Source organism: Cryptomeria japonica, chromosome 11 (genome assembly GCF_030272615.1).
Source record: "Cryptomeria japonica chromosome 11, Sugi_1.0, whole genome shotgun sequence".
NCBI lineage: Eukaryota > Viridiplantae > Streptophyta > Pinopsida > Cupressales > Cupressaceae > Cryptomeria > Cryptomeria japonica.
In genome coordinates, this window is record NC_081415.1 from 727,249,838 (window position 1) to 727,538,195 (window position 288,358).

The window sequence follows — 288,358 nt, forward strand, 5'->3', positions numbered from 1 at the left end:
TGATCCAGAAAATGGAATCAGAATGGGTGAATTAGCTAAGGGTACAATTTTCATGTCCATCAGAGCAAGTTGAAAAATTAGGGTTTTGGCTATATAAGGGGTAAAAGTGTCATTTTCAAATCCTTTTAACCCTCCAAGTTTGAAAAGTCAAAAATCCTTCTGCGAAGAAAATGGTGGTCCCTACTCATGAGCATCGATTTGAGCGCCAAAGATGACATAATCGACCTCGACACTATGAGCCAGCGGTAAGTGATCAATCGTAAGCCTCTTTATGTTCTCAATTTTGAATTTTTTTGTTCATTTTTCAAGTTTTAGCATGTTTGAAGTCGGCCCTTCTTGTTTTGTTATGCAAGATAGGATCCTGTCTCGTATGACAAACTGTTGAAGTATGTTTTGTCATTTTAGGCCGTTAGATTTGTCATTCTAACCCCACCCTTCTATCATACGACAACATGCATAAAAGACCATTTTGTCATCCGGAGTCTAATCTTTTATCATATGGGGCTCTTTTGTCGTACGGAGCCCAATCCTGACTCGTACAAGTTGTTGTCCTTCTGTGTTTTGTCATTTCAAAAATAGTGAGCATTTTTTAAAGTCTAAACTTGAAATTTTGATTTTGCAATTGACGTAATTGGATTTGCATGATGTTTTACTTCTCTTGTAGGCTTATTTGGAATGTTTTCTGATGCTTTGTTGTTTTGATTTTTGCAGGTTTGATTGCCTCATGTGCTCTTCAGATGTGTTTATCCTCCTACCATGACATTAGTGCAGTAGTTATCAGAGGTTGATCAGGCTCATATTGATTTATGCGGCTTGACACACCTTCTTGGTTTACCAAACATCCGTGTGAATCACAGAATGCTCACAACATTGGTTGAGTGATTCCATTCAGAGCATAATACCTTCCATTTTCCAATTGGAGAGATTACTATCACTCCCGAGGACATATATAGGATCCTCCGTATCCCTTTTGTTGGGGGTAAGGTAGATTACGATGTAGCGCTGCTACATAGATTACAGGCGGTCAGGTATGTCTTCAGGGATCCTAATATATTGACGCGTTACATCAGTTAGGACATCATGATGAGGAGGTACATTAAGGAGTTTCCTCTGGCTTGTGTTCCAGTAGGGTTTATCATTTATTTTCTGATGTCAGATAGAGGACAGCAGGGAATCCAGTACGGATGGGGCGGGATGCTAGAGAGATTGATGGAGACCACTCAGAGGCTTGGCTAGGGTTCTTTCATATTAGCCCACATGTATCGCGAGATGCATGAGATTATGTATAGGGAGGACAAGAGCATGGTTGTAGGTGTGTTCATTTTACAAGTTTGGGCTTGGGAGAACCCTCCAGTTTGTCAGTCGATTGTAGATGATAGCAGAGAGTCAGGGCAGCCAATTGTATATAGGTATGCAGGTTTTGTTACGCAGCCCCATCTGGGGAAGACCGGTTTTTGGCGACGGCAGCTAGATGACCTTATAGCCATGATATGGAGACCTTATATGGGCCTAGAGCCATGGGATGACTGGCGGTTAGTACACAGGGATCTTTTTGTTATGCGCCCACTTATTGGTAGATCACAGACTATAGTAGAGCAATTTGTAGTTTCTAGAGTGATGAGGCAGTATGGCAGGCCTCAGGGGATCTTGCAGGAGTTCATAATGTATGCGCATTATGCTGATGAGGAGAGGCGGGGATGGTCACCGAGGTTATCCTATGCCTTGAGTATGCAGGAGCTCACTGGTTTACTGTGCTTGAGATGGGATTACATGGATGATGTTGCTGATGTGGGGGTATTGCCCCAGTATAGGTATTGGTTCCAGTAGCATCCATTCCCTAGGTTGACAGATCCAGCTGAGTAGGCTCCTTGTATTGAGGAGATTGAGGATGATGCCCCGGCACAAGGACAAGGGTAGAGAGCTGAGGTTCTGAGGTGGGTAGGTGGTGATCCTGGAGCTAGTAGCAGCAAGGTTCTAGCTAGGGTTGGACAACATAGAGGGGAGGGTGGATTCCTTGGGAGGATATGTGTGAGGCTGGGTGGAGCTGAGGAGGAGAGAGAAGTGTCAAGATGGGTTTGGCAGTGAAGGGAGGAGCAGGGTGGAGTTGGAGGTGGAGGTGGGGGTGGAGAGACTGCGAGAGAGCAGGGGACAGATGTGGGACGGTCGATGAGAGCACGTCTTGTGGAGTTGCAGTCACAATTGACAGTGGCTCAGACTCAGCTAGCAGAGCGAGACCGATAGCTAGCAGAGCTTAGGGCTGAGCATGATCATCAAATTGCAGAGATAAGAGCAGAGAGAAGAGCAGAGATAGACGCTTTGCATCAGGAGGTCCTTCACCAGATGTTTAGGGCGGCATACTATGTTGCAGCATACAGCGTAGCAGTTCCAGTTGCACAACAGGTTGTCCCCTACTCGCAGTACATGGCACGGTCAGAGGGAGCTTAGGCACCTCATCAGGCTCCTGGTCAGCCTACTCCTCCTCCTCCACCTGGTGATGAGGGAGGGGCTGAGAACTAGAAATTCTTTCTATAGCTCTAATATTTTTTTGTAGACACACCCATTTTTTGTAGCCTATACGATTCTTGCTCCGATGGGAGTTTGTATATGTCATCTGACATCATTTTGTACTCTGAGCCTTTATACGATATATATACAAGATCAATTTGACTTCATTGTACTTGTGCTAATTCGATTATGAGATGCTTTCTATATGCCTTATACTACATGTATGCATTTATGTCAGTATGGATGTATGTAATGCAAATGATTATGGATGTCTATTTTTCTTTCTTTTCATATGCAAATAAATGAATGTGAATGAGTAATGAGTAATGCAAATTTTTCATTTTTCTATGCAATAAGATGAATGCAAATGAGTAATAATGAAATGTATGAATCTATAAAAGATGCTTGTGTATGCAGCTAACATCTCAAAACACAAGTACTCGATCGGAGAAATGATGAAAAGAGACCACTTAGCTAAGAAATGATGATGCTTCCAACTCTCATGCAGAAGATAAAGAGATCATTGTTACCATACCGAAATCACTCTAAATTCACAAAATGCATAATGAAATGCAAAATGATATGCAAAATGAGATGCAACCCTAAACCTAGTCACTGGATTTAAAAAAAGCTTGAGATTCATCATTGAGCGTTTTACAACCACAATAGGCAGATTTAGAATTCCTTGCTTTTCATGTGCAATATTTAATTATCTTGTCCGTAATGACCCTTTTTCATTCATATCCTTGGACAGATTTCACAAGGGCCTGGATTGCATGATAAAGAAATTCCCTCAAAATAGACAAAGAAATGATGGGAACCTCCCTGTAGCATTCAAATAAGTGGAGTCAAGGTATGTGTGGTGATTTCACCTGAATGTGAAGGCACTTATCACAGACACCCAGCTGATTAGATGTTTTCATATCATTGGAATCATTCCTACAAGTAGAAAACAAAGAAAATATTATGCCCCCAATCCTTTCTTCTCTTAGTCAAGATAGACTTCCTCAAGTTACTTAGAGGGATAATAATTGAAAACCAATATAAAAGACAACACACAAAGAAAATTTCAAGCATATCTCAAACAGTTTAGTGATTGTTTTCAGTTTTGCTTTGCTTGTGTGCTCAGTGATAAAAACTCTTCAATAGTCAGGAGACAGGTGACCGACTCGGAGTGGACGACCGAGTATTACTGATGTAAAGATGACTTGGTTGATATTGCTTAGGACAGGTAATGTGCTCTTGTCGATTATCTAAGACTAGGACATTGATTGGTTTCAAGCCATGAGGGTTCCAACGAACCAGGATGTCACAAAAGTGACTGAAATATGTACAAGCGAAAGCAAAGAATTGCATGAAAGTGAGAATGCCAACGTTGTGTTTGATAGATGGAGCACTTGAGTACAAGAGGCACCTATTTGCCAGGTTTTCACCTGCTTGGCAAAGATTCTTTCTTTTTTTACCAAGGTGCCTGTTTACCAGGTTTTCACCAAGGCATTTTCTCTCTTTTTCCTTTTTTTTTCTTTCTTTTTTTTTTCTTTTTTTGAATTTCTTCAGGACTTTTTCTGATTTTTAGGATTTCTTCGGGACTTTTTCTAATTTTTAGGATTTCTTCAAGACTTTTTAGTTCTATAGGCTACTGGAGCAGAGAATATTTCGGTGAAGAATTTCTTCAGATGGATGGTGTTGATCGGTTCACGAAGTTTTTCTCCTTCCAATGTTGAGAGTTGATAGGCACCAGAGCCAAAAGCTGCAATAACGATATAGGGACCCAGCCAGTTGGGTTCGAACTTCCCTTTGTTGTCTCGAAACTATTGATTTTTTAGGATTTTCTCTTAGAACTAGGTCACCAACCTGAAATTCTCTTTGTCGAATCCTCTTGTTATATCCTCTAGACATTCTCTTTTGATACACTCTGAGATGATCAAACGCCACTTGTCGATGCTCATCCAGCAATTTGAGCTCTTGCAATCTAGATATTCTATAGTCTTCATCAGTAATAAGACCTTGCAAAGAAACTCTTAGAGATGGTATTTCCACCTCAATAGGTAATACTGCTTTGGACCCATACACCAAAGAAAAAGGTGTAGCCCCAGTAGGTGTTCTGATACTTGTTCTATAAGCCCACAAGGCAGGATTGATTTGTAGATGTCAATCCTTTCCAGATTTATTGACTGTCCTATGTAAGATAGTCAACAAATTCTTGTTAGATCCTTCAGCTTGTCCGTTACCTTGAGGGTAGTATGCAGATGCCTAGTGTTGTTTTATTTTGAATTTTGCACAAAGTTCGTTTAGATCTTTGTTCTTGAACTGTCCTCCATTGTCAATTATAATGAATGAAGGTATACCATACCTACAGATGATATAATTAAGAATAAATAGAGCTACTTGTTTTCCAGTTGCTTTGATGAGCGAAACCGCTTCTACCCACTTAGTGAAGTACTCAGTGGCAGTGATAATAAATTTGTGTCTATTAGATGATGCAAGATATATTTGGCCAATTAGATCAAACGCCCACTGTTGAAAGAGCCAGTGTGTCACAAAGGGTATGAGATCCCTTGCTGGAGCATGGATAAGGTGCCCATGTAGTTGGCACTTTTCACAGGTTTTAGTAAATTTTATAGCTTCTTTCTCCATGTCTGGCCAGCAGTAGCCAACCCTTAGTAGTTTTTGTGCTAAAGTTAGACCGTTCGAATGGGATCCACAAACACCTTCATGAACCTCGGATAATGCGTCTTGGGACTCCTCAGTTTCTAGAAATCTAAGCAAAGTATTATCTAAACCTCGCTTGAATAGGTCGTTAGCAATGATGATGTACCGTGACGCATTTCAGATTAGGTTCCTTTTTTCATTTCAGGAAAGATTAGCAGGGACAACTTGGTCACGCAGGTAAGAGTAAATGTGGCTATAACGAGATGAGTCATGTCCAATAATAGAACAGACCATCTGGGACTCAGGAGAATCATAGGTAGGATAATGTAACTCTTCTACCAGGAATTCAAAGCAAAAATTAGATTCCTATAGCTGTGGTATAGATGCCAAAGTGGCCATTGCATCCGCTGCTCTATTTGTTGTTTTGGGGATCTGCTGAAATGATACAAAGGTAAAGTATTTCTTGAGATCATCCACCATTCTCTTATAAGGCATCAGTTTCTCATCTCTTGTCTAATATAGGTCATTGATTTGGTTGATAATGAGTTGAGAATCACCATAGATGTGTAATTCAACAATTTTCCACTCGATGGCCAGCTTGATCCCGTTTACCAAAGCTTCATATTATACAATGTTGTTTGTGCAAGGGAAGAGAATCTTGTAAGATTTTGGGATTGAATATTTTTGGGGAGTAATAAAAAGTATTCTGGCACCAGAACCATGTTGAGTGAAAGACCCATCAAAGAACATCTTCCATGATTGTTGAGTAAGGTGCATGATTGATTCATCTGGGAATTCTATATGCAGAGGTTGACTGTCTTCAAGTGGAGCATCAGCAAGTTGGTCTGCAATAACCTGTCCTTTGATGGCTTTATGTTCCACATATTCAATATCAAATTCTGTAAGAACCATGGCCCATTTCGCCAGTCTTCCTGTAAGCGTTGCTTTACCGAGAAGATATTTGAGCGGATCAATCTTGGCTACCAGCTTAAGATATAGTGCCTTAATTTTTGTGATGCAAAGACCAATGCCAAACATGCTTTCTCTATTATAGTATATTTTATTTCATAAGACACCAATGTTCTGCTGATATAATATATAGCTCTCTCTTTTCTATTTTCATATTGTTGTGCCAGAAGTGCCCCCAGTGAAGTATTTGTAGCTTATATGTATAGAATCAATGGCTTACCTTGAATCGATGGCATTAATATGGGTGGATTAGAAAGATATTATTTGATTTATTGTAAATTTTGTTCACAATCTTTATCCCATTTGTATTGAATTTCTTTCCTTGATACCTTTGTGAAGGGTTGAGCTTTGTCTGCTAGCTAAGATATAAAATGCCTTATTGATTGAAGACAGCCCTGTAAACTTCTCATTTGACTGATATTCTTGGGCGGGGGCATTTCCATTATAGCTTGGACCTTTTCAAGGTCAACCTCAATTCTTTTTTTTGAAATTATGTAACCAAGCAATTTTCCTGATGTTACCCCAAATCCACACTTTTTAGGATTTAATCAGAGCTTGAATCTTTCCATTCTATCTAGTATGAGGCCTAGTTCTTGAATATGCGTAGATCTCTTCATAGTTTTTACCAGGGTGTCATCAACATAATCTTCCATGTTTTTATGCATCATATCGTGGAAGATAGTGGTTACCGCTCTTTGGTAAGTTGCACCTGCGTTCTTTAGCCCAAACGGCATAACATTCCAGCAGAAGGTTCCCCATGCACACGTGAAAGATGTCTTTTCTTGATCTTCAGGCGCTATCTTGATCTGATTGTAACCAAAGAATCCATCCATTAATGAATACATCTCATATCTAGCAGTCATATCTACTATCATGTCAATGTTGAGCAATGGAAAATTGTCTTTCGAACATGCTTTGTTGAGATCCTTGAAGTCTGTGCAAACTTTAATAGATTTGTCTTCCTTTGATACAGGTACTATGTTTGATATCCATTCTATGTAGTCTATAGTTCTGATAAATCTAGCTTTTAGCAATTTCTCTAGTTCAGCTTTGACTAGTAGTGCCACATGAGGATGCATCTTACGAAGTTTTTGCTTGACTAATTTAACTCCTGGTGTAATAGAGAGATGATGCATGATGAGATCAAGATCTAATCTTGGCATATCTAAGTATGTCCATGCAAAGTTGATCTTCTTTTCTAAAAAAAGGTTGCTGAAATCTTTTAACTCTTTTGTTGATAGTGATTGAGATAAATGAATGATGTGTGGTGTCTCTTGACTCCCAATATTCACTGGTTAAGTTGGCTCAATCAATATGGAAGGGCTTTCCTGGAAATGACTTGGCAGTATATCAAGTATCTCACCTTTAGGTGCCTCAGAGAGGTTTTCACCTTTAGGTACATCCTTTATTTTCTCTTTTTTAGATTCTGACACCGCCACAATGTGGTTTTTGCCATCGGGTCTTTTATTTTTATTTTTCTTATTTTTGTGACTAAGATACTTGATATTTGTTTTAGTCTTGTTTTCACTATGTTCACTGGTGGAAGAGTTCATGGGTTCAAGTGCATTGAGATAATAGGCTAACATATAGTCATTGGAAAAAGTAGGTACATTCAATGGTTGGCTATAAAGAGTACAATCAATCAGTTTAGAATGTATTAGGGATAAGGTTGGAATAGACTCAAGGGAGTTCATGGTACTATCATCATGGCTTCGGATCGACCAGTCGAGTTCCAGAAGACTACCTTGCATATGTGTCTCGAGACCAGGAAAAGTTACGACACAATTATCGAAATTCATGTTAGTATCTATTGGACCTAATCCAACCGACCTACTTATAGCATTGTTACCTACTTCAGACTGGACTACATACCATGGTGTGATAGTAATAGGGTCAACAGACAGTATCTCAACATTCATGATAGAGTAGTCATAATGTGTTGTTGAATAGTTGTTGGTATAAATGGAGCTCTTGTCTGAGTTGTCAGAGTCATAGGATGAAGTTTCTGACTCATCTTCAAGTGGCTTAGTAAAAGTATATATAGTATCAATACCCACATCTTTGATGTTGCAGGTTCCTTCATGATTTGGTTCATTGATTACTTGTATTTGACACACTTGTGGACATAACCTTGACGGTTCTGTTAATCCTTGTCGTCTGTTTCATTCAGTTTCCTCTAGACTGATGACTAGTTCTGTTTATGTAGCTTCTAATTCTTCTTTTGTATTTTTGTACCTGATTTGTCCTATCTCATTAGAGGGAGAGTTGGTAGGTGAAGAAATTGTTGTGTTCGTTCTTCCTCCAGTTGTTGTTCATAGTCTTCTTGTCTTTTTAGTCTGATTTCTTCCATTTCCCTTTGCATTCTTAGGTGTATCAGCTCTTGTGCATCATCTATGATATCACTGGATTCTTCAGGGGTTTCTATAGTAGATGTATCTGAGAGGTGGTCAAGACCCCATTCATACTCATTTGAATCATTTTTTGAATCATCTACTTGTTGTTTGCCAATATATATGACTCAAACTATCAGTGGTGCAAACAATTCTCTGATTCTGTATGCTTCGTCTCTCATATCCTATGGTACTTCTACTTCTTGTGGTATTATAGCTGATATAATTGGAACTTGATTACTATCTATTTCCTCTCTCTAGGTGGGTAATTCTTTTTATTCATCGTCACACTCTTCCTAAGTTTGTTGAGTATTAATTTCTTGTGATGTTAAAGGTAGTACCTTTTTCTTCCAGTTAAGTTGATGGTGGGACGTGTGCTTCTGATCTGATGAATCCCTTGGATCATATCCTGGTCCAGCTTTATCATTGGTAGACTTAGTTTGTAACTGAATAGGTTCAACAATACCTTCTTGACGCTTCCCTAGAGGACCGGTACCTGAATATCCCATGTGTTGAAGCATCTTATAGCCTAGACCATATTGTGTTAGGGAAATCTCACAATGTCGTATTTATTTGTTTGCACTATCTTCTTTGAAAAGTGATTTGAGAACATCATCCTCTTCTATTTCATCTACAAGAGAAGTAGAGGACTGTATAAAGAGACCATCATAAATGACTTTTAGAGTTGAAGTTTGTGGCTTCATAACCTCTTATGGTTTTCCCGACTGTCTTAGTGATGGAGGAAGAGACATTAGTGAGAGTATAGGCTCTATCTTGTAGCCGTCTGTGCCAGTGTTTGTGATTTTTAATTTCTTTTCTAAATCTTTCAACAAAAATTCTAAACTTTCAGCTGTAGAGGTTGCTCTATTATGAGGAACAAAAGCATTAGCACTCTGTGTTAATGCATTGCAGGTATAGCTTGTATCAGCAGGAATACTGACTTCAATGCCATTATAAGGGAATTTCAAGCATTGATGATACGTAGATGATACTACTTTCATTTCATGAATCCATGGCTTGCCCAGTAAGATGTTGTATGAAAGATGAAGATCCAGGTTCTGAAAAATGGCATCTCTTTCTACAGGTCCTACCCTAATTGGTAATCGTACTAGACCCTTAGAGGTTATTTCTTCTTCATCATAAGCCTTTATTGTTACTTTCTTTGTTGGATCAATATCATTTTCAGAAAATTCTAGCTGTGTTAGTAGATTGTAGGTACAGATATTCAACCCAGCGCCTCCATCTATCAAAACACATTTAACTCAGTGTTTATGGATCATGGCTTCAATGTGTAATGGCTGGTTATGTGGGTGACTCAGTGAGTTATCATCTTCTTCAAAGAAAGTGAGGTAATGAGGTGAAGTCAGGTGACCTACCATAGATTGAAACCGATCTACATCTAAATCTTTAGAGACACTGGTGGTAAGTAAAGCCTTGTCCAGGACCTCTCTATGAGTAGAAGAGATCTTAAGCAGTTCCAAAATGGATATTTGAGCATTGGTTCTCTTCAATTGTTTGACAATACTATAACCAAGAGAAGGTGATAAAGCCAGTTGTTTTGATTTGGCCGTGATTGTGTCTGTTTGTCTATTTGGTAGATTTGATGTTGTTTGATCAAAAGTTGAGGAACTAGCTCCTTGGAGAGTAATCTTCATTTGAGCGCGAGTCACAGCATTAGCAGTTTGTGCTTGACTTTGGTGATCTTGGATTATGATCACATTGCAATATTCAGGTTGGGAAGATTCAATCATGTTGATCACATTATCGTTATTAGTGTAGGTATAATTGACTCTAGCTCCTCCCTTGGATTTTGAGGAATCTCCTTGTTCATAAGTCGGTAAGGGATCTTTAAAGGCCTTATGATCAGCATTAGTCACGCGATTTCCAACAACGATCTTGCCTGCATCAATGAGATCTTGGATTTCATGTCAAAGTTTCATGCAGTTATTTATGTTATGCCCCTTATTCCGATGGTAGTCACAGTATTCGTTTTCTCTCCACCATTTGGGTCTAATTTCTGGGTCATATGGTTTAGAATTGTCTGGTAATATTATCAGATTATTTGCCAATAAGGTTTTAAAAGCTGATTCATATGATTCATCTAGAGGAGTAAAATCACGCTTAGGTTTTGAAAGCCAAGGCTTTTATTTAAACCATTCTCTTGCTTTCTTCGGAGGATTTTTTGCCACAGTTTCAACTGCCTTGAGTTCTTGCATGCCACTAGCCAAGTTAAATATTGTGGATTTTTTTTTTGCTTGGACAGTATCTACCACTCCATCACTAACAATGTTTCAGTTGTTATCTTTTCCGTATTTCCAGTATTTGCTCTTTTCTTTAGAACTATAACCTTGCGATGTTTCTTTCCAAAGTGATATATCTCCCTTTTTATAAGCACATCTTCCATTCTGAGGGTGTTATCTACCATTTTTTTGAATGAAGGATGTACTTGCATCTGGACACTATACTTTAATTTAGGGATTAAGTTGTTGACAAAGATATCCATTTTCTCAAGATCTGGGATAGTCCGTGAATATCTAGAGAGCATCTTTCTCCATCATTGGAGAAAAATGAGAAAGGGTTCTCCTGTTTTTTGTTTGGTATTGCAAAGCTCTATCATAGTGACTGGGTGACAAATGTTGTAGGAGTATTGTTGTAGGAATAGTTGGATTAATTCTTCAAAAAAAATTATTCCCATGGGTAGACTTGAGAACCATTCCATAGCTTGCCCCCCTAAACTTCTCGAGAAAAGGTGCATGAGATACATTTGGTCGTGCATGAACTCCATACATAAAGCACAAAATTATCTGATATGATCTTGGGGGTCTGTATTCCCATCATATTTTTCAAACTTGGGCATTTCTACTCTTGAGGGAAATGGAGGCATGTAAAGTTTTTTGTCAAATGGGAATGGGCATATTGTGTCCAGAGAATATTGTTTTGATGTTCTATCTTTTTTTTTTAGTTTTGTGACCTCAGTTTGTAATGCTTGCATTTATTTGTTTATCCTTCTCAATGGTGTCTCTTCCTCTTTAGTGACGAGGGCCTCCACATTATAACCAATAGGAATTTTTGCACCTTGCTTTGCTAATTCTAGGAAATAGTCTTCTTTTTCCCTAGTCATGATGACCTTCATCATTTTTCAGAACTCTTTATCATTCTGACATCTATGTATTTCGACCTCGAGAGGCTTAGGGAGTTCAGATTCAGTTGATGAGGACTCACTGTCAGTGGCATGATTGCTGAAGTTGTCGTGAGTGTCTCGTTTACTAGCTTGTCTTTCTTGCCTTTCTCCAGACATGGTGGGAGATAGGGGCTAACCAAAGATTGGTAGATCGTAAACTGGTATTTGTGAGGAGGACGGTTTATTTGGAAAGAGGCTTTCTACAAAGAATGGATTGTCGTTTGACAAAAAGGGTGTTTCTTTTTCTTTGTCTATTTTGCTACGAGAGTTTCTGGTTTGAACAGGCATTTGTAACCGATGGGATCGAGATCTATATGTGTTGTAGAAGTCAAGATCAAATTGTAGCTAGTTATTCATTTAACATAGTGATTGAGAGAAGTTACTAAGATCTGGTCTATTTTCAGGAATGATCTATCCTATGTAAGACGTTATCTAAGTTAACTTAGGTTTGATAAAATGTTGTTTGAACTAGCTTAAAGATGATCGACAAAATCATGCAACGCAGTGGCAGGGGTACACTATCGAGGTTGTTTATGCTCAGGGGGATGATGACCAGTTTTATGCTCGGTGTAGACTGATCTGGGCAAGTTTGACTGTTCTGTACTGACAAATCAGAGTTTCATACGACGGGATTTACTGAGCCGAACGACAATTTAATAGTTCTAGGATGACAACAGTTTTGTTTCATACGAGTTGCTACCTAGTATTGTACGACATATGGGTATGTCTAGGATGACAAAAGATTCAATGCAATTACGTATCGTACGACATAGGATTTAGCTTCAGATGACATACTATTGGGTTTCGTACGACAAAGGATTGAGTTCAGATGACAAATAATAAGACTCGTACAACATAGGATATGGTGCAGGATGATAAATAATCAGGTTCGTACGACTGTTAACAGGACAGAGACAAAAATTTTGAGTTTTTTAATAGCCGAGTATGACAACTGAGTATGACCAATTCTGAGATGGACTAATTTTTGACCAGGATAGACTAGTTTTGGATAGAATTTCGACTTAGGGTAGACTAGTTCTGACATAGACAGAGTTTATCACTGAGTTGTTGATTTGTTTTCTCTAGTTTTAGTATTCCAGTTTTAGTTTGAGGGATGAAAACACAGAAAACACATAGTATGAATAGTAACTCCAATCACAGCATGCAAACCCTATGGAAGTTGGCAAACCTTTCCTTGCTAACTTTGGTACACACCCAATAGCTAATCAGAATATGGCCGCTAAGTCTCATGCAATGGATTCTCAATGTTGTATTAGCCGACTCCAAACACTAATGGGGGCACGATACGGCAAGTGCCTGGGGAGAGTTACTATCTCTCTTGCACAAAGATTATCAACCTTTCGGAGGTGAATTGGGTAGCTTCTAATTTTAATTGGATCTAGTAAGGGGTTTGTTTGGCGCGTTGACGTATAAACTCAATTAAGAGGTCTCCCAGCCTTGAAAACCAAGGTTCAATATACCGAGGAGGAGAGCTATTCCTGAGCAGTGTCGTTGACTTGATTTTCATCAAATCACGTTTATTTTATAGTGGGTTGGAGTACTTGGCATTTAGCCATTCCCACTTAGGTCGTTCCCCTCACACCGGTCGTAACGGCTTTAAGAGTTTTTAAGCTCCTCGGGAGGGCAAGCTTGCTAAAGATGTACAAATATCAAACAAAGAAAATGGCTCAAGGGTTTGGATTTCTGATTGTCTAAAAAGACAACAACATACTCTCCTACCTCTCAGAATTTACTTAAAACACAAAATACAGATTTGTTCTTTAACCAGATAGTAAGTTAGGTGCCTAAAAAAATGAATTTAAAGAATACACGATATTTGGTTGATTCTATTTAGGCAACCTACAAAAACAATGTATCAGTAGTCATGTTGTTTTCATTCTTTGACAGGCATATGTTTGATTGATAAATTCTTTGACAAGCATCCTACAAGAAACTAGTTAAGCTGTGAAAATATCAAGCACACAGAAGATGATTCAGGGTTAGCATCAGTATCATCAAAATTTGACAGAAGACCTGAAAAGTGAAACTTGCTTTAACCCAATAGAATATAGCATCGTACGACAGTTATCATAGAATGAAACGACAAAAGGCTTTTATCGTACGAGTCAGAATAGAGCATAGGACAACAAAAGATAAAATCAGATAATCAGAACAGTATGTCGTACGACACTATTTTCTGATTCGTACAACAAATAACAGGCTTCAATATAATGTCATACGATGCAGTGATACTACTCGTCAGATATTTCGCATAGATTGTACGGATGAAACCTGCAGGATTAAAAAAATGATTTTGAGGCCAAAAAATTAGTTTCCTGCCCCACGGTGGGCGCCAAAAATGTGTGTGTGAAAAGTGGACCTGTATCTAGATTTGGAATACACAACACTTCAATTAATTCATTAGATGCATGGTTAGTAAATCAATAATCAATGAATAATAAACCATTACAAAGCGACCCATTGCCTTCTAGTAGATGCGAGTTTAGATTGCTCTCAGATTGCTAAGCTATCTAGTGACTAGACAACACCTAAACAAAGGATTTTTAATCTATATGAGCATTGATTTAAGATAGATGAATGCAAGATTAATCTAACATGATTTAAGCAATATATGAATATTTAAGCTAAATGATTTAAGCAATATGAAATAACTAATATGCAATATCTCAATGCAAATTCTCAATGAACCTAGAGCAAAAACAACATAATAACAATATATTCTCCAGGATTTTTGAATGAGAGATGAGAGCTTGAATTTATAGAAAATTCAGAAAGAAACCAAAGGCTAAGATCAAATGATGATGAGCGGTCAAGATTTTCCAAGAGGAAGCACAATCTAGGTGAATTGATGTGATTGGATGCTTTTCTCGGTTTTAAACGAAATTGAATTAAAATTAAGATAAAATCAAGAAAAAACTGATTTATTCTCTATTTCATCCAATTTTAATATTTAATTGTTTTAATTGCTTTCTTTGAGATTATCTATCAATTTTTAATTTGTTTTTTCAAGATTATCTCCAATTGATTTTTTCTCAATTTTAAATTATTTTTTGTCAATTAATTCTTTTTTTGATTTATTTATTTTTTTGAAGATTTATGGCAAATTGATTTATTTCATTAAATATGCTAGGATATTCAATAAAATAAATAGGACAATTGTTTTTAAAAATGATTTACTTGGAATGATTTAATTAATTAAATAAATATTTAATTAATATTGGTTGATTAATTTGCCATGTGAGCTTTGATGATTAAAGAATTAATTGTGTGCTCAAGATTTATTTAATTGCCTTTGGTTAGGACCTTGGTGATGTTGTCGAGATTAGAGGCCCATGGTTTAGATGACCATTTTTAGGGTATTACAGCTGGTTTTAGACCTAACATTGATGTTGTAAGGAACTTTATAAGGAGGAAATGGGTTCTCAAAGGTCAAGTGGATGTGGCGACTTTGGCTAGGGGTTTTTTTTCCTTTGCTTTTAATAATGAAGAAGATGTGAATAAAGTGCTATGTGCAGGGCCATGGATGTTCGGAAAGTCAACCTTGGCTTTACATAAATGGGCTCCTAACCTCACTTTGGATGATTCCTTTTTTGTGTCGGTGCCTGTGTGGACGTGTCTCCCTGGCCTTCCATTGGAGTTATGGAATGAGGAGGTCTTTAAAGGGATTGCAGGATCATTTGGTGAACTTCTTTCGATCGACCCGATGACAGCAACTAAATCAAGGTTTGTTTTTGCTCGTATTTATGTTAATGTTAATCAAATGACAGATATGCCTCAAACTATTGAGATTATGTCTAAATTGGGGAAATTGACCCAAGTGATTGAATATGAATCTCTCCCGTTTGTTTGTTTTCATTGTAAAAAGTCAGGTCATTGGGCGAAATCTTGTCCGCTCAAGAATGGTAAAAATGATAGTAACTTGAAGCAAAAATGGCAAACAAAAGGGAAGAATGATGATCCACCTTCTGAGGTTGTCCCTGAGAAGGAAGTGACCAATATGGAAAACAAGGAAAAGAAGGGGGTGAATAATAACAATGAAAAAATAGTTTGTGTCTGTTCTAACAGTCAAAAAGAAAGTAACAAGGAGGAAGAGCATGGGAAAGAAGAAAAGGTTCAAAAATTTGAATCAGAGGATTTGAAGGTTGGTCCTATCATCCAGGGTAAAGTTGATGAGTGTTCCTATGATGATGCTTCTGCTTCATCTAATAATAAAGAAAATGAGGAAGACTTTAATGAAGCGCAGGACTATAATATTTCGGATACTGAGCCTTTGTTGTTATTAACCAATGGAAGTCCTAAGAAGACTGGAAATATGATCCTAAACTCCCAATGCAAAACTCCTCCTAAAAGTTTGGAAACGATGGCTCTTGAGGGAAATCTTAGGATTTTCGGTATTAAAGAAGGCAAGTCAAATAATGGAGGACCCAATGGAGTTATTTCAACCAAAAGCAAGAATAAGAAAGTGGCAGATGTTGGAAGTCATAGTAAAAAGTAGGGGAGACCCTCTCTAAAGAATCAGAGGGAACAAGAAAGTTGGAAGAACCTTGTTTATGGAACACAAAGCTCCATTGAGTCAGCCTTATCCCCGATTAAAATATGAAGATAATCTCATGGAATATTAGAGGGTTGAACGCCCCCCATAAGAAGGATGTGTTGCGTAATATTGTAAGAGATCATAAACCAAATGTAGTCCTTATTCAGGAAACTAAGATGTGTAAGGATAAAGTGGAAAAGATTAGAATATTCAAAATTAATGGGGTAATTGGAACAAGTTCGGAGGGTGCCTATGGAGGTATAGCTATCTTTTGGAATCAGAATACTATTATAGGTAAGGAAATTGATTCAAGGGTCAATAGGACCTCAGTCTTGCTTGAGAACATTAAGGATAACTTTTTCTGGGTTATCACTAATGTCTATGTGCCTAATTCTAAAGCTAGAAGAACTAAATTTTGGAGGAGCCTGGATGAAGATAGACTAAGTTTTGTTGATAAAAGATGGATGATTATGGGAGATTTCAATACCCCTTTAAAAGAGGATGAAAAGATGGGAGGCCTTCCTTTGTAGCTGGAGGGAAGACAAGATCTTATGGATTTTATTAATGATCAAGCTTTGATGGATGTGGATCTCCAAGGGATTAATTACACTTGGACCAATCAAAGAACTGGTTCTGATCTTATTCAAGTCAAGTTGGATACATCCCTGATTTCTCCTAATTAGCTTTCTAAGTATAATTGTTCTTTGACGTCTATCATTAAGATTGGTTCTGATCATTACCCTATTTCTTTCACTGCCAATTCAACTTCTGCAAAGCGAAATTTTCCTTTTAGATTTGAAAAAGCTTGGTTGTCCCACCCGTCTTTGGAAGTCTATGTTGCTGAATGGTGGAATTTGGAGGTTGATGGAACGACCTTATTCAGAGTTGCCAAAAAGCTTAATATCATAAAAGCCAAAGTTAAAATCTGGAACAAAGAGACTTTTGAAGATATCTTTAAAAGTAAAGCTCAAATTAAGACAGATATAAAAGAAGTTCAAGATAAAATCCAAGAGGAAGGGCTTTCTGAGGATTTGAGAAATGTTGAAAATGGGTTTTTGTCCAAATACCATGAAATTATCTTTAATGAAGAAACTTTTTGGAGACAAAGATCAAGAGCTTTGTATTTGAAGGAAGGTGACAAAAACACTCAGTTTTTCACATGACTGCTCTTAAGCATAGGGCAGCCAACAAGATTTCCAGGTTATCCTGCAATAGGGGGATTTTGTCAGATGAAAATGAAATAAGAAAGGAAGCTATGGATTTATTTAGCAATTTGTTGGGAGGGGTGGATGTTCTGGATATCAGAAATCAAGACCTTCTGGCTCAAGCTATCCCTCCCATTTTAAATGAGGATGACAACAAAAATCTCTCTCGGATCCCTTCGAATCAAGAAATCAAAAAGGTTGTGTTTTCCTTTCTTGGAGATAAGTCTCCTGGTCCGGATGGATTCCCTATGTTCTTCTTCCAAAACTTTTGGCATATTCTGGAGATTGATATTTGTAATGGAGTTAAAGAATTCTTTGGTTCAAGGCAGCTTCTAAAAGAACTCAATGCTACCTTTATCGTTCTTATTCCTAAGATCTCTAGAGCTGACACTCTCAATAAGTTCAGACCTATCAATCTTTGTAATTCTTTTTACAAGATTATATCTAAGGTTCTTACTTCTAGAATGCTGGATATTCTCCCCCACATTATTTCAGCTCAGCAGAACGGTTTTGTCCCTGGCAAACAAATTCTAGATTCTATCATTGTTGTTCATGAGAATATTCATTCTTTAACTGCTGCTAAAAAATAGGGCTTTTTTCTTAAGTTGGACATGTCTAAGGCCTATGACAGATTGAATTGGCAATTCCTTTTCAGAACTATGAAAGCTTTTGGGTTTGGGGAAAAGGTGATTCAGCTTTGTTCACAGTTGACTAGAACTTCTACCTTTGTTGTTATTATTGATGGATCCCCTTCCAGTTTCTTCAAAAGTTCTAGAGGCCTAAGATAGGGGGATCCCATCTCTCCTATTTTGTTTACTATTCTAGTTGAAAGTTGGGGTAGATTTATTATGAAAAATGTGGAAGAAGGGAAACTCAAAGGCCTTAAACCTTCATCTTCCAACATAACCTGTACTCATGAACAGTTTGTTGATGATTCGATCAGTATGGGAGAAGCTACCATAAGGGAAGCGAGAAACATGAAGAGTGTTATGGATTCTTATGAAGTTGCTTCTGGTCAAAAAATAAATTGGGATAAGAGTTTTTTGTTCTTCATCAATACCCCAGTGGATAGACAAAGAAGGATTGAAAGAATCCTTGGATGCAAAATTGTTGAGTTTCCTTCAACCTATCTGGGTCTCCCTTTGGGCTTAAAGCCTTCAGAGAATTTCTGGATGAAGCTAGTTGATAGATTCAATTCCAAACTGGTTGGATGGAAAGGAGCCCTCCTTAGCCAAGCGGGTAAGGTGACATTTCTTAAAGCTACCCGTCAAAATTTTCCTATCTATGCCCTTAGTCTATTCAAAATCCCCAAAAATTTTGCGGAGACAATTGAAAAAATTCAAAAAAAATTCTTGTGGTCGGGAGTGGAAGATAAAAATAGAATCCCCCTTATTGCTTGGAATAATATTTGTACTCCTAAGGCTTTTGGGGGTTTGGGGTTAAGGAACATTATAACTATGAATACTGCCTTGTTAGCTAAACAAATTTGGACAATGAAAGGGGAGGAAAGGGAATGGAATTTAATGTGGAAAAAGAATCACCTTTACATGCAACCATCTGAGGAATAATTTATGGAAAATTCTTTTTTTTGTGGAAGGGTCTACAACTTGGAATGTAGTTCAAACGACTAAAGCTTGGGCTACAGCAGGAAGAAAGTGGACATTGGGGAATGGGAGAATTATTAGATTCTGGGAGGATAGATGACTTAAGGATAAACCACTGGAGGAAATCACCATCCTTAAGGAATGGAAAGACTGGTTCAAAAGAAAGTATGGAGTCTTTGTTACAGACTACTAGAGAAATGGGAAGTGGATTGAGTTCAACCAACTTTGTTCGGGATTAAAATTTTTAGAGATCTTGCTTTCTTCTAAAAATTTTATGGATAATTTTGAGGATTGTTTGATTTGGAGGGAAACTTCTGATGGGAAATATTTCATGTCTTTAGCGGTGTCTATCCAAAACAAAGTTCCGGAAGAGATCCCTTTATGGGCTAAAGTGTGGATAAAGAAGTTGATGCCCAAAATTAATATCTTCTTTTGGATTTTTATCCAAAATAAGGTGCTAACTCTTGATAGTCTCCATAAGAGTGGATTTGTTTTTCCTAACAAGTGTTCTCTTTGCTACAAGGAGGAGGAGTTTGCTTGTCATATCCTCTACCAGTGTATATTCAATCAGGAAATTTGGAATATTATTTTTAGTAGGTGGAAGTTGAGCTAGGTTTTCCCGAACTCTCTGGAATTGTTTTGGCAACAATGGTATTGCCCTAGTTCCAATTCTAAGAATGTTGAGATTTGGAAACTAACTCTCCCTAATGTCATATGAAACATCTGGAAGAAGTGCAACAATAGGATTTTTAGGGATAAAAGTGTGAACCCTGAAGTGGTGGTGGATAAAATCTATAGAGGGATCTTTGAATGTTTAAATGGAATTGATAATGGTTTAGCTGCCAAAGAAGACTTTAATGAAAGATGGAACCTCTCCAATAACAAAATCATTAAGGATAAGGGTAGGGATGGTCTTTTCTAGTGCTTTCCTTCTTAGTGATGGATTAAGGCCAAATTTGATGGGGCTTCTAAGGGGAACCCAGGGAAAGTTGGTTATGGGGGCATTGTCAGGAATTTTGCTGGAAGCTGTCTTGCGGCTGTTGTTGGCCCTTTGGGTAACCAAACTAGTCATTGTTGGCATTTTTGATGATGTTGTTGTGATTGTCATTGATGGACACACACTTGCTTTGAGATCACTTTTTGTATGTATGAGCTATGCTCAACCGATATTTGTTCCAACCAGTATTATGTATTATAGTCTTTAGACTATCGGTGTTTTGCAGAAAGTGTTTGCCGATCTCAAGCGGTATGAAGACCCAAGTGGTTTGAGGATCCCAAAGAAATACGAAGGAACAAAGTGGTTGTTATCATTTTTCCCAGTCTTCATTTTGACAAACCGGTAATTGGTAAAATGTGTGAACCGGTAATCAGTAGAATATGTGAACCAGTAATAGGAAAATGTATGAACTGGTATTACTCTGTAATGAGTTACCAACCGGTATTATTTTTGTGATGAGTTATCATCCACTGACATTTTGGTGGTGATTCTGTGTCATATTATCAAATGTGTCCAGATGCACCGAACCTAGGAACTTGCAATGTAATCCTATTGGACCAACATGAAATCAGATTCCTTTATAAGGACATCATGTCTAGGGTTTTAGAGGTTGTTAGGGTTTTAGGTGGTTAATGAGGTTTTTGCATGTGCGATCACAGAAGAAGATTAGGTCTATGTGAAGAAACAGAGTGTGGAGATTTTGAAGACTGAAGTAATGCTGAAATGAATTAACAATGAGCTATCATGGATCTAACCAAGCATACTATGCTAGTATTTAGATCACTCACTTGTTGATTACTCACATCTTCGACAAGTCTGAAACCCTTAACCGAGTAGGCCTGGCAAAGCCTTTGTAAATCCTCTAACAAGGTGGTTCACAACTGTGGATCTGAAATCCTCTCACAAGGTAGTCTTTAATCGGACTTATCTCCTAACAGAGATTGAGATTCCTAACAGGATCTGTTCTGGTAAAGAACATTGTATGACCTTAACTGGTTTGATCTTAACCAGTCTGGTTACTATTCTGCAGATAGTTGCTTGTGAGTTTCATATCACCATGATTTTTCCCATTTGGGTTTCCACGTCAAAATCTCTTATGTTATGGTGATTGTGCTTCTGTGGGTGAATGCCTTATTCGTTGTTTGGTTTGCATTTGTGTTAATCGGTTTGTTAGTAAAACTGTTATACCGGTTGACTGCTAAATTGTTTAAGTGTTTAAGTTCAGTATTTTTTGGTATAATAATTCACCCCCCCCCCCCCTTAGTATTCATCAATTGGTATCAAAGCCAACCTTTCTATAAGTTTAACCACTTGGAAGGAGATATGGGGGAATACACTGTAAGGGAGCTTACTCATCATCTCACTCAGACTGAGAAAGCCTTTGATGAACTCAAAGTCAAATATAAAGCCTCTCTAGCAAAGAGAAGAGAGCATGTTGAGAAACTGATGGAGCTTACTGAAAATAGTTCTTCTGATGAAGCAGACATGGAAGCCCTAGTTGAAGAAGTTGAAAAAATGAATGAATCTAATGCTAACCTAAGAAGGGAACTGGAAGGACTGACTATCAGAATGTGTCAAGAGCTTGAGAATCGGAGGAAAGCTGAAGATCTGGTAAAAGACAAAGATCATGAGATCTCCAAGCTGAAGCAAGAAAACAATGCACTTACCGTTCATCTCCAAGAGAGTAAAGTGGAAAAAGAAGAAATGCAAGGTGAACTAAACATGGCTATTTCTAAGAATGCAACCTTGAAGGAATCCAATGTTGCTATTTCCAAAGAACTCACTAAGTCAAAGGAAATACTTGCCAAATTCAATAAGAGCATTGTTAAGCTAGAACAAAAGCTTGAATCAGCAAAACCGGTGAAGAATACCATTGGACTTGGTTTTTGTAGTTATGAGGAAGGTGAGACCTCTGGCACCAAAGGATAAAGGTAAGAAAAAGTTCAAACCTGTTTGCTTTAATTGTCTCAAGGAAGGACACTGCCAATGTATGTAGAAGTAGGGCTTACAATAATTTTCCCTACTTTCTAAACAATAAGCCTAGATCCTATAGATTCAATGGTAACTGTTATGCATGCAACAAGTTTGGGCATAGAGCATTTGAATGCAGGTCTGTTATACACAACACTAGAAGATATCCTCAAAGGAGTCAAGGAGTTTTTCCTTAATCCTCTGTGAACCAAAATCCAAACCGGTATAATGCTTATGACCATCAGTCAGGTGGTGGTGGCTATCAAGCGGCAACCAGTTGGAGAGAAACTTTCTTGATCTGTTATGGTCATGGTGACACTATTGCAACATGCAGAAGGAAGAATGGAAACATGAATAATGGACCATGGAGAGCTCCTGGAATGGTTTGCTATCATTGCAACAAACTGGGACACCCTGCCAGAACATGCAGAATGAGAAAGAGCATATCAAATGATATACTAGTGACTCTGGAAGGAAAGATTGATGTTGAAACTGTTCAAGTAGATATGAAGACAACATGGAAGAAGAAACCTGAGGAAGTGTCACAAGAAGAACCGGTTTCTGCACCTAGTGTGGAAGTTGCTTAACTAGCAAACTAAGCTTCAGAAAAGCTTAGGGGGAGCAAATTGGTGAAATGCTTCGAACCCTCGGTTTACACCAGTAAAAGACCTTAATCGGTATGTGATACCTGTCAATTGGCAGAAGATCGGAAACGGTAAAAGGAAAATTAGGGTTTATGCCCTAATGGTGGAGCATTTATTATGGTAGGTGAAGAATTCGTTTAAAAGGGATTTTCAAGTCATTTTCACTTATCAATTTGTGAGCGAAGAAATTTTCTAGTGCAGAGCGACAAAAGGCAATTTGTCTTGCAATTCAGAGATATTTCAAAACTTTGAAAGAAGAATCCAGAGATAATATCAATCAGTCAGGTGAAGAACACAAAGCGGTAATCCAACAACCAAAGTAGTGTGTGGCGAAGATGAAGTTATAAACCCTAAATTGCACATTTCTGAAGGTATTTATCAAAATTCTTGTTTATCCATCTATCATGGCTTCTGCATCGCACTCCAGTTCTAGTGCACCTGATGATTCAATAGATTTCATCCAACGGAAGGCAAAATACAATGCCCTATCCTAGATACCCACTGGTGTTATAGTTGAGGAAGGCATTTCAGATTATATTGATTGCAAAATAGAAGACCTAGGATCTCTAGTGATCCATTCTCAGTTAAGTTTATTATGTGAGAAGGACAAGAAGATCAAACCAGAATACAGCATCCTAGAAAGAAAGAAACTTCACAATGCGGTCTATTTCCTTGAATAATTTACAGAAGATCACATCTGCATCTTTCTAAACAAAATGTACGGTGACAAAATGTATCTTGAGCAGACACATGACATCACACCGGAAGTGATTCATGTTGTCACCGGTTTCTGTAACGTTGGAGATGTGCCATCCCTAAGGAAAGTCATCAAGACCGAAATGACCAAGCTCACTGGTTTTGTGAGCGACCAATAGGGAATGACCATCAATACCATCAAGGACAATCTGGTCAAGTATGCTTGTATGGTGATAGGTTACTGTATGTTCTATGCTAGCAGAATTAACTTTGTCTCTATTGCAGCGGTAAATGCCACCTACAAGATGATCATGGAAGATGCCTCATTTGATTTATGCACCTGAGTGCAAAGGCATTTTCTGGTGAACCCGAAGTCTATTAAATAGGACAATGCCTTAAGATTTAAATTTGGACAACTATTGGTAGGATTGTTTTTCTACTTTCAAGGCTATTTCCTAGGAGTCGATGATATACAATGGTCTGCTGACCAACCAGTTACCAAGAAAATCAGAGAGAGTCTTCAAGCGGTAGGAACCGGTTATCCTGATGTCCTGAACAAATACTTTGATGAGTTTAGATGCAAGATGATCCAGAGGGTGAGAATATCTGGTGATATTGTCAAGAAGTATGAAGAGGACATCTGCTTTATCATCAGAGTAGATGAGTGCATAATGGAGGTGGTTGAACCTAGAAAAGAAGAAGTGGAGCCCATGGGATATGAGGTAATGTATGATATGCTAGACGGGTATGCCTCTACCCTACTTTCCTCACCTCTTAATCCTAAGAAGAAGAGAACCGGTATCTATTTGGAGAGGGTAACACTGGTTGAAGAACCTTCAGTGAAGAAAGGAAAGGCAGTGCCATCTGTATCGGCACCGGTTACCTCAGCAAGTCTTAAAGTGACCAAGTGGTCACCGGCAAAGAAGAAACCAGAAGTTGCACCCGCCAGGGTATTTGAGAGGAAGTGGAAGACCAAAGGCAATACACAAAACTCAGAGGATACGAAACCTGAGGTACAACCTAAAAAGAATAGGAAAAAGAGGAAGAAGACAAAGACAACCAGCAATGAACCGGCATCATCAGCACCGGTAAATATAGACATTTCCTCTTACAGACCTTTGACAATTGTCAAAGAACTATCAAGAATATTAGGAGAAAAGTGCTAAGTGATTTAATAGATCATTTTGATTATTTTAATGACAATGAAAAGGAGGAAGTTGAACAAGAAGTTATTCAATATTTATTTATTAATGACTGGTCGCCATCAGAAATTAGATCTGTGATACCGGATTCTTTATATAATTCTTTAGATAACAAATGGCGCATTGCCATAGAAAAGGAACAAGAAATAAGAGAAGAAATATTTGCACAATATTTTCTTGATGTGTCAAATTCAGAACTTTATGAAGTTATGGAAAAGTACAAAGGCCTCTTCTTCATGAGAAGAAGAAGACTCCTGTTATTGGAAGGGAAAGTCCCTGAAGTGGTATAAGATACCCACTCGCATGCCAAAGCCGCTCTAAGATTGCACCAAGTGTCTGAAGCCAACAAGAAGGCTGAGAATGAACCAGAAACTAGAAAACTGGATGAGGTGTATGATAGTGAAGGAGAACCGGTCACTGAAAAAATGGACACAATTGACGTTGATGCTTTGGATGGTGAAAATGTCACTCCAGATGCAGCAAAGGACAAGGCTGACAAAGAGAGAGTGGACAAAGAAAAATAGGACAAAGAAAAGGCTGATAAAGTGGAAGTGGAGAAAGAGAAAAAGAATAAAGAGGAAGAGGAGAAGAAGCAAAAGGAAGAGGAGAAAAATAAAAAGGAAGAAGAGCAGAAGAAAGAGGAAGAGGAGAAGAAGAAAAAGGAAGAGGAGAAGAAGAAAAAGGAAGAGGAGAAGAAGAAAGAGGAATAGGAAAAGAAGAAAGAGGAAGAGGAGAAGAAGAAAAAGGAAGAGGAAAAGAGAAAAGAGGAAGAGAAGAGGAAACAGGAAGAGGAGAAGAAGAAAGAAGAAGAGAAGTAGAAAGAAGAAGAGAAGCAGAAAGAAGAAGATAGAAAGAAGGAAGAAGAAAAGAGAAAGAAAGATGCAGAGGAGCAAAAGAAGGCTAAAGAGGAAAAGAAAAGAGCCAAAGAGAAGGAGGAAGCGGCAAAGAGCACACAAGTGGAGACCCCAAAGGCAACCGGTAGTCAAGCCAAACCGGCTGACATTACCAGTCCTATTGGCCTCCAATCTACAAATGAAACAGAGCTGCTCCAAAGCATTAAGCTTGCCCAAGAGAGACTGGAAGTGCTAAGGAAGAAGAAGGAACAAGATGTTATTCAAACTGTGGTGGAAACTCTTACAAGTTTGATACCTGGTACCAACCTCCCTAGTACCGATTCCTCTCTGGCCCAACTGAAACTTTTATGCACAGTTGTAGAGGACCAGGTGCAATGCCTGGAAGATGTTGTTGAAGCCAACACACAAAAGAAGCATCAAAAGGCACTAAACACTGCCTTAGTGAAGAAATTAAACGAGCTCTGGTCTGAACTTCAGAAAGACATAAGAGATGCTATGGATGAGGGAAAATTACTGCTCAGTAAGATAAGCCAACCCCATCTATTTTGTGATGATGTGCTTGCACGAAAGGAAAAGCTGCAATCTGACTTGCAAGCATATATAAGCACCTTCAAGACACCCTATGATTCCTTCACCACATATGGGCAAACCGTTCACCGGTTTCAACTCCAGACTACCAAAATAGAGCTGGAGATCACCAACCAGACAAGAGATTTCCAGGAACTTCAACTGGTTCTTCTACCACGACTGCAAATACTTCAGAAGTGCTATCTCAATCTGGATGCCTTAACGGTCACTCAAGAGATGAGTACCTTGGATGCCAAGGAGGAATAGGTATCCCACATGCAAACGGAAAGTGAGGTTGCTACCTCATTGCTTGAGTCATGGTCCTTATCCATGAAGACATTTATGCAAGATTTTAAATCGATTTTTGATAAATTTCACTCATTATTGTCATAAATATTTATTATTTTAATGATAATGAGATACAGGGGTTATTCTGCAATACTTTGTCATTGTTAGCAAAGGGGGAATAGTATTCTGTATTTAAAATTTTGATGCATGTTATGTATACTTTCATGTTTATCTCTATAAGGGAGTAGTATACATTGTATTTTCTGCAAAAGGGATAGTGTATATGCTTAGGGGGAGTAATTTTGATTATGGCATATTTTTGTTGTAAAACACTTAGATGTCAAAAATTTTCCTAAGTGTTGCCATCAATGCCAAAGGGGGAGATTGTTGGCATTTTTTATGATGATGTTGTGATTGTCATTGATGGACACACACTTGCTTTGAGATCACTTTTTGTATGTATGAGCTATGCTCAACTAGTATGTGTTCCAACCGGTATTATGTATTATAGTCTTTAGACTATCGGTGTTTTGCAGAAAGTGTTTACCGATCTCAAGCGGTATGAAGACCCAAGCGGTTCGAGGATCCCAAAGCAGTACAAAGGAACAAAGCATTTGTTATCATTTTTCCCAGTCTTCATTTTGACAAACTGGTAATTGGTAAAATGTGTGAAATGGTAATCAGTAAAATATGTGAACCGGTAATAGGAAAATGTATGAACCGGTATTACTTTGTGATGAGTTACCAACTAGTATTATTTTTGTGATGAGATATCATCCATTGACACTTTGGCGGTGATTCTGTATCGTGTTACCAAATGTGTCTAGATGCACTGAACCTAGGAACTTGCAATGTAATCCTATTGGACCAACATGAAATCAGATTCCTTTATAAGGACATCATGTCTAGGGTTTTAGAGGTTGTTAGGGTTTTAGGTGGTTGATGAGGTTTTTGCATGTGCGATCACAGAAGAAGATTAGGTCTGTGTGAAGAAACAGAGTGTGGAGATTTTTAAGACTGAATTAATGCTGAAATGCATTAACAATGAGCTATCAAGGATCTAACCAAGCATATTGTGCTGGTATTTAGATCACTCACTTGTCGATTACTCACATCTTTGACAAATCTGAAACCCTTAATCGGATAGGCCTGGCAAGGCCTTTGTAAATCCTCTAACAAGGTGGTTCACAACTGTGGATCTGAAATCCTCTCACAAGGTAGTCTTTAATCAGACTTATCTCCTAACAAAGATTGAGATTCCTAACACGATTTGTTCTGGTAAAGAACATTGTATGACCTTAACCGGTCTAGTTACTATTCTGCAGATAGTTACTTGTGATTTTCATCTCACCGTGGTTTTTCCCATGTCAAAATCTCTTGTGTTATGGTGATTGTGCTTCTGTGGGTGAATGCCTTATTTGTTGTTTGGTTTGCATTTGTGTTAACCGGTTTGTTAGCAAAACTGTTATACCAGTTTACTGCTAAACTGTTTAAGTGTTTAAGTTTAGTATTTTTTGGTATACTAATTCACCCCCCCCCTCTTAGTATTCATCAATCATTATGCTAAAGCCTTAGCAGCTTTGAATACTTTTATTATAGCAAAAAAACTCAATCATGATAATCTATGGTTGGACGGAGACTCACTTAACATTATTAAATGCCTTAAGGGATAAATTGAGCCTTCGTGGACTATAGAAAATTTTATTTTTAAAGCTAGAGAGATTATTTCTAGCTTTAAATCTATTATCATTGAACATGCCTTCAGAGAAAAAAAATTTGTAGCAAATGGTCTAGCGAACCTTGGTGTAATTTCCGAAGCTCAAAGTATATGGAATGGGGAAGTTAATATTGATTTTAATATTAAAGAACTCATCAAAAAGGATAGTTTTATGGGGCAAGATGGATCGCACGTTAATCATAAAAGTAATGAGTAATCTTCAAATTTTTAGAAAGGTGATGATGACAGGTCAGAAGGGCAAAGTCCTAATCAATAATATTAATTTTCTGCACACTTTGTGGGTATGCATTTTCAAAAAGTCGACTGTCATTTGGAAGAAAGCTTTGAATTTGCAGAAGCAAAGAAATTGTAAAACAAAATCTAAAATGGGGGGGGATCTAAGAAGAGAGGAACCTGATAATATTTCCAGCTGGCGGGAGATGCCTAAGGTTCGGACAAAGCTAGAGAAAGGATTCATGAAAAATTTCATGGAAAAGTTGGTCGATTATGACAAAGGCAGAGTTAACCTAGCGGTCACCAAAGTTACTGAAAAACTGGATAAATGGCTCCTTGAAAATTCATGGTGTTAGGTTTAAGCTGGATGCGGACCTCATTGCGATGGTCACAGGTATGCCCCATTCTGGCCTTAACTTCTTTAAAGACCTGAAAGTCTCTAATAATGTAGTTAAGCTTTTTCCGTGTAAAGAGAAGGAGAGAGCGAAACTAGGAAAAGCCACGAGGGGGTATTATAATGCTTCCAATATCAAGAAAATCTGGGGTTGTGTGCTTAATGCAATTATGAAAGATATTATTGTGGAGGGTCGCTTTACCAGGGTCCACACATACCATTTTGTGCTTTTAAATCATTTTAGACATGAGAAGAGGATTTCTCTACCCTATTACCTCTTTAGGTCTCTGTCGCGGTCTCTGAATAAGCATAGCAAGAACCCTTCTTCGCCTGTGCTTCATTACGGCCTTATTTTGCTCATTTATGAGCATCACAAGATTCTGGCTATCCATGAAAATAAGAGATTGTCGGTATCACCGGGGAAAGGAAAGAGGAAGATGGAGGAAGGTGGGCCTAGCAAGGATGAGTTGACACAGAGCAAAAAGGGTAAAAAATCCACTGTGGAGAAAATTCAAGAGGACATGGGTAATCAAAAGGATACGGAGGTTGATTCTGAGGACATAGGAAAAGATGGAAGCAAGATGGAGACTGATGAGTCTGATGGAGAGGAGAGTTGGAAAGAAGAGGAAGTGGGGGAAGAGGAAGGAGGAGTTGAGGATGTTTCTGATCAGAATATCCCTACCCACAGTGTGAGTATAGGTAATGTTAATAGCTATCCAATGGAGGAGTAGGACAATCAGATTAATGAGGAAAGGGAAATGGAAACTAAGCAGGAGACAGATAAGGAGAAATCGAGCAGGGATCGGGATAAAGCTAGAGATGGGATTATTCTGGATAAACTCAAAAACCTGTCTGAGGCTTGAATGGGTTTTGACAGGTGGGTTTATGAAGGAATCAAAAATCTGGAAAAAATTGATAAGCAGTAGGAAAAGAAGGGAAAGAAAGCTAAAAGTAACCAGGAGCAGTGGAAAAAGGGTATGGAGGAAAAAGTGGAGAAGCTAGAAGCTCAGATTAGTAAACTGGAGGAAGGAAAAACAGCTCGGAAAAACTTTTTGGTAATGATTCTGGATATCCTTACCTTTGTGACTAAGAATTTAGAGGAGATTACCAAGTTCCTTGATGGCTCCAGCACTTCCAAACCTATTGTGGACCTAGATATTTATGAGGATGCTATTGAGGTAGGGATAGTGGAAAGTGCTCCTAGTGGTGCAGCAAAAAGAACAAGGGCGATTATGAAAAAAATTGCTTTGGCCTCTTCCAAGGATATCCCTATGCTCAAGGATAATATTAAATATTTGCAAGGGATTAGCGGAAATTTGGCTAATGCCCTTAAAAACATTAAGTAATTTATTTTTTGTCTTTTTTCTGTTATGGTTGGATGTTGCTAGTTTTGTTGGGCTTTTATGTTGATTTTTGCTCAAAACTATGCTGGTTTTTTGGCAGAATGTCTTTTCTTGTTTCTTAATGGTATTATCTTGTAAGGATCTTTTGTAAAGGGTTTTGGGATCCATTCAAAACCTATTTTTCCCGTAACCAAAAAACAAATTTAATTAAAAATTGAAAGCTATGATTTAATAAAAAAACCTTTTTTTTTCTTTTTTTTTTAAATTGTACTAGTCTACAATAATGATCGTACGGCCAAGAGGGGAAATTTTTTTCAGCTCTAGATGAATTGCTCTGATTTCGATGAATAAATAGGCGATCTTGGGGTTTTGGGGCCTTCTGAGCTCGATAGTGGTGACAGATTTTGCTAAAAATGCTCCAAATTGCAGATCGCTACTAGGACAAATAACCACCCTCTGGATCAGTTTTGGACGAAATAAAAGGCGATTCTGATTTTATCAAACCTATTCAATCTAGTTGTAACCTCATATTTGACCCAACAAGCTCCAATAATAACCTGCAATAGAAAGCTATAAAATACAAAACCCCTAATTGCATCAAATTTCTTTCAATTGACAAACCAATGACACTCCAATGGCTCTAATACCATGTGAGAATTTGCCAAGATCTAGAGTCCAATTGATAGCAAAAACAAGAGAGACAAAATATTGATAAGAACAAACTATATTCCTATCAAGATGCAAAATACCCAACTGGATCATTAAAATTTCATACAATGTAGATAAGCCTACTTATAAAGCCAAGGCTATAGGAGCACACAATCATGATATGTGGCCCAATGAGAAACAAGGGTAGGTGAGGGTAAGTAGGAGAAATAATAAAATATTCCACAAGAGATGGATCCCCACCGAAGGCAGAATGTGATAACAAGATAAGACAACAAAAGATGGAATTTCTCCTACAATCAACTTCCCTAGATGCACACTTCCCTAAGTGTCTCATATGCAAACTACTATGAAATGCATCATCCTAAGTCAACTTAAGTGAAGTGTAATTATGAGACATAATTTACACCAACACAACTAAAAAAAGTTTTGAAAGCCTACACGTGATTGCCTTTGCCAATTATTGAAGTAAAACATCTTCATCATGGGTTGAGGGTTGGCTTTACCTCTTCACTCCTTCCATCATACTTCAAACAAGTTAAACTAATCAACCAATCAACGCAAACCGATAGACCCTTTCAAGGTCCAGGGATTAGATCTTCACCCTAGTCATACCAATCATGAACTTTGCAAGTATTAAATACCAAGTCCAAACGTCAAAGATGAGCTAGTGCATATTGAGGGTTAGAGTTTGGCCCTACTTGATACTTTCTACCATCAAAACATTGAACACTTGAGGGCCAAAGCTTCATTCATTCTTTTAGTTAGACATATATGGCTATAATTGTCAATAATATCATTCTTGCTTAAACAAAACAATCTTTAACATCAACATACCTATGCATCAAACTCTTTGACACCAATGACAACATTTGCAATAGTTTCTCCCCATGTTCAAACTAAGAGATGTTAGGAATCATCATTCACATGGGTGTTCAAGTTAGCAATATTAGTATGTAAAATGGAGTTATTAAGTTAATATTAAGTTGTTGAGAAATGACTTAGTATTATATTATAGGGACTATGCAATTGTCTATGAGCATAAAAATGAGTTTCTTACACAACTCGCATAGAGATTTAGGAGTAAAAATAGGTAGGAAAGATTAAAGGTGGTAGAAATCCGCCTTGATTTAGAGAGAGGAGGTCGGTGGAATTATTATAAGACTTAGAAATTTCTTAATTTATATGTAATTTGTATTATTGAATGATGGAAAAAAACATATTAATATTATTTGTGTGATAAATTACCATTATGAAAATTAATAGAAATGTTTCCCTCAATCAAGCCCCCATTCTAGACATATTCAACAATGGAAATGAAATCTAAATTTTGTCTTTTGATGATCTTGTCCATGTCCTTTAACCTTCTAACTCTAAATATAAATATACCATCATGAATGAATGTTGGAGGATAATAGAAAAATGTAAAGAGTGTGGTGTTTCAATTCATCAATGGCTTCCTCGATAAGAGTTCCTAAGAATAATGCCATGATGAAACAAGTAACCCAAGTGATGTGCTTCAAGTGTTAGTTAGATGAGAGGGGGGGTGAATCAAATAACCACAATAATAATTACTCTAATCATATTCAACCTCAGTAGCATTTACTTGATATGCAACTTATGACTGTAAATCATTCAAACTCATAAACAGATAAACATGAAACATTAAATCACATTTGACACCAGATTTAACGTGGAAACCCTAATAGGGAAAAACCATTGTGGGATTTCGGACCCACAAGAAAATATACTCTTCTAGAGTATGCTCGGTTAAAAGAAAATCCTGTTAAAGATTACATACACATTGCTAGATGTGACCCGGTCAAGGGATTTCCCTCAAATCTGTTAGAATCTTCACTTTGTTAGAAGTGACCTTGTCAAAGGATTTCAAACACTCATTCAGAATGTTACCTTCCAAGAGGATTTACAAATAAGACTATTAAGTCCACTCGGTTAAGAGATTTCCTGTCACTTACAAAAATAAATAATAGTAATAAAATATATCTGCAACTTCACATCTAAAATGTTAAAGCAGATTCTATGTGATCAATATGCTCAAGATAATCTTTTCATAAGACTTATCAATCTCCTTGCTGGGCTTCTCAATCTGTTCTTCAATCTTCTGTACTCAGTAATCACCTCTGTAGCATCACTGTGCTTCAGTTTGCCCGCATCCTTTGTTCAATAACATTACTTTATTTATAAGCAATGCCCAACCGCTTAATCTCCTTAATCATATTTCCCATGATTAATCTTAGCCATCAGATCTTCAAACTTGACTAGGTTCATTGTATCCTTCAATCTGAAAAATGTTTTATCTTGCCTTGAAACTTGTATACCTTTCTTGGTACTTGTGCTCGGTTAGGACAGTTCAATCTATGTTGTAGATCTTACTCTTGAATTTTAATTGCCGTTGATCCTTAACAAACTTCTTGCACAACATTCCTATCTTCAATAAACCTCCAGCTCATTGGCATCCTTCATTTAATAACGTATACACTTATTTAATGCATTCTGTTACTGCTCGGTTGATACTCGGTTAATACTGAACTTTACTCGGTAGACATTCTCTTCTCGATGACTTTTTCTTTCATTAACCGACATCGGTAACCTTGGAGTTTACTGACTAGCTCCTTTCTCGGTAAAATAGAATAGTATCAAACCTTTACTCATTCTATTATATGAAATATTTTCCCCTTCTTGTTCAGTCTTTGAATACACATATATAGGATATCAAAAAAATCAAAACATCATAATCTCATCACTATCTAACTCGGTAATAATTTCCCATTGAATAACTTATTACTCCCCTTCATTTTCATGTTCTCTCTGTGTCACTTATCGACATCTTTATACTCATCAAAACATACTTTTTAAGATATGGCAACATCATACTGAATCAGAAAATCAATTGCTTGACATCAATGACAAAATAATAATATTAAGACAGTAATCATCCTTTATCAATTATATCATTCATCTCCAACAACCTTCTTATATCATCAACCATGAAACTTATTGTAATACCAACAATCTCCCAACTTATTGTAATGCTAACAATCTCCCCCTTTGGCATTTATGGCAATACCAACTTGATTTATTCCAATTGATTCAAACTGCTGTTATTCTTCTCCTGTTATCCTTGAGCTGTAAAACTTTTGTTATTAGTCTTCTCCCCTTTGAGTTGTAACAATCATCTCCCCCTTGACAAAAATGCCAAAAGTAAGACTGATCCATAATTACTCCCCCTGTGAAGTAATTTCCTTGCAGTTCAAACATATACAAATGTATCTCGATCAGAGCCACTTGTCTTCATTCACTATTTCCTGCACAACTTTAGACATCCTTCTAAAGTGTGTAAATCAGCATCAACTTACAAATAGTATTCTTTGGAGTCATAGAATTGATGTTGTCACCAAACTTTGTCAGTGAGTGCTAGATAGGGGTAGGACCCCTAACTTACTTTTGAGATACTCAAAAGTGTCCCTTGGCAGTGGCTTTGTGAAGATGTCTATGATTTGTTCCTTTGTGCTAACATATTCAAGCACAACATTCTTTTCTTGAACTTCTTCTCTAAGATAATGATACTTTATAGAGATATGTTTTGTCTTAGAGTGCATTACCAGATTCTTTGAAATGTTAATAGCACTTTTATTATCACAAAATATAGTTATTGGCTTGGTAACTGTCTCATTCATTCCTTCCAACAGTTGTTTGATCCATGCTATATTGGTACAATTCAATGTTGTAGCGACATATTCAGCTTCGGCTGTTGACTGTGAAATGCATCCTTGTTTCTTGCTAAGCCAACTTACTAGTCTTTCTCCCAAAAAGAAAGCTCCACCACTTGTGCTTTTCCTATCATCAATATTTCCTGCCCAATCAGCATCAATATAGACTTTTAAGTCAAAATCATTCCTCTTTTCATATAGTAGACCATAATCTTCAGTGCCTCTCAAATATCTGAAAATTCTCTTGACTATTGTCATATGAGTTTCTTTGGGATCTACAAAAAATCTTGCAGCTATACCTACTGCATGTGCTATATCAGGTCTGCTATGAACTACATATTGCAAATTCTCAATCATAGATCGGTAAAGTGTCTCATCAACAGATGCAAATTCATCATTCTTTGATAGTTTACAATTAGTAGTCATAGGAGTACTTACAAGTTTAGAATCCTCCATTCCAAATTTCTTTAAGATTTCCTTTATATACTTGGATTGAGTAATGAAAATCTCATTTTTCATTTGCAGTATTTGTAAACCTATAAAATACTTTATCTCACTGATTAATGACATCTCAAATTCTTTACACATTTCATTTCCAAAGTTTTTACATAAATAATCATTTCCACAAAAAATAATATCATCAACAAATATGGCTAACATCAGTATTCCATCCTCATCATTCTTCATATACATGTTGTTGTTCTCACTAGTCCTCATAAATCCAATCTTTAATAAGTAAGAGTGCAACCTTTCATACCATGCTCTAGGTGTTTTCTTTAGACCATATAAAGCTTTGTTCAACTTACATACCTGGTCTTTATTCTTCTCTTCAATAAATCCTTCAGGTTGTTCAATATAGACTTCTTCTTCTAGTATACCATTCAAAAATGCAGATTTAACATCCATTTGATATACCTTGAAATTTTCGTAAGCAGCATATGCCAACAATGTTCTTACTTCTTCAAGTCTTGCTACAGGTGCAAAAGTTTCTCCATAGTCTATTCTTTCTTCTTGAGCATAACCTTTGCAAACTAGCCTTGCTTTATTCTGAATGACCTCACCTTTTTCATTTAGCTTATTCCTGAAAATCCACTTTGTACAGATTACATTTTTCTCTTTTGGTCTTGCGACCAGTGCCCATGTTTCATTTTTCTTGATTTGATCAATCTCTTCTGTCATAGCATTTACTCAATCTTCATTGCTTAATGCCTCTTTTACTATCCTCGGTTCAAATTTGGATATCAGACATGTGTTGTGTCTCAGTTTGTTCCTTGTCATCACTGGAGCATCCTTATCTCCTATAATCTGACTTGATGCATGATTTTTTCTGACATATTTGGCTAATATAGGCTCAGTAGACTCTATATGATCTTCTTCATCACTCAGTAACTGAGTAATTTCTTCATTGGCTTTCTCGATAAAACTTGTTGGTTGTACATATACAAACTCTTCATAATCTTCTAGTTCTTTGGAGTTTTCTTCATCATTCCTTTCTGCAAATTCATCAATTTTCACATTTTCACTTTCTACAATATTGTTAGATGATTTGATCAGACATTTAAATGCTTTACTCCTAGAGGAATAACCAAGAGATGTTCCTTCCTCACTTTTCTGGTCAAATTTTCCATTTCTATCATCTTTGTGAACATAACATATACTTCTAAATATTTTAAAATAACTTACATTTGGTTTCTTGTCATACCAGATTTCATAAGGTGTCTTCATAGTCCCTTTCTTTAGTTGTACTCGGTTCAAGGTGTAAACTCCAGTGCTTATTGCTTCCCTCCAAAATATTTGAGGTACTCTCTTTTATATCATCAAAGTTCTGGCACAATCTACAATTGATTTGTTCTTTCTTTCAGCTATTCCATTTTGTTGTGGTGTCCTTGGTGCTAACACTTGTCTCTTTATACCATGATCATTGCAAAATAAGTTAAATTCATCATAAATGAATTCTCCTCCTCTATCAAATCTAAGACATTTCAACTGTCTTCATGTTTCTTTTTCAACTCTTGCCTTATACTATTTGAACATTTGAAAAGCTTTTGATTTCTCTTTTAGAAACATAACTGACATCATCCTTAAGTAATCATCCACAAATAATATGAAGTATTTATCACCATAGTAACTTTGAACTTTCATAGCACCACAAAGATCAGTGTGTACAAGATCTAAAATTCCTTTAGAAGTGTAAGACTTACTTGTAAAGCTTGATTTTGTCATCTTACGCATATGGCATCCTTGGCATATTGCATTCTCAGGTTTTTCCAAGCTCGGTAGACCTCTTACACGATGCTTCTTACTTATTTTGATCAGATTATCAAATTTTACATGACAAAACCTTTTATGCCATAACCAGGTATCTTCTATTTTTGCATATAGACAATTGTTCTGAGTTGAGTCAAGGTGAAATGTATTGCGTCTTGTTTGAGTCTCGGTAGCAGCCAACTTTCCATGTTTGTCATGAACTTTGACAATTCCTTTCTGAAATTCTATTCGGTATCCTATATTATTTAGCTGTACTACACTCAACAAATTGTATTTCAGACCTTGAACCCAATATACATCATCACATTTAGCATTGTCAAGAAGTGTAATTGAACCTTTACCTTTCACAGGACATGGTGCATCATTACCAAATCTTACATGACCTCCATCATAATCTTCTAATTTAACAAACTTGTGTTTATCACCTGTCATGTGATGTGAGCATCCACTATCTATGATCCAAGAATCATTTTTATTTATGTGTGATATTAAGGCTTTTTATTCATACCTTTCTTCATCTGATCCATCTTTGATAGCCACATATACAACTTCCTCTATCTCAGTCTCATCAGATTTATCATCATTGGATTCCTCATCAGCTACTAGGCATGTCTTTCTTTCTCTCCTTCTAAAGTCTTGGTGTCTTTTGTATTGGTTGTCTTTATATTTGTCATCTCATTATTCTTTCTTTTCATCATCTTTGTCAGGATAGTTAGAAGCCATATGTCCAATTTTATCACAGTTAAAACATTTTAAAGGTAATTTCCCTTTATACTTACCTTTGCCTCTCAGTAACCTTCTAACCAATAATGCTTCAAACTCTTCTTGCTTTCTGATTTCCTCATATAGTTTGTGTACTTCTTCCATGTTTTTGTGAAATCTCTCACTTGCTCCACTATGATTTCCTTCAACATACTTAGACATTCTATCATTATAATCTTCAGATTCACTGAGATGAAAAGAATTGAATGTAGATTCAACTTTGTTTACCAAAGACCCACTATTATCAAAATTACTTAACTCAAAAGCATGTAGCTTACCGATAGTAGCATCCAAAGAGACTGGCATGTTTGGTATAGACCACAATTCATTAATTGTAGAGACTCTAATGGCATAAGCAGGTAGAAGTGTTCTCAGCAACTTACTTGTTACATCCTTTTCTTCAATAGTTCCTCCTACTCCTTTGATTTGATTGACAATTTCCTTTAACCTTGTACTATATTGGTTTATGTTCTCACCTTCATTCATTCTCATGGATTCAAGTCGTCCTCTTAGACTATCTGCTTTTTCTCTTTGAACATGTTCATCTCCACCATACACAGATGTGAGCTTATTCCACATCGCTTTGGTATCATTACAACCTTCTAGATCATTAAACTCTGAGTCGGTCAAAGCTGATGTTATCTCTATCATTGCTTGAATTTGTTCTTGCTTTTCCTTTATTTCTTCCATTTTCATAGGGTAGGTGCTAGGTACAATGTAATCATTCTCCAGATAATATGTTGCATATTCTCCAATTCCTGATAAGTGCAGCTTCATCCTTTTCTGCCATGTAGTGAAACTTGACTTGTTTAGCTTTGGTGCATCCCTTTTATACATCTTCGGATCTTGCCTCAAGTACCTTTAAAATTTTCTTCCAGAGTCCAAGCTCTAATACCAATGATTAGTTAGATGAGAGGGGGAGTGAATCAGATAACCTCAATAATAATTACTCTAATCAGATTCAACCTTGGTAGCATTTACTTGATATGCAACTTATGACAATAAATCATTCAAACTCATAAACAGATAAACATGAAACATTAAATCACATTTGACACCAGATTTAATGTGGAAAACCTAATAGGGAAAAACCACTATGGGATTTCGGACCCACAAGAAAATATACTCTTCTAGAGTATGCCCAGTTAAAAGCAAATCATGTTAAAGATTACATCCACATTGCTAGATGTGACCTAATCAAGGGATTTCCCTCAGATCTGTTAGAATCTTCACTTTGTTAGAAGTGACCTTGTCAAAGGATTTCAAACACTCATTCAGAATGTTACCTTCCAAGAGGATTTACAAATAAGACTGTTAAGTCCACTCAGTTAAGAGATTTCCTGTCACTTACAAAAATAAATAATAGTAATAAAATATATCTACAACTTCACATCTAAAATGTTAAAGCAGATTCTATGTGCTCAATGTGCTCAAGATAATCTTGTCATAAGACTTATCTTTCTCCTTGTTGGGCTTCTCAATCTGTTCTTCAATCTTCTGTACTCGGTAATCACCTCTATAGCATCACTGTGCTTCAGTTTGCCCGCATCCTTTGTTCAACAACATTACTTTATTTATAAGCAATTCCCAACCGCTTAATCTCCTTAATCACATTTCCCATGATTAATCTTAGCCATCAAATCTTCAAACTTGACTAGGTTCATTGTATCCTTCGATGTGAAAAACATTTTATCTTGCCTTGAAACTTGTATACCTTTCTTGGTACTTGTGCTCAGTTAGGACCGTTCAATCTATGCTATAGATCTTACTCTTAAATTTTAATTGTCGTTGATCCTTAACAAACTTCTTGCACGACATTCCTATCTTCAATAAACCTCCAGCTCATTAGCATCCTTCATTTAATAATGTATACACTTATTTAATGCATTATGTTACTGCTTGGTTGATACTCGCTTAATACTGAACTTTACTCGGTAGACATTCTCTTCTTAGTGACTTTTTCTTTCATTAACCGACATCGGTAACCTTGGAGTTTACCAACTAGCTCCTTGCTCGGTAAAATAGAAGAGTATCAAACCTTTACTCATTCTATTATATGAAATATTTTCCCCTTCTTGTTCAGTCTTCGAATACACATATATAGGCTATCAAAACAATCAAAACATCATAATCTCATCACTGTCTAACTCAATAATAGTTGCCCATTGAATAACTTATTACTTCCCTTCATTTTCACGTTCTTTCTGTGTCACTTACCAACATCTTTATACTCATCAAAACATACAATTTTAAGATATGGCAACATCATACTAAATTAGAAAATCAATTGCTTGACATCAATGACAAAATAATAATATTAAGACAGTGATCATCCTTTATCAATTATATCATTCATCTCCAACAACCTTCTTAATATCATCAACCATCAAACTTATTGTAATGCCAACAATCTCCCAACTTATTGTAATGCCAACATCAAGATCCTTTTAACGTAACTTTTCAAATATCTCAATGTTGTGTCGGACCCTTTCCTACCTCCACAAGAGCCCTTGTAGGCTAGTGAATTATAGTAAACTAGTTTTTGGCTTTAATCATTGAGGCCAGAAATTTAACGCCATCTTCTCAGTAAAGTGTTGGTAACCTTATTGGAATGTATAGTGTATCTCCTTACTTGCCCATAAATATCAATTTAAATAAATGTCATAAAGGTTGTAGTCAAGTATTTCCTTTGAAGCAATCAACGGCTAGGAGGAACCTCAAAGAGATCAGTCCAGATCAGTTAGCAAGAGTAAACACAATAGAAACACAAGGACATGATGGAGGCAATGCAGAACAGATTGAATTATATCATGAAAAATGATTACAACGAACTGGTAACAACCGAGTTACAAAAACCGGCTCACAGGCCTTCTAAAACATGTTGAAAATACAGAATAGGCCACAACCGGCACCTCAAATCTTAAGATCTATCTTCTATGTTTAGTATAACTTCTTGTTTATATTCTAATGCTCTATTAAAATGATTTTCATGATCCAAGAGGATTCGGTCATCCCAAAAGGGATCAAAACCCAAAGATCAAGACCTAACATGTAAAACCAACAAGGTCGACCTCCACCAAAGAAATTCCTCCATAAAATCTAAAGGATGAAGAGTAGATCCTGAGAAAAGGTCGGCCACATGCCAAGGAACATCGGAATCAATGCTCAGGGTTCTGCAAGCTATGGAAGGGGATCCGATAGATCACCAATGCAAATAGGTCCAGGCAACTGGTAACAGTAAACTGTCTCAGAAACCGGTAGTGATAACTTGCCAAAAAATGATCCAAATGCTCCATGGTTTAGTAATAAGGAAATGATCAAGTCCTCAAGTAAAATCCAGCTCCAAAGGTTCCAGTGAGCCAAATTTGGGACACACAGAAAGAAATGTTGAAACTGCAAACAGAAAAAAAACCAGAATGGAAATACTTTTGGTTGATGCAAGATTGCTATGAACTAGGGATTCTTCTGCATCATCCTTCCTCCAAGAAGTCAAAATAGGATGATCCAAACTCAAATTTTCCTCAAAAGTATCTAGAAAGGAAGGGATTTATCCCATTCTTTCCATCTTGATGGAAGTGAGGGTGTTGTATTAGGAGTCAAACCTTGGATTAATAAGTTATTTGTTATCAAAGATATGATCCTTCTCACAGATGCATTTGGATAATAATTATCATTTACAAATAGATTGATTGATTTTTGCTTTGTATACATCACAAAAGACTACATGAATCATAATCAATTACCTCCCTCCCATAGATTTGATTGTGGAAGAGAATTTCAATAAATGGAAAGTCAAGCTAACATAAGCTAGATGGGTAATTTTAGCCCTAACCTGATTCCTTCTTTAGGAAACATATCAACCATGTTTCTTATTAGTTTATTGGGTCTAATTGTAAAGCTAAGTGTTATATCCCTCTTTACACGAATGAATTTACTTTGTTATAGATTTGTATTGCTAACATTGCAATTGATATGAACATCAAAGAAATGAAAAATGTTTGCATGAATATTTATATTAATGTTGGCTATTGTGTTTTATTTAATTTGTGGAATTATGGAATGATAAGATTTGGCTAACTACCTTTTTGGTGTCTAAGTGAATGCAAGATACCTAACTCCCTCAGAGGGGAGGGAGAGTATCATCAATGAGAGGAATGTAGACCTTGAAAGAGGACAAAATTGCCATGGAACCTTGAACCTCAAGATAAGTGGCCTTGGGTTAGAGTGTGTTGTCTTCTTTGTCCAGGTTGTTGAGTCGTGACCTTGTGAGTTAGTTGGTTGGGTTTTGGTTCTTCTTCATGTAATTATCTCAATAAAATAATAAGAAGGAAATTGGAATTATAATTATGTCATGCAATAATTGAACTAAACCAAGATAATAAATAAATTCAATGTTATGTGTGTGTGTGTGTACATGTACATATATGTATGTATATATATTTGCGCACGCACACACACACACACACACACACACACACACACACACACACATGTATATGTATACGCATTTTTGTAAGTCTATATCAATGCACACATACATATAAGTATAAACATATACATACATATATAAAAATAAGTAGAGAGCAACTTTTATATATATAGTATTAATTAAGTATTGAACAATGTAAGATTTGTGCATTCTCTAGCTAGAAGAGTCGAGATAATGTTCATGTTACTTAGTAGTAGTTGTAGTAGCAATGTGGGGGTGGCGGGCATTATGCCACCACACCACCGTTTATAACCACCAAGACCAAGACTATGAATTGCAAAGGAGGTAGAGGCATATATTTATCCATGTTCTTAAGTGATGGAGGGGGTTATGCTCTCGACAAAAGCTATCATTATATTATCTCATTACTATGAAATAATGCAAAGTTATCATTAAACCATTATAAACCACACACACTAAGCTTACACTTCTAGTCTTAAATGTGTTAAACACTTAGAGTTGGCTGACATTTTATAGGCTTAATATGTTTCTTAATGTGTGTGGGCACACTAAGAATACACTTCTACACTTAAAAGTGTTAAACACTCAAATTTGACTAACATTCTCTAGGCTTAATATGTTTCTTAGTGTGTGTGGTTGAAATTTGGCCTGTTATTATCATCATCGTAACAGTAGGGAGATTGGAAGGTGGGGTGAAATAGTACCTTCCTCTGCATCTCACGTCTCTAGTCAATCAACCAAGCATGTTACACTTGCCTTATGATTTAGTTGCTAAATAATATCAGACGTAACATCTAAACTATGAAATCCTTCTTTCAATGCTTATTATTTGAATATATCAAGGTTGAAAGGATGCACTGATTGATTTCTCATTGCAATATTAAATCTAAGATTTTGTAACCATGCAAACATTAGTCCAGATGCAATTCTGCAAGATGAGAGATTGTTAATAGAAAAATGCCACAATGAGATCTTAGGATCGATTATTGTATTGTTGTTATTAATTTATGGTAGAATGTCATAGTGAGACCTTAAGATCAATCTTTGTTTAAATAATATTATCTATTGGGCATATACCGATGTGTGGTCATAAGATTGATCATTGAATGTTATCTTAACATCATGCAAGACTAGTCCATCATAACAGCTTCCAATAATGATTTGGTGTCTCAGATACACCATCTTTAACTTATAACCCAATTAGGTATCGAAGATAAATAAAGAGGTCTAATAATTGAATATATATATATATATATATCTAGCTCATGTCATAATTTATACATAGCCAAAAGGCTCTCATCTTCTAGATATAATGAAGACAAGTATGTCTTTCCTACATTATGTGTATATTTATTCATATGGTTGATGAACTAGAGCAACACAGTCATTAAAGTCGCTTCTATTAGTTTGTTAAAACAAAAGAACTAAATATTCACTTCCCCCCCTAGTATTGTCATTATAAATCAAGTTGTTGAGTCATAGGAATCCAATAGTTCATCCTTCATGTTCAGCTGAATTGGAAAGACTGTTGTTAAGTATCTTTGATAAATAAATGGTTAGAACCTTTAATGGTTAAGAATGAGATCATTTGGTCAACAACCATAGAGTAGTTGGTTTGTAGTAACCATAGAACTTTTTATGTTATTATCTTAGGATGGTCATTAATAATCATCGAGGTTAGTAGACAAGGTGTAGATGGCTTTTTAGTTAGTTAGTAAACTAGTGAGTTAGTTAGGCTCGGGTTTATGTTACTATCTTATGATGGTCATTAATGATGTAGACAAGAAGAAAATGGAATGTTACTTGGTTAGTAAATCAATGAGTCGATTTGGCTGAAGTTTACTATCTTATGAAGATCATTATGATCGTTGGTGTCAGTAGACATTAAGCAGTTGACTTGTCTAGTTGGATTGCAACCAATGAGTTAGTTGTACTCACGATTTGATTGTACAAGTCGAGCATAAACACTGACAATGCATAAATTGTGCTTACAACTTTTAAACCTTGGCCAAGGTGGCACAATGCTTTGCATTCGACCATCAATTCACATTAATCAGATACACCTTTAGTCAGAATGGTCATACTAGTTAGAAGGTACCTATTGATGCAGGAGCATCCCCGGTCAATGAGAAATCTTGCATCAACTAAAAATATTTGTTTCTAGTTTTGTCCTGGTCAGTTCTATGTTGCAGCTTCTATGTTTCTTCCTACATTCTTTGGAAGTTGTTCATTTTCTGTTGCGGATCAGATTTTTGTCTTCTAGACTTGTTCTAGATTTTTAGTTCATCTGGATCTTTTTCCAGCAAGTTGTCACTTTCTGGATTATCTATTTCTTGGTTCTCGGAGTAGTTTTGAGCTTAATGGCTAGTTGGAGACTTCTTCTCTTGCAGAGTATTTTCTTGTCTTGCAGATCTAATTGGCACTTCACTCGATGTTCTCGAGCCCTTGGTCAACCTTCCTTTGTGGTACACACTTCATTTGCATTCTTGGAAAATGAGATCTTCACACTTTGGGTCCGACCTATTTTACACGTTTCATTTTCCTATCTTGGAGAATGTAATCTTTTGTGGCCGACCCTGATGTGTTTTGGATGCTATATATATTGTTGTATTCAATGCTTTGGGGGGGAAGGGAAGATACATGATGATTTCAATTTGTGTTTTGTAATTAGAATACCTCTTGGAGGTCCAGATGGAATGTTTTCTGGAAAGTATTTTGTAATAAGGCCTATAAGCCTTCATTTTTTGTGTGCATGTTATCGAATAGTTTATAATCAATCTATGATTTTGTGGATATTTGATCTTATATTTTCCATATTCTTTGTTATTTCTTCCATTATGTTACTCTTGTTGCATGATTTGGATTGTTCTCTTTGAGGGCCCTCCAGACCATGGTTGTTTCAAATGGTATCAAATATGGTTACAAGCCTTGAGGCATTCCTTTGGGTGAATAGAGCATTGAATTGAGGTAGGTTATAAGTGTGTTCAATAGATCATCGATGGAGAGGCAATTGGAACTTTGTAGCTCAACCGCCGAGTTGAGGTTATTGCATCAGATCAAAGGAGGAGATGTTGCTGAGAAGGATGAACCCTAGGATGGTAGAGAAGATAATGATGATTTTAGAAATAAGATGAGGAATGAGATCTGAAACGCATTGGCTGGTTTGCAGAGGAATCCAGAATCAGAGTATGAGTACGAAGAGGCAAGATAGGAGATAGAGGATGAAGAGGTTGAAGGACCTATAGATGAGGGAGAGGATAGATTAGTTAGAGCGGTGGCACAAGTAAAATTCATCAAGTTGAGGTTTCTAACTTTTTAGGTACATTGAATCTAGAAGATTTGATAGATTGGATCGAAGAGTTGGAGAACTACTTCAAATTTGAAGATGTTAAAGACCCATAGAGGGTTCGGTTAGCACAAACTAAGTTAAAATGCCATGTCACTTTATGGTGGAAAGAGCTGCAGAGAGATAGAGTGGAGAATGGTGAGAAGAAAATCACCTGGTGGAGGTAGATGTTTGCAAGGTTGAAGGCTAAATTCATTCTGGGAGACTATGAGTTGGAATTGTTCAAGAAGTTGTAGAACTTGAAGCGGAGGCACATGAGTGTGAAAGAGTATACTGAGGAATTCTGCAAAGTGATGATCAATTTTGGACATCGATAGATGGATAGGGAGAAGGTGGCTAGATACATAAATGGACTTTGATTTAACATTCAGGATGAGATGAGTATTCAGAAGATTTCTACAGTTGAGGAGGCTTACCAATATGCTATGAAGGCAGAAGATAAAGTGAAAAGAAGACAACAAAATAACCCTAGGGTAAGATAGAGATATGCAGCAAGTAGAGAGCAGATGAGTGGAAATATGGAGAAGTAGACTACTGAAGAAGAATCAAAATCTAAATGGAGTAAAGAACTAGACCAGAAGACACAAAGAAAAGGAAATGGCAGTAGCAGTAGGGAGTTCTTGGGTAAATTCTTCAAATGTGGAGAAACCAAACATAGATCTTATGAGTGTTCTCAAGGAGCTGGTAACAAGGGAATGGCAAGGAATTTATTAGCACGTGAGGACTAGGAAGTCGGAGTTGCATATGTGAGTATGGTGGAAGAAGAGAAAGGAGAATCCCTTATGTTTAGAAGAGTCTTGCAGAGCAGAGAGCAGATCAAACCTACACAAAGGAAGAATGTTTTCTGAACTGTACACAAATCAAGAGGTAAGTGTTGTAAGGTTATTGTGGATAGTGGAAAAACTGATAATCTTGTATATGAGATGGTAGAGAAGCTTGATCTAAAGAGGCTTGAGAATCCTTGTCCTTATAAGGTGATTTAGTTGAAAGATGATCATGGGAAAGAGGTGAGAGAGAAGTGTTGGGTAGATTTTTAATATTGGACCTTACAAATATGAAGTCTTGTGTGATGTTGTGTCTATGAGTGCTTGTCATGTTTTGTTGGGTAGACCTTGGCAATTTGATAGAGGAGATATCTATGACTATAGAAGGAACCTAATCACTATTGAGAAGGATGGGCAGAAGTTTACTTTGGCTTCTTTGAAGGAGAAATAAAGGGAGGTAAATAACTTGAGCCTTGTGAAGAGTTGTTATGCTGAGAAGCAGGATACAAAGGATGGCATGGAATTGAAGAAGGACCTTGTGGATAAGTCTGATAGCAAGGTGGTACCGAATGATTGCAAAGTTGGAGTTATGGTAGTAGAAAAGATGAATTTCAGAGGAAGAAATGAATTAGATTTATAGAAGAAGGGGAATAGTGGTAAGAGATAGTGTGCAGGTATGAAGTAGGGAAAGAAAAGAGAAGAGAAGAAGAAGTTGGAAAATCTAGCAGAGATACCGGAAGAGGTAAAGAGAAAGAAACTTGCAGACAAAGAAGACATTTGGATCAGAAATGGGCATGGGGTCTATATCTCGAATCCTTTTCAATGTTCATGAGCTTCCTCTCATGGGAAATATTTTTTTACCTGGGGTGTCTGATGCAGGAGCATCCTCAATCAATGAGAAATTTTGCATCAACCAAAAATATTTGTTATAGTTCTATCTTGATTATTTTTGTGTTGCAGCTTTTGTGTTTCTTCCAACATTCTCCAAAATTTGTTCATTTTTCATTGCGGATCATATTTTTGTCTTCCAAACTTGTTCTTGTTCCTTGTTCTAGATTTTTCAGTTTATTTGGATCTTTTTCCGGCAAGTTGTCGCTTCCGGATTTGTCTATTTCTTGGTTCCTGGAGTAGTTTTGAGCTTAATGGCTAGTTGGAGATTTCTTGTCTTGCGGAGTATTTTCTTGGCTTGCAGATCTAATTGGCACTTCACTCGATGTTCCTTGACCTTCCTTTGTGGTCCACACTTCATTTTCATTCTTAGTGGAGGAGATCTTCACACTTTGGGTCTAACCTATTTTACACATTCCATTTTCCTGTCTTGGAGAATGTAATCTTTTGTGGCCGACCTGGATGTGTTTCAGATGCTATATATTATTGTATTCGATCCTTTGGGGGAAGGGAAGATAAATGATGATTTCAATTTGTGTTTTGTAATTAGAATACCTCTTGGAGGTTCAAATGGAATTTTTTCTATAAAGTATTATGTAATAAGGCCTGTAAACCTGCATGTTTTCCCGCATGTTGTCAGGTAGTTTATAATGAATCTATGATTTTGCAGATGTCTGATCTTGCATTTTCCACATTATTTATTGTTTCTTTCGTTGTGTTACTCTTGCTGTATGATCCAGATTGTTCTCTTTGAGGGCCCTCTGAACCATGGTTGTGTCACCTATAGTGTGTGATCAACTAATGTTGTGTACATTCTAAACACTAAGCTCAAATGGAAACTAGTCCTAGACCTTGTTCTACACCCTCGTGAAGGTTATGGCCACTTCCAAAAGGCTAGGTCTATGGTTGGAAGTAAATCCCTTGATGATGCCTTTCCTCTTCACAGCAATGCCAAATCTTGTAAGAGTAATACTAGATTGGTAACAAATTTGATCAATAAACTTTTATCCTTACTCTTCCTTATGTATTTACACATGATTCTTATTATTATTTTATTTAATTTTAAGGTATGAAAGATTTGTATTCTTGTGTTTCCTATTTATGATGAAGCTAGTTAGTTTTTATTATGATAAAGTACAATAAGATAGATAATTTCTTTATCAGTTGAAGTAGTTAGTTTCTCCTTTCAGAATAAAAAGTGCATATCCTTTTTACTTGAAAAGTATTGTTTCATTTCAAACTATATAAGGTTTAGCTTGTTACATACGATATCAAAGCTACTAAGTTCAACATTGGACCTAGGAGCTCGCCACCACTTCAACTAGAAAATGGAACCAAGCTCATCGATGTTTCATAGTATGTGGATCCAAAGAACTCCATGGAAAAAGGTCTGTGACCCGAAAGTCATTATCGTATGGATGACTAGAACCATGTATGACAATTCTTATTGTTCGTCTCCATCTGATAATGAGACTTCAACAGAAACTAACTAAGCACTTCAAAAAGAGAGGATAGATGGTCCCTTCAACCAAAAGAAAACAAATGAAACTTCATCTAAATTTGAGTTAATCCTGAACTTGGAACCACAACCAAGAAAGTATTAGAGGAAAGAACTGAGACAAAAGGTCAAAAAGACCATCCTACTTCCATTTTGGGATATCGTCTTATTCCTTTTGATTTTGTTGGGCAAGAAGATCCCATCACTAATGATGAAAGTGACTCTCAAATAGAGATCTCTTATTGTAATAGAAATTAATAATTAAGAGAACAAAAACATGATAATATAAAATCAAAATAAGCAAAAAATATTATAGCCAACCTAGATTAAACCCTGAATTTGATGAATGGAACTCAAGCTAGGCTTGTGAAACTAGAAGAAGGGTTGTAGGACAACATAAGTTAACAGAGAAGATGGACATGAATCTTTCAATAAGAAAAAAAAACCTCCATAGGCTTGAGAATATCATTCAGAGTGAGCATCAAGGAGAACTCCTATATGCCCAAAGCCTAATTGTTAAGAAGAATTAGTTAGCAAAAGAATTTTCCAAAGACATGAAAAATATTAAACCTCCTAAATTTGAAGGCTCAACGTTTGGAGATACCATTGAGGCATGATTGAAAGAAATGGAAAAGTGCTTGAAAATTTGGCACTACTTGGACAAATCCAAAGCATTTTGGAAAGCTTGTTAGTTGTCAGGAGATGCAACTACATTGTGAGAAACAAAAGACTATGATGGGATTGAAAAAAACTAAAATTACTTGGGAGTAGTTTGTAGAAATTTTTAGACAAAGATGGCTTCCTCAACTATTCTATGATTAAAAAAAAAACTGATCCATTTTCAAAACCTAGGGCTAGGGAAATTGCTAGTCAACATATTGGGAAAAAATTTCCAAATTACTTAAGAATGTACCTTGATACCAATCAAATGAGAACTTTCACATTAGGAAGCTTGTAATGGGACTCAATAACCATTTGGAGGAGTAGAAGGTGTGCTAGCATCTCGTACTATGAAGATGGATGATGTTTCCAAAGATAAAGGTAGGAAGAATCTCTCAATGAAAAATATCCTTATCTTCGAGGTTACTAGGATGTGTTTCCTGAGGAATTGCCTAATCTATTGCCAAAGAGAGTAATTATTGGTCTGGTGTGTATCCAAAGTTCCTTATTGCATGACAATCATTGACCTTATGGAGTAAAAGAAATGGTTAAAATAGCTTAACAATAAGAGATTGATTTGACTAGGGTATCACCTTGAGAGCTCCAGTGATGTTTGTGAGGATGAAGGATGGAACTCTATGACTGTATAGATTAACATGTGTTAAATCACCATAAGAAACAAGAATCTCTTACCTTGAATTGAAGATATATTCAATTAAATGTGTGGGGTAGAATTATTTTCCAAAAGATTAGTGGTCGATATATCATCAACTTAGATTGAAAGAAGATTTTAGAACTCGGTAGGGGCATTATGAGTTTACCATTACCTATCATGCTCACCAATGCCCAATAACACATATGAATTTAATGAATAGTCTTTTTAGGGATTCCTATATAAGTTTGTGTTAATGTTTCTTGATGGCATTCTAATCTACTCTAAGAATGAAGAAAAAAACTTACAACATTTGCAAATAGCCCTACAACGACTTCAAGAACACAAATTATATGGGAAATTATCTGAGTGCACCATTTTCTAGAAAGAAGTTCAATAATTAGGGCACATTATCTCTACAAAGGGAAAATATTTGAATGGACAAAAAAAATGTCAAGAAGTGTTTGAGTATTTGAAAGAGAAGCTAATTATAACACCAATTTTGAAGTGCCATACCTTGAAGGATAAGTGTGGTTGTCATAGATGCTTCCGAATAAGGTTTAGGAGCTCTCATGTAGGATGGGTAGGTAACTACATAGACTTGAAGGAAGTTAAAAAAAATGTACAAAGAGAATTAAGCACCCCATTATCTTGATTGTGTAGCTATTGTTCCTAACCTTCAGATGTGTCGAAATTATACAATGGGGAAAACCTATTTGAGCTCAGATTAGATCATCAGGGACTAAAATAAATATTTACCCAACCCAATTTCAACACTTGACAGAGAAGATGGTTGGAGTTGATCTCTGACTATGAATTTGAAATCAATTACATCAAGGGAAAAGGAAATGGATTGAAAGATTCTTTGAGTCATCAAAGACATCTATCTTCTATAGTAGTTGTTAAAACATATTTCAGAGCAAGAGACCTACAAAATATGGAAGGAGATGAATATTATAAACTAATAAGAAGAGCTCTTCAAGATTATCCTCAAGATCCAATATATGAAGGAATCAATGTGGAACGTAATGGCCTTTTGAGATATCGAGGATGAATAAATGTATCAAATTCCTTAGAATTGAGGAAATTAGATTGGAAGGAGGTACATACATCGCCATGCTCTAGACATAGATGAGTTACCAAGCTTTTGGTCAATGTTAAACCCTTATATTATTTGAAAGGAATGAAGAGGGATATTGCGATATTTATGGCAAGCTATTTAAAGTGTCAAAGGGTAAAAGCAGAATATCAACATCCAATAGGGCTACTGCAACCACATGTCATTCCAAATTGGAAAATCATTATTATGATCTTCGTACAAGGATTGCCTATGTCGGGAAACAAACATAATGCACTATTAGTGCTAGTGGATAATCTCAGCAAAGTAGCTCATTTTATACCAAGTAATCTGATAGATGGAGCATCTATTATAGCACATAAGTTTATACAAGAAATTTTTTGATTGCCTAGGGTACCAGAAAAGATCATATCTTGTAGAGATGCCAGAATGACATCCATATTTTGGCAAACCTTATTTGTATCTCTAGGCACCCAATTGAATATCAACTCAACTTATGATCCAAAAACTAATGGCCAAACACAAAGAGTGAGCTAGGTCTCAGAGAATCTTCTAAGATTGTATTGTATGGACCGACAGTACAAGTAGGAGGATTATCCACCCTGGTAGAATTTTCTTACAACAAATCATACCAATTAGCCATTAAGATGACGCCATTTGATGCATTGTACAGAAGAAGGTGTCAAACTCCTATCAGCTAGCACAAGCTAGAAGATAGGATAACCCTTGGTCCTGAAATGCTCTCAAAGATGGAGGAACATGTTAAGTTGATTAGACAAAGGTTATCATAAACTAACGATTGACAGAAACGATATATAGATACAAAGTGAGTTCCTAGACAGTTTGAGGTAAGAGAGAAAATACTGCTCAGAGTCAAGCCTCTAGAAAAGTTCAATCAAATTCAAAAAATCGTCTCAATTAGCACCGAGATATATGGGTTCATTCAAAGTCTAAGAAGTTGTTAGCCTAGTAGCCTACATGATTTCTCTACCTCCAGCTCTCGCCCGTTTGCACAATATTTTCCATGTTTCATATCTTAAAAGGTATTATGTAGACCTTGACCACATGATTGACTAGAACTCCTTGCAAGTGTAGGATCCAAGGGTGGTCATAATCAAGCCACTCAGAGTGCTCGAGGTACGTAAGTTCACTTATGTAACGGCAAGGTTATATAATGCAACATCTAGTGGGACTAGTATTAAGAGGAAAGTGCCACTTCAGAGAATTATGATGAAATCCGTCAGAAATTTCCTTATCTCTATCAAAATAGTTGACAAACTTTACATGTTGATTTAAGCAAAAACTTTTATTATAAGACTTAATTTAATAATTAATCATTGAGGACGATGATTCACAAGGGGAAAGTATGTTACATCCCTCTTTACATGAACGAATTTAGAGATTTATATTTCTAACATTGCAGTTGATGTGAACAACAGAGAAATGAAAAATATTGACATGAATATTTATATTAATGTGGCTATTGTGTTTTATTTAATTTGTGGAATTACGAAAGACTAAGATTCGGCCTAACTATGTTTTTGGTGCCTAAGTGAATGCAAGATAGCTAATGCCCTCAAAAGGGAGGGAGAGTACCATCAAGGAGAAGATTGTAGACCTTTAAAGAGGACAAAACTACCATCAAGACTTGAACATTGAAATAAGTGGCCTTGGGTTAGAGTGTGTTGTCTTCTTTGTCGAGGTTGTCAAGTCATGACCTTGTCAATTAGCTGGTTGGGTTTTGGTTTTCTTCTTCCTATAATTGTCTTAATAAATTAATAAGGAAATTGGAACTATAATTATGTCATGCAATAATTGAACTAAAACATGATAATAAATAAATTCAATCTTATATATTCTTATATATATATATGAGTAATTCTAGATCAATGCATATATACATATGTGTAAAAACACACATATATATAGTAAATTAAATAAGTTTTGAACAACATAAGATTAACATTTATGCATACTCTGGCTACAAGAGTCGAGATAATGTAAACATTGGTTAGTGTTAGTAGTACCACCAAGACCAAGACTTTGAACTACGAAGGAGGTTGAGGCATATTTTTATAAATTTTCTTAAGAGATGGAGGGGGTTATGCTCTCAACAAAAGCTATCATTATATATCTCATTACTGCAAAATAATGCAGACGTCATTAAGCCCTTATTATCATCATCATAACAATAGGCAGATTCAAAGATGGGGCAGAATAGTACCTTCGTCTCCATATCACATCTCCAGTCAAGTAATTAGGCATGTTACATTTGCCTTGTGTTGTAGTTGCTAAAGAATATCATACTTAACATTTGAACTGTGAATCCCTTCTTTCAATGCTTATTATTTGAACATATCAAGGTCTAAAGGATGCATGTACCTATTGAATCGATTGTTTTCTCATTAAAATATTAAATCTAAGTATTTGTAATTGTGTGTGTGAAAAGTGGAGTAAGTATCTGCAAATTGTAAGACACAACACTTCAATTAAGTCATTACATGTATGGTTAAATAGATATAAGCATGAATAATAAAACCATAACAAATCGACCAATTTCCTTCTAAAAGATGCGAGTATAGACTTGCTCTCAGATTTGTATAAGCAATACCAGTGACTAGACTACACCAAGACGAAGGATTTAATCTATATGAGCATGATATTAAGCTAAATGGATGCAAGATTATTCTAGATGGATGAATAGTAAGCTATATGAATTCAAGAAATCATAATTGAACTAAATATGCAAAAAGATAAACTAAGATGCAATAATCTCAAAAAGAAAGCACAATATCTTCAATGACTCCAGAGCAAAAACTGCATAATAACAATAAATCTCCAGGGTGTTTTGAATGAGAGATGAAGACTGAATTTATAGAGAATCACAAGAGAGATCAAGAAAAAGCACAATTTAGGATAATTGAAATAATTGAGAGATCAGATTCAGTTAACCTTGAGATAGATTCCAATTATAGTTTAATTGAAATGCATTCGGATTATAAGTTTGAGTTTGCATTAGAGATATAATTCAATTAATTCCATGCACTTGAGATGAAAATAGGTAATTCCATGCATATTCTTTAATTTATTCAAGAAAAGAGTCTTTTCAATGCAACTGAACTTCTTTTCTCAAAAGCTTTGAGTTCCAATTTTAGACAATAATTAAATTCATTTAATTGCTTTCCTGATTTCAAGTTCTCAATTTAGAAGAAAGAAATAATATCTCAAGTTTGATTTCTCTCTCAATTCAATTCTTTTATTTTATTTTCAATTTAACTCTTGCTTTGCATATTAATTCCTCTTTTGTGATAAATTAATTCCTTTTTTTTATGATTAAATGTCAAATTTATTAATTAATTAAATATGCTAAGATATTTAATAAATTAAATAGGATAATTGATCAAAATAATTTTCTTGGAATGATTTAATTAATTAAATAAATATTTAATTAATATAGAATAATTCACTTGCCATGTGACATTCAATGATTGAAGAATTAATTAATTGTGTGCTCGAAGTTGATCTAATTGCCTTTGGTTAGGACCTTGGTGATGTTGTCAAGATTAGGGGCCCATGGTTTAGATGACCAATTTTAGGCTATTACAATAACCATGCAAGCATTAGTCTAAATGTAATTTTGTAGGTTGTTAATAGTAGAATGTCATATAGTGAGATCTTAGGATTGATTAATATATTATTGTTATTAGTATTTGTCGTTAGGCTAGTACTATTGCAATCTGTTGCGCACAATTTTCATTAACTTGTTATTATTTAATTGCTCTTCCATCAATTATATCTGTGAATGTTTTTTTTTTAATTTTTAAATAGTTAAGATGCATGATTTTTAAGTATTCAAATTGTAGAAATTGTTTTTCTTCAATCTTATTGGCTCAAATAATTTGCATCTTATTACCGGATTTCCCAGATCCACTTTCTTGACAAGTTTTTAGGTACATTAAAATAGTATTTAGTTTGTTTTAATTTTCTTTTCAAATTATTTAAAATCCTCATGCAATTTGATAATGTGAAAATTTGATAAATCTAAACTCTTTATATATATATATATATATATATATATATATATATATATATATATATGTTACAAGGTAACTACCATGACAAATAAATTTTGCCTTTATTATTGAAACTAGGTGAAAATATTTTGATGCTAATTAATTGGTTATTAATTAATTGTGCAAATATTGGTAGTTACCATTACAAGGTAACAAATCTTTTACTTTTCAAGTAATTTATAAATAACTCTTGGTTGGTTAGGTTAGTATTATGCTCACCCAATTTAATACTATTAAATGTTGATAACATAACAAGATTAAAACAATAATAGAGTAATAACATAATATAATATAAAAAATTATTAATATAGTCCTAAAAATTATAAAATAGTAATATAATTTTTAAAATAAAAATATTCCAATAATTAAAGTATTAATATTGATAATAATATGGGGGATCACCTATTCGTGTAACAGTGAAATGGTTGCATTGTTTGTGGTGCAACCAAGATTCAAATCCCCGCCTGGACCAAAGCAGTATGTGAATATACCGATTTGATCCCACATTGGTAGGAGGACTCTATGGCAGTTGATCTTAGAGGACATGCAGGTGATCTTGGTGGATGTGTGGTTTGACTAACTGTGCTTGACCCCTGTTGGGTTGGTGTGCTCGTGTACCATGTTACTTGTAGGTGTGTGGTGCTCGCGGATCCATTTTCTCGGTGTGTGCTGCTTGTGGACTTATGTCGGACCAACACGGGTCTTTCATGCCTAGTGGTGTTGTATCGGACGCGCGCGGGTCTTTCACCTCTATTGGCTTGTGGTCCTTGTTGGGCTACCTTTCTCATGGTTCTGTAGTGTTGGTCTTGGAGATATAAGGTTGAGGAAGGCATCACGGAGAGATAAGGGTGTATGAGCGTCGTAACAACTAACGATGAGGCCCCTCAAAAATGTGTTCTCACTGGTTCCAGTCAAAATCAATTACCGACCAAAAAAAAAATTGATAATAATATAATAAGTCAACAATATAATATATTAGTAATTAGGATAATAAAAAATAATAATCTAATAATTATAATAATAATAATATAAAATTAACATTTTTATAATAAAAATAAAATATAAGATTAGAATATGGTTAATATTGAAGATCATTTCATTGAATAAATATTAATGTAATATATTACAAAATAACAATGTTTAAAAAAATAATTAAATAAAAATCAGTGAAAAATAATATAATGAATATTAATAGAATGTAATATATAAAAAAATTGTTCTTAATTTCATCTCTTTTTCTACTTCATCTCTTTTGCTACAAGTAAAAAAATTTGTTTTCTTTACTACTATTTAAGTATAATTTATCATTTGTTCACTAATCACATTCTCAAATAAATATTAAATTTTAGATGCATTATAGTATTCTTAATTTAAAAAAATTAAATATTGTTTACATAAATTTATAAAATTAATAGTTTTACAAAGTCTCTCATTTATTTATTACAATTATATGTACTAGTTTGATTGAGTTCTTCGATTACCTATTCATTCATTATAATTAATACAATACAAATTATTAATCTCTTCTATTTGCTAATTGTTTGAAAAAAAACATATTCAATTGTTATTACAAATAGGGTTAGGATTATAGTTCAAGTAAGGTTAGGATTATAGTTCAATTAGGATTAGATTTATAGCTTAGTGTTAGAGTTTAATTAGGAGTAGGGTTCAATTAGGGTTAGGACTGTGATTCAATTAGTGTTTAATTAAAATTATAAAAGAAAATTTTGAGTTTGGATTAAATTATGGTTATAATTGAAACATGGTTAGGGTAAGGATTTAGTTAGGATAAAGGTTAGGTATAAAGTTAAATTGGAGTTAGGATTAAGGATCAATTAGCCTTATAGGAAAAAGCTTTTGATTTAGGGTTAGGGTTAAATTATGGTTAGGATTCAAATAGATTAAAAATATTGTTGGTGTAAATAATTATTCATCATGGATATTATTACACTTTACTTAAGTTTACTTAGGAAATGCATTTCATAGTAGTTTGGGTCTGAGACATTTGGGTGTTTGTGCAACATTGGGATAGTGTGTGTAGGAGAATTTCCACCTTTTATGGTGTTGATCTTGTTACTAATCTATCATATCCACTTATTGTGGAGTGATAATTCCACCTTCGGTGGGTGATCCACCTCATGTGGAATATTATATTGTTTCTCCTACCTATCCACACCTATTTCCTACCTACCCTTGTTTCTTATTGAGCCACATGTCATGTTTGTGTGCTGACATATCCATATAGCCTTGCCTATATAAGCGGGCTCATATTCATTATATGTAACTTTTGAAGATCCGGTTGATCAGTATTTTCTCTTGATAGAATACAGTTTATTCCTATCATTATTTTGTCTCTATTGTATTTTTCATTGAGCCCTTGATCTTGGCAAAATCTCACATGGTATCAAAGCCTATAGAGCTTCATTGATTAGTCTTTTGGAGATATTTTGGAGGCTTCAATTTTTGGATTTGGGGATCTTCATTTTTGGGGGGCATCATACAGCGATTTGGACATCATGGTTGCCTCCGAGAGGTCGTTTCCATGAATTTTGGCTATAAAATCGGCCTATTTTGGTGAGAGAAAAAATTTCGCCAATTTTGCTATATTTGTACGGATTTCAAAATTTTAAAAAATTAAATTATTTTCTGCAAAAAAATAATTTGATTTATGCAGAAAATTAACTTTCGGATTTTTCAAAAAAAAAATTGCAAAAAAGGCGAAAGGGGATTTTTTTTTTTTTAAATTGAAAAAGTATATATATCTTTTTTTGGGGGGATCCGCAGACCCACCCCCCCGATCTTCATACCCTACGTCAACATTTTGCAGGGTCGTAGTACCTTTTTTTGCAGGTGTCGTACGCCACTGTGCACCCCGCCTTGACCGCCCTACCGTCGTGGACTCCCGGACTCCTGTCGGTCGCGTTCACTTTCAACTCCTCTCGGTACCGGGCTACCTCCTACAGGCACCATGCGGTCACTGGCCTTCCGCCGCTAGCACCGACACCGGACTCCCTGCTGCCCAGGTCGGCACTACCTCCTCCAGCGACCGCGCCTGCCAACCCGGCCCCACGCAACCTCTGCCAGCCACGTCATTTGCCACGCAAATCACACTAACCCACCACGCAGACAACAAAATCTTGTCTGCCACATGTCACCTGCGCATTTGATCCGTACGCCACATCAGCAACATGTGCCACGTCATCTTTTTCAGTGAATCATTTTTTGCCACATCTACAGTTCGTACTGTACAGACGCCCAGTCAGCAAGGGAGGCAAAGTTTTGGCAACGGCCATATAGACATCAAATTTAACCCTGTTGTTCACTGACATCATCATTTTTCAAAAAATTTGCAAGCCCCTCTCATTGAGCTTTTCAGTTTTGCATTTCAACTTTGGAAGGCCATATCTTGCTCATTTTTGCTCCTTTTTTGGTGCAATTTTTTTTTAAATGGGCTATAATTTTGTGCTCTTCATAGTGGTGGAAGAATTTTCTGATTTTGATGGATGGATTTTTCAGAAATTGCAGATCTTCATGACTGTACCTATCTAATCCTCAATTTTACAACTTTAGAGGCTTCGTTTGGGGTCATACGACCTCCTTTTCAGGTGCCGTTGTTTTTTAAAGTGCATAATTTTTCGTCTACTTTCATAATCTGCCATTTGTTTGCAATTATTTTAAGTAGAAATTATACTTTCAAAAATTGGTCATTTTTGGCCTATTTGGTACTTGTATTTCGCTTGGATCTCAGTTTAGATCACTAGCAGTATTTGTTGAAGTCTCTTATATCTCATTTTTTAGAAGTTGTAAATTGAAATCAGAAGTCCACTTTGCCATTATTTGCAAGTGCCAACATGATCTTTTATGGGGGGTCAGTTGTTCATTTATATCTCTTGGTGAAATTTCATTTGGAGGCATCTTCATCTGCAGTATTCTACAGGGCTTCTTTGTTGGTGTCATCATTTTCTTGTTTCCACATTTGAATATTTTATCATGATGTATGCTCTTGCTTGAGCAATGTTGTACTCGCACTATCATAAAGTGCCACACCTCTTTGTATCTTGCCATTGTTGACTATTTGATGTAATCCTCTTGTAAACATAGATTAGGAATATCTTGTGAGACTTAGTGCATGGCTCCAGTTGAGACTTAGATTGTACACATTTGTGCATGGCTCCCATGAGACTTGGATTGTACCAGTATTTCTGCCATTTACGAGTATTCAAATGATGCTCAAAGCAGGTTGTCTCCATGCCTGATCTTCTTTTTGTTGCAGCGAGTGATTCATCATCGTCGACTTGGTACCTGGTTTTGTCACACTTTGACATTATTGGTGCAGCATTGGCTCTCTTTCTTCCTTATGGGGAGGTATTTTGGTCATCATCATTGGACCATCTTTGCAGGAGATTCGACATTGAAGGGTGCTTCATGGTCTCTCTTATCTCTTATGGGGGGGACATGTTTTGTTCTTCTCATTCATCATTGAGAGCATTGTGTGCTTTCATCATCTCTCTTTTGGGGAAGGGTTTTTTCCCATTGGGTTTTTCTCTCTTTCTCCATTTACGGGTGATTGCATTTGCATTTGTACATGGGTACCTAACATGGCCACGTAGTCGGGACCCATCTTGCATTGCTTAGTTGCATTGTAGACTTTAGTGCATTCCCCTAAGTTGCACTTAAGGGGGGTGTTGGTGTAAATAATTATTCATCATGGATATTATTGCACTTTACTTAAGTTTACTTAGGAAATGCATTTCATAGTAATTTGGGTATGAGACACTTGGGTGTTTGTGCAACATTGGGATAGTGTGTGTAGGAGAATTTCCACCTTTTATGGTGTTGATCTTGTTACTACTCTATCATATCCACTTATTGTGGAGTGATAATTCCACCTTCGGTGGGTGATCCACCTCATGTGGAATATTATATTGTTTCTCCTACGTACCCACACCTATTTCCTACCTACCCTTGTTTCTTATTGAGCCACATGTCATTTTTGTGTGCTCACATATCCATATAGACTTGCCTATATAAGCAGGCTCATATTCATTGTATGTAACTTTTGATGATCCAGTTGACCAGTATTTTCTCTTGATAGAATACAGTTTATTCCTATCATTATTTTGTCTCTCTATTGTATTTTTCATTGATCCCTTGATCTTGGCAAAATCTCACAAATACAATTCAATTTAGATTAGATTTATAATTGGAATTAGAGAGAGGACTTTTATTAGAGTTAAAATAGGGTTAGGGTAAGGGTTAAGATTGGTACAAATAAGATTACAACTTAATTAGGGTTAGGATTCAATTAAAGTTACAGTTACAAAATTATTAATCTCTTGTATTTGCTAATTGTTTGCAAAAAAAACCATACTCAATTACTATTACAAATCTAAACGGAAAGTACTAGCCACTTCGTGGCACTTGTTATTTTATGGTAGAATGTTGTAATGAGATCTTGAGATCAATCTCTATTTAAATATTATTATATATTGGGCATATGTCGATGTGTAGTCATGAGACCAATCATTGAATGTTATCTTAACATTATGCACGACCAATCCATCATAACCATTTCCAATGGAGATTTGGTGTCTCAGATACACTATGTTTAACTTATAGCCCACTCGGGTAACGAATATAACTAAAGAGGTTTGATACTTGAATATAAATATCAATCTCACATCATAATTTTTACAAAGTCGAATGGTTCTCATCTTCCAAATCTAATGAAGACGGGTATATCTTTCTTACGTTATGTGTATATTTATTCATATGGTTGGTGAACCAGAGCAGCACTATCATTAAGGTCACTTCTATTAATTTGTTAAAACAAAAGAACTGAATATTCAAATTTCCTCTCTGGTATTTTCATTATAAATCAAGTTGTTAAGTCATAGAAACCTGGTGGTGGATCCTTCATGTTCAGCTGAATTGGAAATGCCATCATTAATTATCTTTGATGATCATTTGGTCAACAACCATAGAGTAGATGATTTGTAGTAACCATAGAACTTTTTATATTACTATCTTAGGAAGGTTGTTAATAACTATTGGTGTTAATAGACAAGGTGTAGATGGCTTATTAGTTGATTAGTAAACCAATGAGTCAATTGGGCTCGAGTGTATGTAACTATCTTATGATGGTCGTTAATGACCGTTAATGTCAGTAGACATGGAGTAGATGGATTGTTAGTTGGTTAGTAAACCAATGAGTCAGTTTGGCTCGAGTGTATGTTATTAGCTTATGAATGTCATTATGACTATTGGTGTCAGTAGACATTAAGCAATTGTCTTGCCTAGTTCAGTTGCAACCAATCAGTTAGTTGGACTCAAGATTTGATTGTACAAGTCGAGCAAGGGTGGTGAACACTGGCAGCGTGCAAATCTTGCTTGAAACTTTTAAACCTTGGCCAAGGTGGCACAATGCTTTGCATGTGACTGTCAATTCACATGAATCAAATACTCCACTAGTCAGAATGATCATACTAGTAAGAAGGTACCTATAGTGTGTGACCAGCTAGTGTTTGTTGGCATTTTTTATGTTTATGTTGTGATTGTCATTGATGGACACACACTTGCATTGAGATCTCCTTTATATGTATGAGTTAGAGCACAACCGGTATGTTGTATTATAGTCTTTAGACTATTGGTGTTTTGCAGAATGTGTTCCTCGATCTAAAGCGGCATGTTAACCCCAAGTGGTTCGTGGATCCCAAGCGGTACGAGGGATTAAAGCGGCATAACACATTTTTACCAGTCTTCATTTTTTGTCAAACCGGCAACTGGCATTTTATATGAACTGGTAATACTCTGTGATGAGTTACCAACCGGCATTTTGTGATGAGTTACCATCCACCGATTGTTTGACGGTGCCGACACCTAAACGGTGCTTTTTGTGTCGTGGTACCAAGTATGTCCAGGTTGATTGAACCTAGGAAATTGTTATGTAGTCCTATTGGACTGACATGAAATCATATTCCTTTATAAGGACATCATGTCTAAGGTTTTAGGTTGTTGATGTGGTTATAGCAAAAGTTTATGTTGTTGCTAGGGTTTAAGGTGATTGAGGAGTTGGAGAGAATATGAATGTGTAGAAGACTGAAGTAATGCTGGAGTGCATTAGGAATGAGCTATCAAGGATCTAACCAAGCAGTCTATGCTACTAGCTAGATCAAACACTTGTTGATTACTCACATCTTTGACAAGTTTGTAACCCTTAACCGGGTAGGCCCAAAAGCCTTTTGTAAATCCTCTAACAAGGTGGTTCACATCTGTGGATCTAAAATCCTCTAGCAAGGTAGTCTTTAATCGGACTTATCTCCTAACAGAGATTGAGATTCCTAATAGGATCTGTTCTGGTAAAGAACATTGTAAGACTTTAACCGGTCTGGTTCCTATTCTACAGATAGTTACTTGTGAGTTCCATCTCACCGTGGTTTTTCCCATTTGGGTTTCCACATCAAAATCTCTTGTGTTATGGTGTTTTTGCTTATGTGGGTGAATGCATTATTAGCTATTTGGTTTGCATGTGTGTTAACCGGTTTGTCTGCTAAATTGTTTTACCGGTTTACTATTAGTCTTGTAAAGTGTTTAAGTGCAGAGATTTTTGGCATACTAATTCACCCCCCCCCTCTTAGTATTCATCAGTGTTGTGTAGACTCTAAACACCTAGCTTAGATGGCTTTAGTCCTAGACCTTGGTCTACAACCTCACGAAGAGCAACGCCACTTCCAAAAGGAAGGTGTGTGGGGGACCACTAGGTCTGTAGTTGGAGGTAAAGCCCTTGATGATGCTCTTCCTCTTCAAAACAATGTCAAGGCTTGTAAGAGTAATACCAGATTGGCAGCAAATTTGTTCAGTAAACTCTAATCCTTACTCTTCCTTATGTATTTATGCATGTTTCTCATTATTATGTATTTTAATTGAAGGTATGAAAGATTTAGATTCTTCCACTTCCTATTTCTGATGAAGTTAGTTTCGATAATGCTGAAGTACAATTAGAAAGTTAGATAATTTCATATCAGCTGAAGCAATTAGTTTCTTCATTCAACAAAAAGTCCATATCATGTTTACTCGAGAAGTACTATTTTATTTCAAACTGTTTAAGTTTTAGCTTCTTACACTAATAAGGAAAGAAAATTCAATAGGCATGATTCACTCTATGTTAGTCAAAACCTTCCCATCTTACTTGCAACTTAAAGACTACCCATTTGTCAAGATCTCTTTGCCACTCTTTTCAATTGCCTTTCCACCAATGTTCAAAATTACCTTACTAGCATGAAGATTCTCAATGAAATATGTCTTTCACACTCAATATTGCTCACCTCTTTAGTGTTGATTGCATCCATGTTCTTGAGGTTGCTCAAAATGTTACACTCAAACCCTATTAGGAGGCAAGTTGAATCCAATTGGTCTAGAAAGGCTCGCATTACATGTACCACTATCCCTAGATTTTATGGTAGGTGAATTGCTTGGAAAAGAAACTAAGAAATATTTTTTAAGAGGTCAACTTGAGGAGGGCATAAATTTTCTCTTGTTTGTTCCCTTGAATGCAAATCTCCAAAGAGCAGTGATTACAACTGTAAAACAACTTCATGGGTTTGATCTTTATATATGCGAAGGAGCACATATTCACTTGAACAATGGTAACAAAGGAGCTAAAAAATAATTAGTAACTTCAACATAAACACATAAAGGCAGACATTTTTTCCTATTTAAATTGCTTCAAGTAAAATATGCTCCTTTACTAAAATCAAGAGTGTGTTTTTCATGCAATACAAAGAGATTTTCATGCATGATTCGCATGAAGATGCCTTTAACTATAAATTGAATAAACTTGTGAGAAACCACATCCCCACTAAGATTTCTACTAAGTTGAGGCAGAATTTGGATAAGTTATCCATAGGTATTGTACAATACCTATTATTATGTTTTGATAAAATGGTTTATCCAACTACGTATTGATTGTTTGTTGACTTTAGGTAGTTATAGGTATTGGTTGGTTGATAGTTGTCTTCCTCTTGGCAATCATTAGATCCTTCAAAATTTATATCATCGAGGAAAGCATTATTATCTATTTGAATCAACTTTGATCCTTTACTAGCCATCTTTTGTCTACTTCTATAATAAATTCATAGAAAATAAAGACATGATTTTACTCATGTATCTAGTGTGTATAATTAATGTTTATTCATTATTTCAAGTGTTGATTTTAATTAGTAATGAGAACAAACATTTGACATCATTGCCCTTCAAGAAGTTGAGTTAAAATGACGAAATAATGGGACGGTTGAGTGAAAGAGAGGGCAAATTCACCCAAGACTTTGTAAAATTGTGGGATATGTCAATCAAAGAGTAAGTACGCGAAAAAATCAAGTGAAGGCTTAACCCACAAGAGGTCAATTGTAATAACATATGGGTAAGCGAGGACGTTAACATATTTCTTGATCATATGCCATGACTACCCACAAGACACTTGATAATCCTTCAAGACCTTCGTTCAGAACATGATCGTGAAACACAAAGTAGCAGATCAAGAAACACTATGAGGATAGGAGTCGAAAAGAAGAGAGGAACACAGATTGATGTTCAAATCTCTAGATATTAATGCCCTTATACCCGAACAAGAATCGAAAGTTATCAAAAAGCAGTAAAAAAAATAGAGCAATGTATAAGAAAATCCCTAAGGATCTTGAAGTAAAGACAAAGGAAGAGAAAATTCTAAGCACTTAAGGAAAATATTATCGTATGATTCCTAAGTTGGAGTTGTTCCGAAGAATGCCATCAAAGTTGGAGTGTAAGTCAAAATGGGAGTGCAAGTCAAAGTCAAAATGCAATTTGAAATTGGAACTTCAATTGGAAAAATAAAATAATTCCTCCTCAATAAATCATACGAGTAAGGAGTGGCAAGAGATAGCCAGGCACCCTTACCTAACAAAGCGTGGACTGGTCTCTTTGACCAAGTAGATAAACCCACAAATGAAGAAGAATAGGAAGTAGAGTTTAAAGACTTGATACTCGAGAATAACATTAAAGGCCATGAACAATTGTGGATTAAAGAAGAGGTGATTGAAGGATCCAAACCTAAAACTTCTAGGCCACAAACATATAAAGGAACTAAAGGCAACTTGATACAAGCCACTCAAGTAGGAGTTGAAGTTTCCCACGTGGTCAACACTAAGAATCAAGCACCTAAGCATTTGAATCATGAACCCCTTGATAAGTTAGTTTTAAGCATTGGTATTGCATCAAAAGAGAATAGTGATTCCCCTATCAAGTCCTACTGTTGAAAGGTACAAGTTGCCTATATTCACAAGCAATGGATCAGAGGATTTTGCATGAGATTGCACAGCATGTGAAATGATTTGGACAAAAAATAGCCAAGAAGACAGAGCCTATTGACTATGATCATTTCTAACAAACTTAAGAGGTATAACAATCAACTAGTAAACAGAAGTTGATCCAATCTCCTAAATTAATTAAAAAATATTAGAGAATTTTTTTGAGGAAGAATTCAAACTACTAAGAGATGGAAATTGTTGCATGTAAAATCCATCCTTAAATATCAATTAGAAACAAAGGAAAAATCACAAATCCCTATCTAATCAAAGAATTCAAACAAACAAACAATGAAATAACACAATAGCAAGAAATAGGAATTATAAAGTAAATCAATCAAAACTCCCTATTCCATGACTGTGTATAACTTCCCTTGCTCTTCTCTTATTTGTGGTATGGTGGCTCTCACATATCGAATTGGCAACCTGCAAATGACACAGATTCGAAGTTCGTGATTCAGAGGAATTGTGAGGATTGAATGCTCAATTTATAGATTATTGGAGAAGATTGATTGAAAGGTGGAACAGATTGATCAAGAGGTGGAACTCGGGTGAGCTCATATGAAAATTGATAGTTGAACTACTGATTTGGAGGTGAAACGGAATAGATTGAATAGATTAATTGAGTTAACTGATTGAGAAAAAGCTAACTGGATGAAGAAAAAGAATGATTTGAGGAAATAAAGAAGATGACAAAGAAAGCTTTAATTAGAAAAAAAACTAACTAAAAGATGGAAATAGAGATTGGAGAGATAAATGATTTAATTAATTAATTTATTAATTAATTAATTTAGCATGTGCTTGCACTTTAACTTAGATTTTCAATTTAATCCTTGCATGAGATTTATTCAAATAATTGAATTTATTCAATTTAGTATTTAGATATATTTAGAACTTGACTTTGATTTCCAATTTGACATTTGAAATCATGCACATGTATTTGAAATTAGAAGAATTGTGAAATTAAATTAGTTAATTAAATAATTTAAAGAAACTATTTAATTATTTAGAAATGAACTTTAATTAAATAATAAAGATTCTTTAAATTAAAGGATTTAAATCATAATTAATTAAATAAATATTTAATTAATATTTAGAAAAAAGATTAATGATTAGATGATTAGAGATAGAAATTGAAAATTAATTTATTTAAATAATAAAAATTATTTAAATTGGGGAATTAATCAGAATTAATTAAATAATAAATATTTAATCAACATAAGAAAATGGTTAATGATTAAATGATGAAAGAATAGGAAAGAGAAATAATTAGTAAGATGATGAGGAAAATGAAATTAGAAGAATATGATTAATTAACTTAATTAAAGAATTAAAGAATTATTTAATCAATTAGAGGAATAATTAGTACATGATCAATGAGACATTTTTAGGTGTCTACATTTGCCCCTCTTCGAGACAAAGTCAAAACGACATTGTTTCGAAGAAAACGAAAAATTATGCCTCAGTATGCCTTGGTACCACTGTATAGTGTAAATATGCCCCCTCGAAAAATTCAAAAATTGAGACCATATTTTCGATATCAATATAACGAGCAATCATGTGAAGTTTCATGCAATTTCGAGATCATTTGAGTAGGCTACAAATTGTTTGAAGCTAGCGGGGACCACAGGAGTTGAGGTGTCAAAAAACCATAATTTTGAGCTATAAATAGAGAATTTAGGTTTTCATTTGCTCATTTGCAATTTGGTAAGTTCTTGGTTTTCTTTGTCAATTATGTGCTTTCCTTTGAGTATTTGATCATCATTGCTGGCTATAGAGAGTGATTGCACCTATTCGACTGAGTACGATTGTATCAGAGACCTCCAAGGACTGGCGGCATGGTATGCTTCCAACATTTTGCCTGATTTTTTGCCTATTTTTTTTTTTTTTTTTTTTTAAATTGCAGTGTTCAATCTTGCATGCATCACGCATTAGCCTATGTTTTTTTACACATTCGCCATTAATGTTACGCATTTGCTCTTACTATTACGCATTAGCTATAATTGTACCACATTCATTGTAAATATTACGCAATAGCTCATTTCATTACGCATTCAAGATAAATGTTACGCATAAGTTGTTATTGTACCGCATAAGTGCTAAATGTCACGCATGGGTTGAAAACATTACGCATTCATTGTATGTGAAGGTTTTTGTCACGCGTTTGATAATTTTTGTGTTTGCGTGATCCGATATCTGATGTTTGCAACATTTTCTCTATGCAGGAGAACATTGGAGTATTATATTGCCGACAGAGTAGACCCAGCGGACTTGATCTTCATGTCGATTTACTTGAGGAGGAGATTGAGCATATTAGACAACTTGGTTTAAATTACGTGTTACACTTGCCAAAGGTTACAGCCAATAGGGCCTTGATTATAGCTTTGACAGAGTGGTGGCATTTTGAGACAAGTTCATTCCATCTTCCTACTGGTGAGGCATCCATTACCTTAGAGGATGTATGGTGTATACTGTGTATTCCCATTCATGGTGAGAGAGTTGTATATGACCATGATGATGGCGTTGCTGGATTGTGTGCACTTTTTGAGTGTGAGGTAAAGGATTTGCATATCAGTGGGCGGTATGATATCCCTTGGGCTCGTTTAGACTATGATGATTTGACTATCGTACTATGCAGTATCGTCAGTGGTTTGTTGATGCTTGACAGAAGAGGTCATGGATTTCTAGTTGGATGGGGAAGAGTGCTCCATGATATGATTGTGCACCGACGAGTGTATGATTGGGGTCCATGCCTTCTAGCCATGGTGTATTATCAGATGCACGATATTGTATACCTTGGATATCGATCTATCAGTTGCGGTGTGACATTGCTCCAGACTTGGGCATGGGAGCACATTTCTATTTCTAGACCTATTATTCATGTTGACTTGCAGCCTGGTGAGCCTTATGATTATAGGTACATAGTGGGTATCAGACACAGGTGTTCAGGTAACACCTTGTACTGGAGACATCAGCTTGATGTCCTTCATCATTTTATTTAGAGACCATACTTAGATTGCCCTGGTTGGGCGGATGATGCAGTACACTTGCCTTTCTGCTGACAGTAGAGATATCTAATTGGTAGAACATTTGAGACGCAGCAGATTATTCAGATGTCTCTTCCAAGTCGAGTACTGAGATAGTTTGGGGACGTATAGGTTATATTGTTGGTGACTGCTTATTTTGCTCGTGTATCTCAGGAGGTATCAAATTGGGGTGTTTGTATACATCCACAAGTTGCTTCTATTGAGTTTGGTGTTCTTCAGTCGTTACTTTGGGGTTGGCATAGAGGTGCAGCCGATCCAGGGACTATGCCAGAGTATGATTCATGGAGGGCTAGACATAGGACTATTCCACTTACTGATCCAGTTGTTCTAATTACAACACAGCAGATTTGACATCCTAGACAGTGGCTGGGGATAGACATGGGGGAGAGAGTAGGAGGAGGAGAGGAGGGTGGAGGAGCTGAGGGGGGAGATCAGGGAGGTGGAGGAGCGGAGGGGGGAGATGAGGACATAGACATTGGTGGAGACATTGAGTCTACTAGCAGGGGAGATGACGATGATTCTTCAGGGTCATCGAGCAACGAGGATGGTGATGATGATGACGATATGCCAAAGTTGGAGGACGTGCCTACTGCAGAGGGTGGAGGAGTGTTAGGTCCTGGAGACAACTAAGAGGGGGGGTGAATCAGTTGTCTAATAAATTCAAACCAAAAACAACTTAATCAACCTTAATGCTTAATACCGGTAAAACAAACTTTATGTCGATAGACAGTTTATCAGTTAATTGTAGTACCGATAAAGATTAATGCATGAAACAGAAAGATGATAGCGTCCACAACATATAACACCAATATTTGTACGTGGAAACCCTGTAAGGGGAAAAACCATGGTGGGAAACCTTACCCACAATCAGATGATACTACTGCAAATAGTATGTGTATACAAATGGGGTCTGCACATGCAGAAAGGCCAAGTGCCTAGAGCTCACTGCTCAATCACAAATAGGAGTCACACTGACTACAATTGGATGGTTAAATCCAATAAAGATGTACTGCTCAAAATAGCATCTTTCTATGCTGGATTTAGTACCGGTGTATTTCTGATTGCCTTCACAAAAACTTTACTTCACCTTCAAATGTTGTCTGCATGTATATCTCTTCTTAATCTCGCATATACCTTCTTACAATTCCTTTTCCTTATCGCTTGTCAATCTTACAAATAAGATCTTACATATATACCATAACCTAAGACCAATTTTAGTAGGTCGGCTCTAAAAGATATTACAATAAAACAATTACAAGTAAATCATTAACCGATGCAATATCCAATTCAACATGTCGGCTTAATGCATTTACAATAACAACAAAATCATTTCCAAAGCGTGTCGTGCTAATCTAGAATAGATAAGCCTGTCGGTGCTTATTTTGGACCTATTTGTCGATAACAGCAAATATGCAAATACAAATATACCAATGAACAAATCTCCAAGACAAAGTGTCCAAATGATGTCTTTGACATAACCAGATGTTTTCCATGTCATTCCAAGTGTCGGTGGACAATATATCCTATCGGTGTACCAGATATCGGTGACTGTGCATAAGTCAATTGCTTGTCAGTGAACATTGCCGATTCTCCAAAGTGCCAGAGTTGATAAGTGTTAATAGGTGTTGACATCAATGACAAAACCATATAAACAAAATACCAACAAGGAGGACAGGTGGGTGACAGGGATGATGATGATCCGTAGATTCTCAGAGCGTGGATTCAGAGTCTAGAGGAGGAGGTTGCCAGATGAGATGTCGAGCAAGAGGCTTATCGTATAGACTACGGTGCATTAGAGACCGAGAGGGATCATCTCCAGAGGGAGAGAGATGAGGCAGTCAGGAGAGCTCAGATCACCATGGATGCATATGATTAGCTATTCGGACCAGTGACAGAGGCACATAGCCAGGCAGATAGATATTTTATTGCTGCACAGGAGGCTATTTATTATCGACCGGCTTATGAGAGAGCTATCCCTAAGGGTCAAAGAGAGCCTAGTTTTAGTGCCTTTATGGGGAGGAGATCGAGTTGATCTACTTCTCGACGGACTAGCAATGGAGGAGTCATGGGTCCACCTCGACATCCTGGGGTAGGATCTAGTGGGCAGGACCCACCTGTTGATAGAGGCAGTGTCGGTTGAGACATTTTGATCATGCTATATGAACCTTCGGGCTTGTTTATTGTATTCATACACATTATCAGTTTTGAGTTATATATATGATATGCAGGTTTTTGGTGACAATCTATTATGCTTTGCTTTCCCTGTATGTTGAATGATGCTATTAGTTACATGATGTATGTCTATATGATTCTATATGATTTATGAATGGTTCTTATGAATGCAATGGTTTCTACATGATATATGAATGATGCTTATGAATGCAATGGTTACTACATGATATATGAATTATTTTTATGAATGCAATGGTTACTACATGATATATGAATGATGCTTATGAATGCAATGGTTACTACATGATTTTTTTTTTTGGTATGATAATGCTAGAACAAATTTTTAACTCAAATGTTCCTTGAAAAAATGTTAATAAGATGAAAAAAGAAAGAAGAGATTGATGAAAGAATGATGTTAGAAAGAATATGATTTAGAAAGAAGATTGGAAATCAATAGACTATCAAGAAACATATGAAATGAGAATGAAATTGAATGAATCACGAACCTGTGTCATTTATTTTATTGCACAATATATATTCATCACTGAGCCTTATTATTGAACAATGAAGCTTAGCACATTAGGGTATAAGGAACCAAGATGTAAAGATATCTCATTGAAGAAACAAACATGTAGCAGACAAGGAGTGAACCCCTCCATTCTGGAAAATACACTAGGGGTCGAGGTATGTGTGGCATTCAATAGCTGAATGCTCCTATCACAGACACCCACTAGAGCAATTTCCCTAGAACTTCATCGGTTCACACCACAAACAGCAAACAAAGAAAAAAATAATGCCCATCATGGATCCTCTAGTCACTTGTGGACATCCCTGAGTAGCATAGGAACATAATCTGTCACCAAATGATAAAAGATAAATACTGACCCGGACAAAATTCAGCAACTATACTAACCTTGTGCCTTCATTCTCGATTGCTTGATGTGATAGTTGATAATGTCTAATCTCATAAAGTTGTGGACCCCGTTTAAGATTGATCTGTTTGATTTTGAGTGTATCCTCTTCTGTTTAAGACAAGATAATAATCACTTGATATGGATATGTTACGATTGATAAGATAGTTTGATCAGTTGATTGCAGATGTTTGACTGGATAGTCGTATCCTTTGTTAACTTCGTGTGAAGCGTTTGTTGGATAACTGCTAGGGTATTTGTTTCTTGCAAGATATTTTATTGTAAGTTTTTTGATTGATTGATTTTAGATTTTTAGTTCTTTTACAAGAAATTTTTTCGATGTTTTTGGATTATGTGGATTTATATTTGAATGTTTTTGATTGATTTTTTAGGACATTATATGAATGTTTTTGGTATTTTTAGTTTTTTCACTATTTTTGGATTTTGAGTTTTTCACTGTTTTTGGATTTTGAGTTTTTCACTGATTTTGGATTTTGAGTTTTTCACTGTTTTTGGATATTTTCAGGACTTTACATTATTTTTAGGATTTTTTAAAGACTTTATATGAATTTTTAGGATGTTTTTAGGACTTTATATGATTTTTTAGGATTTTTTTAGTTATGCCCCTAGTGTGCTAACCTATATGATATGATGATTTGCAGAATGCATGTGGAGACAATGAATTTTTGACATGAACTATGTTAATGCAATATGCATGTTGAAGATGCATTTCCTATTCAAACAAGGTTAACTGTGTTTGTTTAGCCTTTTGTAATACACCAATTGAAATGGGGGTGCAAAACATTTCATAGATAAGTAGTCAATCGATCCTTAAGGTCCTTTGGAACATTCAACTTAGCACACTTATGACTAGTATTTATAGATGGAGATGCAGAAAAATTCCCCATTGGTTCTTGAAACTTTGATCTTCTTTTACCCATGTGTGTGCAAATGAGTTAATTCCTACTCTTGTGTTCACTAAAGATCCTTAGCATCCTATATGACTAGCTACATGGATTATCCTAACTTCAAAAGCATCCCAAATAGAGCCTCGCTACCAGCAAGCTTTTAGAGCTTCGACGAGGTTATAGACTATAATTTCTCAAATATTGCTCCATTGCCGGTAGGCATTCATAGCCCTAATGGAGTTACTTGCACATTCCCATAGTCAATATTTTTGTCGCACTTGTATGTGTGATATTTTAGCTCTATATCATTGCTTTGTTGCCTTGAGATGAATATTTGGCATAGCTCTTTTTCTTTTTATTTTCTCGCCTTGACTTGTAAGTAATGAAACCTACTTGGGTGTGACAATTACAGCGGCATTGAAGTAGAATTTTAGATTTTTCACTAGTCATATGATCAACTAGGTGTCTGAAATGAATTAGAGATTTATTGTGTTTGAGATATAGCAATTGATAGATTTTGGGTTAACAAGTCTCAAATAGTGAAATCACTACCCAACCATAAGTAAAACATCATCACAGGGTAATGTTGAAAATGAATGACCTTAGGACCTTAAAGACTTCATGTCTGAATATCTAAGAAAGGAGATGACCCTTGTTTCTCTTGAATGCAAATAGATGACCAACTAGGACACTTGCTTTGTTTTATTGATGCTTCTATATGAAAATGCAGAAACCTTGTGGATGCGATGCATTTGAAAAAGAAACTATAGGTGATGCAGTGCTTTGAATAAAATGATATGCAATGTGGAAAGTAAAACCTACTGATAGGGAGGTAATGCAAGGTGGTTGCCAAGTGGCTAGTATGTTTGCTAAGTGATAGATCCTTACTATTTTTGAGGTTGTCACCAAGGATAGAGTACAAAAAGCTCAAAGGCAATCTAGCAACTCTCCTTGTTCCACCTCCCTATGTCAAACTCTCCTTGGTTACCCAAGGGCTTCAACTCCATAGTTGTTGTCATCCTTTCAAGTGCTCCAAAACCGACTTATGAAGTCAAACTCACCAAATATGTTGGATTCATGTTAGGTTAACCTATTTCAACTTGATTTGTTGGGTTTCATGCTTTGCAACCTTCTCTGGCATACCCGATTTGACAAAAACCTAGTTTTAAGCCTAAAACGAGCTACTAGGAATTAGCCCTCCATTTGGGGTTTTGTGCTCACCCTGCTCAAGCAATGGACTTCCAGACAAAAAGGAGTTGATATTCAGACACCCTTTTGGGATTTCTTGAATATTTTCAAAGTCTCAGGGTCTCTTAGGCCTTCTCCGTGACTATCCCAAAAATGGGTGAAAAAGGAGGGTTTGGTAGGGTTTTGATGGTGAAAATCAATCTTCAAGATAGAGACCTCCAATATGAAACAAAAAACCTTAGTTATATCATGATACTAACTAATTAGGCCACAATAAAGAATATTTACACTTCAAAGATTAGGGAACAAGTTTTTACAAAATGCACATAAGGAGAGTGCAACAATTGACAACTTTTCCATTATTGCCTCTTACAAACACATCATTTGCAAAGAACCAATTACATTCAAACATGTAAACATGTCTACCATTTAGAGACAAAAGAGATTCATATTAGCCCTACACACAAGTATTAGGCAATTATAAACCATGAGTCATACATTGTCAAAACCAATTTATCACTGCACTTTGCCCTTTCACTGGTTTTCCCACTGTGACCTGCACTTTACCACTGTCAAAACACCTTTGCAAAGGTCTGTTTGGTGCTTTTCTATCACTGCTCTATCTTTAGAGTTTGTTGTCCTTCATACCTGCTATGTGGAAGAGGAAGAATGCAATAACAACATCATTTAAAATGCTAAAATCGGTCATAAATGACTGTGACAGCCTGTTGGGCGTTACACTTTGCCTAAAGGAATCATTGCTTGATCTTGGCAACACAAACCCATGGGCAAGGCCAAAAACCTTTCCTTGCTCTTGTTTGCAAGTTTTACAGACACCAATAAATGGTGGAGAGCAAACAAATGAAGGGAAAATTAATACTAAAACAGTGACTCATTGTTTTTGTTTACAATTTGCACAAACTGAAAATGCAACCTTCCTTCTCTTGGCTTAGAAAGTCTCTTAGATTTCACTTACAATATTGGACAACAAGACAATTTTGTCCACCTGAAGAATGCATTTGCTATGGAAGAGCAAAGCATCAAACCTTTACAAGACCCTAGCCAAATGGCACACTTGCCTAGGGCTCCATGGCCACAAAACTCCTTGCACCTGCATTCTTGAAAGAAAAACATGTATTTACATAATTTACAAGTTGACCAACTAGTTCTTGGGAAGCCATGAACATTTTAGGACTTCAAGAAGCCAAGTTGGTCAAGCATCCTTGCCAATTTCCTAGACAAGGCAGTGAAACTATCAAAACAAACTAATTTTACTACAAACTCAAAACTTGATGAAATTAAATGCCACCAAAGGGAAAAGCTTCAAGAAACATGAGAGAACATGAAAATACCAAAACAATATGGACAAGTACAGTAGGTGTACGGACTACTGCTCAAATGGAGTCAAAACATAGGAGAAATAAGGTAAAAACTAGTGCAAGTTGGCAAAATGCTTCATAACTTCGAATGATCAACCCTTACAATAGTTAAAATGGGAGATTAAATACCTCTCCTAGTTGGTTAGCCTCCTGTATGGATAGGTACATGCCCAAGAGCACTTAAATTTGACATTTTGATGCCTAAATGACAACTTTTGGTGCCTAGAAAATACAAGATTGATCTCAAAGACCTACAATCAACTAAAAGCACTACTCACACCTACAAACCAAGCATAAGACATGTCTAAGCACTTTTAAAACAAAAACCACATTAAAAACTCATTTTTCCATCATTTTGCCAGGCAACACCAAACTGACAACTTTGAGCAAAAAGATGAAAACAACAAACCAAAACCACACAATGAGCTCAAAACTCATCCAAACAACCTAGAACAACTTCAAAAGCATCTTAGACAACTTTCCAACTTAAAACTAATAAAAACCAAAATTGCTATCAAACCTGAGATGAAAATGAAGCCTAGGTGCTCCTGCACCACCTACACTAACCCAGCCCTTAGGTATAATATTGTTTAAGGTGCATGTTGTTCATAGGGTCAAAGAGTGGATCTCCCTCCATGGTAGCCAAACTGTATGCTCCATTTCCTATAACCCTTGTTATGATAAAAGGACCTAGCCAGTTAGGTTCAAATTTCCTTGGCATTTCTCGTTCCGCTAGGTTCCTTTGGTTCTCTTTGAGAACTAGATCTCCCACTTCAAAATTTTGTGGGCGGACTCGTTTATTATAACTCCATCTTAGTCTATTCTGATAACCTTGCAGATGATTGAAAGCATTTTGTCTCCTTTCATTGAGTGTTTCTAGCTCTTGTAATCTTGCCACCCGATAGTCTTCCTCTGATATGATGTTTTTTAAGGAGACTCTTAGAGACGGTAGTTCTATTTCAATAGGGAGTATTGCTTCTATACCATAGACCAAGGAATATGGTGTTGCTCCTGTAGGGGTGCGTACTCTTGTTCTATAAGGCCAAAGAGTGAGATTTAACTGGAGATGCCAGTCTCGTCCTGTGTCACTGACAACTTTCTCAAGGATCTTCAATATTGTCTTCTTTGTTGCCTCTGCTTGTCCATTGCTTTGCAGCTAATATGGTATTTCAAATCTCTGTTGTATTTGAAATTTGTCACACAATTCTTTCACTTCTTGATTTTTTAATGGATGTCCATTGTTAGTCCCTATGCACATTGGAATCTCGTGTCTACAGATAATGCAATTGAGCATGAATTTTTCTATTTTCTTTCTATTGGTGTATGTAAGAGGAATTGCCTCGACCCATTTGGTAAAGTACTCAGTAGCTATTAAGATGAATTTGTGTCTATTAGAAGAAGTAGGATTGATTTTACCCACTAAATCTAATCCCCATTGTGAAAATGGGCATGGTGATGTAATAGGTTGAAGATCTTGTGCTGGTGCATGAATGAGATCTCCATGCATTTGACATTTCTTGCATTTTTGCACATATTTATAGGCATCTTTTTCCATAGTTGGCCAGTAATATCCTGTTCTTAGCAATTTCTTTGACAATGGTGGACCACTTTGATGCGCCCCACAAATTCCATCATGGATTTCCTTTAGAGCAAGTTGTGCTTCATTTTCATCAAGACATCGGAGAAGAATTCCATCGAAACCCTTTCCATACAATGTATCAGCAATAATAGTATGTCTAGATGCCTGATGAATAAGAGTCTTCTTTTGATTTCTAGATAAATCCGGAGACATGTACTGAGTATGCAAATATGCATATATCTCATTGTACCACGGGGATTCTGGACCCACAATTGCACATACATATTCTATTGAGGGAGTCTCATATGCCAATATCATCAATTGTTCTATAATAAACTCAAAATGAGTTTCATTATTAGGCATATTTCGAAGAAACCCTATTGTAGCCATGGCATCAGTTGCCTTGTTCTGTATCCTTGGAATATGTTCGAAAGTGATTTTTCTGAAATGCTCTTTGTAATATTCTACCATTTTCTTATAAGGCAGGAGTTTGTCATCTTTCATGTTGTAGTCATCATTGACTCGGTTCACAATCAGTTGTGAGTCCCCATAGACCTATAATTATTTTATTCTTCACTGCACAGTTGTATGAAGTCCTATGTGGAGAGCTTCGTATTCGGCTATATTGTTTGTACATGGAAAATTTATCCTAAATGAATTAGGGATAGAATCGCCCTAAGGGGTGATGAAAAGAATCCCAGCTCCATATATATGACTTGTATATGACCCATCAAGGTAAAATTTCCACATTATAGATGTTGTCAATGTAAATACTGATTCATCTGGAAAGTCTATGAGCAATGGGTGATTGTCTTGTAAAGGAGCCTCTGCTAGCTGGACTGCTATAATTTGTCCTTTGATTGTCTTTCTGTCTATGTACTCTATATCAAACTCACTCAGGATCATGACCCACTTAGCCAATCTTCCAGTCAATGTTGCTCTGCTTAACATATATTTGAGTGGATCAAAGCGTGCAATGAGTTTACCTTGTGAATCAGCATGTAATGTCTAAGCTTTTGAGATGCGAAGATTACGGCCAAACATGCATGTTCTATAGGAGTATAATTAAGCTCATAACCGATCAAGGTTCTACTTATATAGTAGATAGCTCTTTCTTTTCCTTGTTCATCATGATGTGCCAACAAAGCTCCTAGAGCTGAGTTTGTCGCTGATATATATAGTAACAAAGGTTTTCCTTGAGTAGGTGGGACTAACACTGGTGTGTTTAGAAGATAATCTTTTAGAGCTTGGAAAGCCTCTTGGCATTGTTCTGTCCATTTAAAAGTAACTCCTTTCCTGAGTAAATGCTGGAATGAATGACATTTATCTACCAATTGTGCTATGAATCTCCTTATGGATTACAGTCTTCCTTGTAACCCTCTTAATTGTTTAAGTGTTGATGGAGGTTTCATATCTATGATCGCTTTCACCTTGGCAGGGTCTACTTCAATTCCTCTGTTAGACACGATAAACCCTAACAGTTTTCCTATTGTTACACCAAACACTTACTTCTTTGGGTTTATCCTGACATTGTACTACTCTAACCGATCAAATATTTGTGCAAGGACCGTAAGGTGACCTTCTCTTGTCTGTGATTTAGCCAGTAGGTCATCCACATAATCTTCCATTATGTTGCGGATCATGTCATGAAATAGCATTGTCATGGCCCTTTGGTATGTTGCTCCTACATTTTTAAGTCCAAACGGCATCAGATTCCAGCAATATGTTCCCCATGGACAGGTAAAGGCCATTTTATGTTGATCTTTCAGTGCAATTTTAATCTGGTTGTATCCTGAGAAACTATCCATTAATGATAGAATTTCATTCCTAGTTGTTAAGTCAATTGCATATCGATATTGGGTAATGGGAAATCATCCTTAGGACAAGCTTTATTTAGATCCTGAAAATTAGTGCAGATTCTTATGCCTCCTGTGGGCTTAGTCACAGGTACCAGGTTGGATATACATCCTGCATAGTCGATAGGTCGAATGAAACCTACATCCAGCAGCTTTTGAAGTTCTATTTTAACTAGTAATACAATTTGTGGATGCATTTTTCTCAATTTTTTCTTATAAGGTTTAATTCCTGGTAGCAAACGTAAATGATGTAGCACCAACTCGGGATCTAAGCCTGGCATATCTGCATAGGACCAAGCGAAGTTGATAGGATATTGTTTGAAAAAATGAATGAACTTGTCCTTTTCTTCCTTGTTTAATGATTTTTCTAGGTGGATGTTATGTACAACCTCTCCTTCTGCTATATTTACCTCTTTAGTTTCTTCTATAAGCAATGCTGAATTTGCTCTTTTGATAGGGAGGTTACCTAACTCGCTCTTGCCATTATGGTTATTTTGATCTGTATCTTCTATGATAGAGGTACTTGCCTCTCCAAAGTATGTCATCCTATCCAGGTCTACAGTAAATCTTGCTTTGTGATCACCTTGTGGAAATCCCTCTCCGACTCCTAGGAATTTTGCAATGGCTTCATTATTTTCAAACCAATCTAGAGTTGGTTTTCCTTCTTTCCCCCATTCAATCAAGTGTGAGTGTATATGGGGTAAGTCATTATTCCCTTCTGTCATAACAGATTCTGATAACATGAAGACTTGATTGTTTGAGTGACTTGGTGTATTTTCATCTTTTATATGCAATCTTCAATACCTTATCATGTCACTTGTTCATGGACTAGAATAATGGAGTGATAAGAATTCATAGTCATGAGAGTCTGTCTCACTTTCAATGTATGTTTCAGCTTCTGGAGTTGTATCATGTATCTCTTCTTGTTCCTGCCTCTGATTTTGTTGTAGATCGGTTGGTCTCCTTTGTATAGTAGTTACCCTTCTTAAGCCTGGTATCATTCGTTGTAGTCTCTCTTCATCTAATTCATTGGGTGGAGCTTGATTTGTTTCTCATGGAAGAAATATCGACAATAACCAAGGATTCGACTCATTTGCTTGTGCTAAACCTGTGTCTGTTACTACATTTTCTTGGGCGATTTTTCTAGGAACTGTATTGTTGTGTGACTCAATGCTAGGTTCTTGCAGGAGTTGTCTCATATCGTCACCATATGATTTTGCATTAGGCGATGTTAATACTTGGTTGCTTGTTTGAGATGAAGAGGGAAACACTCGCGTAGACAACTGTCTTTGAGATATGTAGTCAGATGGTATCCTTGGTCTGTTCAATATATCTAGTGTGTGTTGTCTAGCTTGTGTTGTATGTGGCACATGTTTATATCCTAACCCTTGATTCCCTAGATTGGCATTAGGTACAATGGGTTCTAATCTTCCCTGTTTCTGTAATCCTAAGCCTATGGTGCCATCATACCCATGTTTTTGTAGCATTTTGAACCCATTGTCATATTGATCTAGAGGTAATTTGGGTATTATCATGTCATCTTCTTCTTTGTATATCCAATGGTTGGCATCTTCATTTAGAGATTCTTCTTGTAAATCACCCCATCTAATGAAAGAACATGAGTCTGAGTATCTGACAATTTCCTTTCCTTTGTCTTGTTTCATTACTGCATTTTGGGGTTTCCCAAAAGACCTAGGAGAGAGAGACAATTGTTGTCCATTTGAGCTACTTGAAATGGAATACTCTCCACAACCAATATCTTTTATCTGTAAAGAAGATGTTGTAGGCACATTCTTTTGTGTTTCTGTGATTGTTAATGACTTGATTTGTGTAGTGAGAGGTGCTCCTTGATTAATTGGTACCTGATTATCCACACTTTCTTTCAAGTAATTACAGTGTTGGAATGGATTTGGATCACCTTTTATGGTGATTTCAATGTAGTTATACGGGAATTTGACACACTAATGAAATTTTGATGGTACTGCTTGCATGGTGTGAATCTATGGGCGGCCCAATAACATGTTATATCTCAGTTCTCTGTCCAAAACTTGAAAAGCGACCTTTGTTGTTATAGGTCCTATTTGCACAGGTAGCGTTACTATACCTTTTGAGGGAAGTTCTTCATCATCATATGCTTTGATATTTATTCTCTTTGATGAATCAATATGAAGCTCAAAATATCCCAATGCCTTAACTAGCTTTAAAGTACAAATGTTGAGATCGGCTCCTCCATCTATGAATACTCTTTTGATTCTTCTCTTATGTATGTAAGCTTCTAGATGTAGCGGGTCATTATGGAGAAGTCTATCACTAGGAATATCTTGTTCTGTGAATGCAATACGGGTGCCCTGTGCCAAGTTCCCTACCATGGTTTGGAAGGCATTTTCATCTATATCTTTGTCCACTACTGAATCTTGAAGTGCTTTGTCCAGAATGGCTTTATGAGTGGGTGAAATACGTAGTAGTTCAAACAGTGATATTTGTGTTGCGGTTTTCTTGAGTTGCTCAACAACATTATAAGTCCCTGTTGTTGGTGGTAGGTTTGTTGGTACTCCTTGTAAATTTATCTTTGATCTATGAGTAACTACTACACAATCTCTTCTCTGGGAGTTCTTGTGATCGTGGTCATTGTATCATCTCTTGTGCAGGAACTGTTTGTACCATATGTTGTGTTGTCAAGGTTTATGTTATATCCCTGCTTATAGTCTTCATGTGTAAGTTGACATCCATGATATGTTCTATAATTTCATCTTCAAACCATCCTGAATGAAATGGTTCGTCATGCCCCCAGTCCATGAGATAGAGATTTTTGTCTTCATCATGTTTTGGTGCCTCTGACAACATGCAAATTTGGTTATCATCTTTGTGAATCTCTGGATATTTCTCATCTTTATCAAGTGTTTCTTGTGAATCATTGTTTACTACATCTCCTGAGCTAATGGCATGGATACTATAGTCATATGAGACTTTTGTGTAGTTAGTCGTATTATCTTGAGTTCCTGATGTAGTAGCCTTCCCTTTGTCGTGCTTAACAAATGGATCCTTAAAGATTGTGTGATTTTTTTTGCTGAGATTTTATCGGTATCGATCGTGATATTGCCTTGGTCTATCATATCTTGGACCAAGTTTTTCAACTTATAGCAACTCATCATTTTGTGACCTTTAGTACGATGATAATCACATAAATCATTATCATTCCACCATGTAGGTTTGAAAGGACTTGGTTCATATACTCTTATTTCCGGCAAAGTGATCATGTTTGTTTGTATTAACTTTTTTAACACCGATTCAATAGGTTCCCCTAGAGGTGTGTAATTCCTTCTTGGAGCATATACCCTGTGGTACTTCGTGTTCATGTTTTGCGTAGCGTTTACGTTTGTTGATACGGTGTTATTCTTCGTATGTGGATTTGATGATTGACTCTTGCCTAAAGATAAAACTGGTTGAGTTGTATTTACTATTCGGGCATCTACAACACCATCATTGGTCACATTCTTGTTTTTCGACCAAAACTTAGATTTATCATTATTGTTGGTGTTGCCATACTTAATGAGACCTTTGTTCCACTAGTCCTTTCTCACACTTTAGAGCTTTTTTCGTGATTTGTTTAAATGTGGTTAAATATTGCATTTGTATCGGATATTTAATCTTAGGGATCAAGTTTTCCATGAACATATCCACTTGCTTTGTTTCTGGAATAATGGTTTTACACCTCCTATAGAGAGCCCTCCATCATTGTATGAAGGATGCAAATGTTTCATTCTCATATTGTTTCGCGGCACACAAGTCCATTAAAGTGACTGGGGTTTCAATGTTATTTGAAAATTCTGCAATAAAGTGTTCAGCTAATTCTCCCCATGATGTGATGGTCGATGGTAAATGTGAAAACCACTCTAAGGTTGTGCCTCCCAAACTTTTAGGAAACAGCCTCATCAGGTAAGTGTCTTATGTTGCAACCTATATGCATGTCATAAAAAACTCTCTAATGTGGTCTCTAGGATCACCTTTCCCTCGATATCTGTCGAATTTCGGTGTTTCAAAATGTGGTGGGAAAGGTGGCATGTATAATGTGTGATCAAAAGGATAAGGACGTAAGTCCTGTAGTGTGTAGCTCTTTTCATCATTACCGGTTTGCATAGTTGTTACCTGTTGTTGCAAATTCTATAATTGTTGTGATAGAATATATGTTTGGGTCAAAGGTACATTTTGTGCCTATGTATGTCCAACAAAAGGATTTGTGGTAGCATAACTAGGGGTTGTTGGAAGGTCCTATGATTATAATTTTGTGTGTTGTATGTTCCACTAGGTACCATGAAATAAGTGATATGTGAACCCATGTTTGGCTAAGTTGTACTTGTTGTATTGGCAAGACCTAGATTTGCATTTTGATGACTATATGTTGATCCTATAGAATAGGAAACCGGAGGTTGGGTTGCAATTGTTGTATGAGGAATCTGTGTTTGAACAGGTGCTGAGACACTTGATATCATCGGTATGGTTTGTGTTGGTGTGCTAACATTTATTGTTGAGGATGATGCACTCAACTCAGAGTTCACGTTTGAACTGGCATTTGTTTGTATAGGTGTATTCTGAGGAAAACTAGAGTTCGTTCTTTGCATTTGTGTTATATGCAGTATTTGACTGTTATATTGACCTAGAGTATTTCCTAGTGGTAAGATTTTTGTGACATCAAAATCTTCAGGTAATTTCGCCTCATTTTACAATAACAACGAGAGATATTTGTCCCTATCACTATGTATAACTGCATCTAAGATCATAAGGACATGTGGGTCTTGTTGAGTTGATTCTGTAGTCACACAAATCTGTCCACTTTAATTAAATGAATATTTCGTATTTATTTGATTAAAAATCCACTAACCATCAATTAATTAAATTAATATTTAATTAATTCATCCCCAAACATTCTTCTATTAATTAAATAAATTATTCAATTTATTTTAATTAATTCATTAAACCAAATACAAATCAATTAAATAAATAAAATATATTTATTTAATTAAATCCCCCTATTCCTCTTTTAAATAAATTAAATAAAACATTTATTTAAATCATTATCCCCACCCCACTTGCATTTTCCTACAAATGCAACTTGCACACATTTTGAAATAAATGAATTTTTATTTTAATAAAATCTTATTTTCCCTCACCCACCAAATCCACTTGCAAAATCTAATCACCTTCTAGATTCTTCTAACCCCTTCCTAATTAGCCTAATCCATCCCCTAATTATTGTCACATTCCTAAGCAAAATGGAGTCACTTCTCAAATGGCCCAAAGTCTTGGATAACCATTGAAGGTTTTCAACCTTCAACCACCAAAAACCCCAAAGTCTTTAAAAACCATTAAAGGCTTCCAACTTTCAACCACTTAATTCCCCAAAGTCTCCAATAACCATTAATGGTTAATTCAACCCTCCCACATGGTTAAAACATTTGTTTGACTCAACCTCTACCCAACCACAAAGGTCTCATCAAGCATTAATGCTTTGACCATGATTATCTCTTAATCATTTGCACAAAGGTTTATCCTTGGATTAACTTCTAATCCAGTGGGTAATCCTAATTTAGGCTTGACCCTTAGCCTTTAGATAACCATGAAGTCTTCTCAGGCATTCAATGCCTCCAACCCCTTTCTTTCAACCCAATCCTGTGTTGACACTTGTCACCATTTCATTGGTGCCAATTGTGCACATGGATCCCCAACTTTCAAGCTTGACCCTTGATTAAACCTTTCAATCCTGGCCATCCATTGCTCCATTTTTCCTATAAATAGAGTCCATTCCTTCATAATCCAGATCCTGAAAACTTGTAAGCGTTTAGACTATAGACATTTTAGAGAGCATTTTAGCATAGCATAACTAAATCTTGTCTTTTTGGTTAAAACACATCATTTTAGCATTAAAATAGCTTTTCATTTCATGTTTAGAGCTATTCTACAATCTCAATCCTCCATAAGCATCCATAGTGCAAAAAGCTGCTGAGAGCTACACTATTTTGGAACTTGGAGAGGAGAGGAACAAGGGAGAAGCAGCTAAGGCCATGCTAAGAGGCAGTTGGAGATGTCTCATGATCATTTGTTCTATTTATTAGATATATTTAGCATGTCTCTTTTAGTATCTCTTTTGGAATGCCTTCATGTGTTTGGTTTTTGATTGATTAACGCTAACTTCTTGTGTGTTTTGTGTTCTTTGATCTTAAGCTAACATTGTGCCATTTAGGAGGGCATCAGATTCAATTTCTTCTCCTGTTAAATGTTGTTGTAGTTTGTGTATTGTGGGCATTGCCTGAGAATTTGACTGTTGACTAGTTGATATGTCCATATTACAAGTTGGGTTTACAAACTGGTCGTTGTTTGGGTCCATTATACCTTTTGCCTTTTGTGATCTTGTGACGAGCATTTAAGACTTCTATGTGAGGGTGGTTTTTAGAACCTTATGCAAGACAACAACTAATGCTAGACTCTAGACCTAAGTATGAGATATGCAAGACCAGACTAGACTCTCTATTGAGGATTTGAATGTGAGACCTGTTGAGTATTTCGAGATTTCTGCAACGCAAGTTTTTCAAGTTCTTCTCTTAGACATTTTGCAGCAATTTCTCTATCAATCGTATAGGTAATTTTATACTCGATATTTATCTCATACTCGACTCCTATATACTGGGGTGCATTTCTCCTTGATTCCCTGGCTAAGTTAGCTAGACCATCAATAATTTCTTGTTGACCAACGTTTGGCACTAGATTAGGTTGCTCAAAGGGGAGAAAACCATCACCTGGGAGACCCATTAAGACGCATGCTATGACTTTGTAGGATGATTATGCAAATGACGATGGACTAAGACAGACGTATATGAGGTCTAAGCAAGGACTTATATCAGGATTTTGCAAGGACTGAGGACGATAGTAAGGACGTAAATGAGGACTATGCAAGGACTTAGGATGATAGTAAGGACATAAATGAGGACTATGCAAGGACTTAGGACGATAGTAAGGACGTAAATGAGGATTATGCAAGGACATAGGACGATAGTAAGGACGTAAATGAGGACTATGCAAGGACTAAGGATGATAGTAAGGACGTAAATGAGAACTATGCAAGGACTTCCTATAGTCACAAGTGTATTGGTCTATGAGTTTTGAGTTTCAAAAATGGACTTTGTTTTCAGTTATTTTGTGTGTAGGACAAGTTTTGTGTCTTCCAATTCTGAGAACAATTGTTTGCAGGTAAATATAGCTGACTGAACTATTTTTTTTGTTTTTGTTTTTTCAAACAATCTCAGAGAATTTAGAGATACGTAGGATAGGGCCTGAAATAGCCCAAATAACTGACTCAATACTGGTCTGATACAACGATACATAAAAAGACACAGAAGACAATCTTAGGCTGGAAATTGGACACCATTCAATGAGGCCCCCGCAACAAAATACTGAAACAAGATGGATAGATAGAGTCTGGAAGCACTGGCTCCACTCCATGGCACACACTTCTCGGGCATGCCAGTCTCTCTTACCCCAAAGATCCGAAGATCTTATCACCAGGGGATTTCTGTCTCATAATGCAAGGTACATGAGGGGTATATATGGGGTACGATCCGCACTCCTAGAATCACTGAATGTAGGATTTTGGGCTCCTAAGTTGGTTCTTATTGTAAAATTTTGAGGGATCTCGATCCAACGACGGATTCTCAAAGCAAGCCACTTAAGACTTTAGTTGAGCTTATCGGTGCAGGGAAGGCCCCCACATACATCGAATTCACTCAACACTCTATAGCCGCCCGACCAGTATGATTATATAGTGGCTTGAAAAACCCACTCAAGAGTACACTGGGAGAGATGATATCCCTAATGCATCTCAATTCGAAGTACCTCTGTGGGGTGATGAAATCCCCAGTCAAAGATACCCCTCTCTACTTGAAATAAAATAAAATTGAGTGTCGTTGTCACCTCCTTCCTTTCTCCCAAGACCCCGAAGGCGGGTGGAAAGGTAGTTAACGCAATAGTAGGTCCACCCCAAACACGATAAAAGTTATTTCCTTTAAGAAAATCAAATGTGATTTAATCTATATGCAGCCTGATTCATGTTCATTTTAAAGCCCAAATTTAGGTGTTGAATACGCTTGTGCATGTCAATTTTAAACACCAAACTGAAATGTGAAGGCATGCATGTCAATTTTAACCATTGTTGATTTTAAGCCCAAATTGAAGTGTTATACATGCATGTCAATTTTAACCAATGTTAATTTTAAGCCCAAATTGAAGTGTTATACATGCATGTCAATTTTAACCAATGTTAATTTTAAGCCCAAATCGAAGTGTTATACATGCATGTCAATTTTAACTAATGTTGATTTTAAGCACCAAAAAATGAAGTGTGAGAGCATGACTGCAATTGATCTAATACTAATCTGATCCTTTCTGTAAATTCACCACAGGCTGCAAACAGAGGATTAGTAGTCAAATCAAATCAATAGAAAACAAAGAACCCAAATCTAACAGAAACGAATGTGTGATGATACATGCACGATTGAGCGACCCTGCATAGGCAATTGTGTAATTTTGTCAAATCGATTGCGTGATCCTGACAGAGTGAATGCATGATACTAACAAATCGATTGTGTGATGATAGCAAGGCGATTGTGTGATACAAAGCCAGATAACTCAAAAAATAAAGATTGAAACTAATTTTGATCAGAAACCTGCAAAACAGATTGTGAGGCTCTAACTAGGTCTCTCACCATCCATTCAATGTTAACCAAATCATATTTCACTCGATATGAGAGAACTAAATTGTTGTATCTGTCAATGGCTAGTTGGTCTTCTCAATCTTGTATCTTCTTTTCTGCTTTGAGAATTCTCTGATAGTGTCTAGCCTGTCTTCTTTGCTCCTTTGTCCTTTTGGCACCTGAAATCTTGAATTGTACCTTGCGTGCCATAAACTGTTATAACAAAAGCATGCAATAAAAATAATATGTTTCCAGATTTACTCAATTTCATGCAGAATTAAACAGATCAGAGAATAGAAAAGGAATAAAAGCAAAATTGTCAGAACAGAAATATTCAAAACAAATGCAGGACAATATCAGAGTGATTGTGTAATCCTGTGTTAGCGATTGCGTAATCCTATAAGGGCGATTGCGTGATGGGTTCCGCATGAATGTGTAACCCTGTCTGGTCGATTTCCTAGCCCTGTCCATGCGATTACGTAATGATGCAACCGTCAATGCGTGATGAAGAGATCTTTTATGAAATCCGTGCAAAACCTACAAAAAAGGAAAAAATCCATACGATCTACAAAAATAACACATAAAATAGAGAAGGTTAATTAGTTGTTGTTCACGTCAGGTTCACCAAAATGTTGCTAAAATACAAATGCAAATGCAAGTACAGTAACAAATCAATTACAATTTGGTACAAATATTACAAAGAAAGTACTTCAAACTACCATACTAGTTAAAGTAGTTGATTTATTACAAAGTATTCTTAATCTTTGAAATGATATTGTATCAACGAACAATGATACATTGCATGCTACAACCCATCTAAAACTTGGCAAGAATGAAGACCCAATAGTTGAACCTCCATTGTCAAGCGATCAAGTGATTGATTAAATATTGTTGACAATTAACATGGCAACAAAACCAACAGTGGTAAATATGGAGATCCTCAAAAGGAAACTCACCTATACAATTGATGATGGTGGCTTTGGTCTGGACATAATTTCAAAAGACATTTGGAGAAGTATAGGAAAGCTAACTATTTGGCTCACAACTTTTCAACTAGTAGGTGTAGATCAAGTTATTAAGGTACTTGGATTTCTAATGGGCAAAAGATAAGTATTAATAACCAAACGTTTTTGTTCAACTTTGTGGTCATTTCATTATTTGGTCAAGGTTAGTTGGTAGCAATTAAAATCAATCACAACTTGAAAAAGACTATAATCTCCATTGGTAACAAAGGGTGGAAATATATTGAAGAACCAAACAATCAACGAGGAAGCAAATTCATCAAATTCAAACTTTGGAAAAGAATAGGTAGGAAATAGAATTAGGGCTTGATAGAACCAAACGACAAAGGGATTTTGGAATTATATTCATGTTCAGAGGATAAAACAAATTATCTATGTGGCTTGTTACACTAGCAATAGAGGATTGTAAAGTATTTATATCGAGCTTTAATTTTACAGAAGCTACAAAGATCAACAAAATTTTGGATGATGTATGTGTCAAATTTAGTACAAGGTTTGCAAACGATAACTCTTTCAATTCCATACAGGCGCCTAACTTTATCGAAGATCACAAAATTAAAAACACCATGTCTCAAAGTACAATATTAAAATATCTAGAGCATACGAATGCTTGTTATCAAGTTACATCAACTCCATAGCAAAATTATGACAAAAGGAAGAATAATGGATAAAATTTTGCAATCAAAGGTCAAAAGACCAAGTGGACCCCATGTGAGAAGAACATAAAAAAGATGAAAAATTACACACCAAAAGTACAACCTTCATTCTTTAAAGTGTGCACCACTCTTCATCAAATTTCAACACCTTGTGCAAAATATTCAATTTCGATCATCCTTCCATGACATATGGCCTTCAAACAAACACCATACAACTTGCCATGATTCCTACTATCGCACCACTCTCTATGCATAGTATTACCTCCTCTGTTGCCATCCATACAATTTAAACTACATATGTTTGCCTTATGATTCACATATATCTTACTAGTCCTACGACCCTTAATCATCACATTGTATGGTTTGGCAGTCAAGCCCATCATACGACATCTTTTAAGCTTTGTCGTACACCATTCAATCTATATCATACACAATTCAATTTCTATTATACACTTCTATTCTATTTCCACCATATGACCCCAATTAATTTTTTCTATACATCTTACTTCTTGTACACCATACGCCTTCACCCAGCTCCTATTGTATGCCCTTCTACGATCTTTTGGACATCCCAATATTGTACATTCCTATCTTAGTCCCACCATATGTCTCTAGTTCCACCTACAAACTTCACTGTACACCTTGTAATCTCGCTTCTTGCTACCATATGCCTCGAAGCATTGTACAATTTGAACTTCATATAAAATCCCTTTTCCATACATTTCATTCACAGCAACAATTTGTCTCCAACATCATGCATAGTCAAGTATAAAGAAGATACATCCTTGTTGCAATACTATCTAGGCTCAATTATCCATTGAATGTAACTCTCAACTTTTAGGGTGCAATCAAATGTGATCCCATGCTTGTTTTGTCTAGTGAATTACTTACATATTGGCATACATATTTGGTTAAACACTCGAAAAGCGATGACCCCGGACCCCTACGATGGGTGCTACCCCCAAACCACCACCACACTCATTTCATTTGCCAAATAATCTACAAATCCAAGTTTGCAAATTATGCTTTCAAGTTTGCCCACAAATCTTCGTCTACAATATGGTCCTCAAATTGGATAATCTTCCTTGATGTTACTTGATGCTTAATTATTTTCCTTGTCATCTCAAAGATGAATCTTTCTTTTGGGGGGAGGTAATGTAGTCAATATTCAATACTTTTATTACGTTTCGATAATATTGTTTATCTAACTTTGTATTAATTGTTTGTTGGCTCTAAGTAGTTATAAATGCTAGTTGGTGGACAATTGTCTTCCCTTAGTGACTGTCGGGTCTTCTAAATAGATTTTGTATCATCAAAAAAAGCAGTATGATCTAGTATGATCAACTTTGATACTTGCCTGACCATCTTCGTTCTACTTCTATAATAAATTTGTGTGCAAATAAAGATATACTTGTACTCCTCTATCTTGTATGCAAATTAATTTCATTCATCATTTCAAGTACTCGTTTTATCAATGAGGAGAGTAAACACTATCATCAAATGAACTAGAGAAATCTCTTTTCTCCATGGTTGATGAAGAAACCCCTAAGCTTAATGGGTAAGTCATGTTAAGTCCATGTTATAGATATGGCTGGACGTGTAGCCATGAAATTATTAAAAATGTTATTGGGTTTTGTACAATTGTTAAATACATTTGAGCTACTATCCACAGTGACATCCCGGCCACGTTTGGTCAAAAGATTTCTTGGAAAGAAGTAATATTTGGATTTCACACTTCTATTAGTCTCATTTTGAGTCTTTTACGTTACCGATTCCTTCAGCCATTTGAAAGTTTCTTTTATCTTTTCTAAATGATGAATGCACTCCTCATGGATTTGTTATTCAACAATTACATGTTTATCCAAATGACTTCCTTGTCCAAGCTACACCAGGAGACACTCCATGCCAAGGCAGACTTGACCCAACATAAGTCTAAGTTGGAAGAAACTGCAAATGAAGCAGATGGAAAAAGATCAAGCAAACATCAGTAAGAAAATTGGCAATATCAACACCTCTGCAAGCATGCTTTCTAATATGAGTATGCTATTAATTATATTAAAAATTCAGTATATCAAGAGTGCAAGAACCCCGACGATATAATCTATGACTCACGTTAATTAATACAGCCTCTGACACATACTTCCTAAGTTTACTTCCACCAACAGTAGAAATATTTCTTCCTAGTGGCCAATAAACTAATGATATTAAAGGGTCTGATATAGTTTACTTCACAAACATTTACTCCTCACAGCAATATGAAATATAATCACCCAGCCACAAATATTTCTCCAACCAAGAATATCTGCGAATAATTATTTAAGAAAACCAACAAACTCTCTTTTACATTCGGCAGATAATATATCTCCCTAATATTATTAGGAAACAGTAACCTTATTTCCCAAATAGAATATAGTCATCAAATACCTCAGTTTTGCAAATATTTCCTTACTACAAATTTGTCTCCCGCAAAGACTTCACAAACTTGGCACAAGTGTAGAATCTGTCACGAATCCACTCCCAAGAAGAACTAGGGTTTCGTCCAGCCCTTCTATTGATCTCTTGAAAGTTTGCATCCTCAGAGATCCAGCTAATGCAAAATCAGACAAATTCATCAAATCCAATAATATCTAGACATCCTCAAATCCTTCCAAAAGCTCCTTTTATAATATTTTGATGACCCTTCTAGAAGTTTCCATTTTCCACCTCTTGAAGCATATTCTAGAATAGGCTAGAGGACTTTATTTAATAAAGTGACTTTAACTAATATTTATTTTATTAAAGTCACTTTCAATTAAATTAATTAAAATAAAAAGTTATCATTTTAATATTTTAGTTATCTGGACAACTTTAGAATAATTCATTTCACCAAAATTTTGGGGAAATTACAGTCCTTCCTTCCCATAGATTGCTTTCCCTTAAGCAATTTGCACCTGCATGCCAAAACTGAATACCAAGATCCCATATCAACATCAGGAACACTACTCCACCAATCTATTGCACTACTCTGAAAATAACAACATTATGCAAGAAGTTGTGAAGAAACGCATCAACATCCACAAGAAACAATGCATCAACCATGACAATACCTGAATCTCAAACCAATACATCAATCCTATTGTCTAAGATGAAGAAGAAATATCTCCTCAAGTCACCATAATCATCCATCCATGAAGGTAGACCAGCAAGAAAATATGAAAATGAACTCCTGCATGCCAGAAACCCAACACAAACAGCCCCCCAACATCGTTGTTATAACTTAGACCAGTAACATGAATGATGTCATAGGTGTCAACATACCAATGTAACCCAAAATAATTCATCTCATACTCATTGTCCATCAAGTAGGTATGTCGCCACACACTTTCATTGCATTGAATAGCTAATGTAGACCATGCCAAACCTGAAAGTGCGTTAGAAATCAAAATAGGACTGCCACTAACCCATGCAAAATCAAAGAAGATTAAGTCACCAATCAACAAGTAGATAGCTGCCATATCATAACAAATAGATGCCACATCAAATTTGTAATGTAGATGTCTTCTTTAACATCCCAAAGTAATTCATGAGTGGTTGATCCCCTAAGAGTAAAGCCCATAAAGTCACTATGCTCATCTATGATTGCATATTCTTCAACTTTGTGACCATCATGAAAACCCAAGGATGCAATATATGACTCTTCTAAAGTTGATTTGTAATCATACTTACCTTGCTCATGCTTCATCTCTATGTCTTCTTTCTTTGGAAGAATGAGTGATCGAAGATATGCTTCTCTTTGTTGCATTCCCTGATCTATATGATTGCAGCATTCCTTGACCTTTTGTAAGTGTTGCCTTGTTTGGGCAGCTAGCAACTTAGCTTGCTAGCTTTCCTTAACCACTCATCACACATGCTTTGAGCCCTCTTTACATCTTCTAAGCTATGTTGCACAAAATTGGACCTCTTACTAGTTGCATCATAAACCCATGTCTCGTGACTATCTTCCCAAACTTGAATGCCAACATTAGGTGACTCCATAACATTGTCTTCTCCATGATTATGGGCTGCATTATCTTTAGGATGAAGAGACATATCACTGATGTTATAACAATCAGCACTGTTGTCATGCATTTATGTCATGTCATCAACGTTTACAAGCACTTCTTCATTAAAAACTTCATACTCAAAACTTGTAGACTCCTCTACATTAGTTATTCCATGTGTAAAGGCTGCAAACTCATGAGAATGAGAAGGTAAACTATTGCTGTCCCAAATCAGAATTTTGGCCTCCTCTTTGCTTTCTTTGGAATCAACAAACACCACCAAATTTTGACTTGACTCATTCTCTTCCCAACTGATTAAAGGTGGTAGAGTCTCAAATAAATAATCTTCAAATGATGCCATAAGGCTGCAAGGAATTTTTTTGTGAAGATCTTCAATTCTTTCATCAACTTGTTCAACTTCTATACCTCTAGCATTGCCATTTTGCATCATAGAGGTGGCTACTATAGAGGATTGAATTTCTGATTTATGCAAAGAATGATGAGACATAGTCAATTGAAGACAACGATCTACATCTCCTCTTCTTTATCTTCCACCACACTACATCCATGTCTCTAAGTATTTGCAAGTAGTCCTCTTTTATTAATGTCAATGCTTCCTTGAATGAGTGCAAATGTATATGAGAAATTCCTTGTGCCATACCTTTTTGTCTTTCCTCTCTTCGGGCTGTCCAAATGAGGTCTTCTAGGTGCTTCTAAGTAAAATCCATCCTTGATAATGCTTGACCTATTTTATCTTCCGTTACCATCAAGTGGTCTTGCAAATCTTCCCACACCAAAAGCTTTTGTCTTGATTTTTCTTCATGTTTAGGAATTGTGTCATCACTAGAGTCAACTATCACACTAGAAGATGCATTGTGATCACCCAAAGAATCCACAATATTAATCTAATGCTCTACATCGAGGGAAGTTAAGTTTACAATATCTCTAAGGGGTCGATCCATGTTTACATTATCTTCTACTTTGTGATCAACCAAAAGAACACCAATAGAATCCATACCTTCATATAGTTTATCAATCATAATCTCTATGTCACCCACCAAGAGACTCTTGCACTCTTTTGTAGACGCCTCATAAACTTTGTAAGATTGATCTGAATGCATGGCTAAGTCTGCTGCTATGTCTTCATTATCACACAACTCTTCATCATATGAAGATTCGACCACTTCATTGGCGACATCCTGAGACTCAAGCATACTTTTTTCTTGCATTAAGCCATCTTCAAATTTTGTAGCCACACTTGTTTGTAAGTTCTCAACATTACTTGGCTGCAATGGTTCCCTTTCCTCATTAACTCCACATATGTAATCAAGTGTTCAATTTTTCTTGACAAGTGAAATAAATCTGCTCTCCTCATTTGGTTCTTGCTCTTTTTGGGTGATCCTAGGACCTTCATATCCAAAGAAATTAGTTATGTGCCCGTCAAATATTCCTTAAACTTCCCAATTTTCTGCTCAACCAATCTTTTTGAGAAAGCATAAGCTGTGGGTGAAACACCCTGTTCCTTCCTCCAAATGGCCATCAAGTTTGACTGCAACTTTTTGTAGATTTCATCATCCTTATCTAAGATCAAGGACAGAATAGTTGGCATACTTGTCTTAACATTGCCTGGATGATGTTTACTGATTTTGGTTAAGAAGCAATGGAACATTTGAAGAATCAAGTCATAACATCTGAGATCAATCATTAAGACACATGATCTGACTCTGGCCATAAATTCTAGAATCTAAACTCTTTTGCCAAAGGAAGCGCTTTTGACATCATGTAACCAATCAAAGCTTTCCACAATCAGCTTATGTGTTTTCCTCAACACGTCATCATCATAGGGTGCTTCAAGACCTGTAATTCTCATGACTTCACTAAAGCAGGTGACAACTGCAAGTCGTATTTCTTCATCATGATGTCTCATGAGCATAGGCATGACCAAAGAATGAATCAATGGAATCAAAGCTTGGCACATCAATTTAGAAGGTGATTGGTCAAACTTACTTAGGCAATATTTTGCTTCCTCCAATATATTGAGAAGAGCTATTTTTGACTGAGGTAGGATTTCAAACTTCTTACCTATTGATTTTAGTTTCTCTTGGAAGGCTATGGTAGCCTCCTATTCTTCCCACCATGTATCCCATTTCTTTTGACTTTGCCTCATAGATTCAAGCAAAGTGTTCAACTGATCATTGAGAGTAGCCATTAAACTCAACTAAAAATCTAACTTGCAGTTGGATACCTTCAATGAAAAACAGTTACCTGACAGGCTGGCAAGATTACAGCTCTGATATCACTGTAAGAACCCTGACAATATAATCTATGACTCACGTTAATTAATAAAGCCTCCAACACAAATACTTCCTAAGTTTACTTCCGCCAACATTAGGAATATTTCTTCCCAGCGGCCAATGAACTAATGATATTAAAAGGGACGATATAGTTTTACTTCACAAATATTTACTCCTCACGGCAATATGAAATATAATTTGCCCAGCCACAAATACTTCTCTAGATAATATATCTCCCTAATATTATTAGGAAACAGAAACCTTATTTCCCAAATAGAATATAGTCATCAAATACCTCAGTTCTGCAAATATTTCCTTACTGCAAATTTGTCTCCAGCAGAGACTTCACAAATTTGGCACAAGTGTAGACTCCATCGCGAATCTACTCCTAGAAAGAACAACTAGGGTTTCGTCCAGCCCTTCTATCGATTTGCCGAAGGTTTGGGTCCTCAAAGATTCAGCTAATGCAAAATCAGACAAATTCATCAAATCCAATAATATCTGAACATCCTCAAATCCAATAATATCTGAACATCCTCAAATCCTTCCAAAAGCTCCTTTTATAATATTTCGATAAGCCTTCTAGAAGTTTCCATTTTCCACCTCTTGAAGCATCTTCTAGAATAGGCTGGAGAACTTTATTTAATAAAGTGACTTTTAATAATATTTATTTTATTTGAGTCACTTTCAATTAAATTAATTAAAATAGAGTCATCCTTTTAATGTTTTAGTTGTTTGGACAACTTTAGAATAATTAATTTAATTAGTTCATTTCACCAAAATTTTGGGGACATTACAAAGAGCATCCACGACATCGTACAAGATGTTTGCAAAGATGGGAGTCGACTTCAACACTCCCATCATATTGAAGAATAACTTCTGCTGCTTCTTGTTTTGGTTGTGTTATGGTTCTTGTTTAGATGTGTTTTTTTACATTTTTGTTTCCCCTCTGGGTCATTGTTCTTGCTGGCTGTTTCTGTTGCTTGGGGACAGTTATTACTTAAACTGACTTTAAAAAGGTTATGAGACTACTGTTTTGACAAAGTTGGACTATTTTGGCCATAGTTTCAAAAATTGCCACTTGGCAAAACTTGGCACCCTATCTTCCTGGATTTGAACTAACTGTACTTGAAATTGTGTATTTCTTTGCATTCCTACTGCAGCTTTGTTAATATAAAAAATGGCAAAGAAAGATGATTTTACTGGCTGTTTCTGTTGCTTGGGAACAGTTATTACTCTGATTAAACTGATTTCTTATTGGCTTTGAAACTACTGTTTTAACGAAGTTCGACTGTTTTGGCCATAGTTTCAAAAAATGCCACTCGGCAAAACTCAGCAGCCTGTCTTTGTGGTTTTGAGCTTAATTGTACTTGAAATCATGTATTGCTTTGCTTTACTATTGCAGCTTTGTCGATATAAAAGATGGCAAAGAAAAAATATCTATTTGAATATAGTAGATAATGTTCAGTGGTTTAACTCAAACAAAGAAGATAAGAAAAGGGGGATATCTGAACTCAAGCGATGATAAAGCCTTGCCATGTTGGAAGTTATATCCAAAACCTTTCTTCAGTCCACGATACCATTGTTTTTGTAACCCATACTGTTTAAGGCATCAGTTTTCTTAGCCATTGGTTCACAGATGATTTGGTGTTTTCTATGCCACACAAACTTGGAATGGAAAGACAAAAGTTCAAAATCAGCTGAGAAGCCATGGAATGAAATGAAATGTTACAGCAAATTTTGCAGCATACAAATTCCTAGTTGTATGAGTTGCCTCTACTCATGCTATTCAAAAATGAACACTTGATTTTTTCTCATAGTTCAAAGCATTTCCTACATCCAACTTGTTGCCTCAACTCTCTCATTAAGGAGGCACCAAACAGACAATTAAACTTCTTTCTAGGTGAGAATTGCATCCCATTAGCATCTTAAGTCACAATTATATTCTATGAAAGACAATTGGACTCATTTGGAGCCACATATATACATATTCGGAAAACCAAACAAAGTTAAAACCTCAAGGTCACTGTCATATACAAGACATTAAATATTTGCTCTTATTTGTTTGACTTAAAGAACTTTGTCGGTTCCCATTGAATCATGTGTGACCTTATCTATTTCTGGAAGAAACCAACAGCAAAATTGGCTTAGCTTGGTAGCAGGATGAAAGAAATGTTATGAAGCATGTTCACACATTTGACCTCAAGAACACTTTCCGTTCCCGTCGATAGCGTATAATCTCCTTTGTTGCTGCAAGGAATGTGTGCAGCAAAACTGGTACGAAGAAAGGCTGCAACAAAAAAAAAGCATCTGAGAACATAATGATTTGCATGCTAAAGTATATCCACAGAATCACAGAAGAATATAAAGTGGGTGAGAAGGGTAAGTGTGGGCATGAAGAGGAGTGCAGTGGCCTCTTTTATATTAAATGTAAAAGAAATATACATCAAACAGAAATAAAAATATGGATGAAATCTGCATAAAAAAGAAACGCCCAGAATGGTGTCAGTCAAGTTATTTAATTACAGTGTAGATAGCAAAGTGATGCTCAATAGGGAAATACAGAAGCGACATGATGGATGGCTGGAAAAAAGCTTCCTCTGCCAAATTCCTTGCTTTACGAGCAAATTCTGCTAAAGGCAATTAGATTTGGTAAGAACCAATCACTCACTTAGAGACAGATCAAGTATTCTTGAAATAAAATAAGAATTATATTGCATGCTTAACATACCTGCTGCAGCTAAATACATGCCAGCAAAAGAGTTGTTTCGAGCCAAACTTGCAGCTTCAAGTGATTGATATATCTGCAACAAAGTCATGTTTCAGTCAATATCAGACACATCATACATTTCCTTGTCTTTATTACCACTGAGATAATCTTGTACTCGGGAACAACTAGGAATTTCAATAGTTGGCAGGTAAACCTAAAATGATTCATGAAAAAAAGCGAAAGAAAATGATACTCTCCTTTCAAATGCAAATTACCCACACCATGATTTGGACACTGGAAATAAAAGGACATAAACTTTGTTCTAAATGGCAAACCTCTATCATAATGTTAGTACATTAGCTTTGCATCTATGGGCTAGAGTCTAATGGGCATCTTCCAGTGAAAAAATTGATGAGGATAGAACCATTTCTTGGAAGCTTCATGACATTCAGATCCATCTTGATCCTTTTAAGTCTGATCCATGCATGCAATAGTCTTCTATTTTATTCTTTATAGAGTTGGAAGAGCAGGAGTTTAATTAGAAATCATAAATCATTAAGGTACAGAAGATCAGATAAGGAACAACAAAAGTCAGGAATTGCTCTAGCAATAGAAGTAGTGAAATTTATTATGCCCTTAGTCTAGATGCTATGAGAAGAAGACACCAATTATAGAAATTACCCTTTACAGAAGAGTACACAAAAGCTCATCTTAACATTCCATTTACATGGTATCAATACAGCAAAAAATTATCACAGTAAGGCGTAAATGGAACTCAACTATCCAGCATTAAAACTAACAAAAACTTAGGAAACATTAAAACAACAAAAGAAAAAAATTAAAAATCATTTTGCTAACTTGTGTTGAATGAAGTATGTGGAGATATAGATAAACATACTACATTTAAAAACAATCTGCAAAAGAAAATTGCTGAGTTTTAAAAAAAATTATTTTACTTTTACCAAAGAGATGTATCAATCAAACAATGGGAAAACCCTAAATTAGTAGGGCACTCGCTCATGTACCAGCCTGATATTTTAGGGGCATTCATATATTTCTACCTAAACCTTTATTAAGGGTATATTTACAAATAAAAGCTCCTTAGGGCTTGAAATTATATTTTTCAAAATGGCTTTATTTGAAGTAAAAATTTATTAAATAATTTAAATACCCTACACCTAACCCTAAACTAAATTTTCCATTGTACCTGTCCTATAATTTTTCTGCCTCTTGAGTGTAAAACAGGAGCCAAAAAAAGTAGGTATACATATTAAAAATTCTATATCACTTCTTCAAAAACTCAACGAAGACTTGGGAAACAGCACAGCAGTGAGGCAGGTCACAATTATTTCTGAATTTTTCATGTAACACTACTCACAGATCAAAAATCCATAGCTCAAGAAAACTCTGCAGGCACAAATTTGACTTGAACTCAGCAATTCAGCCAAATTTCCAAACATTAAAAAAACTTGGAATTAGCTCATAATCACTAAAAATATCCATTCAAATCACCTGAAATTGCAAGGAATACTGTCAATGCATGGAGTGAGCTAGAAAAGTGGGTGTGAAAATGAACTGATATTTTGCCTTAGTTGCTGCAGATTGACGTTCTGTGCTGATTGGCAAGTCTTCAGGTTAGACTTGTGAGTAGTCAGCGAGAAAGTATTTTACCAAAAGCTCACCATTTTTTGACCACAAATCACCCCCACTTTTGGACAAATGACAGGAGAAGCTTTTACTTGCAAGAACAGGCAAAATTTCAAGTTTTTAATCTATGATGCTACTAATCAAAAAGTAATAGCTGTTTACAATAAAGCCTTGTGCCTAAATAATGGATATATGCACATTAACCTTGTTGCAATTTTATAGACACCATGTTTGTAAGGCATTGAATTAAACTTGAATTGATGTCCGATACAATGAGTTATGTGACTGCTTTTGTCTGTTCTCAGTCAGCAAATCTTTTCTTCAATAACAATCCTGTGAAAATTCTCCTAGAACCTTTCTAGTTTGATTCTTGTTCTTTCTAAAAATCTTCTATATTTTTTTCTATTGCGATAATCATAAAGGTATCATATGCTGGACTAGAAAACAAACATTAGATTTACATCATCCCACCATCAGAAATAAATGAAAGGCCTCGTTCTATGGAAATCTCAAAAGGTAGCATCTCTGTGTTTGCAGAAACCACTAATTATGCAATAACAATGTGTAACTAGATTCCCTTTATATATGTTCAATTAGCGTCAATCCAAAAGGGAGCTATCCTTGAAAGAGGTGGTCTTACATCTTATCTTCTAAAAGAAATCTATCACATCCCAACCATCTCCATAGTTCTTTGCTACTATCTCTGGCAACCAAGGCGGCCTCTAAAACAGGCCCTCACCAAAAGAAATGGGCAATAAATAGCTATATTGAGCCTCCAGCCATGTCCAAAAGGTACTGCAAAGGAACATTTAAAGAACTTATGCCTTGTTGATTCTTCCTCTGTCACCAGGTTTACCAGAAACACAAGACAAATTCAGTAAATATCGTTTGGGCTCAGGTACAACGTCAGGACGAGCCTGAGTTTTCCCAGGGTCCAGCCCAAGCATTCTGTATAGAAAATGTCCACCGCTATACGACAAGAAAAACTTTATGAAAAGGCAACTAAAAAATTCTATAAAATCTTAGCAAATCCTGATCAACAACTTAATTAATTAGAACATGTATTATAAATTCTGGTAAATTTGGACCCAATCCAGCATATTATTTTAGGCAAAGTCGTACTTTTTTTAAATTTCAAATATTGTTTTTAGGTAATTTATATTCTGTATAAATAATTCTATTGAATATAATATTCAATATATGTGTGAATTTCCATTGATTTTTCTTAATATATATCCTAATATATTATAGTATATAAAAAATCATGCTCAATCAGTAGCAACTTATAACTTTTCCCTGTCTTAATTCTTAGTGTACATAGATTTTACTAGGTGAAAAATGAGCATCCCATTCTAACTTGGCATTCATTAAAGTGTAATGGACTCTCTTAAAACGTTGTAACCAATTGACTCTCATTATAGTTTATTCCTAAATAAAAGTTCAACTACATTATAATCTAAGATAGTAAAATATTTGTTCAAATTCAGGATATATACCACTGAATATGTTTAAACGTTGTTGGTTTGTATCAAACCATGATCATCCATCGACAATGGCCCTTCCAAAAACCTTGTTTCTTGATCTTGGAGAAATACAACAAAATTACTTGCTAGTGAAATCTATCTGATACAACTACAACAATTATATAAAAGATCTATTCCCTTGTGGATTGAGGGATAAGTTAAGTCATGAAACTAAACTATTGAATGGCTTCCGACATGGGTTTTCTTCTTTTATTTGGTGAGATTTTTGGAATACATATCAAGACTTTGGCTTTTTTCTAGGTCGTTCTTACCTTTGGTAATCCTAGATAAATACATTGATTAAAACAAATACAGAGATACCCGGGGACGCGTCCCCGCCCTGAAAACCCCCGTCCCCGTCCCGGGGACGTTTCAGGGACTTGGGGACGGCTGGGGGACATTTCCCCCCGTCCCCAAATTGCCCTGTATTTTGAGGGGACGTCCCCGAAACGGGGGGACGCCTGCCCTAGCTCAGGGGGACGTCCATACGTCCCGGGGACGGCTGGGGACGGCGGGGACGTCCCCAATCCGTCCCGGGGACGGCCAAACATCCCCCATATCTAAGGCCCTTAAAAAATATTAAAAAAAATTAAAAAGTTGTATTTTCAATTTTTTATTTAAATTTTCTAATATAGGCCCCTTATTAATTCAAATTGTTATTAAAAATAAAAAAAATTAAAAGATAACATTAATTAAATTTTAAATTTAATTCATAATTTTGACAATGAAACTATATGGCAGCAGTGTAGCCTTTGGGCATTTTGACACAAAGATTAGAAAATCGCCAAACTTGGCGAGTCAATAGAAAAATAACACCCAACGCCTTTATTAAAGAATAAGTTTTTTTGGCCTCGCGGGGCGCTGCCCCTCGACCCCACTCTGTATCGCGACAGGGAGCGTGCAAGGGGTGCTGCCCCTTGACCCCACCTTGGGGGCGCTGCCCCCAAACCCCCGTTGAAAAATATGGGGGGAAATTGCATCGATAGAAGTAGGGAAAATTTAACCTCCGAGTCTATTGATATGCATATTGACAATGTGAATGAATTGAAATTCTGATTTATGAATGCATAATTGCATATTGTCTATTGAGTATTAACAATGTTGTATGTTCAAAATTTACATTCTAAAATGTTTTCAACTTTTCATAGTATCATACACATGCTATATCCATGTTTTATTGTTTTCATATGAATATTATGTATGTATGCATGCTTTATCCATGTTTTCATATGAACATTTAGAATTTTGGAATTTTTCCTATATATTTTAAATTTTTCCTATATTTTATATAGCCGTCCCCTTTGCCGTCCCCCGCCGTCCCCAAATTTAGCAAAAAAATTTGTCGTCCCGAAAACGCATCCCGCCATCCCCTGTCGTCCCCGTCCCGGAAACTCGGGGTAACTTTGAACAAATATGCTAAAGATGCAAAGTGTACCTAATATGTTGTGGGTTTTCATAGTTTAACTAACTTTTTTCTCTTCCTCCATGGTTTGTGTCACATTTGAGTGGCTTCAAATCCATTTGGCTTGAATGTTGTCATATACCAAGGTAATCGGGAGACATGTTTCCGACCCCCCTGAGACGCATCTTGGAGACAAGGATGCATCCCTAGTACTAGAGACATGGCCGGATACATCCTAGTCTATAGGAGACGGCCAGCCAAAAACTCTCAACATCCTCCGTGGTCTCCCATACGCATCGTACGTCTCCCACGGCCTCTCGACCTCAAATGCATTAAAAATGGTCAAAAAAGTTACCTACACACTAAACACCCACTGCAAGGAAGCCATTCAAACCAGCGCAAAGCCATACATGCACCATTCAAGAGCCAAGGAAGCCATTTAGGAGGAGAGTAGATTCCTCTAGTTCTACGCATAGGCTTCATTTGTTAAATAAATGAGAACTTAAATGTGTTTTATAAGTTTTTGACACTTGTGAACCATGAATATATTGTAAAAAGTTGTTTTTGCAATTTAAATAAATTGACTTTTCACAGCTCTAACATTGGCAGCTCTAAACCATATGAACATTTAACAAATCAATCATGACCTTATAAGCCACATCCTTACCTAAAATATTAAAACGTTGCATTAGAGATCTCAGATTATCCAAATTACAAACATCAAATCCTTCCCATTTATACTTTTCTTTTAATTGGACTCATTTGAAAGCATCTTATGACATTTTGCTAAGCATTGTCATAGTCAAGAACTCAAATTTTGTATTTTGATTTTGTCATTTGCTATCATTTGTCAAACAGTTCTAATTTTTTTTATTTTTTCGTGCAAAATGTTAGGTGGGAGAAAACAAGGCTTGTACCCATTGTGAAAGTATTATGATCATGTTTCAAGGGCAAAAAGGTACAGGTGGAACAGCAACAATCACATGTAAGCTTTGTCAAATGGCATGGCAAGGTACTTACACGAGGGTGAGGGTTCATTTCCTTCACATACCTGGAAAAGAGGTTGATCCTTGTCCAAATGAGGTACAACAATATGATGTTGTTAGGGATCAAGAAAGGGTTGACGGGAAAATTTCTAATCTGAGCTCTCATGCTTCAACAAGAAGGGAAACTGATGCAACTCAAAATCAAAATAGAGAGTCAGAGGCAGATGTATCTTCTAGAGATGTACTAGAACAACAATGTCACAAGAGACCACAAACTGGCAGCTCAAACCCCATTGGAAGACTATTTGATGTGCAAGATCAAAAAGTAGTTGATGAAGCGATTGCATGCTTCTTTTATGCAAATGGAATACTGTTTAATGCTACTTGCTCACCTTTCTATGGTGAGATGGTCCAACCGATCAGTAATGGATCAGTTGGGCATGAAGTTATTATAAACCACTTGGGTCTAAAAAGCTTCGTACTACTCTAATTGATAAAGAAAAAATAATGAAAAGAGTGTGGGCTACAGCAAGATGCAGTATTGTTATGGATGGATACACAGATACTAGAAATCGTCCACTACTTAATATCATGGTAACATGCAGCAAAAAACCTTATTTTTTGAAGGCAATAGACTTTCAGGGCAAAAAAATATCCAATGTTTCTTCATAACCAGCTATGTGACGGTATTGGAAGGTGGATGCATCACATGTAGTCCAAGTTGTTACTAATGCTGCCCTTGTTTGCAAAGAAGCAGGTATATTGGTGCAAAAAAAGTACAAGCATATATTTTGGACACAATGTTGTGTGCATTCGTTAACTAATGCATTCAAAGATATTGGCAAGTTCAAGTGGATTGCGTATCTTAGAGAAAAGGGCAGAAAACTACAAAAGTTCATATGTAACCCATCACCACACACAAGCCATTTACCCAAAATTTGCCAAGGTGGAACTTCTGAAATCTGTTGATACACAATTGCAATCATTTGCAATAAGATTGCTCTCACAAGTAGCTAGCTTTTCATCTTGTGAGAGAAATTGAAGTATGTTATGGTTTTATTCATTCACTAAAGAGGAACCAATTAGAGTCAAAGAAAGCAACGAAACTGATGTACATCCATAGCGCACTTCGTCTTCTCTCATGCATAGATCCTAGGTACATGGAGGGTCCTTCAGCAAAGTGGGATCAAATCTCAACTGATGAAGAAGTTGCAGCCATAGTGGATGAAGAGGTTGAAGCAGATGGCCTTGATGAATTACCCACACTTCTACTACCATCAAAGGAACCTAAGTTTGAGAGTGATGAGCATCTAGAGAGCATTATAGCTGAAGACCTTGATATGGATGATCAAAACGTAGAAGAGTAGACAATAGATTTCTGAACTTTCAATTTTGTTTTTTGTTTGCATATCAACATCAAGTTATCAAGATTTTTGAATTCCAATACGTAATGATAAATCTAATGATATGAAATATGAGTGTAAATTTTGAACTCTTTGATAGTTTGTCTCTTTGACACAATAACATTTGACATTTGTAACATTGTTCTTGTTTTGAAAGTTCTAACTTCTACGTCATGATATTTTCTAGAAATTATTAAAAAAAAAAAAAATTAAATGGCATCTCCGAGTAACGCATCTCCTATTTTAAAAACTAGTCGTACTGGTACCAATACTAGCACCCGTCTCCAAGTAACCTTGTCATATACCCTTTTCCACTTTAGCGACATGGAGAAGACTTTTAGCCTATTCCCCTTTCCCATGGGCTAAAGGATAAAGCAAAGGAAACAATTAATAATATTATTTCAAGCTGGGCCCAATAATTTCAAATTTCAAGCTGGGCCCAATAATTTCAAATTTAAGCGGCAACTTAATAATAATATCATTGTAATTGAAATAAAATGATTTTTTGATTACTTAATAATTAAAAGTATTTTTAAATACTTTTGGAGGGAAATTTTAATTCAAGGGCCCAAATTGGACAGCTTTATAAAGTGGCACTTGGAGTCATTTTCAATCATCTTGTCTTCACTCTGCAAAATTCAACTTTTCAGGAATTTAAGCATTTTTTTCATTTGCCAACCAAGGACAATAAACCTTAGCTGTTTGAAGATCTTGTAAAACAAAAACCTCTTGGATTTCTTCGAATGAATTTGAAGACGAAAAACCTCATCTCCAACATCAGCAATTCTTTCCAGAAATTGCATGTGAGCTGATTTGTTAATTTTCATGTGCACTTTCAGATTTGAGCAATTGGATTTGCAAGCAAATTTGGTGTTCGCTATTCGGAAGATTTCATCACTGATTTTTCAGAGATATTTGTTGCTGTTCATCATTATTTCATTGCTAGATCATGAGCACCACACTTGGGAGGAACTGCCATCGTCATTTATTGATGATTCTGAGGTTTTATGTACATTAATTACTGATTTCAGAATTATTACTGATCGCTCATCATTTAGTGCATGTACCACCTATTTTGGGAGATCCGTACCACAATTTTGAACTTGGGGAGTGTTGTACAGCCTAATAGTGGAGCTGCTAACCTTGGAAAGTTGTTGCAGCTGTTTGGAGTTTCCAGCCATATTCAGACCTGCTACAGTCATGCCTGGAATTTTATGAGCATTTTTCAGTCATACAATCAGTTAGTAATTCTAATCGACATAATCAGACATTATTTTTGGGGTGCGCCAACACTGGAAGGAGCAAATCCTTTATTATTTATTGTTGAAACATTCATTCCAGTGACCAAAACAACCTACAAACCCCTGCTGCAGCCATACAAATCAGAAATTCATAAAATATTTGCCTAGATCTGCTAGCTATACAGCTGTACAGTCTCTTGTGAGTAAAACAACTTATTTGAATACTCTATAATTGTGTTTTCAATGCATTACATCAGCAATTGTAATTTTCCAGCTGTTGAAAATTGAATAAAATCAACTTCTGAGAGTTTCCAATTTGCAGTTTGATGTGGAATAATGCTGTCATATGAATTCAATTCAGATCAGAATTTTATTTGACAACCTAGGGTTCATATATGTCATAACCAGCAATTGCATTTGATTTATTTTGAACCAACTATTCAGATCCAGTGTTCATGTTGCATTTAAAGTTGTATATCAGCATTGTAAGGGTTTGAACTTCATTGATTGAAGTTGCATATTTAATTTACGAGGGTTCTATAATATTGTATCAGTGCTGATAAGCTAGGATTTGGCATCTACATCTGATATTTGATGTAATGTCCCCTAACTGATTAACATAATTAATCTATTTCAATATACTTATGACTTAAACTAAATTTATTAGGAGACAAATCTGTTTTAACATGAATCAAATCTGTGCTATCCATAGTTCAATTAATTTATTATTGACAAGTGAATTGTTCATCAACCATATTAGATAATTAAGTTTGTCTTCCATAACTCTTAATGCAAGTGCCAACCTTTGTTACTGTAATACCCTAAAAATGGTCATCTAAACTATGAACCCCTAATCTCGACAACATCACCAAGGTCCTAACGAAAGGCAATTAAATAAAACTTGAGCACACAATTAATTCTTTAATCATCAAATGTCACATGGCAAAATCAATCACTCAATATTAATTAAATATTTATTTAATTAATTAAATCATTCCAAGTAAATCATTTTAAACAATTGTCTTATTTATTTTAATTGAATATCCTAGCATATTTAATTAAATAAATCAATTTGCCATCAAATCTTCAAAAATGGAAATAAATCAAAAAAAGGAATTAATTGACCAAGAAAGAATTAAAAATTTGAGAAAAGAAATCAATTGGAGATAATCTTGAAAAACAAATTAAAAATTGATAAATAATCTCAGAGAAAGCAATTAAAACAATTAAATATTAAAATTGAATGAAATAGAGAATAAATCAGTTTTTTCTGATTTTATCTTATTTTTAGTTCAATTTCCATTAAAACTGAGAAAAGCATCCAATCACATCAATTCACCTGGATTGTGCTTCCTCTTGGAAAATCTTGACCGCTCATCATCATTTGATCTTAGCCGTTGGTTTCTTTCTGAATTTTCTATAAATTCAGGCTCATCTCTCATTCAAAATCCTGGAGGCTGAAGAATATATTGTTATTATACTGTTTTTGCTCTAGGTTCATTGAGAATATTGCATACATATTTAGATCATTTATCTCATTTATTGTTTAAATCTTGTTAGATTAATATTGCACCCATCTAGCATTCATCATGCTCATATAGATTAAAATCCTTCGTCTTGATGTTGTCTAGTCACTGGATTGCTTATACAAATCTGAGAGCAATCTTATACTCGCATCTTTTAGAAGGCAATGGGTTGATTTGTTATGGTTTTCATATTCATGTTTATATCTGTCTAACCATGCATGTAATGACTTAATTGAAGTGTTGTGCATACAGATACAGGTCCACTTTTCACACACACATTTATGGCGCCCACCGTGGGGCAGATAACTACTTTTTTGGCCTCAAAAGCATTTTTGTTTATCCGCAGGTTTCGTCCGTACAGCCTCTGCGAAATATCGTACGAGCAGTTTCACTGCATCGTACGACATTATATTGACGCCTGCAGTTTCTCATACGAAACAAGATCATATCCTTTACATTCTCGTACGAATCATAATATGCACTCGTACGACATACTGATTCTTTTATACTCTGTCATTCTATGATGATTTCTAACTCGTACGACACACTACTTATGCTATCTTTTGTCGTTCTGTATTAATTTCTAACTCGTACGATAAAAGTGTTCTGTCGTTCTGTTTTATGAAGATTGTCGTACGATTCTGTTTTCTGATAGATTAAAAACAGATTACCTTTCAGGATTTTTTTGCTTAAATTTTGATTATGCTAACGCTGACTCTGAATTGTCTTCTGTCTGCCTGAGATTTTTACAGCCTAACCAATTTCTTGCACGACGCTTGTCAAGAAATCTATCAACCAAACATACGCCTGTCAAAGAATAAAAAAACAACATGACTACTGATGCGTTGTTTTTGCAGGTTGCCTAAAGAGAAAATCGACCAAATATTGTGTATTCTTTAAATTCATTTTTAGGCACTTAAATTGCTATCTGGTTAATGAACAAATCTGTCTTTCATGTTTTCAGAAAAATCTAAGAGGTAGGAGAGTATGCTCTTGTCTTTTATAGAAAATCAGAAATCTAGACCCTTGAGGCTTTTTCTAAAATTGAGATTTGTGTACCTTTAGCGGGCCTGTCACAGTGGGAAAAAGTAATCACCCTGTGAGAACAACCCAAGTGAGTACAGCTGGACCTGAGCATTCCAACTCACTATAATAAATAGGTCTCTGATGATTAAAGTCTCAGAGGATGGGATTATTTGAGTTTTCTCTTTGAGATCTCTCATATCAGGCATTTTGTAGGGCCTCACGGTCTTAATCACGTTTACATGACTACAACTTGTTTCGGTACCTTGTCGGGCTATAGGCCTCAATCATGCTTGCGTGACTTCAAGGGGTAATTTCAAACGGAATTCCTAATTAAAAACTGTAAATTAGAAGCTACCCAGTTCACCTCCGAAAGGTTGATAATCTTTGTGCAAGAGAGATAGTAACTCTCCCAAGACACTTGCCATAGTGTTTGGAGTCGGCTAATACGGCGTTGAGAATCCATTGCGCGAGACTCAGCAGCCGTATTCTGATTAGCTATTGGGTGTGTACCTAAGTCAGCAAGCAAAGGTTTTCTTCTCTAAGCCAACTTCCATAGGGTTTGCATGTTGTGATTGGAGTTACTATTCATACTGCGTGTTTTCTGTGTTTTCATCCCTGAAACTGAAAATGAAATACTGAAACTAGAGAAAACAAATGAAACAATATCAAATAACTCAGTGATAAACTCTGCCCGTGTCAAAACTAGTCTATCCTGGTCAAAAATCAGTCCATCTCATAATTGGTTATACTCAGTCGTCATACCCAACCATTGAAAAACTCGGAATTTTGTCTCTGTCCTTTTGACAGTCATACGAGCCTGTTTATTTGTCGTCCTGCACCATATCCTGTGTCGTACGAGTCTACTAAATTGTCGTCCTAAGCTCAATCCTCTGTCGTACGAAACCCACAGTTTGTCACTTAAAGCTAAATCCTGTGTCGTACGAGACAGAACTGAACAGAATAATTTGTCGTTCGGGATCTACCCATTTGTCGTACGGTACTAGGCAGCAACTCGTACGAAACAGAACTGTTGTCGTCCTAAACCTGTTATACTGTCGTACGGTCTCAGAAATTCTGTTGTACGGGTCTCTAATTTTGCCAGTCCAAAATAGTCAAACCTGTCCAAAACAGTCTACAGCGAGCCTAAAACTGGTTATCATCCTCCTGAGCATAAACAACCTTGATAGTGTACCTCTGTTGTTGTGTTGCACGATTTTGTCGATCATCTTTAAGCTAGTTCAAAAAAATATCTTATCAAACCTAAGTTAACTTAGATAACGTCTTACACATGATAGATCATTCCTGAAACCAAACCAGATCTTAGTTACTTCACTCAATCACTACGTTAAACGAACTACTAGCAACAATTTGATCTTGACATCTGCAACACATCTAGCTCTTGGTCCTGTCGGTTGTAAATGCTTGTTCAAACCAAAAGCTCTTATAATTTTTTTGACAAAAGTAAGAATCTCATGGATACCTTACCTCCAATTCCCATGGCTACCTTTGCTCAAATATTTCAAGATATCAAGAAAGAAATATATGACATGGAAATCCAACAAAATAAATCAATAACTCCATTTGAAAAACAAATGCATGATATCAAGAGTGAGAAACTTCAAGGAATGCTAAAACAATTATATGATTTGACAAGCAAATACCAACAAATAATTGACAATCAAAGACCAAATCTCAAACAAGCTCACAAGACACCTTCACCAAGACATAAAGACATTTCCTCCAAATATCACCTAGATAGACAGTTTACATCTTTGGGGCAATCTATTGAGTCAGCTTTGGTGGAGCTTCTTAAGAACAATCTTATCATATTACCTAAAAAGACCACATGGGGATGGGAATTTATGAGTAAGTATTGTGCATATTATAGACAAAATGAACATAAGACTTCGCATTGCATAGAATTAAAACATAAGATTCAAGATCTCATTGATAATGGTGTCATTGAAATTGAAGATCCTAATGACTCACCTAAAGAAAAAGAAGGAACTATTTCTAAGCGTGATCAAAATCGTGAACCTATGTCTAGCAAGGCTCCATATGTAGCCTCCATCCCTTCCATGATGCCTCCATCTCCTAAAACTTCTCAAAAACAATCCATACCATCTCCTTCAAACAATGAAGCTTCTCGTGTTGACCTTCAAGGGCTATCTCCTATGGAAATCCAAGTTAATGTCAATATTGATACAAGTTTCTCACATGATTTAAAAATCCCAGATCCTATGTCATCATGCACTCCAATTCCAATCATACCCACTCCAGAAGGCCCTTTCCAAAATGCTTCCCCATCATGTCAAAATATGGAGACCTTCCAAGAATCCCCTACGCCCATGAAAAATCCTATCCCTTCCTTAGAAGTGACTCCATGTCAAGAGGATAATCTGAAAAATGAAGAAACAAGTCCTATCATAAATCAAGATCAAGGCACCAAAACTCCTCAATCCCATCTAATGAATAAAATGATCCTATTTCACTAGAATCCCATTATGATCCCATTATACCTTTCCATTTATTCCAAGATGACCCCCTTCCATCTCAAGATCAAAGCATCCTTCCAAATCCCATTCCTAATCCACTTCCTAAGCAAGATCATGATGCCTCTTCCATCTTTTCAAATGGTCCTATTCATAATGAAGAGTCAAACACCCTTCCTACTCTATCCAATGGTCCTCTTCCATGTCAAGATCAAAGTATCCCTTCGTCTCCTTGTCATAATCCTCCATTTTCACCTCAAGGATCCATCATGATGTAATGTCCCCATTTGGGATTTGCCTTAATTTATTCCTGAGACAACAATTCTAGCTTAACATGAGAGTTGTAATATATTAGTAAGTACAATTTTATCAAACTGAATACATTTCATTATAACATTTAACTTAAAATTCTAAGACTAGTTCGGAAGATAGAACTTATCTTCACAATCAATGCTATCAATTTTTCCTCTTCAAGTTGCTTTACAAATCTGGTATGGATCTGCAGAATACTTTCTTCTTAAATTTTCTATGATGGAGCTCTTTATTTCACCTTCAAATACACACACACTCTCTTTCAGATCTACAATGAAATTCTTTATTTATTCCTTCACAAGTCTATAATAACATTCATACAAAGCTTCTTTATCGGTGTACGTAATCTGTCAGATTCTTCCTCTCCCCTTTTTTCCCCAATCATTCTATTTCTGATTTCCATATATATGTTTAATTTTAAGAGTCATGCCTTATTGGAATGACATGTATTGCAGTTATGTTTTCGTTTAACAAAATACATCACTCCAAATTGCAACTCTTGGAGGATAATTGCACCTTATAATCCCTGATTTCTATTAACAAATAACATTGTTTATGTTTAAGGATGAAATCATACTTCTCAACAAATCGCACCTTCTCACTAATGCCAATCGTATCTTCTCATAAATCACAACCCCGCCTGAATGTTTATTAAAATAAACATAAGATACTAGCTCGTTTAGTTGTCTTTCATGGATCGCTACAACTACTCATATATTAATTACGTCTTTTTTCTTTCTTTGACCAATCGGTCAGCACATTACATACGTTGAACAAAATATTACCGCTACCCATCATGAAGTCAATTCCATCTCTTAAATCATCATCTTTAAAAAAGTCTCCACCTTTGCATATAGTCTACCATCATATGGTTTGTTATTTGTTTGCATACTTTGATTACTTACCAACTTTGATTAATGTAATCGCAGCCACAAAATTTATTCAAGGAATTCCCAGCCCACGAGCAACATGACTTGGATCGCTGCGTATACATGAATTGCTATGCACTATGTCTTTTTCCTTAATCACGTCACACCTAAGTCTCCCATAACAGATCGCTGCTTATGATTGTTTAACTATTAACAAACCTTTGAGGTTGTTGCACCATAGCTTTTCTCCACTCGCTGCTTATCTGAATTGTACTTCTTTGGAGAGCAGATATCGGTTCTATTAATGGCATTGTATTAATTGCTCTTCTTAAGTGTGGTTTAAGGAGAGCATAAATAATTTATATTGTATATCGGTTCTATTAATGGCATTGTATTAATACGATATTATTCCAAATAATACTTATAATGTATTTTGACAATTCATGTTTATATTTTATATTTATTAAATAACACGTTATATGGTAAGTGTAATATATTCAATATATCTATTTTATGTTTTAATAGTATTTTATGGTAAAACTTCTTTAATAGTTAATATAATATTAATAATTGAAATATGAACGTTACATTAAAATAAAACAATAATAATAAATAATAATCATAACAAATAATAAACATTAATAATCATATATTAGAGGAAAATCGTGAAGTCTCATAAATGAGACGATTTTCCAATATCATTAAATGTTAATTAATAAATGTTTTAATTATCGTATTTATTTAATCCAATGTCCAAAGAGGGGTTATGACACATGCCTACAAATCCCTCTCGTGATCCTATCATTCCTTACATTCCACCTCCATCTCATAATGGACTCATGCCTTCCTTCCAAAGCAAAGTGTATCCTACAAGTCAAAATATTTATAAAGGCAAAGGGGTAGATCTCAACAAGCAAGAACCCTTCCATATTAAAGAAAAAGTTAAAGGTCATGGCCTCAGGGACATTTCTCAAGATGTTGGTATCTCTCATAAATCCTACATTTCTCCGATTAAATCCAAATACACGCTTTCCCCATCATCGCTTCCATCCATTCTAGGTCCCTATATCCCTCCATCCCTTATGAAGGATCAACAAAGGCACACGTCTTCAAGTACCTTCCATCCATCCAAAATACATCCATATCATTCATATCCATCCACACATTCTTTTCTCCCTCCAAGCAATTTGGATGCCAAGCATAAAAGTCATAAATCAAGCAATCCACATGTATTCAAGGATCAACATGTCCCATCTAATCAACATGTCAAAAAAAAGAAAAATATGATCCAAAAAGAAAAAGAAAAATACAAAATGCCACAAAGGCCCATAAAGAAAGAAGAAAAGTCAAAAGTTATATGGGTTCCTAAGACACTTGTACAAGCAATGCACTCTAAGGAACTACAAAAGCATGAAAAATCAAAAACCATGTGGATCCCTAAGCGGCTGCTTGAAGTACAACAGTCTAAAGAAAAATCAAAATTGGCATTCAAAATTGTTGTTCCTCCACCCAAACCTTCCGAGTCTATTCCTCCATCACCTCCTTCATCCATTTTGGGTTCTTATGCCCCAAAATTTGTAACCTTTCCTCCATCCAAAGCTCGAAATCTGAGATTCACTTCTCTTCCATATGTCCACCATCCCTCAAGATGTGTGCCAATGTTGATCTTTCCAAAATTTCAATCTAGCCATACACAATTCTTCCAACATCCCATTCATTATCAAACACCTCTTTTTCACCCTTCCATCCCTCTTATTGGCCTAGTTTCATTTCATTATCCTGCAACATCTTTGAGCATACCTTCATAGCCATGGTCTATTGCAACTCATATTCTAAGGGTACCATCCAAAGAAGCGAGACGTCGAGGTCCTTCTTCCAGCCCCTGTCATGCCTCCATTATCTTCCAGAAAAAAAAAATGATGAAAAAGTGAAAAAAAAAAGTAAAGAGAAATAAATTCGTCCTTGTGTGAAAACCACTTCTTGTGGCGCCTTGGGCAAGTACCATGATGAAAACCTGACAAACAGGCGTCATGCGTAATCCATTATCCTTTTGCACTTTACATTGGGGGCAAGTTCCATCCATGTACATCCATCCATTATCCATCTTCCTCCATTATCCTTCATCCTCCATTATCCCTCATCCGCTCTATCTATGTTCATATCCCTTTTCCACCGTTGATCTTGACAAGGTTAAGGATCTTTACAGGTTTTGTATGTACTATCTATCAAACCCTTTAGCTCCTCTCCATTGCTCACTTACATCCTTCATTACTACCTTTGATCTTGCTTATCCTATCTGCCTCCTATCCAAATCTATCCCTTGATCTTGATCAACAGATATGGACAAAATGCAAAAACATGCTTTCCACAAACCTCTTGACATGGCCACTTCTTTGGACCATATGGCTTTGTTACACTATATCCTTGCTTTGCATCGCTAAAATCCTTTCTTTACATCGCTAAAATCCTTGGTTTACATTGCTATATCTGGACCTTGTGCTTGGATTAACATTGTGAGATAGTCCTTGAAAGCGTCCACCATCATTCGCTTATCCATTCATGTGCTCAAAATCCCTTTTGCCTTGCTAGACACTAGGGACAAACATGAAGAAATTCTAAAAAATCATAAAATATTCTAAAGAAATTCTAAAAATCATAAAAAAATCCTGAAGAAATCCTAAAAATCAGAAAAAGTCCTGAAAAAATCCTAAAAAACAGAAAAAGTCCTGAAGAAATTTTTTAAAAAAAAATAGAAGAAAAAAAAAAGGAAAAAAGAGAAAATGCCCTGGTGAAAACCTGGTAAATAGGCACCTTGGTAAAATATATATATATATATATGCATCTCTGCCAAGCAGGTGAAAACCTGGCAAACAGGCGCCTCTTGTACTCAAGCACTCCATCTATCAACGCAACGTTGGCATTCCCGCTTTCATGCATCTTTGCTTTCGCTTGCACATATTTCAATCACTTTTGTGACATCCTGATTCATTGGAACCATTATGGCTTGAAACCGATCAATGTCCTAGTCTTAAGGTAATCGACTGATCAATTTACATGTCCTAAGAAGTATCAACCAAGTCAACCTTACATAAGTGAAACCTGGTCGTCCACTCCGAGTCAGTTACCTGTCTCCTGACTACTGAAGAGTTTTATCACTGAGTTAACAAGCAAAACAACATAAAGGAAAACAATCACTAAACAGTTTGAACTATGAATGGAAATTTTATTTGTGTGTTGTCTTTTATATTGGTTTTCGATTATTATCCCTCTAAGTAACTCGAGGAAGTCTATCTTGACTAAGAGGAGCAAGGATTGGGGGCATAATATCTTCTTTGTTTTCTGCTTGAAAGAATGATCCCAATGATCTGGAAACATCTAAATTAGCTAGGTGTCTGTGATAAGAGCCTTCACATCAAGGTGAAATCGCCTCACATACCTCGACTCCGCTTATTTGAATGCTACAAGGAGGTTCCCATCATTTCTTTGTATGTTTTGAGGGAATTTCTTTATTATGCAATCCGGGTCCATGCGTAATCTGTCCAAGGATATAAACGAAAAAAGGGTCATTGCGGACAAGATAATTAATATTCCATATGCAAAGAAAAGAACTCTAATCTGCCTGCTATAATTGGAAAACGCTCAATGATGAATATTAAGCTTTTCAAAGTCCAATGACTAGGTTTAGGATTGCATCTCATCTTGCATTTCATTCTGCATTTTGTGAATTTAGAGTGATTTCGGCATAATAACAATGATCTCTTTATCTTCTAAATGAGTGCTAGAAGCTTCATCATTTCTCAGCTAAGTGGTCTCTTTTTCATCATCGTTTCTCCGATCGAGTACTTGTGTTTTGAGATGTTAGTTGCATACATGAACATCTTATATAGATTCATACATTCATTTGCATTCATTTGCATTCATATTATTGCATCAAGAAAAAAGAAAATTTGCATTACTCATTACTCATTCACATTCATCTATTTGCATATGAAAAGAAACAAAAATAGACATCCATAATCATTTGCATTCATTCATCTATACTGAAAAGAAATGCATACATATTGAATAAAGCATATAGAACAACATCTCATAATCCATCAACACAAGTACGATGAAATCAAATCACAAGCTTGTAAATCGGTTGTCCTGAGTCCATTTTCGGGATCGAAATCGAAATCTGACGTCAATTCTCTCATCAAAATTTCACAAAATTTGGACCACTTAGCGCTTTTCATCAAAAGTTCATTCTCTCTTCAACTTTGCGCTCAATTTCTCATCAATCGACGTTGAATCTCAATTTAATTTCTACAATCAACTTTGCGCTCAATTTCTTATCAACGCAAAAATTCCAAAAAATTCCTCTGAATCAATTTGTGCTCAAATCATTATCATCGCTCAAAAATTGTCTATCATCATGTACCCTCGCTATCTTTCGATTTCACTCCCGAGGGGGCATACTTGTGACCTTATGACCTCACATCTTCAAATGTCGAGAAAATTTTCAAATTGTCATCAAAAGTTGAGAAAAAATCTTTTCAACTAAAGAAAATCAAATAAGACCTCATCGCTAGGGGCATCTCAACTTCATCGCTTTATATCAAGTTGAGATTTCTCGATCATCTGAACCAAATCAATCTCTAGGGGCATATCAGTTTCATCGCTTCATATCAAGCTGATATTTGTCTTTGTCTAAATCAATCTCTTAACGTTAATCAGTTTCATCGCTTCATATCAAGCTGATATTTGTCTTTGTTTGAATCAATCTCTCAATGTCTTTGTCTTTGTCTTTTCATCAAGCTGATTATTCGTTTAAATTCAATCAAGGGTTTAAAGAGTTTCTTTGATCACACTAAATCTAAGCAGGTGTTTAGTATTCATTTCTTGATCAAGCTGAACAGTTTATCTTCATCGTATCTTGATCAATCAAGTTCAAGATCGATTTTTATCATCACTCACTGTGTCTAGATCAATCAAGTTCTAGATCAGTAAGATCCGCTTCTTGATCAATCAAGTTCAAGTTCGGTATCTTTTGTTTTCTATCGTTCCTAAATTCAATCAAGTTCGGGATCGGTATTGCTTTAATCAGACTTCATTCAGCTTTGTTGCTTCGAAACAAGCTAAACACCTCGTTTTTCATCTAGTTCGTGATCAATCAAGTTCAGAACTGGCATCTCCTAGACATCAACTATTCTTTGAACCAACGTGCTGCTCACACTTTAATTCAAAGAGGGGCAAATGTAATACCCTAAAAATGGTCATCTAAACTATGAACCCCTAATCTCGACAACATCACCAAGGTCCTAACCGAAGGCAATTAAATAAAACTTGAGCACAATTAATTCTTTATTCATCAAATGTCACATGGCAAAATCAATCACTCAATATTAATTAAATATTTATTCAATTAATTAAATATTTATTTAATTAATTAAAACATTCCAAGTAAATCATTTTAAACAATTATCTTATTTATTTTAATTGAATATCCTAGCATATTTAATTAAATAAATCAATTTGCCATCAAATCTTCAAAAATGGAAATAAATCAAAAAAAGGAATTAATTGACCAAGAAAGAATTAAAAATTTGAGAAAAGAAATCAATTGGAGATAATCTTGAAAAACAAATTAAAAATTGATAAATAATCTCAGAGAAAGCAATTATAACAATTAAATATTAAAATTGAATGAAATAGAGAATAAATCAGTGTTTTCTGATTTTATCTTATTTTTAGTTCAATTTCCTTTAAAACTGAGAAAAGCATCCAATCACATCAATTCACCTGGATTGTGCTTCCTCTTGGAAAATCTTGACCGCTCATCATCATTTGATCTTAGCCATTGGTTGCTCTAGGTTCATTGAGAATATTGCATACATATTTAGATCATCTATCTCATTTATTGCTTAAATCTTGTTGGATTAATATTGCATCCATCTAGCATTCATCATGCTCATATAGATTAAAATCCTTCGTCTTGATGTTGTCTAGTCACTGGATTGCTTATACAAATCTGAGAGCAATCTTATACTTGCATCTTTTAGAAGGCAATGGGTTGATTTGTTATGGTTTTCATATTCATGTTTATATCTGTCTAACCATGCATGTAATGACTTAATTGAAGTGTTGTGCATACGGATACAGGTCCACTTTTCACACACACAGTTACTACTTCAGCTTTAAGGAAGGAGGATGTGTATGTTACCAAAGCGCTTAGAGACCAACTACAATAGGTTCCCTCAAAGTTTACACGTCCAAGCCCTTAACTCTCTTGGGTCTATACCCTCAAGGCTTACGGGTCACTGATCCCCACCCTATCTTGGGACTTTACCTATTGCTTGGATTTAGACTGCCCCTCTTTGGAACATTTCAATCCCATCTTCTTAAATACTGACAGTAATAACATGATTTAGACTATAACTATACTAACTTTTTATGTATTATGATTATATATAAAATTAAGTACGACTGTCATACATATTACAGTCTATATTAATATTATTAATATTATTAATGTTATTACTAAATTCTGCATAGGAACATTATCAGACTTCATATATTAAGCATACATATTAAGCACGTCCCATGCATACCACCAAGAACAAGGATGTTACTGCCTGTAACTTATTAACGGTTCTGATCTGATCGATCTTGCTGAGTATTAATATCTTATATCTTATTAGTCTCCATCCCTTCAATGCCTTTTACTTTTCCCATCCTAACCTATTTTATAGTTCTCACATCAATAGAAAAGCTGTGTCTCTTCTACTCACACAACCCCCTAAAAGTTAACGTCCCTTGATAAATACAATTTTTATTTGTGAATCGCCACCACAGGATACTTTTCATAACCGATGTTAATATGTGATTAACACAACAATTGTTGTCCCTTCCTGTAATTTTCTTTGTGAAATATACACATCATAGAAATTGGTTTTCATAATTAATACTATCTTGTTTTGCCTGTGGTAATAAGACCGCTGCTCTTCTAATACATGTATTGATAATTAATTGTTGCAAAGGCAGACAGATCTGACATGCGTCGGTCTGCCACTAACTATGTGTTTGCTATTGTCTTAATCGATAGGATGCAGCCAATAGGAATTACCTTCGGGTATGATAAGTCTTCATTGTTATTTGTTATGCCATTTAGGTTCTGCCTACGAGACCTTCATGAGTACTTGTGTGACATCAGTATTATGGTCACCGATTCTATGTTCTCAACTCTTCATAACTTGATCATGGGAATGGGTGGATATCAATTCCTCGTCTTCATCTTATTCCCTATGTTTTACTTGGAGGCTTGATACGAAGATCATCAAGTCTTATGGGATAAGACAATTTTCCACAATGTCTCTATGCTACGATTGTTTTTAATATACAGCTAACTATTAGTACAATGTGCAACGTGCAATTAATCTGATTATTGAGTTAAGGATGGGGACATGACATTTGATGATTGTTTCACCTTGTCCATGTTTGAATAACCACCTATTTCTCAAGGTTGTCTGATTAGGAACATTAAAAATATGTCAGTTCCACTTCCTTATCCTCATGTGAAGATATGGCTTCAATTTCACCAATCTCAAGATAGTTGAGAGCCTCAAACGGGTTTGAAGTGCCAACATGTTTAGCTAGCTGCGTTGTTCACTTGCCTTTTCCTGTATACTCTCTTTGGAACTTGTCGTCTTACTAAGCCTCTATGGTAGTAGGTAGATTTTTTTGGGACAGATACTGGATTCCCTTGGGGTTCCCCTTGTGCCATGCTATTTTACTTTTTCATGTGTTTTCTTACCATTGTTTTGCTCATGATCTGTTTTTTTCTTCCATTCTTGGTCTTGCATTGGTGGTCCAGACACAATATAGATGGCTACATTGATGGAAAATGTGGGATCTGAGGGGAATATTTTCATGGTCTATCAATTCTCCCGAATCAATTCTTCCATTTCCTGCAGTATTCTATGTGGTAGTGGCCTCTCCAAATCAATGCTGCCATAAATCTGGCAGAGTTGAGAAATCTCAATTGTTTTTTGAAATCAAATGTTCTGATGATTTCTCTCCAATAGTAGTGACAATTTTCTTAGAGTACTATTGTCAATATTTTCCAAGAACAGAAATTCTTAACTAACTAGGCCCATTCTTGGGAGGTCTTTGGCTGCTTTGAATGCAACGGACCATGGTTTCATAAGATGACCTGATTTTTCAATAACCCAAACCATGATGCACTGTAGAAATTCTCAACTTTCTCTTGTTTTGAAGAAAAGATGACCATGAAAATACCTTTTGAGCATCTTGAAGATGTCATGAACTCACAGGCTTCCAATTCTCTTCTACTTATAGCCTAAATGTTTAGCTGCATGGAAAGACCCCATTAATCAGCATATCAAGGCCTTCTTCTTGAGCCGCCATGGCCAATTTTCCATTTCATCTATTACAATTTTGATCTGAAATGGCATTTCCATCCTTAAGTATCAACCAATCATTTTTGGATAGGAATTTTGGTCAGATTACAGTTGTATGGGCATGGAGGTTCGTAAGCTAAAATAGGTCTTCTTTGCAATTTCCCATTTAAAAGCAAAGATCAGATTTGTTTTCATTTGAATCTGCATATCTGGAATTAGAGCTTGATTGGAGAAGGGATTGGCTTTTAAAAGCCATGGACTCCCCTAAGGAGTCTGTTTTTCAATCCTACCAGCATTTGCTTGGTTGTTGTATCATATTGATGGTTTGGGTGGTAGATGAGTCCCTTGTGAAGCTAGAGAAAGCATGGACATAAAGGTGGTAGGTGGGAGCTTCAAGTTTAGATGTCCTATTAGAATGAGTATCAATTGTTGGTTTTTGTAGCTAGGTCGGATCCCTTCTGGGGGCCAACCTACTACACAAATATCAAGTGGCCTGTCGGCCTTGATATTTGTATATCTCAGCGATTATTTCCTATATTGAGCAAGCCCTATTTGGGCGTAGCATTCATGTAATTGTAATAGGGCATGACCTATTTGATGCAACTTGCTTGAGGCAAGACCTAAGTTATAACTTGTGAATATCTATTTTGTATTATTGTAACTTGGTGCCAAATTATATGTGGTTGACTTTTGTGTATGATCCCATATAAAAGAAAGGTGACTTGTAGTCACAAGGGTATTCAAGTTGTAAGGAAAATTCATCTCTGATTCTATGAGTTCCTTCAGCAGCGAATTAGACCTTCCAGTCAGCGAATTGTTTCCAGGTTGGGCGAATATCTTGCTAGGTCAGCTGAAGTCATTCTAGGCTGCCTAGCCTGCTATAGGCTACCGAATTTGCTACAGGACATTGAATCCTTGAGTTAGCTGTGCGACATCTTCCAAGTGCAAGCTCAATCCATCAGCAAATCATATTCTGATCGTCATTATCGGACAGAGATCAGAATCAAGGTTCAGATAAGTAGGGTTTCGGTGCTTATGTTTTGTGCCCTAGCTGGGCAAGGTTGTAATCTATCTCTACCTTATTCTAATCAGATCTGAGATTCTTTGTTGTTGGGCTTTTCCTCCAAGAGGGAGGTTTTCCCAGGGTATGGTTGTGTTTTGTGTCCTTCTTACTGTGCATTTTTGTTTTCTGCTCATTAATTGTTAATCTGATCATTAAAAATCAACATGGTATCAGAGCCAAGTTCGTACTAACTGTGATCAGATTATCGGGAAGTCTTCATCCTCAGTCTATCATTCCATTCTTCAGTCAGCATGGCTTCATACATTAGAGCTGAAGATAGATTGGATGGTGCATCCAATTTCACTGCATGGAAATTCAGAATCATGATGGCATTGGATGATCTTTCTGAGTTCATCAGCAAAGAGTCTTTCAAGCCCTCAGCTGAAGGAGAAAAGGAAGCTTGGAGAAAGAAAGACTTTCAAGCTCAAAGGATAATAGTGGATTCCATCAAGGATCATATCGTGCCTCTCATCGCCAAGCTAAAGACAGCAAAAGAAATGATCAGCACCTTGGAGAAGATGTATGAGATCAACAACACCAGTTGCATCCTATCGTTGATGCAGCAGCTTCACCACATAAAGATGGCAAAAGGAGAATGTGTAGCTGCATACTTCAAGATGATTTCTGATCTGAAGGATCAGCTCTCTTCCGTTGGGAAAGTTGTTGAAGATAGCGACCTATCCATGATGGCTCTCAATGGTCTTCCATCATCTTGAGACGCATTCATTCAAGGAATCAGCGCAAGGATTGAACTTCCACAGTTTGATCGCTTGAGAACAAATTGTTTACAAGAAGAGTCGTGGCTAATTGCTATGCATATGGAGAAAGTTAAAGGAAGAAAGTGAGATAGAGACAGAGGTTCTGATTCTGCTCCTAAAGCAAAAAGGAAGGAGGACTTATCTCACATCCAGTGCTTTACGTGTAATAAGTTTGGTCATTTTGCTCGAGATTGCAAAATCGGGACTTCTCTTGCTTCCTCTGCAGAAGTTGTCACAGGAACTCCTCAGAAGGAACAGAAGTCAAATGAAGACTTCCTTTTCTAAAAGGAAGAAAATGTCAAAAGCAGCTTCAGAGGAAGCTCATCAGCTTCGAAGGGAGCTTGTTGTATTTAGCTTCAAGGGGAGCTTGTTGTATTCAGCTTCAAAGGGAGCTTGTTTGTTATTTCAGCTTCAGAGTAAGCCATATCCTTGGTTAAGGCAATCTTCCAGGAGAAGATTGAGGTGAAAGCCCTCGGTTAAGGCAATCTTCAGAGAGAAGATTGAGGTGAAAGCCCTCGGTTAAGGCAATCTTCCGGGAGAAGGTTGAGGTGAGAGCCCTCGTTCCACCCTCTGCGAGTAGGCATGGTGGACCCACCCTCTGCGAGTAGGTATGGTGGGTATCATGGTGTACTTGTTCACCCTCTGCGAGTAGGCCCACCCTCTGCAAGTAGGTATGGTGGGTATCATGGAAGAAATTCCATGATGAGTTTGTTCACCCTCTGGGAGTAGCTATGGTGAACGTCATGTTGTGATGACAATAAGCACTTATGTTTTCATCCATAGGAGTAGCCATGGTGGTAGTCACTATGTGACTTGGTTATTCAAAAGGAATCCTCCCTAGCTAAGAGGGAGTGTTGGTTTTTGTAGCTAGGTCAGATCCCTTCTGGGGGCCGACCTACTACACAAATATCAAGTGGACTATCGGCCTTGATATTTGTATATCTTAGCGATTATTTCCTATATTGAGCAGGTCCTATTTGGGTGTAGCATTCATGTCATTGTAATAGGGCATGATCTAATTAATGCAACTTGCTTAAGGCAAGACCTAAGTTATAACTTAAGAATATCTATTTTGTATTATTGTAACTTGGTGCCAAATTATATGTGGCCGACTTTTGTGTATGATCCCGTATAAAAGAAAGGTGACTTGTAGTGACAAGGGTATTCAAGTTGTAAGGAAAAATGTAATGTCCCTAATAGTTAGAGATCACTATCCTGCAAAACAGATTGTTAGACTACCACAGGCATATAAATATATAACTAATCTAAATTGCAATCTAACTTTAAAATACTTAATTAACATAATCATAATTTTAATCTAATAAAAAGGATACGAATCCCATACAAAAGTATGTCCTCAGGCGACCGTGAAGCTTGCCTTCTTGGAACCCATCTTGGTTCCAAGCCCTCTAGGAAGTCGAAGGTGAATTCGACTCTTGTCTCGAATGTAATTCCTTACATCCAAGCCCTCCAGGAAATCGAAGGTTAATTCGATTCCTATCTTGGGTGTAACCTCTTACACCCAAGCCATCCAAGGAAGACCATGTGTTCATTCCTTGCCTTGGATGATGCATCCCATCACCCAAGTCCTCAAAGTGGACCAGCAAGATCCATCTCCTCTTGGTTGAACTTAATCAACCAAGCCATACATATGCATATCAATGTTCAATATATACTGCCCTAGGGATTATCATAATCCCTCCATTAGACTAAGGGAGTTTCCTCCCTACAGCCTCCATCATGTAATCACATTTATATTACATTTTATAATGTATTACTATTTTCCATTCCATAATCCATATTTACATATGCCTAATCTTAACGCGTATTCCCTAACATATATTCAGCAAAATATATATCATCCCAAAATTCATATTTACTTATTAAAGTATATTTCTAACTATTCATTGAGATGTATTTATTAACATCTAAGAACCATTCATTAACATATGAATAAAATGTTCATTACTTATATTCGTCTACATATGTATTAAAATATTCATTATTAATGTTCGTCAATATACGTATTAAAATATTTATTATTAATATTCATTAATATATATATTAATTAAATATTCATTATTTTATTTATTAACCTTTGTAATGGTCCTAGTTATGCATACGTATTCTATCTGGGTATCTATCTTTATTAATATATTCATATAAATAAACGTTAGTGATGCATGTAATTATAAATGTGCATTGGTATATATGTGTGTGTGTGGTACACACGTCCACACACATATATTTCTTAAGACTCTTACCCTTCTTACCTGTCCGCAGATCGCAGTTGGTGTTCACGTTCACAATCTGTAGTGTGGTTTGCAGGCGGCGTCCTTCTTTCTTCCTTCCGCCCTCCTTCCTTCCCTCGTACTGCGTGTTGATGCTTCCCCTTTAAACCCCGTGAAGGGATGTGCCCCTCCACGGGTCCCCTTCCGCATGAAGGGGTGCGAGGGTAACCGCAGCCCAGGCTGCGGTTACCGTCGCATCTCTTTGTGCGGGGGTAATCATGGGGGTGGGGGGGTTTTAATAATTTTAATATATGTTAATATTATATTGTGCAGGAACTTTATTATATTTTAAATATTTGATGTTTTTAAATATACTAACTATTATATTGACATATATTAAATGTTGACATTATATTTGTATTAAATATTAAATAATACTTTCTTATTATATATTAAATATATTTCCTTTATTATTTTTTATATTGACATTTAATAATATATTTAATAATATTTTTCTTTATTATTTTATATATTAAATACATTAATATTTTAATCATTTATTTACAATATTTAATGATTTATTTCCTCTTTAGGATATTAACATTATTTAATAATTTGCATCAAGTGATATCATGGGGGTTATCACAAAAAATCATCAACAAATCATATTTTAATTGTCATTATCGGACTGAGATCAGAATCAAGGTTCAGATAAGTAGGGTTTGTGCTTATGTTTTGTGCCCTAGCTGGGCAAGGTTGTAATCTGTGTCATGTTGAGACATGGACCAGCTAGGACTCGAACCTAGGACCTTCCATACGCTGTTGGAGTGCTCTACCACTGAGCTATTGGCCCCTCTTGGACCAGTCCATCGTCGGTCCGAGTGTGGCTTATTTCCACCAACACCCCCCCTTAAGCCACACCTCTCGTGTACTTGGGGCTCCTAGCCTGGCCCTGGCTCTGATACCATGTTGAGACATGGACCAGCTAGGACTCGAACCTAGGACCTTCCATACGCTGCTGGAGTGCTCTACCACTGAGCTACTGGCCCCTCTTGGACCAATCCATCGTCGGTCTGGGTGTGGCTTATTTCCACCAACATCAATATAGTTTGACTAATAACTAATCTAGAAGCATTGGCCTCAAGGGTATGTACAGCCACAACCAAAATTAATCTAATTGATACAAATGGATTCTTCATAAATAATTGTTTCAAGGTGGAAAGTACTTATAATTCTGTAATGTCCCATTTTAGATACAATGCAATATATTCAGAAAACACAATTCTCTCATACCACTGTGATGTCCCCTTTTAGGATAACTTGTGAATTTGGGACAATTGTCTTGCAATATCCATCGCAAGAGACTTATTTCCTTTAAGTCTCAATTATTACTATGAATTTGATCTATGATAACACTTTGATTTATGCAACTGATATAATATATATATACAATAATAATATTATGCAATTGATATAATATATATATACAATAATAATATTATGCAAGGAACAATATATATATAGATTAAATGTTGATCACTGCTATCTCTGATTGAACAATCACATATATGCCAGATGATCTGATCTATATATCTGCACTTAGTGCAATTCACGCTGATGAGATTATCTCTGCTATATCTGCTATGTCTGATGTTAAATATGCAAGATGATCTTGATATTCAATCTTATGTTAGCCTTCTCTGATTTAACAATGGATAATATGCTATAATGTCTTTCTATTGCCTAGAGTGATGAATTGCTATTTCTGATTTAACACTTGAGTATATGCAATGTATATATATATATGATGCTAATATCGTTGGTAGTGATATGTTTCTGTTTCAGATGTGTGATTATATGCTTGCAACAAGAAAATGATTCTGTTTCTGATGTAGATGATTTGCACTTGCAAAAATGGTGTTGTTTCTGATATTTTCTTTTGATCTAAGCAACCGAAATAGGCCAACAAGCTTATGCTCAAACGAGCTGATCCAATAAAGGATAAATAAGAGATAAAGGTTTTCTAATGATCCAATATCTTTATAATTGTAATGATCAATTGTGGTCGATCTGGATATTATTACCACTGTCTCAGTTTTGATATTTTCTTGCCTTTGCGATGTTCTTATGATGCCATCTCCCTTGAACACTTCCTTTGTAATTGTGCATCCATGACTTAATAGGTTTATGGTTCAACTAAGCGCTCCCATGAGGATATAAATAATCTGAAAATATAATCCCATGATGCCCAATGGAATGGGAAAGATCTTGCTTATATATCTTCAAACTGAAAGGATCGCACCCTTTGGTAAGGATGAGACACTTCCCTTCATTATCATGATGATTACAAATTACCTTAATAACAAATGCTAACTGTTGTATACCAATCACACCATTCCATTTGTATGCTAATCACTTAGTCTTCTAAATCGATACCCTTAATTGATATTAGTAATGCACCTTTTATCATATTATTATTGACATAGATTATCGATTTGGTATGATAATTTGATTGTTTATGGAGGGTATGCAGATCTCTATAAATTGATACCTTCATTAACTCCATACGTTTAAGGGATCGATACTTCCTCTTTCTTTATATACCTGCCTCAATGGATTGATCAATAATGTATTATCGGCTTCTTATTGCTGATGATGAAGATATGACCTCCGAACAAGTTCTCTGTTATCTTCTGTTTAATTGTAATGTCCTTAGAGTCTGCATTCCTTGATTACGAGGATGGGGTATAGCTTATCAAATCCCTTGATTTATTTCATACTCGATATCTTTATCTCCTCTATATAAGTCTATACCTTGTCTGATCTTAAGAATATGAATGATAGACTGGAACAGTGTAATGAATCGCTTGCAACACGATAGTCTTTGCTTCATCACCGCCATCATCTCATGGCCCGCAATCGAGTGAATGCCCGCAAGGAATATGAGTCATGATTTCAAATATAGGAGACTCTTTAACGGTCTAAGTACAGAACTTCCGCATTCATGACTCTCCATTCGTCCACGGTTACAAAGGAAAAAGAGTTCTATTAGGTCTGATGCATATGGGTTATACAATATGGATTAATAGTCAAACACTTCCGATAATTGATTCATCGGTATTTATAATGATTCCCGTGTTTACCTGTTCTCATCACGGTAAACATTAAAGTTTGGCTTCAAGAGATATTTTCGATTTTGCTAATGGGTTCTCAATCTATTCCAACGCTTATTGCATTATAATTGTTTGATAGTTACTATATAAATAATAATAAATAATAATCATATATAACAATAATAGTAAATAATAATCATAACAAATAATAATAAACATTAATAATTATATATTAGAGGAAAATCGTGAAGTCTCATAAATGAGACGATTTTCCAATATTATTAAATGTTAATTAATAAATGTTTTAATTATCGTGTTTATTTAATCCAATGTCCAAAGAGGGGTTATGACAAATTCTCTTACTGATTAGAATGTAGAGTGATCAAAGGTCAAACCATCTAATAATGTAGGTTGTTGGTGTAAATAATTATTCATCTTGGATATTAATACACTTACTTAAATTTACTTAGGATAATGCATTTCATAGTAGTTTGGATATGAGACACTTGGGTGTTTGTGCCACATTGGGATAGTGTGTGTAGGAGAAATTCCACCTTTCATGGTGTTGATCTTGTTATTACACTATCATATCCACTTATTGTGGAGTGATAATTCCACCTTCGGTGGGTGATCCACCTCATGTGGAATATTATATTATTTCTCCTACCTACCCACACCTATTTCCTACCTACCCTTGTTTCTTATTGAGCCACATGTCATGTTTGTGTGCTCATACATCCATATGGCCTTGCCTATATATGCAGGCCTCTATTCATTGTATGTAACTATTGAACATCTTGTTATTGATCATTTCTATTGATGAGAATACAATTTATTCTTGTCCCATATTGTGTCTCTATTTTGTACATTTCATTGAGCTCTTGATCTTGGCAAAATCCAACATGGTATCAGAGCCATTGGGGCTTCATTGACTCGTCTTGAAGAGGCATTATTGTGACATCAAGAGGTAGATCTGAGGAGCAGCATCTTTTGGAGGCGTCCTAGACTAGATCCGACCCCGCCATTGCGTCCAGAAGGCCGTTTCCATGAATTTTGGTTATAAATTCAGCCTATTTTGGTGAGAAAATTTTTTTCCCCAATTTTGCTATAAGCGTACGGATTTTCGGAATATTATTGTATTTTTCGAAAAAAAAAAATTCCTTTTCTGAAAAATATTTTTCAAAAATTGAAAAAATAAAAAAAAATTCGAAAAAAAAATTGATTGAAAAATCAAATCAAAAAAAAAAGAGAGTTTTTTTTGGGGGGTCCGCAGACCCCCCTGTGACGCCCGTACCTTGCAGGTCGCAAGTGTACCCGCAGATTTCCGGCCAACTGTACCCGCACGTCCGTCAGCTCCCACCGCCAAGAAGACTCCTGCTGCGTCCTCCCAGCTCCTCTGGCGACGCTGACCGCCGCCTGCAGTGTACCGCCCGCCGAAGGTTTTCCCGCCGCCGACGCTCCGCTCGCAACGACCCGCTGCCGGCCCCCACGCCGTGTCCCCGCCGGCGCCCAGGTTCCTCCCGCCGGCCCCCACCACCACTCCCGGGCCCGAATCTCCTCTCCGGCGCCAGCTCCAACAGTCCGGCTCTCGGCTTCGCCAGTTCCTCCGCCATGCGGACACCAAACCGACGAATCCATGCCCGCCACGTGGCAGGGGGCCACTGGCCCGTGGACACATAACACTGACACATAGGCATCTGTACCTTCCGTACAATGACAAGCAAGCCACCCGTACACAGTCATCTACCACGTGTTTATCCAGTCAGTGAATCCGTACAGTACGGAATACACAGTCACCTAGCCACATCATTCGTCCGTACAGTACGGACGCCCAGTCAGCATAGGGCGAAGTTTTTGCGACAGTCATATGGCCGTCAAATTTAATCCAGTGACTTGCTGACGTCAGCACCACATCAGCAGGGTTTGAAAATTTTAGGACCCCCCTCTCATTTGCATTTTTGATTTTGCAGTTCAACTTCAAATGGCCATAACTTGCTCATTTTTGCTCCTTTTTGGGTGCAATTTTTTTTGAAATGGGCTAGAATTTCGTGCTCTCCGCAGTGGTGAAGAAATTTTTTGTTTTTGATACACAAATTTTTCAGAAAATGCAGTTTTTGGTGACTGTACCTGAGTAATCCCAGTTTTTGCAACTTCAGAGGCTTCGTTTGGGGTCATCCGACCTCCTTTTTAGGTGCCGTTTTTTTTGAAAGTGCGTATTTTTTTGTCTACTTTCACATGATGCTATCAGATTGATGCCATTGTAAGTAGAAATTGTACTTTCAGATCTTGGCCATTTTTGGCTCTCTTGGTACTTGTATATTTGCTTGAATCTCAGTTAGATTCATTGCACTATTGATTGAAGTCTCTTGTATCTCATTTGAGAATTTGTAAAATTTGCATCATAAGTCCACTTTGCCTTGTTTTGCAACTGGCACATTGTAATCGCACTAAGTATAAAGTGCCAAAATCATCACTTTAGGGGGGGTACGTTGATTGAGTGAATTTGGGGGGGTGTCTCTTGTGCTTTTGTGCTCTTTTGTTCTTTCCTTTTTGCTGCTATGGGTTCTTCTAAGTTTCCTCTCTTAACTCCACATAACTATGCTACTTGGAAAATTGATGCAAGGAGTAAACTTATGGAAAAAGGACTCACTCATTACATTGATGGAACTATTGTTGCTCCAGCTGATCCTAAGATTGATCCAGTTGGTCACTTAGATTGGCTCACTAAAAATATCATGGCAATTGGTACCTTAAGAAAGTATGTATCAAAGGATCTCATTTTTCATATTGAGAAATGTACTCTAATCAAGGATGCTTGGCAAAAGTTTCAAGACTTGTATGGTCAAGTTGATGAGATTAGGGGATATCAAATTGATAGTGATCTCACCATGTTAGATCCCAAAAACTTTGATACTATACAAGATTATGTCACTAAGGCAAATGAGTTGAGGGCACAACTCAAAGATTGTGGCATTGATAAGAAGGATACTCAATTGATATTCAACTTGATAGGCAAGCTTCCACAAGAATATGCAGCATTTGTTTCTAATTTCCACACCCATAGGATGACAATGGGTTCAAGCTACACAATGCCTACATTTGATGCTTTCAATGAAATGTTGATGATGGAACAAACTAAGTTGATAAGCATGGGCATTCTTAAGGCTTTTAAGTCTCAAGCATTAGTGGCAAATCAAGGAAACAAAGGAAATCAAGGAAAGGACAACTCAAACAAGAAGAAATGGCAATCAAAGCCTAAAGAAAAAGCACCATCTTCTCCACAACAAGGAGATTCTTCCAAGAGAGATAATTCACCAAAGAGAGAGAGAACTACTTGTGCTTATTGTAAAAAGATTGGTCATGAGGAGAATCGTTGCTATTCTAAGAAGATTGATGAGCTCACACATATCATCAAAAAGAATAACATTGATTTGCCTAAAGTCTACAAGAAGGATGATTCATCAACTTCCACTTCCTCACATTCAAAAGGAAAAGGGCAAGCATTCATGGCTTCTACAAGTGGGAAGACTCACTCTTTTGGAACAAGAAAAGGAAAAGCTCTATGTGCTACTATCAGTCATGATTCAGAGAGATGGCTTCTAGATTCAGGGGCTTCTCATCATATGGCATCTTCACAGTCTATGTTCTCTACATTTGAGCCTTGCACCATGCCACAGATTTTGATGGGCAATCATACATACATGGATGTGATTGGGAAAGGATCTATTGACATTGGGGATAACTCCTTCAATGATGTGTTGTGTGTACCCCACTTGACAAACAATCTCCTTTCTATCTATCAAATCACACATGGCGCAACTAAGAGAGTTGTGGAGTTCACACCTGACTCAGTTTTCATTAGAGACATGGAGACTAGAGCTATCATTGCAACTGGGGTGGTTGATCATGCATCTCGGTTATACTCCTTTTCAGATTTTGTTGATGATGATGATTTCACATTTGATGACTCTACACATGATGATCACACTTATTGTGATGGTTCAGATTTTGAGAACTTTGGACACTTGAACATGGGGATTCTCACATGTAACCCCGTTCTTGAGTCTTGTATTTCATCTCCTCATATTGATATCACATCACCTATTGCACCTGATGATGCAGATAGTGCGATAGTTTTGCCTTCATGTGATTCAGTGCAGCAGGATATTCATTGTCTTCTAGCTTCAGATTCATGGGATGATTACTTGACAGATATTGCAGATTTGTTTGTGGAATCCTTCATTGCAGATTTGGGAGACATCATTGATGACATTCATCTTCTCTTTGATGAAGGTGATCCTTCTTCGATTGTTGCGAGGGCACACTCTAACCCTCTTGTTCATTCTCTACATGATCATTCTTTCGAGGTTGACATGATTGTGGATACTTATGTACAGCAGTTGGAGGAGGTCTCTTTATGTTTTGAGGAGACATATGAGTCTTTGGGACATGTTCTACATCCATCTCCACTAGATCTTGGAGTGCCTTTTTCAGCAGTGTGGCACAGTTTACCACCTTTGGAGGGGGTATCTTTCAGCATCGACATGGGGGCACTTGAGCAGTTTTCAGAGATTCCTTTCATCATGAGTTTTCTTCATACATCTTCCCTTCATGATTGGGGAGACTTCATGGATACACCTTTGGTTTTGTTTCTTCCCAAGGGGAGGAATGTTGTTCGCCATTCGTGGAGCAGTTTCTTCATACATCGAGCTTCTATCATTGGTGCAGATTCTCCATTGAGGGGGGGTCACAGTTTGACTTCTCTTCTTCTCTCATATGGGGGGGACTTTTTCCTCACATGGGGTTTTGTTCCTCACATTCTTCTATGAGAGTTCTCTTCTATGTTTTTCATCTCTCTTTTTGGGGGAGGGTTTTTTCCCATTGGGTTTTTCTCTCTTTCCCCACTTTGTGAGAGATTTCATTGCATTGGTTTGCATGCATTTGCATTTGTACATGGGTACCTAACATGGCCTCGTAGCCGGGACCCATCTTGCATTGCTTAGTTGCATTGTAGACTTAAGTGCATTCCCTTAAGTTGCACTTAAGGGGGGGTGTTGGTGTAAATAATTATTCATCTTGGATATTATTACACTTACTTAAGTTTACTTAGGATAATGCATTTCATAGTAGTTTGGATATGAGACACTTGGGTGTTTGTGCCACATTGGGATAGTGTGTGTAGGAGAAATTCCACCTTTCATGGTGTTGATCTTGTTATTACACTATCATATCCACTTATTGTGGAATGATAATTCCACCTTCGGTGGGTGATCCACCTCATGTGGAATATTATATTATTTCTCCTACCTACCCACACCTATTTCCTACCTACCCTTGTTTCTTATTGAGCCACATGTCATGTTTGTGTCCTCATACATCCATATGGCCTTGCCTATATATGCAGGCCTCTATTCATTGTATGTAACTATTGAACATCTTGTTATTGATCATTTCTATTGATGAGAATACAGTTTATTCTTGTCCCATATTGTGTCTCTATTTTGTACATTTCATTGAGCTCTTGATCTTGGCAAAATCCAACACAGGTCCTTGATTGTCTAAATAGTGTTAGACTAACATCGATGAGAAAATCAAAAGACGCACTATACATAAATACAATAACTCTCCACAATAGAGAATATCAAAAGCATCATATTTGTAATGTCCCTATTTTTATGCATCTTGTTCTACGAGCGTTGGCCAGTTTTCGGAGTTTTCCTTAGGTTCCCAAGTGTGCAGGAAGTGCTCCAATGTTCTTTGTGAGCCAGTTCTCAATTTCGAAGAGTTTCGACGACGGTTTCTATTTTTAGTAAGTGCTTACATGGCACCAATCTTTCTAGTTTTTTTTGGGGGGGGTTTGTTCTATTTGCTCCTCGAAGAACACTGGTATTTATAGTAAGTGCTTGCATGGCACTGATCTTTCTGGGTTTGTTCTCTTTGGTCCTATAAGAACATTGCTATTTATAGTAATTGCATGTGTGGCACTTATCTTTCTGGGGTTTTTTAAATTTGTTCTTTTTGGTTCTCAGAGTACACTGCTATTTATAGTATGTGCTTGTGTTGGCATCAGTTATCATCTTTTGGCTTCAATTATATTCTGACATGATCAAATTTGCATTTTTGGTGTCTTGCCAAGTTCTGTAAGGTGATGGAAATTATTTTGATATTTTCACTAAAGTGTTTGAAAAATGACTTTTTAGTATTTGACTTAAGTGTTAAATATCTTGTTATGTCCCCAAGTTGGACGCCTAGGCTGTAGAGGATAAAAGTTGTTTTTAAAAGGTTATATAGGGGCCTTTTTGAGGGAATAAAATATTCAAATATTTGAAATGCCCTAATGTTTCCCTCCAAGCTCTATATATTGGAGTTTGGGCTCTCATTTCTGCATACAAAGGTTGCACACATGACAGAATGTTGTTGGAATAAACAGAGGAATTTCTTCTGGGTGTTGTTGAGGATGAAAACCCTCTTCAATCGGCTGGCTTTGGTGGTAAGAGATCCACCCTAGCTGGATTTGGTATTTTCATTCAGGAAACACATTGAGTTTCACATAGTTTCGTAATTCGGGTCTTCAAAAAGATAAAATCTTGATGCAATTTTTATGGCTGCTTCGACTCATATTTATGGTAAATTTTATGGCATTGTTTTTTGGTGTGTTTGATTTAAGTTTGCAGGGTTATGTTGGCTCATCAAACCACTTTCCATGAGAATTTGTGAGGGTTTCAATTAAGTTCGGATCCACTTTCCATTGTGGATACATTGGGCTGCATTGATGAGGATTCCATGCATAGCCATCTTGTTGGGGTGCTAAATTCAGAATAGGTAGTGCAAGCTTATTTTAGACTTTTCTAGGAGTGACAAATCGGTTGGAGACCTAACTCCTATGTTGGTGATTACATGGTTATTGCCTTGGAGTGTTTGGTCCCGTTTATTGCTGGAGATTTCAAGCTCTGCTGAGGGTATTCGTGCAAGTTTCAGACCTTAACGAGTTGTTATGATGCTTATATGAGTCACCTATTAAATAGATGCTGTTTATTTTAAGTTACTTGGCAAACCTTCAAAAAAAAAATTTAGCATGCACATTACAATATTACACAAAATTCAAATAACATCTCTCTCAAAGCAATCAAAAGCTATTTATTGCTATAGGAATTAACGTTCAAAATAATAGAACAAAATATGTTGTACATACACACTTGTTTAAATAGCAATAAATATTACTTCCTACCTTGAGTAAGATGACAAAATATTAATCTCGCCAACAATCTATATAGAAATCAAACAAACAAGAACAACTATAACAGTATGACTAGAGAAAACAGTTCTGCACCTGATCTCCAATTTCATCCTTGATAACCATGCTAGGAAGTGATTTGACCTGCATACGTGTCAAAAGTAGGCACTTCTTAAATAGTTCAGAATGCAAACACCCACTTTTAGATCAAGTCAAATATAAAACCTAGATATTTACAGGCTTTTACAATGAAAAGAAAAAGGTCGCAGAAAACAATAATTACAAACCAGACGTGAGAGAGATGCCAAAGTCAATGAGCAAGAAGCCACATCTGCAACTACACGACGACGAAGCAAAACATCCAATTCCCTATAAAAAATATCAACCATAAGATTTGGTTAACAACTCAATCTATAAAGTGGAATATTTTGTATTATTTAGCATACCACTTAGCTTTAACTAAACTAAGAACAATATACCATCTTTGGAGTCAATTAAAACAATAGGCTCAGAAAGGATTTGTTCTTGTGTTCTCGATAATTTATAGATCTAATATGCACTTACAGTCAAAGAAATGAGAAATTGTAAGGCCTTTGCTCCTCTATAATTATAGACAAATGATATTGATAATCGGTCTTGATGTTTGAAAAAATCTATAGAATTTCAATGGAAAGTTCATTTTTGTGTTGTGAGATAGAAATTATTTTAAGATCAATAGTAATACAAATTGAGAAGTGAATTCAAAAACAATAGTGATTTACTAAGATTAAAAAAAACCCTATGCTATGAAACATAACTAAGCAGATCAGTTGTGATCTGGGGAAAGGTTTGTCCTTCAATAGCCAGTGTCTTTTGGAGCTCCTTGGAACAATGTGCCTGGCTGGGTGTGTGGCATGGAATTTGAGGTTCCGAAGGAGGTGGGATATTGTAGCACTCTTTATTCAATTGCTTGAAAAGAGTGAAAAAGCATATACATAGTGTTTCAAACATGGCAAGATTGAGAAGTTAGGTTTGGTAAATGGCAGTCGATCCTACTCCAATGCCAGCATTGGAATGATACAAAAAAGTTTTAAGTATCAACCAAAATAACAAAATTAAAGGCCTCATTCCTGAAAACAATCTTTGGTTTGTTTTGGTCTCCAAATTCTTCACATTTGTCTAAGAATAACAAAAGGAGCATTAAGAGCACCAAAAATTCAAGGAAATTGTATATGGAGAAAAATTTTGTAAGGGAAGGGACAAAAGAGTGTGGCAATCCAATAGAGAACCCTGGCCCCCCTTTCCCTAGCTCCAAACTCTGTTTTGAGAATAGTTTTGATCAATAAGGAACTGAAATTAACAAACGTAGCTTCTTTATTTTTTGGCTTGAATCTATGTTTTTTGGCAGGAGACGGCAATATACAAATTCATATATATACAGATATTTATGAATTTTTCAAATATATTAATATATTAGAGAGAGAGAGAGAGAGAGAGAGAGAGAGAGAGATGTCAATAACTGATAACAACATCATTTGCAAATGAATCTTGAGGGTAGTAGTACAACAGCATAACAAATTTCAATAAAGCATTATAACAGCAGTCTCAAACATCAAAAAACCATGGTCTATCAATACCCAAAAGTCTGAAACATGCATTTAGAAGTCTCAAACATCAAAATACAAGAGTCTATGAAACTAAGCCTCATTTGAGCTATCAATATGAAAAGACTTAGAACCATCTGAGTCACTAGCACCCTCTCGCAGAAGTGGATCATCCAATGGTAGCCCAACCAGTCCTGGTTGTTGGGTTAGTTTATTGTTTGATTTTAACTCTTTATGTCATTTTAGGGTTCCTTCATGATTTAGAAGTCCTACTTGACTTAAATAGCCACTCAAGATTTCAAAAGTCCAGCCTGCTGCTTTTTCTGTTTTTGGTGTCAAAAACTCCTTTGTTGTCATTTTGCCTTTGTGCAAACTATAGTTAGTTACTTTACAACTCTATTCTTCCTTCCATGATTTTTTGTTGTCCACCTATATCATCCTCCCCTAACAGCACTATCCCATAGTGGTGCAGAAGCACCTAGACATCAAGACATCGCAGGAGATCTTGAGGGATATTTTAAATTTAAGATTTTAATCCATATGTTTGGATATGATATTCAATGTAATAAAATCAAATGTAATGCCTAAGGGCAAACAAAATTGTAAAATTGTCATTTAGTTGTCATTTTAAGAGTCATGTGATGTGTTTTGTAAAGCCATGAAGTCATTTATTCAAAAGTGTAAAAGTTGTCAACTTGACAATAAAATGTTGTCAAGCAAAGTTGCAAAAATGCAACAAAAGTTGAAAAAGGGTTAAAAGTTGGTTATGAGAGGTAGTTGTAAGGTCAAAACTGACCAAAAGTCTATAAAAAGTCATTTTATGGTCGTTCCAAATCATAAAGAAAAGAAAGGAAAGAAAGGAGAACATTTTGATACATTTTGGTGCATTCTACTATTTTTATTTTGATTGGCTTTCCAGTTTTTATGTTGGTTCCAGGCCTTGTACGACCATGTATGGCCTAGGAACCTTTGTAAAATGTATAATGGATGGTTAGATATGTGAAGTACCTTTCTTTTCCTTTTTATTTGGAGTGATTATGTTTAGAAATGAAGAAGTTATGAAATTTTTGGTGAAAGTTGTTGATTGCAGATTTGAGGTTCTCTGAGAACAATCATGTTGCAGCATATGGTACGGATTCATATGGAATTATTATGACCTCTAAATAGATTCATTGGATAGATATGTGAATCCTCTCTCATTTCCATTTGGTTTGAGTCATTTTTATTTATATTTATGGAAGTTATGAAGATTGTGGTGAAAACTGGTTTTAAACTATCTTCAATGGAGTTGCAGGCAATGGTTTGATATTATCTCATGATTTAACCATTGGAAAATTTAATGGATTACATATTCTGAATCTATATTCATATATATTTTATATGAAATTGGTTTGGTGTCTTTTGGTTATTTTTTGTGAAATATATTCGATGCCCTAGGCGGACTGGGCATGCACATGCTTTGTTTGGGAACAGCAGTATTGGGTCTCGGTACAGAGGCCATAACTTTTAATCTAACCATTGGATTCTCCTAAGTTTTTGATATGTTTTAAGAAGTATAGTTATCTAAATTTTCACCAAAGGGATCTTTGAAATAATATCTGGGTCAAAAGTTATGAATGACAGAATACAGGTCTATGACTGGGAACTTTAAAGATTGAAATGTGAAACATGAATATGGGTTATTGCATTAAGTTGATATTAATGAAGAGATGATTGAAAGAAGTTGTTAGTTTGCCTCTAAAGAATGAGTTTAAATGGATATTGATATTTTAATATGTAGATAGGGAAGAAGTTTTTTCTTTCTTCTGCATCACATAGGTAATCTATTCTCTCATAGCTACTAGTGTTGTTGTTGGAAATAAGCCAAACCCAGACCGACGATGGATTGGTCCAAGAGGGGCCACTAGCTCAGTGGTAGAGCACTCCAACAATGTATGGAAGGTCCTAGGTTCGATTCCTAGCTGGTCCATGTCTCAACATGGTATCAGAGCCAGATCCAGGCTAGGAGCCCCAAGCACACAAGAGGTGTGGCTTAAGGGGGGGTGTTGGTGTTGGAAATAAGCCACACCCGGAGCAACGATGGACTGGTCCAAGAGGGGCCAGTAGCTCAGTGGTAGAGCACTCCAATAGCGTATGGAAGGTCCTAGGTTCGAGTCCTAGCTGGTCCATGTCTCAACAGCTAGCTCATTTGCTTAACTCATGGCTCGAGTCCACTAATAGTTTGTGCATCCACTACTCCATCTGCCCCATTTTGCCATCATACTAATGTTGTAGGCTCCAAAAGCACACCCTCCAACAACACTCTCATGTGTTGGCTTTGTGCACTCTTTTGCTTTCGCATGAAGGTGTATTTCTGCACACGATCTCCTTCCTCAAGCTCATTTTGCAATCCCCTTCCTACATCCATTACTTTACAGTTTACACATTCAAGCTCCTGCATTTTCTTTCTCTACTTCTTTGCACCTGCCATAAAACCACCTTTGCACCAACGATAAATAAAGAAGCATATCAATAGCAAGTACATGTTCATCTTAAAATTCAAAAGTTGCATGGGCACTAATACGGATACGGATACGGATACGGCCACTTTTCAAGACCTCTCACATGGATATGGCATTTATATAACACACACACACAGATATAACAGAATTTTCTAATTTGTTAGAGAAGTTTTCCATTACTTTAGAAGCAATATAGACATATAATTGCTAAATATTTGAAAATGTTTATATTAAAATATAGTTTTATTATTAAAACAAAATTCAATTCTATAAAATTATTTTAAATCAAAATTATGGTGAATAAATATTTCAAAATAATTTTAAATCAAAATTTATACATTCAAAAGTCAAAACTAAAAAATCTCAATCTATAAAATTATTTTAAAATATAATTAACAATTTGAAATTGAAATTATTACAAATCAAATTTACCTTTATTTAAATCCTCTTAAATCTATAATAATTATTTTATTTAAATATTCTTACATTATTTATTAAAAGCAATTATTTACTATAAATTTACGACCATTTAAATTTAACCTTTAACTATTAAAAATTTAAATACAAATATCAAATTGTATATTAAAGTTATAATCATATGCACAACATAATTATAATGTTTTTTTGATAGACTACAACCAATATTAAATCTAATAGTAAGGGGATCAAAGGAGAGACTATGATGGATATCGAATATGGTTTTCCATTCAATTGTTTAACTTCAGAAAATTGTTTCACTTCCTAAAATTTTATGCAGAAGCATGATGGTTTAAACATGGACGGCTTAAACAGCAGCATAGGAATTAAATACATGGGTGAGCAAGTGATAAAATTAAATCCCCATCCACAAACCATCCATAGCGTAATGAGGTAAACTGGTGAATGAAGTCATTCCTCCCTGGCATCGCACTGTAAACCCTTGAAAAAACCCCATGAACAAAAAAATCTGAACACTATACAGATGCATTCCCATGGGGTTATATAACCAAAAAAATCTATTTTCTTTATAAATAGTTTTAGAATTTTACTGCAGTTAAGTTTATAGATTCGATGCAGTTTTTTATGGAATTGAATCGCTGCGGATATGGCATGGCTTAAATCATAGAGTTTTTAAAACACGTCAGTATGATATCTACGCCATATGAGCAACGTACCATATTCGTACCCATTTCAGGTATGGCGGTATGCGTACCAGGGAGGGAAGGTGACCTATCCTGCAGCCTTGTAAAATTCCATTTTTTGCATTGATGACACTAGATATTATATTTGCTGATCTGATGCAGGCTACAGCTTTATTCCCATCCATTTTATTTTCCTTGCTTTCTTCTATTTTCAGATGTCCTGTATGGAGACAGCCAGTTGTCCCTGAATGTTTCCAAGAGTTGCAGAGCCATTTCTGGGACATACCTGGTGCAAAGTGAGAAATCAGCGACAGGTTGGGGACATTTTCACGGCATCCTCTGTAATGTCCCCACTTTGAAATACAATTTAATGATATATGATGATAATAAAATTAAAATTAAAATATAAAAGAATATAATTAAATATAATTAAATTTTAATTAAGCTAATGAATGGTCAAAGGCATGAAATGAAAAGTCGTGACTCCCTCAAACATGAAATATAGAAGGGAGAAGAGAACCTCATTTGAGGGGGATAATTTGGGGAATGAGAAGTGTAGATCTGATTTAAATGAGTGCAGAACAGTGAACTGATTGTGAAAGGTTGTGTCCCTTTCAAAGGGCAGAAATAATAAAGAGTTGCACTCTTACAAAGGGTGCTAAGCGTGAAAGGGTGTGTCTCTTGCCAAAGGGTATACATGATGAAGAGGTGTGACATCTCCCCTACATTGAGTGATATAAAAGAAAGGAATCAAAAGCCTCTAGTGATATGACCAACGATCAGACCATATCAGTACTGTTATTAAGTTATAGGCATCAATTAGCCATGGGGAATTGGATCATTTATAATAAATTATATTGGGTTATAGAATAAGCAGATCAACATAATCATCAACCAGCAACTGGGGTTAAATTCTCATCCATAGAGCAATTAAATCATCAATGAAGATGTCTATATTGAATGATCAATGGAATGAAAAGCAAGAGATCAGATTAGACATACAGATCTGCAATCAGTAATCAGCAGACTAATAATCATAGAAAGGAAAAATTCAATTAGCATCACTGCTCATAAAGAGCAGATCAGTCATAAGATATAAAGCAGATCAGCTAATCATTCCAGATCAAGCATCGAAAGAGACATGCAAGTCAATCAATCCAAACAGAATATCTGATTTCATAATTAATCAAGGTAAAGTCAGTAGACTTTGATAGGTGCTGGGCCAAGATTTAGGGCAATCGTAAAAGGGGACATTACAAGTGGTATCAGAGTATGTTCCTGCCAGCCTAAGGGAACAGAGAACAGATTTGCTTGATTGTTTGTAGCGAAGAAGATAAGAAGTGATTACTTCATTAAGTCTGGTTGACTTTCTCAGTATAGACACAACAATTATCAAGCACAAAGAAAAGAACAGGCAGTGATCAGTTTATGAGAAGATAAATAATAACAAGGGCAGCGATTTTATTAGAGATCTTTAAGGCAATCAGCATAAAGCATCGATTGGAATTTAGTAGAAGACAACACATTTGTTAGTGATAAGCAATAAAACAATGACATTACCTTTCAAAAGATGGCAAGTTTTTTTATAATAAATGGAAAGGTAGCAGCTAGCAGTGATTACAAGAGAAAATCAAATTGAATGAAGAGATCAGGTTTATTAAGATAATGAGAGTAAGAAATTAGTAAATGGTGTGTTCTGTTCTTAATAAAGAAAATTATGATTATCTTAAAAGACATAACCTTTGAAAGGTTGTCTCTTCATCAAGTTGCCTCTTTTGATGAGTCTATAAAAAGGATTGTGAATTGTGGTGGAGGAAAGGGTGTGAAGAATAAAACAATATCAAAACACCAGCAAAAAAAGAGAAAATTATAAAGAGTTATCTTATGAAGATTTGTATAAAGAGATTGATTAATTATCTTGTGGATAAAGTGAATTGGCCCAAGAGGTGGGTCTGGTCCTGGTTGGATGCTCCTGCCTCTTGTGGATAAAGTGAATTGGCCTAAGAGATGGTTTTGGTCTTGGTTGGACGCTCCTGCCTCCTGTGGATAAAGTGAATTGGCCCAAGAGATGGTTCTGGTCCTGGTTGGATGCTCCTGCCTCTTGTGGATTGGTTACTCTGAGAGATGGTTTTGGTCCTAGTTGGACGCTTCTGCCCCTTGAGGGTTAAAATAATAGATTGACTAGACCAAGGGATGGATTTGGTCCTGGTTGGACGTTCCTGCTTCTTGTGGCCTAAGTAAACTATATCTACATGTGTATGCTTGTATCTATCTATGTGTCTACTTGGTGTATACAGTGTGTTTCCATGTGTATGCTCCGTGTTTAATGTGTATACTTTGTGTTGGGCATATCTACTACATGAATATTTATAATTACTGACTTCTATCACTGTGAACTCTATTTTTTTTGTTAACCTAGAAAGATGAGTTTATTTAGGAAAGAATATTGCAATTGAGGTCTTACATATCCTCTTCTCAATGAATGAGGATTTCACCTTTGTTTGTCTCAAGGAAACAACCAAACACAAATTACAATTGATGAGAGAGAACTTGTCCTAAGATTACAAATCTTCAGGGGTTAGTTAGAAATCCTTACATAGGGAAAATTTAGTTAAATTGATCATTGCTTGAGGACAATCAATCTTGAGTGGGGCGGGCTGTAATGTCCCCACTTTGAAATACAATTTAATGATAAATGATAATAATAAAATTAAAATTAAAATTAAAATATAAAAGAATATAATGAAATTTTAATTAAGTTAATGAATGGTCAAAGGCATGAAATGAAAAGTTGTGACTTCCTCAAACATGAGATATAAAAAGAGAAGAGAACCTCATTTGAGAGGGATAATTTGGGGAATGAGAAGTGCAGATCTGATTTAAATGAGGAGTGCAGAACTGATTGTGAAAGGTTGTGTCCCTTTCAAAGGGAAGAAATAACAAAGAGTCGCACTCTTTCAAAGGGCGCTAAGGGTGAAAGGGTGTGTCTCTTGCCAAAGGGCATAAGAGGTGTGACCTCTCCCCTACATTGAGTGATATAAAGGAAAGGAATCAAAAGCCTCCAGTGATATGACCAATGATCAGACCATATCAGTACTGTTATTAAGTTACAGGCACCAATTACCCATGGGGAATTGGATCGTTTATAACAAATTATATTGTGTTATAGAATAAGCAGATCAACAGAATCATCAACCAGCAAGTGGGGTTAAATTCTCAGCCATAGAGCAATTAAATTATCAATGAAGATGTCTATATTGAATGATCAATGGAATGAAAAGCAAGAGATCAGATTAGACATACAGATCTGCAATCAGTAATCAGCAGACTGATAATCATAGAAGGGAAACAATTCAATTAGCATCACTGCTCATAAAGAGCAGATCAGTCATAAGATATAAAGCAGATCAGCTAATCATTCCAGATCAAGCATCGAAAGAGACAAGCAAGTCAATCAATCCAAACAGAATATCTGATTTAATAATTAATCAAGGTAAAGTCAGTAGACTTTGACAGGTGCTTGGGCAAGATTTAGGACAATTGCAAAAGGGTACATTACATCCTCACATCCCCAAAACATTACGGGGATGGAAAACCCCAAGAAGAAGCTGGGTACACATCCCCATGTATACCTGGTTTCAAGCAATTACAACCACACAGAAATTCTGCCATATCTCAAACTTAGCATTTCATCTATCAAATTTTCAAAAATCATTACTTTATTTCCCAAATCTCAATTTACCAATCTATCTTTCAACCATCAAACCTTAAGTTCATACTCAAGGGTTTGACCCTCTGATACAAGTAAGAAAGTAATATAATAAGCTAAATCATCTATCCTTGACATTCATTTGACTCCGGATATAAAATTTAAAACCAAGGATCTTATAACCCACAACATATTTACATCACCATGATTACATTATAAGTACAGCCTAGAACAAAAACCATAAAGTTCTCCTGTAAAGAAACATAAGCAATAAGAATCTGAATGCATCTCCAACTGGAGTCTCAATGTTAAATACAAGTGGGTAAGATAATCCATGTCCAACAATGTTGACCCTTTCCAACCTATCATTTGACTCAGTTGAATGAAAACGCCACCACAATCCAATGAAAGGATGGGGGTAAACGAAAACTATCACATCCACTTCATTCTCATTAACAATAATTGCCACTGTGAACTGTTTGAGGGGTGTCAAAGTGCCAATGACCAACTGGCAACCAACACACAGAGTAGATACCCAAGTTTTTCATCAACAAAAAATTCATCTACAATACATAGCTTGTATTATCCCTTCCCTTATCTCAGTCCCATGACAGGATTTCTATCTCAGTGATTGACAATCAGGCATTTACTCCACAAAGTATAAATTGGGTTTTTTTGCAACACAATTACCATTTACCCATCACAATATTCATACTATAATAGATCCATGTTTTTATATTACAAAGATATGGTGTATAAATTAACAAAACAAATACAGCTGCCTGAACAGTTACATCCGTTAAGATGTCTCCGATTGGGTGTGCAAACAAATCTATAGTCCTACCCATGGTTCCCCATACAATTTCATTAAAACTTCCATCTAAAAATGCAAACTCTCCATCGAAGGCAGATATAAAAGAGATAAAAATAGCAATGAAATAATGAACACATAAGAAACAAAATGAAGCTTAAAAATTTGAAAGCTTCTCAACACAATTTCAGCAAAATAAGTAACTAACTTCTTTCTTTCTTCGCCCAAAATAGACAATAAAAATGCCCAAAACAGTAATAATCAAATCAACGGATTTATAAAAACTCCCTTTCCAACCCTTGCAAACATAAATTTCAAATAAATCAATCCTTCTTTTACTTAGCAAATGATAAATCCCAGCCCATCACACAACATAAAAATGCATATACAAATCAAGTTATTCCACTTACATTTGTCACAAGAATTTGCTCCACTAACTTCAGGTGGTGAGAGATCAATCAAAAGAAGAACAGAGCCAAAATGCAAGCCAAAGCTTCAACAAATAACCCACAAAACCTCCAACAAGAACAGCAGCAATGATATAAAAAACCCAATGCTTAGGACCAACAACCCCATCTCAACAATTTCTGTCACTTTATACAGCCAGTGGCCTTCAAGCCCAGGCAGTCCAAATGCAAGCATCGCACCCAAAAACCCTCAAGGACTTCCACTTTAAGATCAACCAAAACCGTATAAAAATTTCTAGACCTTAGGTCAACAATTAATGGCCACCTAATAGCACTGAAAGTGTAATAGATAGCCCTTAATTGTGCATGCCTCTGCATGCTAACTTCAAGCAGAAATTTGGGCATGGCTTTCTCCATTTCCCTTGCAGCAGCACACCAAAATCCCAACAATTAAATGAAAATATAGCCTACTTTTGCTTCCTATTCTCTACCTCACATTTCAAACTGCATGTTGTTCCATGGTTAAGTGGTCAGATTAAAGCCAATGCCTAATCAATTCATTCCTTCCTTATCACATAACACTACCCACCTTAAAAAAAACCATGTAGTTCAAGCAGGGATCCACGGTGATAACCACACAATGGCTGTTGATAAGGCATTTAAAATTTGTTTTAAAACTTCAAATCTGAAACATTTTAAATATAATCACATTGAATGCCAACAAAGTGGGGTGGCCTGGTCCTTAACACCCACATTAACACCAAGGCAACTATATAGTGATAGCATTCATCAAGGCCCAACAAATAATCAACATAACGCTTACAACCCCAACAACACAAACACAATTCCACCTTGACTTCTTGCTCTTGTTCTCACCATTTCTGCAGTCATGGTTTTAAAGGAAACCAGAAGAAAACAAGTTTTCCTCAAGGCACTAAAGTTACAAATTAGAAAAAAATTCCCTTCCTTTACGATTTATTAAGACAGTAATCAGATTAGCCAAAGTTGAAAAGTAAGAACCACACAAATACAGAGCCAGATTTTTCTTGGTTTCAACAATCTCAATCTTTTCTTGTAAAGTAGTTGTCATCCTTCAATAATGTGAACTGCACACATCATTATGTCATCAAAAGGTATTTTATTTGTGTTAATTTCCATAAACAACAAAATAGAAGGAATTAGTAGACCACTTTCTCATGGCCCACATTTGTGTTCAGCCAACTTTGAAATGAAAACATTGTTAAGACAAAAATTGAATATAGGTTAGATTGGGTATCTGTAAAATCTAATATAATCTCATAATAGTTTTTGGTGTGTTTTGATCTGATTGTAATATAACTTGCAGTGGGTAAAACCTAATATAATCTCAGAATGGTTCTTGGTCTATTTTGATCTGATTTTAATCTTTAAAAAGGTTGGATAATCAAAATCTGTTTTGTTTGCTGTTGTTTATGATCAGATTAAGAATATAGCAGACATTAGACAATTCAAACAATAACACACAGCATGTACCCTGGGAAAACCTTCCAACTTGAAGGTGAAAAACCCAGCAACAAATAGTCTCTGATTATATTTATCAAATATAAGTATATCTTTACAACGATGCTTCACTCCTTGAAGCAGAATGTATCAATTTGCCATAGACTGCAGTATGAAGATCCGAATCACTGTAGGATACACAGACTGTCAAAGTTTAATCTACGATCTTCAATCTGACTTTTATGCAAGGTGCGATCTGCTGATGATGGAATACGATCTGCTGAAGGATAGAATCAGACTGCTGAAGGATGTAATCGGACTGCTGAAGGATATTGTAATAGATTGCCAAGAGAGGAAGATTTTACCTTCCTTTATACCTATCGAGGGTGACTCTTCTCCAAGAGTCAGCACCCTTCAAGAGGTCATGACCCAATGTAAGGGTGGCGGACTTTCAAGTCAGACCTATAAATAATAATTAAGGGCGGACTTTTAATTAAATCATTTATATTAAACATAAGCAAATCGCATATTCTTAGTTGTCATTTAATTATATCAAATAAATCGGATCACATAAATGTCTAAGGCCGATAGGCCAATTAGACATCTGGATTGACTATGCCGGCCTGAAGGAATCCGACCATAGCTACATTATCATTAACACTCCCTCTTAGCTAGGGAGGAGTCCTTCTCGATCTTTGTAAAGATATCCACCATGGCTACTCCCAAAGGGTGGGTCCATCATGGCTACTCCCATGAATGGAAATGCAAATGAACACAAGTGCTCATCACGGAATCACTCAATGTGATGTCGTCATCTCATCATGACATTCACCATGGCTACTCCCAAAAGGTGAATAAACACAAGTGCTAAGTCATGGAGTCTCTCAACATGACATCCACCATGGCTATTCCCAAAGGGTGGAACAAGGGCTTTCACCTCAAACTTCTCTCTCACAGAGAAGAATGCATTAACAAGGGCTTGTACCTCAAACTTCCCTCTCACAGAGAAGAATGCATTAACAAGGGCTTGCACCTCAAACTTCTCTCTCACAAAGAAGAATGCATCAACAAGGGCTTGCACCTCAAACTTCCCTCTCACAAAGAAGAATGAATTAAAGTACATCTCAAGGAATCACTGATGCTGAGAATCCCCTCAGCAAGGGCTTCAAGTACTAGTATCAACCTCTAGACCTTCTTGACCAAGGTTGACTTTATTGGTTTGATAGACTCCCTTCGAATCTCCAAGTACTTGCAGCAACCTTCTGACCTCCTTGTCCAAGATTGCCTCTATTGGTTTGTCAAACTCCTTCTGAATGTTATTCCTCCTCTTTGAAGAAATTGATCGCAATCTGTATAGGTTCTTCCTCTTTGAAGAAACTGATCAACTTCTTCCTCAAGGTTCATCTCTAATATCTCAACGATATTCCCCACTAAGTATGGAAGTTGTTTGTTTTGCTCTTTGAAGAAACTGATCATCTTCTTCCTCAAGATTCATCTCTAATATCTCAACGATATTCCCCACTAAGTATGGAAGTTGTTTGTTTAATTTGATTTTCTCCTGATTTTCCTTTCCTCTTTGATGAGCTTGCACTTGCTCCATCTAAATCCTTGCTGACAGAACTTCCATTGTGTCTCTTTGAACTCTAGGCCAACGAAATTCTTCAACAGCAGCAAGATTAGCCAAAGAATCAATGAGTACAATATTAGGCACATGTAGCACCATTGTCTTTGGAGTTGAGCCCCTCAACCAGCAAATACTCATTGTGGCTAGTGACAACACACACCATTGTATCATAGAGAGGCCACACCAACAGTGAAGGTAACGACGTAGGCTCTTACACCTTTGGGATGGTCCTGTCAACAAAATCACAAAGCAAAACACAAGCGAAGAAAATGAGCCGCCCCACAATGGAAGCACATTAAAAAATTTGATAGCTTCAAATGAATATGAACCGCCACAATATAATCACAGCCTGATCTAGGTCGTACGCCACTCAAGGGAATATGTACTCAGACATTCTCTCTCATGTCAAAATGTAATGTCCCTACTAGTTAGAGATCAAGTTCCTGCAAAATAGATTTGTTAGAATACCACAGACATATAAATATATAACTGATCTGAATTGCAATCTAACTTTAAAATACTTAATTAACATAATCATAATTTTTATCTAATAAAAAGGATACGAATGCCATACGAAAGTATGTCCTTAGGCGGCCGTGAAGCTTGCCTTCTTGGAACCCATCTTGGTTCCAAGCCATCCAGGAAATCGAAGGTTAATTCGATTCTTGTCTTGGATGTAACGTCTTACATCCAAGCCATCCGAGGAAAACCCTTGTCAATTCCTCACCTTGGATGATGCATCCCATCATCCAAGTCCTCAGAGGGGACCGGCCAGATCCGTCTCTTCTTAGTTGAATTTAGTCAACCAAGCCATACATATGCATATAGATGTTCAGTATATATACTGCCCTAGGAATTATCATAAACCCTCCATTAGACTAAGGGAGTTTCCTCCCTATAGCCTCCATCATGTAATCACATTTATATTACCTTTCACAACTTATTACTATTTTCCATTCCTTAATCTACATTTACATATTCCTAGTATTCCATAACATATATTCCGAAAACTATCCATTAACATATATTCGTGAATATCCATTATCATATATTCACAATTATAATAACTATTCCTAACCATTCATTAATATGTATTTATTACATATATCTACACCTATTCATTAACATATGCCTACACCTATTCATTAACATATTTACACATTCATTAACATATAAAAGACCATTCATTATCACATAGGTTAAAGTATTCATTACTTATATTCAGTAACATATATATTAAATATGCATTTAATTATAATCATTAACATATACCTTAAAATATTCATTTATTAACATGTATATTAAAATATTTATTTATTAACATATACATTACAATATTCATTACTTACCTGTTAGTAAACTGCAGCAGTGGTTTCTATTTCTACCCTTGCTGTTCGCAGTCTGCTCCTTTCCCAGACTTCCTTCTAAACTCTTTTCCCTGTCCACCTCCTTTTTCCCTTATCCTTACGCTGACCTCCCTTTTTGTATATCCCGTGGAGGGGAAAGGTTGCATCCCTCCACGGGTCCCTTTCCACGCGAAGGGCTGCGAGGGTAGTCTTTAGCATCACTTCGTGCGGGGTAGGGGGGGTAGTCTTTAGTATTAAATATATTTCTTTGTTTTTATATTCTTTATGATATTTTAATCGTTTACTTTATAATACCATTCACTTATAATATCATTTACTTTATTAAACCCATTAACATTTTAACCATTTACTTTATAATACTTTCCATTATTATTTAATATATCAAATGTATTACCAATTTAATCATTTGTTTGATAATACTTTTCCTTTATTATTTTATATGTATTAAATCTATTAATATTTTAATTATTTATTAATGTTAACCTTATTTAATTAATCCATATTTAATGATTTATTTCCTCTTAGTATATTAATTATTATTTAATAAATTTACATTGGTGATACTGTTAACTCCTTCCAAATGATAATCAATATTATTCCTTAATCGCTACTAACCATAACTGATGACTATTATCAAACTACCCATCATCTCCACTCAAACCGATATTGCGTAAGTCCCTACTCGTCGTCTTTCAACCTTAGAGGAAAATCGTGAAGTCTCATAAATGAGACAATTTTCCGATTTCATTTATATGATTAAATATAATAACATTAAATAATTACTTAATAATTTCAAATAATCATTCGTTGATAATTAATATATAATAATAATTATTGTTTTATTTATGCTCTACCTAATGATCAAGGAGGGGACATGACACAAAATGACTCACACGACTCCCTCTACTATTGTCATTTTGATGCGGGTGTGGTACGTTGTCTTGTACCATAATTCCTCCATATACGCATTCCCCTTCAACGCTACATATGCAAGTAGTCCATTAATTAGCAAGTAAAATATGGTGAGAACCCACGCTGTAGTGCTCTTTTCTTCCATGAGATGGAGGCTCTTTTGCATGCCCTCCAACCCACAATATTCTTCCTCTATAACACTCGCCACCTGCCAGACCATACACGCTCTCACGGAATAATATCACACAAGCAATTAACAATGCAACAAGATACACTATCAACACAAGCAACATAGGTAAAGTAACAATGATCCAACTGGCCCCCTCCAATCCATCCAACACCAGCCTCTACATGGTCAAAACGCTCTCCAAATCCATCGGCGATCTCACAAAGCTTGTCTACTTGCAACTTCCCAAGGGGAAAAGATCACCAGAAAAATCCCCAATTCAATCGCCCGCCTGCAACATCTCGACCTGCTCAATCTCGCAAACAACGATTTATTCGGAAAAATGTCGTCTTGGATACCGAAGCTGAGCAAGTTAAGGGTACTCAACCTGAGAAGGAACAGGCTACGTGGGATCATCTTGTCAGCAATTAGAACGATGAGCAATCTGGCGATGCTGGAAATCGAAGAAAACCAGATAACTGGCACAATCCCCCAAGCAATGAGGAATCTGAGCCGGTTGGACATTGTCAACATGAACAACAATCTCTTATATGGTCTTCCACTCGAGTCCATCAACTCCTGCCAAAGTCTCTTTCTGTTTGACGTCTCATATAATGCACTTCCTGCCAAAGTCTCTTTCTGTTTGACGTCTCATATAATGCGCTTGTAGGCAGCATTCCTTCTTCTTACGGAAACCTTTCATATATTGGTTTGCTGTATTTGAACAACAACAAGCTAGCCTACACAATTCCTTCCTCGCTTGGTCGTCTGAGAAAACTGTCGAGGCTGGAATTGGAGGATAACCTACTAACGAGCTACAATCTGGCATCCCTGGGTAACCTTTCAATGTTGAGCTATCTGGATCTTTCCAGAAATATTCTGGAAGGCCCTATCCCCGCCTCTTTTTTCTCTCTTGAGCTTTCACGAACCCGCTTCCATCTCTGCCTTCACTTCCTCCCTTCTTGAACTTGTCTTACAATCAATTCAGACTGGGTAATTCTATTCCCACCTTGATCACGAATTCGAGCTACGATATCGAGATCAGTTAGGCTGGGTGTGGGATCGACATGTGGCTCGAGGACTTGACGTTCTTGTGCCTGTGCTATTTATACATTAATTTTCTGTTCTATATGGCTTTTGCTTTCGCTTTGTATTTACAAGCTTTGATGGAGATGTTAACGCAGATTGTGTTCTACTTTGTATGCAAGGCTCACTGCGGGGAATGCATAGAAGGATATTCCGGTTGTGAGTATGGAGTTGAACCAATTCATCGCCACTCCTCTTCGGTTGAATCCATCATATTTTCAGAGGAATTGTGCGTCTAAGCTGGTAATTAGTTTATATGATCATGACAAAGCTTTGAAAGAGGCTGAGGATGATCACTTGCAGAGTTCGGGGGGAACGTCCTCCCCCTCCATGCACTTTGAAGGGCTCGAACCCTACACCCACAGCCGAGGGCTCGATGGTCCTTTTGCCACCGACTTGGGCTCATAATGTCTGCGACAATTCTGCTCTGGAAATCTGCTTCTAAAACCCGCTCTGATACCATGTTGTTTATGATCAGATTAAGAATATAGCAGACATTAGACAATTCAAACAATAATACATAGCATGTACCCTAGGAAAACCTTCCAACTTGAAGGTGAAAAACCCAGCAACAAATAGTCTCTGATTATATTTATCAAATATAAGTATATCTTTACAAGGATGCTTCACTCCTTGAAGCGGAATGTATCAATTCACCATAGACTGCAGTATGAAGATCCAACTCGGATACACGGACTGTCAAAGTATAATCTACGATCTTCAATCTGACTTGTATGCATGGTGCGATCTGCTGATGATGGAATATGATCTGCTGAAGGATAGAATCAGACTGCTGAAGGATGTAATCAGACTGCTGAAGGATGTTGTAATAAATTGCCAAGAGAGGAAGATTTTACCTTCCTTTATACCTATCGAGGGTGACTCTTCTCCAAGAGTCGGCACCCTTCAAGAGGTCATGACCCAATGTAAGGGTGGCGGACTTTCAAGTTGGCCCTATAAATAATAATTATGGGCGGACTTTTAATTACATTATTTATATTAAACATAAGCAAATCGCATATGCTTAGTTGTCATTTAATTATATCAAATAATCGGTTCACATAAATGTCTAAAGCCGATAGGCCAATTGGACATTTGGATTGACTCTGTCGGCCTGAAGGAATCCGACCATAGCTACATTATCATTAACATTTGCACGTATAACAAGACCCTTATATTCATGCCAGTTTGAGGAATTAGAAGAATAAAAGTACACTTTGCATTTAATTGAAAACAGATAATCTCACCAATCTGCGAAGCCTGTCTGACTAGCTAAAACACTTGATATATGCATCTTGGAATCATATGGAGCTGTTGATGGAAGGCCTAGAAGCATGCGTATCTGTCCTACAACAACTTGCATAACTGGTCCGAATTCCTGATACATATTTTGTTTGCTTCAGTTAAAAACTTCCATTAAGCCTATGTCAACATTCCATGACTTCACTATCTTATAAATGCAATTTTCCTTTTCTATCTATATAAAGCTTTATGCCATATGAGATGTAGATTTTGCAACAATTGATGCGAAAGTTAAATTCTGGAAGATGCAAAAGACAAATAGGATGAAAAGCTCAAAATTCATAATCTATTAGGTCTTACATTTTACAGTATAAAATATTCCAACCTCTTGATTAAATTCATGACTATGGTGCTTGCCAGTCACAGTACTGCTGATACAACTCAAAGGATTCAGGAAAATGATACCACCCCATCCCTGAGAAACAACACAAAAAGAAAGCATGATGGCATTGCAAGTCGAATGCCTCAAATATTTTCATTTACAAAACAATATAATCAGCATGTGTGTATTTTTATTTTTATTTTTCTCTTGTAAAGGCCCAAGTCATACTCACAGGAGATATAAACCCATTAGTTGCAGAAATTTTCCCATTCGGAAGTTTCACTCTTAAAGGACATTCCAGAGCTGATGGTATATAGCTGTGTGAACAACAAATAAGATCAAAAGGACAATTAACACTCTAGCACAAATAGCCAGTTGACCAATCAAAGGTAATATTAGAATTAACCTGACCAACAATTTAATGTAAAAACAATAAGTTGTCTATGATATCAATTCTCCTCACTACAATCATTCAATCAACATGCTCAGCATAACTATTTCAGCAGTTATTAATCAAGTTAACTTAATTGCGGTAAATTGTAAATGGCCAGACAGGTTTGGACGAAGAAACATATTCTTCTGGATTAAGAATAAACTAGACTAAAATTAAATGGAAAAATAATTTGTTGTCTATGATATCAGTCCTTATATGTACTAAGTTATCGGTAAATTGTAAATGGCCAGACAGGTTTGGACGAAGAAACATATTCTTCTGGATTAAGAATAAACTAGACTAAAATTAAATGGAAAAATAATTTGTTGTCTATGATATCAGTCCTTATATGTACTAAGTTATTCAACATGCTTGCCATGACTATTAGAACAGTTATCCACCAAGTTAACTTCATCCCAGCAAATTACAAGTTACTAGACGGGTTTCAGATGAGGAGACATATTCTTCTAAATTCAAACCTACATATTGATTTTTAAGAATTGGGAGCATTATTTTACTACAAAGGCTTTTTGCAGCAGACACAACTGAAAAGGACTTCAACTTTGTCTTTCTACAGTTAATTTTAGATTGTCTGGGCTTGTAGGACAAGAAGATTTTGATTTTGAGAATTTTCATGTCAAAATCTAATTATTTGAGGCATCATTGCTACATTCTGTAATAATATAGCTATTGAAGCTATTAGGCTGAAACAGTTGTAATTTCTAGCATTGCTGCCTCAACTGTTTGTAAGAAGTCAGGATCTTCTGAACGTCTGGCCATGATTTATGACATTATACCATCTTTGAAAAACCAAATTGTTTATCATTTGTAATGTATATTTTCTTAAATAATACTAGAAATAAGTGGCTATAGATTGACTGGAAATTTATATCTCAATCACAGAATAATCCTTAAAATTCCTAGACAACAGCAAAATCGGCATTCTTAAAAACCTGTTCTAAAAAGGGTATGGACTACCTGCTATGTACCTGCACACATGTAACTTGGAAACCAAAGACTTCTTTCCCCAATGTTAGAATGCAGTGTAATTTTACTCCAGCATCAGGAGGGGTACATGAGCAGTCCAAAAGAACCCTCAATGCAAGGACTGGAAGATTGCCATCACCAAACCTATTGCAGCAACACTTCTCAACATTGACATCTTGTTGGGAATCATGCACACAAATTCAAGGCAGTGGCCAGCTCTGCTGTAACTATCCTAACTATGAAATGGGAAGTTCATAGGCATACATCAAAGAAATCCTGGATCAAATTCATAAAGCACACTCAAGTGCCTAGTGACCCTTCATGCCAAAATTCCATCCATGCATGTTTATTGGGCAGTGAGGACACCTTGATTTGGAGTAGTTTGTCTCAAATTCTAAAAGATGCAGTTGGGAATCGGAGTGAGAAGCATTCTAGTTCAGAGTTGTCTGGTGCAACTATGTTGCAGCTTGGGTATTGAGCATTGAGTACCTCTTGATCAAGAAATAATTGCCCTGCAATATGGATAATTTTGAGTTTTCGTTTCTATTATGAAATTTATTTCCTATTGTAATTTTTATGAGTGGGAGTACTAAAGTGTCGTGTTAATGACATTTGTTATATACAATGACACATTTATATGAAATAACCATGAGCATGAAATACTTTGTTTTCTAAATGAACAAAATATATATGCTGATATCAAAAAGTAATAATTAAAAACATTCCTTCAAGAGGCCTTAAGTTTGTGAAAGAAGAAAACACAAAGAGAGGAGAATAACAGCAAAACTCAGAAAGGGATACACAGGAGAGTCAAAATCTTTCATAGCAGACTAGAGAAACATATATCCAATTATTTATGTATAGGCTTTACGAATTGAAACAGGCTTCAAAAGACCAACAATTATCCAGCTAGACTAGTACTTCCGTGGAGTTTGTTGAAGCAGAGAAGTTTCCTCATGTTTCAAGTCCAGCCAGCACCACTATCTGCCAGAGTATCAACACAAGCATTCCAGTTGTCCACTTGATTAGTTCCTTGTGGTTCAGCTGCTTGGCAATATAACATTTGCAAGGGACTTCATAGTCTTTGAACCATTGAGAATTGGCACTTTATTTTTGCTGAAGACAATCAGCATTAACAAATTATTGATAGCTTCAGTTCTATTCAGCATATTCGATACAAGTGTCTCCATAACCCAATTCTTCCTCTTGTTTGGAAAGGCAATCAGAAATGACATTATGGTTGCCCTTCAAGGTTTGTAAATCACTCAGAATCAAACAAAATTAATAGGTGGTTTGATTCTGAAGAGTTATTTGGATCCCAATGGCTTTGAGCAACCCACTCAAATAAACATTGATATTCACCAAGGCAATGTAAATAAAGACTCCTTAGCAATGGAATCATTATGTTATTTTCCATGGACCAGATACAACTTGAACCTGAGACGCCCCATGTACATGTCAGGGTGCTCGACCACTGAGCTGTCAGCCCTCTTTGTGAGTAGGGTTCTTTTGTAAGCTCCTTATTATAGTTCAGGTTGACTCATTTATTCAGCTCCTTAAGCCACACTTTGCTGCTCCAGGCTCTTAGTGAGGCTCTAACACCACATTATTTTCCATGGACCAGCTAGGAATAGAACTTAGGACTTCCCATGTATATGTTAGGGTGCTATACTACTGAGCTACCAGCCCTCTTTGTGACTAGGGCTTTTTGTAGACTCCTTATTACGTTTCATGTGTGGCTCATTTCTCCAATAGCTTATGCGGTTTAGCAGAATCTGAATTCTCAGAATTGAAGTAGTTTGGTGTTCAAAGCTCTTATTTGTAGTTAGGAATGTGAGGAGAGATTAATTCTCCTTAACGGGGCTGTGATGGAAAATATTAGATGTAATTTCATTTTAAATAAAAACAGTGACAGTGAGAACTAGGGAAGAAATGGTTGAGAAAGCAGAACTATGTTTGGGCCTAGAAAAAAGCTCAGCAACACTAGAGACCTATGTAAGGGTTTTAGACATTGTTAATAGGCTACATTGCAAAGGCACAGCAAACGGATTGAGAAAAATTAACTTTCGATAACCAAAAGTTCAACGTGATGATCATGAAGTTGTTCCTTAAGGGTATGTTAGCAATTTACTTTGTCCCTTCCAGGAAAATACAAAACTGTAATGTCCCCTTATGTTAGTACTTGGGAAGAAGGGAACAATTAACTTGTAAATCAATTGCAAGAGACTTCTTACAAAAAACTCTAAATTCTTATGAATATTGATAATGCTGATAACAAATACTTAATAGAATGATAATGCATCAATTCTGAAGTAAATGATAATATAAGTAATATCTATATTCTGCAAATAATAATATGTGGATTGGATGGTAGATCACTGCTATATCCGATGACTTAAGGGAATTGTGCAAGGTCTGGATGTTCCAATCTGCAGAAGTGTAGAAAGATCTCTGCTCTTCCTGATGTGTCAATGTGAGATATATGCTACGAGGCTCCTTCTTGATAATAGCAAAGTTGCATGGACACGGATACGGATACAAATACAGATACGGTATCATATACGGATACAGCCATTTTTTAAGACCCCCAATATGGATACAGCTGGATACGTCATTCATAAAAAACACATACACATATATTTAACACAATTTAATAAGTTATTCGAGGAGATTTTCATTACTTCAAAAGCAATATAGACACATAATTGCTACATAAATAATGATAAATTGATTTAACATTTTACAATATGCAAAAATAGTAGAGTTGCATTGGAAATTAACCAAAAAAATGGGTCACTGAAATAGAAAAACATTTCATTTGTCTTTCTCATTTAGTCTAGGTTTTGTTTATACCAAATTTTTTTTTCAAAATGCATGAATGAAGTTTTTTAAAATTAAATTTAGGAAGATTTACATCAAAGTTTTAAAAAATCAAATTACATAGTATCTAGCATGGTTGGAAATTGAGAATTTTTGGGCACGCGTGGGTACAGTATTCGACATGTATCCAGGTTGTATCGGATATGTATCCATTTTGGATATGGGAACGGATACAGGGATACGCGTGCCTAGGGAGAGACAAAGGAGTTTCCGGCTACTTTGGATAATAGCAATAATACTATAAAGTGTTGTGTCTGATATGGCAATAACAATGTGCTGATATAACCTTCTCCTATCACTTATAGCGATGAAGGATGATTGCTGTTTCTGATTATGACTTGGGAAATATGCAATGTTTGTGGTGCTATTTCTGATTTATCCTTCGAACTATGCAGCCTGTTTGATGCCAAAGGCAAATGCTTGATTTAGCAGATACAAATAATAAACAAACACAAAATCCGATGATGCCCTTGAGAATGGGATCGATTCTCATTATATATCTTATTGTTATTAGATAGTTGCATCCATTGGTTGGAATAGACATGTCCCTTTCTTAATCGGTCCTCTTCATGACTTATACAATTGGTCTATAATGATTAATCGCTGCCTTTACAAAGTCATGTATAATCGCTATTGATTAGTCTGTTTACTTTACTTCTCATTAATTAATTAATCTTTCTTAGGCCACGGTAGAGATAATATCATGCTGATCGCTGAGAATGTGATAATCTATTTGCTGACAGAAAGCTTATGTGTACATATATATATACACGTGTACGTACATGTACACATGTGCGCACATGTACACGTACGATCAATCTTCTTAATCGATACCTCTTGTAATGATCATTTGAGCGATACATATGGTGATAATCTCGACATTCTTGCTAACTGATATTTCATGGTTAATATAACAATTTATTGCAGATTGATTTGGTTTCGACCCTCTCCTCAGCGATAATAATTGTTGGAGGATCATGCTGTTTGTCTAATCATGTTGCTTTCTAAATTCATTATCTCATCTTTGCATGATAAGGATTTGTCTTCATATATGATCAATGGATAGAGGCTATGATGTGGCATCCATATCTTCATTAGGAACCATACTTCATGTTGTCTTAATGATGATCGATAAAGGATGTCATCTTGATATCATGTGAGCTCCATGTCTAGATCATAATTTGGTGGTATGCTGATGAAGATAATTGATATCTACCACCCTTGATCATGTCAGTTGATCTTGATCCATCTTGACCCATCTCAATATTGCATCCTTTGGTGTGCTACTTGATGCTGGATAGGAGCATCATGAAGATTTATGAATAAGACGATTTTCCTCCATTAGGTCTTCACGCTTCATTCTTTATTGATACAATATGTAAGGCTACCTACTTGTACTTCTTAAATACTATTTCCTAACTACTAACTACTTGAAGGCATTTCAAGGCTGCCACCCTTGATCTCATAAGTGTTTTTATTGCTTATCATTATTAGGTCAAAGAAGCGGACATCACAAAAACTGAACAGCATGCAGGGATGTACCTCTTTTTAAATTCATAGGGGAAACATTCCTATAACACTAAAATAAAACTAAAACTATAGAGATTTCTCTGAGTATGCTAAGGGACAAGGCTATTCAATACTTCTGCATGAGACGAGATTGTTTGGTCTTCTTGGGTCTAATATGGAAAACCTAAACAATTAGCTAATGCTCACTCCCCTCAGCTGAAAGTAAAAACTGAAAAAGGGACTACAACACAAACATTCAATTGAATTAAACACACACAAGATTTTATGAATCGAATAAGGAGATTGCATACAAAGCCACAAAACTTTTGCGTCGTTCTCTGTGTTATCTCATCTGATTTCTCTGATTTTGCGTGTTTTTTTCTCCGTGTTTTCTGTTTGTGAAAGGGCTTCTACAGACACCTGTTCGTGAAGGGTCTACGTGGAATCTATACCAGCATTGGGATTCATGCCAACTTTTGCGTTTGTATCTTGCAATCCATGTCGGCTATTTCTTTGATCTGATTCTTCTACCTCGTTTTCTATGCCTTCACAAGGTTGACCTAGTTTGACCTCTGTATTTGTGATGGCGTCTTTGACCAACATTATGTTGGAGAGCAGTCAAAAGTTCAATGACCGCAACTACAACACCTGGAAACAACGGATGCTCACCATCTTCAAGTATCGGTGCCTAGACAAAGTTGTGTTGGGTACTACACCTCATCCTACCACAGCCGGTAAAGATCAAGACAAGTGCGATGAGCGCAACCGTGAAGTTGTCATGCTCCCTAAACTATCTATCACTAACGATCAGCTGCCACAAGTCCCTTCCGAGAAGACAGTTGCAAAGATCTGGACCCACTTGAAGGATCTCCATGAAACGTCAGACAAGAGCAAAGCATTCTTTCTCAAGAACATGCTCTTTTCGATCATGATAGATGAGAAAGATGTCTCTCCAAGAGCATTTGACAAAAATCAAAGATATTCGTGACCAATTGGAGGCAATTGGTTGAAAAATGGAGGAAGAAGATATGGTGGTCATCACTTTGAAAAGTCTACCTTGGGCCTATAAGCATATCATTGAAACGCTCCATATCACATCCACCAGTGTTAATCTCAAGTTTCCTAACCTCTACAACAAGATAACTGGAAGCAGCAATTCATGACCAGCACCAGTACTTCCTCTTCGAAGCAGGCTTTCACAACAAAAGCCTTTGATAAGGACAAGGGAAAAGGCAAGTCCTTTCAGCAGAAAAGTCTGACCAAACCTCCGGAGAGTCCTAAGATGAACATTCAATGTAACTATTGTCATAAGTATGGCCACATGAAGGATTGCAAGAAACGACTAGCATCTGAGCAATCCAAACAGGGAGGGTTTTAGCAGAAGGTCCACACTGCTACGCATTCTAAATAGGAGTCTACCTTCTATGCATTCATGGCCAAACGCCCATCTGATCATGTGAAATCATCTACCTGGTACATCGACTCTAGTGTCTCTCGGCATTTCACACATCGTCGGGATTGGTTAACAGAGTACAAGCCTTTCACTGATTCAGTAATCTTTGGAGAAGGCGAAGAATATACTGTTGTTGGCAAGGGCAACATGCAGATTCAATTTGGAAGGAGAAATTTAATATCTCTTAATGCATACTTTGTACCTGGCATAAAGTTGAATCTGTTGTCCATCAGTTAGATTATACGACATTCTCCTATGTTGGATATTGTATTTAGTTCGCACATATGTAGTATTGTTGACAAGGAGACTCTCACTATGATTGTTGTGGGTCTTGAGGATCATGGTCTCTATAGACTTGTTGACATTGGTGATTCTCAAGAGTACGTTATGGGAGCCAAAAATATTTCCATCAGCAATCTTTGGCAGAAGCGATGTGGGCACTTGAATGTGCACTATCGCTCTCATCTTGTTCAGGAGGGTCTGGTTGTTCGCTTACTTGAGATTCAAACTCTGAACCATAGAGTTTGCGGCGCTTGTCAGGCTAGAATGCAACATTGGACTCCGTTTTCAGATGGTGATGCTTGGAGAGCCTACAAGGTATTGCAGTTGGTTCATGCTGATGTCTGTGGACCAATGAACACTCTTTCAATCACTGGATCTAGGTATTTTCTATTATTCGTTGATGATTTTAGTACAAGAATGTGGGTGTACTTTCTTAAAAACAAATCAGAGGTGTTTAGCATGTTTCAAAAGTTTAAGGCCTTAGTGAAAAAAGAGTTAGGCTGTCAGATAGTCACTCCTAGGTCAAACAATGGGGGGGGAATTTCGTTCTTCTAATTTCTCGAACTTTTGTGCAACACATGGGATTAAGCGTCAACTTACCACAACTTACACCCCTTAGCAAAAGGGTGTTGTTGAGCGAAAAAACCGCACAATCACTAAGATGGCTCGATCTATGTTGGAGCCCAGAAATGTTCCAAAGAAATTTTGGGCTGAAGTAGTTTACATTGCAATCTACCTTATGAACCGGTCTCCTACACAGGCCATTAAGAAGATGACCCCTGAAGAAGCATGGTCTAGATGAAAGCCTAAAATCAACCAGCTGAAAGTCTTTGGCTCCACTGCATATGTTTAGATTCCAGATGCCAAGTGCACAAAATTAGATTCCAAGAGCCAGAAACTCATGTTCACAAGCTACAGTGATAACCACAAAGCTTATCGACCGGTTGATGTAAACACCAATCGTCTCATATTCAGTCTTGATGTTGTATTTGATGAAGAACGAGGGCCCTTTCCGCTCTCTTCTCCTGTTTTGAGCCTTGGGGATCAGCCTCTAAAGGCTAAGGTTCGGGTGTTCATCTTCCCTTAGGTCCATCTGATGCAAGGGATTCAGATGACTCTGACTCTGACGTTGTGGAGTCTCCCAGGCATGATATTTCACCACCCAACTTCCCTCGAGAGAATCTGGATCAACATCTAGATGAATTTGTTCCAGGTACCCCAGGTGATATTGATCCTCCTGAATTGGATGTTAGTAATTCTACTCTGGCATAAGTGGTGAGCCAAGACCATTGGTGATCTTCATGATGTGTAATGTCCCCATTTCCGCTCTAGTTTGTTTTGGGGACTGTTGGACAATTCCGAGTGCATAATTAGGGTTTCCTATTTTCTAGGACGATGTTTTGGCATTTTTGATGGCTTGCATGTCGAAATTTCACAGTTCTGATTTTGGATTCCTTCAGGGTTTTCAGAGAGCTTCGCAATGGTGTGACATGCAACTGAATCTGAGGACATTTCTGAACTTACTATTTTTAGTAAGTGGGGGCAAGTGCAGCTTATTTTTCTGGGTTTTTTTGGGTTTTCAGAGAAACTCGTGATGGTGTGACATGCCAACGAATCCGAAGACTTTTCCAGACTTACTATTTTTAGTAAGTTGTGACGACTGCTCAGAATGTGGTTAAAATGCATTTGGACACACTCACTATTTTTAGCAATATGCTATTTTTAGTAAGTTCTATTTTTAGCAAGGTTTTAGCGGATCAGTTCAGATGGCTATTTCTGGCAGGTCAGTTTGAGCAGTTGGTCTTCCAGCATTTTTGGAGCTATTTTGGCAAGTCTGAGCTTACATTGGGTGACTTCATGGTTAAGGAAAAATATTTTATAAGTAAATTATTTATAAGGCATGATGGATGCCTTAGAAAGAAATAAGTTAATTTTATGAAAAAATTCACTAAATTACCTTGGACGCCATAACACACTTTATTGATATTTTTATGAAGGTATATTTTAATGTTTAAGCCTTATATTTATTTTATTTAGACTTGGACGACTTGGAGAGGAGAAATAATATTTTTATCCTAAGTCTATTTGGTGAAATATTTTACCTTCATAATGGGGGGCTAAAATGTAGTTTAATTTTATAACTTATGGTCGGACGCCTTTGGAGGAAATTATCATCAAAAAGATTTATACTTAGTGTTATTTAGGCATTGGCTAAAGTTGGCATCCACTTGAGGGAATAATGTATTTGTTGCCAAATAAAATATTATTATTCCTTGGGCAATTTGATGAGGAAATGAAATGAAGTGAAATGAAACACAAATTAAAGGAAATTTGAATGTTGTTGTTTAGTCCCACATTGGAGGGAAAGGGAAGTTCAATTTGGAAGAAGGTAATAAATAAGTGCCTTGGCCTTCATTTGAGACTATCTTTGAGCAAATTTATAACGAAGTGTTGTCAAAATGCAAAGTGAAGCTTCAGGGAATGCTTACCTCCTAGCCATTGCTTGATTTCTTGCTTGCAATATAGCAACTAGTCGAGCCAAAGCCTGCTCTTCATTCAAAGGAGTGGATTGAAGATAATGTTGAAGATTTATGTATTGTTTTCTAATCTTGGGAAGTGCTTTATAGTGTCCAGGTTGTTGTTCATGTGGTGTGCTGAAGAAGGTTTTTGTTCTTAAGTCTCATTGTGTTCTTCTTCTCGTTCTGGGTATTTGCTCTATCTCTCTTTTTTGTTTAGGCGATACATTTTGTGAGTTTATAGAACTTAATTTGGTGTCTTGGATTTTATTTTGCAAATCGCCCCCCTTAGTTGGTTGTCGTTGTACCATGTGGCTGAGTGCTTTGGGATGCATGCGTTATTTATTTGGGTCAGTTTGCAGTGGTTTGTTGTTCTCGATTGTGTTGTAGAGCTAGAGGACCATATGGTTCTTGATGATGGAAGTTTAAAGAGGTTCTAAAACACAAATCTGATTTACCCATTCATGAAGTTGGTGGTAAGCAAAAACTTGAAGATTTAGTAGAATCTGATCCTCTTCATGATATTGAGAAATTGCAGCTAGTGGGTGGTGAAGAAAAGGAGTCTCGGAGTAGCTTTGAGGGCAGCGAAGACAAGAAACAAAGTTATGAGTTTCAGTTACAGCCAATGATTAGTACGCCACCTTTGCATGTTCATGAGTGGAAGGATAAATTCATGAGGTCCCTTGAGAATGAAGTACGAGTTCTATCTAAGTTTGACCATACACATAGTTTAATAGAAGAACTCTATTGGAAGGCTCAAATTGAAGAAAGACGGAAAGAAGTTAAGGATGAAGTTGCTCGCCCTGATTTGCAACTAATCAGAGACTCTTTGGAGACATTGAAATCAAAGTGCATACAACTGATCACAGATTGTGATTATGCCATGAAATCTACAAAGAAGATCCTTAGTGCTTTCCAAGGAAAAGGGAGGAAAGTTGAAGAGCTTACTCTTGAGCTTGAGTCAACAAAGGACATGTTAGAAAATACTCAATTGGCTCTAATGGAGGTAGAAGATCAGTTTGTTGATTTCATACTTTCCAGGGAGCTAGAGAATGCACAAAGAGTTGAAGAAATCAAGCAAGTAATTGGTGAGCTTGATAGCCTTCGAGAAGAGTTTGATCTTGAGAGCTTCACAAGAAAAACTAAAGTTGCATGTGCAGACTCGGATCAGCAAGATGGAAGTGAGCAAGAGGAAAGGGATGGCTTCCAAATTCTTGATAACCCTCTCTTTGAAGTGGGTATCGAGAAAAGTTATGAAAACCCTCTCTTCGTGATGGATGATAAAACATATCGTGAAGTGATTGAACATGAGACTAAGTATGGTTTCCAATGTATGGATGATGTGATGTCAAACCATGAGGATGTGCCACGTTTTGTGAATAGTAATCTTATGAGGCTGCTTGATACTAAATGCATAAGTGGGGTTGAGGATGAAAACTCCACTTGGGAAGTATTGTATCAAGATGATTTCAACATCTTTGGCATCAAGGTGTTGTATAAACACTGTTTAGTAGCCGTCTATGGTTTCATTGCAGCAGCAAGGAGTGAAGATTTCAGTCTTGTTACTCATGACGTAAGGGAGATAGAAGGACCAGAACGTGGTGATTGCATGCTTAATAACCTATTTCTTGGGTTGAATAATAATAAGGCTCATACTAGTCCATTTTGGGAGTTGGATTTGAGGACAGTATTTGTTCCATACTCCAATGTTGTTGAAGCTTTCATGGTTAGGCTTCAAGGGTTCACTAGAGGAGACATCAATTTTTTAAGTATGCACTTGGTCCTTACTAGCACTTGGGGATGTGTTGAGTTTTCCTTTCAGTGTGATGAAAATCACTTTCGGTTGGGTATCCAAGCTCGAGATCGTCAACATGGTTTAATGGAGCTTATTACATGTGGAAAGAAGGATCTTTGGAGGGATAAGGAACAAATTTTCAGTCTTGATGGTGTTGTTCCCTTCTTTACTAGTCATTGGATGGTTCCTTTTGCTCATCAACTAGTGGATTGGGAAGATATTCTAAGCAAAGGATGGTTCTATGTGGAGTTGGAGTCACTGGAGAGGAAATTTCCAGCCTTGGACATGAGCAGATGTGTTGTTTTGGATGACGATTTCCTGTGTTGCAGCAGCTGTTCATCTTCTTGGATGCTGATTTTCCTAAAATCAGATCTCAAGTCAATCATTTCAGACTTGGTGGGCTGCTGGTTTACTCTTTTTCAGACTTCGCAGTCTCCTAGCAGGACGGGCTTATGGTCTCAAATGAGAGGTATGGCGAGTTGGGGAAATCAATATCTGTTTATGAGAAGTGTTCAAGCTCTAACTAGTGGTTATTCTTATGCCCTCTCTTCTACTTATGATTGGGACAGCAAACCTTTGCTTTCTATGGTTCATCATTTTGAGGTGCTTGGAGTGGGAACTATAAGTCTCCATGGTTGCATCAGAATGATTCAATTGAGGCCTTGTAGATTCATGTGGAGTTATGAGAATGAGTTTGTTGAGCTCCTGCAAAGGATTGTTTTCCTCCTTGCAAGAAGATTTGGAGAAGTCACATTTACAGTCATGGCTCTGCTTGACACCTTGGGGAGGTATGTTGTGGAGTTTGATTGTGAGTTGAGTAGACTTTATTTCCAATTGCCCAGGCTTGTGATAGATAGTGGCATTGTTGATATTGATTATTCAGAGCTTTATGGGCATGAGATGCTGCATGATATTGATTTCAATCCTTCAACATTTTTCAGTTTGAGTATCATGGATGGTAACATTTTGGAGTCACAAAGGAGGATAACGCAGTTTTGGCGTGACGTTTTCACTGATGCGATCAGAGTGGCGCAGCATCAACATGGTGGGTTGTTACTGAGATGGACATGGGACCTGTTCACGTGTTTTTTATGACTGCGTCAAACACAGAATAAAGTCACCAACAGTCACCTTATCCTCTCTTGATCAAGATTAGTCCATATGCTAGGATCACTTAAAGTTCAAACGGCTAATTCCCAAGGTTCCTTCAATGCGTGGTATGACTCAGTTGTTTGATGGGTTTGCTGATAACCCAAGGGGCCTTACGTATGTTGAAGAAACTTATGCGAGCTCAAGGATTTTTTTTTGTACGGATGATCTGCAATAAAAGCTCTAGTTTTGGATCTTTTGGATTTTGAAATTATGTGGAAAGTAAATAGGAATAGGGCAAAGAAAACTAGACTAAAAGTAATCTAATCCTACGAACAAGGAGACGGGATAACTTGCGCAAAATCCAACCATGCTTCGCTTTGCCAGCAACGCACAACTACACGAAGGCGGTGCAATCTTCAGGGGGTGTGTTTAAGGATTTTCAAATCATCAAGAGAAACCATCAAATCAAACAACTTCTCCTGAATAGAAGTTAAACTTACACATAAAACGGAGGCTCGGACTAACTTTGCACGGTATGCAACAATCAGCTGCATACCAAAAGTATGAGCACAAATTTTGCAACAAGCAATCCTATCAAATCCAGTTCATCTAACAGCATGAAAGCAAATCTAATCTATGAAGAGAATGAGACCACGCGAGCTTCAAAACAACACAGAACACACCAACAATTGAACAATGTATTAAGTGTTTGCTTCAAAAACTCTTAGCAACAATCTCTGACGATAGTCTCTCCTCCTTACAAATGAGGGGGGTCACCCCCTTATATAGGCCTCAAGCCATGATTGCATGCAAACCCCTAATTAGGGTTTGCCCTAAAGATTCCCCACTCAAGGTGCAACAAGGTGGGAATCTGCATTAAATAACCCATTACGCCCATTTACAATAAATTTAAAAGAGCCTAAAATAGCGCCCATTAGCACATTAAGTGCGCCCCATGATGATGATCATGCCCAGAATATAACTGACGTCGTCATAAATGCCTATCACTCTCCAAGCAACGGCGACATGCAAGAAGAATCCGTCATAAAACCATAATGAGAGGACGACACGCAAGAAGATTCTCTATCCTGTGGTGGCATGCGTTGACCGGTCCCATGCCTAGTCAATGTTCCTTCAGCCATAAATACGCCATCACTATTCAGTCAAAAGACTTTCGTCCAAAAATGGACGACCATTATCTCGTTCATTAATGGTGTATGCAATGAACCTACCGACGACCGCCTCTAGTTCTCCGATGGAGACACTTGGCACATTCTCGATATTGAATTCCATCAAGGCAATCTCCTCTTCGCTTTTGGAAAAGAAACTTTCCCAATCTGCCATGGCTTCCTATGTTTTCTTCATCATACCAGAGAATGAAGAAACATTTGCAAAGTGTTCCTTAGGAAACGAACCGACAAAGAAGAAATCATGCAACTGGGATTTCAAGGAGTTCACCGTTATTACTCCGTCGCTAAGTTTCCTTGAAAATAAAGCTTCCATGGCACTGAGGATTTCTTCCTATATCCCTTTGATAGACTCCTTTAGGGTGACAAAATCAATGTTGAATTTATCAAGGGTGTTCTTTCCTGAACAGATGGCGTAGAACCATCGGGGAAAGTCATAGGCTTCATTCTCTTGGATCACTTTCCCGTCCACTAGTGTTTGCCTTGGAGTCTCGTCAGAGCCCTAAGTCGAAAAATGGTTAAGTCTTGGTAGACATCAACATCTTCCCATAGTCCTTTCGCCGTTCCAATCTACTCAAGAGAGCCACGAACCTCGAATGGAGCTGAGCTAGATCTTCTACAAATTTTCCTGCCTCGGCATAAACATCTTCTACCCATTCCCGGGGATTCTATGCCAGTGCTCTAATAAGTTCTGCATCATCAACTACTTCCTTGGGAAGGAAGGGAGGAGGAGTGGAAGAAGGACCCGCTTCCCTGAGGGGTTTTTTGAAACTCCTAACGTATTCGCATAGAAATATGTTTTCCTCCCTCAGCCACTTACATTTTGCCTTTGACTTCAACAATTTCTCCTTCATGGCAAAGGAGTAATTGTCGAAATCTCCCATTACTTGACCGGTGGAAGCATGGCCAAGATCCACCTGTCTGATGACGTAATCTTCCTGTCTAATCTCACTCCTATCCTTATCCACTACAGGTTCAGCAATGTGCAAGGTCCGGGCTCCAGATTCTTCTCTGACTACCTTGGAAAACTTCCGAGGGGCCTTTCTTTCCAGTGGTTGATCCATCCTCTTCAATAATTCTTCTAATTCTTGAGCAAGATTGGTCCCTCCTTCTGCTTCATTTCCCAATCTGCCTACCAACCAATCTGGTGCGGGGATGGAATGGTTGTTATCTTCTACATGCTCCCATTCTTGAGATTCCTCTTCCATTTCACCAAGGATAGTCTCCACGAAACTATACTGGCGAACTTCTTCCTGGTGCGGGGAATTTTCTTGCCTCTGGCTTCTTGGCTGATGACGGCCCTACGAAGCATTGATGCTGAGTATATCAGGTGTTGGAACGTTCCCTGGAAGTGGGCCTGTGGGATGTGGGAACATCTCTACCTCTCATACGCTCGAGGAGCTAACTAGTGAATGCTCCCTTCCTGTCCTCGTTCTCTTTTGTGGAGGTTCCTCTTGCTGGGTTTCCTATTGATCCTCGTGCGGGATTTCCTGTTGGATATCCTTCATCTTTGTTACCCTTGGCCTCTTTGGGGCATTTTTTTCTTTGTCCATCTGGGCCTCTCTTCCTGCCTGACCCTGTGAAGAGCCTTCAGTTGCCTCACTGTGGGAATCCAGATTTCCCATCAGCTGGTATGTCAGATGGACATGGTTTTCCACCAACTTTCTTGTCTGTCGGTCAATCCAGTGCTTAGTGAATTTTAGCACTGGTCTAGCTGAAATGTTCAAATCATCTACCTCGGGCTCCAACCAATCTGGCAATAGGATAGGTTATCCTTTATCCTCTCGAATTCGGGTTGCATCAAATCCGAGTCTTCCTTCACCTGATCTAGTACCTGATGAATCTCACTTATTCTAATGGTGTCAAGGGGCAGTCTGGAGTGCATTCTTCTCCGGACCTCAAGGTCATCCTCGGCACTTGCCCAGTAATCCTCCAAGTGAAATCTGTGTATGAATTTGACACCGGCAACCTTCCTAATCTGGCTGTAAGGATCATATTGGGCCCTGGATGTGTAAAATGGTAGGCGATAGAATGCCAATTCGCTTGCTGCACTTTCAGCGGCCTCCAAGCTTGGGCATATCTCCATGAAATCCCCCAAGACAATTGGAAATTCAATAGATTGCTTCTTCTTCTTCTTCTGCAGCTGATCATAGGCAGTCAACTACCTCATGAGCTCAAGCAATATAAGCTTGTCTGATGGATATCTGAGCAATTTGTAGGACTGGAAGGAGAAGCCCTACGTCCTGATGTAGGTGAACTTGGGGAACTGCAGGAAAGCGGCGCCATACTTCTAGACCAAGGCACTTGCTTGTGGAGACAACCTCATGTGTAACTTATTTTGCATAAGTCGTGTCAGGTACATGGTGAAGGTGTCATTCGCCAACCTGTAAGAGATAACATTGGAGAGATGTAGCTGAGGGTAACACTCATGCACTTTTAACTGAGCTGGTCCACAGCCCATGATTCCTCTTGCTGGCAGCCCATCGAATCCTCCCCTTCGTGCAAGCATATAGAATAGGTAGGAGCTCATAAAAAAGTACTGAGACCTTTTCTCTTTCAGGTTCTTCAATTGTTCATGCAAGTAGTGACTGATCAATCTAGCCTAGTCGATCAGTGTATTTGAATTCATGATCTCGCCTATGTAGAAGAACATCCAAGGCTCGAAGTTCACAGAGTGTGGGCATCCCATTACTCTGCTCAACATCTTTATCATGTCCACATATTCCTGCTTGAACTCGAAGATTGTGAGAGTTTTGGGCATCTTGGAAGCATGCACTCTAGGCTTCAACAACCACTGCTTGTTGATCAAATCAGCACACCTGGCGGGCCCTGCTTCATATACTGCTTGAGCTTCGTTGCTGGTCCTGTACGTCATGGAATAATGTGAAGGGATTCTGAAGGCTTCACCAATTGACTCTGGAGTCAATGTTGCCAATAACTTGCCATCTGGCGTTGAGATTGTTTTCCGCTCCAGATTGTAACGTGCTGCACATTCCAAGACCAGATCTAGGCATTGAATAGCGGGAGGAAAGCCAGCTGCTGCAACTATTCCACTTCTCACAATTTTGACAGCTGTCGGGGATGGATTGTGCCCTGCTATTCCAAACATTTGTATCTTGAATGCAGCCCAGTTGAACGTGCCAAGGTTAGTATCGCTGATTTCTTCCCATCTTGAATTCAACCGAGAATGGGGAAGAAAACCCTTCATCTCCGCTTTGATCAACGCCTGCCTGGAGATAGTAGCTGCCTTGCTAGGTTTTGCCATCTTGGGAGTACTTCGAAATGATGAAAATAGAGACTAAGTATGAATATTCTTTACTGCACTTCTTCTTTCTTGAATCTTGCACGTGAGAAATGAAATGCCATTCTCAACTTATATAGAATTCATACGAGGCATTAATTAGTAACTGCATTCATGATGCGTCATACTTTCCTCAATTACTACGCCATGCAAAGGCAGTTTCCCATGCGTGTGAGTTCAAATTTAGAATTTTCCCTAAATGCTCCAAGTCATGCATCATACTTGGAAGATTCTTTTTGCCAACTCGTTGATTTCATTCTTTCCAATTTTGAAGGATCTTTCCCAGGATTTGCTCGAGTCTACTCCAACTTGTCATCTCCTGCTTTCGAAGGAATTTTCATGTCTTTTTCAACATCCCTATTTTTTAGGTATCTTTCGAAAATTTAGGAGTCAGGCTCATTGGATGGAGAATTTCATCCCGATTCTGAATCTATAAAAATTTCCATATTTGGTCGGGATTTGATGTCTAAAAATAGCATATTCGAAAATTCGCCCAAGGGGAAATTTGCTTTTTTTTTTACTCTTCCCTAGCTTCTTGGATTCCATGTCTTAGGCGAAATTTTCATGGGCGCATTTTAGCCTTGTTCATGGATACATGGAATTTTTCTCCTGTGAATGCATTTTTTATTTTGGCGCCCCAACCCAAACTTGGGCACAACATGTCCATGGATACATGGAATTTTCCTCCTGTGAATGCATTTTTTATTTTGGCGCCCCAGCCCAGACTTGGGCGCATTTTAGACACGTCCATGGATACATGGAATTTTCCTCTTGTGAATGCATTTTTTATTTTGGCGCCCCAGCCCAGACTTGGGCGCATTTTAGACATGTCCATGGATACATGGAATTTTCCTCTTGTGAATGCATTTTTTATTTTGGCACCCCAACCCAGACTTGGGCGCATTTTAGCCCTATCCATGGACTGGTGGAATTTTGCACTTGTGAATGGCTTTATCAATTCAGCGCCCCAACCCAGACCTGGGTGCATTTTGGCCATGTCCATGGACACATGGAATTTTGCACTTGTGAATGGTTTTATCAATTCAACGCCCTAGCCTAGACCTAGGAGCATTTTGGCCATGTCCATGGACACATGGAATTTTCCCACTTGTGAATGGCTTCCAGACTTAGAATATTTTGACCTCCTGTGCTTTTGGAGTGTTTTCCTCAGCTTTCCATTTTAGGCATGGATTTCCAGCACTTGACCCATTTCTAGCTACCTTTGTCTGCTATCTGACTTTCCGGAATTAGAAATGTTTGTGAATGCCTGATCCTTGTCACCTTGGCTAACTGACCCTGCTTGTGATAACTTTCCAAAAATAGAAACTTTCCAAGTGTCAGCATTAGATCCCCGAACAGGGTGCAATAGTGACTTACTATAAATGGAAACTTAATAAAAATAGAAATTACTAAAAATAGAAAGTTTTATTTTTGGCAAAATGGCGAAATTTCGAGACTCGAAAAAATCCCTAAAAAATAGGGACTTTCTAAAAATAGAAAGTTGTTCCGTTTGGGCTCAAATTTTGTTGGGAGGTCCCCTGAAGGGTCCCGACTCCAGTCGTATGCTTAGTTTTACCAAAACCCCTAAAATCTAGGACAAAAGGCAAAACCCTAGAAAAAGGACAAAACAGGCCTTAGACTTCACAGAACTCACTCGACAGAGAAGCAAACTAAAACTAACTGACCCCCGAACACCTGCAACGCGGAGAGATTGAAGAGACTACTACCAAACACCCACAAAAAACCAAGACCAAACGACCGAAAGGGCCTAAAAGCTAGGGGGGTCCCTATCTGGGATGGGGTGATGTGTGATTAGGTCACAACAGGACCCTGGGATTGTACTTTCTTGGGTGTGGATCAGTCCAAAATTTTCCAAAATTGTGGTGGCATTGCTTCACAACACGCAATTTTGGGAAGGGTGGATTGTAATGTCCCCTTTTCCGCTCTAGTTTGTTTTGGGGATTGTTGGCCAATTCCGAGACCCGTTGGTCAGTCAAAGGCAGAATTAGGGTTTCCTATTTTCTAGAATGATGTTTTGGCATTTTTGGTGGCTTCCATGTCGGAATTTCACAGTTCTGCTTTTGGATTCCTTCTGGGTTTTCAGAGAGCTTCGCAATGGTGTGACATGCAACTGAATCTGAGGACATTTCTGAACTTACTATTTTTAGTAAGTGGGGGCGAGTGCAGCTTATTTTTTTGGGTTTTTCTGGGTTTTCAGAGAACCTCGTGATGGTGTGACATGCCAACGAATCCGAAGACTTTTCCAGACTTACTATTTTTAGTAAGTTGTGACGACTGCTCAGAATGTGGTTAAAATGCATTTGGACACACTCACTATTTTTAGCAATATGCTATTTTTAGTAAGTGCTATTTTTAGCAGGGTTTTAGCGGATCAGTTCAGATGGCTATTTCTGGCAGGTCAGTTTGAGCAGTTGGTCTTCTAGCATTTTTGGAGCTATTTTGGCAAGTCTGAGCTTACGTTGGGTGACTTCATGGTTAAGGAAAAATATTTTATAAGTAAATTATTTATAAGGCATGATGGACGCCTTAGAAAGAAATAAGTTAATTTTATGAAAAAATTCACTAAATTACCTTGGACGCCATAACACACTTTATTGATATTTTTATGAAGGTATATTTTAATGGTTAAGCCTTATATTTATTTTATTTAGACTTGGACGACTTGGAGAGGAGAAATAATATTTTTATCCTAAGTCTATTTGGTGAAATATTTTACCTTCATAATGGGGGGCTAAAATGTAGTTTAATTTTATAACTTATGGTCAGACGCCTTTGGAGGAAATTATCATCAAAAAGATTTATACTTAGTGTTATTTAGGCATTGGCTAAAGTTGGCATCCACTTGAGGGAATAATGTATTTGTTGCCAAATAAAATATTATTATTCCTTGGGCAATTTGATGAGGAAATGAAATGAAGTGAAATGAAACACAAATTAAAGGAAATTTGAATGTTGTTGTTTAGTCCCACATTGGAGGGAAAGGGAAGTTCGATTTGGAAGAAGGTAATAAATAAGTGCCTTGGCCTTCATTTGAGACTATCTTTGAGCAAATTTATAACGAAGTGTTGTCAAAATGCAAAGTGAAGCTTCAGGGAATGCTTACCTCCTAGCCATTGCTTGATTTCTTGCTTGCAATATAGCAACTAGTCGAGCCAAAGCCTGCTCTTCATTCAGAGGAGTGGATTGAAGATAATGTTGAAGATTTATGTATTGTTTTCTAATCTTGGGAAGTGCTTTAGAGTGTCCAGGTTGTTGTTCGTGTGGTGTGCTGAAGAAGGTTTTTGTTCTTAAGTCTCATTGTGTTCTTCTCGTTCTGGGTATTTCCTCTATCTCTCTTTTTGGTTTAGGCGATACATTTTGTTAGTTTATAGAGCTTAATTGGGTGTCTTGGATTTTATTTTGCAAATCGCCCCCCTTGGTTGTCGTTGTACCATGTGGCTGAGTGCTTTGGGATGCATGCGTTATTTATTTGGGTCAGTTTGCAGTGGTTTGTTGTTCTAGGCTTGATCGCCTGCCTCCTAGGAGTCATATGCTTTCAGTCTCATGTCATTTTGTTAAGATTTGAGGGAATTGTGAGTGTTTTAGTGGGATTTGGTGTTGCTAGTCTGTGTGTTTTCAGCGTGCTGGAAGTTTATCAGATTTAGAGTTTTCTGAGTTTGGAGTTATTTTCTTGTGTGGAGAGTCCCTTTTACCTTGTGGAGCAGATTGAGCAATATGTGCAGCTGTGTTCAGTGATTTACCCTTGTTGCAGACATGATAATTATTGTAATGCTGAATAGTAGTACTATCAGCAAGTTGTATTTAGAATTGCTCTTCATTTCCCACTGAATAAGTGGAAGAGGCTGGTTTACTGCCTTGCATTGTTATTTATCTTTCGAACTTCAAACTTCAGTTAATAATGTACTGCTCCCACTGCATAAGTGGTTGAGCGATCTATTTCATGATTGAAATTTCCAATCTTCCCGTTGAATAAGCGGTTGAGTGATTGTTATTTCATTTTCTTGGCTTGTCCTTGGCTGGTATACCGCCAGGTGATTTTTCAATATTTCTATCACCCGTTGTATAAGCGGAAGGGGAAGTTATTTGAAGCTAACGATCCCCTCAACACCGTATGCTCTCACCTTCCCATATTGGGCTCTTGGTGATCAGAAAGTGGAAGGGTTACAAGTCCAGCATTATTGTATTTCGATTTCCTAACCTTAACAGGTTCTTGTTGTGTTGTAACTGGAAATTAATCGAAAACAAATTGTGGAGATATTACATGATGATGAGCTTATTGAGGGTAGATCAACTAGAAGCAAGCGCAAGCAACAGAATACAATTAACTTTGCATTCATGGCTAACATTCACAGTGTCTATGAGCCTCAAACATATTCAGAGGCTAAAGGAATACCTAAGTGGTAACAGGCTATGGAATTTGAACACCATATTCTTCTAAAGAACAACACTTGGGTCCTCTCCGATCTTGCACCTAGGAAGAAATGCATTGGTTGCAAATGGGTGTATAAAATCAATTATAAGGCTAATGTAACCCTTGATAAGTATAAGGCTCGGTGGGTGGCCAAAGGGTTCTCATAGAAAGAGGGCATCGACTATGAGGAGACATTTGCTCCTATAGCCAAAATGAGCACAATTCAGCTTGTCTTTGCTATTTCAGCTCAAGTTGGATGGAAAATCCATCAAATGGACGTCAAGAGTGCATTCCTCAATGGTGAGTTGCAGGAAGAAGTCTATATGATGCAACCTTCAGGTTTTAAGGTTGTTGGTAAAGACCACCAGGTATGAAGACTAGTGAAAGCACTCTATGGTCTCAAACAGGCTCCTTGGGCATGGTACATGAAAATTGATAAGTACCTACTTGATCATGGTTTTTTGAGAAGTCCATCTGATTCTAATATGTATGTCAAACAGTTTGGTGATGATATTTTTTTTCCTGTTGTCTATGTTGATGACCTAATCATAATGGGACCTCGACACTTTTGATTAAAGAAATCAAACAAAATTTGTGCCACTCCTTTGACATGACAAATTTGGGACTTCTGCATTATTGTCTCGGTGTAGAGGTTTGGCAAACAGATGGTAGTATCTTTTTATCTCAATCGAAGTATGTCAGGCATCTGTTGGATAAGTCCTAGATGAATGATTGCAAACCTACATCTATACCTATGGAGAAAGGGTTGAAACTTTCAGCCAAATCAGATTCACCTGTGGTGAATGAATCAACATTCAAGCAGCTAGTGGGCAGCCTCACCTATCTCACTACCACTAGACCTAACCTCAGTTATATCGTGAGCTACATCTCTCACTTCATGACAGCCCCTAAAGCTGAACATTGGGTTGCAACAAAGCGTGTGCTGAGATATGTTAAGGGCACTGCTGACTATGGCATTCTGTATAACAAAAGCAAAGATCCCAGGCTCATTGGTTTTAGAGACTTGGATTGGGCAGGCTCTGTTGATGACAGCAAGTCCAACTCTAGGCATGTTTTCAATTTGGGCACAGGTGCAGTCACATGGACCAGCAAGAAGCAACAAGCAATGGCTCTTTCCTCGACCAAAGCAGAATATTGGGAAACTGTAAAGGCAGCTTGTGTGGCAATTTGGCTTCAAAGGATGCTTTCTGACATGCAAATGTCTCAAGCAGGTCCTTCACCCTTGTACTGTGACAATCAAGGGGTGTTGAAACATGCCAAAAATCCAATCTTCCACGAACGAACCAAACATGTTGAGCTTCATTGTCACTTGATCCACAAGCTTGTAGACGATGGATCGATTCAGTTGTAGTATGTTCCAACTGAGTATCAGACTGCAAACATCCTCACCGAGTCTCTAAGCTTGGACAAGCTTGTAAAATTTAGGGGCCAACTTAATGTAGTTGATAGATTGACTATTAGGGGAGGGTATTAGATTAATATATGCTTATATTTATTTAATGGTCAATATTGTAATCTATAGTTTAAATTAGATAGTTTCTAATTTAGTCTTTTGTTTCCGATTGTTTCGTTAAGAAACAGTGTGCTTGTATTCTCTTTATAATGAGCTTTCAACTCATTAGTTAATCAATCAATTACCATTACATTAACACAGGTTCTATGCCCATCATTTTGGTCACTACTTCAATGACTATTTATCTTGTCTCAGCTAATTATGAGTGTTAATCTTGTTGGTCCTGATTAACCTTATGGACCTTGTAAATCTTTTGTTAGCCCACTTTACACCATGGACCTGCTGATTGTTTACTAACATCTTCTCCTAATTAATATAATGCTTTCCCGTGATAATTGAATGAGGCTGACTTAATGAGTTGAAAGATGCAAATGGTTACTTTTTTAGTTACAATGTGTTTATCGGTTCACAATATTTTAAGTAGTGACTACTTTGATTGTAGTTTTCAAACAAAATAGTTCTGTACTACCCATGCCTCCTTGTGCTGCTTCATTCTTGGTGGCTAGGGTTCTGTTTCCATAAAAAATCTTGAAAAATGAGCCAACCAATCATTCACGATGAAATACTGTACCATGACAATGATGGATCTAAACATTTGATAGAACAAAGAAAAGAGAATGAAAAGTGAGAATACATTGCGAATTGCAAAATCTTAGAACGTCCAGCAGCAGCAACAGATGTATCCAAATGCCATTCATTAGAGTTTACCTACAATATTTGAATCAGCAAAGGTTAGTTCATACAAAAGAATAATTGAATTGAAATCATAAGCAACATCCATAAACCAAAGTTATAAACCACACATTGATGCAATCAAATGCAGCCTCTGAGACCAGTTTTTATACCACTCTCGCACAATGAGTGAGACCTAAGTTAATTCAAAATTCATATCTACAAAATGTTTCAGACTGAAAAATTAAATTTGTACAGGAATATGATACATAAATAATACTATACGAAATTTAATCAAGTTGACAAAATATAACAAGCTAATTCCAGAGGCAGGGAACTCACCCTACATTGGCAATAGGTTAGTAGCCTAAGGCCCTAAATACACACCTTGCATGTTTACTTTCTCTTTTATACCAAACCTTTATAATCATGCAGCATAAATTTTCAGGATTCAGCTGCATAATTTGGTATCAATCCACACTGATCCATATTTCATGAGTAGTGGTTCACAAGAAACCATCTCTCTTGTTTGTAATACAGAATTCAAATTGAAAAAATCTTGAATAGGTATGGAATCAGCTGCAGATATGGGTTCAGGTTTGCCATTTTCAACAGTTCAATGATGAGTTTAGGGTCACAGCAATGTCTGTATGTGAGTTTCACATATTTATATATTTAGACGTGATTGTATGTGCTTGTCATGCTCCCTGTAGCGAATACACATCTGCAATAACTTGAATGAACTTAACGAAAGGATAGAAGGACATCGCATGCATTTGGTTCAGCAAATGACTAAGTGTTATTAGTATTACCATGTTAAGGATAAAACAAAGATTAGTCACCATGTGTTAAGGAAAAGAGAAGCAAGTGTGATCCATTCAGATAATGGATTAGGCACCAAATGGCTTGTTAAGATGACAAACTAATTAAAGAGAAGCAATTAAGTTCTAAGAGGAGACGCCACCTTTCAAGGGAAAGATCCACCACAAATAACACATCCTGTCAGCGATGGGAGAAAGGTATAAGAGGGAAGGACAGGATGGTAGAGGAGGACATCATCAATCATCCAAAACACATCTTCAGAAACATAAGTATTGATATCAACAGATCAGCAATCAATCAATCACAGATCAGATAATCAGCATCAAAGAACAGAAGAACATCAACAGATCGAATATCACAAACACATTCAGATCGATTAACAAGAAGGATTCATTCCATCAGAATTGGACACTAATATTCTGTGGTATATTTTTTGCATTTATATCCCTTTTAATATGGTATCAGAGCAGATAAGATACTGTGGGATTTATTTTTTCTTTTGTATTTGATATTTCTATTATCAAGGCAATGCTCATGGCAGCTTCCTGATCTCTGGTATGGCATTTTGATCACACATAATATCTGGTGATGAAATTGATAATGTTGGAGAGTTGGTGTTAGAACATTGATATTCCAACTAGCGCTAAAAGGAATGCTATTCATAGGCACCCGTTCCTGCGAGTATCAAAAGGCAATTTGAAGGCTTGAATCTCCATTGGCCAGTCCATGGATGTCTTGCAGACCTCTGTTGATCCACATTACTCATTCAGTGTTTTGGGACCAGTGGCACCATCCCAGGCTCCAAAAGATCACACTGTTAATAGTGCGACCACTTTGATCTCTCAATCTCCCACATAACAGACAATGCCAATATCAGATCCCGTTATCACTGCAGCTATTATTTAGTAATGCCATGAATCTCGTACCAGGATTCCTTTCATGTGTTCGTGGAATTGTTAGATATTTCCATCTTTGCAACGCATTGCAAAATAATAGCCATTGTATATTGGTTTGCCGATTTACCCCTGCGGCTGACTATGTTTGTGCTGCAATCAACTTTTTTAGTAGCCATGGTGTTTCATTGGATTGGGCGTTCTTGCCTAATGGTGGGTTTCCTTCTATAACACAGCAGTCCTTATTGCCTTGGTTTTGGTGCTTTGAACCCACAGACCAACTTCACTCTACACATTATTCTTGTGATCTTGCCCATGTTTTTCGCTGTCATTTTCATATGGTCTACGTGTTCTCCTTCGTAGCAGAAGCTTGTAATGGGTGATAGACTTTTGTCTTAGGCACCTCGATCTGCGTGCAACAGGTTCACTGTATAGTGCTGGGTAGAAAATCCTACCATTTGAAATTCACAAGCCAATGATGGAGAGGACCATCATATATTAGAGTGATGGTAAGTACTTGCTTGGGTTTAATGCAGTGGAAGACACTATCTCAATGCTTTGCCTCTTTGTATTCAGAAATAAATTGTAAAGCTTAAAGTTCCACTGAAACCAACTCAACCTTTTGAAAAGGTATATTCAACATTATTGGCTACATTGGTTTTTGATAAAAGTTTTTTTTAGCAGTTTCAAAATGACAGGTTGTCATTATTGGTTATCATCTTTTTAGTGTCTTTAAGCAAGATTAAAGTCAAGTTGGATATAGTAAATTTTTCAATTTGTCAGAGTCAAGTTATGTCATTTTAGAATAAGGTCTATTTTTAAGAGTTGTTAATTGTTATGTCATCAATATTCAAAAGTGTTAAAAAATGTTTAAAAAAAAAATACTCAATTGAAATGCATGATCGGTGGTAACCGACACTCCTTGTAAGAAGTTCACATCATGGGGGGGAGGATATATTATTTCCTTACAACTAATGAAATGAGCTTTAAAAGAAAAATTTGCTAAGTAGCAAACTAACTGGAGGATGGAGGCACAAGAAGTTGGAGGACATTCAACAACCTCTCGTCAGTCACTAGCCACGAGGTTGTGAAATTGCATTAGTGAGAAAACTATTTGTGCCAAAACGACTAAAGCCAAGATTGGTTTCCAGGTGGCAGCAGCAACTGTCTCGTTTCATTTGTGATCAGAGTGGCAATGATCTATAATGGTAGCTGCATACGCAACAACGAGGGCTTGGTGTTCAAGCTTTTTATGTTGTAATTGGATGTGTATGTCTCCAATCACTATTGTTGGTTGTTTGTGAATGGATGTGTTTGTCCCCATTCACAAGATGATGTAAATGAATGGATGTGTTTGTTCCCATTCAGAAGATGTCGTAAGTGATTGGAAGTGTTTGTCCCCGGTCACAAAAGTTGGTAATTATGATTGGATGAGTTTGTCCCCAATCATAATTGTTGTGAGCAGATGTGTGTGTCCCTGTTCATAATCTTGATGTTGGATAGATGTGTAAGTCCCTATCCTTGGTTCCAAGGGTAGATGTGTTTGTCCCTATCCTTGGATGAAATACAAAAGTGTAGTGAAGCTAGTTCCACTATTACTTGTCAAAAGTAGATGTGTATGTCCCTACTCGTACCACATGATGAATTACTGAATGTGCACATCATGTAATGTTGTTCCACTATCCCCATTTGGAGAATGAGGAAAATCATTGATATTGTAAACAGTTTGTATAGGAGAGCAGCTGACTACAAAGATGCTCTAACTATGGGACTTCTTGGAAGTGTGGTCAGTTGGTCCACTATCATTGATGAGTTCACTGGAAGTGAACGCAAGCTAACTTCTCGTATGTGGGTAACCATGTGCAGCAAGATCGAGATAGCAGTATGCAGACCTAAAAGTATGCGTAGGCATATGACTCTGTTTCCAGTTCATGTGATGTACTTTATTCTCATGTTCGCACTAAGGGGGGGTGTTAGAAATTAGTGTTCACATAGATAGCATTATTAATATGGTTAATAATATAGAACTATATGCATTAATATTAATTTCTTGAGAAACAACTTAATATTAAACTATAATAAGTGTTTGCTTGTGAGTTGTTAAAACAACTCACAAATATAGGGGAGTGGTTATAGGAGGTAGAACAACCTTCCTATAATATAGGTTATGAAAAACACCTATATATATGTATTGAATGAATGTGAAGAAAAGTATAATAATAGAATATCATTATGTATAATTTTCTCTGTCTACTCAAATATTCAATACCTTGATCATTTGGCTTCTACACATATGGTAAATTTTATAGCCTATAAGTAACATGATTTCCTTTCCTTAACTTTTCAATGCAAGATTCTCTAAGCTCATGCAATCAAGTGAAAGTTTTTGTGACCAACTTGGCAAAGATTCAATGTTAAGGGGCAACATTCTACATTTGAGCCCCATAAGCCACCCATGTCAAGCCTCAATGGCATTCTTTATCCATCAGAAAAGAAGCAGGCCACCACGAGGCTTGGAATCTCTCTAGAGGAAAATGAATGCATGGATTAGTATTTAGATGATAAAGAAATTTATAAACTAGCATTATACTTATACTACATAAGCTATTCCATAATTATATGCAAAAGGATCTCTTTTAGTCTGATATTGGCCATGCTCAACACTTGTCACTTGTCAGTTAATAGTATTGCCAAATGTCGTGTACAAAGTGATCCTTATCATTTGACATTGATCATTTTAATACCAATGAACACTGATCTCTTTGCATGTTTTATATTATGCCTGTATCATAATTTTAAAATTGTATAAAATTCGTAATGCTAAAACCTGGGACAAGGAGGGAATGCAATGATGCCATTTGGGGTGTTGCAACAATTGTATGCTATGATTTTGATGAATTGTGTGCGTGTACAAGGTGCATTAAAAAATTTCTTCATGTCTGCCTAGTTTAATCTGCTGCTAGTTATCTCGTGCTGTCATGTAGTATTCACTAGGGAGATGTTTGACTTAATTTTTTCAGAGTTGTATCCATTTCCATATGCTTGTTTACAACATTGTTTCAGCCTGAAGATGTAGTGGCAGCTAGAATATCTCACATTCATATAACTGTTTTCTATTAAAATCTGAAGAGGATATTCTTGCATGTTTCTGTTTGGCAGAAAATCTGAGCCCAACTGTCTGTTGGTAGCAACATTTTAGACCACAGAGATCATGGTTGTAGCAAAGAAATACAACCCTCAGAGATTACTTTTTAAGAAAGCAGGAAACGTGTTTTCAGTTCATGTGCAAGCAGCTATGAAGGACCATAAAGCAGATGACCATACATCATTGAAGACCAAAGAATCTTATCGATAGCAGATCAAATGAGCTTTGAGAGTAATACATTGGTTCCACTTCCACCATAATAGATATTATCATATTTATTAATTCAAGAATTAGAGCACTGATAAAACAAAACAAATTTTGGCTGGTACATATGTTATGGCATTGCAGGAGGAGCAATCACATATTAGATACATTTTGGCTTTGAAATATTGGCATAAATGCCATCCTTCAAAGTTTTGCAGAAATATCTATGGCTAAAATGGTTCGAGTCTAAAGCTCCATTTCATCATTGAAAACATATCTATATCACTGAGAAAAGAGTATAGTGGCAGTGCCATTTACAGGGCAGAAAGAAGATTGCAGAAGCTATTTGGTTATGAATAGAACCAAGCTGATATGCCATCAATAATGCAAGGAGTTGTGTTATTTATGAAAATATTCAATAACAATTACATTATTTATGTTTATAGAAATAAATTATATTAATGTCCATGGGTGACCCAAAGTAGGTCAGTGAGACTCAAGAGTACATCAGTATACAATAGAAAGTTCTAGGAAGAGAAAATCAGAGAGAGGCCCAAAAGAGGGAAGAAACAAAAACAAAAATACAATACAGCTCCAGACCACTAACATGTGTTATCAAGAAACTAACACAAATAGCCAAGTAGGAGGAACAAGATCCCCAAAGAGCATAGGCTGAGGGATATTAGAGAGGTAGGAGCCACATCTCATTGAATATCTCTGTCTGGGCCTGAAATGGGGGAATCATTGGCATCATTGTCAATCACTGCGAGAGGACCAATACACAACCTGATAGTATCTAATGACAAGAGAGATGAGCTGGGAGATTCTAAGAGGAAGCAGGTATCACTGTTCGAATCAGTCCTGGCATCCAAAGCCAATGTAACAACCATAGGAATGAAGAAGCTCATAATATGCATTTATCCCTGTGACTAGGGGGGTGAGACAGGAGTAGATCTATGTCATCAAGAAGAAGCCAAGTTGCTCCATCAAAAAGAAGCAGAACCATGTTGCCAAAGGGGAATGTGCTAGTGCATTTGAGTAGAAGTTATAAGTTGTGAGAAATGTCGTCTCACAAGTCTATCTATGTATGTGTGAAGTAGTATCCTGTTGATGTGTTTTTTATGCACATGCGAACACAGAATAAAATACCTAAAGGTACCTTATCCTCTCTTGAGCAAAGTTTCCCTACTGCTGAAGATCTCGCCGAAGGATCAGTCAAGGCAACTCCAAGGTTCTTGTATGTAGGTTCTCTACTCGTGGATAAGCTCTTTGTGGTATGATGTGATTTTGCTGGAATCACAAGGGGACTTACACTTGATGACTAAACGTCTGATTTGCTTTGAACATTGCTGGAACACAGGATTTCACTAACCTAGATTTTTTGAAAAAAAGGAAAAGGATGAGGGCGAGGAAAGGATCTAATTCTGACACTAAGAATGTAGGAGCAATGAATGATCTTTGATGAAATTCTAACTAAGTCTTGTTTTGACATCCCAGGACCATCTCCACAAGGTTAGTGCGATCTTCGGAGGAAAACTTTATGATGTTCAGATCATCGCTACAAGCATAGACACCATCAGGCTGATGCATATCAGTGAAGAAGCGACAATCGAAGTTAAGCTTAAACTGAATGATTCTAGTTGACTACACAAGGCAAGTCTGCAATCAACAAACTGCTAGTAGTGTGGATATACGAATTTCACCATCAATCAAACACATTTCTTCCATTCATCTAATAACATGAAATCAAATCTGAGAAGTATAAAGACCATGCAAATTGTTGAATCGACCCATAGATTTCACCATTTCTTCAATGAAGTTTTACAAGTCTTTTACAACAACATCTTGGCAACAATCTTTGCCTTCTCTTGCTATTCTACTCTAATTGCTATTCTATCAACTGACTATTCACTATTAGCTAACTATTCACCTACTATCAACTATTGACTAACTATTAGCCTTTACAAATGAGGAGCCAGGGCTTATATAGTTCCCTCACTACAATTCGATGGCTCAAATCAACTTGAGATCAATGGCCGAGATTTTACAATGAAAACCCTAATTAGGGTTTGTTACAACAAACTCAATTCTGGCCAATGAAATAATTGCATTATTTGGACACATGTCTTCTCTGGAATATTCAACCAATGGAGAACCGAGGTAGGTACATCGAAGTTTGTGCCATCTTTGATGAGTCACGTACATTGAATCTGGACATGCTGAAGTGGACCAATCCGACTGGAGGAGTGATGACTGGGATGCCACCTTGTCTTTCCTTCAAATGTTGGACTGGAAGAGGTCGTCCTTGATGAGGCTAGGCTGGAGAAGGTCGTCCTTGTTGATGTTGGGCTGGAGAAAGTCGTCCTTGTTGATGCTGGGCTGGAGAAGTCGTCCTTGTCCTGGCCTGGTCTTCTTTCATCTGCCAAAACAAACCAAAAGATGATTAAGGACACATGATAAATTCATTTCAACATAGCATTTTCAACTTAAATCATCAACAAAAAGATATTAACATGAAACTTGCCCAAGATTTTCTCCAAGAACAGACCCTATAAGAATTTCACCCTGGACCCTTTGGAAGGGTCAGGAGCGAAATTCCAACTTTAGCTCAAAATTCACATTTTTGAAGGTCAAACATCTTTCCAAGGCATTCCAAATAGCTTTTCTCACCCTAGTCCAGGCCTGACTTAGCACAAAATTTGGAGAAAAGGATGGTTTTAGTGTTTTTCGCTCTAGACCCTTTGGAAGGGTCAGGAGCGAATTTCACTTTTGTAGCTCCCTTCTTCATCATTTCATCTTGAATTCTCCTCACAAGGCAAGGAAATATTTCTCTTCTTTCATCCAACCCAAGATTAACTTGGTTTTGCAAGGCAAAATAGGTGATTGAAGGATTTTCGCCCTGGACCCTTTGGAAGGGTCAGGAGCGATTTTCCTCCTCTGACCTAAAATCATCATTTCTGGAGACAACCATCAACTCAAGGGCAATCACAAGGGCATCTTTTACCTTGGCCTAGGCGTAGCTTAGCAAAAAATTGAAAAGAATAGGTAGATTTTGGGATTTTCGCTCTGGACCCTTTGGAAGGGTCAGGAGCGAAAATCTTGTTTTAGGGCTATTTCTCCATCCTTTCAACTTCAAATTACCTCCAAGACTTAGAACACCTTGCCTCACTCCTTTCTAGGTCATAAAATCAAAATCTTGACTTGATTTGCAAGGAAAAAGGGATGATCTTAAGAATTTCGCTCTGGACCCTTTGGAAGGGTCAGGAGCGAAATTTTCATTAGGCTTCAAAATTTGCATTCTTGGCAACCAAAATCCACTATAAGGCAATCCAAATGCCTTCTCACACCCTTGTCCAAGCTTGGTTTTGCTCAAAATTTGGAAAAAAGATGTTTTTAAGGATTTTCGCTCTGGACCCTTTGGAAGGGTCAGGAGCGAAAATCACCTCTAGGCTCAATTCCTTCATCTTTCATGGTCTCTAGCAACTTAAAGTCACTCTTAAGGGCAACTTCCTCTTGATTTTGCCTTATCCCACACTTGACCTAGCAAAAACTTGATAGCAAAAAGAAGTTTTGAGAAAATTCGCTCTGGACCCTTTGGTAGGGTCAGGAGCGAAATTTTCATTTTTGACCCAAAATCATCATTTTTAAACTTGAAACTTCTTTGCAAGTTAGGATTTCATCCTTCATTACCCTAGGAATAAGATTTCATGTCCGAGAAAGGTCAAAAGATAGGTTTATAAGGAATTTCGCCCTGGACCCTTTGGAAGGGTCAGGAGCAAAATTTCCTTTCCTGGCTAGAATCCTTCATTTTCACAACTTCTAAACATCCCCAAGGATTCCAACATGTTCATTCTTCTTTTCATCATGTCTTGGACACCAAAACTAGGCCAAATAAGGCAAGAAATGTCTCTTAGAGAGATTTTCGCTCTGGACCCTTTGGAAGGGTCAGGAGCGAAAATCACTTCTTGGGCTAAATCCTTCATTTCTCCCTTTCAAAACGACCTCAAGAGGCAAAAGCAAGTTATTTTTCTTCCATCCATGCCATAACAAATCAAAAACTTGACTTCCTTTATTGCAAAAGTAAGAGTTTTTAGGAATTTCGCTCCGGACCCTTTGGAAGGGTCAAGGGCGAAATTTCCCTTTTTGGTCCAAAATCCTTCATTTTCAACGCTTTCAAACCTTTCAAAGGCAATAAGAATGTCCAAGCTTCCTTCCAAGATACCCTGCAAATCAAAAATTAGCCAAACTTAAGAGGAAATGAGCTTCAAGAAGATTTTCGCTCTGGACCCTTTGGAAGGGTCAGGAGCGAAAATCTTATTCCAAGCTAAATTGCTCATTTTTCAAGCTTCAAACCACTTCAAGAGGTAAGATTGAATCATTTTCCAACATTAGGAACAAGGCTTCTAGCCCATTCAAGGCAACAAACGAGGTGTATGATGAATTTCGCTCTGGACCCTTTGGAAGGGTCAAGAGCGAAATTCTCCTTTAGGCCAAAATCTTGTTCTTCAAAATCAATCAACTCCATCTCAAGGCAAGAATGTAATGTCCCCTACCTGGTCTATTTCAATATACTAAAATTGATTGATATTCTTCAATTAGTTATTAACAAGTTCTTATTTATTTTCCTCATTAGATGATTAATTTCATTATTTATAGTTCTTAATATAGTTATTAGGCCCTGCTACTACTTCAGTTTTAAGGGAGAAGGGTTTATGTATGTTACCAAAGCGCTTAGAGACCAAATACAATAGGTTCCCTCAAAGTTTACAGATCCAAGCCCTTACCTATCTTGGGTCTCCTCAAGGCTTATGGGTCGCTGATCCCCACCCTATCTTGGGACTTAATCTATTGCTTGGATTTAGACTGCCCCTCTTTGGAACATCTCCTTCCCATCTTCTTAAATACTGACAGTAATAACATGATTTAGACTATAAGTATACTAATTTCTTATGTATTATGAATATATATGAAATTAAGTATGATTGTCATACATATTGCAGTCCATATTAATGTTACTATTAGTTCTGCATAAGAACATTATCAGGCTTCATATATTAAGCATACTTATTAAACATATCCCCATGCATACCACCAAGAACAAGGATGTTACTTCCTATTACTCAATAATAACAATTCTGATCTGATCTGCTTGATGGTGCTCTTACTGGATGCTTTTATTCCATTCTTTTATATCTCTCAATGTGAGGGAGAGGTCACACCTCTTCATCATGCATGCCTTTTGGCAAGAGACACACCCTCTCACCATTAGCACCTTTTGAAAGAGTGCAACTCTTCATTATTTCTGCCCTTTGAAAGGGACACAACCTTTCATAATCAGATCTGCACTTCTCATTTTCCAAATTCTCCCCCCCCCCCCCCTCAAATGAGTTTCTCTTCTCCCTTTTATATCTCACATTTGAGGGACTCACAACTTATCATTTCATGCCTTTTGACCTTTCATTAGCTTTAATCAAATTTAAATAATATTTAATTATATTCTTTTATATTTTTATTTTTATTTTTATATTTGTTCTTTTGTATTTTAATTTTTTTATTATTTTTTATTAAATTATATTTCAAAGTAGGGACATTACAAAGAAAATACCAATTCATCCCCCAACATGCCTTGGAAACCAACACTTAGCCAAAATTGGGAAGGAAATGAGAGCTACCAAGATTTTCGCTCTGGACCCTTTGGAAGGGTTAGGAGCGAAAATCATGTTTTTGGGCTTGATTCCTGACTTTTCCAACTCTCACCCTCTTTGGGAGGCAAACAAAGATCCTTCCTCATGCATCTCCACCTTGGTCTTGACTCTTGCTAAAGGGAAAATGAGTGTTTTCAAGAATTTCGCTCTAGACCCTCTGGAAGGGTCAGGAGCGAAATTCTCATCTTCTTGACTAAAATCCTTCCATCTTTCAATCTTGACAAGGCTAGAACATTCAAAAATACCTCCAAACATGCCTTAGGAACTAGAAATTTGGCCTTGATAAGTGAGAATTTGAGGTCTTCAAGGATTTTCGCTCTGGACCCTTTGGAAGGGTCAGGAGCAAAATCCCTATTCTTGGCCAAGATCCTGACTTCATTTTCACATTTCTTCATTCAAACAAGCGCTTTTGCCTTCATTCAAGCCTGGGAATGTGTTAGTTCTAGGTTTTGGTCAAAGTAGAATGTCTTATGGAGAATTTCGCTCTGGACCCTTTGGAAGGGTCAGGAGCGAAATTCGCTTTGGACCCTTCGGAAGAGTCAGGAGCGAAATTTGACATTTTGGACTCTCCGTCAGGATCATTTTATGGAATATAACATTTAAGTATAAGAAAGATCTTATACTTTAAGTTATATTCCATATATACTTTCAGGATATTTGAGAGTGGTTTCGGACCTCCATGAGTTATATTGAAAAATCTAGTTTCTAGAGGATTCTTCAGTTTTCCAGACTTAGTCAAATTTTAGGATCAGGACATTCCAGACTTAGCCAAATTTCAGGATCCAAATTTCAGGATCAGGACATTCCAAACTTAGCCAAATTTCAGGGCATTTGAAGATCAGGATGACATTCCAGACTTCATCACTCACCAACTCGACCTAGCTCAGACCTTCAAGAATGATACCCACTCACAAAGCCACGCCCACGCCCAGACGAAAAAAGCCACTTATCCCGACCCCCGTACGGAGAAGGAGAGATTATGGGAGGCAAAGGCCAATATTGAACATGAGATGACGACCGAACGACGGGACAACGAGGTGGCGAGTACATCATTCCGTACGGAAGCGGAAAATAACATCATTGGACAAATCTTGTAGATGGAGGTGCCGATAAAGGTGAAAGACCTTCTAGACTCTATGCCACAATTGAGGACTGCCATCCTCACCAATGTGCAAAGCATCGCAGCGTCGAGGGCACCACAAGTAGGGGTTCCCGCCACCGCTTCGAAGAGTACACCACCGGTGGAGGTTTCCGTCTGCCCTTTGACTGACCCGATGTTACTAGCCTTGAGCAGTGGTAGACACCCAGCTGTGGTAGAAATGGGTATCCGTGGGACCATTCTTAAGGACACCATTGTGGACGGGGGATCTGGGGTGAATGTACTACCAGAAGAAACATGGAAGTGGCTGGGGAAGCCCACCCTGTGGCCACCCACATTCAACCTGGTGGGAGCGGACCAACACGGCATTAAGCCACTCGGCCTGTTGATGGCCCAGCAAGTGACGATTGGTACGCAACCATTCTTGTTAGATTTCGTGGTTATTCCCTCGAAGAAGAAAGGCTATGACGCCATCCTGGGGAGAGCGTGGTTGATCAACGCGAGGGTAAACCACAACTGGAAGAAAAATACCCTTTCCATGGAGAAGGGAGGGTGGAAATATACCATTGACCTACACACCCAAGATGTCGGCGAAGAGCTCGCCTCTTTAGACTCGGACTCAGAGGACTCTAATAAAGGGGAAGGGGGTCCCGATGAAAGCAAGGGCAAGAACGCGATGGAGCCGAACAGTGAAGGGGTGCTCGAATTGGAGGGATGTTCTGAAGATGAGGTATGCTCACTTAACGGGCTCTTCCACTGGCAAATGGCAGATTACAAAATGTTCCAAAGCTATAGGCTCGAAGTAGAGGAACCAGAGCAACCAACAGAGGTGTACCTGCCGGAATACAGAGAATATTGGAAGGGAGACGCCCCAAACCCTGGCGACGTAAATAATCCGAAGAGTGTCGGCAATGATTGGAACCCTGTGTGGAAGGCCGCAGCCTTCAAAATCTTTATTATCCTTCTTCTTCTTATGTACGGGAAGGAGGTCGTGGTCCCTGTAGAATTTGTGGTTCCAGGTCTTCGGATGGCCATGGAAAATAAACTTGCCACCAATAGGTTCAAATTGAAACCCTACCACGCGAAGCGCGCAAGGGACCCGAGAGGCCGAACAGACACCCGAGAGCCCGAAGGGGGACCCGAGAGGATGGAGGGGGACTCGAGAGGCCAGGCAAGCGACTTGAGAGGCACGGGACAAAAGGAGACTTTTGGGCGAGGAAAACCGAGAAGGATGAAGGGCGATCCCAGAGACAGGGGACCCGAGCCGAAGACTCTCTAGACAATTTCAAAAAAAAAAAAAAAAAATCGCACGGTCGTACAAAAGCGACCGTACGGTCAAAAAAAAAAGGGAAAATGACCACCGTACGGTGGGACCAAGGTGACACCACCGTGCGGTGGAACCACCGACGGTGACACCATTGTGTGGTGGAACCACCGACGGTGACACCACCGTGCGGTGGGAGCCACCGAAGGTTGTTGCCGAGACATGAACCCACCACCGCACAACACCGAACACCGCCGCACAGCAAGGGATAGAGGAGGAGAAAGACGCACCTCACGGCCCGATCAACACGCACAGCAAGGGTTACGCACACCAACGCGCAGCAGCCGCAAAAGGAAAAAGAAAAAAAAAGAGACCAAGTCCGCACAATCCACACAGCCACGTAAGGGCAAAACGACCGCCACAGGTAGACCAAGCAGCCACACGATTGGAGGTGCCAGTGCTGTTGTTGACCGGAGGTGTGCTCGTACGATAAGAAGGGTGTCGACCGCACGGGAAGGTGGCCGCACGATTGGAGGTGCCAGTGCTGTTGTTGACCGTACAGGGAGGTTGTATGGCCGGGGTGCCATCGGGGACATTACAGTGCCATAAAAAAAAAAAATAAAAAAAAAAAAAACGACGGCGGCCAAATTTAAAATGATTTGCTGAAGTCTGGAGCCTAGACACTGAAAATATTGGAGTGTAGCAGAAGGGTTTTGACATCATAAAATATCATTGAAATGATGCGCGCCATGGACTTTCGTGGGGTTCTGAAGGTTGTAAATTGGTGTTGGCGCTGCCCCAGGACCCCGCGAAGGGCGCTACCCCGCTGGGGCACTGCCCCTCGATCCCGTTGGGGGCGTTGCCCCCAGACCCCCAGTTTATTTTTGAGCTACAGAATACCACGGGAAGTGTTGTGGTTGTCCGTACTGTGAGAAAGAAGCCTGCAGCTAAGCATTGGCGGAGAAGCCATATGCCGTAGAGGGAGACGGATTTGGAGGTTGGGAACAAACAGAGTTTGAGGGAAGGCATTGCAAGTCCGCGCAGTTGTATGACACCAGGGAGTTATTCAGTTCAGTTTTTAGCCTTTGGGGAGTGTGATGGAGGTTTTGAGGTGTCTCCTAGCATTTGTGCCAGCGGATTGTGGCCACCTCCAGGCATGACTGGTACGCTTTGAGGAACTCGGAGTATGTCTCGGCTAGACATGAGGTTGCCTTGGTGGATGCACAGATGGCTCGGGAGGAGCTGACCACCAGGTTGGAGGCAATAGTCGCGTGAGACTTAGTTCAGCGTACCCAGGAGTTGGATGTCGAGAGAGCAGCACGAGTGGCTATCGAGGACAAATTGGCTAGGGAGACAGTATCATTTGAGTAGTAGTTGGTGGAAGCTGAGACTGAAAAACGTGTTTTGCAAACAAGTTTGGGTTAGGCACAAGAGGACTGTGATGGCAAAGGAAGCAATATTGGTGCAATCTGCACTTGAGCATCGGATGGTAGCAGAAAAGGGTTTTCAGGCGAGGACGCAGCGAGTGTATAAGATCCGGGCCCGACTGGCGTCAGTAGTTCCTGCTGTTCATCTCTATTTTGTATTAAGTCATCGGAGTCGACTTCTTTTCTTGGGGGGGATGATGTTGACGGGAATAATCATTATGTTATGTTGTTATATTATGTTTATGTTGTCGTCGGTAATAATGAGTTATGACGGTCAGTTAGTTAGCCGACGGGTAGGTAGTTGGAGTCGCAACGGTTGTGTCGCACCCCTTCGGGTATTATATATTGTTTACCTTTTCTTCGAAAGGATCATGTTGGTCGTGTCAGATGTAATGTTATAAGCACTTATTGTACATGGACTGTTGAATTAATATAGAGACTGGTTATTTAATGTATTTCCATTATGTTCTGTGCATTTACTTTCTGCATTTAACCGTTTACCCGAGAGGGCAAACAATCCCCTGGTGACACTCAAAATGCAAAGGCTAACAGACAAACCCTAAACACCTAGAAAGCAAACCCCAGAAAGCAAAAAAAGTAGGGGTATCATGTGTGAATACGTCGCAACATATCCAAACACCATTTAGAGTTATTGGTCTCCTGGATGGGCTAGAACGAGGTGATTAACTTAGGGACTCTAGCATCCCTAGATGCCCCTTACAAGAATCTATGCCAAAGGGTGATGAACTTTTGTGGATAAAAGACCAAGCACACCAATTTGGATAACTAAATAAAGTAGAGAGTTGCTCGAGTCCTTGTAGAAGAAATAGTATCCCCCCAAATCTCATAGTACATGAGGCAACTAAAAATCAGTGCTCAGTATTGATCTACTAGAGGGAGAAAAGATAACAGATCCAATACTGGCAAAGAATATGATCCATATCAGCTCATAACTACTGAAAACACACCCTCAATTGACCAAGGGAAAACCTCAAGCCATGTAACCAATGATGCTTGACATAGTGAAAACGACATAAGATAACATCCTCCACTGTAAGAAATGCTCTACATAAAAAGAAATCTTTGCTGAGTGACATGAAAGAGGAGGTCCAAGTAAATGTCCTCTCTAGAAACTCTAGTGATAGTCCCCTTTGAAGGAAGGAGTCGAGAAGGATCATACAAGGAATACATGAAAAGATGTTGATAGAAAGGAGCAAGCTAGTCTTAAGAGTACCAACAATGTTGGCATCTATTGAAGCCCAATGAAGCAATCCAATCAAAAGAATGAAGAACCAAGTATAGATACCTCTCACGACCAAAAGTTGAATCCATATGAGTTTATGGATGTAGAAAGTATGGATGGAGAGGTCGATGGGAAGAATGAGATCATGCTAGCAAAGCAATCAACAAATATTATCTCAATCAATGAGTTCTTGATTGTATTGGACCACAAAAGCATGTTTCCCCTATGTATGCAACAGATTAATTAATTGAGTGTACAATGGTTCATTTATTGATGTCATTAGATGATGAGTATTTCCTTCAAACCTACTAAAGATAAAGAACTTTCATTTTTACTCCTTATGATTCGTATACCTCAATCCCAAATAAATCAGTACAATTTAATCACCAAGCATCATTACCTGGGAAATGCTTCATCGTGAATAAAGGATTGAGGAGAATGCAGTATGTAAAGCAATCTGCACACTACAATGCAAGTGCACATGCTATCAAAAATTGTTGCTACACTATGTAACACTACACCAGACACCTACACCATGTGCCATGCATGCAGCTCCAAGAACCATGGCATACATCCACAAAAAATTCCTAGCCTCATGTACCAACTACAGAATGTTTGGAGCCATGCCACACCTTTCCTAAATCACTCAACTCATGCATAGCCCCTTAATCATGCACAATTTACCCAAGACCAAGGATTATACTATAGAACATTGCTAACAACTCTATCTACACTCTACACCACACTTGCAATCCCAAACACACTCATAGCGCACGATACAAATCTCAAAACAAAACATCACGTGACATCTCATAGCATCGCAGAACAGTCCAAAGTATATTTTAGAGCCATTTTATGATATGCCACTTGTAAACAAGACAAATGACCAAAATCCTAAGGATTGAAAGATGAAGAATCCCATATGGAAGGTCAACCAATTCAACTTCCATAATGTCCTCCTTCACAATGATGAAAAATATAGATGTACATCTGTAACATAACAAATAGGGACAGATTTAGCAACCAAACACTGTAAATACACAACACAACTCCACGAGAGTGTACCATGTACAAAACACACAAATTACTAAAACAATTTATTGTAGTTGTAATTTTCTTCTTTGTCTAAATCTTTATCTCTACATTGCTTTTTCATGATTACAACACATCTAGCTCCTCGTCTAGAGCATTGTCCCCAAAACCAACTAGAATCCAAATCATTGGTATCAAAGTAGTTCATTTTGCTGTGTTCTACGGTCTACCAAACGAGACCAAAGTATCTAGTCCTTGACATCAAACAAAGAGATTCATCAAATTACATTTGAAGTCATGTCAAATGCATCTAGATGGCAAAGGAGCAAGATGCAATCCTCGTGTTAATCAAAGATGAAATTTCAAAGGCTCTTCAAGAACAAAAAGCCTTTATGTTCACCGAATTTGCACAAGTCCTTGTAAGGTGGTTACACTAGCACAATCGTCAAGAAAAGCTTTTAGTGGCTAAGTGCCCCCTAGATTCCAAATGAATTTAGGCATTTGTATGCTTTAGGGTAAAATAGATGTAGATGTTGTAGACAGCTAGTTAAATCAATTAGAGTCATATTTCTCTATGAATGACTTTTCTAATGAGTAAAGATCTAGATTGCGCTTTTAAAGTATCTTAGCCCACCCATTAAGAAGTGGTGGGCACTTTGGGAGGAAGATGAAACTTGAGGAAAATTGAGCCTACCTTGGAAAATTTCTTGGAAGCCTAAAAGGATGAATATTATCTTGAAGGTGTATGTGATGACCAGTACATTCAGTGGCAACAATTGTGCAAGGACATGACCAATCAGTCTACACCTACACTAATGCCATCTGTGACTTGTTTGTCAAGTTAGGAAAATTTGAGTTAAAGCAACATAGAGTTTTCAAGTATCACAGCAACCTATGTCCATTCATTCAATCCAAATTAAAGGTAGCCTAGGTCAAGGCAATGGGAGAAGCCTATCAGTACATGATTGTTATTAAGGATGAGTAAAGAGTGAAGGGTAAGTGGGAAAAATCCACAGCACTATAGAAAATGTTGCCTTTGAACAAGAGCAAACCATCCAAGATAGGTAAATGGTTCACTCCAACACAAAGTGCAATGCACATAAGAATTTGTTCATGTGCATAGAAATAGAGGGTTCCCAAAAGCCAATCGAAATGGATCCCAATGATGTTTATCTCTGTACAACAATCGACATTAAGAAAATGATCATTCAAAATCAAACTAGAAGATTTGCATAGATGTCTATGCACACCCAAGATTTTGACAACAAGAACAAGTCATGATAGCCAAATTGCACATGACAATGGAGACTGAAGATGCAAGACACAGATATTCCACTAGCATAAAGATGCAAATGCAAAAAGTAGAGAATGCTCAAATGAGAGCAAGAGGGTAGCAATTATAGGACATACTGCCAAGTGAATGTACTTATAAATAATGTGGAATAAAGGAGATGTACAGAAATATAGTACAACATTTCACCAAACAAGGAAAGTACAATCACGTGTTATTACCCTCCTAGCCCTAACCCTAAGTAGATGCCTTCTTATGTGCAAAAAAGATAATACCTACCTAAGCAAGCTTATCCTAGGTGCACACTAATGCAAGTGTAATAAGCTAAATATGCACCAACACAAAAAAAAAATGTTGTTTCAAGCCAAGAATTGATGACAGTCAAACTCTAGTAAATGTTCAGGATAAAAGAACAAAGAAAAATAGTTGCTACACAAAGTTGTACACCTAAAAATACAGACAATGAGGGCTGTAGTAGCTAATTGAGTCCTGAACTTCACACTTTGGGAATGGACAGAATTCTTTTCATTATAGAATCTAATATCAAGGGAGACATTCTGTGACCAGTAATTCCCAAAATAAGACTTGAAAAAAAAAAAAGAATTTCCAGATCTCAATCGCTGAGCATAGTCTGTTAGAATCTATTTTCCCCAGATTTTCAGTCATTAAGTAAATAAACAATTTCCAAATCTATTAAAAATTTAAAAGTTGCAAGCAAGACAACCTCAAATATTCAATAAAATTTCTGAAATTGCAGCATTTACTTTTCTCAGATTTTCTATCACGTGTTTTAGAAAATAAATTAATACTGAGCTAAACAATGACCAGATCCACTAAAATTTTAGAGAAAGAGAACCTCAAATATTCAATGCAAGAGCTGCAAACACTTAGCACATGATCTCATCAGTGGGTATACAAGCAATTTGCTCAAACTATATTAAAAAATCCCAAAGAATTCAAGAGCTTGCCATAATTGTTCAACTAAGGACACAGATAAAAGAAAATAAAGGAAATGAGTTTGGCAGTTGGTAAGACAATACCACAGATCTGTGCCCTATAAAATCCATTTGTCATAACGAGTGATTTGACTCAAATCATAGTGATAACTATAACAGTAGTGTCTCAATGAACAAAATACAAAGTGTAACAAAGCCATGAAAAAATGCTAAGCAGCAAGATCAATAATCAGAGTTGTCATCTAAACATGTCCTATGAGCTACAATAGCTCCTCCTTGTCATTACTATTTGATTCTTAATCATCCAAGATTGCAACCAATCCTAGCTGCACTTAATTCTCATCTATATGCCCAGCTCCTCAGGTTCAACATCCCAACTTATTATCATATTCAATCAATACTTAGTCATATGACAGTCCTAAAGATCCTAGGTACCATGTAAGACAACTAGCCATTTCCTTCTTTAATGGGTAAGCATATTCCTCTTGATAGAGTGGATGGCACTATAAGCAGACTAATGCTTCTTAGCACAGAGAAGCCACCAACCCGAGAAATGATACAAATGACAAGTGTTTACAACATTGTCTCTCGCCACCACAATCTGATAATTCAATTTGTCCCTCCTAGCCACCTCTTATAGGCATTAAGTATATTGAATGCTGGCCACCATATCTGAATTTCTGCAGTCTCTTTTCTTTTAAATCTCAAGGGACATAAATAAGCCCTTCTTCACCTCATCATCGATGGAAGATTAACTCACAAGTCTCTCCATAAACCATTTGGGATAAGGGATTTAACTGTGTATGCTTCCTTGGCATAGTGAGGTGTTCAACGTCTGCTATCTATGTTGACCACGGTTGAATGTAATCAAGAAGCAATGTTAAGGCAGAATCTCTATCACAAATTGCAGCCTTCAAAGCATACTATCATTAGTCTTACAGATCTCTCCAAGGCTAGATGGCCATATAAAATGACATTAACAATAGTTGCTACAAAGGACACAATAAACTTCACAACTGCCAAAAAATCATCTCTAACCACCACTTTCCTTGCTCTCTTACATGCATCTATCTTGTATTCCACCCCACTTCTCACTCCACACCTAAATCAATATCGTAAGTTAGAAGGGCTCCTACAACTCAAGCATCCTTTCCAACAACATGGCAGAGGAACTTATCTCCAAAAGTTTGAGGAATTCCTTCCTCAAAAAATACCTGAACACTTCCCATGATATATGGTGACTGCATGGAAACTTCTACATCTCTCCAGCATTCATCAGCACATTTTTTCTTGAAATCTACTGCTATGTTTTTCTTCTAGTGCAACTGCACATGTAAAATCAATAGAGATCGAAAATTATTGTCACAGTTTTTTTGCTAAATATGCATTGGATTAGGTACCGAAGGGCTGCGAAAAAGCATCAAAGCACTGGATTCTAGTAGCAGTAGGTTCACCAGATCCTCAAAATATTTTTCATCATACTTCTTTCTCAAAAGAACTGCATATTTGATTACTATAAAATAGTTCACATATCCAGTGTTTTGGGGCTGGGGCAAATTACCATGGCACCACCCCAGGAAGTATAAAAGGTGTGGGACTCTAAATAACATTTTGAAGATTGAATCTTCTTCCCCTCCACAGGGGGAACCTCTGACTCATCATCATAGCATTTTATCTCCTTGATCCTAGCAGCAGAAGATAATTTCAAATTTAAAACAGCAATAATTCTTTAATACCATGGCCCTGCTAATTTCAAATTCAAAACTGCAGCAAATTCTTCAATACCATGGCCCAGCTTTCCTTGGTTTTCCATAATGGAATGCAGATGCCCAAGGCAGTGTTGCAGAGTCTCCTTGCCTTGCTCTGCAACCCCGTCAATAACTTCATGTCCCAGGAAAGAACTGGCAGCCATAGAAAGCAGAGTCACGCAGATTAAGGATAATCATCATCATCGTTAGTGTTTGTTAGGGGTTTTTATAATTTTTTACTTTTTTTAAATGAAGTTTTTCTTAATACCTGAAATTTTCATTCCAGGTCTGCACATTTAGTCTATCTGCATAGGTAAATCTTAGGTGTACCCTGGCCAATTATCCAGGTCAAGGCCAAAACCAGACTAGACGTAGAAAGAGGGATCAGACCCCTGCCTGGGCCAATCTGGATTTATCAAGGGTTTTCAGCAATACCAGTTTCAAAAGTATAAAATAGATGGATTTGAAGGGAGAAATCAAAGTTCAAGAAATATACATCTCCCACAAAAAATTGCCTTCTTTTAATACTCTCTTTTCCAATAAAATTATATCATGTAGCAATTTTCATTCAGGTATTACCTATCCAAAAAAAATCAGTATTGTTCATTCTCTGTAACACATTAAGTTGACTTGTAACTCAGGTGACAAAACAATAGCTATGGACTTGATGTATCATTAATTTATAGAAATTGAACGAGACTTAATTGCCTAATAATCGGATTTCTTTGCAAAGAGAGAGTCCATATATTTTATATGTTTAAATTGCAAAAGCTAAAAATTTACTAAAAATAGTAAACAAAGGGTTAACATTGAGAATCCAAGACTTGTCCTATTGTGACGTTTTCACACATCGCCCCATTGCAAATGGGGACCCCCTACTTTTTAGGTCCACTTGGTCTTTTGGTTTCAGTTCTTTGGGTCTTTTTGGGGCAGTCTCTTCGGTCTCCTCGGTTTGCAAGTGTTTGGGTGAATTTGATCAAGTCTACAAGTCGTTTGAGTAAATTTGGCTGCAGACGTTTGAGTAAATTTGGCTAAGTCTAGAGCTTGTTTGGTTTATTTAAATATTTTAGGGTTTTGCCCTTCAGACTTGGATTTGAGGTCTTTCCCTTAGGGTTTTGGAAAAACTGAACATTGCATTGGAATCAAGACCCTTCAAGAAAGCCACCAGTGAAATTTGAACGAATTTTGAGCAACTGTCTATTTTTAGAAAGTTCCTATATTTTAGCGAATTTCACTGCCTCCCGGATTGTCTTTATTTTGCCAAAAATCAAACTTACTATTTTTAGCAGTTTCTATTTTTAGTAAGTGGCATTATGTCCCGATTTGCCCTAGTTTTGACGTTTTGAAGTACTTACTATTTTTAGTAAGTCTATTTTTGGCAGGTATAACACAGGCAAGGGTCTCGACACTGAAGACTAAACATTCCTGAATATTTGCCTAAATCCAAAAAAGTTGAAAAAGCAAACAGTTGATCAAAAATGACTAAGCGTGGAATTCTTTCCTAAAGTGGAAAGCATTGAAAATCTCGTAAGGCAAAGAAAATCCACTTCAATCCCAAATTGGCATCCAAATCTGGAAAATGAGAAAAAATTGGTTAAGTTTGGAGAAGAATCATGAAAATCCTTTCATTGGCAAAATGTATACCAAATCAGGATGGGCACCAAAAGGGGGTCTTGGAGGAATTTTCCTCCAAGACAAGGAAACCTCACAATGTCATTTTAGCGCCCAAGCCCAAGAGTGGAGCGCTAGATTGGGGTCATGGAGGAACTTTCCTCCTTGACCAAAATTCCTTCACCATGTGTTTCTAGCGCCCAAGGTGTTTCTAGCGCCCAAGATGGATGCATGAGTGCCAAAATGGGATCATGGAGGATTTTTCCTCCATGACAAAATTCCTACAACATGCCATTCTAGCGCCTAGTCTAAGGAGGTGAGCACCAAACTAAGGAGGGGGAGGAATTTCTTCCCAAGGAAGAATTCCTCCACAGGGTCAATCCAACGGCCAGGCAGGGGTAAGGAAGGAATTTCCTTCCTGATGATGAATTCCTCCACGTGATGAAATTCGCATTGAGAGAGGGGCATGGAAATTAATTCAAGGAAGAATTCAAAATTTCTTCCCCAAAAAGAAAATTTTCCCAAAAACAAAATTCATGAAGAAATTTCAAGGCAAAGGAAAAAATTGATCAAGAGGAAAGAATTTTCTCTCTCCTAAATTCCAAAGCTCAAAATGGAAAAAATTCCTAAAAAATAGGAAAGGTGATGAATTAATCAAAAATTTCTTCAAGGAGAAAATTACACCCAAGATGAAGAAATTCCTGGAAAGTGAAAAATTGATTAGTGTTGGAAATTCCTTCCTTCAGGACAGAATTCTTAGAAAAAGTGAAAAATTGACTAAGTGTTAGAAATTCCTTCCTCAAGGAACAAATTTCCAAAATTTCTTCTCCAGCTCAAAATGCGCATTGAAGGAGGAAAATTCAAAATTCAAAATTCCTTCCTTAGGGAAGAAATGCACCCAAGGTGAAGAATTTTAAGGCACAAGAAAAATTAGCTAAGTAAGAAGATTTTCTCTCTCTAGGACTTAGGTTGACAAATTCCTCAGACATGGAAAAAAAGGTCAGTTGATGGAAAAATCTCCTTCAGAACACAAAGCATGCGCAAGAACACAGAAATTTTCCATCAGGGCAAAAAATCTCTCTGGAAAGATTTTCTCTCTCCAGAATTACAGACGTTTAGGAATCCTTCAAAAGTGGAAAAGATTGCTAAAATTCTTCCAAGGCGGGAAATCTTCCGAAATGTCTTTTGAGCCTGGAATGGAAAGATTCTTGTAAAGGATGAGTTGGTGACTATTCTGCATTAATGAAGTGCAACCCGGAAAGTTATAAAGTTCCTATGACGGCGGGGTCCACTTGCATGGCGAGAATCTATCGAGTGCATGGCAGCATGATGGCGCATTTATTGCTAGTGGACATCTTGACCGAGTAGTGGCATACTTAATGCATGGCGGCTACCATATTCCAAGAGGTGATGGTGCATTTATTGCACAACAAGCGATTCTAGCTTGATGGGGCATTTGTTACAAATTAGGCAAATTTTAAAGAAGTGGTGCATTTAATGCACAATAGATGCCATTTTTGGAAGGAATGTAATGGGCATAATGGGTCATTAATGTTTATTCCCATCTTGTTGTATCATGTGTATGGAATCTTTTGGGTCAAACCCTAATTAGGGTTTGCATGTAATCAAGGTTGGAGGCCTATATAAGAGGGTGACCCCTTCATTTGTAAAGGAGGGAGATTTGTATGAAATTGTTGCGATAAGTTATTGAGATAATAACAATGATACATTGTTCTCTGATGGTGTTCACTTAAATTATTTTTCAAAACTTGCATGGTTTCACCTTCCTCACTTCGAGTAGAATTTTATTTTCCAAGCAGATAGATGAATGAAGTTGATTGTAGTGTTTTAGGGAGAAGATCGTGTGCTCATACCTTTTGTTGGTAGTTGATTGTTATCAACAATGTATGGTTGGACTGAGCCATTTTATGTGTGCATTAAATCTGAATTATTGAATGGATGTTGTTCTCTGATGGTATTCATTGATGATTTGAAATATTTCAAACACAATCCTTAAAGATTACACCCACTTCATGTAGTTGTCTCGACGTGGCAAAGTGAAGTGTGGTTGATCCTATCCTAGACATTGCTATCTACTGAGTTCTTAGTTTTAGAGTAGTTTTTCCTAAACCCTTTCCCCTTTAATTTCAGTTCATTCTAGTTTGATTCATTGCTATATCCGATCATGAAGTTCTAGCCACAGCAAAGAAGTGAAAGAATGATCCAAACGTAAGTCCCCTTGGATTACCAGCAAACATCAAAGCCACACGAGCCTACATGCACATAAAGTCACTAGTACGTAGTACGCAATCAGAACCTTGGAGTCATCATATGATCTTCCTGCAATCTTAGCATACATTTGACTTTGATCAAGAGAGGATAAGGTAGCTGTTGGAAAACTTTATTCTGTGTTGGTGTGGTCACAAAACATTCGTCAACACGTCCCTCACAGAACTGACATGTTTCCTGAAAAATTCAAATGAGCTGTCAAACAAGGGCAAATAGCTTAGACACTTGACAGGACCATAACTCCTTGACAGTCCATAAAATTCCAACTGCAGATATTGGTTGAAAACATAAGGCTGTGAACTACTTCTTATGCCTCCTGAATTAGCCCTACATTATTAAGGGAACCTGAACAATCTAAAAATAAAAAATTAACAAGACTTGAAATTGGTTAATAATAGGACTACACTGCAAAAGAAAGAGCCCATCTATTTTATTGCTTTACATTGCAAAAGAGAGAGTCCATCTATTTTATAGATTATTTACATTGCAGAAACTTAACAATTACTAAAGAAGTAAACCAAAATCCCAAAGTAAAATGGAAAATTAAAAAAAAGCATATTATATGCCGAAATATTATTTTTGGAATTTTTTGTAGTTTTGTCCACAATCACTACCTAGATGACCAAGATTGCTCCCTGGATGAAGGAAATTGAATAATAAGTATAGTGTTTAGAAACACTTCATTGAAAATCTAGAGCTGCACGAAATGTTCTCCAGGGCATTGCCTTGAAGTTTCAAGAGTTAGAAACTCCACCTTGTTCAAGATACAACGACAAAGGTTTAGAATAGTACCTGTCATTGATATTGATCAATCAAATGATGTTTCACTTTGCACCTAAGTAACAAAGCTCCCTGACATGTGTCTGATGGATGGAGTTTCAAGAGAAAATTGAGTTCGGACACCTCTCAGGTTCCCCCAACTTTCAATCTCCCTCTTGTAATGCCTACAAAAAGCTATACTTAAAACAAATGCCCAAAATGGGCTAACAATTTTTTTGACTTTAATTCTAATTAAACCTTTTATTTTCTTCAAGAATCTCTAATATCTTATTTCACCATTGAAGACCACTACTGAAAAATCCAAAAAGTAATGCAACCATTTTCAACGTGATTTTTTGCCCTTTAATTTCAACGTGAAGAAAGAAGAAAAAATGGAGAAATAGAAAAAAGAAATCAATTGCAAACATCAATAGAAAAGATAATCTGCAAATTGTCTATTGTACAATGTATATGCAACAAGAATTCTCCCTTTCATGAGTATGAAGTGGTGGATGACAATTTGTGTCTGATACACCTAAAAGGAGGTAAAGTGATTACTTGTGTCAGTTTATTAGGGAGTCAGGAACAAAGATAATTAAATTACATAAACCTGCAAATTTAATTTAAGTTCATAAACTCAATCTTCATCAGAAGATGCTTGAATGAGGAAATATTTGGATCTTTGTTTTATTTAAAGAGCATAATGAAGAAGTTGAATGATGGAAACCAACACAAACTAGTTGGTAGCACACCTTAAGGGAAGCAGAACCACGACTAAGACCAAGTGAAGACAATATAGTGCACTAAGCTTCTTTGTGGAAATTTGCTGTCATTTTCCAAGACAATTGCAGTAAAGTAAAATGTTTCCTTCCACTCGCCTATGCGATCGGAGAAAATTTTGTGTAAAGAAATAGAGGAGATTCTGGAAAGACATTCTAGTAAAAGTGAAGTTTATGGACAAGGAAGACACAATAGAAATAATTACAATTTTTTCCACAGTAAATAGCAACTTTTTGAAAATAATGACAAATAAGACAGAATAAAAAAAATTACGATTTTTTCCATAGTAAATAGCAACTTTTTGAAAATAATGACACCCTATCTGTAAAGGATAACCTACATGTGAAAGGTTCCCAAGGTTTGAGGGGCACTCTACTTCAAGAACTCAACTAACCTGGGCATTGGCAAGATAGTTAATGTATAGACAGCGAGACAACAGAGAAATGAATGCTAGGCTTGGTCACAACAATCAACTTGAGACAGATGTTTGAGACAGGAAAGATGATCGGGGGATGCAAGACAGTTGGGAGGGAGAGGATTGCCTGGAGAAGTAAGATGTAATGCTAACACAAGACAATCTGCATGTGAAAGATAGTTTGCATCATAAAGACAGTAAGGTGAGCGAAAATACTCTGCACAAGCAGTAGATAATCTGTGTATATAAGAATGACAGCATCCAAATTTAATTAAAAAGATGCCAACTTGCCTGTAAAAGTTGACTTACCTATGCGAGATGAATAAGGTTTGAGGGACAGGTAAAGTTTGAGGGAAAATCTACTTAGAAAATTCAATCAAGAAAAACAGTTAAATAAAGAGGAACAGACAAGAGTGGAAGGAATGTTAGGTTAGCCACAGCAGTCAACTTCAAAAGGATGATGAAATGAGGAAAATGGTTAGTGAATGAAAGACAGTTAGGAGAGAGAAGACAGCCAGTGGAAAATAAAAAGCTGAAGCAAAATAAACTGTACAGGAAATATGATCTGCAAAAGGAAAACAATAAGGTGAGGCAAGATGACCTGCAAACAGTAAATGACATTTGTGGACAAGAACACTTGAATAAAAATCATTTACTATTTTCTCATTGTTGATACCCCTACAATACTTTGTTTTTAGGGGCCTTTAATAAAATAATTCAGTTAATTGTCAGTAAATCTTTAGAATTACATCAAAAACAAGTCAATTGTTGCTTACCCAGTCAGGTTGTCAGGATTATCTTGTCTTGGGTCCTTCCAACTAAAGAAATGCAATCATGACAATATAGCAAGTGATATAGCAATGGAGGTCAAGAATAAAGGAAGAAAGGATCAGAAGCATCTAAGAACAGCAAACACAGCAGGAACCTGTGACTAGTTCAGCCATCATTCATAACAAGAACACCAAACAAATATAGGTACACTAATTCCTTGACAATACCATATGCAATCCCCACCCAAGACTTGAGGAAAAGTGGCATGTGGATAAGTGATTTTCACCTGCCAATTAGTTGATTAAACTTTGCCTAAGGTAAAAGTTTATGTTGTCAAGTTAAACCAGATTTACGGTGCAAATTCCCAGTGGCAAAGCTAGTTCAAAATGACAACCAAGTTGGTAGAGAACCACGCCAAAGAGAGTAGTAATATCGCTTAAAAAGATGGCACTTAGAATGGTTGGCAAGACCACAGTAAAAGAATTAAAAATTGTATTTTTCAAGTGACTTCATCCTTAGAAAATCACAACAATGAAGTGTCAAATGAGTACCGAAAATGCACCAAGCTTATGAGGCAAAGAGGGCAAGCAAAATTGGGCCTTTCAACTGTAAAAGCCATAGCAAAACTGCAACTTAAATCTTGGCATACCATTAGTGAAATGTGCCAAGCTCATACGAGGTTTAGTTGTCAAAACATGACAGAATCTAAGTGGAAAAGCCAAGGGAAAAACGCACTTTAAAGGTGTCAGAGTTGTTATGAAAACACGCTAAGGTGGCAAGAGTGTTAGCGATCCATACCAAAGCTAAGCCACTTGAATAACATAAAGTGAGGTGCACTTTTGGAGAAGCTTAACTACCCAAAAGTTTCAATTAAGTTAGAAAAGGTGGCAAATAGCCTATAAAAGCACAACAAACATTTGAGGGGATATAAACATAAAGTGAGGCACACTTTTGGAGTGGCAATGCCACTCCAGAGTTTTGTCTATAATCAAAAAACTAGCAATAAGTTAAATGATCTCCACCAAGGATTAAAAGGAGAAATATGAGCTACAATTTCCAGCTGGCGTCACCACCCAAAAGTCCCTACAACTACATTTTTGGACTAGCTCTGCCATGACAAAACTCCTCCAAGCATAGGAGAATCCAAAATTGTGTGTTGGTCATAATCCCATGGTCAATGTTTTAGTGTTGAGTCGAAAACCCATCTAGTTCTGGAACTAACTCTATTTTTAGAAATTGCTATTTTTGGCAGATATGATTTTTTCAAGGAATGATAAGAGAAGCTCAGAAATCCAACTTTCTATTTTCAAAAAGTTGCTTTTTCAAAAAATTGTTTTTTCTAAGGCAATCATCAATTTCATATTAATGGATAGGATTTCAACAATTTTTGTTGGCTTGAAAAAGAGTTTGCAATAATTTAGAGACTCCAAAAGATTTCAAAAATTATTTTCAGTTTTCAAAAAATTTAGTGGCAAAAACTGTTATTTTTCCAGAGGAGATAGATATGAGCTTATTATTATAAATTTTATTTTATTAATTGTTCAAGAATTTGATTGCTTTAAAGTTGTTTTATTTCCCCTTTTCAAAAGATAGGGATAGCATTTTTGAAACAGTACTTTTATGGGAATATAATAATATTTTATTATTATTTTATCCCTTAAAGCTGTCTCTTGAGAGCTTATAAATAAGTTCCTTGAGCATATAATTTGGAATGGAAATTGATATTGAGTCTATGCTGCAGAAACTAATGTTCAACTAAAGTTACTGTTTCATTGTGTTTGTAATTTCATCAAATAAATTGAATTGAATAAATTTGTCAAACTTTATACTTATGTTCGTTATTAATTGAATAGTAGTTGTGTATCACTTAGTAATTTAGTTTTTGGGATCATGTGATATTTATCTATTTAACCAACCCCTATTGTATTGATTTATTGGTCTCTACTTTAGTCAATAGTAAGTTGTGTTTGTTTTCCCTTTCAATCTTTGTATACAGCCAAACATTGGTTTCTGTTTTATCGAATAATAAGTTGTGTTTGTTTTCCCTTTAAATATTTGCTTACATCCAAATATTAGTTTTTTGTTTTAGCCAATAGAAAGTTGTCTCCATTTGTACTTAATTCTTCATCCTTGTTAAATCTGAAAATCTCATTGCAAGAATGAGAAAAACGTAATCAAATTAGATATTTGCATTTAATGCGAAACCCCCTTTTTAAATCTTGTCCAGTGTTCATATTTATAAATTTTGTCAATAACTTTAGGTTTTAGGTTTAGTTAGATCTCAACGAGCTTCCCCTTGTAATATGATTAATGGTTCTACCATATCTGCTGTTCCATTTGGTGTTGTCTAAAAACAGACGAATTAAAACACTAACACCCATAATCAAGAATTTTTTATCTACGTGATGACCTGCCTATAAAAGATGGCATATGGAATTTCACCAAGGTTTGAGAAGCAGACTAGTTGGATAATTCAACATACCTAGGAAAGACAGTTAAATGGATAGAGAGAGCCAGGAGAGGAAGATGTGCTAGGATAGTCATGACTCAACTTGAGAAAGATAGTCAAAAAGGAAGGGCAGTCAATGGATGCAGGGCAATTAGAAAGGGTGAATATAGCCTGTGGAAGTAAGATGCATAGCTGAAGATGGACAATTTGCATTGGAAAGATAGTCTGCACCGAAAAACAACAAGATGAAGGAAGAATGCCTACACAAACAAGTGGCCAGCACAAACAAGACAATTTACACAAAGTCAGCATAAAAAGGTCTATCAGAGAACTTAGTAAGCCTCCGTAAGGCACTTACTCAGAAAATGCAGATATAGATATTGAACACAAATTTGCAAAACATCAGGGCAGGCAAAAGGAGACTACTTGTTAACCATTCATTGTAAAAATTGTTATGAAGGTGGATAGGACCACCTGGTAGGGAAGGTACAAGACCGTATAGAAGATACCAGATATCCAGCCTGCAAAGGCAGCAAATAGCAGACATATTAGATTTGATTTGTTACTGGCCAGGAAGATCAACCAAGCATATACACCAAAGTTCTAAAGGTCTTTTGCACCACAAATGGTATGGAATTTTAACACATCCAATTACAGGGAGAGGGATTCTTATCCTGCAAAGCAAGGGCAGAGAACAAGTGAAGCTGGAGCAAATAAAATTGCTTAGTATAGGGTGATAATGATGACATAAAAAACCAGTGAAGTTTATGTAAGTAATCTGATGAACTGACAAATCATTTACATGAATTTCTGTACTTCTCGAGTAATTCATTCTCTGCACAAAGCCTTGCCAGATATTAAATGCAGATCAAATAAATAAGATCTCAAGGTAACACTATTGCCTTGAAGCTCTTGAATTATTTTTTTCGTTGTTTGTTGTTCCTGATTTTGGCTTGAAATTTACAAAACCAAAAATACCATTAAGGAGGGGGGGAACTAATATTTAATTAGATATCATATCCCTGTCATCACATTAATATCACCTATTGAGTGATCTCTGCAAAATGTCTTACAAACAGTAAGACTTCACAATTTCCTTTTCTTCATTGTTAACCATGGTACTATGTCTATAGAACTACAGTGAACTGGATGGGTGGAAATCGTCTTTCATAACAAATCGGTGTGTGCTATTTTGTATCACCCTCAATCCCTCATGGCAGCGATCATTATGGAAAGGCACTAGTTAACAAGACAGCGAACCATAAACTTTAACTTAGTTCACTGTGCTCAGAACAAATCATACATAGAAGCGATCTCATTAATTATTTAAGTGACAAGAATAGTGTTTACTAATGATACTGACAAGTATTGTCATTAATCCCTGAAAAGGTGCAGTTGCCTTAGTTATTATTAGCAGATAATCAATGGTCACCACTTTGGGAGAAGACATAACCTTCCAAGCTGATGACAGGGTATAAGAGAACAACACCCATGCATTCAAGGGAGGAAAAAAGGGGATTCAGACTAACATTTGATAAGATATTAATATTTAACAAGTTCAATTGGCTGTGACAATTTGGTAGGAATTCAGAAGTATACTGTGTGAAACAACAGGCATCGAGAGGAGAATAGCAATAAGTATATATAATTTTAATGATGTTATTAAGAGGTAAGGAATGCTGAAGGATATATGAGGGATGATCACTAAGAAAGATCATTGAAGAATCAGATCTGGGTATAAACATACAGGCCAGACAGCCATAAGACATTAATACATGTATGATGTAACTGTGGGAAATAAAATATATAATTCTGAATATCTAAATTAATTTAGATATATGGTGATAGATATCTGTGTGTGTGTGTGTGTTATATTAATATATAATATATAGGAGGTATATGATATATAATGCATACAATATATATATCTGAATTAACGACTGTGAGATGTATATTTGTTCATTCTGATTTATATAATAACTATGCTTAATTTGTAATCTGATTTATGTATCTGATTATGAATTAAATGCATGCCTATATTGTTAAAGATGATACGTTGTTGGGTTTTGATCCTAAATCTTTTGCTAATGCCTACAAAGGATAGGGGGTTTATGGAGGGAGAAGCAGAGTAATTCGGTCACTCAATGGATGTCCCAAGATGGGTAAGAAACCTTGAGGGAATCCACATGGAAACTGTTTCACGCGCCCTTGGCACAGTAATTCTACCATCCTCCATTAAGATTAGGAATGAGGAAAGGACAAAAATCCCTTCAAATCGTTTATGGCAAGAAGCTATGTAGCAATGTGATGTTCTTCTCAAAGTCTTATAATTACTAATAAATATGCCTTGATTCTTGTATGTATGACTTAAATTGTAAACCTAACCATTATAAGAGTGTTTGTATATGTTTATTATGTATGATATGTGCAGGACCTGAAGGCAAGTCTTTCATTTACAAGTTAATTGCTTGGTAAGTTCAAAAATCCCTTATCCTAACTTGTGTAATCACTAATCTATGATCTTAGGTCAAGGTAGCACAACTTAATAAGGGGACATTACATTAGATAACTTTGCACTCTTGATTATACACATGATAAATGCAAGAAAGATGATGGGGGAATAACAAACAGATCCAGATGATGGAAATCATACTTTCAGACATAGATAAAAGATAAACTCTAAGATTCCATTTGTATTTACTATTTGTTAGTAATTCTGAGAGAGAACACTGACCTTACATTTCCTTAAGTCGTCGTAAGCACATATTGGCAATAAAGTTTGACATTTAAAAAGCACTCTCTAAGGGCATAGATGTGACGTAGCCCATATGAAGCATATATGGAGCACATGCGTCTAAGCATAACATATTCAGATATATACTAAGAGATAAAATTAAGCTTGAGATGTTTAATAAACATAAATACAATCCTATCCAGACACAGATAGAAAACTCAAATAGAGCAAGAATAATGGTCACACTAGCCTATTTATGCATGTACCTTGTGAATTTCCATCCTATCCCTCAAATCAGTCTAAACATTTCCCAGGCTCACGTTATCAAAAATGAAACACTAACAAAGTAATGCATAAGCATATGTTTATGAAACGAGGTGCATTAGATCAATTTTAACTCAAGACTTGAAACTCTACTGTTTATATTGGGAATTGTAATGTCAATGCAGTATTTCTAAAAACAAAATTGGTACTGGTTCTCAGGAACATACAAAGAAAGGAAGATCCTTGACATGTAAAACATAGCTTGCTAACTGTTCATCCCAGTACGAATGGGCTGCCTTTGGAGTATGGTACAGAACCTGTATGTTAACAAACATAGCATTATCTTAAACATATCTGCTAGTCACATACCACAAAATAGTCAACAATAGTTTCCATTCTCTATTATGGAAATGGCAGAAAGAAGTCTTTTTTCTTGAAGGAAAAACATTAACCTGGCTCTCCACACCTAAAGTTGCAACAGGAGCCAACATTTCTACCAGAGGCGTCAAGAAATGCTTCTCAAGCTTCTCAAAATCCCTGATACATTAAATCATCAAGAATTTGATTCTAAATGCAACAATAATATCAAAGGAATAGACATAAATCTATTAGAAAGTTTACGAAAATCAGTAAGAAAGTTTCATGAATTTTGTTGCAGACAAAGGTTATTCCAACACTAGTTAGACAAATGCCCATAAAGGATCACTGAGGCTGCAAACATGCAAAAACACTGATTTTACAACTTGTGACCACAATTTCCTTCATATAAAGAGTGCCTTCCTCAATGAAAATTTAGAGGAAAAGTATACATGTATCAACCTCAAGGTTTTAAGGTTACAAGGACCTATGCCGTATGAAAAAAGCTCTATATGGCCTCAAGCAAGCGCCCAAGGCATGGTACATCAAAATTGATAGGTATTTGGTTTAACAAGCATTCCGACGAAGTCCTCCGTATTTCAATCTGCATGTCATAAGCATCAATAATGATTTCATTCTATCAATCATATATGTAGATGAAATCAAGTCTAACATTAGTAAAGGTTTTGACATGTGTGATCTAGGCCTCCTACATTATTGGATAGGTATAAAAATTTGGCAAACAAGTGGCATATTTTTTGTTTCACAATCTAAAAATGTCAAGAGTTTGCTCAACAAACTCAAAATGATAGACTACAAATCTCATCTACACCTATGGAAAGAAGACTAAATCTTTCAGCCAAAACTAACTCTAAGACAGTTAATGAGTCAACTTATAGGCAGCCAGTAGGAAGCCTAATATATCTTACGGCCACTAGACTCGATTTGACCTATGTTGTTTCACTTCCAGATTCATAACAGCACCAAAGATGGAACAATGGATTGCAACAAAGAGGGTGTTGAGATATGTGAAAGGGAGACTTGACTTTGGCATTCTATACAACAGAAGAAAAGGCTCTAGGCTGTGTGGATTTACAGCTTTAGGTAGGGCAATTTATATGGATGAGAGGAAATCCACTTCTGAATATATTTTCAGCGTTGCAACAGGTGCAATCACATGGACTAGCAAGAAGCGGCATCCAGTAGCTCTTTATTCAATTAAAGAAAATAGGAGCAATAAAAGCAGCATGTGAGGCAGTTTGGTTTAGAAGGATGTTTTCAGACATGAAGATGCCACAAATTGTGTCTAGATCCACATTCTATGACAATCAAGGGGTTTTCAAATTTCCCAAAAATCCAACCTTCCACAAGCAAACGTGTGGAAATACATTGTCACTTCATCAGACAACTTGTAGAAGATGGATCAATTATGTTGGAGTATTGTCCAATAGAGGATCAAAATACAAACATTCCTACCAAGTCTTTGGGTCTTAACAATGTTGTAAACTTTCAAGATAAGCTTGGAGTAGTAAGCAGATTGACCATTAAGAGAGGGTGTTAAAGTATTTATTATTTAATAATGGTCAATTAGTTATTTATTGTAGGTTTCAAAAAATTGTTGACTTTATGATATAATTTATGCTTTGTTTCCTTTTAGTGTGTTCTTTTCTTTATCCCAAATCCATAATGTGGTTTGTTGTCCTTCATTGTAAACCTATATAAGACGGTTTTTGTTTCATTTTTAATGAATATATTGGTAATCTTTATGCGCTCAATTTCCGTAATATTATGCAACACTCATGCAACCTTAGATAAGGACCAAATTCCTTACCTCTTTGCTATATGCAAAGATGTTGGTGCTAAGATTTCATTGATATTCCAAGTCATGTATCTTCTTAGACTACTTAGCTACTTACAATTTTTCTCTTGATGCCTCCAATTTCCAAAATACCAAGAATGACAATGCAAAGGCTACTTGACATGAGATTTATTGTTAAGATTTTACACTACTTGTTAGTTCTCCTGTGAAAAAGCTCGCGTAGGGATCTTTGGAAAACCTGTCTCACGCTCTCTGAAACTTCTTCATGGTTTCAGAAACCATAAAACATGTTTTAAAGATGGTTTTGGGTATGATTTTATGTTTCCAGTTGGGCCAGCTCACCTGCCTCCATCTCACCAGCATTAACGTCCGCCATCTACTCTGGCTCAGCATAAGCGCTGTGGATTTGGGAAGAAGTTTCAATTAATGCTTGCGATGGTGGTCAACACTCAAATACATTCCCTACCGCCACCCCCTCACCACGCAAAATGCAAATAAATAGAGTGGTCTGTCATTTTCATTCCATCAGCGTGCTTTGGAGTAGGACATTTGCATCGATTCAAATCTTCTCAAGCAAGACTACCAAATAACATTAATAATGCATGCTAATATGGAAGCAAACTCATTCGTTTCTGTTATTCTACAAAATTATTCCGCTTTTCGAACCAATTCTGTTAGACTTTAGCTGCTATCATTTTTACAATGCTTTCTATGATTTTCTGATCTTTCTCTGATACAACCATTAGGGTTGATTTTGTAAAAGATATTTTAAATTATTTGGTTTTTTTAAAATGGCCACAGGAGATTCCCCTCTTGTTTGATTTGAGACAGATTTAAAGTGATAGTATAGTTTTAATAAAGGAAATGCCCAATGATAATACCTCGAAAGTTTCTGTATGTTGAAACAGCATGCAGATTCAATTGCAATAATTAGAATACAGCCTCGAATTTCTTGTTTTGTGAAGAAAACACATTTATAACAGTATTCTAGAACAATTCATTTGAAGGCAACAGATAATAGAGCTGAACTAAAAATTTAGTGTCCATTTAGAAATACATATATGAGATTTAAACAAAAAGGTATATGAAGAATGCAAAGAGCTGACCTGCACTTCTATTCACGAGGCTTTGCCCTGAAAATTTTCTTTAATATTATCAAACACCTTTTGGTATCACATATGATTAAGAAGAAATTTTGTGCTGATTAAAAAAGTTTGTTCATCTTTGGTTATTTATTGTATTTATCATGCTCTTTCTTCCTATGTGATCCTTTATTTAGAATCTTTGATATTGTAGTAGTAAGCATAAATATCCGTGCCTGGCCTATGTGTTTGACCAGTACCTTGTGTGTGGATATTGGTTGCTGCTAAGTTTTCTTTCAGTATTATCATTTTCAAGCAGCCTCAATGCCTGGTGAAAATCAGAGTGCATTAGGGACAACAAACATTACATATTAACAAGTAAACCATTAATAGAAATAGAAAACAGAGACTAGATAAAAATAATTAAGGCAAACATAGGAAAAGCTATATAGGTAGTATTTTTATATCAAATATTAAGATATCATTACAAACCTTTGAAAACACTTTAGCTATTTCTTGACTGCCATCACCATCTTGCCCCTTCACTACCACATTAACCAATTCCTAGCAACCAAAGCAATCTCTATGTCAATAAAATTGAAGAGTTAAAACAAATATAAATGACAATCTCGAGGTCAACTGTTGCTCCCATCTGTGTAATTAGTTTTGGTCTAAAATAATATCCTGAATTTTTTTGACCCAGTCGTAAGCTGGAAATCACAGAGGAGCAACCAAAGCCAATCTCTGTGTGACCACACCTTATTAGGGTTTCTAGTTTTTGTATAGTAAAACTACAGGTTACAAATTGTTGTCTAGAGCGTGAGTAGGATGATAGTGGACTATTTTTAGGTATTTTAATCTGAGTCTGTGAATCTGCAGTTGATAGTTGAGATCCTTGCATATGAATGATAGAATTATGAGTTGGATGAAGATCACAATTAATGGCTATCACTGCATGGTTTGTTCCAAATCATATGTTTTCAATTGAAAATTTAAAAATTATCAAGCATTTCAAATCCAGTCCCTTTTGGCTTATTGTATTTCTGCACCTTCGTCAAATTTTAATTATTGGCCTTTCATAACTTCTTAAGTGTGTGCTCATCCTGTTTTTCCCATTTGTTCATATATTCATGAGTCCTTCCTCAATTTATAGGAAGTACATAATTTATTTAATGCCTTTTTATATACAATTAATTCTGAACTAAGTTGACTGCATGACCCTGTAATCATGAAATGTGCCATCCTAGAGTTTATTTGTAATGTAATTTATTTTGTAGTCAACAAGTTGAGCTTGGTACATACGATGGATTGTCAAATTAGTCATGACCAGTTATGTATTCATTTAATCGAAATATATCTATAATGATGAAACAATTATTTATTCTAATTATGAAAAGGATAAACTATTTTGTAAATAGGAATTTGATTACAGAAATATAAATGACATTTGTATGTATTTATATTGTTATATAACTAATTGTATAATGTAAAAATACATTTAAGTTTTACCTTTCATTTCCTATTGGCATGCCTCTTGAATCTCCTATAGATGCAAGTGCTAGTGAAATATATACACTAGAAGTACATCTATATCACGTCCATATTGCTCAATGACTTGATATCAAGTGAGTAAATTGTAAGGGTTTTAATTTCTCATTATGATTTCTATTGGTGTAGCATCTCCCCAACATTATTCAGCTAAAAACTAAGAAAATTAGGGTTCATCCAAAACCCAACTACAAAGGTTTCATTAAATGGGGCAACATAATGCAATGCACAATGAATATCAATTCACTATGTCTAAACAATCCCTTAAGATGCCCACCTTGCTGCCAACAGCCTAGATGTGCTACTGTCACTTCAAATTGCATGGTAGTATTATATCCTAGCGCTCAACAAATAGGAAACCACCTTAAACATCTCTAGGGTTTATGAGCCATCCAAAGTCATGCTCTTGTCCTTGAGAATCTAATCCATGACGTCTACTAAGGGCTACAACATGCAAGAAGCTATTTATTCAAATCCACACTCTACACTGAATCAAAATTGTAAATAAAAGCAGCCCATCTCCAAGACTACAGTTGAATAAAAGACAACCCACCATTTTATATCATTAAGAAATCCATATTATAAATAATGAATTATAAGCATAGTAGTATAACCCCCAATTCCAAATGAATATAACAAAGGGGGCTCAAAAACCAACATCCATGACTCAAGATCATTCTACAAGAGTGCAACAACTGTATGCCAAGTAATCTCGATAAGAATCACAATTTCTCAAAATGATCACATACATCAATATGGCTGACAAATAAGAATATAAAAACAATGGCACTAGACCTTATCAGTTTCAAGAGGGCTTCAACTATAGAGAATCATTATTATCTATATGAAAAAACATGTTAGCATATATCTATATAGGTTACAAGTAAGATGGTACACATGATAGGAGCAGCCCTTACATAACCCAAATAGAGTTGCAAGTGCAACTAAGTGAAGCAATTTTAGCCCTCCCACATAAGACTTTAGAAACAACCAAGAATGTGAAATGCCTATGTATATAACCTTGTCAGACAGTTCTCCAATTTAGGTCATGCAACATAGCACTCAAGGATATAATCCATCAAGAGCTCAAAGAAGACACTAACAAAGTGGAATAGATCCAAGAATGAAGTGTCTTCCACCATAAATTCAATGTCCCCAAGATCACGTCCATAGGTGTTTTACCTTGTTCCCTAGAACTAGTACATCTCGGAGGTAATAGGACAAAGATGAAATGTCCCCATCAGGGTCCATCTCTGGATTGCCCTACAAATGCGAGGGCATCCCTAGAGGCACTCCCCTCTAGGGGACAAACATCTGAAGACATCCTACCATCCCCACACATCAAAATAATAGATTTTATGAACTTTAAAAAATAAAAAATAAAGGAAATATAGGACCCCTAGATCTAGGAGAAGGGAACCATGGCCCTTCAACCTAAAAAACATATAAATACCCTAACCCATTCTCTATTGCAATCACCAAAGAGGAAGAAGTTTCCTGCAAACTGTACAATACACAGTCATTTAACATTAAAAAATTTAATAAAAAAAAAATTGCGTGTGCCACGATGGTCCTTATGGCCTCAAAATATTTAATATGGACTTGATGGATCACACAAGCGGCACTGCCCCAAACTCCCCTCTAGTTTTAAAAAGAAAACAATAAAAATTGTTGTGCTACATTGGACGAAATCCCAACTAGTTAAATTGCATTTATAATTTTGGTTTGCTAAGTCAATCTCCATTCCATATAATGCTACTACGGTTACACTTGAATGATTATAAAAGTAAATATAATGATCATAGTGAAGCTACTTGGATTTCTAGCACATGTACTTGACACTACAACTTCTTGTTGTTAGTTTTAGCAATCAGATTAGCAGTATAGAACAGAAAATCAGAATGCAAAGTAAATCATACGCATAACACACATTTACCCTAGGAAAACCTCCCTCTTGGAGGAAAAACCCAGCAACCAAAAATCTCAGATCTGATTAGATTAGATAGAGCAGCAGATTACAATACTGCCCTTCTAGGGCATACAAAGAACTTATCTGAATCACAGTTCAGGTCAGACTTGAAACAATCACCCAGATTGTTGATTGCAGATCATGTGAGGGAGTTCGCTTGCCCTAGAACAGATGTAGCACAGCCTGAAGTAGGTTCAGCAGCGTTGGAGCAGGTTCGGCAGCCTTGGGGCAGGCTTGGCAGACCTAGGAGGATGTTCGCCCAGCTAGAAGACAATTTCGCTCAATGCATAGGGGACTCGCTGATAATAGAAGATCGGATTCGCTGCTTATCTTGTGCAGATCACAATTACATAATTCGCATATGTAGCAGAGATGTGACGCTTTACTTGATATCTTTGTGACCTCAAGTCGCTCCCCTTTTATATGCCTTTAAACACTTGAAGATCTAGGTCAGCCTTGGAGAGACTGGCACCAAGTTACATAATTTAAATTACATAGGTCTTGCCCCAATTTACAAGTTACACATTCAATAGGTCCTGACCTATTGAGTTACAAGTTACATTAACCCATACGCCCAATTAGGGCCACACATTACATGAAGTCCTTTACATGTTACAATTATAGGAATTTACTTTACCCGCTCAAATAGTGCCCAATACAAAGGCGAATTGCTAAGGCCGAAGGCCCATTAGTAATTCGGTTGACTAGGTCGGCCCACCTAAGGGATCCGACCTAGCTATACATCAACAGTTGTGAATGTATTTGTAAAGTTCTATCCTCCAATAAATCCCTTACTTGGGAACAAGCTGAAGCTCCTAATTGATATTTTAAAACAGCCTATTCAAAATTTTGTTGGCATTGATGTATCTACATTTAATTGTTCAATGCTTTGTTATGTATTCGTTTGAAATAAAAAGCTTAGGTTTAGTTTGGACCCAATTAGGACCCAATCCAAGTCTTGGGATGGATCCTCTACAAGGTTGTCCGGTGTTCTCCTAAACGGACCTAGATTCAGCCAGGTCTGCAGTAGGGCAAATTCGAGCAAATCTAGGTCCATTTAGCAAGAAGTGGTTAACCCAGGCAAATCCACCCCAAAAAAGCATAATATTTTATTTTTTATTTTAATTTTGCTTTTCTTTTTCTGACTTGATGGTTGACCAAAAAACATAAACATATGAGCCCTTATCCTAAAAATGTCATCTAAACCATTTTGACACACTAAAACAAACTCATTTAACTTGTTTTGAATGCAAAAGATGAAAACCATTCATTCTTGCTTGTCATTACACAAATTGAATTAAAGACTAGTCATTGAAGGTTCCAAAGCAGTTGCATTGCTATTCCTACGTTGTGCAAGAACCCATTTGCTGTTAAAAAGAGCATATAGAAGAATAAATTTTAAAGGCTCCTTTTTGAAATGAAGCCAAGTTGAAACCCAAACACCTATCATCCATTTCCTGTAAGCCTGGTGAATTTTGCACTAAGGAAATAGGATTATAAAAATAAAATAATAAGTGTCATAATGTCACAAAAGGGGTTGCTTAAGTGATATTATGAAATGAAATTAAAATAAAGAGTGCCTCATGTAAAGTTAAAATATAAAATAAGGTCCCTTAAAATTAAAGTTTATTTTAAATAGTTCATCTCAAATATCAATCAAGAGTCATGAAGGAAATTTGAAAAGTTGTCTTTTGAAGGAAAATACTGTTTAAGAGAGGTCAAGCATGCAGAAATCATATTGACCAGCCATTCTATTTTCTGATTTCTACTCCTTGTTGGAGCATTAGACTTCAGTTCAACTAACCTGAGGGCAAAAACCCTCTAGGTCTGGGATTGAAGGACAAAAAACCACAATTCCTCGTACTGATTTCATAGGCTGAACCAAATTTCAAATTGATGTTAAGTTCACACTTGTGTTGAAGGGGCACTGTGACTGCTGAAGTAATTCTGCATTCTTTTTGGGCAGAAATGTATATGTTTGTGGCTATGATCTGCATATGAATGAACTAACAGCTGGGTACCATCCACCATATAAATAACTGCCATTAGAGAATGATAATGGTTTACTTATAATTGTTGGTTGCTCTTGATACATTACATCATAGATGCAGCAGTGAAAAGGGTATCATGCAGCTAGTCACTAAGTTCCACATATAAATTGCATCATTATTTCTAGGGCAGTGCTGCAAGTTGGGGGACAACTTAGATATATGATGGATTTACACGGTATATGCAGCTCTTGTACCGTTGTCAGAACAGCGATCAAAGTCTGGATTATGGTGCACAACACTTAATAATCAGTGTCACAGCCAGAGCATTGATCATTGTGGCAACTTCATTATTGGTCCACATTTGCACTTCCAATTTGGGCCAGGGTTTCAGGGGATATTTGTATTCAAGTATGATGTTTCATATTCTCCCTAGTGCTACCAATTGTGGGCATCATAACTAAAGTCTGCAGTTCATGGTATGTTAAACGGTATCAACAAGTAGAAGGTTTTGTAGCAGACCTAACAATTGTCTCATTATATTCCACGGAGATTTTAAGTGACTTTGTGGCAGAATTATTTCAGAATCTAGCAACTCAAAAACATGCATTCTACCCAAATAGAGCTGTGTAATCAGTGATTTTGTACTGATCATTGTATGTAAATTAAATAATATAAAAAATTCCATCTGGGATATTACATATTTTTTAGGAAAAAAAGTAACTATTTTACCTTTTTTCCTCATCTTTTCTTTTATATATGAACTCTCGTATTTATTTTCATTATTTTATGTTTAAAATATTAAAGGAGGGAAGATATATATTTACTTTTGATTTCATTTGCTTCAAATGTGTTACTTTTCAAACTTGTTGCCACAAAAATCACAATGGTAGCTGGTTCTAGCTCCATGGGCCAAACTACGTCAAAACAAACCCAAATTTACCATTGCGGAGAGTACGTTGACATGATATAGTAGGTTCTAGGTGGTGGGGAACATGTTTGGGTTTGCAGTGGTGGTGGTGGGAGGTATACAACCCACAGTTGGAAAAGTCAGACTCAGCAAGCCCAAAAAGTACAACTCGGCAAAAAACTCAGCAACTTAAAAAACTGCTTAAATTTCATTAGAAATGCCTTTTTTGCAAAATTCAATGACAAGGTGTATCCAATGAGTACAAAAGTGTTTTCTATTAAGTTTGATTCATTAGAATACAAATTGAGTACAAAATCACATCGTCATGTGGAATCCTGATATAATAGTTAGCTAACAACTATTATGAATTTATGAAGATTGCTTTTGAACATCATGATTCACCATAATTCATAAATTGCATATTACAATATTTTACATCTTCCTTTTCCCTGGTCTAGTGAAAACTTTGGGAGAGGTTCTAAATTTCTAATAATTACATTTGAATATTTGATACTGATAGTATGATATTTCATCATTGATCAATGATATTATGATAGTGATAAAATTAGTTGTCTAAGTATTCGATTCTAGTTTCCACTCCCAAACCCCCTCATTGGAATCAAATTTATATATGAGATCACAACAACTAGTGGGGGTTTGGGAGTGTAGACACAAATGGGTTTGAGGGGGCAGCAATGGAAAGTTGCACGAGGTGTTAGATGTGAGAAAAACCCAACCATGGAGGAGATGTGAGGGAACATTTCTTCCCCCACAAGCTGGGAGTGGGGGTTCGGGGGCTATGCCCCATAAAAATATATAGAGAGATAATTTTTTGACATGTCTAGGCCCTTTTTTTTATACAGCCAAATTCTTGCCACATGCTTGCTGATTTTTTGTGAAAAACTCGCCAAAAACTCGGCAAGTTTTTCACAAAAGCTCTACAAGTTTTTAGCTGGAAAACTCAGGGCCCAAAAAAACTCACGAGTTTTTCATGACTCACCGAGTTTTTGCCAAGTCTGACAACTACAATGCAACCTCATATTATCAAATGAAAGTCCTCTTGTGTGGTATTTCTAGAATGGGTATGAAAGCTTGTCCAAGCATGAAAATGCATCTATGCCAACATCTCAAGTCCTGGAATATATTAGAGAGCAAAAGCAAGCAGATGAGGCAATTGCCCACAGAACATGTCATCCTTTGGCTGGAATGGATCTTCAACAACGAGCCTCCCTCCTTCCCCCTATAATCCTAAAGTTGTGGTAGAGAACCATACATTTTTTACCATGCCTCAAGAAGAGCCCACTTCACATAAGAAAGCAAAAGGACCATTGGAAATGGCATTTCAACATTAATTGTAAGAGATTGCCAATCAACACATAGCAAGATGCATGTATGCAAACGGTCTATCTTTCAATGTTGTTCGCACCATATTGGCAAGAAATAATGAGCAAGATTAATGAGGCTCCAAAAAGGTACAAAGGTTCACCATATTGGCAAAAAATAGTTAGCAAGATTAATGAGGCTCCAAAAAGGTACAAGGGCTCAAGTTATGAGGTGTGTAGCATCTTATTGGCAAAAAAGGTGAAACTTGTAGAAGATTCATAGACGCCCATTAGGCACTTTTGGAAAAAGACAAGGATGTCCATTATTTCCAATGGATAGAAGGATGTCAAAAATTGGCCCTTGATCAATGAAATTATAGTGCCTCTTAAAGAGGCAGCGTTTTAACCCATGGATTGTGAAGGGCAAATAAAGGATGCACAATTTATTGCCAACATCCTCATAGTAGCCATTAAAATAGAGGGGTCTAGTAATATTGTCCAAGTCATGATGGGTAATGCAAAATATTATAGTGTCAAAAACATTGGTTGAGGCACGTTATTCACATATCGTTTGAACACTTTGTCTTGTCAATTAGCTCAACCTTATGCTACAAAAAGTTGACAACAAAACTGAAGAGATCAAACAAGTGTATGGTGATGTTAAAGAGATCCAAATTTTCATCACCAATCAACACGTCATAGTGCATATTCAAAACATTCTCAGAATTGGAGTTGGTGAAGGTAAGTGAAATAATATAAAACTTTATTTTCAGTTTAATAGTTTATTTTTTAAAACTTAAGCATGTTTCTTCTTTGTTTATATTTTTTTTTACTGATTCGCCTACACAATCACCTTAAGATGACTTGTGAAGGTTTGGAAAGCACTTTCTAGTATGGTCATGAACCAATTTTAGTCCACAAGGAAACAATCCAACAATGAAAAGGCAGCAAATATTAAGCGGATGATCCTAGATGACACTTGGTAAAATCATATGGAATAACTTCCTAGTTTCACCAAGCCCATCTTGAGTATGATCCATTATACTGGCATGGATAAGCCATGTTTGGGAGAGGTATATGATGGCAACAACTCAATGACTCCAAAAATGAAATCCATTACAAATGAGAAAGAGTAAGATCCTATAAAAACTTTCTTCAAATTGGTGCAAACAATTATTGTTGAGCAAAGGAACAAAATAATCACCTCACTATATTTTCTTGCCTTTCCATCAACTCCAAAACATTACAATGTTGAGATCCTTTTTTGTCGAGGTGGGTTGCACCGTACATCGATTTGGAAGTCAATGAAGGGTACAAGCAAGCATTTTCTAGACTACTTGCTAAACTTAATTTGGAGGATGTAGTCAGAAATGAGTTTGTTGATTTTGTACACTCCAATGGTCGAAGTATCCTTGCTCTTCATGACAAGTACAAGAAAGATGCTCACAATTCGTGGTACCTCCATAGCTAAGCATTCAAACACCTGCAAATTCTTGCAATCAAAGTTCTATTGCAAGTTTTTTTCTTTTTACTCATTTTCAAGTTTTCAAGTTTGAAGTTACATTTATAATTTAATAACTTTAACTCTCTAGCTTTGCTTCATGTAATATACTAAAATTGATAGATTTTCTTCAATAAGTTATTAACAAGTGCTTGTCTATTTTCCTCATTAGCTGATTAATTTCATTATTCATAGTTCTTAATATAGATATCAAACCCTGCTACTACTTCAGTTTTAAGGGAGAAGGGTTTACATATGTTACCAAAGCGCTTAGAGACCAACTACAATAGGTTCCCTCAAAGTTTACAGATCCAAGCCCTTACCTATCTTGGGTCTATACCCTCAAGGCTTATTGGTCGCTGATCCCCACCCTATCTTGGGACTTAACCTATTGCTTGGATTTAGACTGCCCCTCTTTGGAACATCTCAATCCCATCTTCTTAAATACGGAAAGTAATAACATGATTTAGACTATAAGTATATATATTTCTTATGTATTATGAATACGTATATGAAATTAAGTATGACTATCATACATATTGCAGTCCATATTAGTATTACTATTAATTCTGCATAAGAACATTATTGGGCTTCATATATTTAATATTAAGGATACTTATTAAACACATCCCCATGCATACCACCAAGAACAAGGATGTTACTGCCTGTAACTTAATAACAGTTCTGATCTGATCTGATCCATGGTGCTCTTACTAGATGCTTTTGATTCCTTTCCTTTATATCTCTCAATGTGAGGGAGAGGTCACACCTCTTCATCATGTATGCCCTTTGGCAAGAGACACGCCCTTTCACCATTCCCTTTGATAGAGTGCAACTCTTCATTATTTCTGCCCTTTGAAAGGGACACAACCTCTCATAATCAGATCTGCACTTATTATTTAAATTAGATCTGCACTTCTCATTTCCAAATTATCCCCCCTCTCGTGTGAGGTTCTCTTCTCCCTTTTATATCTCATTGTTGAGGGAGTCACAACTTTTCCTTTATTGTCTTTTGACTTTTCATTAACTTAATTAATTTTTAATTAATCATATTTAATTATATTATTTTATATTTTAATTTTATTATTATCATTTATTATTAAATTTTATTTCAAAGTGGGGACATTACACTTCAATAGGTTGTCTGCTCATCTTAATTTGGGAACAGTTGGAGCACATACTCTTTCATCCACTCAATAAAGTGAAATTGATTAAAATCAAAAAAGGTGGAGAAGAGTCAATATACATGCATTCCAACTTGTACCTTATTCTACACAAACAAAATGAATACAAGAGGCAACAAAGTTTTGGTATGTAGAACCAAAGCATACAATTTGGATGCTTCTGCCCCCCAACATTCTTTAGTTTTGGAGTCGTCAAATGGCCAGCAGCATACTTTAGTGCAATTGCCACTAGCACTATTCGTGGTTCTCCTAACTAATCGACATCATCTAATGTCAAGGATGATGATAATGATCTTTATGAAGACCCATATGACACTGATTGCTGACTTTATTATTTTAAAATTGAACATTGAACAATTAATATCTATCATGACACTCAAGTTTGACAAATTGATTTGAAGTAATAATTTTAATTTTTATGGTGGTTTTGTTTATTATATGATGCTAAGTGGAATTTTGAACTTAATTCATGTTCTTATACTGAAAATATGTATATATTTATGGCTTTTATACATATTTTTTGTATGGAACAAACCCAACCGCAAAAAGTTGTCGTATCTACATACCTGAACCCGAACCTTGACTTAAACCAATGAATTAGGTTTAAGGAATAATGCCAGAGACTGCTATTCTTTCCAGATGATGAATGATGAAAGGTTTTATCATCTTTGAAACCAGTAACTGCGGAGACAATGCCCTCAGATTGCTTACATCATGGTTAACATTGAGATATTGGGCAGTGGAGATGCTTGGAAAATGGTAAAATTTTCACTCAAGATTGGGGTGAAGACATATTAAGATCCGTTGTCTCCGACACAAAATGTTGTACAATAATACAACTTTGTATTAAATTCAGCTTCTTTTATTCATATTGTTTACATAAATGATAATTGCAAGTTTTTTAACTATTTTTCTAATTAAATTTTCAAATTATTTTATAAATTATTCTAGTAGGCTTCCACCTGCCATCCCTAAAATCTGGAAAAATAATAAATTTGCAGTCCCCACACCTGTCCCCCTGTCTCCCTGTAAAAACTTAGAGAAACACTGCATGAATTAAACATACTTCTGACATAGAATCCATAGGGATGGTCTCACATTCAGAAACTTTCCATCCATGTTACCGTCTAAAGTTCATAAATGGGAAGTATTTACCTAGGTCAAGACGGAATAAGCGAAGTTATGCAAGCTTGATATATGATGCGGGTTGAAAGAATTAATCGTAAGACGGAATAAGCTAAGTTAAGCAAGTTTGATATATGATGCGGGATGAAAGAACTAATCGTGGGCTTTCTATTTTAGCCTACACAAAACGCTAATGTATCCTTAGATAAGAACCAAACTTGCAAAGATGTTGAATGAATATTCTAACCATGTGTATTGTCTTATACTTCGTAGCTGATTTTTACACTGCTTGCACGTTTAACAAGATAAAAAGCTGTTCTTAAAAGAAAGATAGTGTAATATTTTACAGAGAAACTCCAAAACATGGACAAACAACTAAGGCTCCTCAAAGAATCCATCAGAAAAAAAAAAAAGTTTTGCTAATGGGCATTTCATGTAAGTGCTTAGGCCGAAAACCAGGAAAGCCGATATTCCAAACACTTTATCACAGGTTTGGGAAACTTTGAAACTGAAGTGTATCTCTGCAAATAAAAATGCTGCTATCAAAGCATTCCAAATTATGGTTGCCCAAAAATATTAGGGATTAAAATACAGAGAGTTTTGTGTCTTTCCCGATTCACTGGTTGCATCTGTTGAGACTAAATTCCCGATTAAACTAAACTACCCAAAGGATCCTGATCCAATCTCCCCTTGGTCTGTTGTGAAGCATGACTGACTCATTTTTCATGTTTAGCTTTTGTGCATTTTCGTGTCTTTAACATGTGTATGCATGCAGGAAAACTAAAACAATCAAAAAACAAAAAAAGATCAGCATTTACCATTGATATATCCAATCTGCAGGGTTCGCATTTAGAAGGCTGAATGAAAGTGTGGCACTACCATCTGCAGCAAGAGGCATGGACACGCCCTCATTTTCATCCATACTCCCCCCCTTTACAAAGTAGTTGCCTACAATCTCTCCAATTAATGTAATAGCATCTGCCTCTGACACCTCCCCCACTATCCATGCATGGCGGTGCTTCCCAATCACACATCTATACGGATGTGAACCTGCATTTCCACTCCCTGTAACCACAACAGTGTACACGCCACCTATATCTCCCGATGCCCTGAGGGAATAAGAATTCAGCAACTCATCCACCACACCGTCATCCGAAGAAGAAATATCGACTGAGGAAAGATAAGTGCTCAACCCACAAGGCCAATATGAAAGATTCTGACTTGTTCCACCTCTCAAGCATTTGTCTTTCCAATCCAAGCTCACTGTAACAACATAATCATTCCCACAACCACCGTGATCATTCTCATTCGTTCTGTTTGTCAGTTGTAGTGATATTAAACTTGTAAATCCTTGCAAATAGTGCTTCAGGGCAGCACCATCCTCCGTGTCAATTTGGGAGTTCAAGTTAAGAAGTAGGATATTAAACTGGCAGGGAAGTCGTGGCACAGGGCTGGTTGAAAGAGAATGTATGGCTTCATAAGGAAGATGTGTTCTGTATACCTCCGTTGACTTTAACCACAGTGGTACACCTGCAAATCCTACTGTTAAACCATTTCAAATCCAATTATTTATCAGTCATAAAACAAAGATAGGAGAGGAGGGCGAATTTACCAATAACAAAGCAAATCGCAACAGACAAAGTGAGAGCCAAACGTTTACAGCCCGGTTTTCTTTTCCTTTCTGCTCGGTCATTCCCCTTCTCCTTCACTTCCTGCTTCTCCATTTCCTCTTCCTGCTTCTGCATCTACATTTGCCTTGGTTGGGGATTCGTTTTGAAAATTTATTGTCTGCAGCCGTCAGATCATTTGTCGGGTTCGTGAGATTTAATTTTTAAGTTTTTCAAAATAGCAGGTATTCTATTTGAAGATATAAATTTTGGGATTTTCTATTTTAAATCATTACGTTAATTAATTTACGAGTAGATTATAATTAATTTTTGTATTATATTTTATATAATGTAAATTTTAATTATATATTTTTAATATTAGATAATAAATTTATATATTTAATCTAAAATAGTTAGTGAAATGAAGGAAATGGCTTTGCATTTCGGCGAACAACGTGGTTTCTAGGGCAAGGATTTCACTACTGCAGGAAAGCCTCCATCCACTGGCAAGGCTCCCCCTCCACAAAACCAACCGTGGCAACTGGTGAAAAGCAAGTGAGCTGCTAGAGCAGAAACTAGGGAGGCTAGGGCTCCGTATGAGCTATCAAATGTGTGGGCAGTCCCCATTACCTCGCAAATCCCAGGCTGTGCCACAAAGGCAAACCATATACCCCTGGGATTTGGGTCGACTGCATCTGGCCAAGGTCACCCCCTTCAAAATCCCCTGCGGACCTTTCAGCCACACATCTATCGAGCAGAGAGTTTCATAAAACTTGTCGATGATGGAGGAAAGACAATGCCATACCGACGCCCTAAAATAAACAACTCTGAGCTTGCTCTGGAGAAGGGGAACTCGCTCAACCATGGAAGTAGTGATGCTCTCGAGGCAACAAGGAGCGAGTGTGCCCTAAAGTTGCTAACTCCCAACTCGGATTGCATTAAGATCTCAACTCCTAGTGCCACCATGGAGTTGAGGAATTACTGCAAAAAGCATGGGCTCTTTGCAAAGTGGAGAGGAAATGATCAACCCCTTGCAGGAATAGTTAAATGGTGGAAAGAAACATTCCAGGGGCGGGTAAGTATCACTGCCCTAGCTAATATTTTTTTGTATATTGAATGTCATAAGAAGTCTCTGAAATCTAAGCTATTGTATGAGGAGCATGTTTTTTACAAAGGTGTTAATTTCAATTTTATCGAATGGCAACCCAAATTCGATGCTAAAAATTTTGAATTCAAGACAGCCTCGAAATGGGTTGAAATTCATAATGTTCCTGTTGAATTATGCATGCCAAAATTCTCATAGAAATTGGGGATAAATTGGGCAAATTCATAGTCGTAGAAGCAAATTGGTCGGAAAAATCCGATATAAAAATTTTAATAGAAGTAAATAAGGGCATGAAAAATTTAAAGAACATAGCCCTAGATACAGTAGATGGTAATTATATCTTAAATCTGGTATGGTATCATGGCTCAGTCTCTGAAAATTTAGCATTTTGCAAAAGGACTAACCCTAGCATACAGAAGCCTCGAGCCACGAAAATAGATAAGTATAGAGAACCGATCGACATAGTAGATATTCAATTTAATAATGAGAAGGGCGGTTTTATCATAAACATTGGTCGTCAAGAGACTAATAATAATGCAACTCCCCCTCCTCCCTCAGATCTACGTGAAGGAAACATTACAGACAAGATAGAACATAACAACGAACCCTTTGTTTATGCACATGAGAACCAAATTCAAAAAGAATTAAACAACGTCATCGCGAACTTAATGGAAAAATTAGCAAAAGAATTTGTAGAAGAGGTTTACAAAGATGCTCCGATAGACGTTGCAAACAATAACATCACTCCTAATTTAGAATGTGAACAAACCCCCCTTAGGACTCAGTCTTTGAGCAATAACCTGACTAAGGATGTTCATGGTGAAAACATCACAGCTTCTCCCAATATGGAGGACTATTCCCCTATTGTGGAAGGGTTGAATGCAAATGAGGAGAGAGAATTCATTATTAACGAACTGATCAGTATGCAGGAAGGGGAAAACAATATGATATTAGACAATAACCAAAATAATTCGCATAACAGAGGCATCCTCCAGATGGGAGGCGATAAATTGACTCTAGACTGTGGCAAATCCACTATCAACAAAAGAGGTCGGAAGTCTTTTCTAGACAAGATGAAAATGGATGGGGAAGCGAAGGGGCAAACCAAAATCACAACTCTATTGGACCCAAGAAAGTCCCCCCCTCCCCTCGTAAAGGAATAAATATACTGACATGGAATGTTAGGGGTATGGGGGCTCCTAACAAACAATGCTTAATTAAGCACAACATATTGAAATCTGCTATGGACCTAGTAATGTTGCAAGAAACAAAATTGTGAAAGGCTGATATGACCAATTTTAGTAGAAAACTCACCCAATGGCAGGTGGAAATGGTGGAGTCTTGTTAGTGAACAGATTTGTCCTTTGAAGATAACTATACAAATAAACTCAAAATGCGCAGAATGAAGGACAAAAAGTACCAACAGTTGGATAGATTATCATTGAAGTGATAATCTTCCTCTGAATTGAGAGGTGCAGCTCCCTCTTAGAAGATTTACAAGGAATTAAATTGCTGATATGCTTTTAACCAGAAAACAATAAAGGAAAATAACATTCATCCATAACCATGAAAATGAATGCCAAAGACTTACAAAACAAATATAAATGAAGACCATTAAATCAAAGTTTAATTTTCTGCACTTATAGATAGCATTAGGACTAAAAACTAAGAGAGAAAGTCGTTGCTCCAATATGGCTTACTTTCAAGCACACAGACTTGTAATAAATCCAGATACACAATTGATTATAACAGAAAAGGCATTAATAAACAACTGCAAAGGCTCAAAGACCAGCTACAGTCATGAGAAGAATATCAACAACACAAAGATTGAAGATATCATCTGCATTCTATTCATGTCTGGAAATCAACTCAAAGATTGATATTTTTTGTACAAAGCATTGCTTAGAAAAGCTTCAACTCCTCCCTTACAAATAAAAATCTACTCTCCCTCAACCATCGGATGTTGGAAGAAAAGAAAAAGAAGAAGAACCCCTCCTCTTTCAATCCTTTCTCAATAAATAGTTACATGAAATCTTTATTCAGTTTTTATAACCGAATCTTGAAAAACTTTTTAACTTCTACTTCTCACTTTCCCCATTACTCTTATTTATAACATCAAATATTTATAAACATTAGAAATATAATTCTCTAAAGTTTATAAAATATTTGGACAGGTGACACTTGAATATTTTAAACCAAAATGAAAATATTCATTATTCTGGGCGGACTGAAAATATTTGTGACAGTCAAAGTCTGTCTCGGTACGGGGGGCCATAACTTTTGTTTCCATCATTGGATCTTTCTCAATTTTGGATATGTTGGCCGCAACCTAGTTTTCTGCATTCTGACTAGAGCGATTTCAAAAATAATGTTTGAGTAAAAAGATATAAGCTACTATGTGTGGGTCTATATGACTGTCATAAAATCAGACCTGCAGAGCTCAAACCTTGAACTTCATCGAATAGTTTAAACATCACTGAACTATTTGAACTAGGTTCAAACGGCTCATAGTTTGGAGAAAGAATATATGAAATATCACTTGCGACCGTGAAATAGAGTTGCTGCAAAACACTTAAGTGAGCGTTAGCTCGAAAATGTCTTAGACACAACTTAAAACTTGCGGTACCTAAATGAACACTATGAACTATGTTCAAGATGGTTCAAGGGGTTCATGAGGTTCAACAGACCATTGAAACTTAACGCTAAGGATTTAGAAATGATTTATATGCGGATTAGGGATTGAACCAACAAATCTTTAATAAGACAAGGACTCAACTAAAAATTTTGCAAGGTGACTCACTCTTGTTATAAGGTACGAATGACAAGGTAACAAGTCTATAGGGGCATCAGGTGGGCTAGGAATAATGTGGAAAAAGAACTCAATTACATTTACATGCCATACCAAAATGCAAAATTGGATGGCTGGTAAAGTAAGAGCCCTTATCCTATACCTTGATTTTATCATCTTGAATGTGTATGGTCCAATCCCAACAGATAAGAAGAGATTGGTCTGGCAAGAAATAGAACAATTCTTAAAAAATCAGGATGAGAAACACATCATCATAGGTGGTGACTTCAACACCATCTTGTACACAACTGATAAAAGTGGAGGGATAAGAACCATGAGACAGCCACAAAGAGACTTCACAAACTGGATAAATGATAACAACCTCTTGGAAATTAGGATTGAGATGGGTTTTCACACATGGAATAACAGAAGAAAGGGTTTCTCCGACATTGTAGAAACACTTGACAGATTTTATTTCAAAGGAGACTTGACTGACTTCAAATATGAATTAAAAACTATTGTATTGCCATGGTCAGGCTCTGACCACTACCCAGTGCTATTAGATTTAATGGGGGAAGCAAAGCAAACTGGGCATCAATTCAAGTTCGAACTGATGTGGTTCAAACATGAGGACTTCCTCCCTATCTGCAGAAATGGTGGAATGAAGGTGTTTTTGTAAGATCTAAAATGTATTGTCTTGTCTCAAAGCTGAAAGAGATTAAACACAAAATGTTAGAATGGAACAAAAAGAAATTCAAAAACATCTTCGAGGAGAAGACAAGAATTGAAAAGGAGCTAGAAACAGTGAATAACGTTGTTATAACACGGGATGACTCGAGAAACACACGAGGCGGAAAAAAAGCTTCTATGTGAATATGAGGATATTCTGGCCAGGGAAGAGATATACTGGAAACAAAAATCTAGAGAGACATGGCTAGAAGATGGAGACAGAAACACTAAATTTTTTCACAACAGTATCAAACTGAAAAGGGCAGTAAACAGAATAACTAAGATCACCAATGATAGAGATCAGATCATTACGGAACAAAATCTTATCGCAAAAGATGCTACCAAGTATTTTAAAAATATTCTCAATAATTGGGAGCACTCATACCTTCTTAACAATAGGGCCTTATTAAAAAATATACCCAAATTAATAACTAAGGATGGTAATCAAACGTTGAACTCCAAAATCACCCATGGAGAAGTTAAAACTACTCTATCACAATTCCAAGGCGATAAGGCCCCTGAGCTAGATGGCTTCCCTGTTGGTTTTTTTCAGAAGTGTTGGCATATTTTAGGTGACGAGGTCACTGATGCCCTGGAATCTGCCCGAAATGCAGGGAAGTTCCTAAAAGAAATCAATAACACCTTTCTAGCCCTACTCCCGAAGAAGGAGAACCCCTCAAAGTGGGAAGAATTCAAGCCCATTTCTTTATGCAACATGACTTACAAACTACTAGCAAAAGTCATGGCCAATAGGCTGAAAAAACTACTGCCAACCATAATATCAGAAGAGCAAACTGGTTTTGTACCCAATAGATCAATTTTGGATGGGATCATCATAGTCCAGGAAGCTATCAATTCTAGTCAAGTCCAAGGAAAGCCTAATATGATGATAAAACTAGATATCAAAAAGGCTTATGACAAAGTGGATTGGTATTTCCTTTGTAGCTAAACAAAAGCCTTTGGCTTTAACAAACAATGGGTGGATTGGGTCCACTTCTACATATCAAACCCAAGGTTCTCAATCTTACTGAATGGGAAACCAGAAGGTTTCTTTGGAGAAACTAGGGGACTCAAACAAAGAGACCCTCTATCCCCATTCTTATTCATTATTATGTTTGAATCCCTAGGAAGAAGCCTGGACACATCACAAAGAGTTGGAAGGCTAGCAGCGATCCAAATCATAGGAGGTGTAGACCCATGCACACAACAGCAACTTGTTGATGATACAATGATTTTGGGTAAAGGTCAGTTGAATGAAGCCAGGGAAATCAAGAGGATCTTACACTCTTATGGGCTAGCATCCGAGGAAATGATCAATGAGGAAAAATCAAAGATATTCTTTTTCAACATGAAAGCACAAGAGGAATCTAGAATAGCCTCATATCTAGGGTACAAAATTGGCCATTTACCATTCTCATATCTAGGAATGCCCCTGGACAAAGGCATCAGAACCAATAAACTCTGGGATCCCCTGATTGAGAGGGTTAGGAAAAAGTTGTCATCCTGGAAAGGCTTATGGCTGACAGGGGCAGGAAGACTAACTCTCATAAAGACAGTCTTGGCAGCAATGCCTATCTACCTACTATCATGTATACCACTCCCGAAAGGGGCTTATAAGAAATTAACTCAGACAATTAGAGATTTCTATTGGCACGACACAAAAGATAAGAACAAAATCAAATTGATATCATGGGACAAGATATGTCGAGACAAGAGTGATGGAGGCATAGGAATTAGGAAACTACTATGGCAGAATAAGGCCTCAGGGGCAAAACTAGCATGGAGAACTTATACATCCTCAGAAGCCAAATGGGCCAAAATTCTTAGGAATAAATATCTATCGAGTAATCAGAGAGAAGCAGTATTTAGGGATATAGTGTTAGAGTATTCGGGTATTTACTTGATTAATTAAACATTATTTGTTTAATTATTTAAGTTCCCTTTATCTCTTTTACACTTAAGCGAACTTTAGGTGCATATTGTAGACACCCAAAATTGTCCAGTCTAATTAAATAAATATTTATTTATTTAATTATCTAAGCCTAATTCTTCTATTAATTAAATAAATCTTTATTTATTTAATTAATTTATTTATCCTCTTCTAGCCTTATTTCTCATTTAAATAAATACATTTATTTATTTAAATTATCATTTTCCTAAATTAAATAAATATTTTTATTTATTTAATTATCCCACTTCTTCTATTAATTAAATAAATCTTTATTTTTTTTAATTAATTCATTAACCTTTTATACCTATGACAAATGTCATTCATCTCTTAATTCCTACACTACCTACCCCTTTCATTATTTTATTATTTCTTTTACCTACCCTCTAATCATAGCCGACCTCCTTTTTACACCTCTCAATCTTATCCCTCCATTTCATATAGTGTCTTCTATTTAAGGAGATGCTTCCTTCATTATCAAACCCTAATGAGCTAATGACTTGATCAATTGACTACACTACGATCCTACTTGCAACCACATTCCGTTCTTTGTTGAGCTCTTGTGCATATAAAATCTGAGAGCAAATATATCAAGCAAGATCAATGGAGATAGGAAGAATGGAGATCAAAACCCTATTGGACATGTGATGGTATAATCTTTGTGATTTTGTTTTATTTACATTGTCTTAGGTAATCTTCATATGTTATGGTGGATCTTTGTTGTTGTCAGGCTAGGGTTTTGTGGTTGAATCTATTTAGCCTTTCAATATTGTTATTATTGTTATCTATTTTCACCATACACATTTTGGCACGCCCGGTGGGACTCTTGTCCCTTTGCATTTAACCTCCTTGTTCCAGATCTTGTGTTTTTGAAGTTGCAGATCGGACATTTTCAGCAGCATTTTTGGTATTTTCGCGTTTGTGCACTTTCGGATCGCGTTTTTTATTTTCTAGCGCGTCTGAGACAGCTGGATCCGCTTCTGTGTTTTGGTAATATTTCATTTTGCAGGTTCCAGGGAGGCGCGTCTGTGTTACTGAAACACGCCTGTGTCATTTTCACCCGCGTCTGCGTACAGAAAGTGCGTCTGTGTCTCACAGAACTGCGTTTGTGTCGCGGAGTCGCATCTGCGTAGGCGGTAATTGCGTCTGTGTATTGTCTGTTTCAAAATTTTGGAAATTTTATTGATTCAGTTTTCGGATTTTGCATTTAGGGTTTCAGATCTGGTTTATTTTGAGCTAACATTTTCAGATCTAGCTAACACAAAATTGGTGCAGCTTGTCTTGGAAGCAAAATCGTTTGGTTGAAGGCCCCTATTTTCACAAAGTCTTTTGGGTTTTAAAATTTACCTAACTTGTGTGCATGCAGGAAGGGGTGATCATTTGAAACAACCCAAACTACTAACAAATCTTTGTTGCAGGACCTTGGCAAGGATTTTTTGGATTTTTATTATGTGCCTTGTTTTCATAGACTAGCAAACACTTCCATCGGGGCACTAAAATTGAATTATTGTCTTTTGTGTCTTGAGCAATAGGCTCTTTTTGTTTAATCTTTAGAGGGTCTGTCTTCCCGTGTGGTCATTAGGACTACTAGTGAGAAGAGAACGACCCAAGTGGTAGCGAGGAAAACCCACCTCTTCTGAACCACTACAATCAAATGTATTCATGGTGAAAACTATGAATAACGTGTGTTGATTAGTTCATACCGACACTATGTCTCCCCATAAACCCGTTTGATCAAATTTATTTGATCATTTGTAGGGCGTAACCCCTACTGGCTGGGAGCCTTCTGTATTTACAGAGCTAAAAGTGCCGCATGTATGGCCACACAAGCAGATGCCCTTACTAGCACCTTTTTGTTTTAGAGGCCCAAATCCTTCTAGTTGTTGGGGCAGGAGGTCGGACCTCTGGTAGCGGCCCACACACATACGGTTCTTAGTAGAGATACAAAGTTCGCCATGGGGAGTTTTCATGGGGACTGATGCTTGGCCGACCTGAGAAGTGAGTGCCGAGGGTGGAGCCAGTGAGGTCAAGCATCTAAGTATCCGCTCTGAATAGCGTAGCCTCGGGGGTAAAACCCCATGTGGGATCAACAACTATTGTCTTGGCCAGCCATAAGAATTGTGCTTGACTTATTTTAAACATTCAAACATTCAAGACCAAACAACAAAACATTATGTCTTTTGTGTCTTCAAGTGTATGCAAAACAATTTTACATCAAACAACACACTTTTCTTGGAGTCATTTTTGAGTCTAGACACTTACAAACATTGAGTCCTCATCAACATTGTGTCCTCTTGTCACGGAAAACAGTCAAACAGTCAGATTTGGTCACAAAACAACTTCACAGATTGGAAAAAATTGTACAAATTTTACAGAAACGCGTCCGTGTCTGTTTTAATCGCGTCTGTGTTGTCTAGGCGCGTCTGTGAAGGGTAGAATAGCGTCTGTGTTTATAACAATGTCTGTGTTGAATAGAAACACGTCTGTGTCGGGTAACCGCATCTGTGCAGTATACAGGCGCGTTTGTGTTGAAAATTGCAAGAAAATTTTACAGTCCAGCAAACAAAAGAAATCAGTTTCGGAATACTTGAGCTTCCTAGGTCATTTCTCTCTTTGGGTTTCACAAAATCCATCATTGCTTTACATCTTGCTTTACATTCACACTTGTCTAAACTTGAGTCAAAAGGTCACTTGCTTGTCCTCATCATACTTTGTCAACACACTACATACAACAACACTTTACTAGGTGGTCCCTCATCAAGGTTTCTTACCTTTGGGTCTCATTTGGTCTTACTTAGAGTCAAGGTCAGCTTATCTCATCAAGAGAAACTATCCTCTCTTTGGAAGTCACACCTACTCTACTACATACATACTTGGTCTTGCACTTTGGACAATTGCAAGTACAGCTCAGATTCATTTACATTCCATTCAACTCTTGGTCTTCCATACTTTTTCTATTTTCATCTAGTCTCACACATCTTGGTCAATATCTAGTTCATGGTTGAACCCCGTCTTCAAAAATCTAGGAGAGAAAATAAAGAAGCTCAGGAGACTGCAAACATGAGTTCTTATGAGTATGACAACGATATATTTTTCAATACTGATCACACTACATTACCTGACATGGATGTCTATAGAAACATTCCAAATGTTGAAAACACAAGCACTACAAACAACAATGTTGCACACAATGACAATTTGGACAACTTTTCAATACATTCAGCAGATGTGGAAGAATCCATTATGAATCCCCATTTCAATCGATTGGTTGAGGAAATAATGAGGAGGGATAGACAATACTTCTTACAAATGATGGTACAAAGTGGAGCCAAGATACCTCATGATTTTGACATGTCTCAAATAATGGAACATAGACCTTTGCAACAACCTCACTCCAATATGGATCAAAGGAGACCTAATAGTGGAGGAAATAGAGGACCACATATGGTACCTGAATCACCTTCAGCTTTACCGTACGACCCTTGGCACGTAGATCGAGAAAAAAAAATTATTTTTTTGCCTTTTTACGGCATGCAGGGCAAAATTTGCTTTTAAAAAATTCTTTCAAAAAAAGCGAAAAAAAAGAGGTTTTTTTTAAAAAAAAATTTTTTGGGCAAATTTTTTTGGGGGGCCCCCACGGTATGCAGGGTACTGTGGGGCCCCTGCGTTGTAAGTACGGCCCCTACCGCCGCCTGTCCCTGCCGCTGTCATTACTGCGCATGGACACCGACAGCTTCCTTGGGCCCCGCGCCTGGCAGTCACCGGACCCCGGCCCCTGCCGGCCTTGGCTTCCGCTCCCACCGCTGGAATCCTCCCGGCCGCCTTGCCTACCGCCACCGCCGACCTCCATGCGATCGTTCCCCCACCGGCTTCTCTGCTCTTTCCGGCACCGGCCCCCTTCCAGCAACGCCTCCGGCACCGCTCCGTCCCCGGCCGCCGCTTTGGCTCCCTGGCTTTCTTTTCCGGCTGGCCACCGCTCTGCTACTGGGCCACCACCTGGCCGCAGCCTTGCCACCCAGTCGCCACCGAAGCTCCGCTCCCTGGCCACCGGACCACCAACAAGCAACCAGACCCCCTTTTTTGGTTTTTTTAGGGGGGGTTTGGTTTTTTGGCCCTATCTTGGGCATACGGAGTCGGATTTTGGTGAATGAATAGGCATCGGAAAGATGGTTCCGAGGCCGACCTCATGGTATTGGTAATTTATTCCAATTTTTCTATTTGATTGTGTTGTTTTACAGTCAAAATGAGGTCTCTTTTTTGCATTCCGGGAGACGTAGAATGAGCATCCGACCATGGTTTTTCGAAAACTTTATATTTTCGGAAAGCGTGTTCTATGTACTTTCTAGAAATATGGGTTTTATTTCCAGATTCTTCTCCATGCATATTTTATTCAGTTTTTTGCTTTTCAGCACTCTGGTGGATATCGTGGTTGTTTCAGGTCCTGGGATCTCTTTTCTGAGTAGGGTGTCTCTGTTTTGATTCTCGTTTCTATTTCCAGTCTTCTTATCATTGTAGCTTGTAATTATGCAAATGCACTGAGATAAAGTGCCATCATGCATTGTTTACTTGGAATCTTGCATATCTTGTGTCTCGTTGTACATGCACTGTTGATCAAGTGCAATGAGGGGGTTGATGTTTGCCTTTGTTTGCCATCTTCCTTTGTCAAGTGAGTGTTCCTTCCATGACATTCGCATCATGATGATGTGTCTCAGCACCTTTGATGTTCTTGGTTCTTCATCATGCAGTTGTTTTTTGGTTGTCCTTTTCGGTGTTCCTATCCCTCTTCCACTTCCGCATTATGGGGAGGTTTATCCTGTTGGTTCTAATGCTTCCGTGGTTCGATTGATCAGCTCTTCAGGCTTTGGTTTCTCATGCCATCTGTATCTTCGATTTCAGTTGTTTTGCCTTGTTTGCCTCCTGATTCGAGTAGTGTCATTTGAGGGCACTCATGCAGATTACAGTCTTCTCTACCTGGTCATGTTCTAGTTCAGTGGATGTTCTTCAGATCAACAGTTATTCTTCGACAAAGTTTGCAGGGTCTTCATGCCTCAGTGATATTTTTTCCGTCTCTTTTTGGAGTAGAGTTTTGTTCCCACGTGGTTTTCTCTATTTCTCCAATTCATAGAGATTTCATTGTATTTGGGTACCTGATCAGACCTTGTTGCCAGGACCCATCTTTATTGCTTTCAGTAGCTGTTCTAGGTTTTAGCTTCTCCCTAAGTCTAGCTTAAGGGGGGGTGTTAGAGTATTTGAGTATTTACTTGATTAATTAAACATTATTTGTTTAATTATTTAAGTTCCCTTTATCTCTTTTACACTTAAGCTAACTTTAGGTGCATATAATTAATTGTTTTAATTAATTATTATGTGCAAACCTATGTTTTCCCTTTTTAGGGTTTCTTGACTTATTAAAGGTTGAGTTCTTTCTTTTCATTGTAAGAATCACATTATATATTTTTGTGAATATTGAGCTCTCTCTTTTTGAGCATATTCTCTGTGTTTTGTATGTTCTTCAGATTTTTCTTCATTGCTTCTCCTTATAACAGGTTATTCGGCTTGCAGAAGATCTTCAAGCTCCTGTGGGGTTGTATTTCTCAACTCCTATATATAGATCCACCCAAGGGTTCCAGAATCTGGAACTTTATAAAAGAATGTTGCATACTCATATCTAATCACATGTCTTAGGACATTCGCAATGGTAAATCTACCTTGTTTTGGGAAGACTCCTGGGGGGGATATCCCTAAATAGACAAGCTTATGGATAGTACAGATATAAAGGACCAATTGAAAACTTTATGGGGTAATGATGTAAGGGATTATATAATAATGGAACCAAAATCGACAATTGGATGGAAATGGAAAGACATCCAGTCATTCATGGCGGCTAGTAAATTCCAAGTACTACATCAAATTCTTAGATGTAGAATAATAATATTCAGACATGGGTCAGATGAGCTAATATGGTCTAAATCAAAGGATGCGCAGTACAATTGTAAAGACAATTTTAGAATGATATATGATGAGGCAAACATTGGTAAGGACTACATTTCGACTACACTATGTTGGGATAAAATTTGTCTCCCAAAAGATGGATTCTTTGCCTGGGATGCAATTCAGAGGAGGGTCCTAACTATTGAACAATTTAAACTTAGGGGTTACGAAAGGTCTTCAATCAACCTCTTATGTAAGGAAGACAAGGAGACAAATAACCATATCTTCACAACCTGCAACTACACACAAAAATGTTGGTATTGGATGATGGTCCAACTAGGTTGGTCAAGCACTCTTATTGTTAGAATAACTGGTGGAAAACTGAGGGGGGGTGAATCAGTTGTCAACAGATTGTATTAATCAAACCACTGTATAACCTTTAGCCAGAGCACATAAACATTGAATACTGAAATAACAGAAATAGATACCGGTAAGCAATAAAACTTAAGAATGAAACAAAGAATTAACACAATGCAACCATACCACATAACACCATGATTTGTACGTGGAAAACCCAGTAAAGGGAAAAACCACAGTGGGAAGCCTACCCACAGTCACATGATACTTCTGTAGAAAGTATGTGATACAATAAGGGCCCTGCACATGCAGGAAGGCACACTGCCTAGAGTGTACTGCTCATTACAAAGGAGTTACAGAGAGGTTATAACCACCTCAAGATAATTGGACAACAATCTAGAAGAATGAACTACCAATGATAGCATCTACCATGCCTGATTATAGTCTCGATTAAGCTCAATATCAGAGGCCTTTGACCTCTTACATAAACCCAATTTGATCACCTATGATCGACCAAATCTCCTTCGCATATGATATTTCATTCCACGACCACGACATGACCATGATCTACAATGAGATCTTACATCAATTTATACAAACCCTAAGGCCTAAACCAATTAGGTCAGCCACCTAAAAGATATCACAATAAGATCATTACATACATCCATATTAGAATTATATGCCATGTTGTCTTTAGACCAAAACAACATTAACCAATCTATAAATCATCCCGGTAACGTGTAGAGAACACGTAACATGATACCGATCCATAACCTAGATAGGTACCAGACCTAATTTGGATCCACCACGCCAAAGCAATGTCTCCAATCGACCGAGGCACGATCAAGGATCACCTTCTGCATCCTGAATTCCATCTAGAAGCCGCACCAACACCACTTATGAATCGTGTCAAAGATTCTCAGTAAAAGCTCTACCGATAAAACCTTAAACCCTTATCAGTATAGGCTTACTAGAGTGTATGATAGCATTTGATCATCGAGTCAATACCAACTGACCAAAACATACTCTAGAAACATCAAACCAAACATATTTCATTGATCCAAATATCCAACTGATAGTCCCTTATGTCGGTAACCCGAGTTCTTCTACCGATAACCGAAATCTATCTGTTTGTAACCAATCATAACATCTAGTGTTGACATCAATGACAAAATATCAATGCAACACATAATCAATTCCTTTATATTTCCAACAATTCCATCCCTGATGGAATGGTTCAAAGGTTGGTCGATCATCAAAAGAAATAGTGTCTTCCACAATTTATGGATATGCAGTCCAACAATAGTAATCTGGGAAATTTGGAACGAGAGGAATAAGAGAAATTTTCAGGAAACAGAAATGCAGGTGGAGAATCTTATAGCAAAAATAGAAGCCTCCATCATGGAAATCTCCAACAGCAAGAATTCGACCATCCCACAACATGAAAAGATGTTTACAGTTTGGGATAACTTTATCAGAAAGCAGTGGAAGGGGATTAAAATTCCTCCCTTTATCGGGAAGGATGGCATAGATAAAATCGAAGCAAGGAAAGCATGCAAATGGGTGTCCCTAGGGATTGGATGGTATAAAATCAACTTTGATGGAGCATCCAAAGGTAACCCAGGGATGGCAGGTGCAGGTTGTATAATACATTCAGATAATGGGAGCTGCATTGGCTCTAAATCCATATATCTAGGTCAATGCACTAACAATAAGACAAAAATGTTGGACCTAATAGAAGGTTTAAATCTCCGCAAGCAATTGAAAATATCCAAATTGGAAATAGAAGGTGACTCAACCATTATAATTAATGCAATTAGAACCAGAACAATGCCAAACTGGGAACTTAGAAGTCTGCTGGACAGAGCCCTATCACTACTGGAAAGCTTCTCAGATTACACAATAAATCATATATATAGAGGCTAATACATTGGCAGATAATCTAGCCAATATAGGGGTAGATGGAATTAATAGAACCACATCCTTGATATCTATGCATTCAGAATAGGCAACTCACGGGCAGCCAGGGGCATCAGATATATAGATTGCAGCTCCAATGATCACAATAGCCCCTACCAGTACATTCTCATATTTTCATTTATATACTTCCATCGATACATGTATATGCACATATAGAGATATATATGAACATATATTTATACTTATATAATTGTATGTGCATATATATATATATATATATATATATATATATATATATATATATATATACACACACACACACACACGTATACATATACAACTATATATATATATATATAGATATATATTTACACATATATAGATATATGTGTATATATTTATATATACACTCACTAATAATTAACACAGACCTGAGATCATCCCAAAACTTATCATCATACACCCTTATAGTCATTCTAGCTCTCAATGGACATATCTATATAACAAATATATATACATATGTATATATGCCTATATTTATATACAAATACGTACACACACACACACACAGATATATATATATATATATATATATGTCTTTATTTACGGTGGGCATATGCACACAAATACATAGCCTAACACATATAGACATATACAATCTGAGTTTCAATCATCATATGTTAGGCCTTCCCATACAGGTTTCGCTCGATTGCTTGAAGCAATCATGCATTGAAGACGCAAGAGTGAAGGGCTAACAAACAATCATTAATAAGTAATCAACATCTTTTAAAGTCGATCCAACAAGGTATTTTGGGGACGGAGACCTGCCAGACCTATCCGATAATAATCATACCCGCATATCATTAGGTGAGGAGTCACTCATTACAAAATAGCTTATCTCTTAACTAGGGTTGAATGTTAACCTATCGATAGAGTCGGTCAACAGAACCAATATATCTAGAGGTAACACTTACAATTTTTCACTCTGTCATAAACAATGGATTTTGGTATTTGCGTGTGCCCAAAAAAGTGAGAGATGTCCTTTGTTGGAGAGATATCTAAGAAAAAATGGTCAATTATTCTGAGGTCGGAGGATGATTTGGTCATCCATGCAACCAAGAGGATTTTGGGTCATGAGCTTATGAATATAGAGCATAGTAAACGCGTTAATAGTGACATCCCTGTAGGTTTTGTAGCCATATTACTCACAATGGGAGAGGACAAGGTAGATACAACCTCATTATGCAGGTTAATATTTAATAATGAATACCTAGTAAATCTAGAGTTGGCCATTAACTGTGTTGATGACAATCTTTGTATCCCCTACCCGAAAGATTACATCAGGGCTTCGGAGGCCACATACAAAGGTGAATCAATCAAAATAGACTTGAAGAGGCCCATTCTTATCATCAAGGATAAGAAATCCTTTCTGCAACGACAACCAGATATAATAAGGAATATCACATTCCTCAAACAATGGTTTGGTGTGGTAAAAGAACCAAAAGGAGAATGGTGGGTGTAGTCACATAAATCTGTCCACTTAATTAAATGAATACTTAGTATTTATTTGATTATTTAACCATCAATTAATAATTAATTAAATTAATATTTAATTAATTCATCTTAACCCTCTTCTCCTATTAATTAAATAAATTATTCAATTTATTTGATTTAATTCACTTAACCAAATTCATACCATTAATTAAATAAATAAATCATATTTGTTTAATTAAATCTTCTCTCACATTTAAATAAATAAATATTTATTTAAATCCCCCAAAATCCCACCTCTCACATTTAAATAAATTAATATTTATTTAAATCCCCCAAAATCCCACCTCTCACATTTAAATAAATAAATCATTTATTTAAATCACCTTTATCCTCCACCCACTTGTATTTTCCTACAAAAGCAAGTTGCACAATTATTTTAAATAAATAATTTATTTAAATCACCTTTATCCTCCACCCACTTGTATTTTCCTACAAAAGCAAGTTGCACAACTATTTTAAATAAATTATTTATTTAAAATCCTATTTATCCTCACCCACTTGAAACCTTTAATGGTTTCCCTTAAAGTATTCAAACTTGATGGCTTTAAAGTCTTCAAACTTAATGGCTTCCTTCTATAGTCTTCTTAAGACTTTAATGGTTTTCCTTAAAGTCTTCAAGCCTTTAATGGTTCCCCTCAAAGTCTTCAAGCATTTTAATGCTTTATCTTCCTTTATCTCATTTAAATAAATTAATATTTATTTGAATATTTATCCAAATACAACTTGCACACATTTATTGAAATAAATGAATTTTTATTTTAATAAAATCCTATTTTCCCTCACCCACCAAATCCACTTGCAAAATCTAATCCCCTTCTAGATTCTTCTAACCCCTTCCTAATTAGCTTAATCCATCCCCTAATTATTGTCACATTCCTAAGCAAAATGGAGTCACTTCTCAAAGCCTAAAAGTCTTGGATAACCTTTGAAAGCTTCCAACCTTCAACCACTAAATGGATCAAAGTCTTTGATAACCATTGAAGGCTTTCAACCTTCAACCACTTAATCCCCAAAGTCTCCAATAACCATTAATGGTTACCTCAAACCCTCCCACATGGTTAAAACATTTGTTTTGACTCAACCTCTACCCAACCCAAGGGTCTCATCAAGCCTTTAATGCTTTGACCATGATTATCTCTTAATCATTTGCACAAAGGTTTATCCTTGCATTAACTCCTAATCCAGTGGGTAATCCTAATTTAGGCTTGACCCTTACCTTCTAGATAACCATGAGGTCTTCTCAGGCCTTTAATGCCTCCAACCTCTTCTCTCAACCCAATCCTATGTTGACACTTGTCACCATTTTATTGGTGCCAATTATGCACATGGATCCCCAACTTTCAAACTTGGCCCTTGATTAAACCATTCAATCTTAACCCTTCATTTCCCTATTTCTTCTATAAATAGAACCCTTCTCCTCAAGCAAAAGGAGAAGCATTTTAGAGTATTGTTGTTATACTGGCATTAGCATAGAGCTTTTTCATAGCATCACTATCTACTCTTGCATAGTATTTGCTTATCATATTCAACCATCTTGAATCTCCATATGGCATCCATGGCTAGTGCTAAAAGCTGAGAGCTACACTCATTTGGGACTTGGAGAGGAGAGAAACAAGGGAGAAGCATCAAAAGGCATCATGGAAGCATCTTAGGGAGGCTCTTCTCCTTTCTTTTATTTTGTTAAACTTCTTTCATGCTTTTTGAAATCTCTCTTGATATGTTTGGAATGGTTTTTAGTTCTTTGTTTTGTTTTTATGGTTGAAACTAACTTATTAACATTGAACTTTGTTGTTGCATTGTCCCCATTTCCATGACATCATTTGGTGAACCCGACGTGAATCGAAGAGCAATCATTTTGAAGACTACTAACTTTTGAATGTTTTAATTGACACACAGGTCATTCTCTTGCATTTTTCTTCTCAATTTAGCACCTTCGCAAATTGATACTTTAACGCTATTGTCTATAATGTTGCTCTTTCATGTTAAATAGCACTTCTGTTTTCACACAGAGTAGAGCTATTGTAACAAAGAGTTGTAAGAAAATTCCTTGTAACCGAAAACCAAAAATTTTAGGCTTGTAGAAGCCCACCAAAACATGCAGATTTTTCTAACTAATTATCTTTTGTGCAGGTTTTAACTAACCCCTACAATAGCATTATTTTTAGCAATTTTAGCTTAGGAAATAAATTTGTTCATATTGCTAACTTTGTCTTTCAAGTTAGGATAAAATAAATTCATTTTCCTTTTGGGTTAAAATCAACTACACTTTCATTTGGAGTTTTAAAAAGAACCATATCTTTCGTTTGGAGCTCTAAAAAAGAATCACACTTGTTCAAAGTTAAAAAGAATCACAAAAACAAACACGCAAATTTTTTTGTTGCAAAGTTAGGAACAAATTCTTTTGGTGCTTAAAATCAACAAGGCAAATTTTATTTCTTGCATCAAGATAAAACTTACAATCCACACTTCCATTTTTGGTGCAAATAAAATTCACAATCAACTTGTCTCATTTTTAAAGCAATTTTACTTCATGCAAACGTGTTTTTCATTAAGTTGACCAGGATTTTCAAATTCTAGTTTACTCCAACAATTGCCTTTGAAAATTAAAAAGAACACCATGATTGTTGGAGCAACATCTCCAAATAGATAGAAAATCATTGCGATGACAAATTAAAAGGAACAAGTGAATTTTGTGTTTGGCACACTTGTGCAAAAGAGTTGGTCGAGTGGTCCTACCTCTAACACACACTATCCTCTCCCTTGGCTCTCGTGGTCCTAGGTGCAAGAGAAAAGTGTTAGTAACGCTCAAATTTTATCTTTTTAAGAGAGGCCTGCCAAGGGATCGATACTCTTGGGAACGACCTCGAGCGGTAAATCCTTCGAGCCGCTATAGAAATCAGGTGAGAGCGAAAGCTGTAGCCTTGGGTATAGCTGTTCCTATAGTGTAACTGGCCGAAAGGACAAATGGGCCCCACCACCAGTTACAAGGCTCTTAAGTGAGTCACTGTAGAATGAACTTATGTCCAAAAATATCGAACATGACTAAACACCTTTAAGTAGTAGCCCACCCGTTCTATTGATTGAGGATATTTGAGATATAATTTAGTGCAAGAGCATAGATGGTTTTGCTCCCAAGATACTCACCATACATATTTCCTTGAGTAGAAACATAGCTTTTTGAAAAGTCACTTGTGGCTTGATAAAAGTGGTGACTCCCCCATCATAGGGATCATCTATTTGTTATGCTCGTGCAAGACTTAGTATATCACATCCTTACCTGCCACGGCGGGATTCATAAGGTATGTAGTACCAAAGTCGAAGAAATATCAAGATGTGGGCTAAATTTATCACAACTGGCCATTTGACCTTAGGGATAAAAAATGTTTGAAGTGTGTTCGTTTTACAGACCTAGTGCAAATTGAGCCGACTTCAGGCTTTAGAACTACACCTTAAAATAAATCTAAAGGAAGGGTCAAAAACAAGTCCAAGAATTGGGTTGATCTAGACCCATACTCATTTGTGCCTTTGAGGCAACATTCTTGTGTTTGTGTGCTTGCTTTGTTTTCTTGTCAAGGAAAAATTAAAAAAATCAATCCCAAAAACAAAGTATTCATCCAACATTTCTCAAAAACAAACAAAAATACCAAGAACAAAGTACAAAGAACAAAGAGACAAAATTTATGACCATTCTTCACATCTTGCGAAAGAAGAAGTGTCATCAGAATATCAACTTAAGAAGGAGACCATTAAGCTCAAAGGCTTTGATCAAAAGGAGGAAATTCTTCTATCTCAATAGACAAATCTTTGTCTCACATAGAGTCTTTCTACATCGCATGCGTCTCTATCTTCAAGGTAAAACAAACGAGTTTGATTCAGAATCATTGAATCGTAGAGCTTTTATGCAATATAGAGCTCTGAGTTATCACAAAAATCAAGGAGGAAAGATTAATCCCAACTTCTTCCCAAACATCTGAATCACCTACAACACAGCTCGAGAAGTGCCACCAACGCCTGAAAGGGAAGAGATAGAGTTTGTCCCATTTGTAACACAAAGTTTTTATTGAAGTTGAAAACATTTTCATCCATCATCTCACTCATACATCATCACTTCATCATCAATCCGTCCCAACTCTCAAAACATTAAGAGATTCTTGTCCCAAGTTCTCTTTTAGATATTGCTTGAAATCAAACACATCACATCACTTTTTAGATTGTTTCTACATCTAGGATAAGCTCATCCTAAGAGACACATCTACGCAGGTTAAAACTAGTTCATGAGTGAATCCTCTCATTGCTAGGTAGTCAAAATCTGTAACACATCTCAGATTTCTCTACACCTTATCACATCCAAACTCCTCAAAACAAACAAGCAATTCAAAGAAGGAATTTCAGTTACATCTACCTTAAAGTGCTAGAGATCCCCATACAATACAAATCACCAATCATCAATCTTTCATCAATAACTCATCATCATCTTCAATCAACTTCAACACAAACTTACAAACAAAATGGCTCAAACCCGATCGCGATCAAGGCAACGAGAAATAGAAATTGAGGAAGAAGAAGACAACCTCAATGAATTTCAAGAAGCACTTGGAGGAACTGTAACTGATGAAAACCCAAGTACTCCCACTCCTTCAACAATCGAAAGGGCTCAGCATAACCCTCACTTCAACAGATTATTTGATGAAATATTAAGAAGCAATGTGGATGCTCACTTCTTAAAACTCGCTCAAGAAGGAGCCAAACTCCCCTCGGACTTTGATCTTGCCCAATTAAGACAAGCATCAGAAAGACAAAGTCGCAATGAGGAGGAAAGGGGTAGAAATCACACCAGATATAACATTCCTCGAGGTAACCCACCACCTCCTCCTCCAAATGAAATAGAGATGTTGCGGCAACAAGTCGAGAATCTCGCCCAACAACTTCATAGTGGTGTTAAGACCAATCAATTCTCACTTAACGACATCTGTCCCTATCCTTTTGATAGGAATCTTTATATGCCACCCTTTCCACGCGGGTTCGAAACACCCAAATTTGAAAAATATAGAGGAAAGGGGGATCCCCGTGATCATGTCCGAGAATTTCATTCCGCTTGTCTTGAAGTGGCTTATGAGGACACATACCTAATGCGCCTTTTTCCCCAAAGCTTGGGAGGAACCACCACATCATGGTTTTCCCGACTACCAGGTGGCATTAGAACATTTGAGGAACTCATCCAGAAGTTCCTATCTCATTACTCTCATAACATTGAACGCGACATCACCATGGCTGATCTATGCAACACCAAACAAAAACCAGGTGAGTTATTCTCAGTATTCCTACAACGATGGCGCCAAATGTCTAGCAGACGTTCTCTTCAGTTACCTGAACAAGAACTAGTGGAAATTTTCATTTCCAACTTAAACGAAGAAATGAAATTTCACTTGGATGTCAAAGACACAGACTCCTTTAATGATATGATCACCAAGGGTATAAAATGTGAAAGGGCACTCATCAAGAAAGGACTCATCAAAATCTTTAATGAACCAAAAGATGGTCCTCGCCCGCGCTTCAATAGTGATAAACCAAACTTCTGGAACAAGAATAAAAATATCGTCAACGATGGGGTTGTGGATGCTCGAACTATCCAAAATGCACAACCTGTGGTTCGATTTGCAGGACAAAATCCTCCACCTCAGAATAACACAAATGTTCCTCCTAATCAAGGTCGCATCACATCTCATGATGAACCAAGACCTCGTCCACAAAAACAAAAACGCACATACACTCCCTTAGGGGAACCCATTGAAACAGTGTTGCGACAACTCATTTCTCAGAATTTGGTCACTCTACCTAAGCTATCGAACTATGAGCCTCAGGTCAAACCAGCATGGTGGAGAGATACTGAACATTGTGAGTTCCATCAAGGAAGAGGACACAAGACAAGTAATTGTCATCGATTGAAAGATCTCATTCAGGATCTTATCGATCGAGGAGAAATTGAGATTGAAGGACATGACCCAAAAACAACAAATAATGATCATCTGATGTTCAAGAATCCACTTCCATCACAAGATCAAAGGGGTCCTTCCACTTCCCGGCGAGGCACTAATACCACTGATTATACGCAAGCTGCGTATAATTACACTGTCAATCACCTGTATGATGCCAGTGAACAAATTGCAACCATAACCTTCAAAAATCCCACCTCAAATTGCAATGTTGTTACGCGTCGCGACAAAGTTACCATCAAGGCAGCTCCACAAGGCACCACCTCCATCCCAAAGCAGTACAATCTTGTGGAACAATTAGATAAAATGCCTGCGCTCATTTCCATTTTAGAGCTATTACGCCTATCACCATCTCATAAAACAATCTTGGATCAAGCACTCTAAGAAGCGTCAATCCCTGCAAACCTGAACACGAACCAATTTCAAGCCATGGTTGGAAATCTAAAGTCATCACCTTGTCTCACTTTTTCTGAAAGTGACAACTCTTCTTTCCAACAACCTCATAATGCTTCGCTACACATTGAAGGCTTTGTCAACCAACACAGGATCAAGCGAGTCTTGATTGATAATGGAGCAGGCCTAAACATTTGTACACTACAGTTGGTCACAGCATTGGGATATGCAATAGAATCAGTGGATCCTCACAAGAAGATCACCATCAAGGCCTATGATGATGCAGAGCGTTCATCCAAAGGAGCTGTGGTACTACCAATCCGAGTAGGCCCCGTGGTAAAGCACATCATTTGTCAGGTTCTGGACCTTCCTCTGCCATATAATCTATTATTAGGGAGACCTTGGATACATGCCATGCAAGCCGTTCCATCTACCTACCATCAATGTATCAAGTTCCCACATAATGGTGCAGAGATCACAATCCTGGGTGATGCAAATCCTTTTGCTTTTTGCCATAATATCAGCCATCAACCAGAGATTACTGTTCCTAATAATAGGGAAGCCATTTCCTCCACATCATATGTAAATCCTGCCTCTCTTGCCAGTTCAAACACTCCTATACCCAAGCAAGAAAAGCTTAAGATGAAAGTTGCAGAGGAAGGTCCTGGAGAATACAACTTGAGTCAGCTCTTTTGTGTGGGACAAATGCCTACTTCTCCTAGAACACATGGTAAACCACAGCAGTTACTCCAGCAACCACTAATCATGCCAGCATGTGCCTTGATGCCTTTCGTCCTTGGAAAGAGTCAAGAGGAAGAGACACAAGATGAGGACCTAGCGGAATGGATCTATAAAGATCCCATCACCACTGATAAACCGCAAGTTACACTTCCTACAGAACAATATGGCAAAGGCCTCCTCATTATGCAAAGAATGGGATATGATGGTCAGAGTGCTTTGGGATACTGCAAACAAGGACGACACGAACCTCTGCTACCAGAATTCAAGCCCAAAGGTAATATAGGCCTAGGTTTTGAAAAAGAGATCCTTCCTAAACTCAGATTCAAAGGAAAACCCAGCAAACCATTTTGCCCACCTACTGCAAAGAGGACACCTTTTATAATCAAAGCACCATCAAGCACTATCCCCACTGCCCCATCGAGGCTCATGACTCCACCACAACCATCTACAATACCAATCATCCCACCAAATGAACCAGTAATCCCATCAGCAACACCATTTGTAGCAACAACTGTATGGAAACCTACAGCAACATCTATGGCACCAGCCCTTCCAACAGAAGTTACTAAATCAACACTGCCGATACTTCCAGTGACAGATCCTTTAAATCCTATCACGATTCCTGTAGCACCGATCACTACAAAGATACATAAACCAATCACACCTGCCGTGTTTAACTCCAAAGACATCCCAGTATGGTATAGCAATCAGATGCTAGAAAGTGATTCAGAGACCGACTCACATGAGTGGGAATTTGATTCTGTACAGCTTAACACTTCAGATGAGGAAGACACATCACCACCTCTGCCACGCAAAGACATCCCTGTTTACGGAGAAGCACAGATAAAGACCACTTGGGTACCTGAGCTGGAAACATCTTCCACAGACCCTACGTCTCATCCTACGCCTGATTCTGACAGGGAGAGTACCATCAACGACCTTCACCACACTGTCTTAACCCTCACTGATACCTCTAACGAACTTAACTTAATCAATGAAGTAATGCCCATTATCCACCCTGAACTCATCGAATGGAACCAACCAAATCCCCCATGTCTTGACCTCTTCCAAAACGATGAGGCTATCATTGACTTTTTGGAATTAAGGGATAATCTACCAAGCGGGGATCACAAAGCTGGATTCGCCATTGAACTTAGTAGCGCAGCATACTTCAGGGCGGATGCCAAACCCTTCAGCTGCAAAAATATAACATTAAAACATGGATCTTCCAGTGAAAACCACACTGTGGCACTGTTTGATCCAACAAAAGTAAAAAGAAAGAGCGTATCCAACGGTGAAAACCTCTCAGAGGCACTTGAGGATGAAGGGTTTGACATTCTCCCTGCTAGTACACAACAGGAACGATCGATGATTCTCATTGAGGAGACTAAAGAATACAATGTGGGGACTCCTGAAAACCCTCATATCATACATCTGGCATCTCTTCTCACTCCAGAGGAACAGCCTCAATTTATAGAGTTCTTCCAACAACGTCAGATCAACTTTGCATGGTCATATGCAGACATGCCTGGGCTTGATCCTGATTTAGTCATGCATCATCTCACAGTAGCAAAAGGAGCCAAACCTGTCAAGCAAAAGCTTCGTAAGATGCATCCTCAGATTGCCGTGCTAGTCAAAACATAACTCAAGAAACTCCTGGATGTTGGTTTCATTAGACCAATTGATTATGCAGAATGGATCTCCAACATTGTACCAGTTGGCAAACCAAAAGGGGGCATCCGCATTTGTACAGACTTCAGAGATCTGAATAACGCATGTCCTAAGGATGACTTCCCTCTACCAAATATCGACATCATAGTAGATTTGACAGCAGGACATGCCATGCTTTCACTCATGGATGGCTTTTCAGGATACAATCAAATAAAGATCGCACCAGAGGACCAACATAAGACAGCCTTCACATGTCCATGGGGCACATACTGCTGGAATGTAATGCCTTTTGGTCTAAAGAATGCAGGAGCGACCTATCAAAGAGCAATGACCACCATCTTCCATGACATGATGCATACTATAATGGAAGATTATGTGGATGATTTACTAGCAAAATCACTTACTAGAGAAGGACATCTTCACATCTTAGATAAAATCTTTGATAGACTGGAACAATACCATGTTCGACTCAACCCAAAGAAATGTGTCTTCGGAGTGACCTCCGGGAAGCTTCTAGGATACATTGTCTCAAGCAAAGTCATTGAGGTCGATCCAGCAAAGGTTAAAGCAATCATGAACATGCCACCTCCAAAGAAAATCAGTCAGCTAAGAACACTACAAGGACAGCTTCAATCTATCCGTAGATTCATTGCACAATTGGCTGATAAGTGTCACCCATTCACACACCTGCTACACAAGAACATCCGCTTTCAGTGGGATGACAGATGCCAGCAAGCATTTCAGGCGCTTAAAGACTATCTCATGAATCCACCATTGTTGATGCCACCAGATCCAAGTAGACCATTATTGCTCTATATCTCAGCAACAAGTACAACATTGGGTGTACTACTGGCACAACATAATGCAGAAGGAAAAGAGTGTGCTATTTACTACATCTCTCGCACACTGGTGGGCTATGAACTCAATTACACACCTATTGAGCGAGCTTGCCTAGCAGTAATCTTGGTAGCCACTAAACTGAGGCACTATCTGTTAACACACAAGGTGCAACTCATTGCAAAGATTGATCCACTCAAGTATTTACTTAGCAAAGCAGCATTGACAGGTCGCTTAGCCAAATGGGTGATGATTCTAAGTGAATTTGATATTGAGTATGTGGACCGTAAAGCTATCAAAGGTCAGGTTATTGCAGATCAGTTGGCCGATGCACCTCTCATAGGTGATCATCCTCTCATTTCCAATTTTCCAGATGAAGAGATATTCATGATTACAGAAGCACAGTCATGGAAATTATACCTTGATGGTTCATACACTAGGCACGGCTCGGGGGCAGGCATTCTGTTTATCACACCTCAAGGTGATAGCATCCTGAAGTCTTACAGGCTCACATTTCCATGCACAAACAACATAGCAGAGTATGAGGCCTTGATCACAGGACTCAGATTAGCCATACAATGGAAATTAAAAGAATTGCAAGTATATGGCGATTCCCAACTAGTCATTCGACAAGCAACAGATGAGTATCAGACCAAAGATGATAAACTCATGCCATACAAGCAAATGGTGGACAATCTAAAGACATCATTTACTACTATCACTTTTGAGCAGATACCAAGAGATCAGAATCGAGCTGCTGACGCTATGGCTACCATCGCATCTCTACTAGATCTTCCACAGAATTCAACACGCTACGAGTTCTTGGTAGAACAACTTTGGATCCCCGCTTATGATATCCTCGAATCTGAAATGATATGTTGCCTTGTTGGTTCTGAATCCCCATGGTACGATGAGTTCTACACCTATCTCCGCGATCACACCCTTCCTCCCAACCAATCAAATAACCAACGTAAAACCTTCATTCGCCAAACTGCTCGATATACCATTATTGCCGAAACCCTATACCGACGCGGTCTTGATGGTACTCTCCTTCGATGTCTAGAACAAGGTGAGATAACAAAGGCTTTGGAAGAGGTACATGAAGGAATTTGCGGGACTCACTCAAGTGGTCCATCACTAGCCAAGAAGATCATGCGAGCTGGATACTATTGGCCATCTATGGAAAAGGATTCCTACTACTTTGTCAGGAAGTGCAAAAAATGTCAAGTTCATGGTAACCTAATACATGCACCAACTCAAGAACTGCAACCAATCACAACACCATGGCCTTTTTGTCAATGGGGTCTTGATCTTGTGGGTAAAATCCATCCATCTTCATCCAATGGCCATAAATTCATTATTACCGCCACCGAATATTTCACCAAGTGGATCGAAGCTGTTCCACTTACCCAAGTCACCGGCAAGCAGATTGCCTCATTCATCCTCAATTACATCATCTGCCGGTATGGTGTGCCCATGTCCATTGTCACAGATAACGGTCTTCCTTTCAAAAATCAGGATGTTCGTGAGCTTTGTGAGAAATTTCATATCCAACACCGCTTTTCCACTCCCTATTACCCACAAGGCAATGGTCAGGCCGAAGCATCCAATAAAAACATATTGAGGATCCTAAAGAAGACAGTCAATGATGTCGGCCGTGATTGGCATGTTCAATTGAATCTAGCGCTATGGGCATATCGAACTAGCATTCGGACCCCTACAGGTGCAACTCCTTATTCATTGGTCTATGGTGCTGAAGCTATCTTACCTATTGAGGTCGAGATACCATCCTTACGAGTTTCATTGCACAATCTCATCGATGATGAAGCATACAGAGTATCTCGTCTTCAGGACTTAGAGTTACTAGATGAGAAGCGACAAGCTGCATACAATCACCTCAAAGCCTATCAGCAGCGCATGAGTAGAAGCTACAATCACCGAGTTAGATCTCATACATTTGAGGTAGGTGATCTTGTTCTTCGAGAAAATCCTCGCAACCAACCAAACAGAGAACATCAAGGCAAGTTTGAATCAAACTGGTTGGGCCCATATGTTGTCACTGCTGTATTCAGGTCCGGGGCATATCAGTTGGCTACATCAGACGGAGAACCGCTCGCAGATCCAATCAATAGCATGCACCTCAAACGGTTTTATACCTAAGGTGTACAAGGCATCAGGCTCCCCTGCATATCAGAAAATACCAAAAACATTCAGAAAAATGTCCTAAAGAAAATACCAAAAACATTCAGAAAAATGTCCTAAAGAAAATACAAAAACATTCAAAAAAGTAAAGAAAAATCATGCATCCAAATGGTGAACAACCACTCCGGTGGCACCTTGGGTAAGAACGATGGTGAAAACCTGGCAAACAGGCGCCACTCGTAAAGGCTATGGCTCCATTATCTTTCAGACTTGTGGCGATCACATCTACTTCATACATACATCCATCCATCCATCAACCATGGCTTGTTATTCCTCTGCAATTATGATAGTACTCCATACATCTTGCATCCCGCTTTTTCATAGTCATGTCTAAAACTGGGGGCAATGCCTTTAACCTATTGATGGAAGTGGATTCTACATTGTCTTATGATTCATTAAGTTCTTCATTCAAACAATCATCAAAAATCCAAAAACATTCAAAAATATCTCGCAAAAATACCAAAAACATTCAAAACAATTCAAAATCCAAAAACATCGACAAAACCATTGAAAAATCACCCAAAAACATGACAACACCTTGTACATATTCATCCGATCAGATACAAAACAAACATTGACAAAATACTCACACAAATGACCACTTATCACTCGACCAACACAATCAACATCCACAATCCAAACTGTCTTAAACAAGGATGCATCCTTCCTTACCAAAATAAAGACAAAAGTGACGTTTTCTTTGACAAGAAAATTATGTTAAGCTATCAAATGCTTGGTTGATTCGTGAGTAATTCATTTGTTTATCTGTATCGGGATCTTTCAGCATTGTTTTGTATCGTTTGCGCATTATTTCCGATGAAGTTCTGGGGCATGTACTAATGGTGTCTACGTGGGAAGTTCACTAGGCTACATAATCTTATGCCAAATACAGTCATAGATCATTACGTCTTGCTGACTACAACGTATACCTCGACCATATGAGCATGAACCATTACCAAGGATCCATATTCTTTATTCTTTATGTATATACTGTTTGTTTATAGGTACACTGCTCATTCTTTGGTTCCTCCTCATCCAATTTGGATAAAGGTTTTTATTTCTTAGTATGGTATGCACTTGTCTCAGGATATGATCAGCCTAAGATCAAGGAGGACGATCCAAGTCATGCATGAACAGAGATAATCCTTGTCTGTTCCGCAAGCAATACTCAGGTCAACTTGATCCATTATATCAAGTTGCTTGTATTAACTTGCTATATCAAATCCATGTAAGAAATACTCTGGTCATCTTGAATCATTATGTCAAGATGCTTGTATTCTCTTCCAACATTTTAAAAGCTCAATGATGAAAATAGAGCACTATGGATCGTCATTCCATCTCATCTGTATATACTGCATTCCATTGCATTCCAACCATCCATACATTCATAATAGCTGCATATCATGCATACATAGTCATAATAATGCATACTCTATTTTCCTCTTCTTCCATAGGAATGAGTCATAGGTCCTCCATTTCTTCTAACATCGAACCCCCCCCACCCTCCCCATCTCAACAATCAGCATCACATACCCTACATCGTGTCCCAATCAACCTAATCAAGCCATGTTCATCACCATCCATCTCTAAATAGGAGGGATTGTGTTTCCTATCCTAAGTCATCCAATAAGTCAAGCCAGTTACTCTGTCTACACAGATACATTGACTCCCACACACCTAGACTATCAACAGATACTCTGATCAAGTATCTTCGGGTCTCAACAGGTAATCGATTATGGTAATCCTAGACTACATCAAGCATTTATCATAATGACCTAGTCTCAACGAGGCTGCCATGATTCCCCACAGCCATCCATCACACGCACACGCTATCAATTGATCAACCAATCAAACACAATCCAACAGACAATTACATCAATTGTCTACGTCTCAACGAGTATTTTGCTTCATATACCTTGACTTCATCGGACAATTACATCAATTGTCTAAGTCACCATCAGGTCACTTTGATTCACTTACTCAGACTTTATCATGTCCAAGCGACCAACTGACATCAACTGTCATGCTTTGACTTGACTGGGGCAATTAAACTGATTGCACCAGATTGTCCAAACAATTTTGATCAATTGTATAGCATCAATTTAAACCCCACACTACATCTACTATGTATCTCTTGCATGACCTCAGGGTACTCGCTGGCTTGTTGTTTCTTCATATTCACTCCATTTTCTCCCATTCTTTCATCATTAGTTCTAATTTCTTCTATTCTACCTCCCCTCCACTTTTCATTCTTTTTCGAGAGATCGCCCGATTTTTCAAAAAAAAAATAAATTCAGCCCATCTCTCGAGGGGGCATACCACCCATTAAATTTACATTTTATGGGGCATTTCTTCACACCTATTTTTCTTTCTTTGAAACGACGCGATAAACTGCACCGTCTCAAAGAGGGGCAAATGTAGTCACATAAATCTGTCCACTTAATTAAATGAATACTTAGTATTTATTTGATTATTTAACCATCAATTAATAATTAATTAAATTAATATTTAATTAATTCATCTTAACCCTCTTCTCCTATTAATTAAATAAATTATTCAATTTATTTGATTTAATTCACTTAACCAAATTCATACCATTAATTAAATAAATAAATCATATTTGTTTAATTAAATCTTCTCTCACATTTAAATAAATAAATATTTATTTAAATCCCCCAAAATCCCACCTCTCACATTTAAATAAATTAATATTTATTTAAATCCCCCAAAATCCCACCTCTCACATTTAAATAAATAAATCATTTATTTAAATCACCTTTATCCTCCACCCACTTGTATTTTCCTACAAAAGCAAGTTGCACAATTATTTTAAATAAATAATTTATTTAAATCACCTTTATCCTCCACCCACTTGTATTTTCCTACAAAAGCAAGTTGCACAACTATTTTAAATAAATTATTTATTTAAAATCCTATTTATCCTCACCCACTTGAAACCTTTAATGGTTTCCCTTAAAGTATTCAAACTTGATGGCTTCCTTCTATAGTCTTCTTAAGACTTTAATGGTTTTCCTTAAAGTCTTCAAGCCTTTAATGGTTCCCCTCAAAGTCTTCAAGCATTTTAATGCTTTATCTTCCTTTATCTCATTTAAATAAATTAATATTTATTTGAATATTTATCCAAATACAACTTGCACACATTTATTGAAATAAATGAATTTTTATTTTAATAAAATCCTATTTTCCCTCACCCACCAAATCCACTTGCAAAATCTAATCCCCTTCTAGATTCTTCTAACCCCTTCCTAATTAGCTTAATCCATCCCCTAATTATTGTCACATTCCTAAGCAAAATGGAGTCACTTCTCAAAGCCTAAAAGTCTTGGATAACCTTTGAAAGCTTCCAACCTTCAACCACTAAATGGCTCAAAGTCTTTGATAACCATTGAAGGCTTTCAACCTTCAACCACTTAATCCCCAAAGTCTCCAATAACCATTAATGGTTACCTCAAACCCTCCCACATGGTTAAAACATTTGTTTTGACTCAACCTCTACCCAACCCAAGGGTCTCATCAAGCCTTTAATGCTTTGACCATGATTATCTCTTAATCATTTGCACAAAGGTTTATCCTTGTATTAACTCCTAATCCAGTGGGTAATCCTAATTTAGGCTTGACCCTTACCTTCTAGATAACCATGAGGTCTTCTCAGGCCTTTAATGCCTCCAACCTCTTCTCTCAACCCAATCCTATGTTGACACTTGTCACCATTTTATTGGTGCCAATTATGCACATGGATCCCCAACTTTCAAACTTGGCCCTTGATTAAACCATTCAATCTTAACCCTTCATTTCCCTATTTCTTCTATAAATAGAACCCTTCTCCTCAAGCAAAAGGAGAAGCATTTTAGAGTATTGTTGTTATACTGGCATTAGCATAGAGCTTTTTCATAGCATCACTATCTACTCTTGCATAGTATTTGCTTATCATATTCAACCATCTTGAATCTCCATATGGCATCCATGGCTAGTGCTAAAAGCTGAGAGCTACACTCATTTGGGACTTGGAGAGGAGAGAAACAAGGGAGAAGCATCAAAAGGCATCATGGAAGCATCTTAGGGAGGCTCTTCTCCTTTCTTTTATTTTGTTAAACTTCTTTCATGCTTTTTGAAATCTCTCTTGATATGTTTGGAATGGTTTTTAGTTCTTTGTTTTGTTTTTATGGTTGAAACTAACTTATTAACATTGAACTTTGTTGTTGCCTTGTCCCCATTTCCATGACATCAGTGGGTAAACTATATGATCGATGAAGGATGGACCTCGTTACAAGCCGAAAACCTCATCGACATGGGGGTTGCAGAGGCACAAGTCTCTAACACAGAAGCCACAGATGATAATGAAGGATAAGGATATCTTCATAACAAGGTTTTTTTCTGTATTCGGATATAATTACTCTAATACATAGGTAAGAAGGATATATAGATAGTAAAATTCATACATGTGCCTGATTATGAATGCATTGTGATAAAAAGGGATGATTGGGACATATATATACTGAAGTAGCGTATGTCATAATCAGGACATATCTTTCAGTAATGCATCTACTCTAATGATAGTTTTCTTATATTAGCATCTCAGATATGACGAACCAGGTATGAATTATGGTCACTTGGATATATTTATCTTCAGGGTGCAGAGGCAGGAAGTATCTTCATAACACTAGCATATTTGGCTTAGTTTTCACTGAATCATTTACATTAAGAGACTTATGTGATTAGAATGTTAAGGAGCAAATAAGGTGCTAACATGATAGATGGAAATTTTGGTTATGTAATATGCAGGGATACCTTTCACAAATGTTATTGTAACCTGGGTAATCTTTCATATTATAGTCAACAGTATGGATCCCTGTGCTGACTCAATATAAAAGAAGCCTAGGTTGCATTAACAGTAGTGGAAAGTATACTATAAGCTTGCTGATATAAAAGTAGTCCTTTCTTTTTTTCACTAACACTTCATGAAGTGGTTTGCAATAGGGTTGTGTTGTGAATATGTCTTGTAGGTGACAGGGTGAGTTAGAAGGTAGTGAACTAAGATAAAGGAGGCAAGATTTTACAAGGAAGATTATAGAAAATACCTGTGATGGGCCTGTTTTACCTATAATGAAGGGATTGTGAAGGAAAATATGTAATGCAATAAATGATGTGGAGTTTTAGTATCAGTAATTGACTGGACTTAAGGTCCCAGGCAAGGCCGAAGGTTTTCTCCTCTCCGCTCTTTCCTACCGGCGCTCACACTGAGCAGAGACTGTAATTTTGTTTATTATTTAATAAAGTATGGCTTCAGCCTTTTACCAAGCAAAAAAAAAATTAAAAAAAAATTATATATTTAAATATTTTTGTTGTTTAATTTTATTTATATATAATATTATATTATGATTATAGTATTTGTGGATTTAATATAATATTGATTTTATTTTTCGAACAAGAGTTGTGATATAGCTGGAGTCCTTGTTTATTTGTTAAAAACTAATGAGTTATTATTTTTTGTGAAAAAAATAAAATGATTGCTTGTTGTTTAGATTTCATAAGCAGCTTAGTGATTGATGTTATGTGGTTTTTGGCTTGTCTAGTACCTCAAGCCAATTGTCTTTTTGTTTGTCGTGATTTTTGTTTTGATGTTGAAACAAACATATAAATATTTCAACAATGGAAGTGAAAAAACATAGTTGATGGAGTAATCTGGCCTTAGCCTAAAACTAGCAATTGCACCTTGGTGTGCAATATGTATGCCAAAGAGGTGTGAAAGGTCAATTAGGGATTTTTTTGTCTATAATTTGCATACTCTTGTGTATTAAATGAGGTCAATTGATAGGCCACTTAGCAAGTGATGTTGTTTGTGCAACAAAGGTCTTAATGAAGAAATGATATCTTCAAATCAACTATGCATGCACTTACAAAGATCCAATCAAGAGTGAAATAAAACCTATAAATTGAGAATATAATTAAGCTCAGAGATGGAGTGGGGAAGAGTGAGAGAGAGAGGGTAAGGAGATATAGATAAAAAAGATGGAGAGAGATAGAGGGTAAGGAGATAGAGATAAAAAAGATGGAAAGAGAGAGGGATGAAATAGATAAATATGTAGAGGTAGAGAGGTAGGGATGTAGGGAGAGATAGAAAGACAAATATAGAGATAGGAAGTGATATACATACATACATACATATGTGTGTGTGTGTGTGTGTGTGTGTACATACATACTTACATACATACATACATACATATATATATATATATATATATATATATATATATATATATATATATATATGTATGTATGTATGTATGTATGTATGTATGTATCACTTCCTATCTCTATATTTGTCTTTCTATCTCTCCCTACATCCCTACCTCTCTACCTCTACATATTTATCTATTTCATCCCTCTCTCTTTCCATCTTTTTTATCTCTATCTCCTTACCCTCTCTCTCTCTCTCCATCTTTTTTATCTATATCTCTATGTATGTATGTATGTATTTATACATATACATACATACATACATACATACATACATACATATATGTGTGTGTGTGTGTGTGTACATACATACATACATACATGTATATACATATACATACATATACATATACATATACATATATATATATATATATATATATATATATATACACACACACATGTATACATACATATATATACATATATACATATACATATGTATATATGTATACATATGTATATATGTATGTATGTATATATATATAAAAATATGTATATATGTATATATCTATATACATATGTACATATGTATATACATATATACATATGTATATATATATACATATATATATATATATATATATATATATATAGAGAGAGAGAGAGAGAGAGAGAGAGAGAGAGAGAGAGAGAGAGAATAAGTATGGAGAGATAGCTTGATAGAGATACAATAAGATATAGATATAGAGGCCTAAGAATAGTGAGAGGGATAGGAGATGGACAAAAAGGGATAGACATAAACACATGGAGGGATACATGTCTACATATAGAGGGAGTAGGAGGAAGATAGAGTGAGACAAAAAGGGAGACAAACATATATAAAGAGGTAGGAAGATAGAGAGGAGGTATAAAGCAAAAGAGATAGTAAGATATAGAGGAAGAGGGAGAAGGAAAGATGGATCTACATGGTGATATAGAGTGATGGAGAGTAATAAGGATCCATTGCCAATACACACATGTTATGTTTATGATAGGGAGAGAGGGGGAGAGGAAGAGATATATATACATAAAGAGGAAGAGATGAATATATAGGAAATGGTATATAATATAATATATAATTAATTATAATATTAAAATATTACATATAATAGTAAGTATAAATTATATTATATATTTTTTAAGTGAAATAAATATAATTGAATAATAATTTTATATAAAAATTAAATATATAACATTTAATTATATAATATTATTATATCAAGATTTTAAAAAAAAAAAATCGGGCACCTTTATATCATATTATTTTATTTTATACTATTGTATTAGTTAAATAAATAATATTTCTTAATCTAAATCTAAATATTGAAAATTATAAGAATATAAAATATTGATATTACAAACAATAATAACATTAATTGAAAGATATATTCAATATTAACAAATAATTTTTTAATTATAGAATTGAACATAAATATAGTTAAATTCTTAAATAAATTAAATTTGAAAAATAAAAGATTAAAAATTAAATTAAATAAATCATATTAAAATTGATACAATTTACATTTTAACTTTTACATTAAAATTACAAATAAAATCATAGTAAAAAAGCTAAAAAATGGAAAAAACATATACAAAAGATTTAAAAATAATAATTTTGTTTATATAATTTTTTTTGATATCATAAATAAAGTCAAATATTATTAATTTTTTATTATAATTTTTTAAAAATTAATAATTAATAATATTTTTTTGGAAAATATAGCAAAACCACCAAGAAAGGTAGCTTCAATATGCTTATAAAAGGGTTTTATTTGCATTAAGGTTTAGAAAAAAAAACTATAGTAAAAAATATTTAGATCCCTACCATAAGACATTTGAAAACCATTTAATTTTATTTATTTTTCTCATATTTGATTGTGCTTTCTTTTTTTTAAGACAAAAAATAAAAACCCCATAAGAATGAATATAAAAGAAATATCAATATCATAATTTACAAAACATTAGAAAACCATCCCAATATTTTCCCTGCTCACACTTGGTCTTTTTTAAAATGAAAAAAATTAAAACCCCCCAAAAAAACTATCAACCAATCAAAAAAATACAAAAATTGAGAGAAAAAATATTTTAATAAAAAATCAAGATAAAGCATAGAATAAATTTGTTGACAAAATTTTGAAAGAAAATTAATTGAGTGAGATGAAAACATTAGTCTCGGCCTATAGATAGGCGAGATTAATAGTATTATATTTATATTATAATATTATTTATATTTATATTTTTTATAAAACTTATCAAATAGAAAAATTAATGTAAAACAAGTTGAGATATATCATTATGGAGCTATATTAATTGTATTTTTCTTGATTTACATTTTTTCTATTTATTTTTTATTGAAATGGTTATTTTCTTGGTTATTATGTAATTTGATAAATAAATTAATAAATAGTTATTTATTACCCGTTCATGGGTTTCCAAGGGTTCATCCTTCAGATGAAGAACAAAGAAAGGAGGAGGAATTGTAGTGTAAGTTGGAGCAAGGGTGGATTAAAATAAATTTTGATGGGGCTTCTAGGGGAAATCCGGGTATCTCAGGTGTGGGTTGTGTTGCTCGTGATGACAGTGGGATGATCCTTTTTAAGGGTGCGAAGAGACTACAAGATGTAACTAACAATAAGGCTAAAGTGCAGACCACTTTATTAGTAGTGGAGTTGGCAGTTAACATGAAGATCTCGAAGGTTCATCTTGAAGGAGATTCAAAGGTTATAGTGAATGCAATGATGAAAGGGGTAACATTGAGCTGGAGATTAAATAAACTCATAGCCTTGATTGTGTCGAAATTACGGAAATTTCAAGATTTTTGTATTACTCACATCAGAAGAGGTGGCAATGTGTTAGCAAATGCTCTATCCAATGTGGCATGTGAGATGGAAAAAGACATGATGAAGTGGTGGGACAAGGATGATGACATATTCCATTGGCATGATTTAAATGATAGATATTCTTTAGTACAGCCGCCCAGTTAAAGCGAGCGAGATTAATTTCTCACCCCTTGCACGCGAGCCTAGGCGAATTTCTCTGACGCTGGTAATTAATGCCAATGAATTTTGCAGTGGTTGCGGGGGATGCATTTATGGAAAGTTTGAGAATGAATGCCCAACCAGTGTGGATGATTAATGATCGTTGGAGGTTGAGAGAGTGTTTTGTGACAGAGGAAGGTGGTTTTGCAGGTAGCGGATGTTATGGAGGCTAACTTCATGCTCAAATCCAACAAATTGATGTTGGCTTTTTGGGGGCCGATCCCGGAGAGAAGATTGCAGACTATGTTTAAGTCTAAGGAGCCCTTGTTTCTGAAAGTCGTGCAGTTGGTGCTGGAGAAGGTGGCAATTATCGGCCATAGATACCACTCAAGGGTGGATGTTTATTCACTCATTATGGCGTGGGGGTTAGAATTGGGCACCTCATGTGAGGAAGTTAGAAAAATTATGTGGGCAATTGTGTCAGAGGATTATCTGAACATGGATTCGTTGCTTGAGTGGGCAGTGCCAGGGCGAGGTTTCAATATATCAGAAGGAATTTTGGTTGAGCGGGTTGAACTCAGAAATAGATGTAGGAACATCCCCTTCCTTAGGAGGAGAGAATAAGTGAAGGCTCGGTTCTGGGAGACAACGACACATGGATGGAAGGCATTGAAGTTGTATGTCCAAATCCTGGAGTTGGAAGAAATCATTCGACAGACACGAGGGGAAGTAGAGGATGCTGAGATGAATGGATGGAGGTTGAGGCCGTGAACTAGGCGGATGTCTGAGGCTTTCGCTGCGAGAAATGCATGTTCGACAATGATTCTAAGTGATGGTGAAGCGACGATGGATGGTACGGGTGGAGATTCACATGTAGTGGTAGTGAAGGAGGAGGAGGAAGCTCACCAATGACCAAGACAAGGCTCGGGTACCCCTATTTTTTGTTTGACATGTGCATAGTTTAGTTATTAGTTCAGAACTATTATACTTTTAGTTTGTTATTTTTTATTTGCCAACAAAATTTTGATAATTGCAATGATGTAACGAGATTTTTTGGTGCTCGATAACTGTTACTCGGGTGTGGGAAGCTGGGTCGAAGGGTGGTTGGATGGTGGTTTTTTGTTTTTGTTTCTGATACTGGTTCTGCTGGATGGTTTGGGGGTTTCAGTGGGTGGTTTAGGGTGGTTGGTTGTTAAATGACTTTATGTTTTTGTAGTGCCTTTATTTCATAATATAATAAAAATCAAAATATTACTGACCAAAAAATAAATAAATAGTTATTTATTTAAATAAATAAAAATATAAATTATTAAAAAATATGTTTTAAATAATTATCATTATAAATTTTAAATAAGATTTTTGTTTTTGTCACATTATTTATTTTATATTTCATTAAAGAGATTTCATTTTTCAATAATAAGATAATAAATATTAAAAACATTGCATAAAAATTACTTTATCAATTATTTTTATTTTTTATATGAAAACCATTTATAATATTTCATTAAAAATTTCAATTATATTTTCTTTTATACTAGTTTTTTATTTATTGTGGTTCTATAGTCTTTTTAAAATAGTTTTCATTTTTTAAAAAGTTTTTTGTTAATAGCCTCACATCTCACCCCATGCTACTAGTGTACTTAAACCTCACCCTATAATAATATAATGTAATATATAATTAATGTATTTGTTATATAGTAGGCATATTGCTTTTCTATAGAAATGGTGGCTTTGGACGATGACTGGTGGCAAAACTACTTAGTTGCAGAAGGGTATGTGCCATTTTCCGCGGAGGCCTTAGATGAAGGTATGCAACCAAGGGAGGCTATGCAAGCATCTAGGAAGGTGGTTGCTAAAAGTTCACATGAGCCATTGTCAGCAACTACTAAGAACATCAAACTGAGTGGTGCTTTTGCAACAAGGAGGAGCATGCCACCACATGGAGACTGCATTTATATGGACCAAAGTTTGTTGGCTCGAGACCGAAAGCAGGGTCATGGAAACAAGGAATGAGCCCTACATTTCTATCATATTCAACTATGAAAAGATAAGTTTTGATGTTAACTGACAAGGTTACGATTTAGTTGATATGTAATGAAAGTTGATATGAAATTTGGGGTTTTTGAGGCTGATAGCCATTATCCACCCACTATTTTGTAAATATAGAAAATAGACATTTAGGTAGAAATCATAATATGTAGCAGGGATATAGTGTTAGTATGAATATAAGACATAGAACCTCAAGGTTGCAGCTCGTCTGGAGCTATGCTCGACCTACTGATTTTGCTTTGTAAAATTTTGTATTATGCAATAATATTTTAGTTTAGGCCTTTTACTAATAAAAATAAAAATAAAAATAAAAATTTATATGGTAGAACTAATTTATATGTAATATAATCATTTCTACTATTTTATTTATATAATGTATATTATATTTTATATTATGCAAATTATTAAATTAATATTTTAATAATATTATAACTATTTTTTTAAAAAGGGATAATATTATAACTATATTTATTATCACGTTTCTTATAATTTACAATATATTTTTTAAATAGTACAAATCTTCAAATATTATGAATAATGTAGAATTCTATAAAATATATAAGAATAAATATAAATTAAATATGTTTTTCTAATAAACTTATTATATTTTTAAATAATAAATTAAAAATACTAAACATATAATATATTTAATACTCTAATTAGTATGCCCGTTGATGGGCTCTTGAGGGATTATAATCCTTGTAGTTCCCCTAAATCTGGTGTTTCTTGGAAAGCTCCAGAGAAAGGTTGAGTGAATATTAATTTCGACGGAGCATCTAGAGGTAATCCAGGTGTTTCGGGTGTGGGGTGTGTGGCGCAAGATGATTAGGGTAAAGTTCTGATCAAAGGTGCGCAAAGATTGTAGGATGGTACAAATAATGGGGCGGAGGCTCAGGCGGCACTTCTGGTAGTAGAATTAGCCCGTGTCCTAAATATCTCAAAGTTGAATTTGGAAGGAGATTCTAAAATAGTTATTAATGCCATCTCAAAGGAATCAACCTAGTGTTGGCCTATAAATAAATTCATTCACATTATTTGCTCAAAGTTGAATTTTTTTGAAGATTTAAAAATTTCCTATATTAAGAGGGAGGGAAATGGAGAAGCCGATCATTTTTCCAATGTGGCATGTGATATGGAACCCCTTTCGGTCCAATGGTGGGATGTTTCAGATGAGGAAGTGACCTGGCAGATTTAATTGCAAGATGATAATTTTTTTCAAGATTTGCAGTACTTCAATATCCTTTATCTCATGTGATGGGCTTTCAAGGTAGTACCCTTACATCATCAAATCATTGTCTTAATTTGCCATCATAGCAAGTGATTTGGGGATTGGCAGTTTGAAAGGTGGCACACTTCACAACAAGAGGGGAGTTTGATGGCATTCATTTATTTTAGAAACCTCCAGATTTTTCGATAGTTGTAGTGTCATAAATTGTACACCCTTCCTAAGGTGGTACAATTCCACACTTAGTTTAAGACCTGCCTTAGTATGTTTGCATATTACATTGTAATTTCTCTTTAAGCATTTAATTAATTAATTTAATTAAATCTAAATTCATATTTCATCACTTCATACATCATAAAATTGGGCCCTTTACCCTAAGTGTGCCCCTTTTTATTTTATTCCTCCAATAAATCATTAAATCATAAATGCTAATTATGTCCTTTTTCAACCTTTAAGGTCCGATTTCGAATATCAAAACATCTCAAAATTTCTCTAATATCATCATATCTAATGACCCTGAAAATTTGGTGAAAAGTTGGTCGGACCATGTGCACTTGGTCCTCGACTTTTTTCTTGAAATTTCGGGATCATAATTCTATGATATTATAATGCTTAACCCCAAAAGATTAGCGGGAAATTGAAATCCTAGGTTGGCCTAAAGATGAAATTAAGTCAAAATTAACATCTAGGGTTTCATACATAAGAGCTCTCTTTCTTCATTTGAAGGCAACTAGGATCTATTTATCTATGGATCTAAGAATCTAAGAGTAGGTTTTTGGAGCACACGGAGCCTTCTATGTAGTGAAAGAGAAGCCTATGTGGAGTCTTCAACAAAATTCAACAACATTCAACAATATTTAACAACATTTAATCAAGCATTAATCATCCATTAGGAGCCTTGAAGACATTGAAGAATAATAGGAGATCACCAACTGACAATTGGCTTGTACCCCTCCCTTAGGGGTTGGGTATGGTTTTATGTTATTTTCATGTCTTTGCATGAGCTTCATTACATCAATTTACATATTTAGATTCATGCTTTAGATCAATTTGCATAATTGATTTAGAGCATTTTCTTTGTCAATTATAAGCAATTAGGGTTTACTCTTTAGGGTTGCTCTAGATTGTTTGCTTTCATTTTAGGGTCTTGCACACACTATTTTACTATAAAAATTGGCTATTTGTGGAGGTGGAAATCACCAACACAGGTTTTTTACCAAGGCAAATCCCTATAGCCACCCAAACCCCCCCCCCCTCCCCCCCCCCCCACTTTTTTTTTTTTTTTCAGTTGCAGGTGCAGAAACAGGTACCCCAAAGGACTTTCAGCTTAGGAAAAGACACAGGCACTCAGAAGTCTCATATTTGCCCAAATTTGTCTGGGAAAGGGGCATGGCACCCTAGTCCTGTCCATGATAGGGGCATGGCACCCTAGTCACTCCACTTTTCAGTGATTTTTGACAAGGTACAGGCTCAGGGTCTCAGAATTGCATCCTCTTAGTTGCAACTTTCTGTCAAGTTCTCAGAGACAATGGCATGGCACCCTTGTCCTAGTTAGTTTGGCTCATTTTTCAGCATTAGGTGCATATTCAGTTTCCTCCCCCTTCTCTTCTTTCAGTATCTTAGTTTTAGATCTGCAATCTTGTTCAATTTCAGTTCATATATGCTTCATTGTTCATCTCCTAGTCTAGTTGATCAATCAAACCCTAATTTTTTATCATCACATACAACAAGAGGAATAGAAACCCTAAGAGATAATTCTTGGCTCTCTTTTTCTCACAAGATGTAGCCAAAGTGAGCTATCTCCCTAGGCTCTTTCGTATTCCCAAGTGTTGGCTAAAGTGGGATTAGGTCCTAGTTACCCGGTCTCGCTTTTTCCCCTCCACAACAATATGAGTTGTTTTCCTTGTAATTTGAGTGGTGATTTTTACTAGTAGTGAGATCTAGCCAATTTGCAATCTTATGGTATGTAGTTTTACGAGTGTGGCTTGGTGGGGGTTTGTTTTCATTTAATTTTTGTTTACATTCAAAGGTTGCAAGGTATCCATTAGCTTTGTTTCTTTGGACATTGGATGCCCTGATTTTGTAACTCAAGTTTATGGTAGATTTTTGTATCCGTGTTTATGCTTGGTCGAGCTTAGTCTGTAAATATTAATATCAATGGTGGGATTATATTCGAGGCTTCATCTTGTGTATGGAAGTTATTTTGGGGGTTCAATATGTTAATGTGATGCCAATTTTGTCATAGTGTTGGGATGGCAGGTATGCAAAATAGTGTAGTGGAAGGTGGTCGCCTATTTTGATAGACTTTTTGAATGTAAACCCTATTATATATATATATATATATATATATTAATAAAAGACATACTTTATCGATTAAAAAAACTCTAATTAGTATTATATGTAAATTAAGTATAATATATTAATTATATTCATCTTTAATAATTTCTAAAACATAATCTTGGATTTGAGTCTACTTGAGCCCCATGTGTCTCACACACAAGCAATAGAGAGATAAGGTGATGCATGGGCGTGGAAGATAGGATGGCACAAGGAGATATAAGGGTGTTATTTTCGAACAAATATGAGGATGAGGCCCCTCAAAAATATGGTCTCATTGGTTCATAGCTCCAATCAAAAGTGATTCGGCTTTGACCCATTACCGATAAAAAAAAAATTATATATAAGAAAATAAATATTAAACATATAATATATCTAATACAAAAAATATATAATGTTCAATTAGAAATAAATCATTTAGAGATCACACTAGTTATCATGCTTTACAATTTTTTTAAAAGAAGCTACATTTAAAATCACCCTCTTACATATTGAAAAGTAAATTTACACAAAATTTCTCAATGTTCTACTTTGATATAGATGTTAATCATGTTGCCTATCCATTTTGATAGATGAATATAAACAAAGTTGTAAAGGTGAAAAAAAGAATTTTGTCATTTGTAAAAATATTGACAATAAAGAAAAATCACCTCTCTCTCTCTCTCTCTCACACACACACACACACAACCCTACTTCTCCCTCTCTATGTCTATCTCTCTATCTATCTCCCCTCTCTCTATTTCTTCTCTCTTCATCTCCTTTATCTCTTTACCGCTATCTTTCCATCTCTCCCTCTCTATCTATCTCATTATTGCTATCTTTCCATCTCTCCCTCGCTATCTTTCTACCCTCCCTCTCTCAATGTCTCCCTCTTTCTATCTCTGTTTCTCTTTCTCTTCCTCTCTCCTTCCATCTCTCCTTCTCTCTAAATTAATATTTTTCACCTCCTCTATCTTTCCTTGGTTACATCTCTCCCCCTCTCTCTCTATCACTCTCTCTGTCTATATCTCTCTACTTCTCTCTCCTCTCTCTATTTTTTGTCTCTCCCTCTCCCTTCCTTTCTATCTATTTATATATATCTCTATATTTCTCTCCATATCCCTCTCTCTTTCTCACTCACATACATGTACTCCCTAATTCTTCCTCCCTATATCTCTCCTTATCTTTCTCCCTCTCTATCTCTCTCCCCTCTCCCTACACCATTTTTACTATTACTTGTCTCTGTCACCTTTCCATCTCACTCTTTCTCGTTTCTCTCTCTCTTCCTATCTCTCCCTCCTACACTTTATATATATCTACCTCTATTCTCTAACTCCCTATCTCTCTCCCTATACCTCTCTATCCACTCCTTTGCTCTCTCTCTCTCTCTCTCTCTCTCTCTCCCCACCTTCTCTCTCTTCCTCCACCTATATCAAGCTCCCTCTTCCCACTCTTCTCTCTCCCCTTCTACTTGCCTCTCCCTCTCTCTCTCTTCACCTCACCCCATCTTTCCCTCCCCACCTTATCCTCTTATCTATCTCTATATATCTACCTCTCTCTCCCTTTCTCTGTCCAATTATATTTCTCTCTCTATCTTTATCTTTCTATCTCTACTTCTCTTTCTTTGTGTATCTCTCTCCCTCTCCTACTTGGTAATGGAGCCCAATCATTTTTCTAATTCAAAGGTGTTATTTCAATCATGTTTGAATCTTTGTAAGTGGATGCATAGTTGATTTCAAGAAATCAATTCTCCATTGAGACCATTGTTGCTTAAACAACACCATTTGATAAATGATCTATCAATTGACCTCATGTGATGTGCACACGTATGCCAAAAATAGAGCCACAGTTTCCTAATTGAGCTTCTACATCTCTTTGGCGTACCCATTGCACACTAGGGTGCAATTGCTAGTTGTATAATTTATGTGGCATTTTCCAAAATCTTTATAACATTCATTGGATTTGCTTCTATTAAACTTAAAAGATTTGTTGTTTTTCATGTGAATTCAATCACTTTAATCTGATCTTTTTTGTTTGAAGGTTTTTCTTGTAGGGGCATTAATAAGGTTTTCAAATTTAATTTTTTAATTTTGCATCTTTGTTTTTTAGTCCCTACCTTAACGACAAAGACTAATTTTTTCAGTGAGTTGTTTTGCAATTAGTAGAAGCTTGGAAACTGTGGCATTAAACAAGATATTAGGATATGCTATAGTTTGAAGCTATTTTTTTTCACATTTACTATTTAATTGATTCTTTTTTCTTTTTTCTATTGGTAGGTGATATTTTAACCAAAGTTTTAAAAAACTTTTGAAGGAAATTTGTTCTTTGCCCAATCAAAAAAGAAGAAAATTAAAAATTAAAACATTTCTAATGTTTACATTTAAATAGATTTAATACCCCAAAGTAACCCATTCATGGGTTCTCTAGGGTTCATCTTTTGTGTGAGGAGCATGGGCATGAGGAGGAAGTGTGGTCTAAATTGGAGCAAGGGTGGATTAAAATCAACTTTGATGGGGCTTCTAGGGGTAACTCGGGTATCTCCAGGGCTGGATGCATTGCTCATGATTTGGACGAGTTGATTCTTTTCAAGGGTGCGAAAAGACTTCAAGACATGACTAACAATGAAGTAGAGGTGCAGGCTGCTTTATTAGCAGTCGAATTGGCTGTTAATATGAAGACTCCAAAAGTGCATTTGGAAGGAGATTCCAAGGTAGTGGTGGATGGAATTATGAAAGGAGAAACACCGAATTGGAGGCTAAGTAAATTCATAGCATTGATTCGATCAAAATTAAACAATTACCAAGATTTCCGTATATCTCAAATTAGAAGGGGTGGGAATGCTTTAGCGGATTTTTTATCCTATGTGGCATACAAACTGGACAAATGGGTGATGAGATGGTGGGGTAGAGATGATTCCATAACATAATGGCATGTTTAAATGACATGCATAGGACGATACAATTGAGCAAGATGAAGCATGGGAGATGTGTGTGTTTATACTCTGTTTGAGTGTCGAGGCTGACTTGGCTGATATTTGCAATTAATGTCGATTATCTCTGCAAGCGGAAGCTATGATAATCTCATTAATAGAAGTAATGGAAAGTATTTTTCATTCAATGCGGCTGGTGGGATCTTTTATGGGTCTAAGAAAGTGGTTTTTGACAGAGGAAGGTAGTTTTTATGGTTGGTGTGTGTAATGGAGGCCAAATTCACATTGGAAACCACCAAAATGATGTTGACATTCTTGGGGCCGGTTCTAGAGAGATGGTTGATCACCATGTTTTGTTCGAAGGAACCATTGTTTCTGAAGGTTATGTAGTTGGTGTTGCGAGAAGAATTGGCTGTTATAGGCCACATGTATTGGACAAGGGCGAACATCTATTCCCTCATCTTAGCGTGGGGGCTTGAATTGGACTCCTCTTGTGTGAAGGTTCGAAGGGTAATGTAGGCTATAATATCGCGTGAGTATCTAGATAATTTGGAGTCTTTAATGGAATGGGCGGTGTTGGGTCAAGGGTTTGATGTGTCTAAAGGTATCTTAGAGCAACACCGAGAACTTAGGGGCAGACATATGCATATTCCCTTCCTCAGATGGCAAGAAGAGGTGAAGGCCAAGTTTCATGAGATGACGAGCAGAGGCTGGGAGGCTTTGAAATTGTATGTGCAAATTATGAAATTAGAAGAGGTTATTAGGCAAGTCCGCGTGAAGGCGGGGGTTGAGGAAGGTGGTGGAAGGAGGTCGCATTCAATGATCAGACGCAGGAGTGTAGAGATGGCAGAAATGCACACGCCTCTGGAAATTCTCTTGAGCCAAGGAGGTGGCAAAACAGGTGGAGTGACGAGCGATGCAGTTGTGGGATGAGAATAACTCGATTAGCTCTCAAGTAGCTCTATTTTTTATCTGCTTTGTTTATAGATTTGTTTAAAATTGTGTTGGAAACTTCAAGTTTCATCTCTGTTTATTTCAACGGTATTGTATAAACTTAGCTTTGCTAGTTAATTTTGTATGGCAATGACGTATCGAGCACCTTTTTTGAGATCGAAAAACTATAACTTGGATGTGGGGTGGTGTTTTTGTGGGTTTATTGGATAGTGGTATTGACATCTGGTTTTTGTTAGGTGGTTTGGGTGGAATTAGAAGGGGGGTTGGGGTGGTTTGATATTCGAGGATAATCTTTGTTGACAATGTACTTATTTTCATAATATGATAAAATAAATCATATTACCGATCAAAAAAAAAAAACCCAAAGTTATTACCTCAAGGTTGTCTGGCTTCTCCGTACCAATGTCGTCTGTCCATAATGTTTTGGTTTTTTTATTTGCCTTTTTTCATATGTGGTACCTACTACATGTTTATTTTTTTAAGGTGTTTATTTTATGTTTATTTTCATTTTTGTTTTATTTTAACAATTAATTTTAATTGGAAATAAAAATTATTAAGATTAAGATTAAAGGTAAAAATGATTAAAAAATTATTTATAATTTTTTAAATGATTATATTTTAGAATTAGATTCAGGATTAAGTTTATTATTGTAAAATTATACGATTGTTACAATTATAATTATATATCTTTATATAAAATTAAGATTAGGATTGTATTTGGGGATCACCTTGTGGTGTGTCAGTCAAGTGGTTGCATTGATAATGGTGCAATCAAGGTTCAAATCCCTACTTGGGCCAAATAGTGTTAATGTCAGTTTCGGCCCACCTTGGTGGATGTACAGGAGGTTGGTTGTAACATGCATATAACTTAGCAACTAAAAATTTGCATTATTGAAACTGATAATTTGGAACTTGGAAATCTAGATAACTTTTTTTTAAATCTAAAGAAGGAAATTAAATAAGATTGATTGCATAAACATAACACAGTACAAACATAAATAAAACTTAACAGAGGTTTAATGTTTATAGCTTTTGGATCTCATCTTGAACTTTAGATTATCTTTACAATGATGATAGAGGGAAAATATCATCAGTGCGCTTTTTCGCCCAAGTACGGACTTACTACTCCCCCATGCCATTTCCAACTGGAAAGGCCCGATCCTTTGCAGGGAAGTAATAGATGTTGGATCTAATGCCATCTGAGATCAATGTTTGACCCTACACAATCCCTAGTCGATCACACACCATAGGCTACTCCTAACTATTATGACCTTTGACTAGGTTCGATATTTGGACCAAAAAGAACCAACTAATGCTTACAGTTTGTAGTGTCACCTTGGCCAAAGGATTTATAGTTTGCAACACGTCAATGCACGTGTAGTCATTGTTCAACGCCCTACTTGGCTAGATTTTTCAAGTAAAGAATTCGAAGTCATCATGTTTGTCTCTTATGCTAGCTGCATATTGACTCTTGTAGCTTTTTGGTTTACTCATATGTTTAAACTTAAGGAGGTATACTAGACAAGGCAACCCCAAAATTAATATTCATCCATACAGAATCACATTTCATGTATTAAGTCACTTGGTTGATTAGTATTGAATCCATACTTGTGGTCACGAGTTAGCATCCTGCTCCCTCACATTCATCGGTATGAACTCTTGATCTGAAACTATACTAAATTATATTTTCCTTATATTTGTGTTTCATATTCACTTACAACCCGATAAGGTAATTTTTGTTACAACATCTAAGATAAATTACAATTTGTAGTAGTGATATATATATCCCAATACCGTTTGCCAATGAGATGTAACCAATAATTGGCTACTATAATTGGTATATTGGGTTAAGTTTCATACCAGTTTAATCTTTTATTGTTGTTTTATTTTATATATTGAGTTGAAGCCTCCAAATGATAAACATTTTAGGTTTAATATGTTTCCCAATTCTCAATGAGATGTTTGTCTCTATTTTTAGCTTCTCCTCTAAGTTGTATTGATCTCTTAGTAAATGATGCTTATGTTGAAAGTTCTCTATCTAATTTCACATGACATTTATCTCTTTTAATAAAGAACAGTGAATTAAAGCACCTCCTTGAACTCTTTTAAGTTTCTAGGTTTATAATTGTGTATCTCTTGTTTAATAGGAACTTGCTATCTAAGTCGTAATGGGTAATTCCTTAAATTACTTCTATATTTCAGACAATTTCATTTAACTTCCATCTAATCAGAGAAGAAGAGCATTTCAAATTAAAGGAAGGAAACATCTTTATTTTTAATCATAATGCCTTGACATGAAAAATCCTTTCGTACAACACAAACCAAGTACGTAACTTGGGGACATTCTTCGCTGAACGAAATGCAGAGTTATTCTTCCTGGTTGAAGAGCTACGTCCATCTTCTTTCCTAGTTGGCTACAACAATGATAATTTTGGGTTATTAAGGTTTCTTGTACTGAAGAATGTAGCTAGGAGCTTCTTGAAGATTGATATTCTTATCGAAAAATTCCTCAAAAGAAAAATGGTGGTTTTAAAATAATTATCTTCTATGTATTATATCTTACGGATTCCAAATTCCTTCTTATTGAACAAATGGAAACAATAATATGCATTTTCGAATTGTTTGAAGGCAATATCATTTTCATTTCATCGAATTATAAACCATATGACTATATTTGTGTTCCATCAATGTGGGAAGGTGGTGATTATAAGCTTGATTTAATTTCATGAGTGTCGATAAAATCACTCTCATCAACTATGAGCCGATGGCTCTTATTACATTGCCTTTTAAATTTAATCCAAAGTTGAATGGTTTGATATAAATCGAACTTACTTTGCATGGAACAAAGCCCACTTAAATCTTGGTGTAGTTACTTAGTTAATGCATATATGATTATGTGTGGGTAATGCTCGAGTATTTTATATATATATATATATATATATATATATATATATATATATTTCTACTCACATGTAATCATGTATGTATTTATATTATCGAAAGAATCATTAAGATTTAAAACAAAGGGTCATAATCATTTGTTCAATTGTTTTATATTATACTTTGCTTTAAATGAATAACATAATCCATGACAAGGATGAAACCCCTAACCTCTAGACTGACGTTAGGGTTTACTTGGATAGACACTGAACTGAAGGTACCAAACCCTACTCATCTCAACAAGTCTAAAACTTACAGGTTAGTGTTCCAAATGGCATTAGATCCTTCTTCTATTATCTCTCATTCCTGATGATAATTTCCCTCCCTTCTTAGAGGATGATGACTTTCCTACATCCATTAAGTCAAAAATCATGTAATTTGCATACATTGATAAAAATTAACTCATATGTCATAATGACTAAAATCAAATCATTAACATGTGCATTGTGAATCACTATTCAACAATATAAAACAACAAGTATCAGTGTATTTAAACATCATCAAAATATTTAGGGCACAAGTGGGATGTAAAATATCCTTCCCCTTGTGAATCATCATCCTCAATGATTTTAAGTATCATAAAAAAAACATGAAGTTCAACATTGTTTTTCCAAACTTAATGAAATAAGTTCAACTAATCTAAATATTAAATAGGTGGGTAAGTTTCTAATGGATTTCATTGTAGTCTTTCCAAGTGGCTTTGTCATCAAAACACTAGTCCCACTAGAACTTGCACTGAGTGACTTCTTTATTACGTAAGCGAAGTTGACGTACCTTGAGCACCTTGACTGGCTTGATCATTACCACTCCTAGGTCTTGTACCTACAAGGAGTTCCAATCGATCATGTGTGCAAAATCAAATATGTACTGTTTAAGATAAGAAACATGAAACATACCATGCAATAGAGTGAGAGCTTGTGGTAGATCAATTTTATATGTGACCTAGGTGATGAATTTCGGGACCTCAAATGCTCCTACATATCAAGGTGCAAGTTTGGATGATTTCCTAAATTTAATGACACTTTTGTGGGGTTTGACCCATAGAAGTACTTTCTCTACCACTTCAAGTTGTCTGGGAGTTTGCTTTGTATTCGCATAGCTTTTTGTCGATTGTTAGCTTCTTCTAACCTTTTTCTAATTAGCTTAAATTGCTCTTCCATTTCTAAGAGCATTTATGGACCAAGGATTATCCTATCTTCCAGCTTATCCTAGCTGATAGGAGTTATACACCTCCTTCCGTATAGTTCCTCAAATGGTGTCATCTTTATAGATGACTGATAGGAGTTGTTATAAGAAAATTTGACTAAGGGAAGATAGTCTTCCTACTTGTACTCCTGGTCCATGCAGTACATTCTTAGAAGATCCTCTAGCACTTGATTGACCCTTTTTGTTTGGCCATCGATCTCTAGATGATAGGTAGAGCTAATGTTTAATTGAGTACCTAGGGCAAAAAACAAGGTTTGTCAGAACCTAGATGCCATTTTGGCATCCCTATTTGATATTATGTTCTTGAGTATTCCATGCAATCTAAATATTTCTTGTACAAACTTGTAGGCAATAATGGGCATCCCCTCTGTCAGGTTTCCTGGTATGAAGTGGGATACCTTGGTAAGTCTATCAACCACTACCCAAATGGCATTATGTTTAATCCTGGACATAGGCAATCCTTGGACGAAGTCCATATTTATTATCTACCATTTTTAGTCGGGAATTGCATTGGGCTGTAACAAACTAGCAGGGTGTTGATGCTCTGCTTTAACCCTTTGGTGTTCTAAACAACTATCCATAAACCTTGCAACATCTTTTTTCATTCCCTTCTATAAGTATAAGGGTTTAATATCAACTAAATGTTTAGTAACTCCTGGATGTCCGGAATATGGTGCCAAGTGCACCTCCTTCCAGACTAGGTTTCTTAATTCAAGGGATTCAGACACATATATTTTGCCTTGATACCTTAGTGTAGTCACATAAATCTATCCATATAATTAAATGAATATTTATTATTTATTTGATTATTAAATCCACTAGCCAACAGTTAACTAAAATTTAATTAACTCATCCTTACACTCTGCTGCTAATAACTAAATAAATTATCCAATTTATTTAAATTAATTCATTAAACCACACCTCTAAACCAATTTTAAATGAATAAAACATATTTATTTAATTTAAACCGCTTTCTTTTTTTAAATAAATAAATAAATATTTATTTAAATCACTAAACAAATCCCCCCACTTGCATTCTCCTACAAATGCAAGATGCACCTATTTTGTTGAAATAAAGTAATTTATTTTAATTAAAATCTTATTTCTCTCACCCACCAAACCCACTTGCTCACTAAACCCACTTTAGATTCTTCTAAACCATTCCTAATTACCCTAATCCCATCCCCTAATTATTGTCAAATTCCTAAGCAACTTGGAGTCACTTCTCAAAGCCTCCAAAGTCTTTGATAAGCATTAAATGGCTTAATGTCTCCCACATGCTAACCCCTAAAGTCTTCCAAACCCTTAATGGTTCTTACACAACCATTTATGGCTCTTACATAACCATTAATGGTTAACTCAACTCACCCACATGGTTAGAGACTTTCCCTCTAACTCAACCTCCATTTAACCCATGGGTTTCTTCAAGCATTCATTGCTTTGACCATGGTTATACCCACTAACTCTTGCACAAGAGTTTATCCATTGGATAAAAGCATTACCCTTGGATAATGGCTTTGTTCATTCAAATCAACACTAACCTTACCTCCCAAGTTAACCTTCAAGTCATGCCAAGCATTTAATACTTCTTTTCTCTCCTCTCAAGCCATCTCATGATGAAATTTGTCATCATGGGATTAGATCGAAAACCTTCACATGGATCATAAACCCATCAATCCTGGCCCTTGTTGAGATTACTCAATCTCAACCATCCATTTCTCTATTTTTTCCTATAAATAGAGCCCATTCCTTCATAATCCAGGTCCAAAAATCTTGTATGCATCTAAGTTATAGCGAAATTTGAGAGAGCATTTAGGAACATTTGCCTTTTGTTATTTTAGCTAAAATTAACATTAGATAATTAAATAATCTCATATTTTTCTTGTTTACATTTGCATTATCATACTTTTCATTTTACAATGTTGAATCTCCATAAGACATCCAGAATAGTGCAAAAAGCTACTGAGAGCTTCACTCATTTGGAACTTGGAGAGGAGAGGAACAAGGGAGGAGCAGCTACAAGCATGTTGGAGGGCATTTGGGGATGTTTCATTGCATTCCTTCATTTTGTTAAGCTTTCCATTTTATGTTTGGTATCTCTCTTGATATGCTTTCTTAGGATAGTCTTTCATTTATGATTTCTGACACTAACACTAACGTTTGAATTGCTCTTTGTGTTTGTGTGTCTTCCTAACATCCTTTTTGCAAAGCATCATTTGGTGAACCCGACGTGAATCGAACACGCAACCTTCTGATAGATTTTTGATAGCTACTAACATTTTTTACTGTTTCAATTGACACACAGGTCGCGCTTTAGCACTTTTGAACTCGCTTTAACACCTTTGAAAGTCGGTGTTTTAGCGTTTTGTTAGCTGAAGTAGCACTTTCATCCTTCAAATAGCGCTATAGTCTCTAGTTTAGCACTATTGTAATTAAAATAGCGCTATTATACTTATTTTAGTGCATTCGCGCTCTCTGTTTGACAGAATTTTTATTCTGTTCGACAGAGTCTTTTAGCGTATTTGTCTTTCTTTTAGCGTAGTTGTCTTTAGTTTAGTGCTTCTGTCATTAATATATTGCTTTTGTGTTAAATAGCGCTTCTATTTTCACACATAGTAGCGCTATTGTAACAAAGAGTTGTAAAATCCTTATTGTAACTGAAAAATAAAAAACATTTAAGCTTGTAGAAGCCCACCAAAAATTCCTTTTTTACTAACTGGTTGCTTTTTGTACTGGTTTTTGACTAACCCCATTGCAGGATTTTAAGAGTTAGATTAGGAAGTAAAATTATTTTTTACTAACTTTGTCTTTAAAGTTGGAATAAAATGAATTCACTTTCTCTTTTGGCTTAAAGAATTAACTTCACATTTCCTTTTTGGTCCTAAAAATGAATCCCATATTTTAAATTTGGGCTTTAAAAAGAACCTCACTTGGCAAGGTAAAAAGAACCATAAACTCAAACCCAACAAATTTGCTTTTCTTGCAAGTTAGGAACCATTCCATTTTGGGTTTAAAACAAGAGAAAACAAACTTCTATTTCTTGCATCAAGCTAAAAATCACAATCAATTGTCATTTTGGAAGTTAAAAAGAACCTCCAATTTGTCAAAGTTTTATTTTCAACTCGAATTTACTTCAAGCAAAACGTGCTTCAAATTCAGTTGACTAGGATTACAAGTTCCTAGATTACACAACATTTTGCCTTGAAAGTTAAAAAGAACATCATATTTACTAGAGCAACATCTCCAAATAGCTTTTAGATCATATTGCTATAAATTGGTTAAAAAGAACAAGTGTTTTCAGTGATTGGCACGCTTGTGCAAAAAGTTTGTCGAGTGGTCCTACTTCTAACACACACTATCCTCTCCCTTGGCTTTCGTGGTCCTAGGTGCAAGAGAAAAGTGTTAGTAACACTCAGAATTTTATCTTTTTAAGAGAGGCCTGCCAAGAAACACATCACTCTTGGGAATGACCTCGCGCGGTAAATCGTTCGAGTCACTATAGAAATTAGGTGAGAGTGAAAGTTGTAGCCTTGGGTATAGTTGTTCCTACAATGTAACTTGTCGAAAGGACATATGAGCCCTGCCACAAGTTACAAGGCTCTTAAGTGAGTCACTGTAGAATGAACTTATGTCCAAAAACATCGAACATTACTAGACACCTTTTTATATAGAAGCCCACCTGTTCTATTGATTGAGAATATTTGTGAAAAGTTCAATGCAAGAGAATAGATGGTTTTTCTCCCAAGATAATCACCATACATATTTCCTTGAGTAGAAATAGGGCTTTTTGAAAGGTTACTTGTAACTTGATAAAAGTGGTGACTCCCCCATTGTAGGGATCATCTATCTGTTATGCTCATGCAAGACTTAGTATATCACATCCTTACCTGCTACGTCATGATTCATAAGGTATGTAGTACCAAAGTTGAAGAAATATCAAGATGTGGGTTGAAAATATCGCAACTGGCCAATTGACCTTAGGGATAAAAAGTGTTTGACTTGTCTTCGTATTGTGTTAGACCAGTACAAATTTGAGCCAAATTTAGGCTTTGGGAACATCTAAAATACACTTGTAAAAAAGGGTCCAAGTTCGTGATGGGGTTGATCTAGATCCACACCTATTGTGCCTTTCATAAGGCAAAGATTATTGTGCTTGTGTGCTTGTTGTATTTTCTTGTCAAAGAAAGTTCATAACAAATAAAAAACCAAGTATTCATCCAACAAATTTCCATCAACATTTGACCAACAAACAAACATCAAACAAAGTGCAAAGCAAGATATCAAATTATATGACCATCATTCAAAACTTGAGACAGAGGAATCTTCATCAACATATCAACTTGAAGAAAAGACCATTGAGTTCAAAGGATTTTATCAAAAGAAGGAAATTTTTCTATCTCAATAGACAAATTTTTATCTCACATAGAGCCTTCTTGCATCATATGCGTCTATATCTTCAAGGAAAATCCAACAAGTTCGATAAAGAGCCTTTGAAAAACAGAGCTTTTACTCAATATAGAGCTTTGAGTTATCACACAAACAAAGGAGGCAAAATCAACCTTGCTTTCTTTCCAAACATCTGCATTACATATAACATAGCTCGAGAAGAACCACCAACCCCTAAGAGAGAAGAGGAAGAAGAAGTCCCATTTGTGACACAAAGTTTTTATTGAGGTCCATTTTTTCTATCCACTTTCACATTCATACATCATCAATCTATTCAACTCTCAAAACATAAAAAGGTCTTGTCCTAAGTTCTTTTTAGATATTGCTTAAATCAAAACAACACATCACTTTTAGAGTGTCTCTACATCTAGGATCAATCATCCTAAGAGGCATTTCTACATAGGTTAAAACTAGTTTATGAGTGCATCCTCTCATTACTAGGTAGCTTGGTTTGTAACACATATCAAACCTTGCTATACCTTATCACATCAAAATTGTTGAAAACACAAGAGCAATTCACAAAGAACTTTGGTAACATCCAATCTTCAGTGTTAGAGATCCATCTTCTAAAAATTCAACAAGAACTCGACTTTTATCAAACATTTCATCACCAACCCATAATCACTTTCACCAACCTCAAAAATTTCACACAAACATGGCTCAAACAAAATCAATGAGAAACTGACAACTAGAGATCGAAGATGAGGAGGAAGAAACCCTCAATGATTTTCAAGAAGCTGTTGGAGGAGGCACAAATGATGAAGATCCTAACACTCCAACTCTCGAAGATATAGAAAGAGAACAACACAATCCCAAGTTCAATAGACTCTTTGACGAAATCCTTAGAAACAACGCAGATGCTCATTTTCTAAGACTTGCTCAAGAGGGTGCTAAACTACCCTCTAACTTTGATACTGCATGGATACGATAGACATCAGAACAACATAGCCATAATGATGGTGGAAGAGGTAGGGATTACTACCGCTATGATCTTAATCTTCAAAGAAATCCCCCACCTCCTCTTCCTACCGAAATAGACATGTTGAGACAAGAAGTCGAGAATCTCGCTCAGCAACTCCACAGTGGTGTGAAGACTACCCGGTTTTCACTTGATGATATTTGTCCCTATCCCTTTGATAGGAACCTACATATGCCACCTTTTTTGCGAGGGTTTGAAACACCTAAGTTTGAAAAGTATCAGAGAAAAGGAGACCCTAGAGATCATGTCAGGGATTTTCACTCAGCTTTCTTAGAAGTGGCTTATGAAGACACCTATCTAATGCGCCTCTTTCCTCACAGTTTGGGGGGAACAACCACACAATGGTTTTCCTGATTACCAGGTGACATTATGACATTCAAGGAACTAGTCCAAAAGTTCATCGCACATTATTCACACAACATAGAATGCGATGTTACCATGGCAGATCTATGCAATACCAAACAAAAGCCAAGGGAGCTGTTTTAAGCTTTTCTACAAAGGTGGAGGCAATTGTCTAGCAGAAGTTCTCTTCATCTACTTGAACGAGAGCTAGTGGAAATATTTATTTCCAACTTGAATGATGAAATGGAATTCCATCTAGACATGAAGGGCATGGAGTCCTTTGAAGACATGATCACCTAGGGATTAAAATGTGAACAAACCCTTATCAAAAAGGGACTTATAAAAATATACAACGAACCAAAAGATGGCCCTCGCCCGCGTTTTAACAGTGATAAACCCAACTTATGGAATAAGAACTATATACGGTGAAAATGGATACAACAATATTGAAAGGCTAAATGAATTCAACCACAAAACCCTAGCCTAACAACAACAAAGATCCACCATAACATATGAAGATTACCTAAGACAATGCAAATCAAATGAAATCACAAAGATTATACCATCACATGTCCAATAGGGTTTGAATCTCCATTCTTCCTATCTCCATTGATCTTGCTTGATATATTTGCTCTCAGATTTTATGTGCACAAGAGCTCAACAAAGAACGGAAATGTGGTTGCAAGTAGGATCTCATATGAAAAGCGTAGTGTAGTCAAATGCATAAATTGATTAGCTAGGATGCATAGATTGATTAGCCAGGGTTTGATAATGAAGGAAGCATCTACTTATATAGAAGATACTATAAGAAATGGAGGGATAAGATTGAGAGGTGTAAAAGAGGTCGGCTATGATTAGAGGGTAGGTAGAGAAAATAATAAAATAATGAAAGGGGTAGGTAGTGTATGAATTAAGAGATGAATGACATGTGTCATGGGTAGAAAAGGCTAATGAATTAAATAAATAAATAAAGATTTATTTAATTAATAGAAGAAGTGGGATTAATTAAATAAATAAGATATTTATTTAATTTAGGAAAAGGGATAATTTAAATAAATAAATGTATTTATTTAAATAAGAAATAAGGCTATAAGAGGATAAATGAAATAAATAAATAAATAAATATTTATTTAATTAATAGAAGAATTAGGCTAAAGTAATTAAATAAATAAAATATTTATTTAATTAGACATGACAATTTTAGGTGTCTACATTTTGCCCCTCTTTGAGACAATGCAGCTTGTCGCGTTGTTTCAAAGAAGATAAGATGAACTGATACAAAGTTGCCCCAAGATGGGAATGATATGCCCCCTCGAGAGATTGGATGAAAATGTTTGGAAAGATCACAGGCAATCTCTTGATAAGAAAGAAAGGCTAGGATGGATTGACTAGATAGAATAGAGTGACTGAGTCAGGGGATAAAGAAGACTGACTGGGGAAACGACGGCTAGGGAAAGGGAAGTCTATAAGATAGACCACGAGGGGAATACATCCTCATTGTCATCCACACATTCAAGAGATCATAGTGTAGAGAGAAAATAGAGCAGCAGTAGTTAGCAGTGATGGCATTGGTACACAAATTCGACCGCATTTATTGATTTCAGAGGCCAACAGATGCAGGAGAGCCGGTGAGTACAACAAAAACCTCCTTGTACCTTGTCGCATTAATTGTTGTCATAAATGCATGATAGGTAGTGCAATAAATGCGCTTTAGGATAATGTCAAAAAATGTCAAAAACATGTAGGCACGTCTTCGTTGGTGCTAGGCACATCTATGTCTTCTAGGTCAAATCGACAGTTTTGTGATGAACATACGTTGTCGATTGGATAAGCTGCTAAGAGGATACACTCAAGCAGGTCCTCTAGGGAAGACTAGGATAGATCGAGGCACTTTGTGATGATCAGTGAGTACCAAGACATAGTACTTTGTGATGAATAGGGAGTACTAATATGAGTAGCACTTTGTGATGAACAGGGAGTGCAAATATGAACAACACTTTATGATGAACAGTGAGTGCAAAAAAACGTAGTACTTTGTGATGAATAGGGAGTACCACTAGGAAAAAATAGCAACACTTTGTGATGAACAGTGAGTGTCACTAGAATAGAAGCAACACTTTGTGATGAACAGTGAGTGTCACTAGGATAGAGTATCATAAGCACTTAAGATAAAAAACAACATTTTGTGATGAACAGGGAATGCCACTATGACTGACATGATTGATTTGCTTGACTTGCAGGAGGACCTACCTATGCTGGAGTCACAGGAGAGATTCCCATCGACTCAGAGGTTACGACCAAAGCTGACATTTGAGGATAGATCAACTATTGAGGTTATGGGTCTGAGATACATTTTGTATGTGCCTGAGTTTCGGGCGAACATGGGTTTGCTGACTACGCTAGCTGAGAGATGGCATTCTGAGACATGCACTTCCATTGCCGATGGGTGAGATGACAGTCACTTTAGAGGATGTATAAGGTGATTGTAGCCATATGTATTTTGACATCATTGTATCATGACACTTATGATTTTGATATATATATGAGATTCATCCTTGCGGCAGCTATATGCATGTGTACCTATGTGATGTATGTTTCTATGTGATGCTTATGATATGGATGCAAATATGTACATGATGAAATGCAATATGTTTTTGTTCTTTTATGTTTTTAATATGTTATGCCAATGCAAATGTGAATGTATGAAATGCAAATGAATATGATAATACAAATGATTATTTACATGATGAAAATGTAAAATGTGCTAAATGTGTTGTGTGCAGGATGTGATGCAATTGTGATATTTATATGTATGTATGAAATGTTAATATGTGGTAATGCAGGTGAAACTACATGAAATGTAAATGTTTTTGGTGTGTCATTATACTCAGTCATGTGATAGCAGGCTACACAGACTCAAGAAGGATGATGGAAGTCAATCAAGAAAGGGGGATGAAAGATAGAAGATATGAAAGTGAAAGAGCTTCTTGTGCGTTATCATCATTGAGCTTTATTATGGCAAGTAGGTTATGACAATCGAGACATATGTTTGACCCATAAAGTTATTGTACCTATTTGCATGGAGATAAGACAGTCGCAAACAAGGAATGCCCCAGTTCATACTAGACTCACAGTGTCCTCATATCCTTGGACAAGTCATAGTATTACTAAGAGACAATCCACAGACAGCAAATAAAAATAGGTGACGATACCCCATCCTTGCCTTTCTAGTCAAAGACATCCTAGAAAAGCTAAAAGACATGTCACTAAAAGATAAAATCAAAATAAAACCAAGACTCGACACCAACATCCACTGTATTCCTCAAGTTTAGTGTCTCTTGTCACTTGTATAAGTCTTATTTGATTGTGGTCACAATGTTTACTTTCACAAAAGGATAGATAGCACTGAACCATATGTTGTCTGAGTCTACTAAAAGATTTGATTTGTTGAAGCCCATTGTTGCTGTTGTGTCTCATCTAAAACTGACTGAATCCATGAAACTGAATTTATTGCGAAGATGACGAAACTTTATTGCGGATTGGCGATGAAAGATGTTGCTTTATTGCAGATTGTGCGCGGATAGACTGAAGAAAAGTAGAAGAAACTGTACTCCTCAAAACATGTGATGCTCTCAGTTCCACACCCATCACTAGACGTGGTATTTGCCTTAGCCACATATAGGAGCTGATTTATTAAGGATGGAAAGGGGTGAAAGGAATGTTTATTATGAATGGTTAACCAATCTTGGGTAGATCAATAACAAGCCATGATGGGAATGGGTAAGTTTATTATGGATGGATAGGTTGTGAGTGTGTGCAAAGTGAAGGATGCAAGTGAATCCTGAAGGAGGGAGGAGCAATGTCTCTACACATGGCGCTGGTAACCTAGTTTTCACCATGGTACTTGTCCAGGGCACCATAGAAGTGGTTTTCATCGTTGGACGAAATGTTTTTCTATTTTTCAATTTTTTCAATTTTTTTTTTGTGTCACGAGGCACCTGTTTGCCAAGTTTTCACCAAGTAACGATTTTTATTTTTTTTTACGATTTTTTTTGTATTTTTGATTTTTTTGGTTTTTTTTGTATTTATGAATTAGGATATTCTAGCGAGCTATGTGTAAAACCTGCGAAGGTGCATGTTGTTGATAGGATCCTCCAAAGGTTCACCCTCTGTGGTTGAGAGCTGATACGCACTAGATCCATATGTTGTTGTGATGATGTAAGGACCCACCTCAAATGTGCGAGGCTTTACCTTGTGATTGTAGCTGCATTATTCCTTGACTGAATGATGTGTAGCTTGAGTGACTGTCTTCCTTGATAAAGGAACTGAGGTCTAATTACTAGTGTGTGAACTACATAGGCCTGTATGCGTTTCACCTGAAGAAGTTAGGGAATCCTTGATAAGAAAGTCCTTCAAGGAAGCTCCATTATAGGTCCATGATGTATCGCCATAAGGGAAAGGATGTGTGGAATAATTGGATGAGTTATGAAGGCTTATGATTGCGAAAAGAAGTGAAAGTAGGATAGCATGATGGAGACTTAGGATCAACAAGTATGCTTTTTGACTTGAAATTTTAGAACTTTTGCCCCCAGTTATTTTGGTATTAGGGGAGATCAACTCTTGTTTTTTTTCTTTCATAGGATTTTTATCCTTGACTTTGATTTTTGCAGAGTCCAATAGCTTTTGATTTTGATTTGGACTAAAGGACTTTTCTTTATTTTTGACTTTTAGATTTTTCTTTTCAAATCTTGATTTTTTATCCCCAATTAGTAAGGGTTTTTGTAATTCTTGTTGATCTAAGTCTAGAAGAGGAGTGGAAATGGAATGAGTGGATGATATGGTAAGGCTATGTGATCTCTCAAGAGGGATGGTGATACACTCAATAGATTCTTTGTTGGAACCACAATTAGGACTGTTGATATCAAGAGATGCTTGCACCACTAGAGGAGATTTGCATTCAG

The 288,358-nt window shown here is 36.7% G+C and overlaps 1 protein-coding gene across 3 annotated transcripts; it reads right to left on the reverse strand.

Moving 5' to 3' along the window:
- Window positions 1-96,701: 96,701 nt before the first annotated feature.
- LOC131050824 (uncharacterized) lies at window positions 96,702-226,856 on the reverse strand. Of its 3 annotated transcripts, none has more exons than XM_057985111.2 (13): window positions 226,630-226,856; window positions 225,836-226,547; window positions 210,665-210,749; window positions 210,440-210,529; window positions 177,274-177,347; window positions 153,471-153,555; window positions 153,242-153,331; window positions 152,862-152,992; window positions 135,136-135,217; window positions 134,945-134,992; window positions 97,645-97,717; window positions 97,440-97,543; window positions 96,702-97,203 (listed from the first exon to the last, which is right to left on the reverse strand). In XM_057985111.2, the coding sequence occupies exons 1-13, from the start codon at window positions 226,760-226,762 to the stop codon at window positions 97,102-97,104; spliced, it is 1,809 nt and encodes a 602-aa protein (XP_057841094.2). In that variant the 5' UTR covers window positions 226,763-226,856; the 3' UTR covers window positions 96,702-97,101. The 3 variants fall into 3 exon arrangements, with proteins under 3 accessions (XP_057841094.2, XP_059070007.1, XP_057841095.2); XM_059214024.1 differs by having other exon boundaries at window positions 97,440-97,546; XM_057985112.2 differs by lacking the exon at window positions 97,440-97,543.
- Window positions 226,857-288,358: the final 61,502 nt, after the last annotated feature.

Excerpts from the sequence above, each read along its gene's own strand:
- LOC131050824 (XM_059214024.1), bottom strand. The coding sequence starts at position 226,762 with ATGCAGAAGCAGGAAGAGGAAATGGAGAAGCAGGAAGTGAAGGAGAAG. Across the intron at positions 226,548-226,629 it reads TGCGATTTGCTTTGTTATTG|GTGTACCACTGTGGTTAAAG; the intron begins GTAAATTCGCCC and ends TAGGATTTGCAG. Across the intron at positions 210,750-225,835 it reads GCAGATTGGATATATCAATG|GGATTTTGAGAAGCTTGAGA; the intron begins GTAAATGCTGAT and ends TTAATGTATCAG.